The sequence below is a fragment of the Hyperoodon ampullatus genome, assembly GCF_949752795.1.
Source record: "Hyperoodon ampullatus genome assembly, chromosome: 7".
NCBI classification, from domain to species: Eukaryota; Metazoa; Chordata; class Mammalia; order Artiodactyla; family Ziphiidae; genus Hyperoodon; species Hyperoodon ampullatus.
In genome coordinates this window covers 86,547,588-86,835,945 of record NC_136920.1, presented here as the reverse complement: position 1 = coordinate 86,835,945, position 288,358 = coordinate 86,547,588, and the positions used below count along the sequence as shown (strand labels likewise).

Genomic DNA, 288,358 nt, shown 5'->3' with positions numbered 1-288,358 from the left:
CACCGCTTCCCTGGCTCCTGTCCCCAGGGGGCCGCAGGGAAGACAGGGCGCTGTCTCCAGGCTGTCTCCCTGGGCATCTCCAAGAAGAATCCCAGACCCCAGTCAGGGGCCAAGTCTTTGTCCCCTAACTCGTGTGGTCTCTGGGGTACTTTTCTTGCCGCTTTTATGCCTCAGCATGGCTTTCTCTCTCGCTGACTTGATGTTCCCAGGAAACAGGTTCCTCATCCCCCGAGTTCTCTGAGCTCCCAAGCTCCAAAGCTTGAAACCTTGTCCGAAGAATGAATGAACGACCGCAATGGAGTTCCCTCCCCTTTGCCGTGCACAGCCTGCGAACAAGGATGCCTGTTCCCCTGCAAAGCACCGCCATCCCACAAAAGACATTTACTTCTTGGAGTTCCCAGCTGGTACAGCCATCCTGTAGTTTTTCTTTGTTTGCTGCCCTGGCACCCAGTGGTGACATCATATCCACAGAGCACCCTATGCCTTCTTTCCCTCGGGGCCACTCAGACACACAGGGGTCCCTATGCTGTGCCATGCTATGGCCAAGTAAGCAGAGGAGGCAATTTTCATTTGGGGCAGGGGTGGGGACTTCGGTTTGCTGGAAAGCTACCAAGACAGCCTTGCCAGGACCCAGCCACACATCCATGGGGCCTGAGCGAAGGACAGGACTGAGAGACCCCTGCCACGCGCTGGTCATAATCATGCCTCCACTCTGAAGACCAAGGGTGGCTCCCTGGTCATGTAGTCTGGCCGATGCTTTTATCTTAGAGCTACAATCCCTGTGGCAACCAACAGATTCTCAGAGGACCACCCATAACTCCCTCAGGCATGCCTAGACGCACCGGAAGCCCACAGAGCATGCAGGTCCAGCCAGGACAGCAGATCAGAACAGGAAGGGATGGTGGATGCCTGCCTTTCATACGTGTCTGTTTGGGGAGCAGGTGTGAGGTGGGGACATGGGTGGACGTAGGACCAGGGCATCCTGCTGGGATCCTTTGGAAGGTAGAGGGAGGGTGGCAGCAACACTGGCCTGTGGTTTTGTAGAGTTTCAGTTCAGTGTCTCGGACACTTTGTTCCAGATTCTCAGCTGCTCACACGTGTCCCCATAAAATCAAAAGTCAAGACAAGTAAGTTCACACAGTCCCAGCTAGTCACCCCTCTGTTCGTTGAATGCCCCGGGAAGCAGGGAGGGCTGGGCAGGGACCAGATGCCCCTCGAGCCAGTACTTGGCAGGCACTTTGGCCCAGGCTCGCGTATTTATGGGGGTCAGCTTCTCGACTCGGGCATGCAGACCCAGGCTCTGGAAATTGCCAACTTCTACAGTGACGAAGCACAGGTGCCCTGGGCCAGTCCAGTGACCTTGAAGTTGATGCCTTTGCAGCCAGGTTAGCTGATGTGACAATCATCTCCTACCACGGTGACCAGGCCTGCACCTCGTTGCTCAAAGATCCACCCACAAGGAATGCCCTGGGACAATCGTCAGAACCCGCGGTGCCTACAGAACAAACCACGTTGCCCAGGCCCTCCCAGAATATTAAGAACTTGGATTCCAAAGAGCAGGTCTCACTGGCCTTCCAGCCTGGGTCCCTGCTGTCTCTCAGGCCCCTCAGTGACTTTGGGTGCAAGGTCATGAAGATTTCATTCAGGGGGAGGAAACATGCTTTAGAATAAGGGCCTCAAGTTCAGGGCGACAGCCTCAGGGAGCTCGAGTTAGTAGGAAAGACACTGAACTTGCAGTCAGAAAAATCTGGGTTGATGCCTGCCTTTGCCCCTTCGTGGCAGTGTCACAACGGGTTAGTTACATAACCTCTCTGAGTCTCAGCTTCCTCTTCTGAAAAAGGACAAATTACACCTGCCTTACACGGTATTGTGTGAAAGTGTCTTGTTATTGCTAAATGCTATATGAACATCACTTGCTGTTTTACCATTATGCGGAATACTAAGATCAAATAGAACCAGAGACTAGGAATCCTGGGTTTAGTTCTAAGTCCTGCACCAATGAATGCACAGCAGAGGCCATGCCATGCTCCCCAGACTGTGACGTGGGAATAGAGTCAGCTGTCTCCAGTGGCCCCAGGGGGCTGCGTGGGCTGTGGAATTGGAGGTGCTGGGTGGCTGGGACACTCTTTGGAGATCGGAGAGCACAGATAGGGCCTGACCTAGGCTTGGGGACTATGATGCAGGGCCGTTCCTACCTTCCTGTGAAAGAACCCCAAGGGTGAACTCTGCTCTTTAAAAGGGTCTCAGCACTGCCTATAAAACAACCATCACAGTAGCCTCCCTTTTTCTGTCTGGCCCTTTGCAAAGCACTTTTGTGAACATGACCTTATATGATCACTTAAACAAGGGAAAGTAGCTGCACAAGAAGGTGGGTGATGTTCCTGGCCTTGTGCCTCCGTGTCCGGTTAACAATCCTGTCCTTGTTACCCCAGGTGCCCTGGAGCAGAGGTGATATGGGCTATTCCCATCCCCACCCCCATCTGTGCAAGCCCCCTCCCGTCCTGACCTCACCCATCCTCCCTGGCTCACTAAGCAGAAGCCAGGAGCGCCCTCCCCATGTCTTCTCCAGTTGTCACCTGGAAATCCTCAGTGGAGGAGAAAGATTCCACCTGCCACTCTCACCAACAGCTTTGGGGCTTGATTCCTTCCTTTACAAAGGGACACTGGGGCGAATAACAGTCAGGTTCTCTGGAAATAAGGGGAAGTGAATTCTCTGGGAAAAATTGTCCAGTGGGTATTTTCTGATGTCACTACAAAAGGAGGCAAGGTGGCCTTTTCCTGTGACCTCTAGAGCTCAACAGCGACGTTATATGATCTTCAATCCCCCAGCAGGTGTGTCCACCATCAGACAGATTTAGAGCATCTCATTCAGAACCCGCCATTTAATAAGTAACCATGTCCCCTGACCCGATACAATCTCGTGTTACCAGAGCATCTGGGGAGGGTTTGAGCGGCTGTAGGCAGGGAGAGGGGAATACAGGGAGGAGAGGGCTTCCCTGGTGGCGCAGTGGTTGAGAGTCCGCCTGCCGATGCAGGGAACACGGGTTCGTGCCCCGGTCTGGGAAGATCCCACATGCCGCGGAGTGGCTGGGTCCGTGAGCCATGGCTGCTGAGTCTGCGCGTCCGGAGGCTGTGCTCTGCAACGGGAGAGGCCACAACAGTGAGGGCCCACGTACTGCCAAAAAAATATTAAAAAAATAAAAATAAATAAATACAGGGAGGAGAGAGTGTGAAATGCTCTAGAAAAATCCCAACCTCTTGGGATCTTCATGCAGAGCGTGAGTTAATGTATCTGAATTTAAAAACATCCCCAGGTGTGCTGTGAATCAGGCACCTTCTAGGGAAGGGCAAGCCTCATTCAACAGACTTCAACATTTCAGTCCATTGAACATGACCTGCCTTCTTGTTCAATAGCCAAGACCAATAATCACCTAGTCGATGTACAATTCATGCGCTTTGCTGGAGTCCAGGTTCACCTAGCATGTTCCAATCACGCGCTGACCTCCCCTCTGGCTCCCCCTGTAGGGGTAGATGTGTTGACCTCCTGTGGATTCTAGCTCCCATCAGAGTTAGAGTGCTCACTGCAAATTAATGAGTTAGCATTCTTGTCTAGACATTAGGAAGCTAGACCTGAACGGGTGTTGCTGGGAGATGGCTGTACTCAAAAATCAGGTGATTGAACTTGCAAGGGGGTCTTGGCAAATGCTCTAAGCGATGTCACTTTCTGGGATCTCTTGGAAGACAGCCGACTTGACCTCCATGGAGACACCCAAACATCACCGTTAGCTGTGTGCCCTTCTTATATATATACGCTTGCATAACTAGTTATTTATCTGCTGCAGCAAGGGTAGGCATCCCTGTGGGCATGGAATATGGCCTTATGCATCACTGCACATCCAGAACCTGGCACAGGGTCTGCTGCAGAGCAAGGGGTCAACCAATGTCAGTAGAACAGATGGTTCAAAATGAATGAATGACTTGAGTATAAAGAGAGTGAATTAAAGAAAGGCTTCTACTTTTGCTCTCATCTGAAATCTCAATAAAATAGCAGTTTTTAAACAGGTATTAACCCTTAAAGGTAAAAGGAACCAGACAGGAGACAATAAAAACAACATTTTTGAAAACCAGAAAACAGATACATTCTACGCTTGGACTGGAAAAAACCAGGACCAGCACAATTGACACGTCAGAATCCCCAGAGGTGTAGCAGTTCGTAGCACAGTCTGCCCCTGGAGGTGGGGGATGAAGGAAGCAGTTAGAAGGAGGAAGACTGGTTGAGTCTGTTTAGGAAGGATCCTCTCCCTGACTCAGCCCAGGCAGGAAACCTCTCCTGGCCTCCCTGGCACGAGACTGGAGGTTTATTCTCTAGGGTAAAACAAAGGGCATCTGGATGGAGGGACGCACAGCACCATTAAGGATGGACTTTCATACCCTGAGAAAAAAAAGGCTAAGTAAACATACCCATCGCAGATGTCAAGGCCCCCAGATCTCGCCCCAACTTGATTCCAGAGGCTGGCAGTCTGGACTTGACCCTCCAAGCAGGAGACTGAGAGAGTTTTTCCCGAAAAATCTGAATATCCCCAAAGGAAAAATACTATCAGGGGGGTGCCTGCAGTGAAATGGTCCAGACAGAGAATCTTCCAGAGTGCCTGACAGCTGTCAAGCCCCATCCTCAGGCCCAGAGCTTCCTCTTAGCAGGTTACCAGGTATCTGTGGAGCTAAAACAAACAGACATGAAAAATTGTCTTGGAGGAAACAGAGACTACACAGGGGGAAGAAACCTTAAATGGAAAGGATGCTACCAAAATAATGAACCTTAAGAGAATAATAAAAGGAGGTTCTTGGAAATTAAAATAGGGTAGCAAAACCAAAAATCTCAGTGGAACAGTTGAAAGTAAAAGTTGAGGAAATCTATTGGAACATAGAGCAAAACACAAAGAGATGAAATTGGGAGAAGAAGATAAGGAAATGAGTTTTCTGAGTTCCAACATCTAAGTGACAGGAATTCCAGAGTGAGAGAATGAAGAAAATAGGAAAAAGGAAACCATCAAAGAAACACGGCAAGAGAATTTCCCAGAATGGAAGGCAATGATGAAAAGAGCTGCCTAGTGCCCAGCAACAGGTATAAATAGTCCCACACCAACCAGGTCCCATCACGGTGAAATTTCAGAACACTACGGACACACAGAGGGTCTCACTTGTTTTCAGAAAGTGAAAAGAGGACACGTAAAAGGATCAGGCATGGAAATGGCTCTGGACATATCAACAACATGATGGAAAGGTGGAAGAAAATGAAGGCATCCCTTTAACATTCTGAAGGAAAATGATTTCCAATTTAGAATTCTATACCTAGCCAAGCTGTCAATCAAATAAAGTAGAGATATTTTCAGATAAGCAAAGTCTCAGAAAATTTACCTTGAATGCTCACTTTCCCACAAAACAACTATAGAATGTGTTCCTCCAAAGTGAGAGAGTGAACCAAGGAAGAAAAGTTCAGGAGACGCAGGAAACAGAGGATGTGATACAGGAGGGGGGGTGGAGGGAAAAGAGATGCCGGAGGCCAGCTGTGCATCGGCAGAGGGCAGCCTATCCAGACCAAAGGGAGTGGGTGGCTCCTGGGGAGATTTGTCTAAGAGATTAAGTAAATAGGACACATTATGTATCTGGACATCTTGAGAGGAGATTGAAACCGTAGGTGGAGAATTTTCCTTGAGACTGGCGATGAGAACAAAGAGAACCAAGAAAATTAGTGTCTCCACGGAAAACTAAAAGTTGTGCAGGAAAGAAAAAGTAGTCTGGCTTAGTGCATGGATCAGCTATGAGTAGAATTTTATAGACTTGATAACATTAAACCTGAATATTACCCAAGGAGAATGGCGATACCACTCCATTGGAAGAATGGAACATGGGAAGAGTGTGCACATGTGGTAGGGATAGGGGAGGAAAAAGCTAAGTTCCATCTTCAATGATAGCCTCTAAGAGCGAAGCATCTAAAAGTACGACTATAAACGTAGTACTTAGACACAATGGGTAAAACCAAGGGGAAAAGATAACCAAAGAGGAAAGATGGTAGCCTCTGAAGACTGAGAGAAGGAGGAGGAGGAATTCTGACTTTTTCACATCAAACTAGTTAGAACAATGTGACGCTTTGAATAAAAGCGTATGTTACTTTAATAAAACCAAAACTAAAGGTTAAGATAAATGAATGAGTCAATAAGGTGTTCTACCTACTGAGAAATCCTTTTCAGCCACTAGATGGTGCTATTGGCCACTTGTGGAAACTACCAGAGCAAGGCCAGAGCTGGCTGCTCAGTAATGCTATGGTGTTTTCCATAAAACAGAATAAAGTGAGATTTGATCGGTAAAGATAGGAAGGAAGTAAAGTTGTTTGTTTTCTTTTATCTTCAAATATTGTCCCTCTCATAGAGCAGGAAGAAAAAATTATTTGCTCCTAGTGTTGCAATAACTGAAAACTGGAATCTGGGGACAAAATCCAGAGTCCTCTGGCTGTTGGGTTTCCCCTGCCTCTAGGCGCACAGGCGGTGATTTAATAAAATCAACCGTGCAGCCGATTGTGGTAAATGTCTCCCTAGGGCACCTGGGCCCAGACTCAGAAATAAGAGGAAACTCAGGAACAGGAAGCTGCTTTTAGAAAAGCTGGAGCTACAATTGTGCTACAGCCAGAATTCCATGAAAGTCCCTGAAAGGTGATCTGGTATCTTCTCCCAGCAGGTAGATGCTTATCTACTCGGGGAAGCAGAGGCACCGGCATGGTGATCAGGCAGGAGCACGAGGCACATTTAGCATGACCTGCGAAGTTACTAGTGACATCTGGAAGGCCGGAGCAGTGGCTTTTACCCTCAGCTCTACTGTCCCTGATTTTTCTGGCTCTGCGGTCAGCAGGACCTGTGGGTACACGTTTCTTGCCGCCCTGCTGTGTTGAGCACAAGTCTTCACGAGATAAGTACCATTTAGTAAATATTTTATTAGAGATGGAATCTGGTACACCGCCCACTCTGAGGTCTTGCCACCCTCATCCTTTCAGGGTGGTGCCACCACACGGGTCATTCTGATCACAGCCCTCTGTCCCCTTCTGGACCTGCCTCCTCTTCCCTCCCCACAGGTGTGAGCATGGCCCCCAGCTCTGGCCGCTTCTCCTATCCCTCTCCGCCCTCCTCCAAATATCTAAACTGGCCTCAGAATCCCAGTCTCCTCCTCTCCGTAGATGGCATCCCAAAGTCTACACCTCTGTCCCTGATTCCCTCAACCCCAGACGCCCACGCCCTCCTCTTCTCAGACAATTCCATGTGGCGACTCGCCCAACCTTTGGCTAGCACATACTCTGTCTAAAACTACACTCTGCATCTCTGCTTTCCAAGCCCCCTTTTCCTCTTGCCTTTCGTATTCCCACCATCAGACATGCATGCATTCAGTGAGCATTTGCTGAATAAGAGAGATGGTGCCAGACTCTGTAAATTTCACAGATTTGAAAAAGCAAGGTCATCCGCCTCAAGGAACTTAGAGATTCCAGGTAGAGGAAAGAGAGAGGAAACAGACGCCCCAGCACGTGGTGATCAGAGCCGTAGTGTGGGGACTAGAAGGGGCTCTATGCGCACAGGGGGAGGCCAGCCTCAGGGTCCCTGGGGATTCTGGGAAGCTTAGCCCAGCTCAGCAACAAGCCCAGCTCTATTCCCCTTCTCCCTGTTCGCTGGGTGCTATCAGGCACTGGCGTCTGCCCAGTCTTTCTCAGCTGTGTCTTCTCTCTCTTTCTCAAACCCCAGTGTGCGTGGGAATCACTCGGGGATCTTGTTAAAATGAAGCTTCTCTTTGAGCAGGACTAGGGCGGAGCCTGAGACTCTGCATTTCTTACAAGGGCCCCGGGATGGTGCTGACGCTGCTGGGCTGTGCACCACACTGTGAGTCCTCAGGGTCTGCCGCCCCTGCCCTTGTCACCGCAGGGGAGCGCCAGTGCGTGGCCCACGAACGCGCCTCCCGCCTCTAATCCTAGACTGTGCCACGTGGTAGCCACCAGCCGTCCTGCTTATTTCAATGAAAATGGAATAAGATTTAAAATTCAGTTTGTTATCTGCAGCAGCCATATCTCAGACGTTCAAGAGCCACATGGGCCCCAGTCTACGGGACACATACCCAACGTCCCTTCATCGCCAAAGCTGTGTTGGATGGTACCGCTTCATCGCTGCCCCACCTAAACGGATTAGTGTGTGGAACTAGTTATATACTGACTGCCACCCTCAGCAGACTGGAAGCTCTTTGAAGGCAAGCTCTGTGTATGTCTTTTCTCTCTCCTCAGAATCTAACCCTTCTTTCACTTGTCAGACATTTATTTATCACCGTCTAGGTGCCAGAAGCTGTGCAAACACCAGAACCAGTGGTGCTCAGAGGTGAACCACACAAATACGGTCCCTGCGATGGTGGAGGTCACAAAATAGGTGCTCCTTAAAATGAGCAAATGAGTGGATAATATACAAACCACCTCCAGGAAAATCTTCAAAAAAGAGTTTCATAATTCTCCCCGACTCAGAAATCTTCAATAGTCATTCCCATCTGTGGAAGAAAGTCTAAATTCCACAGCTTGGGAGGTAAGGTCCTTCTGAGAAGCAGAGTTCCATCCATCATGTCAGCACGTTGGTTTGCTAGAGCCCCTCTAACAAGATGGCCCAGATCCGGGGGCTTTAACAACAGAAATTTCCCACAGTTCTGGAGGCCGGAAGTGCAAGATCAAGGTGCGTGCAGGATCAGTTTCTCCTGAGGCCTCTCTCCCTGGCTTGCAGACAGCTGTCTCCTCCCTGAGTCTTCACACGGCCTTGACCCTGCGTGTGTGTCTCCCTGCTATCTCCCTGTGTGTCAATTTCTTCTCCTTAAAAAGACCCCAACCCAGTTGGATTAGGGCCTGTTAAAACAGACCCATTTTAACTTAATCACTTCTCTAAAGGCCCTGTCTCTGAAGATAGCCACAGTCTGCAGGACTGGGCTGGGGGTTAAGGCTTCAACATCTGAATTTGGAGCAGGGACACACCATTCAGCCCCTAGCAGTGAGGAATATGGTTGTGTAATCTAACAAAATGGGTTTGGAAATTCACTATTAATAACTGTGCCAATGAGAGGATACTTGCCTGAGCCTCCATTTTTCTCTCTGAGAAAGGGTGATAACATTACCCCCCTCACGAGGCTGTTAAGGGGCTTAAAAGCATTGACTTCTGTGAAGCACCCGCTCAGCAGAGCTCAGCACATAGTAGGCACTCAGTCAATTACAGCCACTTGTCCTCACTTCTTACCCTTGACCTCCCCTTCGCCCCAGCAGCAACCCCTCCCTCACTGCGGGTCCCTGAGTGCTTGCCTCCCCAAGGCTTTTTCAAACAAGCCCACTCCTCATATTCCAGTCCTAGGCTTCCTCATGCCCCACTTCTCTCTGCAGTCAGATGTCAGCTCTTGGCTCCCTCTCTAAGCTGTGTTAGCATTATTATCAACTCTACACCACCATCCCATTAATTAGCACCTGAGAATTAAAATCCCAAGTTGTTAATTTGTCTTCTAACTTTCCTTGCACATAGGCTGACCCTCCCAATTAGACTGTTAGGCGTTTGGGATCAAAGCCCACCATTATACTTTTTAGTGCCCATCAGAGTGTCAAAAACATAGCAGACCTTAACTTATATGTGGTCAATAGTCACTATTCAATGTACACATTCTATATATACAAAATGTATATACATGTGGGGAGTGGTCTTAGCGTAAAGAAACCATGAGAAAGAGAAGTACCACTGACTGAGACACATCTGCTGTTTATAGACGAGGTGATTAACACACACAACCAATGTATAAAGAATTCTCCTGACATGAAAAAAAATACTTAAAATATTTGTCTTAGAAGAGTTTTAGTTAGGACTTCAGAGTCTAACTCAACAAACTCTTTTAATTAATATTTTATCTGGCTCATTACCAGCCTCATAAATGCAAATGGAATTTCTATAAATAGGAGAAAAAATAATTTCCTGTGTGTCATATTCTGAAGGGAAAACTTTAATTGTGCATTCATCTCTTGCCCGATGAAGGAAGGTAAGAAGCAGGGGAGGGCACACAGAGGCAGGGGTTCTGCGTGCTAATTACCAGTGACGACACACCTGAATTCTCCGTTGCTTTCGAGCCCCAGCCTCATCAATTTTCAGAAAATGAGAGATGCACTTATACCTTCCAGGCCCTCTGAGTAGTTCTTCAATTGCGTCCCCCATGCTCAAATGTCACCTGTGATCTTTGAAGGATTTGGACATGAAAAAGTCAAGGCTCACCTAAATTTGCAAAAACCAGCTAAGAATAGAATCCTATTTCTCATTTTTCAGGTCTAGGCGGAGAACTGGACCCAGGTTCTCTGCCTCGTGGTCCAAGGTCCATCGCTGTGAGAATATTTACAAAATAAAATTTTCTTACCCTACATTTTGCTTCAAAATCAGCCAGGCCCCCTCCATCAGGGCAGAAGAAATGTCATGGTCTTTACACTGAACCCAAAGGCAGCTGCCACCCCAAGACAGAGCACCTCCTGGGCTCAGTAGATGCTTACAGCCTGTGTCATGTGGCCCACAGACCTACACCACCAAGGCCTCTCTGAGAACTAGGAAATGTAGGACTTGGGAATTTTCTTCTCAGAGTGATAAACCCTAAGATCAGCCTGTGATGGATGAGCAGGAAGACAGGCTACATCCCCTAAGGGGCCCAAGAGATTTCCTGGTTAGTCAGAACCATTGCAGCCTCACTGGATAAAGACCCTCTTTAGAGAGAGGGGAGGGGCATCCAGGAGACCAACCCCGGCTACTCTGAGCTCTATCCCTGGGGGCGGTGCCTGGATGGTGGGCTGTGTACACGCTGGTCCACGGCAAGAGGAGCCCCCAGGTTGCCACCGCGAGACTAAGCTGCTCGGTGGCTGCCGCGTTTCTGTGCTTAGAGGAGAGGACAGGTTTGGTGCATCTTAGCCCCAGTGACAAGCTCTTGTCATCTCCTTGTAATTAATAAACCAGTTTTCTTGTTTTTGGCAATGTTCACTTGATAAATATTCACTGAGCACCTGTGCTAGGTGCTGAGGGCACAGCAGAGAACATGAGAGCCAGGGTCCCTGCCCTGGCGGGCACTGGTTCCACATGCCTCATCTGGTGTGCCTGCCCCTGAGGGGAGACAGGCTGGGGATTAGGGCAGGGGTGTGGATCCCCAAAGGCTGGGCAACAGGCAGAGACAGGCCAGGAAGGGCCCCCTTGATGGACCAGTACTCGGAGAGGCTTGCAGGCCCTGCCCAGACAGCAGCCCTCCCTTTGGAGGGGATGTGACGTTAGCAGCTGGCTTTCCTACAACTCACAGGAGTTACAGAATGAACGGAGGCACTCATCTTCCCCCAGGCAGGGAGGAACTCAAAAAGGGAGGGAAGGGAGGCGGCTGCTAGGCAATGCTCTGCGTCTGGATTGCTCCGGGCTTCTCCTCGGGGCAGAGAGGACACTTCCTGCTCTTCCTGCCCGGCCACAGGCCACATGCCTCCGGAGAGGACGGCCAGGGGTGAGTACAGAGCCTGGGAGCCGCAGGCCTGTTTCCTGTCTCTGGACCTGCTCCATCTCCAGCCCGTGCGTCAGGGCACCCCAGACCCTCACTCCACCCATGGGAGCAAGGTCCGTGGGGCTGGGGATGCAGCGCCAAGACTGTGGCCCCTCCAACTTCCCAAGGAAAGCCTCTCACCTGCTGGGTTCCATCTAAGAGGCGCAACTAAATTTCGCCAACCGCCCTGTCAACGCACGGCGGAGTGAATGAGCAAGGCTCTGATCCAAGATTTCTGCTCGCCTAGTTTCTTCGTTCTTTCGGTCTGCTGCACCGCACCCACTAAACACGCGTGCACACGCTCACACACACACACGTGCGCGCGCGCGCGCACGGATCTCTGTCCTTGGCACCTGCACGACCAGAAGCAGCCCCGGCACCAGCAGCAGGTGTGGCAGGGAGGTGGCTGGAACCTGGGGGAGGGACGGAGGGGGCGGGGCCCGCGCGGAAGGGAGCGCAGAGCCGCCGGCCCCCTCCCCCGGGGTGTCTCTCCGCCTTCCCCCTCGGATACATTCAGAACTGACGGCGCCCCCATCACGTCGCACTGAACCCCCGCCCGGCCCCGGGCCCCCTCCCCACCGCTTCGCCCGTGGTCCTTTACACCGGTTATTACACATTAGTACACAGAGATTCATTGTACTGGGGGCCGAAGGGGAGGAGAACCAGGGGAGAGAAGAGGGCGGAGGGGAGGTAGGGAGGAGGGGACGGACGGAGGGAGGGAGGGAGAGAGCGCGCGCCTCCTGCCACTGTCGCTGGAGAAAGGGAGTGCCTAGTGGCTGGGACTGGAGGGGCTGGCGAGGGAAGGGACAGAATGGCTTAGAAGCCTCTACCCACTGGACCCCACGCAGGGAGAGGCTCCCGGCAGAGTCCGAGGCTGCCGTGATGGCTGGGGCTGGAGTATCCCCTCCCGGGCCCTGAAAGCTCCTGCACCGCCTCGGAGGGGCACCCCAGAAGTTAGCATCAGTGTGACGTGGAAGCTCCGGTCTCAGCAAGTAAGTTGTCTTCTTTCCTCCTCCGTTTCTCCCGGCTCACCGGTTCTGGAAGGCAGGACGGGCGCTCTCAGCGTGCCCAGTGCCCGAGCAGCTGGCTTTTCCCCGGCACCTGCCAGTTTGGGAGCCCTGGGGACAGGGAAGGGCTTAGGATGGGTCCAAAGTTCAGCCAGGAAATCTGAGCTCCCCGAAGCCGGCGTGCTGCCCTGGGCTGGGAGCTTAGGCTTCAGAGGGCTGTGAATGTGGCTGTTCTGTTCTAGAGCTGGGATCCTGTGGCACCAAAACCCGCATCAGGGTGGGCGAGGCCGGGGTAGCGGGGAGGGGGAATCCTTCCCCTGGGCAGCCGCTCTGCCTTCAAGTGTGGGTATGGAGAGCCGGGGCGGGCGGCCAGCCCTTTTAGCCTTAAATCCTCAGCTTAGTCTTGCTTCCTTTTAAGTCTGGCCAAATTGGCAACATGGCCTTGCTGATTCTGCCCTCCTGCCGCCCCGGTCACCCCCTGCGTGCCTCCATATCTCTTTCTAAACATCTTTCAAACTGTTCAGAAAGGCGGGGGCGGGGGCAAAGCTCCAAGGGCAGGCTTAGGGACTAGGGAATAGCACCAGGATTCCCGTGCTCCGCAAACCCACATATCTCCCTGGAGAGCCGTGGTGCCTCCTCTCAACCAGGTCTCTCCTCCCCCCTGGACTGCGGGGCAGCCTGTGCGCTGCCGGCTCCTTGGACCAGCTCTGGCCCCGAAGCTCCAGGGTTTGTGCCAAGCTTCGGGTCGAACAAGGCCAGCCCAGCACCTGCTCTGAGAGTCCTTTCAAACACCAGCAGACCCCCAGGCACATGAGTGGTTGTTTTGGGTCAAACCATGCCCAGCACTTTGCTCTCTTCTGAGCCTTTTAATGGAGCAGATATCACCATCCTCGTTCTACAGGTGAGAAAGTGCAGCTGAGCGAGGCTACGTAACTTGCTGGAGGTCCACAGCTTTCAAGTGAGATTCTCACCTGGGCCTGACTCCAAACCGTACCTCTTTTTCATCACTAAGCTATGCATCGTAGGGCTTTCTGCTTCCCAAAGTACTTCTCCAGGTGGGAGGGAGGCAGTGAAAAGAAGCTAATATTTATGAACCAAATACTGAGCTGGACACGCTCATGTGCGGTAATCTGGACTCCAGTCCTGTGACGTGGAGCTCATCCCACCCACGTTATAGATGAGGCTGAAGCTTGGAGAGCTCTGAGCGCTAGTAAGCGGCCGTTAACTTCTAAATGCTTGTCCTCTGGCTTCAAATCCGGATTGTTTCCACTGTCAAACAGCAAGCCTGAAAGGTGTTCTGGCCTTCCCATATCTATACCTTTCCTTAAAACCCAGGTATAAATCCCATCAGCCGGCTGACAGAGGCCCTCGGGCTTCCTAAAATCTGGTGGGAGAATCAAGCAGAGCCATTGGTAGGGGCGTTAGAGAGAAGGGCCCTTGGCTGGGCTCCGACATGAGAAGCCTGGTCAGCCTGTGATTTTCAACTATTGATCCTGCCTGAGATGCCCTCACTCCAGGTAGAGGAAGGCAGGGCCCTCAGAGGAAGTGCTGGGGTGCAGGGCAGGGGCGCTTTTGGGCACTGGTATCAGGGAATCGTCACTTATGAACACTTCCTGTGTGACCTAAGGCATTTTATGTATGAGGATGAGGCTCTGTTTTTCTTTTCCCAGCCAGTGCTTTTCCCACTATTCCTCCCAGCCTCCCCTGACCTCACCTCATCCAGCCCCCCTACACCATGCTGTACCCACACAAGCTGAAACTAAGTGTCACAGAGTAGAGATTTGGAACCTAAGGCTAGAAAAAGACAAGCATTCTTTTACCTTGGAAGGAATATTTTGGGTCATTTATCAAGTGTTTACTACTTCTCAGGCTCTGTTCACTCACCACAAGATTGATAATAAATTGTTACAACAGCATCAATTATTAGAACAGCACCAGGGCCACTGCTGAAAGAGGAAACATCCCATAGAGAAAAGGTCTGTGCTTTCCACGAAAGCACGGGGCTCCCAGCTTCCCCAAACTCTCCAACAGGAAGGGCATCCCTCAGACACAGATCTCCCGCAGCCTTCCTTATTTAAGTAGCCCGCCGACAGTAAGCAGAGATGGGTGAACTCCGTGCAGCAAGCAGCGCGGCAGGAGGTAGAGGCGAGGGTGAAATGGGAGGGGAGAGAAGGGCCCGCGCTGCCCAGGGTCAGATCCCAGTGGAACTCCCCGACTTGGCTTCCCCGGAGTCTTCGGGCACATCCTGAGCCGGGCAGAGCTCTTCCCTCTATCTGTGGGTCCAGCAGAATCAGTGTGGCCCTGTCACCAGCATTCTTCCCACCCCACAGGCTGCGTAGCAAGATCCCCCTGGGGCTCTCTGCCGGCACCCTCCTGGGTTTCCCATCCAGGAGACACTAGAGGTGCCCTAGTGGCCCGTGAGGATGCTGACCATCAGCACGAGGCGACAGCAGGGGTGCCACCCTCCCTCCTGTTTGCTTCAAATATGGCCAAGCGCTTGTTGCGTCCTGTGGTCAAAGCCACCAGCAGTGTCCTGTGCATTCACGTACTTGAAAACTGCGTCTATGTCTGTTTTTTGTTTTTAAATCAATTCAGCAACCATCGATTTGATCCCCTAGCATGTGCCAGGAATAATTAATTTTTGAAAACCTTGGAACGTGATCATTCGGGCAGGGAGGGTTATGCTTTCCACTTACGAGAACGTTAGCAGAAGTTTGCATTTTCTGAGCAATCCTGGTTGAATATTTAGGCTGCAGATGGGAGGATGACGGAGAGAAGGGTGTGGCCCAGGAATCCATTAGGTGGTTGGAAGGAGCCATTTTTAGATTAAATTTCCACTGTGTCTGAGCTACAGATGGGCCATTGGGAGCTGGGGCCCATCATCAGTTGTCTGTAAGACTGTGGTCAGCCATGGAGGAATTGCTCTGTTTTTCCTAAAGACAAGATAAGGATGGGAGAGCCAACACAAAGGGCTGTAGGGAGACATTTGAAAAAACAACACCACCACCTGAATGTATTTCTCTGAGAGACCTGTGGAGTGGCTTTCTCTGGAATAATTTTAAACCAGAGGGAACAGCTTCCCCTTCCGGAGCCCTGGCTGCCGAGGGACCGAGTGGTGGCCTCTGCCAGTGCAGCCCAGCTTATCTAGCGCCTCCTACCTTGACATTCTGATAAGTGAGCTATTCTAGTCCCCAGAGCCCAGGACGGCAGCTACACTGGCCAACGGCCCTGTTGAGCTAAATGCCAGAGCCAAACCTTTAACACATGACCCTGGAGATCCTGGCTTGTGCATCCATGTTAAGTTCCATCATCATTCCAGACCAGAGCAGGCTGAGGGGCAGAGGTCAGGGATATCTGACCAGTTTGGCAGGTGGCAACAGCACTTCCTGGTCACCAAGGGTCAACCCATATGGTGGCCAGAGAAGCTGGTGGGGACACTGAAAAGAGAAGTGGAAGGGGGGTGGTCAGAGCTCAATGGTGACAAGGACAAGCTTTTAGGTTCTCACTCTCATCTCCTGAGACTTGGTTGTTGGGGGCTGTGTGTGCCACCTGCCACTATGTCCTCTCTTACGTTTCAGGCTCCCAGCGTTTAGAGTCAGGTAGGCCCTAGCGCCATCATCCTGTGTTATTTCTTGCTGCTCATAAAGGAAAAGAGGGGAAAAGGCAAGAGAGGAAACGTGTCATCCAGAGCTGAACCTGTGCCCCACGTCTTGCACTTGGAGTCTGCTTCCCACCTTCCCCAAGATTGGGCTGTTGAGCACTTGATCCCCAGAGCATGGCTGGGGGGTCACAAGAGCAGCAGAGATGAGGTGCCACCCCTGCCCCAGGAAGCTGCTGTCCAGCTGGGGTAACAGGTCCATGGGGGCCCAGGTCCAAGGCACCTCACTAGCAAGGTTATGACAGCCAGCGCTCCTGGGCTATCGCAGACGACCCCACTGGACATTAGGGAACACAGTCCCGATTCAGGTTGCCTCAGTCACTTTGGAAAGTGCCCGATTGGATGGACTTAAAAAGTCGCTCGCATATTCCTTCAAAAATGTGTATGGAGCTCCTACCACAGGCCAGACCTTGTGTAGGAACTTGTGATACAGGTTGGGTCATTTACACACCCTGTCTGTCCTGCCTGGAGCCTCTCCCAGGACTCACTGGGGGGAGGCAGCCATGCCACAGCATCAGGGGGCAGGGAGCATCGCCAGAGAGATGCAGGGGCCAAGGAGGTCCCACTGGACTGCAGAAGGCTTTCCAAGGGGCTTGAAAAACCACAAGGTCTTGATCACTGTGCCTATACAGTAAGTTGTGAAACTGAGTAAACTGGCTTCTTCCATCTTATTCTTTTGCAAAATTGTTTTCCCTATTCTAGTTCCTTTGCCTTTCCATATAAATTTCAGAATAATCTTCTCTGTATCTACAAAAAAATCTTGTGTGAGACTGATAAGAATGGCATTAAATCTATACATCAGCCTGGGGAGAGCTGACATCTTTTCTGTGTTGAGCCTTCCCATTCATGAACAGAGTATGTGTCTCCATTTTTTAGATGTTCTTTGGTTTCTTTCATTGGCATTTTGTACTTAACACGGTTCCTTTTGATCTGCCAGGAACTGTGTGACCTTGGGCGAATCACTTAGTTCCTCAGACCTTCATTTTACTTTCTGTAAAATGGGTATAATGGCATAGCAAAGGGCAAGTAAGATAGGCTTATTTCCCCTTGACTGATTCTCTTCTCTGTTCTTTCTTTTCTCCCAACTCACGTTCTGATGCCCTCACTCACTTCTCATCACTGTGTCGTTTCTCTTTATCCTGTGTTGCCTTAAGCGTCTTTCATGCTCAGCCCTTTACTCAGTTCTCTTTGCTTCCTGTTTCTTTTATTCTCACTGCTTCTCCTGGTCACTCAGTCTCCCTTTTCCTTCTTTTCCGTAGATGTAGTGTGAGACGCTAGGGCCGGTCAGCCTGCGTTCAAGTCCAGACCCACGACACTAGCTTTGGGGCAGTTTATTCACTCTCTTTCTTCACCTATAAACAGGGAAAACAGTACCTATGTCAAATCTTTTCTGAAATGATTAAAAGAGTCAAGACATATAAATCATTTAAAATACAATCTGGGGGCTTCCCTGGTGGCGCAGTGGTTAGGAGTCCGCCTGCCGATGCAGGGGACACGGGTTTGTGCCCCGGTCCAGGGGGATCCCACGTGCCGCGGAGCGGCTGGACCCGTGAGCCATGGCTGCTGAGCCTGCGCGTCTGGAGCCTGTGCTCCGCAATGGGAGAGGCCACAACAGTGAGAGGCCCGTGTACCGCAAAAAAAAAAAAAAAAAAAAAAAAAAACAATCTGGGATAATATTATTACTGTCACACCCTGAGTCTCTGGTCCTTTCCCACTGGTTCTCTTACCTTCTTGTCGCCATGCCATCTTTTCACTTGTATGTAAGTCTGTTTGTATTCACATTATCTTGCTTTCTTGCTACCATCTCTCTGCGCTACTGTATCTCATATTCTCTGATTGTCATTGATAAATTGGCACCAGCCCAGGAAATCTGTCCCTGGGGCTGTTGAGAGGAAACAAGTGGTTTTGTCATTTTGATTTAATTATTGATCTGCTTTATTATTTAATGCAGGATACATACAGTGCAGGGTTACAGCAAAGAGAATGTATTATAACGATTCTGCTCACTTTCAGGGAGCTAACCGGCTTAAAAGGGAAAACTACTGTATGGACAGACATGACTGTGGGGAAAATGTAAAATGAATTAATTTGATTTTCATGCCCTTTTATTCGTGATTTTTCATACATCTCCTGCAGGGGGCTGGGAGGGTGAATCTGGATTGTGGCCAGTAAACCATGGCTGAGTATTAAGACGAATAGATGTAAGGACCCATGAGGGCCTGCAGCAGCCTGCCAAGGAGGGCAACAAATGTTCCATCTTAAGCAAATGGGAGCCAAACGAGTTGGGAACTTCAGTCACAACTGCAGGTCCATAGATGCATTGCCCAACAATTAGGTGCTTACAAAACGTTAAATTGCTTGACAGGTACATGTGATTAAGCCTTTCAAATCCATAGTCCATACCTCAAATTAAGCCTGATTTTCGCCCTTTTAAAAAGTAGTGAATAGGGACTTCCCTGGTGGCGCAGTGGATAAGAATTCGCCTGCCGATGCAGGGGACACTGGTCTGAGCCCTGTTCCGGGAAGATCCCACATGCTGCGGAGCAACTAAGCCCATGTGCCACAACTACTGAGCCTGCGTGCCACAACTACTGAAGCCCACACACCTAGAGCCCGTGCTCCGCAACAAGAGAAGCCACCGCAATGAGAAGCCCACCCACTGCAACGAAGAGTAGTTCCTGCTCACGACAACTAGAAAAACCCTGCACGCAGCAATGAAGACCTAAAGCAGCCAAAAATAAATAAATAAATTTATTTTAAAAAAATTAGTGAATATATTTGGACTCACTCAGATATACTCAACTAGATCTTTTAAATACCATCAAAATGATCTTTTTGTCTGTGTTTCCTCCAAAGAATTGAACTCCACAAGCCAATGCCAGATCTGTCTGCTCATTTCAGACGAGAACTCTGTCTTCCTTTAAAAACCCTTCAGTGAAACACCATTTAATCCTTCTCTCTTTTCTTTGTATCTGTATCGCAAACTCCCCATGCCTTTGTGTCTTTAATGACAAAGTAAGCATAGGATTCGTCCACAGCACTTCAAATAAGGTTCATGTTCCTCTCCAGATACCAAAAAAATAACGCAGAAGCTTTTATTCCCTCCTTGGAATTGTGGTGGAGACCCGTCCGAGGATGCAGTCTGAATGGGTGGCCTGGTCTGGGCTGCCCGAGGTTCTGAGGGCCCAGGTTCATCCTTTTGGCACTGACCAGCCCCTTCTCTGTGCGGCCAGGGTTCAAGGCCACCTGCTAGACCTACTGTTATTACCCAAAACCTCATAGTCTGTGTTTCCATGTCTAGTGTCATTGTCGTGGGAGCAATTTAACCAGCATGTGTGTGTCCTTGGACAACTAGCCAACTACAGAGTGGGACTAAAATCATGGGATTCTCATGAACGAGTCCAAGAGTTATGAATGGGCCCCACGGAGATGGCAATTACCATTATTATTCCATAATAATTCCATATAGTAATAACACTGTTATTATTTCATACCTCATACCTGCCCTTATCCAGTAACAATTCGGATTAGGGGGCCGAGTGCCTTATACTGGTATTTGGTGGAGTAAAATTTTCCTGATAAAATAGCAGGTATTTCATTGACACTACGATTCCTGTAGATATATCCATTTCTTATACAGGAAAGAGACCCAGGGTAGGGATCTATGGAACGATGTGTGGTTCAGGGCAAGGTATGTGGCCAGGAGAGCTGGGATTATAATTCAGGGTCAAGATTGCGTTCTGTCTAGTGCTCCAGACTTGGATGGACGTCGAGTGGCAGAGTAGGAGAGCGTGGACCCTGTGGTCAGCCCCGTGTCAATTCAAGCGGGTCCTGTGGCTTCCCAGCCACGTGACCTTCCCGGAGTCTCAGTCTCTTTATCTGTATAATGGACGCATTGCGCTTTCTCCATAGTGTTGCGAAGATGATAAGGTGAGTGAATACACATAAGGTTAATATACATCTGGTTCAGAGGAAAAAAACCACACACACACACACACATTTCACTTCTAGGGCTATTTAAATAAAATAAGCCATCATAACCCACTGCAGGAAGTAAACTGAACACATATTTAAAAAAAAAACAAAATGAGTGCAAAGGGCATGGGGGAAGCAGCACACATGGGTTAGATGCTCCCTAAAGAGCTGGCTCTGGTCAGGGCCTGTCTGAGGCAAACCTAGGGACAGGTGACTTACCTAGGAGTGACCCCGGCCCTGCAGCCACACCCCTACCTTGACTTTGCTCAACAATCCCACCCATGCTGAGGGACCAGATTCAAGGGCTCCCCTGGGAGGGACAGAGGCAGCCCCAGGAAGGAGACCCGGGAGGCCTGAGCAGGTGGGACTGGGGAGTCTGTGACAACTCCCCAGGGAAGGTCATTCTGAGCAGTCGCAGGCAGCACAGGACGCTCATCCCCTGAGCCTCCCCCACTTTACACAGCGGCTCCCGTACAGCAGCCTCAGCAGCGCAACAGTCAAGATGGTGGCATGCAGAGACATCGCGGTGACCAAGGGTCCCGCCCGGCAAGGCCTGTTCCTCCATCCATGTGGTCCCGGCTCTGCGTTCCGCTGAAAGCCCCCCACCCTTCTCCTGGTACGTGCCCCCCTCATGCAGTCACGGGACTGTTTTATTTAATTTTTATTGGAGTATGATTGATTTACAATGTTGTGTTAGTTTTAGGTATACAGCACAGTGATTCAGTTATATGTATACATATATCCATTCTTTTTCAGATTCTTTTCCCACACAGGTTATTACAGAGTATTGAGTAGAGTTCCCTGTGCTACTACAGTAGGTCCTTACTGGTTATCTATTTTGTATATAGCATTGTGTATATGTTAATCCCAATCTCCTAATTTATCTCTCCCCACTTTTCCCCTTTAGTAACCATAAGTTTGTTTTCTACATCTGTGACTCTATTTCTGTTTTGTAAATAAGTTCATTTGTACCATTTTTTTAGATTCCACATATAAGCAATATCATATGATATCTGTTTTCCTTGTCACGGGACAGTTTTGCATCTCAGAGAGAGGTGTGCCAGCATTCAGTGTGCTGTAGCAGACCTCAGCAGAACCCTCTTTCTTGGGCATTGGTCCAGGAGCAGGGCTAAAAGGAGCACACGTGTCCTGAGCCCTTGTGAGCCTGCAACAGCAAGAAGCCTCCTGGGCACAAGCCAGCACTTGGGGTCCAGCCCACTCCTCCCGCTGAGTTCTACAGCCCTCTTGGCTCAGGATCCCCTAATGATGGATGACCAGCCTCCATTACGTCCCAGCCAGGGACAACTCCTGACCTGATCCACCTCCTGGCCTCACAGCCCACCACCCCACCCCGGAGAGGGCGCTCCCTCCACCTTCTCAAAGCATTTATAGTCAGAATCTCTTCCCACTGGGAACCACTTCTGCCATCAGTGAAGTGGAGAACGTAAAGCTTCCTGGAGACCCTGCTTCCTGCAGCATAATTGCAAGGGGTGTGATTGGGAGGAGAAGGCAGGTAGGCAGAGGATGCACGGTGAGAAGAGGGGGCCACGGCAGCCCTCTGCACGATGGAGGGGTCTGGCGAGGGGGGACAAGGCTGTGGGCGGGGGGACAGGGCTGGTTAGGACCATGGTGGGAACTAAGCAGCAGCCCATTCCCTGTCTCTTTGCTATCGTGCGAGTCCTACATCGGCCTCCTGGCTTCCTTTGTACTGAGGATTGACAGGCTGTGTAGATGGCAGACTCATTAGTGCAAACAGGAGGCTCTGAGGAGAATTTATTGGCATGACCACAACCCTTAACACCACGCTCAGCATAACTCAAAGTCCAAGCCAACATGTCCACGTGGGGAAGGAGCCTCTCTCTGCCTCGGGAGCCCAGGAGTATAAATTGGCAGCTGACAGACTGAATCTGACTCACAGATAGATTTTTTCTGGCTCGCTCAGTGTTTCAGAAATCGTTGAATTAGTTGTCAACATTGGAAAAAAGAAATTTCCTGTTTAAAAGTCTTCATTTCTAGCTTTTCTAGAAAAAGAAAGTGGAAGATGTTGCAGCACCAGCTCCACATTCTTGCATGACAGTAATTAGCTGGAGCTGGGTAACGCTGCCCCCTGTAGCACCACACGTGGTACTTTGCTCACCTCAGTCCCCACCACTCCCTATAGTGTCCCCAAGACCCAGAGCAAGTTTTTTTGTTTGTTTGTTGTTTTTTTTTTGCAGTACGCGGGCCTCTCACTGCCGTGGCCTCTCCCGTTGCAGAGCACAGGCTCCGGACGCGCAGGCTCAGCGGCCATGGCCCAGAGGCCCAGCCGCTCTGCAGCACGTGGGATCTTCCTGGACCGGGGCATGAACCCGTGTCCCCTGCATCGGCAGGCGGACTCTCAACCACTGCGCCACCAGGGAAGCCCCCCCAGAGCAAGTTTTGATTGCATTTACCATGGGTTTGTATAATTGCTTTTCCTAGAATAGGAATTATATCTTTTAAAATCTTTTTCTTTATCAAAAATGTGGAAAAGGTCTGAGAAGTCTCATATTTGAATAAAAATAAGAGAAAGCACGTTGTCTGGTCAGTACGCACATGAGGTGTGTCTGTGTTCAGAGAAGCAGCAGCTCTGTTCGCTGACCTCACTCATCTGCCTTTGGAGGCGGCAGAGCTGGGTACCAGCCTCCTGGGTTCTGGTCACTACAGCGTGCACATCCCATTCAGGAGGGACAGGTATTGGATCTACTCCTGGCAGAGGAAGACACACCTGACATGAAGGAAAGTCCAGCCAGAGTCATTCACAGTGAGATCAGTGGCCACCGGCTAGTGGTCTCCGCCCTGGGAGAGCCCAGAGCATCCACACAGAGATGCTTCTGGGAGTGAAAGGGGCACTTGGTGATTTACACCAAGACACCAGGTGTTGGCTAGGATATGTGGACACCCTGTCTCCTTGGAGCAACTGGGGACCTGTGTGAGCAAATACTGCCGTGGTGAGAAAAAGTCCAGGAGCAGATGTAAGCATGGCGAGCTTTCAGCTCAGGAGAAAAGCAGGAGGGTGGATGGAGGAGAGGGGGGATGGCCCCAGCTCTACTCTGCAGCCCAGGCAGAACGGACAGCACAGCAGTAAATCATGAATTGGTTTCCAAGCACAGATCGGAATGTGTCGTCAGCCGCCTCCTGGACCAGGTGCATTTGGAGGTTTGGAGTCAAACATGTCTAGTCCTGCCTCTTAATTACTGAGTGGGCTTAAGCAAGTTACTAAATCACTCTGTTTTTGTGATCTGTAAATGGGGCCACTAAGATGTCTGAGCACTAAATGAGACAATGCATAAAAAGCACCCAGCACAGCGGTGGCATGTAGTGGGTGTTAAGTACATGAGCTTTTATGAGGGTCCGCCCCCGGGTCTCATGTCAAGAAAGCTCACCTCGAGGGGCTTCCCTGGTGGCTCAGTGGTTGTGAGTCCGCCTGCCGATGCAGGGAACATGGGTTCGTGCCCCGGTCCGGGAAGATTCCACGTGCCGCGGAGCGGCTGGGCCCGTGAGCCATGGCCGCTGAGCCTGCGCGTCCGGAGCCTGTGCTCCGCAACGGGAGAGACCACAACAATGAGAGGCCCGTGTACCGCAAAAAAAAAAAAGAAGTAAAACCACAAAACATCCAGGAAATAGAGAATAGACTACCACCTAAGTTGATAGCTGCAAATAGCTGCAAAAGGATGAGGTTTTTAAACAAAATATCTGCTGGGTTTTTAAAGATGTATTACTTCTGACTCTCTTTGCCATTAAACCTCAGAATGCACTACAAAGAGTTCTGTTTTTGTTTTCAAGGTTAGTAATCGTGAAAGCTGGGAAGCCAGGGCTGGCCCCTGGGAGGAGCCAGCCCATCGTGCGGTTTGGGCCCAGGCTCTAGGGGCTGGAGTTGCTGGCCAATTTCTCCTGGTTGAAGAGGGGTTTGCTCCGCCATCAGTTTCCTGGCCAGTCCCACCCATTCTGGGCCAGCCCCTGGGTCTCCCATGTCCATGGGCCCTGGCTTCTCTCTCTGCTGTTTCTACACCAGGCTCCAGGTGGGCAGCCTGTGGGCTGTGGCCAGGCGCCTGCTGCTTCTTCCCAGGCCTCTGAACTGTCCGGGCACCAGAAGGCAGGAAGGAGGCTGGAGCAGCCCTTTCCAAGCCCAGTGGGGGTATCTGGCCCGAGACAGGTGGCTGGGAGAAGAGGGGTCATGGTCACGGAAAGCCAGGCTGGTGACCCCGATTCCATGCTCAGGCCACTGTGCTCAGGGGTCCCCTGTCTCCACAGCCCCCGTGCCTCCCCTCCTCCTCTTCCCACGCTCCTGTGTGGAGAAGGCAGGTCACAAGCAAGAGAAACGCCCTGATCCGAGCACCAGAACCATCTCTGCCTCGGTGTGAAAAGAACCGAAAGTGAAGGTTCTTAAAAAGTTCTTCAGGCACGGCTTCTGGGGAAAGAGAGTGAGGGGTTCCCCACCAGGACCCCACAGAGACCAGAGCCATCTAAGACCTCTTCCTCTCCAAGCCGCAAGCGCCAATCTGGTGCAGCCGCTGTGGAATCTAGACACTGCGTTGGGTCTTAGCTCCCAGCAGATGCTGTGTGACTCTGGGCGTGTTATTTAAGCTCTCTCCTAGCTCCCGCCTTTGTAAGATGAAGACGGTGCCCTCCTCGCAGGAGTGAATGAAATGAAGCCACATGGCAGCACGATGCTGGCGCGGCAGGCACAGGGCCCTGGTGGTCCTCCTTCCTCGTCCTTGATGCCTGAAGCTCTCCTGCCCCCCCAACTCCCACCCCCACCCCTAGACAGAGGATAACAGAGCTACCACTTAGGAGAGCTCCCATCAGCCACGCACTGAGCACACACCTTTCGTTTCATCGTCACAGCAACGCTCTTTGCGGCACTATTATTGTCCCCATTTTACAGATAAAGTAACTGAGGCTTACAGAGAAGTCACTTCCCCGGGAGTCCCTCAGCTCAAGGTAAAGTAGCAAGCTAGGCAAGCTGGTGACTAACTCGTCATTACCTGGTTTCCTCTTCTGTCGTGTTTTAGTTGTTTATTTCTGCCGTCACGCCTGACCACAGACGTACTGCTTTAAAGCGCCATTGGTCGGCTCCCGGTTCTGAAGGTCGGAAGTCCAGACGCTACGTGATCACGTTCTCCACTCAGAGTCTCGCGAGACCAAAACGCAAGTGTCAGCAGCTGCACGGCATCTGGCGCTCAGGCACTCCTCCGGCTCCTGTGGTAGTGGAAGAATCTTGTTCTTTGCGGCTGTAGGACTGAGGTCCTCGTTGCCCTTCTGGCTGTCAGTGAGGGGCTGCTCTCGGCTCCTGAGGGCCACCCACATTCCTCGCCACAATGCTCCTCCGTCTTGAAAGCCAGCAAAGGAAACACCTGTCTCGTCAAATTCCTCTCATGCCTCCAGTGTCCTGCTTCAGGAAAAGCCCAGTCTTTTTAAGGGCTTCTCTGACTAGGTCTGGCTCACCCCCAAACGATCTGCCTTGCTTAGAGTCAACTGGGCTAGCACAACACCCACTCACGGGAGTGAGAACCCCATCCCCACGTCCGGGGATGTACAGGGAGTGTATGGGGGCAGGAATCATGGGGGCCTCTCAGAATTCTTCCTACTCTCAGGACTTCCCTGGCGGCCCAGTGGTTAAGAATTCGCCCTCCAATGCAGGGAACACAGGTTCGATCCCTGGTCGGGGTACTGAGATCCCACTTGCCACCGGGCAACTAAGCCCACGCACTCTACAACCCACACACCGCAGCTAGAGAGAAGCCCGAGCGCCACAACGAAGAGCCTGCATGCCGTAACTAAGACCCGATGCAGCCAAATAAATGAATAAATATTTTTAAAAAAAGATGTAGGTAAGATTTAAAAAAAACAAAAGAATTCTTCCTACTCTCATGTGCCCTCTCTGTTCCAAGTACATACTCTACTGGTAAGACTTTTTATACTTCCTGCTCACCTTGAGGGTCTTTGAGGGCATTGGAGCAGCTTATTCATCAATCAGTTTGGAGTCTTTTCATATTTAACAAGCAGTACAGCCGTATAGACTCATATAGAACAGTAGACAAGTATCTCAGTCTGAGAAATGGGTATATTCCCTCCATAACTCTTCCTCCAATCTCACGCCAAATCACAAATCTCAGGAAACTCAGACTTTGATCCAGTGTATCTAAGAGAGAAAGGAGGAAATTGCTAAGGGCGCCTGCTATGCCCATTTCACAGTAGGGGAACTGAGTCTGAGACAAGACTCCCAGGCCAGTGCTGTCTTCAGGAAGCCCTGCTGGCCCCCAAGTTCAGTTTCTATCAAACTGCTACATCCATGACTTTCTAAAGCACCCCCATGACACAGCGTTTTCTTCACTGGGGACGTGAGAGGTGTTTTGGGAATTCTTAATGCAGAGGTGCATTTAAGTGGACGTCAGATTCACTAATGCATTATCTAAAATACAACTGCCTTTGATTTTGCCTCTTTTGATTCTTTCTCCACTTGTGTTTTTATATCAAAGAGATTCAACCACTTTGCTGGACTTGAAGCTCTGTCTTTCCCAAGAGCTTTCATCGTGTCTTGGCACAGCTTTCCATTCAGGGACACAGGAGAGAATGAAAGATGAAGAGCAGTGTTGGGCTTGATGTGACTGAATGGGATTTGCTCAAGTCAGGCCCTCTTCCTGGCTCTGCGGAGAGCAGTGCCCACACGCAGCTGGCCACGGCCAGGTCAACACTTTCTCCCTGCCTCTGTCTCCACAGACCCCTGGGTTCAAAGAGACAATGCTAGAATACAAACTATACAAGGCCTGGGTCTGCATTCATCTTACTGCTTTATCACCAGCTCCTAGCACACGAGTTGAACTATTAATAGTTCTTCAATTAGTGTTTGCTCAGTGGATGCATAAATTAATAGAATGGATCTTGAAAACCTGATTAAAGAATCTTCATTGTCCATGAAAACCCTTTGACTTGTTGGGCCACAGCACTGGAAACCAAGATTTCTAGGGTGGGCAATTTGCTTACTCTTAGAAGGAATCCAGGTAGACAAGGGACCCTGCCTGATACCTGCCCTGCAGATTGCACACTGGAGCTTTAAATACTTGACTTAGAAGCTCCCAGCCTCTGTCTTCTTTAAAATGGTGTTATTGGGAAATTGCATTAAATTTCCATTCAAGCAGAGTTTGTAACTATTCACATTTATACTTATACTTACGTTTATTTTCATATATTCTTTCCCTGGGTCCCCATAAGGGCCTCTGGGACTGGAGGGGTGGAGAATATTATCCAAGGTTTATAGCAGATCAGACTGAAGCAAAGAAAGTTAAGACTTTTACTTTGGATCACAGAGCAGGTGTGTTGAAAGCTGAGCTAGAATCCAGATCTCACCCTGGGTTGAACGAGTAATACCTCCTGCAGAGGATTCGAGCTCACATGGAGCACGGGGACCAATATCAAATCAGAAGCCAGCCTCTTTTCCTGTCTGCTGGACACAAAACGTTTTCAGATCTGAGCTGAGGTGTCCCAGAAAGCCGTTTTCTGTTTCCATCACAGAACAAGGCCTTCTCCTGCAAGAACGTATGAAAGCATGCTTAAAAGTAAAGAAGGGAACAGTGCAGAAAACCAGCAGAAAGCTCCTTTCCTGAAAGAGCTGCGGGCAGCTGATGTGCTTTCCAGGCGCCCTGGCCAGTGACTCATTCTTGCCGGGGCTGAGCCTGCCCTGCCCAGCGTCAGAGTCTTGAGAAGTCACGGGCAGCACTCCTCACGGCCCCCCATCTGCGTTCCAGCAGCTGGGGTCCCCAGGGGCACCCAGAGCCTCAGGATCTGCAGCCTTTCTCCCCATGTCTGGGCACTCTCTGGTCGAGTGTTCAGTGAACGGTCTCCTGGCTGAGGGGCCGAGCAAAATCGTGCTGGGGATTCTGCAAAGCAGCATCAAGCACGCCCTCCTAGCCCCAGTTATCTCTGCAACTACCACGCGAGGGAGACAAGGAGCAGGTGGCCTCTGCAGAATGGGAAATGGCCAGTGGACGTCTGAGACGAACAGCACTTCCTACGACCCTTCTATATGAGAGTTTCAAGGTTACCCTGGAATAGCTGCAGCCACTCAGGCAGCAGAGGAAAGGTCTGCCTCTCTGTGATGGGTGAGATCTTCCTCACTCAGTCCATCAGGCAGTTGGCTCGTGGTTTATAGAACATTCATCTAGGTTGTGCTATCAGGGACACAGTTTCCTGGGAAGGGACGTAACTGTGAAGTCAAGAGCTTGCTTATAAAGATGAAGAAGGGCTGAAGGATAGTATCCCCAGGATCAGAATCTCCTAGAACCTTCTGGAAGGAGCAGCTCATCAGTCTCAGTCTGCTCCTTGGAACCTCAAGGTCTGCAGGCCATTGGGTGTTGGGGGCTGTGATCCCCCTGGGCTGGAGCCAGACAGACCTAGATCCCAAACCTAAGTCAGCCACTTAGCACCTGAGCTTCATTTTCCTTGTCTGAAAATGGAGTGATGATAACCGTACTGGTGTAAGAGCTCTGTTGTGAGGCCTAAATGAGCCTATATGATATTCGTGTCTCAGCGAGGTGCCGGGCTCAGGACTGGGCAGACACTGAAGCTATTGCTGTTGCAATCTCACGATCCTGCCCAGCTTCATCAGAGTCTTGGGAGCATTTTAAATGACTGTGGGCACAATATCAGAAAAACAGTAGACTGAGTACTACAGGATTCTGGGTGTTTCTTTAAAGCACAGCATATACTCCAAAAATATTTTATAGCCCTTTTGAAAACCTTGGGCCATTAACACATCCTGCCCATCTCAATTTCTTAGAGGGCAGGGAATTACTGTATCAGAATTTTTAATGGTGGGTCTACACAGCAATTTTTCATATTCGTAAGGGTTCAAACGGCCACAGACCTTCGGCTCAGAAGGTAGGAGTGACCGCAAGGTGACTTGTGACTCAGACACATGTTGCCTTTTCCTTTCTGTCTGCTGCTAAGATCTCAGATAAAAAGAAGGAAGACAGGGAGGGATAAAGGAAACAGCATAGACTTTGGGCCTGACCAGCGAGAACCCAAATATCAGCTCTTCCACATGGATGTCACTTATCCTCTTTGGGACTCATTTCTTATTTATTCATCCATTTATTCAATAGTAATTTTTGAGTACACAGTATGTGCCAGGCTCTGCTGTGGGTACTTGGGATGTATCGGGGAACAAAACAGACCCCAAATCGAGCTGGGGGGTGGGGGGCTTACATCCTAAAGGAGGGAGAGAGACTGTTGGAAATAAGCCTGATGCCTGAGCAAACAGTGCAGTGTTTCTATAATGGAGATTACAAGCTCTCACTCCCACGGGTTGTTGTGGCAATAACAAGTGACTGTCCATGTATCAGGCATGGAATACAGTAGCCATTTAATAAAGTGTTGCAATTACTATTTTTTAAATTGCTCCCAGGTTTCTTTTTTTTTTTTTTTTTTTTTGCAGTACGCGGGCCTCTCACTGTTGTGGCCTCTCCCGTTGCGGAACACAGGCTTTGGACGCGCAGGCTCAGCAGCCATGGCTCACGGGCCCAGCCGCTCCGCGGCATGTGGGATCTTCCCAGACCGGGGCATGAACCCGTGTCCCCTGCATCGGCAGGCGGACTCTCAACCACTGCGCCCCCAGGGAAGCCCTCCCAGGTTTCTTAAACCCTTTAAACACTAAATGTGGAGTTTGCACCTGGAATGTGTTTGTTTATTCATTCAACAAGCAACTATTGAGCTTCCATTATATGCTAGAGCCTGTACTAGGCACCAGGGATATAAGTGAATAATATAAGAAAACATGGTCCCTGCCCTGAGCATCTCCCAGGCTACTGCTGGTCCATATCTGTTGGTCCATTGTACACTAGAGGAGAGGCCTTTGAGGGCACAAAGGCAGAGTGACCTTGAAGTTCATGGTTTCTGAATCAGAATGGTCCACCTCAGTGATGACGTTTTTTTTTTTATTGACATATAGTTGATTTACAGTGTTGTGTTAATTTCTTCTGTACATCAAAGTGACTCAGTTATACATATATATATATATTCTTTTTCATATTCTTTTCCATTATGGTTTATCACAGGATATTGAAGATAGTTCCCTGTGCTATACAGTATATACTATACTTGTTCTTTATCCATTCTGTATATGATAGTTTGCATCTACTCACCCCAAACTCCCATTCCTTCCCTCCCCCCCACCCCTGCTCCCCGTTGGCAACCACAAGTCTGTTCTCTATATTTTGAGTCTGTTTTTGTTTGGTAGGTATGTTCATTTGTATCGTATTTTAGATTCCACATATAAGTGATACCATATGGTATTTGTCTTTCTCTTTCTGACTTACTCCCCTTAGTATGATAATCTCTAGGTCCTACCATGTTGCTGCAAATGACATTATTTCATTCTTTTTGATGGCTGAGTAATATTCCATTGTATATATGTACCACATCTTCTTTATTCATTCATTTGTTGATGGACATTTAGGTTGCTTCCATGTCTTGGGTATTGTAAATAGGGCTGCTATGAACGTAGGGGTGCATGTATCTTTTCAAATTAGAGCTTTCTGCAGATATATGCCCAGGAGTGGGATTGCTGGATCATATATTAGCTCTATTTTTAGTTTTTTGAGGAACCTCCACACTGTTCTCCACAGTGGCTGCACCAATTTACATTCCCACCAACAGTGTAGGAGGGTTCCCTTTCCTCCACACCCTCCTCAGCATTTGTTATTCGTAGACTTTTTAGTGATGTCCATTCTGACTGCTGTGAGGTGGTACCTCATAGTTTGATTTGCATTTCTCTAATAATTAACTGATGTTGAGCATCTTTTCTTGTGCCTATTGGCCATCTGATGATGTCTTCTTTAATTCAGCATACCCCAGCTATGGCTGGCGATTCTAGGAATGCCATGAACCAGGATATGGAGATTGGGGTCACTCCCAGGGACCCTAAGAAGGTTCCCAAGCAGGCCCGCGATTATATCCCCATCGCCACCGACCGCACGCGCCTGCTGGCGGAGGGCAAGAAGCCCCGGCAGCGCTACATGGAGAAGAGTGGCAAGTGCAACGTCCACCACGGCAACGTCCAGGAGACCTACCGCTACCTGAGCGACCTCTTCACCACCCTGGTGGACCTCAAGTGGCGCTTCAACCTGCTCGTCTTCACCATGGTCTACACCGTCACCTGGCTGTTCTTTGGGTTCATCTGGTGGCTCATCGCTTACATCCGGGGTGACCTGGACCACATCGGGGACCGGGAGTGGATCCCCTGTGTCGAAAACCTCAGTGGCTTCGTGTCCGCCTTCCTGTTCTCCATCGAGACCGAGACCACCATCGGGTACGGCTTCCGGGTGATCACGGAGAAGTGTCCAGAGGGCATCATCCTCCTTCTGGTCCAGGCCATCCTCGGCTCCATCGTCAACGCCTTCATGGTGGGGTGCATGTTCGTCAAGATCAGCCAGCCCAAGAAGAGAGCCGAGACCCTCATGTTCTCCAGCAACGCCGTCATCTCCCTGCGGGACGAGAAGCTCTGCCTCATGTTCCGGGTGGGCGACCTTCGCAACTCGCACATCGTGGAGGCCTCCATCCGCGCCAAGCTCATCAAGTCCCGGCAGACCAAGGAGGGGGAGTTCATCCCGCTGAACCAGACCGACATCAACGTGGGCTTCGACACAGGCGACGACCGCCTCTTTCTGGTGTCCCCGCTCATCATCTCTCACGAGATCAACGAGAAGAGCCCTTTCTGGGAGATGTCCCGGGCCCAGCTGAATCAGGAGGAGTTTGAAATCGTGGTCATCCTGGAAGGGATGGTGGAGGCAACAGGTGAGCTGCTTTCTCTTCCTCAGCCCCTCCCCTCAGGCCACTGCCAGGACTCCAGAAGGTGGAGTCTCCAGACGGCAGCTCAACCGCCCGACCCCTGAACGGTGATCTGGGGGGTACCGTTCCTCAAGGTGGAGGGGTGAGAGCAGCTAAGGTGTACAGAGCCCACCCAACGTCTGGGCCCATTCTAGACTCTAAACTCGCAGTAGCTCAGTGAGTGACATAGTTTTCCTTCAGTTGTAGATATGGAAACAGAGACACAGGCAAATTATATGCCCAGGAGCAAGGGCTCCTAAGTCATGGAGCCAGGATGCAGGTCAAAGCCAGGTGACCCAAAGCCAGCATTGGTTTCCAACAGGCTACACATAACTGCCATCGTGGAGGAGGTGTCACCCAAAGAGACTTCTGTGAGCAAATAACTTTGGGAAACTCTGGGTTAAACAAATGTGAACCGGCTTCTTACAGTAGGACTTGGCATTGTCGTTTTACGTGTAAATCACCTCCTGAGGAGAGGACAGGATGCGGCATTTCCCAAACCCAAGGTTCCCAAAGTCACAGAATCCTCTTTTGGGAGAGACACCTATGGGCCCCTGTGGGCCCCTGTGGAGCAGGCTGCCCCTCATCTTCCCTGTGGAAAGGGCTCCATGAACACGAGGTGTGCAGAAAACAGTGCATCGCACCCACACGTGCCCGGCCAGCCCCTCCCTGCCCAGTGACTGACTCACGGGCAGCCAAGCGCTTCCCAAGGCCAAGCTTTGTGCGGGGCTCGGGGAGCCCAAGGCCTGGGGGACCCCGTGTCCCTGCTGTATTCCCTGGGCCGAGGAGCCCCCGTTAACCTTGCACCCACCCCTTCTGCTGCCCCCCTTCACTCACGAAGGAGTCTGAGCCACAGGTCTGACGCTAAGGATGACTTGCAGAAATCTCACCCAGGCTCGGAATATACATATTTTTCTAATCTGGCAACAACGCTGGAGGGCTGGCTTTAAGCTCCTGTTAAAGATGTGGTAGCAGCTTTGTGCAGACAGGAAGGGTTCATGCTCAGGTCTGTGACTACACCTTGTCTGCCACACCACACTCTCCCCCAAAACGTTGGAGGCCTGGCACAAAGGCAGCCAAACAAGGCTTCCTGGCCTCCTGAGAAGCTGGGTGCTGGGTGGGAGACTTGCACCGGGCAGCCACAGACCCTCCTGATCGGAGCCAGTGGAACCGGCTGGGGTGCGAACAAGCTCCAGAGGCCTGGACGGAGGGGGCTGCGTGGCCATCTGCTGGGGTCCAAGCCTGGCCACGCGCCATATGGTGGCAGCAGAGGGAGCCCTTGGGGCCAGGACAGCTGGGATGCAGGGAGTCTCCTCCCACAGGGCCAGGGGCTTGCGGGTCACCCTGACCTTGGTGCCGGTCTTGGATCAGAACGTGGGCTGAGATTCTGGGAAAAGAGCTCCACTTGGAGGCCACAAAGGAGGGGTCAGGTCAGAGACGCGGGGACAAACAGGAAAACGGTGCCTAAGCACGGCCCCTCACGCCCCAGCCCCGCCCTCACTGCCACCTGCTGGCCTCTCCCTCACGATGCCTCAAAGTCAGGTCCTGAGGTTGGCCTGCCCCATCTGGTTGGCCTCCTCTGCCCACATGACCTGGGTAACCCTGGGTCTGCAGGGAGACAAGAGGAGACCACCCACCCACACTGGCTCTGATCTCAGCATCTCTAAGAGCTTGGTGGCCACACGTATGGAGCCAAGTACGGGCTGTGAGTTCAGGCCGAGGTTTGACCAGCACGGCTCTGTGCAGCCTGCCTGTGTGAGTTTGGGCAGATTGCTCAACCTGTCAGCAAGGTGAGGATAATAAACTTCACAGGCTCGCTGGGGGTTAAATGATGAAATGGAGTAGCATATGTGAAGCGCAGTGCCTGCCACCCAGAGGGGTTTCTGTCCTTTCCAAGTGCATTGGAACATGGATGCCAGATACACAAGTAGGTTTCCAGCCCTGGGGCAGCCCCCTCCCAAGCGATGGGACAGGAGAAGGGCAGGAAGACCCCAAGAGGGTTGGCCCAGAGCTTCCATGGAGGTCCTGTCCTGCTGTGTTTCCTGAGGCCCCGAGCCTGCAGACACCTGGCCCGTGTCTAGGCTGGTCAGTGCCCAGCTTGGGCCTCTGCACCTCTGCTGAGCTGGGGGGCTTGTCCAAGGACCGAGGGGAGAGGCCCGGTGCAGGCAGCACCCTGAGAGCAGAGAACAGGCTGCGAGCCGCAGCATGTGGGGTACACTGGAGTTGCCCAGCACCGGAGCACCGAGTGGGGAGCAGCCTCTGCCCTGGGTCTGGTGTGTATGAGACCCCTGCCAGAGAACGTCCAAATTGGGGGGCTGGAACAGGTGTCTCCTTCAGTCCCTGAAGAACACAAGTTAGGACCTTCCTTGGCCGAAAGATTAAATATCAGAAAGCTGCTTCCCCATGACCCTGAGCTCAAAGGCGTCCTCATCCATAAACAAAGCTGTCCTCTCTGGAGAGAAAGCAGCACCTAAAAATAACACAGGCATGCCAGGGCTGAGCGGACAGGGAATGGAGACATTGGAGCATGCTCCAATCAAGGAGCCATGCTGTGAGTTTGTGTGTGTGTGTGTGTGTGTGTGTGCACATGTAGGCTTCTGCCCATGTGTATCCACCCAAAACAACCCCTGGGTGTTCTAAGTGCCTGTCAGTTTCTCTGGGTTCAGCCATGCTGAATTTATCTTTGTTCAAACCCTTTTCCTGCCTCTTTGCTTGTCTCACTCTTCTAGAACTTAATGCATTTTCAGGAACCACATCCATTTCTGAATTATCCACTCCAATCTCTAGGAACCAACTCCAAAATCTGCATTGTTAATTTCTAATTTTCTGCCTCCATCACTCCTCCAGCTCCTTCAGGGCAAGGACCGTGTCTTATTCAGCTTTCTATCTGCATCGTGCTTAGCACAAAGCAGATGTTCAACAAGTGCTTGATGAATGATTGGATGGATGGATGGATGGATGGATGGATGGATGGATGGATGGATGGAAAGATGGATGGATGGATGGATGATAGGGTGGATGGATGGATGGATGACTGATTGGTGGGTGATTGGATGGATAGGTGAATAGATGGATGGATAGATGGGTAGATGATGGATGGATACCTGTGACCACTCCTAACACATGTGCCTTCTGTTCACCCAGGCATGACTTGCCAAGCACGGAGCTCCTACATGGATACGGAGGTGCTCTGGGGCCACCGATTCACTCCAGTCCTCACCTTGGAAAAGGGCTTCTATGAGGTGGACTACAACACCTTCCATGACACCTATGAAACAAACACGCCCAGCTGCTGTGCCAAGGAGCTGGCAGAAATGAAGCGGGAAGGCCGGCTCCTGCAGTACCTCCCCAGTCCCCCACTGCCAGGAGGCTGTGCTGGAGCACAGCTAGACACAGAGGCTAAGCAGGATGGGGAGAAAGAGCCTGAGGGTCTGAGTGGGTCCCAGGAGACCAGGGGCTCGGTGTGAGGACGGTACTCTCCCCGCGACCTCCCCTCACTGGCTTCTCATGAGCACAGATAGATGCTGCAGGGCTGGGGGCAGAGGGGTGAACCAGCTGAGCGTGCTGGGGGTCAGCCAGGAGCCGTTAGGCTCTGTGGGGAAGAGCAGTAACCCAGTCCTGGCACCTCCCAGCTCTTACCTGGGCCCCTGTGGCAGTGCTGCTTCTTCTCCCCTGGCCTCTGTCACACTGGCTAAGGGCCAGGCCAGGAGGGGTTGCCCCACAATGAAACACGCAGGTGGCCTCTGTCCTCACACCCCTCTCTCTGCCAACTGGCCTGGATCACCTGTCTCTTTGGGTTTCACACACCCATGGGCAGCAGCCCTCCAGGGATGACACCCAGAGAGGGCTGTCACCCCCTTCCCCTCATTCTGATCACCCTGGGGCTTGTTGTGGATTCAGGGCGGGGAGATTCTGCCTGCCCGGAAGCTCAAACCCCCGGTCCTCAGGGGGAGCTCACAGACTTCGGGGTTAAGGTTGATCCAAGTCTTGCAGCAGGTCCTTGCAAATCTGTGACCAGTGACCACTTAGTGCGCTACAGAGTGCAAGGCCCTTGCTGGACGATCCCTGCATTACCTGTGAAGTGTGTGTTTTCCCCTGCTGTGTTCTGCGTGTCTAACGTAGCCTACAGATCACTGCTTTCCTTTGGGTGACATTTAGTCGGGGCCCTGGGCCGCAGAGCACCTCGGGCACGTGCAGTGTCAACGTTGGTCACTTCCTGGCCTTCCCAGCCACACCGTGCCTGCACCTCCCACCAAAGAGAGAACCCCAGCAGCTGGATCTTTGCTGGGACTGTTGGCCCAAGAATCTCAAAGTACTTCTGAGCTTCACTGTGGTTTAACTCACAATCTCAGAAATCCCACGGATGCTGAGGTCAGAGGACAGGATGAGCCAGTCGGTGTGAAACAGGGAGGGGGAGGGAAGAAACGCAGAGAATGGCAGGCAACTCGAATTTTAAAATCAGCAGCAGCAGCAATTGTCACTGGGATCGCTGACTTCAATCTCTGTTACCAGGTGATGTATGGACATGAAGCAACGGGAGAGGTGCCCGCAGAGACGGCGTCACCTTTGAACCCAGGCTGGCGACCCTCAGCTGGTGCCTAGGCCTGGGCCCTGGGCCTCCCTCCGGCAGGCGGGAGTCTAACACAGCAGCTAGGCCTGGAGAGCAGAGATGATGGCCAGGGGAGGGGGGTGGCGTCACCCTCACCTTGCAGACACGGAGAATCGGGGAGAGAGAGTTGAGTGGACAATGGCATGGGACTTCCCTGGTAGTCCACTGGTTAGGACTTGGCACTTTCACTGCCAAGGACCCGGGTTCAATCCCTGGTCAGGGAACTGAGATCCCACAAGCTGTGTGGCATCACCAAAAAAAACAAAACAAAACAAAACAAACCTGACAATGGCAGAGGTTTTTCCTTTCCAGACTAGAGGCTCAGGAAGAGGACGGACAGATGGTGCAGCTGTCACAGCGATGGGGCACGTCCGGCATGGGTGGAGGCCGACAGGTTTCTCATTAGCTGACCTAGACCTGGAGAGAGCTGTCAGATGTTCTGGCCACAGAACTAGGGAGGCCTCACCACCCCTGCACAGCTCTCAGCTGGCCTTTGAAAATGGAAGCATCTTCCTGCCCCAGACACGAATGGCCTTCCCTCGGAGTGAGAGCAGGAAGTTAAGGCAGAGCACAGGGGACTGGGTTTGGATCTCAGGCCCACTTCCCCTGGGGCTGGGTGGTCCAGGTCCTGGGGCTGCAGAGAAGAGAAGCAGTCATCCACACTTGGGGGGAGGGGCACCCCGGTGCTTGGGCCCCGGGGGCTGGACCTGGACAGGTGGGCGCGGGAAATCAGTGAGCAGTGGGGTCTTCCCGACAGAGGCGTGATGCTGAGCCCTGGCTCCTGGCATCCTTCTGCGGTGAAGAAGGGCTTGGAGGGAACGGGGAAGGGCTGGAATGCTGCCCTCTGGGGGAAAGGGAACAGGCAGGCTGGCGCACCCCAGTGGGGCGCTGCTCACCATCAGGAATCTGAGGCAGGGAGCCTGTTACCGAGACCGCGGATGCCTTGCGGGTGGAGGAGCTACAGCTGGAACTGTCAGACCGGAGGGCCGGTCCTCAGCTCAGGCCCGCCATATCCAAGGCTTGCACTGCAGGACTGTTTCCGCACCCCTCCCACCCCCAGCAGATCTAAATGCTGCTTTTGTCGAAACCGATCAGTGCCTGCAGGTTTAGCGCCCTCGGTGAGGCAGCTAAGCAAGGACGGGGAAACCATGGGAGAAGCTAGCCTTGCAGCTGGACTGGGTCCTGGTCCTGTTCACACCTGCCTCCTTAGCATCCCCAGGTGGCCACGTGAGCAGTAGCCTCCAGGAACCTGGGCCACATCACGTCTGTCAGCCAACTACAGACGCTGTGGAGGCCACAGAAGAGGAAGAGATGAGCACAGTCCTATTCGAAAGCCCTCTGATGGGCCAGAGCTCACTCTACTGGGATGAAGCAGGTAGTAATCCCAGAGTACACATTAGCTGCTTTGTCTCAAGAAAATTCAAATGCAAGATGACGGCCCTTTTTATCCTAAGGCAAGTCTTTCTTGAGGACCAATTGATCTAACTAAAGTTTTGAAACATTCTTCAAATCCTTTTCTGGAAGTTCTTGTATAAACATGGACTCACTCAATGTAAAGTCTGACGAAGGTCAGAACCTCAATGGAGATCACTTTAAAAACGTTGCATTTGCCCACAAGCCACCTGTGGGTCCCAGCCCTTAGCTGCACGGCTCTGAGATCACCCATTGCCTCTGATGGGCCACAGAGAGGTGAGCCAGGCTGTAAGGGGGGCTCCCCACAGGCCTCAGCATCTCCAAGATCCCAAAGAATGTCCTCATGGGTCAGACCCCGAAAGCCTTGGGAGCTACCTTCCTGCCTCAGCTTCCATGTCCTTCCTCTCTGGAGCCGTTCCCTGTAAGGGAGAAGCCCCCAGGAGCTCAGAAGAAGGTAGTCCCCCTAGGCATCCTCTCCCCATCAGTCTGACACCTGCTAGGTCTCCACAGCCTTGTCCAAAGGCCCCTGGTCCTGGGCCAGGTTGAATGGGTTTTGCCCGTGACTCTCCCCTCCAGATGCCACCGTTGCTGTGCAGTCAGCCCACTTTCTGTCATTTCCTCGTGCTGCTTGAGGCCCTGGCCGGAGCAGCTGGCCTTGACGGAGGGGAAGGAGCCCCTGTCTGTCTGGGGGAGTCCCCCTGCTCGTGATCGGTAACAGCCGGGCACCTTCTGCCACATGCTGGTCCCACGCCTGCCTTCCAGCATGCTCAGCCCTGTGTCTCCCGTGAGCTGAGAGCCACAGAAACTCGAAGTTTTTTTTTTTTTTTTTTTTTTTTTTTTTTTTTTTTTTTTTTTTGCGGTACGCGGGCCTCTCACTGTTGTGGCCTCTCCCATTGCGGAGCACAGGATTCAGACGCGCAGGCTCAGCGGCCATGGCTCACGGGCCCAGCCGCTCCGCGGCAACGTGGGATTTTCCCGGACTGGGGCACGAACTCATGTCCCCTGCATCGACAGGCGGACTCTCAACCACTGCGCCACCAGGGAAACCCGAAACTCGAAGTTTTTGTACGGAAGTTGCCAGAAACTAAAACGAACCCCCCGACCAAAAGTTGCCTGTTGGGCTTCCCTGGTGGCGCAGTGGTTGAGAGTCTGCCTGCCGATGCGGGGACACGGGTTCGTGCCCCGGTCCGGGAAGATCCCATATGCCGCGGAGTGGCTGGGCCGGTGAGTCATGGCCTGCGCGTCCGGAGCCTGTGCTCCGCAACGGGAGAGGCCACGGCAGTGAGAGGCCCGCGTACCGCAAAAAAAAAAAAAAAATAAAGCTGCCTGTTGTTGTCCAAGAATATGCCCTGAACACATCTCTGTGCAAACCATTTACTGCGCACCTACTACGTGCCCAGCGATGTGTTAGGCCCTTGCCCGGAAGATGGCACTGAATTCTCAAAACACTGCAGAGAAGCTCTTAGGAACCCCTTGCTACCAAAAAGATAACTGAGGCTCAGCAAGGTTAGTTCGTTTGCTCAAGGCCACAGGTGATCAAAGGAGGCAGGGCCTCTGGGCCCAGCAGAGTCTCCCAAACAAACACGGATGTGCCCTCATCCTATATAATGCCCGCCCCCAGGGCAGCTCCTGAGCTCGGTTGCAGAGGTAAGGCTGCCCCACCTCTTCCGGCTGCTCCTGTGCCCTGCTGTGGACTGTCAGCTTCCAGCCCCCAGCAATGTTCTCCTGTGGCAGAATAATTGGGAAACACCTCTTTTCTGATCCTGAGAGAATTAATGAGCTGTGAAAAGAGATTAGATGGGTAGTCATTGCTTTGGGGAAGAAGCCACTTATTCTGCTCAACTTGGTTTTTGCTAATGACATCCTCTTAAACTCCTGTGTCAAATCCCTTCCTCCCAGTGTAGGATTTGTCAGTCTTCTTATTAAAAAGAACACCATTACACTGCTAAAAAAAAATCATCCAATAAAGTGGATTTGATCTTAACAGAACTCTTTCTCGTTTTAAGTAGATGGCCGTTGGTTTCCCATTCCAATTCACTGCCAGTTTAAGCAAAATTGTCCTTCTTGTTTTCACCAGTCTAAAAACACAGTATCAATATCTAAACTAGAGTGGAGGTGGAGTCTGGGTGAGGAAACTGGAGGTGGAGAGCTGGACCAGGGGTCAGGGCTCAGCCTCCAGGCAAAGGGCAGGGTGAGGGCACCATCACCCAGAGGATGTGAGCGATGTGCTTCTCCTGCTCATTCATTCCCTCCCCTATATCATTCTCACACATTCTTTCATGTTAAATATTCAGAATCTGGGACTTCCTTGGTTGTCCAGTGGTTAAGACTTCACGCTTTCACTGCAGGGGGTGTAGGTTCTATCCCTGGTTGGGGAACTAAGATCCTGCATGCCATATGGACCAAAAAAAAAAAAATTAATAAATATTCAGAATCTACACTACCTAAATAATGAGTGTCTCAAAAATAAACTCAAAATGGATTAAAGACCTAAATGTAAGGCCAGACACTATAAAACTCTTAGAGGAAAACATAGGCAGAACACTCTATGACATAAATCACAGCAAGATCCTTTTTTGACCCACCTCCTAGAGAAATGGAAATAAAACCAAAAATAAACAAATGGGACCTAATGAAACTTCAAAGCTTTGGCACAGCAAAGGAAACTATAAACAAGATGAAAAGACAGCTCTCAGAATGGGAGAAAATATTTGCAAATGAAGCAAATGACAAAGGATTAATCTCCAAAATTTACAAGCAGCTCATGCAGCTCAATATCAAAAGAACAAACAATCCAAAAATGGGCAGAAGACCTAAATAGACATTTCTCCAAAGAAGATATACAGATTACCAACAAACACATGAAAGGATGCTTAACATTACTAATCATTAGAGAAAGGTAAATCAAAACTACAGTGAGGTATCGCCTCACACAGGTCAGAATGGCCATCATTAAAAAATCTAGAAACAATAAATACTGGACAGGGTGTGGAGAAAAGGGAACACTCTTGCACTGTTGGTGGGAATGTAAATTGATACAGCCACTATGGAGAACAGTATGGAGGTTCCTTAAAAAACTACAAATAGAACTACCATACGACCCAGCAATCCCACTACTGGGCATATACCCTGAGAAAACCATAATTCAAAAAGAGTCATGTACCACAATGTTCATTGCAGCTCTATTTACAATAGCCAGGACATGGAAGCAGCCTAAGTGTCCATCGACAGATGAATGGATAAAGAAGATGTGGCACATATATACAATGGAATATTACTCAGACATAAAAAGAAACGAAATTAAGCTATTTGTAATGAGGTGGATGGACCTAGAGTCTGTCATACAGAGTGAAGTAAGTCAGAAAGAGAAAAACAAATACCATATGCTAACACATATATATGGAATCTAAAAAACAAAAATGGTTCTGAAGAACCTAGGTGTAGGACAGGAATAAAGATGCAGACGTAGAGAATGGACTTGAGGAAACAGGGAGGGGGAAGGGTAAGCTGTGACAAAGTGACAGAGTGGCATGGACATATACACACTACCAAATGTAAAATAGATAGCTAGTGGGAAGCAGCCGCATACAGAGCACAGGGAGATCAGCTCGGTGCTTTGTGACCACCTAGAGGGGTGGGATAGGGAGGGTGGAGGGAGACACAAGAGGGAGGAGATATGGGGATATATGTATACATACAGCTGATTCACTTTGTTATACAGCAGAAACTAACACACCATCGTAAAGCAATTATACTCCAATAAAGATGTTAAAATAATAATAATAATAATGAGTGTCAAAAAGCACCCAGTGCAGCGAGCCCCTGCACTGGGGTCTTCATTCATCACATTAATTAGCAAAAGGATTGATTTTACTGAACAATGGGGGAGGGGCAGAGGAGGCTGGGATGTGTCACATGGGCACAGGACTTCAGGATTTTCAAGTGAAGGCCAACGGTTTCTGCCAAGATTGTCATTAGAGGCTTTACAATTGGCTTCCCTTCTGCTCCAGCCCCACCCGACGGGAATTGAACGGTTCAGATCTATGGAATAGGTTAATGAAAGGTCCATCACTTAAACCATTCTGAAAGGATAAAACAGCTCTCCAGGGCTTTGATTTAGGACGGGACGCGGTATTTTCAGTTGTGGAGGAAATGCAGCACTGATGTGTGGGAGCATCTTCCTTGTCTGGCTCTGTGGCCCACCCATGTGACCAGGCATGGCTTAGGCTGGTCCAGCTGCTATGAAAAAACTACCACAGACTGGGTGGCTTACACAACAAACATTTATTTCTCACAGTTTGGTAGGCTGGGAAGTCTAAGATCAAGGCTCCGGCAGATTTGGTGTCTGATGAGAGCCTGCTTCCTGGTTCGTAGACGGCTGTCTTCTCACTGTATCTTCTCACAGTGGAAGGGGTGAGGGAGCTCTCCAGGGTCTCTTTTACAAGGGCACAGATGCCATTTTTGAGGGCTCCACCCTCATCACCTAGTCAGCTCCAAAGACCCCGCTTCCTTGTACCATCACATTAGGGGTCAGGATTGCAACATACGGATCTGGAGGGGACACAACCATTCAGTCCATATGTAAGCACAAGCAGATCAGTGCATGTGACCAAGGCCATAGCAGGTAAATTAGCCTTGGGCAAAAGCACCTGGTAATACTGAGGGTGAGATGGCCTTCATGGTGGTGATGTGGAATACAAAACACGCATAAAGGCCAGGAAGTTCGGGGAACGGTTGGCTGTTCGCCTGCAGGGATGCCTCTTTGCTGGGGATCGTACTGCAAAGATTGTTCAGTATCAGAAGGGAAACTCCAAGTCAGGGGGCAAGAAATGCCCCCTCAATAGACACATTTGCCACTCAAGCCTGGATTACAATTCAAGGAAGGAGAACTACACACAGGTTTCTAGTAAAATGCAAAAATCTGAACATTTTCCTCAGAAAACCGACCTTGCCCAGAAGGTCCAGTCTTTGCTTGTGCCAGTCAGAGAAGCAGGGTGAGACGCATGCACTGGGCATCCCTTTGGACCCTTAGGTGCAGCTGTAAAGCGTGCTGGCTTCTATACGGCAGATAAATGTCTAGGAAGGAGTTTCAGAAACAGAAATGTTGCAGACTTTTTCTCTAAGGAACTATTTACCTTTACTCAGAAACTGCTACTAAAATAACCTCGACTCTCTTAGTGAAGGCAAACGTCCTAAATCACAGGGGAGGAATTAATGAGAATGTGGGCACATGGTACTTTGAACATCATTCTTCTATCCCGTGGCAACAGTGTAATGGAGAAATCCAAGGCTGAGGACGTGAGGCTGCTGGTAGTAAGAACGTGGTTGATAAGTACGTGCATTAAGGAGCCCTTTGTGTGCACACACCGAATGTCATGGTCACATTCCAAATTGCCTCTTAAATAACCATGCTCACGGATCATATGCTAGTTCTATATTTGGTTTTTTAAGGAACCTCCATACTGTTCTCCATAGCGGCTTTACCAAGTTACATTCCCACCAACAGTGTAGGAGGGTTCCCTTTTCTCCACACCCTCTCCAGCATTTATTGTCTTTTCACTTTTTTTTTTTTTTTTGGCCACCAAGCTGCGTGGCTTGCAGGATGTCAGTTCTCCAACCAGGGATGGAACCTGGGGCCACAGCAGTGAAAGTCTGGAATCCTAACTACTAGGCCACTTGTTGGCAGATTTTTTTTTTTTTTTTTTGACTGCGTTGGGTCTTCATTGCTGTGCAGGCTTTCTCTAGTTGTGGCGAGCGGGGGCTACTCTTCGTTGCAGTGTGCAGGCTTCTCATTGTGGTGGCTTCTCTTGTTGTGGAGCGTGGGCTTCAATAGTTGTGGCAAGTGGGCTCAGTAGTTGTGTCTCACGGGCTCTAGAGCGCAGGCTCAGTAGTTGTGGCACATGGGCTTAGTTGCTCCGTGGCATGTGGGATCTTCCTGGACCAGGAAGAAGAAGAAGATTTTGAGGGCCCCTTGCCTCCAGCACTCCACGGGATGATAACTTCAGGGAACCCTCCCACAGACACGCACAAATACTGCTTCTAGAGCCCACAGGATTCCATGGAGATGCTGAGCAAGGAACCCATGGAAGAGCCATGAGGTGAGAACACAAAAGGACCCAATATTTATCCATCCCGTAAGCAGAGCACATTCTTCAAAGTTCCCACCACAGAGACCTGCTTGTTCCCAAGCACGCCAGCTCCCGGGAAGGCCAAACAAGAGAGGACCCATCTTCAAACAAGAGGATTCCTGGGTTTCACGTGGATAACCTCTTCCCTTCCCTCTGAATCTGGCCTATTTTGCTTTCTTTCTTGCATGTTGCGTGGTCTAGATTGCTCTGAATTTCTCTCCTAATTAGTTCTTTTTTACATTGTAGCTTTGCAACTTCTTTTGATTTCCACTGCCCATTTAAATGCCTTATTTTCATTTTTGAAGCATTCTTTTAAACTCATGTCACCTCATTGGTTTTTACTGTGATGTCTGACAGGTAGCTCACTTAAAAGAGTGAAATTTCCATAGTCTCCTTACAGATTTGCATTTTCACATCAACTGGAGAACAGACTGTTGAATCCTTTGAAATAGCTGGTGGGCAGAAAGGTATACTGAATTAAACAATGGGCTTCTTTTGCAGTATGAGAATCAGGGAAGAAAACGTAAGGAATTAACCAGGGGCGAAGAACTTGATCAGTAGATAATATAAGATTTGATTCCTGCATTACTGCCTCTCACTCTACACCATCTCTCTTAATTTATATTCACTATGCCTAGAATAGCCTGTTCTGGAAGGTAATCTAGAAGCAGCCTCCGCTGCAGTTCAATGAACTGTCCCAAATAGTTCCACTTTATTCGTTTTATTCACTTAAAGACGGCCTTCGTGTGTTATGAGTCATGCCTTTCTTTTCCAGGGTGACCACCCATCACTACTCTTCATTGGCAGGAGAGTTGTGCTTCAAGTTTCTGTAGCAAAATCCTTCAGCCACGTTTTAGAAAAAGCCCAATAGATGGTGATTTTTTCATTCACCCATTTACAACACAGATACACAAGACACACACTCCTCCAAGATGCGCAGCCACCATTAATTCACGATTCTTTAGCACACTGTTTCCTTACTGACCTTTGAATTGATTATAATAACCATTGCCTTACTCACTGATTTCAGTGAGAGTTATAAATAGAAAACCATGCACAAACATTAATATCCTACGGTTGCATTAACATCTCACCATTATCTTTAAATGTCACACAGCTGAGGAGCACGAGGTGCTAATGCAGGAAGTGTCTCTGTCTGAACTTGGAATGTGCACACCATCTTGGAAAGAGAAAAACCTTTTCAGGCACATTAAACCTCCACATCTCTTTCCCTGCTGGAGAACAGTGATAACTACCTGCCCTGGTGCAGGGCAGCCAGGCATTGGCCCCTCCTGGCCAACAGGGTTCAGATCCCCTTTGCTCCTTCACACAGGGCAACGGTTCTGAGGGAGGGCTCAGCTTCCGCAGACTGGAGTCATCCAGAGGCCAGCTGTGCTCAGAGACCCACCAGGTCCCTCCAACCTCCTTGCTTGCTCAGCTGCCACCATCTGTTGACCTTGGAGGGGTGGGGGTCCCCTGTCCTGTCACTCAGGGCAGTGGCGGGCGAAGGCACAGGGGGCGGCCCTGGGGGCACGTGCTGCCTTTGGGGTGGGGCTGATTGGGACATAGTGCTCTAGGGCTGCAGCAGTGCTGGGGACCCTGCCCTTCTGAACTGTCCGTGGTCACCGATGTGAGCAGAGGACCTGGGAGATCCACCGGGGCTCCGAGGGCTCTGAAATGCCCGGATGCTGATGGCCTCGGGCTGCCCGCCGCACGTGGACTGTGGGGCTGCCACCTCCTGTGGCTCCCAATCCTGCTGTTTGCTCAGCACACTGGATGGCATGACCGCTTCTCCAAGGCCTCACAGGTTCGTGATTAAGCGTACGGACCCTGGGGGAAAGGCGGGGAAGGAAAAATTGGGAGATTGGGATTGACTTATACACACACTCCTATATATAAAATAGGTAACCAACAAGGACCTACTGTATAGTGTGGGAACTCTACCCAATACTCTGTAATGACCTATATGGGAAAAGAATCTAAAAAGGAGTGGATAAATATATATGTAATTGATTCACTTTGCTGTACACCTGAAACTAACACTACATTGTAAGTCAACTACACTCCAATAAACATTAATTAAAAAATAATGAAAGCATACGGACGCTGGAGCCAGAGAACCTGGAGTTAAGCCCTGGATCTACAGCTTGCCCATGTTCTAGAGCCAGTTACTTCATCTCCTCTGCAAAAGGACATCATCATTTCCCTTCGTGACAGACCAGATGGAGGAATGCAGTTAGTTGATAGCCTCCTGCAGCTGCAGGTGACTCCAGGCTCTGCCTCAGCTTTCAAACCCAAAACCAGGAGCGCTCCGCAGGCAGGCAATCAGTTGCTGGGTCCGTGAGGCTCCCCGGTGAGCACCACTCCCACACCCCGCTCCCCGGGGCCCCCAAGAATCTCTCCAAGCTGCACCACAGTCTGGGGGTCTTCCTGCCCCCCTCCTTCCTCTCGCCCTCCTTTCATAGACTGCAGACCCACGCAGTGACCTGGGGGCCTTCTGCCCACTTCTGCTTAGTCTCCCCTTTCTCAGGACCATCCCTCCCCACACATCTCCTGGACATTCTTCCTGGAAGATGCTACTTGCTCACGACTGGCCCACGGAGAGAAGCTGGCGAGGGGACTCACACACCGACGCTCTTCCCTCATCCATTGAGGGTGGCCCTGGGGTTTTTCAATCCCCAGACTTTCAGGGTTGGGCTGCCCTGCATACTGGCTGAGCAAGCTCTTATTGTATTGAAAAAAAAAAAAAAAAAAAAAAAACCTCTCAGGCAGAGAAGCAGAGAGAAGGAAGAACTTGTGGGCAGGAGTAGAGATTGTCCGCTGCATCTGTGGAAAACCCAGAAGCGGACCACGGGCATGGGGCTGGGCCTCAACATCATCTGTGATGAATGACATCAAAGCAGCAGTTCTCAGACTTAGGGACTCATATTTCTGGGAGTGCATGGTGGTCATGGTGGTTTGTGAAGGCCCCATGGTCAGTGCGAGGCAAGTGCGTGGAGCATTCATTTTCTTGCAGGTTTTTGTAGGGAAGCACAATTTTTTTTTTTTTCCCGCAAATGGATACTATAGATTGGAATGCAGACCTCACATGCATTTTTAAACAACAACATGAAACTTCAAGAAAACGTCATGCTTGACTCTGGCAGCCTTATGGGGCCTCCTAGTCCCCTGTCATCCAAGTAGAAAGGCTGACAAGTAGAGCTGTGGGTCATTGAAGCCACTGAAGAGTTTTAGGTGAGAAAGTGCAGTGGGCAGATCTGTGGTTTGGAGGGTGAAGCTAGCAGCAGTGAGAGGTCGGGTGCCCTAGGGGTCACGGAGGGCCTGGTGTGTGCAAGACCAACCAAACTTCTCATTCTGGGGTGAGGGGGAGATTCCAAAAAGTGATTCTACAACGAGTGTTGAATAAGCATTTTGGGGTGCGCTCTGGACCGAGGGCTGCAAGAGAACATATAGCAGGAGAATGAGGGCTGCTGGGCACAGTGGTCACTGACCAATTCCTCAAGGTCACAACACTGGACTTGCACTCCAAAGGACCAGCAGGAATGAGTTAGGTAAAGGTTTAGAAGAAAACGTCCCAGGGAATAGCTTGTGCAAAAGCCAGGAAGAGGGGGAGCCTGGGATGTTGGAGGAACGGGCAGGTGTGAGCCCCAGTGTCACGTGGGATGTGCCTGGTGAGGCTCTTGGGAGTGGCCCCGCCAGGCCTCCAGGCCACGTGCAGGGGTCTGGTCAGGAAAAAAAGAGCCTGCTGGCAGGTTTTGCACAGGGGAGCAAAAAATTATATTTGTGACTTTTAAAAGATCAGTTTGACTGCAGTGTGGAGAATGAGATGGAGGAAGGGTGGGAACAGATGTGGGGAAGTGGGTTAGGAAGAGATGTGCTTGTCCAGGAAGGAGATGCTGGTAGCTTGGACTAAGGGAGTAGAAGTAAATCAGTAGACGTGTGTATCAGTCAGGGTTCTCCAGAGAAACAGAACCCATAGGAGGTTCTGCCGTGTGTGTTGTGTGTGTGTATATATGGGGTGTTGGTTTGCAGGAAGAGAATCAGTATTGTCTTGCAAGACAGTTGCCTCAGGGGAGGCCATCACGGTTTCTCCAGGCAATGCAGGGTTAATCCTCTCAGATGGGGGTGAGGATGCCACTGCCTCTGGGGTGGCGAGTCCTCTTCCACGGGTAAAGATGACATTATCAGAATTCAGGAGATTAATGTCCCCAGCCTCATCATGATCTTCCCACAGGTCCCCATCCCAACTCAGGATCCCGTCCTTCCCCAACCAATGCCCGCACTTTTACAGCAGACACCCTAGGAGGCTGGGAGTTCAACTTCCATAGTAAGTCAGCCACTTGCATTGTAAGTCAACTTGCATCACTTTGCGTAGTAAGTCAGCAGGAAGAGATCTGCATTTGACTTTCAGCCGTCTCAGCCCTGCAGCTCCGGGAGCTGAGGGTGTCATCAGGGCACACCCTGATACTCTCAGGTCCTAGGGCACTGGAGCTGGGAATTCCAATCCCTGAGCTCATCCTTTTCTTTTGCCACTTTGTCCAGTGACATTAGGAGCAGCCACCTAGGGTTATTATATGCATTTCCAAAAATGGTTTCCAAATCTAAAGTATATACATGGTCACCCAGCATCTTGCTTCTTCCTCAGCTAGGAGTATCTTGGTCACCTTACTTCTTAATCGACTAGGAGTATCCAGTGAAGATATTTTGCACATCTCCATAAACAGTTCATGTCATGGACTATCAGTGCTCTCTTTACTACTGGAAATAGAGTGATTAGCATTTTTAAATCTAATCAAGTTAGAGAACCAATTCCAGAAACCCCACAACCAATTCAGAAAACTTATCCTTCAAATTCTGATCCTTTACAACCACTGTCAGTACCCACATCTGTATTAATCAGGGCTCTCCAGAGAAACAGAGCCAATAGGAGAGTGTGTATGTATGAATGTATGTATGTATATATGTATGTAGGTAGGTAGGTATGTATGTAGGTATGTATGATGAGGAATTGGCTCATGTGATTATGGAAGCTGAGAAGTCCCATAATCTGCCATTTGCCGGTGGTATAATTCAGTCTGAGTCCAACGTTTGGGAAACCAAGGGAGCCAGTGGTTTAGATCCCAGCCCCAGAGCAGGAGGGGATGATACAAGGTGTCCCAGCTCAGCAGTGAGGCAGGAAAAAGGGGTAAATTCCCCCCGCCTCTGCCTTTTGCTCTATTCAGGCCCGTCATGGAATGGAGGATGTCCACTCACATTGGGAAGGACAGTCTACTTTATAGAGTCCAATAATTCACATGTTAATTTCATACCTAGAAATAATGTTTAATCTAGATATTCTGTGGCCAGCCAAGTGAACGCACAAAATTAACCTTCACTATAAAAAGAAGTGGGCAGCTTCAGGTGATATTTAAGAGTTAAACTTGGCAGGACCTAGTAAGGAATGAGAGAAGTGGGCAGAGTAGAGTGAGAGGTGTAAAGACGGACTCCCTCATTCTGGGCTGGAGCCACTGGATGACCGTGATAAGTAGGGCAGTGGGCGTCTGGCGAGACATGGATTGGGGGAAGACAGTTTTAGAGTTTTGATTGTGTGCTGCTGTTTTAAGATGCTACAGACTTAGTGTATTTAAAGGCTGATGGCAAACATCAACCAAAGAGGAGAAGCAGACAACGTCCAGCAGTGAAGGGATCATCAACAGACAATCCCAGAGAAAAAGGGAGGGTGGGACGCGCAGCACAGTGGACAATCCCTCTCTGAGAGATGTTCACTCTTCCCGGGCTTTTCCCATCACCTCCTTCTCCCTTCCCTTCGCCCCTTTAAAATCCTGTTCATCCTTCATTGCCCAGAGGAAGTTAGCACCCCTTTTTCTTCTTCCCCGACCCGACCTCCATCCTCCTCATCCCACTGAATGCCCAGGGGCTTTGCGGCACGCATCACTTACACCAAATGATGACCCATGTCCTCTGGATTTGCCGAACACCTACCGGCTGGCCTGTCCATCAAGGTAGCATTTCCTCTCTTTTATTGATTCCCTCAACACCAACCTCTGACCTAACATGAAAGATAAAGGGGATTTTTACTGCCAAAATGAACCCATACAGGAGTCAAGGTAAGGAGAAAAACCTCATAGCTCCCCTATGCACATCAGGACTCTGGCCCTTAAGTGATGCTCAGAGACAGACGGATGTCCTGCTAACAAGGTCCTCATTTCTCAGGAGGATGGTAGGGCTGAGCTACTGGCAATTAAGAAGAAGTGCAAAACAAGAGAGGAGGATGGTGGACCTCGGAGAGCCTGGGGTGTTGACAGCATCCCTGGTTCCTGTCTATTTCCCCGGCCTCATCAAACGTGGCAAACTAAGATAGGAGCTAATCTCAGAAGCCATTAGAAGGTGCTAAGAATTGACGAGGTGAGAACACCATGGCGTGGGCATGTCCACCCCGCACAGGCATTAATCAGTTGCTCAGTGAAAATAGCAGGGAAGAAGCTTGGCAGGAGAGAGGCAGCAAAGAGCCCTTGCCCGTGGCCATGCCTAGGCGATGTCCACTGCAGGCATTTCTCACCTTCAGATGACTTGTTTGTCACATCCGTCTTCGGAATTCTAGGGGCAGGTTAGGAAATTGAGTTAATTAAGAAAGTGTATCTATGTAAAGTGCTTAGAATAGGGCCTGACACACAGTAAGCATCAGTGTTAAATATAATAATGAAATAGCAATAGTAAAAACTATTAGTATCCTTGACAAGCAAAAGTTCAAGTCAGAGAAACCTGGATTTGAATAAGGCATCTTCTAGTTTCCCAGAGTTATCTACTATTAATAGTAGGACATACAGACTCAGATTTTTTTGGTCTTCATTTGAACAATGAAGTTATTCCTGCCTATGGTGCAGGACTGCGGTGGGGACAACAGAAGATACTACTGTAAAGTCTAGCCGAGCCCTTCAGGATTTCCCAAGGGAGGAGGGGGTGGGATCTCCAAGGCAAAGATGGTCTTAACAAATGCACACCCTTCACACCAGGAATCTCCCCTATAAGTCACTGCAATGGTGAATTTATGCGTCAACTTAGTTGGGCCAAGGTGCCCAGATATTGGGTCAAACATTATTCTGGAGGTTTCTGTGAGTGTGTTTGTGATGAAATTAACATTTAAACCAGTGGACTTTGAGTAAAGCAGATTGCCCCTTATAATGTGAGTGGGACTTTCCAATCAGCTGAAGGCCTGAATAGAAGACTGACGACCCCCAAGCAAGAAGGAATTCTGCGGCAAACCTGAACTGGAACATCGGCTCCTTCCTGGGGCTCCGGCCTGCTAACCTACTCTGCAGATTTTGAACTTGCCAGCCACATAATCTCATGAGCCAATTCCTTAAAATAAACCTAAATACACATCATATTGATTCTGTTTCTCTAGAGAACTCTGTGTAAAACAGACATAAAACTCCCTCTGGTTGTCAGAATGATGCAGATTGAGATCCCCTACCTCCCCAACATTGCAGGACCAGCTAGAATGTCTGTCCTGACGGCTAAGGAGAAGAAAAGGAAAGGACTGCACCTCTAGTATCAGTGCTGTTTGTCTGCCTGATTCAGCTGAGCCCACACTGATGATCACAATGGCAAACCTTTCATTACTAGGACTCCAGGAAGGGAAGACCTAGAGAGAATTTATTTAGTCTTTGCAAAAGTATATGGTGCCCGTTATTGACCAGAGACTGTGCTAGAGATGGGATAATAACAACACAATAATAATGAGTTTAATTGAATCTGAAACACAATCCATTGTAAGGCACACCATATTTTATGTTCCCAGCAGACAGGAAAAAAAAAAAACCTTCAGATTTCAGAGGTGTCAAAATGGGGAAAAATACATCTCAGAATGAATAAAATAGGATAATAGTGATAATAAGATGTCTAGGACTTGCTATGCACAGGTACTGTTCTGAGCACTTTGCGTGTATTAATTCTTTTAATACAGCAAACTTATGAGATAGAATCCATTATTGTCCCATTTTATGGATGAGGACACTGAGACTCAGACAGGCTAAGTGCCCTCCCCAGGTTCACTCAGCTCCTAAGTAGCAGAGCCAGGATTTGAACCCAGGCAGACTGGCTCCAGAGTCCGTGCTCTCAACAGCTCTATAAGAAACACAGTTAGGAGACAGCTCATTCCGAATCTGTCCCATCGTCCAAGGACCTGCTGAGCGGCCCACGGCCCATTCTAGAAAGTCCAGGGGCTGTCAATCGGCTTGACTGTAAGTGACCACTCTGAAATGTACCACTAGCTTTTTTGAGAAGTTCAAATGAACTATATCTACAGCAGTTCATGACTCTGTCATGAAGTCACTTTGTCAGATGGCAGATTTGGAGCGAGGACAGACGTCAAGGAGCCACATGTGGTTTATCATCTGGATTTACCGAGAGGACATCACATTACCTCATCTTATCACGGCCCTCACCCATGAATTCACTAAGTAAGTAATTATCACACCAACCAGGTGCACGACAGCTGCTAAGGACCAAAGATCCAGATGCAATGGAAGAGAATGCCCATTCCCCGCGGCCTCCCTGAAGTTGAGGACGCAAAACGAAAGACCTAACTCAGGAGAAGACGGAAGCAGAATATAAGGAAGGGCCCTGCAGGGTAATTTCTGAGATGGTTTATTCTTCTCTGATAGTTTTCTCCTGGGTATTCATGGCATCCTGGGGGCATCTCACCTCAGCAGAGAGATGACGCTGCCACTCCGGTTCCCATGGAAACCGAACTGGGACAGAAGGAACAGAAGGCTCTTCAAGGTCATCAGAGCACGGGAGAGAGGAGACAAGGACAGCAAGGAAAGGGAGCTCTTCCTCCCACTCATCACTGAAACACGTGGCTCCATCAGCAACACGACCTTGGGGCCCCAGGCGGGGAGTTCTGGGGGAGGAGCCTGTGCGCCTCCCCCTCGTCCGCCCCCGCCCCCCGCCGGAAGTGCAGGGGCGGCCCAGGACCAGGCTGGGGGTGCGAGCTGCTCCTCTGGCCTCCAGGCCCAGCCCTGAGTCTGGTTTCCAGGAGACGTGCCCTGCAAGTTTTGGAGATGAATGACTGTCCCCATGTGCCCTCCCCTCTCCTCAGAGCCACTAGGCTTCCAGCGCCATCTTCGTTATCAGCTTCCGGAAGATGTCCTGGAGTCGAGGACTGCCTCTCTGAGGATCCTCTGATCAGAAAGCCGAGTGTGGGAGGGGCCAGCTCAGGGCCAGGGCCGGAGAGACGCTGCACCGGCTTCATCTCGCTCTCGTTCTCCTCACCGCGCTTCCCCGGTGTGTGTGTCTGTCTGCTGCAGACTCTCTCCTTTCAGCCCTTCCTTGTTTAACACCCCGGCCGTGAACTTCTCCTTCCTTCCAAAAGCCTCAAGAAAAGACCTTCCTGCCTCCCAGCTGCCCAGGCTTCAGAGCAGGGCTGGCCGTTCCCTTGGAACTGTCCGGGCCCAGAGCTGGGGGGTGGGGGGACAGGTCACCAAACCTGAGGACCCTGCCACCAAGTCACGTGAGGCTGGGAGTCCAGGTATCGGACTCAGAGACTGAACGACTTAATGGGGACAGAGTCTTCTGGCAGTGACTGGCAAAGACAAGTCCACGAGGTCACTTCTGGTTTTCATTAGGCTCCAAATTGTGCCAGGCACCTGCAGCATCACCATGGGGCTCTGGGTCTCCCAGTAGCCCAGGCCCTGGCTCCAGACCCCATTGCCTGAAGCCTGAGCATCTCTGAGCTCCCTGCGGAGACCCTGTCTGCTGAAATTGGCTTCTCCTCATTTGTCATTAGGGCCAGTACTTAAGAGGTTAAAAAAAGTGCAGGATACAAAACAGAAGCGGTGGTGGCAGCATTGGGGTAATAACGATTATTAATACTGTTAGGGTTGTTTTATTCCTTCTACAGTTTTCCTTGGATCACCAGGGGAGAGGTCTGTCCACCCAGAGTGATATTGCAGGGCTGGGCTATACTCACGCATCTAGACGATGCTTTTACAAACTCAAAAGCTTGGACTGGGTTTAGGGGAAGGGCCTGGGGTAGTGGGGCCCGCAGCACAGTCAGCTACTAGCCTACTAGCCCTGTGACTTTAGGGACGGCAACAGCCCTCTGTTTCCACAAGTGTAACATGTGGGCTATAATGATTCTCTAAGGCCGCTTCCAGCTGTAAAATCTTATGATTCTCTGGAAAGAAATTATATTAATGATTAACATTCACTTCATCAGGGCCCAGGCTTACAGCTGAAAGCTGCCTGCCCGAAGCTGAACTCCCTGCACTATCTACCTGGAGATCACGTGCCAGCTGTCCAAGTGGAGAGCTGTGGACCGAGCCTCTGGGAGCTGGGTGGGGGGGAGTTCAGGAGGAGGAGGAGGGGAAGGTGGGGAAGGAGATGAGGAAGGAGAAGGTGGGGGGGGGGGGAAGAGGAGGAGGGGGAGGAGGGGAGGGGGAAGAGGAGATGGAGGAGACGCAATGACAAGTTTTGTGCCCATTTTACAGGTGGGGAAAGTGAGGCTTAGAGAAGTGATAGGTGGGGCCCAGAGTCCCAGCTGGAAGGGTGGATTCACGATTTTGATGCCAACGGTCTGGCTTCAGAGTCCACACTAAGAGGGCCTGGCCCCGCGGAGTCCCAGCGGGAAACAGACAGCACCTTCCAACACTATGACTGAGGGATCTGAGTGACAGGGGAGCCCGGGGGACGGCGTAGTCTCTGGAGCTGGGGTCAGGGCGAGGGCAAGGTTACCTGACCCGTCAGGGCCGGAGCCCAGGCCTGTGTGCGGGACGCAGCCAGCCAACCCGAGCTCGGGGAGGACGCCCCGCTCCCGCCGCCGCGCGCCTCTCCGGGCCGGGCGGGAGCGCCCTCCGCGGGGGACCGTCCCCGGAAGCAGCCATTCTCGGGGTCGCCGCCGCGCGGGCGGGGGGAGGGGGCGGCGGCCGCACTGCTACCCCGCTGCCGGGACACGGGCCTGAGGAAAGAACTCCCGGCGAGGCCCTCGTCCCTGTCACCGCGGCTAAAACTACGCCCGAAAGCCGACGGGGCCCGGAGAGGAGCGAGGAGGCGGGCCCGGCGCGGGAGGTCGAGACACGGCCCAGCCCTCCGCCCTCCCGCCGCCCGCGCCGCCCTCTCCGCGCCTCCGGACCACGGCACCCGGGCCTGCCGCGCCCCGGCCAGTGTCCTCCCCTCGGGGCGCGCGGCCCGTCCTCCCAGGGAAGAGCCTGGTGCAGAGCCGGCGCCCGCGCGGCCCCCCGGGCGAGGCGGCTGTGCCCGCGGGCGCTGAGCAAAGAGCCAGCCGACGGCGCCGGACAGAAGCGGCGGGGGGATGCGGGCTCCGGCCGGAGGCTGAGAGCAGCGGGGTCAGACCCTGAGCTAAAGAGGACGGGCAGCGCCTCGTCCCCCCACCCACCGCCCACGGCCCCGGCCCCGGCCCCGGCCCCGGCCCCAGCCCCAGCCCCCAGCCCGAGTCGGATGAATCTGTCCTCTCAGCCAATTTGGTGAAGACCATGCTGAGTGCCTGCGTGGACCGGCTCCCAACATCCTTCCTGCGATCTGAGCAAGTTCTTTCCCAATGTGATCAAGGAACAACCAGACCCAGAGGGAGTTGCCCAGGGAGCCCAGTGAGCGCCCAGACTGGCCCACGTGATCTGAAGGACAGAAGAGCTGAGTGAGGGCCGCGCCTCCCTCCCTGCCTTCCAGCCTGTGGGAACCAGGTTCTCAGGAGTTCATGTCCATCGTCCGGCCTTCCTCCTGGCGTTTTGTCCCGCGTCAGCTGCAGGAGGACAGTGACACGCACTCCTCAGGGACCAGCTCCACCTCTAGACCCAACTTAGGGGATTTGCTTTCCTGTCCTGAACTAAGAGTTCTTTAAGAGTTCCTGCTACAACCCATCTTAATTTAGGAGGAAGGTGGGTCAGAATACCTGGGTGTCCTTTCCAGAAACGTGATGCCTCCATGCAATGAAAAGACAGCCGCTTCTTTTGAAGAACTGGGTTCTCCTAACCTCCAGCTGGCTGCATGGCTGGTGTTTCCAACTCATACGTGGCTTAAAAATCAGTTTTCATGTCAAAACAAGCTTTATTCTCTTTCCCTCTCCTGTTGGAAAAGCAAGGTAACTAAGAGCAGTAGGGGTCCCAGCTGTGCTCGTGGGGGTTCAGACGGCGCATGGCTCTGAGGCAGGGGGCTGCCCAAGTCGAGTTTCAAGGGTGAGGCTTCCATTGGTCGCTGGAATTTATCACCGCCCTCTTCCCTCCCGGTTCTGGACCTGCCTAGAGGGTCCTCAGTAAGGTGCCCTGGGCAGCTACTCTCGAACATCTGGGGGCTAAATATGAGATGAAACCCATTTGCCACCCCTGGGCTGTTGTCACAATGAACCTCAGGGGCTCCTGGATGGGAACCCACTCCTTGAAGGACTCAAGGGCTAAGTTTTGGTCAAGTCCCTGAGCTGGTGTTGGAGGAGAGAGGTGACCAGCTTCTCCTCTGTCCCCGCTCCCAGGGCAGGGAGGACAGGCCACATCAAACCCCCTTCACTGACGTGGAATTAGCACACCCGTCTCAGGCAGACGTGACCTTGGGGGCCCTGGCCCCGGGCAGCAGGCCTCCTCAGGGGCACTGGCTGTGGCGGAAGGGCCTGTGGCCTGCATGGTTGTGGCACCAGCAGCATCAGAAGGTTCACCCACCGTGAGCCAAAGCAAGAGCGGTGGGATGCGGGGGCAAAGAATCACCTCCAGTGAGGCCCCCGGATCACATCCTGGGGCCTCATAAAACTCCTGGGAGGGATGTGAAGCAACGGGGCTCGGGAGTGTAAGGGGGCAGAGCTAGGAGAGCGGAGTGGGGTGGACAGCGGGGGGATCGCCGCGGGGGAGGGCAGGGGTCGAGAGGAGTGAGGGTGACAAGAAGCAACAGCTTTCTCTCATCCACTTTGGCCCCAGGAGGTGGTGTTCTGTGCAATGGGACTTACTCTTGAGAAGATGAAACCTCAGTATCTGCAGTTCTCTCTCCTGATTGGCTTCTTAGGAAAGTCCATCATCTTCTCCGTTTTCTGTGCCTTCAGACTATGCCTTTCCTCTCCTTCCTCTGGCCAATGTCCATGGGTTTTCCAAGACAGAATAGAAAGTATTTCAAGGACGACTTTGCTAACCACTTGCCAACTGGGGTGAATGCCTCTCTCAGGGCCGCCATGCCTTCTCAATTCCAAAAGGCCATTCACATTGTAGTCTAAGTAAGTGGATCGCTGGCATGTGCAGTTATCCATTTATTGAGTCTCAGCTCCACCTGCACCCTTCACTGCCTTACTCTGTGATAACGAAACCAGGCCCTGTAAATATTTCTTCTTCGTCAGCCGGCATGATGTTAAGCTTGCACAGGGCACTGGCGGGACATCGCAGAAGGAAGGGGCCTCTCTCCCGGGTCTGTGCTTCCTTCCTGCTTACCCAGGGCTGCCAGAGGTGTGGGAGCTGAATACTCCATGGTGCTCACCTTCCAGCAAGTGTTGTTGCCAGTCCCCACCTGGGTCCCCGGCCTGCTGGCTCCCCAGGAGGGCTGGCCAGCCTTGGCCCGTGATCCCCAGCCCACCCTCCTTGGTCTCCTGCTAACCCAGTGGGGAGCCCACAGCTCGCCAGTCCCCACCTGCGTTTCCTCACCCTCCAACCACGGTCTGCCACCTGTGGACCAGCTGTGGCCCAGAGCATCCCAGTCACTTCTCACCGTCCAGCAGGCTTCAGCCTCACCCGCTCCAAAGAAAGTTGGAATTCTAGGCTCGGGGTGGCGAGGAGGCCCCCTTGCAATCATCTACCTCACTCAGCCTCAGGATGGTCTTCAGAGCTGCTTTACTCCTTCTTCATAGCTAATCTCCTGTAAAGAGTTACTCGTATTTTATATCAAACTTTCCTGTACAAATTACATGTGGGGATGGAACCCACGCTGATACACCTGGAGTAGTTTTGCTCCAAAAATAGGGATGGGAGGAGGAGGAGGTTCCATTTACCTCGACTGTCACGTGACAAGACCCGCGCCCCTGCCCAGAAGTTGTGTAAACAAGAGCCCTGCGTCTCTCCCAGGTCTTCCGAGGCCCTGCCACGGCCCCGCTGCCACGGCACTTCTCACAGATCAGGTGGTCAGCCACTGTCTGTGTCCCCACAGACTGTGGGCACCTCTGCGTCTCACCATGCGGGCCCCGGACCTGCAGCAGTACCACCTGGGAACTGGTTCAAAATGCACATTCTCGGGCCCCATTTCCGATCTGCTGAATCAGAAACTGCGTTCTGTGCTGTCACGAGCCCTTCAGGTGAATCTGATGTTAGCAAAGGTTTGAGAACCACGGGTGTGGAGGAACTTAACTTCTTAGGCCTCACCTGCAAATGGTAATGATTATATCTTCCTCACCTAATGGTTGTGAGGATTTGATAAGATGGCACGAAGTAAGAGCACAATAATGGTGACAACAGTATAGACACAGAGATAGAGATATATAGAGAAATGATGTAAGGCATCCAGCCTTCTTCACTGCCTGCTCGGCACCCCTCCCCTCCTTCCTAGAATTTGGAGGTCCTATGAAAGTGGTCTCCTGCACACTGTCCCCCAGCTGACTAGGGGTGCAGGAGTGGCCTTTCTCAACACGCCAAGGCCAGAGAGGAAGGTGACCCAGGGCTTAGCTCCCTGGAAGCGAGTCCGGAGCCTCCCTGGAGATGCCCGTGGGCCCTTGGCGGATGCGCTGAGTCCTCTCCTGTTCTTGGCACGCTGGCCTGGGGGGGTGACCCAGGCACAACACCAGCCCCCCATTTGCAACCAGTGCCAGAGGTCAAGAGGCAACGGCCGGGTGAGCAGGGACAAGGTCGCTGCCCAGCCAGGAGCTGGGAAGTCAGCCCGCGGCGGGGCCGGGTTTCCATGTGCAGATGGTTCTCCCGTGTGCCGGGGAAATCAGGGGTTTCTCCAGAAGCTGATTTTCACACTGCTCCATATGCCTCCTCCTCAGCTTACAGCAGGCCTCTCTCAAGGTCCATGAAGGCACGTGAAGACCAGGCAGGGGGTGTCCACTCAGCCTCGGGAAACTGACCGCACTGTGTTCACCCTGCCGACCGGTTCCCGCCCACGCAGGCCGTCCTCAGAAGCTGCCACCCATCCCTGGCTTCACCGTGACGTCATCTCATCCTAATTACCAGGCCCGGCCAAGAGATGCAACTTAGAGCCCAGGGAAAACGAGGGATGGATGGGAGGATAGCAGAAGCTGAAAGGGCAGCTTTCTCTGGGAACGGAGCTGGCCGTTGTGTGGATCCTAATTTTGGACCAGCTTGAATGTACTTTATAATTACCCCGTGAAATGCTGGCTCCTATCTGGAAGGGAGACACATCTGATTCTGAAGGAAGCACTACCCACTAAAGATATTATCACAGGCAGAATATTAATTTTTATCCCCCATACATGGTTCCAACCTTCAGACATACAACTCCTTTTTCTACCTCCAAGTTCTTGGAAAGATGCTTATATTTGGGAGCTCCTTATTCCCCGTCTTGAGGGGATTTCTCACTGACTGTGTTTTTATTACAGAGAAAGGAAAGCTGATGTGATGAATGCTCACTGGATAGAAATCCTGGGGTTCTTAATTAAACCGGATGAGACATCTTACCCTGAGAAACACTCTCATTTGCTTCTTAAAAATTCATTTACATTCTCTGAGAGAGGTAATTTGCATCTCCCTGAATCAAAAGTTACAACGTTGCAGCGAATGGTTTTTGCCTAAATATGTTTTCTCTCTAGTATCCTGAAGAGTCTGTGATGGCAAGGAGTGTGGGCCTCTGTCCACGAGGGGCTCTGCTTCCATCGCTTCTCCAGCAACCTGGGAGCCACAGGTGTCAGGGAGAGAACCTCTGCCCTCCCCCCAGGCTTCCCGACCTCCTCTGACACCCTTCCAAAGCAAGGCAAGAGAAGTTCTACTTAGCTACGTTTCACTAGGGAGCCGTTACTGTGGCTTAACGATTGTAGCCATGTGTGGTACATCTCTTATTAAACTTTGTGCTCCCAGGCAAGAAGCACACCTTTCTAAGGCTGTCCCCTCAGACAGACTTTGGCGACCATTCTCACTCTCAGATCGCTGCCGGACACAGGCCGGCCAAGCTCACCAGTCGGGCGTGTGAGTTGAGGGCGACCTTCTAGACTTGGACACTGTTGATGGGCGAGGCGTCTGGCTTCCTTCCCTTCATCCTCTGCTCGGGAATGTTCAGCATTTCCATTTTTATAAGAGAACCATGAATGCAAGGTATTAGCATAGTCTGAGCTATTGGTAATATGGTACTTTTCTCATTTTTGCCTATGACAGCTTGGATGTAGGGCTCCTCTTGTGAGATCTGCAAAGTGAGAATGAGTGAGCAGCAGGTCTCTAACTCAGGCCTAATGCCATCCTGGGCTTGACCTTGAATGCTGGGTTTTAGGACGTGAGTGGGAGAATAGACATGGATGAGGTTAGAGAGGTGAGTATATGCCAGAAAGTGACACACACTCGTGCCATTCTGAGGGGTTGGGACTGTCCTGCAGAGTAGTGCTTCTCAGCATGAGACCCAGAGACCACCTGTACAGAGCAGCCTGACATGTTTGCTAACAATGTTCTTCTTTTTTTTTTACATCTTTATTGGAGTATAATTGCTTTACAATGGTGTGCTAGTTTCTGCTTTATAACAAAGTGAATCAGTTATACATATACATATGTTCCCATATCTCTTCCCTCTTGCGTCTCCCTCCCACCCTCCCTATCCCACCCCTCAGGGTGGTCACAAAGCACCGAGCTGATCTCCCTGTGCCATGCGGCTGCTTCCCACTAGCTATCTATTTTACATTTGGTAGTGTATATATGTCCATGCCACTCTCTCACTTTGTCACAGCTTACCCTTCCCCCTCCCCATATCCTCAAGTCCATTCTCTAGTAGGTCTATGTCTTTATTCCTGTCTTACCCCTAGGTTCTTCATGACATTTATTTTTTTCTTAAATTCCATATATATGTGTTAGCATACGGTATTTGTTTTTCTCTTTCGGACTTACTTCACTCTGTATGACAGACTCTAGGTCCATCCACTTCATTACAAATAGCTCAATTTCGTTTCTTTTTATGGCTGAGTAATATTCCATTGTATATATGTGCTACATCTTCTTTATCCATTCATCCAATGATGGACACTTAGGTTGTTTCCATCTCCTGGCTAAACGATGTGATTCTTGAGCCCTGTTTCCAGGTCTACTGACTCTGAATCCTTGTGGTGGATCCAGGACCCCACGTAGTCACAAGATGCCTGGGTAATTCTCAAGCACACTTTACTTTGAAAACAATGGCACCATTGATCGAGAGGTTCATTCAAGAACCTAAGCCAAGGGATGACGTAATCAGAGTGATCACTTTGGTTGCACTTTGTGGGACGTATTTTAAAAACTGGAGGCCAGACAAGTGATTATCATAATACTCCAGGTGAGGAATGATGAAGGTCTGAACTGAGCACCAGCGGTGGGGCTGCAGCTACATGAGGAGGGCAGCTCTGGAGTTTCCAACTTCAGTGATTGAGTCAATAAAGGATAATTAGGGGGTTTCGAAGGAAATGTAATTTGTGGAGGAAAATTCTTAGTTGCTTTAGATATGCTGAGTGTGAGGAGCCTGGGGTTGCCCCGAGGGGAGCAGTCCAGGGGGAGGTTGGACGGAAGTTTGGGCTCAGGAGGAAATTCTGAACAGAAGATACAGAGAGATGGGGAAGGAAATCCTTGGCGCGGATGTGATTTCTCAGGAGAATGCGAGAGCAAAGAAAAAGCCTGTGGACAAAATGTTTAGGACTGGGGCTTCCCTGGTGGTCCAGTGGTAAAGAATCCGCCTTCCAATGAGAGGACACGGGTTCGATCCCTGGTTGGGGAACTAAGATCCCACATGCTTCAGGGCAACTATGCCCGTGTGCTACAACAGAAGAACCCACAACAAAGATCCGGCATGTCGCAACTAAGACCTGACACAGCGAAAAATAAATAAATAACATATAAAAATATTTTTAAAAATTAAAAAAAAAATGCTTAGGCCTGTCAACATCAAAGGGCGAGGCAGAAGAAAGTTGCCTGATGAACGGGGCTTAGAATTAGGGAAAGTAACTTTTTTAATGTCCATTTTATTATTTTTTAGTTTGAATACAAAGTGTTTTAATAAACAAGAATGTAACCACTGCTAAATTATCCATATGCTGAGTCAAGGCAAAAATGTTACCCTAATTAAAAGAACATAGACATGATAGTCCATGAAGCCAGTGGGATGAAGTTAAAAATAAGAGTTTAATGTCCATTTTAGATCAATTTAAATTTTAACAAGACGGCATGTTTGCGTAGGTACTGATTACTAAATACAATTCTATTTAAATATTTATCCCAGGCTATTTAATAAATTTAATGAGATGAATGCAAGCACCAGAGTTAAATGTTGCAGGTAGGGCAGGAGGAGAGAATTGAGTTGGGTGGGAGAACAGCCATATCACCAGTGAGAGTTCAGATGATGTGGACATAAGTGAACCCTCTTCATTAAGGCTGCACACAAAGTAAAAATGCTTTCAGTAAAATTGCCTTCAGTAAGAAATGCCACCAGCCAGTTCTTTCAGGCATGAGTGTAAGAAAAATCAAAGAGATATTTTGGAAGGACAAAGTGGAAACTGCTTTTCTACACCTCACATGTGAGTGGAGGCAGGAAGGCTATTGGTTTAAAAGTCCCTTGGCTGGAAGCAAAATGGATTTTCCCCTTTCCTTTTTTTTTTTTTTTGTGGTACACGGGCCTCTCACTGTTGTGGCCTCTCCCGTTGCAGAGCACAGGCTCCAGACACGCAAGCTCAGCGGCCATGGCTCACGGGCCCAGCCGCTCTGCGGCATGTGGGACCTTCCCGGACCGGGGCACGAACCCGTGACCCCCGCATCGGCAGGTGGACTCTTAACCACTGCACCACCAGGAAAGCCCTCCCCTTTCCTTCTTTATGTGTATGTTGTTGCTAACAATTCACAAAGTATTTTCCTATTTAAACCTCAATTCCCCCAAGTAAATGTTTAACCATGATTACACATTAAAAAAAATAAGAACTTACACTGAGAGTGTTACCATGCCCCAGAATTGGTTTTCAGTGCATTCTTGATCTCAACTCATTCATTCTGCACAAGCATGTTATAAACTAGGTACACTCATCCTTATTTTATAGAAAAGTAAGCAGAGGGCTGGGGTGACTTAACCAGGGTCGCCCAACTAAGACACCCACATAAAAATTCACACCCAGGCAGTCTATCTCCTGCGCCTGTTCCTTTGTCTATCATTTTATACCACTTTTAATTCATAGGTCCTAGTGACTATTAATAAATAGAAGCTGCTTAGATTACCCAGTTACTTTTGATTTTCTCAGAGGAAGCCCAAGGTAGTCAGTAACTAGGAACTGCCATGAGAGTTTATGATAAATAATCAGTGAGGCGGAATAACTCATAAATGTTCTCTCTCACTGTTAGGCTCTATAATATATGTACATTTCATTACATGACCCTATGCATATTTATTACTTTAGATGGTTTTCACCTCTCTGGTTTTAGCTAGATTATAAATTCTCTGAGGCAAAGTAGTACATACTCCTAATATTCAGAGCCTAGCACAGGAAAGCAGTGAAAATCCATTGATGCATCTTTAATGAACAAGTCAGGTAATGAAGGGGAGCTTGGAAGAGCTACCTTTAGTCACACAAATATTTTTCAGTTATTTTCCAAATAGCCTGAGTTGGAAAATCTAAATCTTAAATATGTTTCAGGGCTTGGTATTTATTTCTCTTTTAGAAGATATTTTAAATACATTTTTATAACTTCAAGAGAAATGTATCCATATAGACATGATTCATTTTGAAAGGACCCTATGGAATCCATGGTATTAAGAACCTTTTTTGTTTTTTTTAAAGAAAAGAACGAAATTTCTTACTTGAGCCAATCTCTGAACCAAAGGGCTGTAGCTGAAGGTTGATTGTGGTTCAGAGTTACCCCAAACTCTTGAACCACCATACTGAATGCTCCTCTCTCTTTCTTTCCACCAAGTATATTCTCAAATACAACCCCTGCCTACTGGAAATGTCTGATATGAAATGTTAAAGAATAAATGCTGGTGGCCAGAGGCCCTGTGCTGAAAGTCCCAAGAGGACTTCTGCTTTTGGTAATGGAGATTCAGTAATTTAGAACAAACCTCTGAGGACAAATATAAGAGGTAGATAAAAATCTTTTACAAACTGTTCTCAAAGGCACTGTTAGCTCTTGATAGTAAGCTAACAACATCATGATGAATTATTGGGAGAAGATCTAGGAGAGAGAGCAGAAGCCCAGAGAGGTAAGCCCAGTAGTTGGGACCACTTCCCCTTTTGGAGTATGGGTTTATTCTAGAGGAGTTGGCTGAAGGGCACATTGCATATTGCATGTGGCACATTGCAGGGCTTAATGCACCTGAGTTGGAGTGTGGAGCTCACCAACACAGGGATGAGCCAATATATAGGGGAGTGGCCTGATGAACCCAGTTCCTTTTGGGTTGGGAAAGTCTGCACCCTAGGAGCAAACTGAACAGAACCAGATTGTTCTCAAAGAGACTGCAACTCAGCTTCAAGCTCTCTCCATGTCTGGTACTGGATTAGGTAGCTCCAAGTGTTGGCATCCGTAGATGTACAGCAGAAGCAAGCATAAATCCTTTCTGGAGGAGGTGATATTATTCTAGTCCTCTAATTATTTTAGCAAACAATTTTTCGAAAAGAATGTTCAGCACACTATAAGAAATAACTAGTGCACAAGAAGAAAAGAAAACAAGCTAAGAGAAAAAATAGACATTAGAAACAGACTTACAGGGACTACAGAAATAGCACTTATCAGACATAGACTTTAAAATATCTATGCATATGTGTTCAAGATGAAAAAAGACAATATCGAGAATTTTGGCAGAGAAGTAGAACTATTAAAGGAAAAAAGGATATTCCAGAACTGAGAAATTTTTAATGTCGATTTTTAAAACTCGGTGATGTATTAAATAATAGATTACTCTGAAAAGCTAAAAATCTGAATTATGAACTGGTGAAAAGAAAATATCCAGCATAAAGCATGGAGAGACAAAACAATAGAAAACAGGGGAGTAGGAGACAGAGAAAATATAGTGAAACAGTCTTACATACACATATGTGGAATCCCAGGAGAGGACAGCGAAAACAAGGCAGAAATGATATTTAGAGATATAATGGCTGAGAACTTTGCAAAAATGCTGAAAAATATTAAGCCATAGATTTTAAAAGTTCTATACCCCTAAGCAAATTACATTAAAAAATACATTACATGTATTTGTGTAAATACACACACACACACACACACACATCATCATCATCATCTCCATATCTAAGCACACTATTGTAAAAATACTTAAAAAAAAGACAAGGAGAAGATCTTAAATGCAGACTGAGGGGTGAAAAAACAATACCTTCAAAGGAGTAACAATTAGACTTACAGCTGACTTCTTCATAAAAATAATGGAAATCAGCAGACAATGGAAAGAAAATAATAGCCAGCCTATATCCATGAAAATGTCCTTCAAGAATGAAGTTGAAATAGAAACATTTTCAAATAAACAAAAACTAAGAAGTAATTAACATCAGACCCACACTAAAGGAAATAGTAAATGTTATTCAGGCAGAAAGAAATGATCCCACATAGAAGTTCAAAGATACAGTAAGGTATGAGCAATGGAAATGATAAATATGAGTGAATCTAAATGAATATCCAAACATTTGATATATAAAAAATATGGCATTGGTGAGCTTTGGGAAAAGGAAATATTTTTCAATAATTGGTGTTAGACAATTATATCCATACAGAAAAAAAAATACTAAGCTGACCCCATCTCACATTATATGGAAAAATCAATTCTAGCTAGATTTGAGTCATAGGATAAAAGGTAAAACAATAAAATTTCTAAATTTGTGACCTCATGGTAGGGAATGACTTTTTAATAGGACATAAAAGTCACTGACCCTAAATGAAAAAATTGATATATCTGACTAGATTAAAATTAAGACTTTGTTCTTTAAAAATTAGGTGGTCAATATCAGAAGACTGGGACTTCCCTGGCAGTCCAGTGGTTAAGACTTTGAGCTTCCATTGCAGGGGGTGTGGGTTCAATCCCTGGTTGGTGAACTAAGATCCCACATACCTCGTGGTGCAGCCAAAATTTTTTTTTTAATTGAAAAAAAAATACCAGAGACACACCTACAAGAATTGAAAAAGTTTGCTCTGGGCAGTAGAAATTGGAAAGTGAGTGGGAACCGATGTTTTATTATAAGGTTTGTGATCCTGTTTGACTTTCAAAACTAATTATGTGAATGATTTTCATTACAGTAAATCCCCTACATACAAACGTTCAAATTGTGAACTTTCAAAGATGCAAACGTGCGTTCACGTGTCCAATCACTTAAGTTAGTTCAAGTATCTGGCCTACATTGTCACATGTGTGCATCATCTGAAAGTGGTTGTACTTTTGTGTACTTTACTATACAGTACTGTATAGAGTACAGTATCTTTATTTCAAGTCCAGGGTGTCCTGAAGCAAGTGTAAACAGCAGCAGTGATATAGCTGGTACTGTTAAGAAGCACCAGGAATTGGAGGCCCAGAGGAAGGACGAAGAGAGACAAGAGGAAGAAGTAACTAAAGAACCGAAGAGATTCACGATATGGGAAATGGCACGGGGGTTTTCTTTATTTGAGGAAGCACTGTTAGTTTTTGAGGCACAGGACCCGAACGGTACATGAAGGTTGCAGCAGCTGTTCAGAATGCAGTCCAGTGCTACCGTGTCAGCTATGATGAGAAAAAAGAACTACTTTTCCCCCAGACATCACTGGATCATTTTTTCAAGAGGGTAGATAGAATTGAATCCAGCAAGGAACCAGAACCTGTGCCATCACCGTCAGGCGTGAGTGACATTGCAGCTTGCCCTCCATCCCCTATTGCTGACGATCCTTCAGCTCTACCGTCTCCCACCTCCTCTCCCTCCTCCAGTCAGTAACTCTTCTTGCCTGTTCACTCGATGCCAGCCCCTGGATGCCAGCTGTTGTACTGTACTACTGTACTTTTCAAAGTACTGTACTGTAAGGTTAAAAACGTTTTCTTTATTTTTTTGTGTTTGTTTTTTATGTATTATTTGCATGAAAAGTATTATAAACCTATTACAGTATAGAACTATATAGCCTATTGTGTTAGTTGAGTACCTAGGCTAACTTTGTTGGACTTAGAACACATTGGACTTATGAACGCGCTCTCGGAATGGAACTTGTTCGTATGTAGGGGACTTACTGTGCAGAAAAGTTGTTACAGATGACAGCTATTATGATAATGGTTATAAATTTATATGCCAGCCTGAAAACATTCCACTCTTTGGAGCTATTGGACTGAGGCTCACGTTCTGCTAGACACACAACCACCTCTTACTTATTTGGTACATCACTCTCTTCAGAGCACTTTCTCAGATAATGAGGGACTTCATTTGTCCCTCACTGCTTCTGAGGTTGTCCTGACTGCGATCACTCTCCCCATTTTACAGACAAGGCAATGGCGGCTTCAAGAGATGGAGTAACTTAGCAAAGTCCCATGGCCTGTTCCCTCAAATTTGGTGTGGAATCAGGTGGGGATAAATAAGGTGGTCACATTATTATTAATAAAGCAGCTGTGGCCAAAACCAAAAATTCCTGACACCCAGTCCAGACCATATTCAACCACACACGTTTCCTAAAAAGTATTCAGAAGAAATATTCTGTGAACAAACGCTCTACAATCCAACACCAAATAATCCTTCTTAAAGGTTTTCATGTACACATGCCATGTGGATCTCCAAGAAATTCTGCAGTCAAAAAACCAAACAAACCTATTTAATCCATTATTTTCCAAACCTTGGGACCATGTGGTCTTTGTGGGCTGGGGAGACTCCCATTTACAGTGATGACCGTGAAACATAATTTGTGACACTGCGCTGGTGCCAGGTGAGCCCTGGCCAAGCAGGGGAGTGGTGGGCAGAGCCGCCTGGTTCCAGAACAGAGCCTGGGGAAGGTGACGGCTCTGCTCTGGGAACGCTGGCATCTAAATCATGGATGACACTGATTCTTCTGACGAGTTCCTGTTAAAAATACAAGTTCTGTGGATATATGTATTATATACATATAGCTGATTCACTTTGCTGTATACCTGAAACTGACACAACATTGTAAATCAACTATACTCCAATAAAAAAAATTTTTTTTAATTAATTAATTTAAAAAACAAGTTCTCTGGCCATCAAAGAGACAATTCATTTAGTGGCGCATAGAAATCTATATTCTAAAAAAGCTCTGCAAATAAATAAATAAAATAAAAAAGCTCTGCAGGGAATTCTGATGTGCATCCACATCAGAGTTTGGAAACTCTGCTGGGGCTCAGAAGCCCTGTCTGGACTTAGCATGTGAAAATGGAGAAGCTAGTCTCTAAATGTTTATGCCATTTCCTAAAAACAGCAATAAACAGTATTCGAGAATTGAAAACCATGAAATCATCCTTAGAAATCACGGAGTCTCCTAATGAAAGCAACCCCTCACTAGCGTTCTTGGGCGGATGGCGTTTTTATCCCAGTGCTGTGTGTCACAGCTCCAATCTTACCCTCCTGCTTTCAGTACTGGCTCCCTCACATCAGCTCCGAGCCTCTGCGGCCGGGTCCGTGCCCTTGAAGTGCCCGGACTTGTGGTAGTGGATGAGAAGAGAGGAGGGAGAAAGCAGCCTACGGAGCATCTGGGGGCCCCCAGCCGCCCTGGTCCACACACAGGACGCTGGCGAGGAACGAGCGTGTCACTAGCGCCATCTGGCGGCTTCTTCAAAACCCTGCTCTCCAGGCAGCAGGAAGATCAGGTTTTGGCATCTGGAGACGCCCATGGTTACAAAGGCAGCCCTTCTGCGCAGGGCTGAGCATGGGCAAAATAAGTTTCCTAAAGTTCTTCTTTCCATGACCCCTTTCTTTCTTAAAATGATTTATTTATTCATTCGTTCATTCAACAAACCTGTTTGCATATGTACCGTGTGTCCCCCGCTCATAGGGCTTACAAATGAGTTAAGAGATGCAGACAGTAGACAATAAATACAAACCATTTCTGAATAATAAGTGCTATTTAGAGAATTAAGAGGGTGAGATGATCAAGTGGCCTTGAACTGGGTCATCAAGGAAGGCTCTGTGATGGAGTGAGAATGCGGTGAAGAGAAGCGGCCTCCCGTGAGAAGGACGTGCCTGGCGGACCTGGAATGTAGGAATAAGAAAAAGGCAGCGTCTGACTGTGATGGGAAGTGGGGAGGGAGAGAGGCGTCAGGGAGCCGGATCATATCGACCAGGCTGAAGAGCTGGGATTTAACATCAAGTGCTCTTGGAGCTCTTTGGAGGGGCAGTGGCCCGCAGCGGGAGAGGGAGAAGGGTTCTCCAGGTGCAGAGAACAGGGCATCACTGGGTGGCAGAGCAGGTGGCTCCCAAAGCGCCTCCAGGTGGCATCGGCCACCAATCATCAAGATTTCAGGAACACCGCACACCCTCAGGGCTCGGAGGGTCTTCAAAGGCCTGTTCTAATTGCCCATCCAACATTCCCATCCCTCTTACAGCATCCTTGCTCATGGTTCTCATTTCTGATTGCCTCTGCCATTTAGGGCCAATCAGAACAAGCCTACATCCTTCTCTCCTGAGAGCCCTGTGTGTACGTGGGCTGTGACTCTCATGCTCACCTCCTCCCTCCCAAGCCTCCCCTCTTTCACTGGGATGTGGGTGACAGGTGAGAGGAACTCGTTGCTGAAGAACTGAGGAGAAGCCAGCGCAGATGATCAGGAACCTTTCTGGACAATAAGGAGGTCTTTGGACAAGCGTCCAATTCTCTAAGATAGGGGACAAAAGGTGCCCATCTCTGTGAGGTGTAATCACACCAGAAAACCAAGGAAATTACCTTAAAGTAGGAAAGTGATGGTATTAGTGAAACCGAGCAGGACCTGTGGGGCCTTCCCGAGCACAAAAGCCTTCCTGCGTCCCCTGTTTCTTGTTTGTAGGAAAAAGGTTTTCAGCCTCCTAGACCTTCCTTGAGTTCCAAAGGGCAGATTCAAACAGTTACTAATTAGAGGAGTGAGGGAACGCAGAAACCAAGGAAAGGCAGGGAAGAAACAGTAGTGCAGAGACGGGGCAGAGTCCTGGTTCCTCCTCAAGGGATGTACAGAACAATATATCCCAATCTCTGAGTTCTTCTACAGGAACGAAGGCCTCCACCTAGGTGGAAGGTGGTAACTTCAGGCTGAGCGGACTGGTTGCCACCAGAAGGCTGATGATTGAGATTCCTGGATCACCACCCTGTGACCTCCCCACCAACCAATCAGAGGGAGGTCATACACCCTGCAGAGCTCCCCAAAATTTTGCCCATAAAAACTCTTTCCTGAAAACCATCGGGGAGTTTGAGCTTTTTGAGCACGAGCCACCCTTTCTCCTTGCCTGGTCCTGCAAAAAACCTTTCTCTGCTCCAAACTGATGTTTCGGTTTGTTTGGCCTCACTGTGCATCAGGCACACGAATTTGGGTTTGACAACATTCACGCACTATCCTGGAATACTCATATTAGGGTAGCAAAAATGTTTTCAAGTCCAACGTTGGCTGCTTTTGACTAGAAGCTATTCCTATGTGTTCTAGGTTTATTTAAGAGTTAAGATAGCCTTTGGCACCCTAATCATCATAAACTCTGGTAGGAAGAGAACCATTTCCCCCCATTAATCAGTATAAAACACTTGCTAAGTGGCATTGAGGAGTACCAAGAAAAAGGGTAGTTCCTACATCAGGAGGGGCCAGGCAACAGTGCAATCCAGAGCCAGGGCTGCTCCCTTCAGAGAGTTCTGGGGGCCCAGCGACTTTAACCTGTAGGGTCCAGGTAACATCAGTGAGATGGTTTCCTATCCTTTCTATCCCCTTTAAGCTCCTGTAACTTAGAGAAGTGGGTCACTCAGGGACTAACCCATTTATGTTTCTGGAGGCTATCATCCCTTGGTACATAGGTTACTCTGTATGTTTGTTGAAAATGATTCAAGCCTTGATTTTTCCTTCTTTTGCAAAGTTGCCGTGGCCTTGAGGAAAAGGGTTCATTACATCTTCTCAGGCCCGCACTCTAAAATGCTTTGTAGGATGGATGTGAAAGTGGGAGGGAAGTCTTTCCTGGACACTTAGAACATCTCCATTCCTCTCTTCCAAGTAACTCCCCTCCACTACCTTGTAAGCAATGTTCAAATCTGACCTCCTTTAAAAAAGATGTTCTGACGAATTCTGGCAGCATCTAGTGACTCTGGCAGTTGAATTTGAAATAACTTAAGCTAACTTGCTTTCCTTTGGGGGCCATCAAACAACACTACTAGTCCAAATGTGCTTGTAACACACGAAAGCAAAGCAAACAAGTGAGGTTGGGTCCATTCTCGCCGCTGAGGAGAGATAACCGGTTATATTCCACTGTCCAGACTAAGGGTTCTGAGCTCACATGTTGCACTGCATTACCACGGAGGACAGGCACGCGTCGGTCACTCGTTCAATAGGCATCGAGGCACATATTCTGCTACAGCACTGTTTACGGCATGAGAATATAATAGTGAACAAAGCCCTTGTCCTCTCGGAGTGCACATTCTAGAGGCGACACGGATGTACATCTATAGCATAGGAAAGCGGAGGAAGTGGATTGAGAGCAGTAAGAGATGCTATTTGAGATGGGGGTGCTGTCAAGGGGAGTCTTTTCTAAGGTGGTGACACTTGGGCAAAGATTTAAAGTGAGGGAGCAAGACAGGTGAACGCTGGGACCTGAGCGTGCAGGGGAGGGACATGCGTGCAAAGGTGAGACCAGGGGACGCGGCGCATCTAAGGAAGAACAGGAGCTGTGTGAGGCCACCGTGATGGAGCGGGTGAGGGTGGGCAGAGGGCTGTTTGACCCTAACAGCCTTTACAGAGCACCTCCGCACGGCAAGCCTTCCTCCGTTTGTCGGGACTGAGCGAGGTACACCGGCTCCTTACCTGCAGAGGCTTTTCTCCAACCAGTGACCGGAACCTTGTGGGTGCAGCGCCAGCTTCTTGCCACCGTCGTAGGTGGGCTGAGAGCCGAGCTGTGTGCAGAGCGCCGAGCTGCCCGCTGCTCCGGGCTGGCCTCCTTCCAGGCGTGCAGCGGCCTCGTGGGGCCTGGGGGCCGGCGGGGCCTGGAGACCAGCTCTGGTCCGGCCGTGCGCGGGAGCCCCTGCCTCCCCTCGGGGCCGCCTTCCGACTCCTCGTCCAGGACCCTCCAGCCGCCACCCCAGGAACACGCATCTCAGACGAGGCGGCTCAAGGGGCGCAGCCAGCCGCCGCGTAGAAGACTGTTCCCGGGAGAGTCACCCAACCTGCAGCAGACTTGGCTTGAGCAGAAAGTGCCCCATTTTTGTGTGAAGGTACTGAGGTGTGGGTGACGTCACCACAGAATGAGCCTAGCCGAGCCCGAGGCGGGGGTGAGTTCCCTGCAAGTTCACAGCCCGGTGTCTTGGCCTGTCCAGCGTTGGGGTGTTCGTGACCTCTGAAGACCCCCTTTGGACGGGCAGCACAGAAGTGATAAAAGTGCAGCCTCCGAGTCTGAGAGCTGGGGTCTGAATCCCCCAAACCTCAGAGGAATGAGCTCGGGCACATCACTGAAACTTTCTGGGCCTCAGTCTCTGTCAAGTTGTATAAAAGTAAAAAAGCTACTTAACTGTTGGAAGGCCGAGTTAGTATGAATACATGTGAACACCGAGAAGAGCCTGGTATATGGTAATCGACCAATCAGTTGTTAGCACGATAGCTACCATCACTTCAGTCACTGCACTCTCTTCTCTGAATAAGCATTTTCCTTCCACGGATCTTGAATCAAGAAAAATGGTCGTGTGTTTAAGAATAATGGAAAGACCCTTATAACTGACCCTAAGTTTTCCTTTTCAAATATGGAGACAAAGTCATCTCTCTTTAGCCACTCTGGTGTAAAGCACGCTGTCTTCCCCTGTGATTCTTCTGCGGCAAGTCTGAGCGCGGCTCCTGTTCCCGCCACCATGTGCTTTAACCAGCCCGCGAGCCGCTGGGGCCACACAATGAAGCGAGGCCCGCTGACAGCTGCTCCGTTAGTAGAGAAGGCACCACTCCCTGGGGTCATAAGACCACTTCCCTGAGCTGCAGTTGTGAGTCAATGGAATTGGATGTAGAGAACCCTGCTCTAGCACAGGACGGACGTAGCATCATCAGTGGTCGTAACCGGGGCGATCTACGTAAAGGTGTCCGCAAAACAACTGCCAAGGATCTTCAGAAAGCAAGGGCTTTCTCCACTGCCAGTCCCACTCCAAGTCTCACTCTGAAGTTTCCTTTTAACCACTAAATTACATCTTGCATCTCTACTGGTCAAGATTCTCTTCCTGCAAGATATATGTCAACTATGTGAAACCTTCCAGTTTTTCAGAAAAGTTGACCCAACTGATTACATTCTTAATGATACAATTGTATAAGCATAACATAACTTTCCCTTAACAGCTGTGCGGTCTTGCACCATCTCACAATACAAAGCCTGGATAACTTTTACTGGGTACTTGCTCTCTTGTTAAGCCCTTTAGGAACATCTATTATCTAATTTAGTCTTCAGAGCAACCCCAAGGGGTAGGTAATATTATTATTATTCCCATTTTAGAGATGAGGAAGCCACGGCTTAGTATGAGTTTTAGAAATCGTTTTAGAAGGACTTAGTAGTTAAGGGTTTTAGAACTAGTAGCAGTTGGGATTCAATTACCCAACCCTAAAGGCTGCTTTTATTAGAGCATAAACTCGTGTCAGGAGTGCCTGGGTCTGGATCTCAGCTCCCTCACTCTTTACCAGCTGTACGACAGTGGGTGAAGAGTTGAACCTGTGTGCCTTGGCTTCATCTATAAACCGATGAAGAACAAATGAGTTAACAGATGTATAAGGCTTACAGCACTGACTAGCACTGTATATAGTAAGCATAGTGTCACCATTGCCTGTTAAAACATTTCTGTACCATTGCCCACAACTGATAAAATACATGAAACTAAGAAGTCAAATAAGCTAATTTTGTGCTGGTAGTTCTTGTAAAAGTTTTGGTGCGAAAGGAAAGCAGATCACTTGGTTCTAAGAGTTATTTGTTTCCCCTGAATACAGTATTTGAGCTGACTGTCTGAATAGCAACATGCGTGAACTACACTTCCTAACCAGCCTGAATGGCTCACACCCAAGACTTGACTATGTAAGTATATAATGGGAGTTAATGGTATGGACAGTCATGAGCATCTTACCAGTCTTAGAAATGTTAAATTGTTTTCTATATTGCTTGTCAGCCCAATTAGACCTAATTTCTGTAATTGTAGATTCCTGAGTCCAGTCCCAGGCCTACTGAATCAGACTGTCTGGCAGTTGCTCAAGGAATCTTACGTTTAACTGGCTATCCAGGTGCTTTATATGGATTCTAAAGTTTGAGAACTTCTTGCCCAGTTTAAAACATGAACTAGTGGCTGAGAAATCTCAGGGTGTTTTGCAAAATGTTTTTAGGAATTTTTTTTTTAAAAAGGGCACTAATTGACTTGATGACAGCTGAAGCTGTATGTGCCTGGCACTCCTTTCTCTTTTCCCACTGGAGTTCATGGTGGAGCTGGATGTCTTCTGTGGGCCAGCATTCCTCTATGGGGAGTTATTCACATGGAAAATGCCAGTCTGTCTAATCATGTAGCTTTCTCACAAAATGTCAAATGCAGGGAGAACTCTTAAGAGTTTTTGTTTTATTCTCCCTTCTAAGCATCTTATATAATAATTTCACCTTCTGAAACTCGGCTACCCAAGCACCTTGTTAGGAGAAAAGAATCAGAGGCTCCAAGTAATGAAAACCAGATGAAACAAAGTCCCAATCTTTTAGGGCCCCAATTCAGAATTTTTTTTGCTCACCAATTTGACAAGCTTATTTATTTTGAATGGTTATTTAGAGGAAGAGTTTTACAGGTACCACGTAGACAGCAGCGGGCAGTGACAGCAGAAAGAAAAGGAGGATATAGGAAATTAAAAAAAAAACAAAAACCGCAAGAACATAATAGGACAGTGGTGGTAGAGCATTTGGTATAGAAGCAAACACTTTTTATCTCAGTGTGTCCCAACGGTATCACTGTCTTGTGGTATAGTGATCCATAAATGTAAATGGTGAATCGTTAGGTATACTGACAGCAAAGTTTGTGGTTTGAAATATATTCTGGAAATATTTTAATTAAAATACTTAAAATAAAAATTAAACCTCACAATTTTCTTTTTAAGAGGTACACTCAATTATGTGAGAAACATAGCAACTAAAATGTCTTATTTCAGGTGGATGCAGGTGCCCAAAGTTTTAATGTAATAGGGAGTATCACTTTAAAGTGTGCCTTTTCCCACAGGACCACAAATGACTAAAATCCCAAACACCACCAATGTATTTATCACTGATTCCTCAATGACAAATAAATATACATTTTTAAGAGGTAGGTACTATATTTTCATCAGTATGAAGGAAATTTGGTAATGAAATACTTGGTATTGAGAATTTCAGAAAATTCAGTAGAAGACCCAGTGGCGATGTCATACATGTCTTTAATCCCATCTGAGCAGTTTCCGTGGGAACACATGTTCAGGCTGGGAGTGTTTATTGAAAGCAGATGTTATATCTTGCTTCCGGTCTGGAGTGTGGTACACAGATATATAAAAGATGGCCGGCACGCCAGGGTCATCTGTACTAAACAGGCAACTTCCCTTTTACTGGCAAAAAGGGACAGGCCCTAATATTTTAGGATGATGAATAATTTGTAATTTATCATTCCTAGTAGGAAAACTAGGATTCCAATAGCTTAATATTGAAGTGTTTTGTTTTTTTTTCCTTCACAAAGTCCTGGCTGATATGAAGCATTTCTTTTGAGAAGAACGTTGGCACAGGAAGGCGTCTGGACCCCCATCAGGCAGGTGGGTTACTGGCAGCGGCTGTCGCATTTGAATGCTTTATCTTTATCCACAAACCACCTGGCCACAGGTGACTGACTGTAGGAGTTGCTTCTTTTCTGGTCATTTCACTCTGCAAAGTACACAGGATGTCCAAGATGCTGGGTGGGAATCTTTAGAAATATGGTTGTTATTCAGAGCCCCCTTCTGGGGAACCCTAAGAAGCCAATTCAGCCTCCTGGAAACCGCAAGCCTGGGAGCCAGGCAGCAGCCCAGTGCACAGATGCCTGAGGGCAGCCCTACGTGCAGCAAGTCTGCCCAGACCCTCCAGTGCAGGTCAAGGTTTCTGCAGTTCTAAAGGTACTATCTGACCTGGGGAAAATTCGGCCAGGGAGCATACTGTGACAGATAAAAACAGGAGACATTAAATCCCTTCCCTCAAATAAAATAATATTCCTTTTGGTATAATAGTCTGTGTCATACAAATGCTAAACTTTTGGTCTGAATACCCCCAATTACCCCATCTATTTTGTTATAATTCATATTAGGTTAAAAAGGAAACACATACACAAGGAAGTCTGTTTTAACCTGAAATAATTTTGTTGATATCTGAATTGCTTTCAGTGGGACATTTGCTTTAAACCACAAGGTATCTCCATCTGGGTTATCAGAGTACAAAATCCCTTCTCTCCCCCCACCCCCATCCAAAACAAACAAACAAACAAACAAACAAAACCCCAAACCCACAACTCAGCTTCAAATAACTTTTGAAGAAATGAGACTCTAAATATTTACATATGGGTCAAGAAATAAATCACAAACTATTTACAAAAATACACAAGCTTATATGCATTAACAATTTACACCAGTTCACAAAAATATTAAAACATAAAAAAACACTATATAAATTAAAGTTAAGAACTCAGAAGTATGATCTAAGACTTCCTAGGATGCTTCTCTCATGCAGGTCATGGTTGAAAAATCAGATTTTGCTACCTTGGAATCTAATCTGTAAAACAACCATTTTTATTCTTTGAACACTAACAGCACTAATCGAAAAAGGAAAAAAGACCCTCTGTGCACACTGACATTAGCTTGCACACAGTTAAAATATACCATTCCTGACATTTCCGTAACACACAGTACTAAAAATCACATGCCTCTAACCATTTGGAATTAACTTTCTGACATCCTTTTGCTTTCATTAATTCTTACACACACTGCTCAGACGATACTTTGCCAACATATTGAATGGGTGACTGACAGGGCTGGGAACAGATATATGGACTTTGCAGGCTCCTTTTTTAAACTAAAGGGCAAATTTCAAATTTACCCTGTATATGTCTACTGCTGCTTCAGATGTGGTAATAACCTATTCTTCTATCCCCGCTCACTTTAATGGTCCCTCTTCTTTACAGGATTAGTCCTAGAGTATTTCAACCTGACCCTTTAAAAAAATGCTTTGCCATTATAAAAAGGTGCAGGCCCTATCCTGGGACCATCCCCAGGGACTTGCATGTTTAGAAGGAAACTGACTACAGGAAGTGATAAGGCTCAGATGAAATTTACTCAAAGAAGATGGCACCTCCGGGGCTGTTAGCAAAGTCTCTGGCCAGACATCCAGGGAATATTTATTTCAATCAAACAAAGCTGTGGTATCAGAATTTTGCCAAAAAGGATAAAATCTGGAGACATGGCTGTGAAAATACCAACAGAATTAAGTTCTGGGTTTAATGCATAAGGCAGCTCCATTTCCTCATCATAATGCTCCATGTCAAAACAGTTAATCTGTGAAGTCACACACAAGGTGAACTATGCTGAGGTAACCGGGTCACAGTGACCTGCCGTCTACCCACAATATGAGAAAGGGAAGGATACTGGCAAAGTCCTTCAAATAACTGAACCCAGAGTTAAGGCTGTACCTACACTAAGTGCAACAACTGTAGATTTTACCTAAAGTTTGTGTTTCACACTTATACCAGGAATTTGAGTCATTATTCTGTATTCAAAATATTTACCTGACATTTCTAAACCCACAGCACTTTAATAAAGTAACCACCTTCAAGAATTAACCTTAGTATTTATAAAATAGACCTTAGTCTCAGGAGTAAATACTGTGTGTGACGAATCCACAGACGTTAAAATTGGAAACCTTCAGCCACATCCTTCGAGGCTCTCAGTTCCTAAAGCTGTCTGTATCTCCGGGTCACACCAGCTCCGCTTCCTAGTCTCCCTGCTGTTGGTGAGAGCTTACAGGGCTTGTATGATCTCAAGGGGACAATGGATTGCCTACTGACAAAAAGATGGCTATGGCTGAAAAAATATTAGTGCCGCATATTCACCAAAGAGCAAATTCCTGCACAGAGCTCTTGATGTGTGTGTGCTAAATGGAAGTATCCTATCAGGTTCCCTAACATTGTGACTATATACCAGGTGGGTCTGCACTTTTCATCTAGAGGTCTGAATTTCTGCAGACCTTTTCCTAATTTTAGGATTTCTACCATGATCTTTATTGAATCTCTCTGATCAATTCTGGGGGAACAAAAGAAAACCTTACAGCGTATTTCCACATATAGGTAAGTGTGTTGCTCTTTATTTTTTTCTAAATATAAACCCTTAAAATGCAATCACATATTTTAGATTAAAAAAAAACTGGCATGAATCCTAATCTTTATACAATTTCACAGCAATAATAGCAGCATGAATTTAGCCTCTTAAAAGATTTTTCTTTGCTCTAAATAAAAGTTGATTCCAAGTTTTAAAAAGCCAGAGCAGCAACCATCCAGTAAATGGAATGAAATTCTCCTAGTATCTTCTACAAACTGAGCATTTAAAACATGTGAATGTATAAAAATCAAGTATTATAAAGAGCTATGGAATGACATGACAATCTCAACTCATTTTATAAATACAGGACTGCCTTCTAGCCTGGCATACGTGGTGAGGTGGGTTGAGAAAATGGAATGCAACTTTCAAAAGAAAGCCCTGGGTATAAACATGTTTAACATGTCTCCAGCGTTGTAAGGACTATACCTGAAATGCTGGTGTGATGGCAATTACAGTAAGACTGTGATCGCACAAGGACAGAGGGAAGAGACAGTACGTTCATTCCTCAGGGTGTAAACGGTCACTGCCCAGAATTCCAGCAGGTGAAACGGGCTGTGCTAAGTGGTTATTGCAGGAACGCTCAGTTTACTAACAGATAACCTGTAGCTACTTTAAGAATTCCCAGGACACCTGGTTTAGAAACAAATTAACATGCAAATTTGTAATCATGATAAATTATGTGTTTATCCAGTCAAACCATGCTGTTTTTTTTTTAAATGAAAAACAAAAGTTGCTTTAGGAAAACAAATGGTGTGAAATATTTCACTAGGGTCACAATTTACCAAATATTACTGAAAATAATAAAAAAAAAAAAAGAACTGAAGGCAGGCAGCAGCTTAGAACCACTGATGTCGTTTTCTGGTACTAACAAAGGTCACTGACCTCCAGCTAAGAAGGTTCTTTAATTCTAGCTTACAAATCCCTCTGCAGTGAGAGGCGTCTGCCCACTGCACTGCAAGGAGCAGCTATGGAAGGGTGTGACAAGCACGGTTCAGCCTGGATCTAAGTGGTCTGACATTCTGTGATGGTTATTAAATGCTTAAAGTCTTAATTCCTTTTTTTTGTTATAATTTTCTAAATGTCCAATAGACTTATGTGAAGGATCAAGGAGAAGTTTTTCTCCACTCTAATATAACACACAGCCCCTTCTAAGACAGGGGGAATGAAGTTAGAAAAACGGGTGTCCCTCTAGGCAAGATACGGCCACTGGGAAAGCAAGTGGGAACAGACAGGACACATACAAAGACCTTCAGGGAAGTGGGCATCAGCTGCTCTGAAGGACACAGAAAATGCTAGGAAGGACGAAGTCAAACTCAAATTCAGTAAAAGGCAGTCCTCAGGCTCTTACAAATCAGCCCTTATATATGGCAAGTATGGTCTGTAACAAATTTCTTTATGAGATTTTCAACACAGTGCTGTACAATCTTTCAGATCTTTAAATGACAAAAATGACAGTTTGTAGATGGAAGAGGTGGTGATGAAGCAGGGAAGGGGGGAAAAGATGGTGATTTATTTTTCTTCTTATTTTTTAAATGTGGTCAGGGGTTCTGTAGCTTTTTTTTTTTTTCTTTCTTTTTTTTGGTTACTGAAAAAAATAGAACAGTCCACTGTCCAGCAGAGGCTGCTTCAACTCTATTGCTCCCGGGGCTCATTCCGCATGGACCTGTGTCTCAGAATGCTGCAAGGACAGCTCTGTGGGCAGGAAGGCGCCCTGCCCCAGAGCTGTAGCGTATGTCCTGTTCTGTGGGTGGGGAAAGCTGGGGGGCACATACGTGCCCATCGCCGCTGCTCCGAAGCCTCCTCGCTGGTGCTGGGGTGGGGAGTGGTAGCCCTCCAGGTTATCGTACTGGGGCCCGACAGTCCCACTGCCCTGGCGCCTGCCGTGTGTTTGGTACTGGTATAGCACGCCGGGGTCCCTCTCCACATTCTGGGTGTGGTGGAGCTTCAGGCTGTGACTCCTCTCTGGCTTAGGGGGTGGGACTGCTGACTGCATGAGGTGTTCCCCCTCCTTGCAGCAGTCTCTGGAGTGTTTCTCTGGGGCTGCCATCTGCCGAGCCCGAGGCCTCTCCAGCTCCTTGGGGAGCCTCACCTCTTTGTGGTTCAGTCTTAGAGACTCCTGCCCTGATGGAATATATTTCCCTCCAGAGTTATGGTAGCTGACTGGCTCAGAAGCGTCCGGAATCCCTTTGGGCCCGTAATCTAACTGGCCGGCTCCCTGTGGGTAAGGTGGCCCGTTTTTTGATTCACACAGTTGCCTATGGCTTGCTTCCTGATGTGCCCTGTGCTCAGGGAGACTACAACCCATGTCATGCAGCTTCCTGTTCCTGAGGCTACTCTGCTTCTGAGGGAGGGTCGGCTTCTCTGACTGCCCACTGCCGTGTCCTCCATGGTGGTGGGCTCTGTCGAACTCTGGCTCCAGATGCTTCCTATAGAGGCGGTCATCTCCCTCGGGACTGAGGGCCTTGGCCAGGTGCCGCCCCTCCTTCCCTTCTGCCACCGAGAGAAGTCCAGTTTTCCCAGGATCTGATTTACTCCGCAGGTGGATGACATAGATCCCACCCAAGTCATCTTGCACCACGGGGGTCATGTTGTCATACTGGGACATAACAGGCCCTTTCACCTTCTGCCGCGCACGGCTCTCCCTCCGGATGGACTGCAGGCGGTATTTTTCCATGTCCTCAAAATCCCATGAGGTGTAAGTGTGCTTTACATCGGCGACTGGAGGCATGTTGACTACATTGTGGTCATTAGCAGAGAAACAGCCAGTCACATTGGCCCGGGGACGTGAAGGCAAACCAGCGTAGCTGTACACGTTCTTTCCTTGCAGCCTAGGATTGTAGAAAGCAAAATCGCGGTTGGGCAGGCGGTGAAGGGGCCTCAACTGCACTGTGCTGTAGGCATCCACGTCACACAGGGCCCCGTCAGGGCTGAAATAGGAACCAGAAGAACTGGAATAGGGGCTGTAGCGGTAGTGCACCCGGCCATTCTCAAAGTAAGGCTGGAGCTGAGTCACGTGATAATCTGAGCGGGCCTGGGAGGACTGATATGGCTTATACTGGTACAAGGGTCTTGGGCAGTAGGCTGGTTCATCATCTGGGGGCACCTCTGTCCTCGAAATGGGGACAGAGCGAATCATGGACGACGGAGGGGTGTGGAGAGACTGCACCCTGCGGATGGTGGGGTACAGGGGCATTTCTTCGGAGTAACAGCTGCCCCTAACAGAGGAGCTCAGAGAGGACACGTATTCGGCCCGGCTGCACGGCTTCGGGTGGTGTCCAGACACGTTTCTGCCCGGGGCCACGTATGTGTTGTAACGAGGACCCATGGAGGCTGGTGGCTCTGATCTGGAGCCGTACATTTGGTGCTGCTCCACTTTGCCGTGATGAGGGGGAACACTCTGGGGGCGGTACTGGCAGTTTGGAGTCAGACTGAAATGCAAACAGTTTTCTGGACCAAAGGGATCAGTGGTGACATCAGGCCTAGCAAAGGTGGAATAAGCAGTTTTCTGAGACGCATGCTTGGCTTGCGGGACAGGGACTGGTAAAGGCAAAACGTCCTCCATGGAGGCTGAGGAAGTCGTGACAAAGGGATGGTGCCCAGAGCTGCTGGACGTGTCTGCGCAGCCGGAGTGGATGGCAGCAGCGATTTTAGTCTCCATGGTCCTGGTGGGAGGCCCCGGGGTAGGGAAGCCACAGGAGGAGTGCACGGGGACGGGCTCCCCGCGCAGGTGCAGCGGGGGGGCCCTGGCACCTTCCCGCACCTTTTCAGGGAGGCTGGGCTGGGGAGCGGGCGCAGAGGTGGGACACTGCGCGGCGGCCCCGCCGTCGCCGGCCAGGACAGGCGTGGGGTCACCCAGTGCTCTGGGTTCAGGCGGCCTCTCTGGAGCCAGAACTACTCCTTGAACCTATTGAAAGATGATAACATTATGAGTTTGTTTTTTCTGCTCCCCTCTACGGAATCAAATGCTAATAAATTCACAACTCACAAGTTGAGGCCATTTGGGCAGCAGCTTGAAATTTCCCAAGCTGTGCGGATACACTGGACAGGACAGAGACCGACCTGTCCCCACTGCCACGAAAAGAAGGCCTGTGGCCATCCGGTGTGGCAGCCATCCCATCTTTGGAGAGCTGTTCTCATTTACGATAGGTTTTCAATGTGAGATGAGGTGGCCCATGACACTATCTCACTGTGCAGACCAAACAGAAGTTTAGCCAAATAACCACCAGGCTTAAAAACATACACCCTGTCTATCTGTGTAGCTCAGTCTCAACACCAAGAACATTCTGTTAAACAAGAAGCATTGATTCTATTTGGAGAGGTTTTTAAAGTGACTCACAGCTGCCCAGTGGACAGTTTTCAGCCCCCAGTCCAGGGAAGGACAGGAAGGGACTCGTCTAGGTGGCATCCAACAGTCCCTGTCTCTCCCTCCCTCCTAGTGCTCCAGCCGGTCAGTGGCAGCAGAAGCCAAACGTGGTCCTCACTGCAGGGCTGCAAACACGCTCCCCTGGAGAAGCAGCCACTAGAAGGTGCATCCCACACAGAAGACTAGATAGTGAAGTCCTTTTAGTTCAAGGTGACCACAATAACCCTTAGCACTCTGCGCATAACATTCTCTCATCAAAACAGGTGCTTAACTATAGAACAATCTGCTGGTTAATGTTGAGAAAAATAACAAAAAGTCCTAAGACACTGTCACCTCTGATAGTGCTAAAAAGTCTGTAAGGCAGAAAGTCTTTCAAATGCCCTGAGAATACAGCGCTTTGGTAGTGCAGACGTGAGTAACTGGCAGAGGTGGTTGGACGACTTGCCCAGAGCCACAATAATCAGTGATGGAGCCGGGAAAACCCTGCAACTCTAACACCCAAGGCCCAGCTTGACTCATCTGTTCACAGTCTCTTCGTATCTCTATGAAGAAACTACCTACCTGCTTAGGAACTAAAGGGAGCAGGTATGGTTAAACTAGAGCCACCGAGTAACCACTCCTTTTTCAAAGGAAAACCAGCATCACAATAAAGGCAGATCCCAACCTCAACTGGGAAATGTTTCATGGAAACCTGCCACAGGACTTAAAGGCAGATGTCAGATCTCACTCAAGGTAACAACACACCCTGCTGGAAAGTGACATACCTTCGGAAAAATACATATGTCATCTCACTGACATCCCCCCTTCTTACCTTGTGGGCGCTGTTTAATCCTATACTGGCTGCGGCTTGTACCTGCCCCAGGACTGGGAGCTGCTCTGAGGGTCTCTGGGAAGGAGGCGGAGGGAGGGGACGATTAGTTCTGTGACCGCGCTGGAGGGTGGCAGCGGTGAACCCTGCTGCGCTGGGCTGTTCGACCACATCCCAGTTGGCTTCCCTGGCGCTCAAGTCAGCTGCTGCTGGAGCAGTGGTCATGTAAGCCACGGGGGCTGTGCTGGTATTCTCTTCAGGGGACCCAGAAGGAGGGTAGATTTTGTCCCTAGGCAAATTAGAAGGTGCGGGAGCTCTGTCTGCAAGTTCTGAAGGGTGATGGGGCTTATCCACACTTGCACCAAGATAAGAAGGAGGCTGATCTCCACTGTAGAAATGAAGCTGATCCTGGTCCACAAAGGAGACAGTCGGCATACTGGTCTTCACAGACTGGTCTTCAGGGAAACTTATGTGATCATCAGACTCAGAATCTGTTAAGGGAACTGAAGTGACTCTGGCCTTTTCTGGGTCCCCAGATAAATAGATTCGAGGCGGCTGATTGCCTGGTATGTCAGCTGGGTGTCGCTGCTCCCCAGATTCAGTGGTGGTGGAATGGGTATAAACCCCAGTAGCTGCTGTATCCGGTGCTGGCTGGTCACAGTTTCCGGAGGCCTTGGTCTGGAGGTGGAACTGCTCAGCTGGCCTATCGGTTTGGAAATAGGCTTTATCTAAGGTAGCACTAGAGTAGGCAGTAGGCAGTTTCTCTTCAGTCGCAGCCACTGCTGTGTCTCCATAATGTGTACAAGCAGCCTGGGAAGCGCCCGGTCTCTTCAACGACTGGGTCGAGGCTTGCTGTGCAGACTCAGCTAAGGCCAGCGCCAAGAGGCGGGCAGCATTTTTCGGAGGCGGTGGTGGTGGGATAAGAGAGACTGAACTTACAGGAACGGAATCCTGAGGGGGGTCATGGGTATCTGCTCCTGGTGGGAAATTGGGAAAAAAAATGAAAGTGAAAAGGTAGCTTGTGTTATCCTATACGGAAAGCCAAACACACCCCATTTCATCACTAAAAAAATGGGTGCCTTCCATATTTCAAAATGGCAATCCACGATCTTCTATCCCACATGCAAATGCTGTAGAAAACACATCTGGTTCAGAAGGAAAACTAAAACAAAGAGTGTTTAAGATTGCAATCTCCTCTTGGATTGCTACAGAGATGGGGGTGAAGCAGGTCCCTCACCTGGCTCAGAAAAGATTGCTTAGAAAACAAGCTTCAAGTGCTTACAGATTGTTATTAAGAATAGTTTTTATATTTGATGGTGTAGGCTGGCTGGTTAACTTGTAAGGCTATAATTTAGGTATTTTATCAGAAGAGAAAACAGAATCAAGAGCTACGAAGTTGTGCAAAAATTATCCAGGAATTCTGACTGTCCAAGGAGATAAGGGGACTTTATGAAGGTTTGAAGCAGGACCACTGGCCCTTTGGGGGATTTTGTTTGACTGATTTTAATTTAGGGCTTTGAGCCATCAGCACCACCTAGAAAAACATTCTGTTTGATTAAAGGCTAGCTGTGGAGTAAATTTCTCTCTTAAAAGGCACAGTTGGCACACAGGATTGAAGATCCCTCTTAGCTTAAAGAAAGAATGGAGGAAAACAAATGGTACCTGTCTGAGTCTGTCCAGAAGGTACAGCCTTACTCTGACTGCTTGAGGCAGGCTCCTCCTTCCCTGGCGGGTCTGCGTCTGCAGCAGCCACCTGGTCCAGGGGCTGGACTTCAGACTCACACCCTTCCTGGGCCTCTCTCTCGTTTGTTTTTATCTTTACTACCTGGGTGGGGGATCTATTTATGACATCACTTTCTTCACCACTTTTGTTCCAAGCTGGAGAAGGTGCATTCTGAGCTGCTGTGTTTGCGACGGTACCGATGACTTCTGACACCCGAGCGGGAAGGGTCACTGAAATTGGCTCAGATATGTTCAGAGAGGGGGATTTGCTTAATTTCTGTCCAATCTTTGGAGAGAAAGCATAGACGACCTTTTCAGTGAATGAGGCTGGCTTAGATGATTTCTCTTCAGTTGGGCTCAAGTCCAGGGTAAAGAATGGACTCAGTTTCTCCTGAAGAGGAGAGACAGGTTCAGAACTTGCAGTGCTTCCTGGAGTCTGAGACTGGCTACCACCTGCTTCTGTGTCCTTTCTGTTGGTACTCTGTTTATCCTTGGAGTATCCCAGTGAGTCTAAAAAGGAAGCCCCGCTCTCCAGACATTCTGATTCGCCCTTAGGAGGACTGCACTGAAATGACATCGGATCAAAATCCAGGCTGGCTACCCCGATGTCTGGTGGGCTCAGATCAACATCCTCCGCTGAATGAGGAGACACGAGAGCCGGAATGTGCAGCAGCCCTACTTCCTCCTCACTTCCATTGTTGTGAGACAGATTATCGTAGGAATTACAGCGGTTCCCCAGCATCTCTCCATTAAAAGAGGCACTCAGGGCATCACTGCTAGATCTGGGTCTTCTGGGTCGGAACAGCTTGGAATCACCTGGTAAAAATGGATACAATATCAGAGTACAAACGTCACAGGATACATGGTGCCGTGATAAATCATCTACTCAGTACAGCAGAAACATGCCATATAGAGTAAGAAAACATAATTGTCTCTTGGGGCACACAGGTGGAACTCGCAAAGCAAATGCTAAATAACAAACACATTTGATACAATCAGAGGGAGAATGCATTTGATGGTTTCAATAGGAAAAAGGACTCAAAACTCTTAGATTCTATTACTAGTCCAACACTGACTCTTGTGACTTTGCCCAAGTTTTTCATTTCTTTTTGTCTGATTTTATCACTGACCTCACACATGATACGTGAGGTAGAAGTAACCACTTTAAATGGTTCTTTGGATATACAATAGCAAAAAGGGTTTTCTGTTTTTCTGAGGAAAAATCCTCATACCCAAATTTCTACAAAATTGAACTTCTCAAAAAAAGAAGTGTTTACATATATTTAGTAAAGGATTCCTTTCAAATACTTAAAAATAATTTTTTTTTTCTTTAACAAGAACAGGCTTTTAGTTTCTCAAGGAGAGGCCTTAAGAGTGGTAGAGTATTACCTGATTTTATGATACTGCTAAACATCCAACTGGTAAAAGAAGTCCTCTATCTCATTATTCTATTACAATGATTAGAATTGCCATAGTGAAAATGTACTATAAAAAGGCACTGTCTTAACACAAACACATCCACTAATGTGTTTACCACTTATAAAATTAATCCCTACTCAAATATTATTTGCTGCTTAATACAAGCACCTACCCAGCCCACTGCATTGTTTTTGTGAACCATTCTCTTAACTTCAGTGAAATGGAAAATCTTGGAAAACCAGTAAGATGTCAGACACCCAACTGAAGTGAAATGCGAGGATTTGTTGAATCACAAGCAGAGCCATTGGTCGATGAGGACCTGGCAGTTAGAAGTTACAAATGAGGATGAGAAAGTTGACCAGAAGGAAGATAACCCAGGAAACTTCAAAAGAGCACAATTTGAATACCAATGGATTAAGAAAAGTCCGTGGGAAATCAATGCAGCTCTTGATTATTTTTGCAACAAGGGCCATTTTTTTACCATACTGCTGCACAAGCCAAACATGACGTGGAGGATGTCCTATTTGCTAAACTACATGGTTTTGTCAAAAAAGTTCTACCTCCCTCCAAGTCAACATGGAAGTAATCTTTGTTCATTCTAAAAATTAGTACAGAGTTGCAACTATAACCCGACTTATGCTAAACGGAAGCTAAAAAGTTATTTTCAAAATTTTTTAGTTTTGTTCTTCAAGTTGCAGTCAAATCTTTTTGTACTATTTACCATAAAATTTTGGTCCCCATTTTAAGCAGATTCACTTTAAGTTGTCTTCTCCTGGTACTAATCATCCTCAGATAATGAGGGCTGCCTCTAACCAAAGTGATGTATGAGATTTAACATCAGGTTAAATTTGTAAGACAAAAGACTACTGGTCTAAACATCAAAACTGCTTAATTTTATACTTTGTAACAAACATTGTGCTCTCATTGTGAAATTTAAAGAAAGAAATACTATTAACACCATTTTCCACTGGGCATTAATAAATATAAATGGTTAACTTAAAACACTTCACCTATTTTTATGTAAATTGAATAGCAATCATGTCAAAAGTGAAGAAATTAAAGACTGGTACCATATTAAAACATCAATGGACAATGCTAAATATCAAGAGATACTAGTATTTTTAGGAAATCCTAGTCTATAGCCTATTTATTACACATGTATTTATAAAATATACTTAATTGTGTGTCCTTTTATGAAATATATTCTAGAGTAAAACAACTGATGCTTTAGTCTTACCATCGGCTGCGTGGAGAGAAGAGAGAGACTCCTCACTCTTCGCTGAGCGCAAGGTCCCTTCTGCCCTGACACCTGAAGAGTCGAAACCAAACAGTGTCAGGCTTTATTCACCGTTACATACGTACTGAAAGGGAACAGTGCTTTTCTGTGCATATATTTAACTTGCAAGAGTAATTACATTTTTGCAACCATATTCAATTTTGCATTGTATTTTATAATGTGTTGTACTGTTCTCAAGTGGTTTCCTATGTGAAAAATCTTTTCTAAAGGATTATGAACTTGAGAATAGAGATGAGTTTTTTTTTTTTTTTTTTTTTTTTTTTTTGTGGTATGCAGCCCTCTCACTGCTGTGGTCTATCCCGTTGCGGAGCACAGGCTCCGGACGCGCAGGCTCAGCGGCCATGGCCCACGGGCCCAGCCACTCCGCAGCACGTGGGATCCTCCCGGACCGGGGGCATGAACCCGTGTCCCCTGCATCAGCAGGCAGACTCTCAACCACTGCGCCACCAGGGAAGCCCTAGAGTTTTAAAACTTGCTTTTGTATTTCCTAAAGATCAGTATGTCTTGAGATGATCTCATACTGTTGCAGCGAAAATAGAAATGAGACTTTTCTGATAAACAAGAAAAATAAGCAACAATGAACTGGCTGGGGAAACAATATAAACAGCCCTGAAAGAGTTAAGCAATCCTGGTTATTCTTTAGCTGTTACTACTAACAAATACTTGTAGCTAGACATGTCTTTCACAAAGCTAATTACTCTGATTCCATATGAATTGTACCCTGCACCTGGCGTTCACTCTTGTTGCATTCTCTTGTAGCAAATCACCCCTTGTAGCTGTTCACATTTCAGAAAGAAGGCCGCAGGCTGATAACCCAGAGATGAACGGACCCAGTTAACAGGCTGCCTGATGCCAGCAGTGACTGTTTTAAAATACTGGAAGAAGAAGAAGAATGCAAGACCTTCACCACTTTGATCCTATCACTTATCCTTGGGTGTTCCACCGATAAGAACCCCTGTAATTCCCCAGGACAGGGGGGCACAGTTCTTGAGGCACTAGCCTGCTGTGTCTTCCCTTCTGCCTGGCAGAAAAATAAAGCCATCTCTCTCTTCCTCCAAAATCTCTGTCTCCATGTTTCTGTTTGGCATCGGTGCACAGGGAAGCCGATATTTCAGCAACAAAGCTGGATTTAGGGTGAGCCCTAAATCCAATGACTGGTATCCTTTTAAGAAGAAAAGATGCAGAGAGACAGAGCAAAAGCCATGTGAAGATGGAGGCAGGACTGGAGTGGGACCACTGCAAGCCAAGGAATACCAGGTGTCCCCAGAAGCTGGAAGAGGCCAGGAAGGATTCTTTGGATCCTTCAGAGGGAACATGGCCCTGCCGACACCTTGATTTCAGTTTTTAGCCTTCAGCACTGTGAGGAAACAAATTCCTGTTGTTTTTGTCCACTGAATTTGTGGCACTTTGTTATGGCAGCCCTAGGAAACTAACACAGGTTATTTAATTAATTACACATGTTGAATCTTATTTGTTAAACATCCTCATCCTCTTTCAACCTCTTGGCAGTGATCAAGGCTGCTGATACTTCCTTGTAAGCCCTTCCTCCGTGACTTCTGCTGCTGGCGCTCAGCTCTTGTTCCGCCTAGGCACCGTTTGTTCTCACTCTCCTTTCATGACAGCTCTGCCTTCTCCACCCTCTAAACACTGCTCTTCTCCAGGACTCAGGCCCCAACTCACTTCCCTCACTCAACGGGTTCTCCTTCAGCCATAGAATACATGCCTAGGGTTTTCACCCTTGGTTTGCTGATGACTTTCAAATCTGCATTTCTAGTTAGATTAAACCCCTTTATTGAATGCCAGATCCATACTATTAATCACCTCTTGGGCAGGTCCAACTCACTATGTCCAAAACTGACACATTATTTTTCTTCCCAAACCTACTGTTCCCTACAGGCATAATGGCACCACCAACTCCCTTACCATTTAATCAAAACCTGAAAATTATCTTTCTCATTTTTCACCACCATTTGGTCACCCACCCTGCAGATTCAGCTTCCTGAACACTTCTCAAATCTATTTCCCACCCCCATGGCCACTGCTTATTCCAGACACTCATCGTTTCTTGCCTGCACAATTGTAACTGTCTCCTGATTTATTGTCCAGCCTCCAGTCTTGTCCTCTTCCCATATATTCCCTCTGCTGTTGCCAAAGTCATCTTTCTTAAACCCAAACCCGATCATGTTATATATTGAAGGTGTAACAGGGAAGAGACAAACCGGGACTACACGTTGGATCTGTTTCTTTCACTTTAACCTTTGCTCTCCGCTGCTTTGGTTCACTAAAAGGGTACTGTCTGTACGTAATGGCCTGCCTCAGGGAACCCTGCTCCTCTGCCTGAAGGTTAAACCAAAGTGCCTTTGTTCAGGGAAACATCCGGACCCTGTCCACCTGGGGATGGCTGCAAGAAAGAAGAAATTAACACGTCCCCTCCCCGAGGCTGGCCATTCCAGGTGATATATGCAAAACGTATGGCCTTTTTACTTTACTTCCTCATCTCCTCCCCCTCTCTGTGCTATATATAAAAGAAGCTGGCATCCAAACCCCCGCTAAGATGGTTATTTTGAGACTTTAGACTGCCATCTTCTCGGTCTGCCGGCCGTATTCCTTGCCTCAATACCTCGTCTCTGATTTACTGGCCTGCTGTCGTGCAGCAAGCAGAGCGAGCTTGGACTCAGTAACAAAGTCATTCAATGACCCCCCCCACCCCATGGAATGCAGGACAAAACCAAAACTCCAGCAAGCTCCCTGGGCCCCTAAGAACTGGAACCTCTTTGTGTACCATCCCACCAGCCACGTTCTTCATGGTTCCCTGTTGCACACACCAGCACACACTCTGCTCCCACTTCCTGAAATACCTTTCTCAGCCCCTTGTTGACCAGGTGAATCCCTACTTATCCTTCAGAACCCAAATCAAGGTTCTCTTTCCTCTCCCCACATGAACTGACAATTCTTGCCATAAATACCTCACATAAGCCTCTATTTCAATAGCTATGATTCTGCATGAAATTTATTTTCTTACACATATGATGTCCCAAGTAAGACATGGAAGGCAGGGGTGGTGTCTTAATTTTCTTTCTATCTGCAGAAGCTGCTATCAAAATATCTAGCACATGCTTAGTACATGACTGCAAACTGAATGAATGATGAATTAAATGAACTGAATGTTGTATTTCTAACATTACCCAAGAAGTAAGCACTACTTTCCTTCCTAGATTCAGAACCTGTTAATATCAGTAGATTTAAATGATTTTTAAAAGAGCAGTACTTTCAACAACACAGTAATAGATTTATCTATCCAATAAGATACTCTCATCAAGGAATCATCTGGTAAAAAGATACCTTCTTTGGTTATAAGACTTATAAACTCTTAGAGGCATGTTGAAATATGACTTCGTCATTTTTAAAATCTATAAATATGTACACTAGTAAGTTTAAATACCACAGCGGTTATTTTTTATTACCAACAATATACAAACTACATTACAAATGTATTGTGAATTTTTAAACACATTTACACTATATATAATCTATATAGTTTCCAAAGAAATTGGGAACTTCTACACATTTATATATAATATGTATTTGGGGTTAAAGCACTGGTAAAAGAAGACAATTCACGTGCAACAACACAACTAGGACGTATCCTGTTGAAGCCTGTTATAACAATGTGGTGAGTTTGTGTCTGAGTTAGAGAAGAGCCGCATGACAGGCTGGGAAGCATGGCCCTGCAGGCAAACTGCTCCCGCAGCGCAGAGAGAAGGGAAGGTGTGATGACACACTGACCTTTCAGAGCCATGGCTTTCATCTCTGAAGGCTCACTCTCATTACGCTGCAACTTTCGTTTAGAAACAGATGATGATTTCCCCAGGTTGAAAAAGGAACGCCAGCTGCCCACAGGAGACTTTTTCATTTTATTTTGAGGCCTCCTCCTATGAGAGAAAATAATCTGTATAAAGATACCCAAGGGGCTACCTTTACGTATGGACAATGAATAAATGATGGAAAGAATCAAGCAGCCTGGAGAGGCCCAGCTGACACGGTAAACCTCCACCTTCCACAGAGCTCACTCCACTTGGTGCGGCTGAGCTGTGTGGCTAAAGCAGGAAATGAAAATTAAGTGTATGGATTTTAATAGCAGTAACTAGTTTCACAAAGATAACTTTTATACAGATTTTCATATTTGGATCTAACCTCACAATCCATGAAACAAGTGAGAATAAGACATATTTGGGAATAGAAAATATTAAAACTCCAAAAATAAAATAGAGTTGAAGAAAATGATTTTAGGTGTGAGGAAAGAGAATTAAGCCAAAAAAGAAGAAAAGTTTTAAGAAAAATAACTAACATATATTGAATGCCAGGCACTATGCTAACTGTATATGTAGTATCTCATTTAAGTTATATAAAACCATATGAGGTAGGTATTATTATTCTCATTTTACAACTGAGGAAATTATGACACTAAGAAGTTGAAGTGACTTCCTTAATGTTGTAAAACTAGTAAATAATGCAGTCAGAGTTGGAACCCAGGTCTATCTGTATCCCAACATCGACACTCTTGATTACTATTCTATAAAGAGGTTTTTGAGAAAATTATAGAGGTATCATGTAAATTCAAGAAACTGAAGATAAACTTAGAATGACAAAGATGTTCTAACTTACTATGGTCAGGACATTTTAATCAAGGGAAATGAAAGGAATTTAGAGAAGTACACTAACATGCGGAAATAAATTCTCAACTTTCATTAGTACTATCCAAATCCACGGAGTTGAAGTTCTCACATTCCTATGTAATAGCCAAAGCAGTAAACCAAGGTCAAAATTAACTCACATACATTAGTCTTCCCACAGTAACTTAGTAAAGAAGATATAAAAACCGTGTTATTATCATTTCTTTAGAGAAACAGAGAATAGGAGCTGGAAAGGACACTGAGAGAGTGAACAGCAGCGGTTCTCAAACTTTGTCACACGTCAGAACCACCTGGAAGGTCTGATAAAAGACTGACTGCGGGACCCCAGCCAAGAGTTCTGGTGCAGTGGGTCTGGGGTTGGGGCTGGCCGAGAATGATCCGCTGGTCGGGAGATGCGCTGTGAGGAGCACTGGTCTACTCTGAACTCAGTGGGAACCCATGTCACGCCATTACCCATCCACTGTTTTTTGAATAAGCTGTCGCAATGTTTATTTCTAAACAAATTTCTCAACAACATATTTCAGAGAGAAAATGACACCCTACATGGAGGAAATGTATCATTTTTCCTAACAATATTCCCTGTACAGCAGACTTTCCTCTCCTTTCCAACAATGACATGATGTTGTAATGCTTTTCGAGAATCATTCACATCAGTCCCTATGAAGTAACATCCAGAGTCTGGCACAGAATCAACATAGTAATACTAAAATGCAAAAGTAAAAGAAAATAAAATAACAAAGAGCCATGAAACGCACATTTCTGAGGAGGACTAAATGAGTTTTACCTTTCAGGTGGGAACTCAATTATGGTGTGAAATTTTCCCTGAAGTGCAGCAGGTCCTTCTCCTACTTCGATATATTTGTTTTCAGTCACAATTGGAGAATTGACCTGAGCCTGTGTTCGTGCCTGGGCCTCCTCCAGTGTCAGCAGTTTGGTGGATGGAGATGAAACCAGCAGGGACTTGGGTCTTGACAGAGAAGCTTTGGAAAGAAAAAAAAGCAATGAAGAGAGTAAAACTTCATGACACGGGGGGAAAAAATATAAATATCTGTGGGTGTATATAACAATCTGCTTATCTGTCCATCCATCTACCTCCCTTTCTGTGTTGTTTTATATTTTCTTCAGTAAGTTTTTTAAATGGTAAAAGTAACAGAGCCTTACACTAAGTGAGGAGTAGAAGATTACATACCAGGTTACTAACAGTGATAGATATAAATACAAAATGCCTTAAGTAATTTAACTATGTTCTTTTCTTAAAAGATTCTAGGCAAGGCCTAGTATCATTCATGTACTCTTAGTTTTGGAAGGAATTTTACTTCTGCTGCTCTATACTACACCTTTATATACATCAATAATAGGTGACATGATACATTTTTTATGGGCCCTGAACTTCGATCATGATAGGTCTAATACTTAGTAGTCACTAAAAACATACAAAATAACTGTTATATTGTGCATTTTGGGGAACAGATATAAATTAGCTGCTTTCTACTAAGACAGATTTACTAAACTGAGATAAGAAATGCAGTTTCCCAATCTGGGAGAGGCTTTAATACACGTTCCTGGTAGTGAACGACACCTGTTAGAGCCATACCTGCCCCTTCCTGAATGACCGCGCTGATCTTCCCACTGAAAAGGACATCAACGTGATTGAGGATGAACTCAACAACCACAGACTGAATTCTCACTTCCATGAAAGCCGCTGTCCCACTGAAGCAGGCAGATTCTATCTGCTTTGATCTGTGGGGTAAACAACATTACCATCACAGGGTCCCCAAAATAGCAGTCTTAAAGAGCATTATTTTTTGCTTTATGTGTAAATCACAGACAAACCAGAGGAAGAAAGCATACTTTTACAGTGCCTTGGCTAAACCCCGATTGCCTGTTTTAGGAAGATGCTCATAAAAACAACATATTAGTCTGACTTTTAAAAATTATCCTTGGGGGCTTCCCTGGTGGCGCAGTGGTTGAGAGTCTGCCTGCCGATGCAGGGGACACAGGTTCGTGCCCCGGTCCAGGAAGATCCCACATGCCACAGAGAGGCTGGGCCCGTGAGCCATGGCCGCTGAGCCTGCGCATCCGGAGCCTGTGCTCCGCAACGGGAGAGGTTGCCAACACTGAGAGGCCCGTGTACCACACACACACACACAAAAAATATATATATATATATATGTATGTATATATATCCCCTTGGGCTTCCTTGGTGGCGCAGTGGTTAAGAATCCGCCTGGCAATGCAGGGGACATGGGTTCAAGCCCTGGTCCAGGAAGATTCCACATGCCGCGGAGCAACAAAGCCCATGTGCCACAACTACTGAGCCTGCACTCTAGAGCCCTCAAGCCACAACTACTGAGCCCACATGCCACAACTACAGAAGCCCACACGCCTAGAGCCCGTGCTCCACAACAAGAGAAGACAGCAATGAGAAGCCTGCGCACCACAACCAAGAGTAGCCCCCCGCTGGCCACAACTAGAGAAAGCCCGTGCGCAGCAACAAAGACCCAATGCAGCCAAAAATAAATAAAATTAACTAATTAATTTTTAAAAATTATTCTAAGGAACACTGATGAATTACTTTTATTTAAAGTCACTCTGCTTCTACTTCAGGTCATAAGTCAAATGCAACTTACCTTAGCAGGTTTGGAGCCCAAACAATTGCTAGGTTTTTTGCATGCATATTTGTGATGGAACAATAGTCAGCTAGAAGAGACAAGTGTCTCATTAGGAACTCCAGCGTTCTGGAAAATGAAATACAACATATTAACAAAAAGAAACACCACGTATCAGTATAGAGCATAAAAGCTCCACTAATTAACTTGTAAGTTTTCAATGGCAAAATGGAAAAAGAAACCATACAAACCCCAGCAAATTTTTTTCCTGCCTATTAGGTTTGAATATTATTACTACTACAGAACTGTCAGAATATTATGGATTCTACATTTTATATATGATAATTACATCTACAGAATACTAAGAAAAAAAGTCTAAGGCAGATGCAGTAAGAAATGAAAGTTTCTGATAGAACTGGCTCAGAAAACGAAACAGTCTTAGTTTTAAAGAAATCTTTAGGAATATTTGCTCCTGCCTGTTAGAAATTTAGTTTCAGGGACACCAGTGAAGTGAATCCTCCACAAAATTTAGTTTCTAGACAAATACTATCAAGAAGTTATGCTATTCTACTTGCAGCAGACATGCTAACAGGAAAGAATTTAAACTTTTCTTCTGTAAAAGAAAACATTTCACAAGCCTAAAAAGAGTTAAAAGAAAAATTCCAGTAGGTACCAAGAGGGAAAATATTTGAACAATTTGAACATGCTCTTGGAATAGAAAGCCTACTTCAAATCCTAATATCCTGGTTTATCTTATACATTCTAAGTGTGATTTATTTAAATAATTTTTTATATATAGAGAGATTAAACAATAGGGCAGAGTATTTTGGGAAATAAAGCATGATCAGCTTAAATGTAAGTCAAGTCAGATAAACACAGAGGCATTACCTATCAGCTTATAAAACTATTAAATACCTGGGGAAATACCTATATATTATTAAGAAATATCTATATAATAAAGAAGAATATATACTTTGGTAGAAGAAATATAAATAATAGTAGAGTAGATAAGCATAATATAGTAAAAAAGTTATATGTATCAATATAGTAGGAAATATATATGTATGTGTGTGAGCATATTTATATATATATATATATTCACACACACATTTATGTTTCTGTGTATGTCTGTCTGTAGAGATAAAATACACAGCAAAGTAAAAACATAAAGATACACAGCAGACAATAACAATGATAATAATAATGGTTATTAACTCATATAAACAGTAATTATTTAACAGGCCTTGTTCTGAGTGTTTTCCTTTTAATATTCGTAACAATCCTATGAGAAAAGTACTATTATCTCTCTCTTACAAACAATGAAACTGAGCCCAGAGGCAAAGGAACTTGCCCAAGGTCACAAGGTCAGACAGCTAACAGGCCATTGGCTCCAGAAGCCCTACACTATAATTTCTATAATATATAGAAATTATATATAATAGGTGATATAAATGTACTACACTGCAGGGGATAAATATATAAGGAATATAAATAAAACATGGTGGGAGATAATTTGTGTAAAATATAAAATATATAGAAGACATTTGTACTTCACTATATGAGAAATATATATATATATAATATACACATGTATATATACATATGATATATACATACATACTCTTTCTCTCTATATATACACACATATATACTCTCTCTCTGTATGATATATGATAGGGTTTCTTCCTACCCTTCTTACTGATGTTCTCTTAATTCACCCACAAGATTAACCAATAACATTCTCAATTACCTCTGTAAAACGTACTGATGATTAATGTCCAAGGCACAATAAGTTTCTTTGGCTAACATACTGAATACTTCGACTAATATCATTTGAATTATAAGCTTACCTAAAGCCAATGTTAAGTATTTCTATGACTATTTATGCAAGGTTATTTTAATTCATAGTTAAGTTAAGTGCCATCAACATTTATAAAACAAAATTTTAAAAAGATTTCTATGAAACCTCAGTGGAATGCTCTGCAAAGTCTTGATAAAGATTAGCCGCCAAATGAGGAAGAAACAAGTACCGTGATGAGCGGAGAACAATTTAAAACAAAACCAAACCTGTAATTACCAATAATATTCTCACAGAGAGAAGAGATATATCCATGAAATAAGAATAGAATAGGATACTGTAAAGGAAAAACATTCAGAGAAACAAGAAAGAGAGGGAGGAAGGGAAGGCAGGCAGTTAGTTCTCAGAAGTAATTTTTGTTTTTAATCATGAGATGGACTGGAGGAAACCCGTATGTGGAAACTGACAAAGAGAAGGTGAGAAACTAAAAGAGTTATTAGTTCAAGAGTTAAAACAATTCCAGAAAGAGAATAAAGAAAAGGGATGAGGTTTACATTGCAACGAGAACCATCAAGGAAATAATACAAGAAAATTTCTCAGAAGTTTCCAAAAAAGCCCAGTGAGTGCCCAGAGCAAAGAATGAAAAAGAACCCACTCCAAGATGAGTCACTAAGGAAACAGACCACTGGCTATGTTCTAAATTTAAAAACATCCAGAAAGGGTATACACAATACAAAATAGATCATATAAAAAAGTAGCACTCTAGTATCAGACTTTGCTGCAGCATTTTTGCTTAGATGCCAATAGTGTAATACCATCAAAATTATGGGAAAATACTATTTACAGACTAAAATTCTATAGCCAACTATCAGTCAAATATTCGAGGAGAATACGAGCATTTTCATATCAAAGTCTCAAAACATTTACCTCCCATACACCTCTTCTCACAGAGCTACTGAAGATGTACACTAGGAAAGCAGGGAGTAAAACATGGAAGGTGACAGCCAGAGATCCAGAAGAGAAGGGATCTAACTCGTGAAGAAAGTGATGGAGGGAATTTCCAGGAGGAAGGTGAAGGGCTGGAGCCGCGTGGAGATCCAGAGAGCAATCAACCCAGACAGAGCAGTGGGACGGAAGGCACCAGGAGGGGTGTTTTCATGGGGAAAAACTTCTTTTAAAAGGTTGCTTGGGGCCTTCCCTGGTGGCGCAGTGGTTGAGAGTCCGCCTGCCGATGCAGGGGACATGGGTTCGTGCCCCGGTCCGGGAAGATTCCACATGCCACGGAGCAGCTAGGCCCGTGAGCCATGGCTGCTGAGCCTGCACATCCGGAGCCTGTGCTCCGCTACGGGAGAGGCCACAACAGTGAGAGGCCCGCGTACCGCAAAAAAAAAAAAAAAAAAAAAAAAAAAGGTTGCTTGATATGTTTAAATACAACTAAGAGAACATCCACAGTTCTGTGAGAGAGACAGGGGACAGACGAGCAATAAACAGATACTCAGCAAACCAAAAACAGGCCATCACTCCAAGAAAACACAGTTATCCCAAAAGGGAAATAAAATCCTAGTCTACTATTAGATGCAGCTGTGAATAACAGTTAAGTAGTTACAACGACGTAGAAAACGAACTCTGGCTGCACACCAAATGCTGATACAACCAGACTAGGAAGAGGAGTGAAGGGGCCGTGTGTCTGTGTGCTACTGGGGGAGGGGAGTTACAGCCACACCCTCATTTACCACAAAATGAAGGCAAATAATTATACCTAAAAATGAAAAATCAGGAAATAAAAACATAAGCGTGCTATGTAGAAACAGGGGAGTAAACTCTAGAAGTAAGAGTTGAGAATAATAACTTCTGGGTAAGAGAAATTAGAACAGGGAGAGGAGACTGCTGGTTTCTTTTTTTAATTTATTTATTTTATTTATTTTTGGCTGCATTATTGGGTCTTCATTGCTGTGCGTGGGCTTTCTCTAGTTGTGAGCGGGAGCTACTCTTTGTCGCAGTGAGCGGGCTCCTCATTGCAGTGGCTTCTCTTGTTGTGGAACACGGGCTCTATGTGTGCAGGCTTCAGTAGTTGTGGCGTGAGGGCTCAGTAGTTGTAGATCGCAGGCTCTAGAGTGCAGGCTCAGTAGTTGTGATGCATGGGCTTAGTTGCTCCGTGGCATGTGGGATCTTCCTGGACCAGGGCTTGAACCCGTGTCCCCTGCATTGGCAGGTGGATTCTTAACCACTGCGCCATCAGGAAAGCCCCAGGCTGGTTTTTTGCTGCCAGCTTTGCATAAGCGTTTGACTTTTTAAAACTATGTACATAAGTTATATTGACCATTTTAATTTAGAGAGAAAAGATATTCGCATAGTACCTCATGTAAAACTATAAAGAAGCCTCGGCTTAAATCTAATCATCTGTCTTGCTATGCTTTATACTAAAAAAAATATTAAAGGCCAGACTCATTCACACATTTGATCTCATTACATTAAAAGGCATCCTCTTCAGAAGGTATTGTTAGTATTGTTAGTATTTTCACATATATGGAGATTGATGTTTGGAGAGGCCACACAGCTAGTAAGTGATGAAGCTGGAAATTCAAACTTGGGTCTATCTACCAAAGCCAATATTCTCTGTATTGCACTAGGTTTCTTTTTCTGGTAAGTTAAAGAAAGTCCTAGTCCCCCTTAAAAATATTTTTTAATAACTGTGTGTTGATCAGATTTGTCTTCTCAACCTTCTTTTTCAGGGCTAAACACCTAAATTTCTTGAGCTTGCTTCACAAAAGTTCTTTTGAGGTTTTTTTTCACTCTTCCGTGGGTCCTTAAGACCCCCTCAAAGTTCTCAAATTCCTCCTAAGACAGGCCACAGTAACAGGACAAGCCAATGCTGAGTTACCTCCTGACTCGACTGCCAGGCATTTACAGCTACGGAGTTGACTAAAAAAGGTGTTGATTTTTAATGTTGATTGAAAATTTTCATGTTGATTTAGTGCCAAATTTAGTGCCAATTTTAAAAATATATATATGAACAATGTCATTTTGAAAAGATCAGCACTAAATTACTTAATCTGTGAATTTAAAAAAAATCTACTGAATTTAATTTCTTGTCAATAACTGAAATTTAAAAATTTTATCTTTTTGCTTCTTTGTACACTATAATCAATTTATGCCATTTTCTTTCTCTCACTAAATGGCAGTCATCCTCCATTTTATTCTGTCTTCTCAGACATAGCAAAAGTATTTCTGAGAGTTGAAGCTAACATACAAATTAAATTGGGTTTTAAAAAGCAGCAACAAAAGAGAGGGTTCAAAATGGTGGTGTAGGAAGATCCTGAGCTTACCTCCTCGCGCGGACACACCAAAGCTATAACTAGATACCCATAGGATGACTCTCTCCACAAAAGACCTAAAGGCTGGCAGAGCAGCTCTTCTACAGAAAGGACAAAAAAGTGGGGTGGGAAAGCCCCACTGAGATGGAGCGGAGGGGAAAGATGCAGTCGTGCCAGTTACCCCCACCCATGGCAGGTGGCCCACAAGTGGGAGGGATATGACAAACATGGAGCTCCCTCCTCCCTGAGCTCTGACCCCACCTCTGCCACATCTGGAAGGTGTGAGCAACCCCCTGAATGCCTAGTACTGGAGACTGGGGGGGCTTGCATTTCTGAGGCCCAGAGCACTGAAACAATCGGACAGACAGATGTTGTCAGGCTATCACCCCCAGGGCACTGCAGAGACAACAGACCCCCCACCCAATCTCTCAGCAGCCACTCCTTCAAAACTGGAGGAGACAGCTGTTTCAATACGGAGAAACAAACACAGAGGGTCAGGCAAAACGAAGGGAAAAAGGATTATATTCCAAATAAAAGAGTAAGACAAAACCTCAGAAAAAGATGCTAGTGAAACAGAGATAAAGAGTTCAAAGTAATGGTCATAAAGATGTTCATTAAACTTGAGAAAAGAATGGATGAACAGAGAGATCTTCAACAAAGAGGAAAATACAAGAAAGTTCCAAACAGAAGTTACAGAGCTGAAAAATAAAATAATCTAACTAAAAAATATACTAGAGGGATTCAAGAGCAGACTGGATGAAGCAGAAGGATGGATTAGCGAGCTAGAAGACAAACCAATGGAATTCACCCATACAAAACAGCAAAAAGAAAAAAGGAATTTAAAACAGTGAAGATTCCTTAAGGGTCATCTTCTGGGTAAACAAGTAAACAGGCACCCAGCACTGTGTCAATATTTTGGATTTAAGCAAAGCAATTCACTAAGTATTCACACCTGTGGTCATACACCCACTACCTTCAGCAATTTCTCGGTGTCTCAAAAAACAAACGAACAAACAGGCCCAGTCAACCATCCATTTGTTCATTCATTCATACAACATTTGTTAAGTGCCTACTGGATGCCAAGCACTGTGCCAGACCCTGAGAATACAAAGACAAATAAATACAAATTTATGGAAAAACGGAAGTTTCAATAGTTAGAACCCCAAGTAAATTTAAACAGAAACCCCAGAACCCACTTTTACACAACTGACTTCTACTTTTGGCTGGTATTTTACATGTGGTTTACCTGTAGTGTGGAGGGGGGAGCTGCTGGATGACGTCATGAATTTTCATCAGCCTTTCTTCATCTGTTGCTGCTGAAACAGCATCCTAGAACAACCATAATGCAAAATAAACTATTAGGCTTTGTTGGTAAAAATGAAAGTTCTTCACTTACAATTCAGTTTCACTTTGAGATTAATTGACTTTACTCTTTGATGCTGAACTATGAGGAAAAACAATGTAGTATTCAAGGAAGTAAACTTTGTTTCCACACTATATGGACACTGCAATCTATTAAAAGATAATATTTTTAGGGCCTCCCTGGTGGCGCAGTGGTTGAGAGTCCGCCTGCCGATGCAGGGGATACGGGTTCGTGCCCCGGTCTGGGAGGATCCCATATGCCGCGGAGCGGCTGGGCCCGTGAGCCATGGCCGCTGGGCCTGCGCGTCCGGAGCCTGTGCTCCGCAACGGGAGAGACCACAACAGTGAGAGGCCCGCGTACCGCAAAAAAAAAAAAAAAGATAATATTTTTAAAACTTTATGATAACCAGTATCGAGGGTTATAAGATTAGTGGCTCAAAGTCAGAAACCGAAAGAGTGAAAATGTGAAAACAGTGAAGACCGTGGACCAGCTAGCAGTACAAGTGTTTTTATTTTCGTTAAAGGACCCCTCTTCCTCATACAACTATCTCATATGACCAAACCAATCTTCACACGTTTTGAAACAACAAAACTTAGACAGAACTTGACCTAAAAGTGACTTGTACTCACAGAAAACTTCTCGTACAGCTGGTAGGTGAGCAAAGGGTTTGGGAGCTCTCGGAAATACAGCTTACACAGGGAGCCCACGGAATGGATGTCTTGAACATAGGGTTCTTTTGTCAGGTCGGGAACATGTTCAGAGTCAAATTCATGGCTAAAAAGATAGATGAAGAGACAACAAAATTATTTTTTTGAAAGAAAAGCAAATACGACTTTAAAACAGAAAGGAAAGGTCCAAAGTATTAACCTCTACCTCAGTGAGTTAATATTTTCTTCAAATGACTATATTTCATAGAAGTTATATTTGGACTTCAGTAGTAATCAAACGTCTGATCATGAAACAAGTGTTTTTCTAAATGGAAATTAAGGGAAAAGCTTTAATATTAAAATGGACAGAAATCTCTGAAATGTGTGTGAAAGAGCAGCTCTTACCACAGAAATCTGAAAACAGGACTTCTAATTCCTAATGGTTTAAATACCCAATGTTTTGGCAATTCTGAAAACTAGAGTTGAATGGCAGCTGGTCCATGTATGACTATGTGCAGAAATTCCTCAGGTACAAGAAATACAGTTCAGGAATGCTTTATGAAAGAGGGATAAGGAAGCCAGAACAACATAAAGCAATTCCCAGCCAACACCAAATTTTAAAAGAAAGCAAAATCTGCAGCATTAAAGTGAGTGAAATAAAAATTGTGCTCAGAACACTAAGGCAGATTAAGCACACTCTGAGGAGGTTAACTAATATTAATCTACAGACATGAGACCACTTATGAACCTAGAGGATTAATGTATGTGGACAATCTGAATATGAGATTTGCTGCGTCCGAAACTAAAGACTGAAACCTTTTTCAGTACGAGAATCAAGTCGAGGAGGCGGAGTCAAGATGGCGGTGTGGGACGACACAGAGTTAGCATCTCCCCACAACTAGGGCACCTGCCGGCTGCTGGTGGGGGGCTCTGACCCCAAGGAGACAGGAGGAACCCCCAAGTGAACGAGTAGGACCCAGGGGGACTGGGGGGGGAGTAGAAGTAGAGGCCAGACAGGATTAGCACCCCTGAGGGCGGGGAGATCAGGAGAGGCAGGCGGGAGGGAGCCTCCCAGACGGGAAGAGCAGGAGAGGAGAGGAGCGCAACTGCCTCGCCCACCAGAACCCAGGAAGCCTGCTGGACTCCCAGGTGAGGTCCCCCGCCCTCTGAGACCTTCTGTTCCTTGAGCCTAAGCCCCCTGCCCCCACAGCCCCCAGGGCCTTTTCCAGCCCTCTGGGTCCTAAACATAGGCCCACCCATTGCCCAAACCTCGCCCTTCCTTAGGCCCTGTCCTCCACAGCCAAGGCCTTTTCTCCCTTAAAAAAATTTTTTTTTCATTTTCCCTCCTCTTTTTTTATTATTGTGGTACTGAGGTATCTTCTGGATGTTGATTCATCTATATTTTTATTTTTATATCCTAACATATCTGTTAGTTTCCTAGTCTAATTTTATTTTTTACTTTGTTATTGTTCTTTTATTTTTTTTTTGCTGCCCCACGAGGCTTGTGGGATCTTGGTTCACGAGCCGGGGGTTGGGCCAAAGCTCCTGCAGAGGGAGCTCTGAGTCTGAAACACTGGACTAACACAGAACCTCAGACCGCAGGGAATATTCATCGGAGTGAGGTTTCATGGAGTTCCTCACCTCAGCACCAAGACCCAGCTCTACCCAACAGCCTACAAACTCCAGCTGTACCCAAGTAAGGCAGAAATACAATCCCACTCATAAAAAAAATTTAAAAAAAAAATGAGAAAGCAAAAAAATACATCACAGAAGGAGCAAGGTAAAAACCTACAAGACCAAATAAATGAAGAGGAAATAGGTAATCTACCTGAAAAAGAATTCAGAATAATGACAGTAAAGATGATCCAGAATTCATTCTATGAGGCCACCAAAACCCTGATACCAAAAGCAGAAAAAGATATCACAAACAAAGAAAATTATAGACCAATATCCCTGATGAACATAGATGCAAAAATCCTCAACAAAATAATAGCAAACAGAATCCAACAGCACATTAAAAGGATCATATACCATGATCAAGTGGGATTTATCCCAGGGATGCAAGGATTCTTCAATATATGCAAATCAATGTGAAACACCACATCAACAAATTAAGGAATAAAAACCATATGATCATCTCAATAGATGCAGAAAAAGCTTTTGACAAAATTCAACACACATTTATGATAAAAAGTCTCCAGAAAATGGGCATAGAGGGAACCTACCTCAACATAACAGAGGCCATATATGACAAACCCACAGTAAGCATCATACTCAATGGTGAAAAATTGAAAGCATTTCCACTAAGATCAGGAAGAAGACAAGGATGTCCACTTTCACCACTCTTATTCAACATAGTTTTGGAAGTCCTAGCCACAGCAATCAGAGAAGAAAAAGAAATAAAAGGAATACAAATTGGAAAAGAAGAAGTAAAACTGTCAGTTTGCGATGACATGATACTATACATAGAAAATCCTAAAGATGCCACCAGAAAACTACTAGAACTAATCAATGTATTTGTTAAGGTTGCAGGATACAAAATTAATGCACAGAAATCTCTGGCATTCCTATGCACCAACAACGAAAAATCAGAAAGAGAAACGAAGGAAACACTCCCATCTACCACTGCAACATAAAGAATAAAATACCTAGGAATAAACCTGCCTAAGGAGGCAAAAGACTTCTACTCAGAAAACTATAAAACAGTGATGAAAGAAATCAAAGATGACATAAACAGATGGAGAAATATACCATGTTCTTGGATTGGAAGGATCGATATTTGTGAAAATGACTATACTACCCAAAGCAATCTACAGATTCAATGCAATCCCTATCAAACTACCAATGGCATTCTTCACAGAATTAGAACAAAAAATTTTACAATTCGTATGGAAACACAAAAGACCCCGAATAGCCAAAGCAGCCCTGAGAAAGAAAAACGGAGTTGGAGGAATCAGGCTCCCTGACTTCAAACTATACCACAAAGCTACAGTAATCAAGACAGTATGGTACTGGCACAAAAACAGAAATATAGATCAATGGTACAGGATAGAAAGCCCAGAGATAAACCCATACACGTATGTTCACCTAATTTATGACAAAGGAGGCAAGGACATACAATGGAGAAAAGACAGCCTCTTCAATAAGTGGTGCTGGGAAAACTGGACAGCTACATGTAAAAGAATGAAATTAGAACACTACCTAATACCATACACAAAAATAAACTCAAAATGGATTAAACACTTAAATGTAAGACCAGACACTATAAACCTCTTAGAGGAAAACATAGGAAAAACACTCTTTGACATAAACTACAGCAAGATCTTTTTTGACCCACCTCCTAGAGTAATGGAAATAAAAACAAAAATAAACAAATGGGACCTAATGAAACTTAAAAGCTTTTGCACAGCAAAGGAAACCGTAAACAAGACAAAAAGACAACCCTCAGAATGGGAGAAAATATTTGCAAATGAAAGAACAAAGGATTAATCTCCAAAATATACAAACAGCTCATGGAGCTCAATATCAATAAAACAAACAATCCAGTTAAAAAACATGTGGAAGACCTAGGTAGACATTTCACCAAGGAGGACATATGGATGGCTGGGAGGCACATGAAAAGATGCTCAACATCACTAATTATTAGAGAAATGCATATCAAAACTACAATGAGGTATCACCTCAAACCGGTCAGAATGGCCATTATCAAAAAATCTAGAAACAATTTAATGCTGGAAAGGGTGTGGTAAAAAGGGAACCCTTCTGCACTGTTGGTGGGAATGTAAATTGATACAACCACTATGGAAAACAGTATGGAGGGTCCTTAAAAAACTAAAAATAGGACTTTCCTGGTGGCGCAGGGGTTAAGAATCCGCCTGCCAATGCAGGGGACATGGGTTCAAGCCCTGGTCCAGGAAGATCCAACATGCCATGGAGCAACTAAGCCTGTGCACCACAACTACTGAGCCTGCACTCTGGAGCCCATGAGCCAGAACGACTAAGCCTGTGTGCCACAACTACTGAAGCCTGCACGCCTACAGCCCATGCTCCGCAACAAGAGAAGCCACTGCAATGAGAAGCCCACACACCACAACAGAGCAGTCCCTGCTTGTCGCAACTAGAGAAAGCCCACATGCAGCAATGAAGCCCCAATGCAGCCATAAGTAAATAAATAAATTAATTAATTAAAAAAAAATAAACTAAAAATAGAACTACCATATGACCCAGCAATCCCACCACTGGGCACATGCCCTGAGAAAACCATAATTCAAAAAGAGACATGTACCAATGTTCACTGCAGCACTATTTACAATAGCCAGGACATGGAAACAACCTAAATGTCCAATGACAGATGAATGGATGAAGAAGATGTGGCACATATATACAATGGAATATTACTCAGCCATAAAAAGGAACAAAATTGGGTCATTTGTAGAGATGCGGATGGACCTAGAGTCTGTCATACAGAGTGAAGTAGGTCAGAAAGAGAAAAACAAATACCGTATGCTACCTCATATATATGGAATCTTAAAAAAAAAGGTACTGATGAACCTAGCTGCAGGGCAGGAATAAAGAGGTAGACATAGAGAATGGACTTGAGGGCATGGGGTGGGAGGGGGAAGCTGGGGCAAAGTGAGAGTGGCATCAACATATATACACTACCAAATGTAAAACCGCTGGCTGGTGGGAAGCAGCCACATAGCACAGGGAGATCAGCTCGGTGCTTTGTGATGACCTAGAGGGCTGGGATAGGGAGGATGGGAGGGAGGCTCAAGAGGGAGGGGATATTGGGACATGTGTATGCATAAGGCTGATTCGCTTTGTTGTGCAACAGAAACTAACATGGTATTGTGAAGCAATTATACTCCAATAAAGATCTATTAAAAAAAAAAGAAAAGAATCAATTTCAGTTATTTTCCAAACATGTATTCCTGAAAATAGACATGAACTCTGTGGTCAAATCAGAACATTAAAATGCTGTAGAATAATGGCAATTATCATGCACCACAGTGAAAAATAAAGGATAATAACATATTGAGAATAGACTAGAATCTAAGAGATTAAACAAAAATTAAAAATTATATTGCTGGTGTAAAGGATATCACTATTCTTGTCTCTGAGACTATAATGGGAGAGGATGTGCAATATGTAATACATGCACACTTGAACATACACTACAAAGCCCAGGTGAAAGGAGATTAGAAAGTTCGCTCTCATCAATTGTAATTAACTAAAGAATAATTCTATTATAATGTAAATTATCATCTCTCATGGTTATCATAGGTTCAAATTCAATTTTTAAAAACTTCAAATATTACAAAGAGAAAATACAAGTATTGAAGAGATTAGGGGACATGGTTTTCTGATACTACAAACGGAGAGATGGCATTTAGGAAAATATACACAGAGAACAATATGGATATCATTTCCTACTTTATCTAAACTATCTTACGGAAAATTACGGTTATCAATATAAGTGACTTAATTTTGAAACAGTTTCATTTTAATGAATTACAGTAGGAACGAAAAAGAAAATGCCATATGAGGTTTTACCGTAGTCTCTGGATATTGGAGGCAACGCCAGAGAGACGATATATTCCATCCACGATGCCATATCTCTCAATGAACGCTGTACAGCTTTGAAGAACCTGGGGCACTAGAGAGAATTTTTGAAGACATGGATTAACTTGGGAGTATTCAGTGGAAACAAAGTCACAAAAAATGAGAATGTCTTAGCAAAATGAAATTTGCAAATTAAAGTTTTAAGGGGTGGAGATTAATCTACTACAAAAACTGACAAGAGCATATTTACTTAATTTCACATCTACGCTAGGTAACTGGTTGCTAAATAATCAAGACTGGCTCTATCTTGTTACATTTAGGTAAGTGGAAGAGTTCATACATTATTAGGATACTTTCTCTAAGATCTTCTGCAACAGACTCATTTAGATCATGTTAAGTTAGGTGAACTGTTTAGTTCTAAAACCATTCTAGATTTTTTAAAAATACAGCTATTCAGCTGAACTTCATACACAGTAAATTAATATGCAAAGTTAAATGCTTATCCCAGCATGACAACTACCTATTCTAAGTCCTTCAGTTTTTCACTTTTAAAAGTTTCTTTTATCATTTTTATAGTTGATGCTAATTCCAATTATATCCAATAAACAAAACATCAACATAATGCAAAGGTCAAAGCAATTTCAAGTAAGTGGAATCTTTTAATTTCCTGCCTATCGTTGCATTAAAATTACTGACTTCTGACCGACAGTATCAGCTCGTCATAAACAACACTAACAAGAAGCAGGAAGAAAAGAAAGGCACTTTGGTCGCCTCTCTGAACAACGGTCTAGAACAGAACGTTTAAAGTCTATGATAAAACATTTTTCTAACCATTCAAAAATTTACAGTTACTGAAATCTGAACTTCATTTGTCTTGCAATGCAGACTGAGGAATTCACAGGCTTTAGTAGCTATGTTCATTTCATCATTTTGAGTTACAATCCATGAAAAGAATGGCTTGGAAGAACATTATTTGGTGTGCAAAAAACTATTAGGGATGAAACATGCAGAGTGGGGAATGAAACAATTAAGATATTTTAATAAGATAATTTTAGCTAATGTATTTCACTTATAGTATATTATCATTATTACTACAGAAGACTTTTCCTTGGTTTTCCTGCCTTTTGTTGTACTTCCTGCATCCTGTCTTTTAAATTCTATCAGATCCTTTAACTTACATTTAAAACTTAAGACTCCTTAGCTTTGAATAATTTTATTAAAAAGCAGGTATATTATTGAGCATGTATAAGGTGCCAGGCTAGTGCTTTACAATGGATACTCTCATTTCATTCTCACAGAAATCCTGTGGGAGAAGTTCTATCATTATCCCCAGTTTACAGAGAGGAAACTGAGTCTTAGAGAGGTGAAGACTTACCCACGGATAAGCAGTAAACAAATGGCAGAAATAAGGTGCTAACTCAAGCAGTCCAAGTACAGAGCCACATTTTAACTACGGAAATACACTGCCTGCATTTTAAGGTCCTTTGCCATTTGCACTTATTTTATTATTACCATATTTCACAACTCTAGGCCAAGTGAAGTTTCATCTTTTACCATACTAACCAGCCATTCTATAAGTCCATCAATTTCCAGGTGATGGAAAACCAATTTCCTCTGACCAATTTCCTCTGCCTGGATTCTTCCTCTACTACCATCTTCTTACAGAAAACTCTTGGCTGTTGTTCAAAACCCAACTGAACTATCATTCTTAAGCAAGCCTTCTTTGAATATCCTCCAAAGTCCCAAGTAGAGGTAGCTGCACTAGGTTCTAGGTGCCCACAGAACTATGCCATTTTTGAATTAATATTTATTTGTTTATACAGTTATTACTCCTTCTTAGTCAAACTCTTAAAAGGCAAAAAAACATGCTTTGTTCATCCTTGTGTACTCAAAATCCAGGAGTACTGTCTTGACACAATGTAGAAAATTAGCAAATGAATTAATTTACAGTACCCTGTGAGCCTGACAAAGTTATCTGACCAAGTCAGCAGAATAGGGATCTCGGTCTTCATGTAGAACTGTATTCATTTTCAGCTGTATGCTTTCTACTTCCAAAAGCATTCAAGAATTTTAGTAACAAGAAAGGAAATATGTATATGTGGAAGAGATAAAGGGCAGGCAGAATTGTTGGGTACTTTTTGTGGACTGACTTTGATAATATAAGCAATCTCTATGTCAAAATGATATGCAAAATGCAAAATATAAAGTATCTTTATGAGTTTGACTCCTATGTCTAAAATTGTTCCATCAATGATAACCTCAGTGCCTTAGGTTTCTACTCTGCAAACGAGAGGTAGAATAGTAAAATCTGGGGCTGGAAAATTTCTATCAGCTATTTCAAAGAAAATATATTTAGAGATTATTGGGGCAATTGACATAATTACTTAAACAGAGAAAGGAAAACAAAGCTGTATTTTTTTTTTAGAAGATGCTTCTCATAAAGCATGTTCCAAGTTAGCATGCTAACTTACCCAGGTACACATAAGGTTTGCCTTGGAAGAAAACTTCAGAGGACAGGGTTTTATTTCTGCATTATCAGGCTCTCCTAGCTTGTATTACAGAATTTTCATAAAAATTAGATGACATGATACTATACATAGAAAATCCTAAAGGTGCCACCAGAAAACTACTAGAACTAATCAATGAATTTGGTAAAGTAGCAGGATACAAAATTAATGCACAGAAATCTCTGGCATTCCTATACACTAACAATGGAAGATCAGAAAGAGATATTAAGGAAACAATCCCATTTACCATCACAACAAAAAGAATAAAATACCTAGGAATAAACCTACCTAAGGAGATAAAAAACTTGTACTAGGAAAACTATAAAACACTGATGAAAGAAATCAAAGATGACATAAACAGATGGAGAAATATACCATGTTCTTGAATTGGAAGAATCGATATTTGTGAAAATGACTATACTACCCAAAGCAATCTACAGATTCAATGCAATCCCTATCAAACTACCAATGGCATTCTTCACAGAATTAGAGAAAAAAATTTTACAGTTTGTATGGAAACACAAAAGACCCCGAATAGCCAAAGCAGCCCTGAGAAAGAAAAACGGAGTTGGAGGAATCAGGCTCCCCAACTTCAAACTATACTATAAAGCTACAGTAATCAAGACAGTATGGTACTGGCACAAAAACAGAAATACAGATCAATGGTACAGGATAGAAAGCCCAGGGATATACCCACACACATCACCTAATTTATGACAAAGGAGGCAAGAAAATACAATGGAGAAAAGACAGCCTCTTCAATATGTGGTGCCGGGAAAACTGGACAGCTACATGTAAAAGAATGAAATTAGAACACTACTTAACACCATACACAAAAATAAACTCAACATGGATTAAAGACCTTAATATAAGGCCAGACACTATCAAACTCTTAGAGGAAAACATAGGAAGAACACTCTATGACATAAATCACAAGATCTTTTTTGACCCACCTCCTAGAGTAATGAAAATAAAAACAAAAATAAATAAATGGGGTCCAACTAAACTTAAAAGTTTTTGCACAGCAAAGGAAACCATAAACAGGACAAAAAGACAACCCTCAGAATGGGAGAAAATATTTGCAAATCAAGCAATGGACGTTGGATTAATCTCCAAAATACACAAACAGCTCACGGAGATCAATACCAAAAAAACAAACAAACCAATTAAAAAATGGGCAGAAGACCTAAACAGACATTTCACCAAAGAAGACATACAGATGGTCAAGAGGCACATGAAAAGATGCTCAACATCACTAATTATTAGACAAATGCAAATCAAAACTACTATGAGGTATCACCTCACACCGGTCAGAATGGCCATCATCAAAATATCTACAAACAATAAATGCGGGAGAGGGTGTGGAGAAAAGGCAACCCTTTTGCACTGTTGGTGGGAATGTAAATTGATACAGCCACTAGGGAGAACAATATGGAGGTTCCTTAAAAAACTAAAAATAGAATTACCATACGACCCAGCAATCCCACTACTGGGCATATACCCTGAGAAAACCATAATTCAAAAGGACACATGTACCCCAATGTTCACTGCAGCACTATTTACAATAGCCAGGACATGGAAGCAACCTAGATGTCCAATGACAGATGAATGGATAAAGAAGATGTAGTACATGTATACAATGGAATATTACTCAGCCATAAAAAGGAACGAAATTGGGTCATTTTGTAGAGATGTCGATGGACCTAGAGTCTGTCATACAGAGTGAAGTAAGTCAGAAAGAGAAAAACAAATATCGCATATGAATGCATATATGTGGAATCTAGAAAAATGGTACAGATGAACCTATTTTCAGGGCAGGAATAGAGACGCAGATGTAGAGAATGGACATGTGGACACAGAGAGGGAAGGGGAGGGTGGGACAAATTGGGAGATTAGATTTGACATAAATACACTACTACCATGTGTAAAATAGATAGCTATTGGGAACCTGCTGTATAGCACAGGGAGCTCAGCTTGGTGCTCTGTCATGACCTAGATGGGTTGGATGGGGCGGGTGGGAAGGAGGTCCAAGAGGGAGGGGATATAGGTATACATATAGCTGATTCACTTCATTGTACAGCACAACACTGTAAAGCAATTATACTCCAAAAAAAAAAAAAAATAACGTACCATCTGTCAAAAAGTATAGATAACTTCCCTGGGATTCTTACAACCATGTGATATTATATTCATACTTGCTCATGTTCTCCCAAATAAGTAGGCAAACTTGAAAATATGGGTAATTAGAGGTCTTTCCCTGATTATACAGCTAAGCCTCTACAGACATCATACTTCATGGAAAACATCTGAACTGTTTCTTTACACTTTATGTTCCCTAAGTAAAAGGACTGAATGTCCAAAAAACAATCACATCATAGAGCTTCATAAATAAAACTATATAACTGAACATTGCTATTACTTAGGATTTTAAGAGAGACTAATGAGACATATAATTAAAATCAGTAGCAAAATGAAAGAGAAGAGCATAAACTTTCATTTTGAAAAACAGAGAGTAGAAACTGAAGAACAGTATAGGAAGATAAAAAGAGAAAAGATCTGAATTCTTTTTTTCACTAACATAAGAAAGTAATATGAGAACCCAATATATTATTAGAAGAAATCCTAGTACAAAAAGGCATTTTATTAACTACCTTTTCCCCTCAAACCATCTAACCAACCAGCCAAGTGCACATTAAATAATAACCCAGTCAAAACATAACATTAGAAACCTCCAAAATGGTTCTTCCAAAAGGTGATACAACTTTTTTTTTTTTTGCGGTACGCGGGCCTCTCACTGTTGTGGCCTCTCCCATTGCGGAGCACAGGCTCCGGACGCGCAGGCCCAGTGGCCATGGCTCACGAGCCTAGCCGCTCCGTGGCATGTGGGATCTTCCCGGACCAGGACACGAACCTGCATCCCCTGCATCGGCAGGCGGACTCTCAACCACTGCGCCACCAGGGAAGCCCAAAGGTGATATAACTTTAAGAATTATTCCCACACTCTCCAAATAATACACTTCTAAACCACTCATATAATATTTTTAGTACTTTTTTTATCATCAAATGACAATACAATAGGAAGTAAATGTTTAAATTAAACTGATGACCCTTAAGATTAGAATCATGGCTAAAAGAAGTATAAGTAAGTATGACAAAAATTGGTCCTTTATTTTTCTTGACAGTTTCAGTTTCATTTCTGTTCTTTTCTCTTCATTTATTCAGTCAGTCATTCCCTTTACACATTCAGCCATCATTCAAAGATCCCTTTTATATGCCAGGCATCATGCAAGCATTATGTAACACAGACAAAAAAGTCAAGTTCCATTCTCAAGGCAGTGGCTTCCAAGCCAGGAGTACACGGTACAGTGTTACACATTAGAATGTGCATCATGATTTTTGGTTAGAAAAATACGATTACCTAAAGGATTAATTTCAGGGGTTATTTGGGCCTTGCTTGTTTCTAGTGTGCTCTGATTATAAACTCCCCGTATATTTACAATAGTTTAAGAAAGCCTCTTGTTGAAAGGGCCAAATAACCTCAAACAGAAATACATTCGGGCAACAGAGTTTCCTCACCTTGAGTTTTAAAATATTTTTTACATTTTGTACCAAATGTAGTTTTACCTAGTTTTCCACAAAGTTCTCACTTTTTAAAAAAGCTATCTCATTTTAAGGATTTTTGGCTTCAAATATGTGCAGCAAATAAAACAAGTCCTATGAAAAAATCAATGACACCTACAAACCCTTTGTTCCATTAGAATAGATTTTATCAGTTAGGGAATATATAACCATTACAGTTATTAAACCTGTTATTTTTCATAAAGAAATTATATATTGGCATCTGTCCTCTCTACCATACTTACTAAGAATGGAAACACAACCAAAACTTCTAAGCACAACCAAAACTTGCTGAATTGATATTTGAAAGCTAATAACAAACTGGAAAACACTCTCTCATAATGATCACATCCATCCATTCATCCAAGCACTGAATTCTTGAATAAGAATTTAATTTACAGAAAAAGGAATTTAAATTTCTAGTTATAAAAGTTGGGAGGCTGGTCTTGGTAATATACAGTCTCAAAACTATGACTTTTTTTTCAAAAGAGACAAACATTTTAGAATAGACTGTGAGAAGGAAAACTGGCTGAGGAAGCTATCTGGACAGATATGAAAATAATGTAAACTAGCAGAGCTACTATACCCTGTGTGTGAATGTTTTCCTCTTCCTGAACAGATCACAAGCATCTCCGATGCCAAAGTGCATTCCTAGACCCCTCTTGATTCTCAGCTACCCCAGAACTCAGGTGAGTACCTGAGAACATTCAATACGTGCTGCTGAACTTACATGGAATAGGTACCGCTTGCCTAATCTACTTTAATTGATTACAGGTAATCAACAGGGAGAGGTCAGAAACTAAAATTATGTGTTTATAAATTTTATTTTTACCTTCAAAACCAGAATTCAGAAGGTGCTCCCCCAGGTCACAACCAAATACCCTTTCTTTCAAGATCCCACGCTGCTTCAACTTCTGTTTTGTTGGACGAGACTTCATGAATGTCCGTAAGAAAGTAATGAGCTTGCCGTGCTTTTTAGATACTAAAAAATATTAATAAAGAGAAAATACCTTAGTTGGGGTAAGAGGTCACATTTTTACTTAGTGTGAAAAGAAATACAGATCTCAACAGCTGACTACAAAATAATCTATTACAAGTATACTTTATATTCTGTAGGAAATTTTCAGCAAAAGTTGAAGAAACAGTTGCTTTATAAATAATATCAGGGTTTTGCATGTTCTTCTCACCAGCCTGTGATCTTATTTGATGGGATTGTGAGCAAACTGAAGTATTATAATTTGTGACTTTTTAAAATCAAGCGTGGTAAACCAGCCATCTTCCCAATGCTACCCAAGCGTGCTACAGGATAACTGGGACCTGAGTTTTATATTGCTTTGGAGATCTTCATGGTAAGTAAGACTTAAAATGGTGTAAATTTAGAAACTGCATTTCTAGTTAATTTCTAAAATATTTTATTTAGTGGTTAGAAATTTTCATGACATTTACAATCTGGAAAGTAAAACTGAAAAAATAAACAACCCCCCCCTTTCTCATTGCATTATGATATAGATCACACTTGTCAAACTAATGGCTATGTAAGTACAAGACACACACACACATAAAAAAGCATTAGATTTTCTATTAACATTCATCTGTAGTATACCAAATACGTCACCTTAAATCCTCTGTAGATCAAGGCAAGAGATAAGTAAATTACATATAGTAAGATATTTCCACTGACTTATATGTTAGAAAGATAACAGCGAAAGATCTGAAAGCAAACAAATCCTTAGAAAACTGACTTTTGCTGAGAAGTGCAGCCTGCAGGGAAAATTACTCTAGAAGTCAACATACAACAAATTACCATAAGATCAGAGATTAGCTTCAGGATAGAACACTAAGCCACATGGCCTCAATCCTCCTACTCGGTTTGTATATGATTATAGGAGTCTTACTGAACCCTGCTATAGTTTCTTGAGTGAACCCAAATCATAAATCCCTTGAACTGATGAATCCTCCTGTAGGAATTCTGTGTACTGAGATTAACTTGTGGCCTAAATGGACCACTAGATGGGTTACTCTGACCAGATTAAACACTCTCTTTACATTTTGGGGGAAACTCTATTTACAGACTTAAGCATCTTTTCTATGAACTGTACAAAGGTGATCAACTGTAACTGGCTGGCCCATAACTCAGAGGTTTCCTGGGACATGAGCCTTTCAGTGCTAAAACCAGGAAAGTCCTGAACAAACTGGGACAAGGTAGTCATCCTAGACTGTACACAGATTAAAGAGGAAATTTATTTTTTCTATACCAATTACTTAAAGTTTACTTAGAATCGTCAGTATAATTTTGATGCTATCTCTAACATGCTATGACACTCTGGGTAAATTACAACCTCGCTTGTATCCGAGATCCTTGCTACAAAGTTAAATGACATGGTCTCTTATCTGCTGAGACATTTATAGCACACTGGGGTAACTTCAGAAGTATGTCACACTTGTAATATTAGTATATTAAAATTTACTGAACTTGTATGAGTTTTATTCTCCCCTAGTTGCTAGCAGATTGTGTATTATGAATCTTTGTTGTTAAAGTGTGGCCATTTTTGTTCATTTTTGAACATTCTCTAACAAACTTTAAAATAATTTTGAGAAGATTAATGAATAAAAACAAATGAGTTTGCTTTATGGTAATTTAACATTATATTTGTATATTTGGAAGAATTTTAATTTCTATAATATTCAATATTTCTACCTGGAAACAGGGTGTGTCATCAGTTTTCTAAAGCTATTATATCTCGCAGTAAAGTTTTCTAATTTTCTTTATGAAAAGACACATTCCACATATTTCTTGCTAGGGATATTGCTAAGTATTTTACCTTTTTTTTTTTTTTGCTGCTTTTGTAGAATAATAGTTTTCTTCAATTACAGTCTTAACTGGTAGTTACTGGTATACTGGAAAATTATTTCTTTATGTATGGCTCAAATCTGATCATTTTCTAAACTCTCAACATTTTTAGGAGAATTTTAGTTGATCCTTTCGGATTTCATGGATATATAATTGTGTTAAAGCAAATATGGTTATTCCATCCTGTTTCTGATAAGACTAATTTCTGATTTCTCTTTCAGATTTTAATAATTGACCAGAACTTCCAAGACACATGTTAAAAAGTAGGCATTTGTACTTTGATGCTGAATTTGATGAAAATATCTGTTGGATTTGGCAACTGCATATGATGTACATGAGAAAGCATTCTTTTAGTCAGACTTCCAGGTATGTTTCAAAGGGATGGGAACTGAATTTTAACTACTATTCACTTAGCAACAAACATGTAAGTGCCTCCTGTACCTCAGGAACTGAGAGTACAGTGGGCAACAAGTGAGACAAGCTCTTGCTGTCAGAGCTTACTGAGGAGAGAAGGACAATGAACAAATAATAATACCCATATAGCCGGCATTTATTTTATGCTTAGTTACGTGCCAACACTGCATAAGTGTTTATATTTATTAACCATTCATTTCTCATAGGATCCTATAAGGAAAATACTATTATTACCCCCTTTTTAGAGGAAGAAACTCAGGCACAGAGTGCTAAGTAACACATCTAAGGTCATGGAACCAGGATTAAAAGTCAGGTGGTCTAGCTCAAAACCCAAGTTCTTAGCCACTGTATGATACAGCCTAAATTAAGACAGCAAGGTAATTTCAGATTGCTTTTAACTGCTAGTAGGAAATAAACAGAGTGCAGTAATAGTGATGAGAAAAAGAAACTATTGGGTGGGCCAAAAAGTTCCTTTGGTTTTTAAGTAAAAATAAAAGACACATTTTTCACTTTCACCAAGAACTTTGTTGAAAAACGTATTCACCGTTTTGTTCCACTACCTTCTGCCATTTTTCAGGCAACTACATAATTCCATCTTCCAAAAATCTTTTATCTTTTTGAGCAAAGAACTGTTCCAGGTAACTTGTATAGCCTTCCAGGGAATTGAAATTTTTCCCATTAAGAGAATTTTGTAAAGACCGAAATAAATGGAAATCCAAAGGAGCAATGTCTAGTGAATAGAGCAGATGAATCAGAACTTCCCAGACAAGCTGTAACAGTTTTTGCATGGTCATCAAAGAGACATGCGGTCTTGCATTACCCTGATGGAAGATTGTGCATTTTCTGTTGACTAATTCCGGACGCTCTTTGTCGAGTGCTACTTTCAGTTGGTCTAATCGGGAGCAGTACCAATTAGACCTGTTGGAATGAATAGTTTCGTTTTCTGGGAGGAGCTCATAATAGAGGACTCCCTTCCAATCTCACCATATACATAACATCACCTTCTTTGGATGAAGACTGGCCTTTGGTGTGGTTGGTGGTGGTTCATTTCACTTGCCCCACGATCTCTTCCGTTCCACATTATTGTACAGTATCCACTTTTCATGGCCCGTCACAATTTGTTTTAAAAATGGAACATTTTCATTATGTTTAAGTAGAGAATCGCATGCAGAAATACAGTCAAGGCCAGATGGCTTCACAGGCAAATTCTATCAAGCATTTAGAGAAGAGCTAACACCTATCCTTCTCAAACTCTTCCAAAATATAGCAGAGGGAGGAACACTCCCAAACTCATTCTACGAGGCCACCATCACCTTGATACCAAAACCAGACAAGGATGTCACAAAGAAAGAAAACTACAGGCCAATATCACTGATGAACATAGACACAAAAATCCTCAACAAAATACTAGCAAACAGAATCCAACAGCACATTAAAAGGATCATACACCATGATCAAGTGGGGTTTATTCCAGGAATGCAAGGATTCTTCAATATACGCAAATCAATCAACGTGATACACCATATTAACAAATTGAAGGAGAAAAACCATATGATCATCTCAATAGATGCAGAGAAAGCTTTCGACAAAATTCAACACCCATTTATGATAAAAACCCTGCAGAAAGTAGGCATAGAGGGAACTTTCCTCAACATAATAAAGGCCATATATGACAAACCCACAGCCAGCATCGTCCTCAATGGTGAAAAACTGAAACCATTTCCACTAAGATCAGGAACAAGACAAGGTTGCCCACTCTCACCACTCTTATTCAACATAGTTTTGGAAGTTTTAGCCACAGCAATCAGAGAAGAAAAGGAAATAAAAGGAATCCAAATCGGAAAAGAAGAAGTAAAGCTGTCACTGTTTGCCGATGACATGATACTATACATAGAGAATCCTAAAGATGCTACCAGAAAACTACTAGAGCTAATCAATGAATTTGGTAAAGTTGCAGGATACAAAACTAATGCACAGAAATCTCTGGCATTCCTATATACTAATGATGAAAAATCTGAAAGTGAAATCAAGGAAACACTCCCATTTACCATTGCAACAAAAAGAATAAAATATCTAGGAATAAACCTACCTAAGGAGACAAAAGACCTGTATGCAGAAAATTATAAGACACTGATGAAAGAAATTAAAGATGATACAAATAGATGGAGAGATGTACCATGTTCTTGGATTGGAAGAATCAACATTGTGAAAATGACTCTACTACCCAAAGCAATCTACAGATTCAATGCAATCCCTATCAAACTACCACTGGCATTTTTCACAGAACTAGAACAAAAAATTTCACAATTTGTATGGAAACACAAAAGACCCCGAATAGCCAAAGCAATCTTGAGAACGAAAAATGGAGCTGGAGGAATCAGGCTCCCTGACTTCAGACTATACTACAAAGCTACAGTAATCAAGACAGTATGGTACTAGCACAAAAACAGAAAGATAGATCAATGGAACAGGATAGAAAGCCCAGAGATAAACCCATGGACATATGGTCACCTTATCTTTGATAAAGGAGGCAGGAATGTACAGTGGAGAAAGGACAGCCTCTTCAATAAGTGGTGCTGGGAAAACTGGATAGGGACATGTAAAAGTATGAGATTAGATCACTCCCTAACACCATACACAAAAATAAGCTCAAAATGGATTAAAGACCTAAATGTAAGGCCGGACACTATCAAACTCTTAGAGGAAAACATAGGCAGAACACTCTATGACATGAATCACAGCAAGATCCTTTTGGACCCACCTCCTAGAGAAATGGAAATAAAGACAAAAATTAAACACATGGGACCTAATGAAACTTAAAAGCTTTTGCACAGCAAAGGAAACCATAAACAAGACCAAAAGACAACCCTCAGAATGGGAGAAAACATTTGCAAATGAAGCAACTGACAAAGGATTAATCTCCAAAATTTATAAGCAGCTCATGCAGCTCAATAACAAAAAAACAAACAACCCAATCCAAAAATGGGCAGAAGACCTAAATAGACATTTCTCCACAGAAGATATACAGACTGCCAACAAACACATGAAAGGATGCTCAACAGCTTTACTCATTAGAGAAATGCAAATCAAAACTACAATGAGATATCATCTCACACCAGTCAGAATGGCCATCATCAAAAAATCTAGAAACAATAAATGCTGGAGAGGGTGTGGAAAAAAGGGAACACTCTTGCACTGCTGGTGGGAATGTGAATTGGTACAGCCACTATGGAGAACGGTATGGAGGTTCCTTAAAAAACTACAAATAGAACTACCATATGACCCAGCAATCCCACTACTGGGCATATACCCTGAGAAAACCATAATTCAAAAAGAGACATGTACCAAAATGTTCATAGCAGCCCTATTTACAATAGCCCAGAGATGGAAACAACCTAAGTGTCCATCATCAGATGAATGGGTAAAGAAGATATGGCACATATATACAATGGAATATTACTCAGCCTTAAAAAGAAATGAAATTGAGCTATTTGTAATGAGGTGGATGGACCTAGAGTCTGTCATACAGAGTGAAGTAAGTCAGAAAGAGAAAGACAAATACTGTATGCTGACACATATATATGGAATTTAAGGGAAAAAAAAATGTCATGAAGAACATAGGGGTAAGACAGGAATAAAGACACAGACCTACTAGAAAAAAAACAAAAACAAAAACAGAATTGAAAGCCCAAGGCAAAGCAGGGATTCTAATATTTGTATAGTTAATTTGATCCACATAATCAGCCAAATTGTATTTACTTTTCTAAAAATAAAGGCAACAAATGCTGTATCCTTAAAAGAAAAAAAAAAGAAATATGGTCAAGGTTTTATTCGCTTAACTTATGTGGAACCCAAACATGAAAGCGATTAACATAACAAAGCTAATACAAATGATTTTCAGCACTTGATTTGAATATTTTGAGTATGTCAGCTACTTCCCGAGTGGTATAACATGGATTGTTCTCAATTAATGTCTCGATTTGATTTAATGTCTCGATTTGATCGATATCAACTTCAACTGGTCTACCCGACTGTGGAGCATTGTCCAAAGAGAAATCTCCAGCACAAAACTTCGCAAACCACTTTTGACACGTTTGATCAGTCACAGCACCTTCTCCATACACTGCACAAATCTTGTTTTGCTTTCAGTTGCATTTTTACCTTTCTTGAAATAATAAAGCATAATATGCCAAAAATGTCGCTTTTTTTCTTCCATCTTCAATATTAAAAGTGGCTACACAAAAATTCACCAATTTTGATAAGTTTTTTTAAAATGCACGCTGATATGACAGCTGCCACAATACAATCTAACAAAACTGTTTCGAATGAAGTTAAAGACAACTAAGCGCTACTAAAGCCATCTTATGGAAAAAACCGAACAAACCTTTTGGCCAACCCAATACCTTGATAAGGTGGTCAGGGAAGGTCTGAGGAAGTCATATATGAACTGGAAGATGCGAGTGTAGTGAACAAGGAAGACTGTATGAAATGAGGCTGAAGAGGTAGGTAAAGGCCAGCACTAGAGGCCATAATACAGAGTCTGGATTTTATGCAATGAAAACACGCTGAAGAGTTTAAACACTTTAGAAAGGTTACTTTAAAAATAACCCAGTAAGTGTATTAGAAACCTAAATGTGCATTAACAGGAAACTGACTGAATATTAATGGATACATCTGCACAGAGGACTGTTGTTTGGCTTTTTTTTTTTTTTTAAAGAGGATCTCTACCTATTGATATGAAGCAATCCCCAGAATATATTAAGTCAAAAAGGAAGGTAGAGAACAGTATATTCAGCATAAGAAAGGATATGGAATAAATACATCACACACACATAAATTCATAATACATAATAAACACATGTATGTGTGTACATAAGAGTTTATTTTTGCAAAGAGAAACACTGGAAGGATAAACCAGAAATTAATAATAATGGGTAAAAAAAATGGGTGGGGAAAGGGTAGGGATAAAAAATGAGACTGTTCTGAATATACCTTTTTATGTAGTTTGACTTCTGAATTATGTTAATGTTCTTTCTACACGTTCAAATATAAATTTAGAATGTTAAAAAAGCAAATCCTAAGATTGGAAATAACCTAAGAAATGTATCTAATAATATATCAAATTGGTAACACTGTCAACAGAGAGAAAATATCTTAAATGCCTTGTAAACAATAAACTAACTGCACATGATTACCGGGATATATTCTAGGGACAAAACAACTACAAAGTAATATTTAATTTCTTTCAACTGTGTGAGAGAAAGGAGGTACAATAATAAAATAAAGGAATTTAAGAAAAAATAACCCTAATGTTAGCTATGAGTTGGAAATGTGAACATGAACTCAAAATTAAAATACACACACATTTTCCCTAAGCTCTAGCTACTGAAAAGGCTTAGAAACAATGACATTCCAGTTGCATGAACGCCTTTGGTCTCAGATCTGGATTTCTAAATATCATTCCCTAACAAAATAAACCAGGACTCCTTGGAGAAATGCCTGTTTGCAAGTTGATAGCAAGCAAGCACAAGGTGAGACTGGGATATTTTTTTGAGACAGAAAGCAGGGGAAGCACCCACACCCATCAGGAGCCATGTCAAAAGAACTGAGTTGAATGGACTCCCACTGGCCAGCTTTGGGACGTCATAAAGATCTGAATATCATGAAGAACGACTATGACTTCTTAAAATACTCCCCAGAAGAAAGGAAGGAAGGGAGTGACGATTTTCAGCATAAATGGAGCTAGAGCATTAAAAAAAACTGCCATGATAGTTTGCCACATTGAACTGGGCTCCCTGCAAGTAGAGAGCAATAGGTTTATTTCTTTCACAACAGTTGGCAGTATCGTATCTCGAATTACTGATTGAAATTAATTATATATTAACCAGGAAATACGTTCACAATTCAGCGATACCTGTAAGGAAACAGATTTGTATTCATGTTCCTCCGACCAAACTCTCATACACAATAAAATTACATTAGTCAGAGGGCAACCTGGGTAGAACTGGACTTTCCAGGACATCTGGTAGCTTTGACTGTCTTTGGTGTCCTAAGTTTGGCTCAAGAAGAAGGAAAGTTGGCTATCTTTTCCTGTAGGGTAAAGACCATTCATATTTATTTTTCCTAAATAATGACATAAGACTCAAGTAGGAGCTTACAGTATGACACAAAATTAAGACCAGTGGAGAGTGTCATTAGCAACTCTGTGCCCCCATCTGGCGCTTGTGGGTTCTGGGAAATTGTGCTGATATGCGCGTAACCTGGCTTCTACTTGGCGTGGCCACGCTGCTTCTGTCACCTTTCCAAAAACACTACTAAATATATTGGGAACTTTAAACCTAAACTTGTAATGGGAATGAGGGGTGGGTGTGGTCTCTTCCTGCCAACCTATATCCCAATGTGAGATACCAAAATAACGAATATTCATAATGGTGACTAGACATACAATCTTAAATAATTTCTAAGTCTTCAAAGAAAGACTGAACTATGTTCTACACAGTTTTAGTGTTGCTGTTATTGTTATTACAATTGGCATTCCAATTTAGAGATAGTTACGTGAAAAACTCTGGCATCCATAATTAAATAATCAATTACCTATCAAGATAGACAAATTTCATTGCACTGGAAATTTAAACTAATAAAAATACTCAATTTAGTTACAAATTTGAAGATCTAACAACACTTCCAAATATAAATGTCTCTTCATATTAATTTTTTCTTCAATTTATATTTTCTTCCCATTTCTTAGACAATAAAATGGCTAAAAGAAGTTTCTTTTGGATACTACACTGCCCCCACCCATTTTCTTATAACAAACTAGTAAACTTCTTAGTAAAACTACCTTTCGAGGAACAGAGTACGGAATACTGTCAATGAAATCAGGAGACTTCTCCTGAGGAAGGGAGAGTGGGGGACTAGCTTTAGACAGGTAAGTGCCTATAAACCCACTTCAGCAAAGGAACCTTGGAATACAGTGGGAAGTGTGTTAGGGTTAAGGTCCACCAAATATGGTGGATCAGAGAAATGAAAATGATAACAGACATTTCCACAGATAAAAAATAAAACACAAAACAGTACTTAGACAAAAGCAAATCATACCACTGTCTATTCAAATTCCCTACTCTAGGGTTAAAATGCAACATCTGCCACAAGGCTACTTTCTTCCATATCACTTAGACAAGATTTCATGCTTGCAATCTTGTTTCTAACTTGACACAAACCCAACCAGACCAGTTCTTCTAGTAGTTAAAAGCTTTAGCAGTATGACACACAACTTAGTATCTCCAAGGTAAATCTTTATGATACCAACAGCCAGTTTATAGGGGCACAGTGAACTTTGACATGGAGAGGCAGGGCACCAGGAGTTTCTAACTACACAAGTATAGTACTTCTCCAGCAAATCCTAAGAATTCTCCTTTTCTCATAATACTTCACTTAAATCAGAGTTCTCTAAATTGGGTCTTAGAAATCTTCTAGACTGATGTGAGAGAAGTCTGGGCTTGGAGTAATTTCTCAGTAAATTAAATTAAAGGAAGATGATTTGTGTCAGATAAGGGCCTTGGCATTAGGTTTATTTGATTATATGCATCAAGTTCTAAGATCTGTAATGAATTCATATGGCCAAGCAGACAAAGTGAGAGGGTAGAGGTGGGATGCATAATACCTGAGGAGATTATCTTGGTTAACCTAAGGTATAATAAAGTATGAGTGTAAGGTTTACATGTCCAATGGATTTTCACAATTGTACACAATGTCCTGCCTTTTGCTCAAATTTTTACAAACATAGATTAGATGACCATTTGATGGAAATTTAAGAGACTGGAATAGAAATACAGGCAACTGGACTCTGGGATATTTAAGGGTCTTTATAACCTCTCAAATTCTGTCTCTGAAATATTTTATGTTAAATAAATATGAAAAGATTCAAATTTTAATACAAAATTCCATAAACTTGCTTTCATTTAACGCACAACATATATATTCATTCATACCAATAGATATGGAGAAAGGACTTTTCTCTAAGCAATGTCAAATTGATTTTTCCCTTACTTTGTTATTATATCCACAGACTAGTTTTCTAAAAAAACATTCTGCTCTTCAAGATCAGCCAAGATGGTGTAGAAAGACTCTGAGCTCGCCTCCTCTCACGGGCTCCCCAGAATTACAAATATTTGCAGAACGATCATCGATGAAAAAGACCAGAACCTACCATAAAAGATTTTCTACAACTAAAGATATAAAAAAAAGAACCACAACGAGACAGGTAGGAGGGGTGGAGTTGCAATACAGTCAAACCTTCGGGGTGGATGAACCACAAGCAGGAGACTAGTAATAACTGCGGAGCTTCTACCAAAGAAGTGAGGGGTCCAAGCCCCATGCTGGGCTCCCCAGCTCAGGAGTCCTGCACCAGGAAAACAAGCCCCCAGAGCATTTGGCTTTGAAGGTCACCAGAGCTTACTTTTGGGAGTCCCAGAGGGTTGGGGGAAATAGAGACTCCACTCTTAAAGGGCACACAGAATCTCACACGCTCCGGGGCCCAGGGCAGAAGCAGTGATTTGAAAGGAGCCTGGGTCAGACCAGCCTGCTGATCTTGGAGAGTCTCTCCGAGGCAGCGAGCAACTGCAGCTCCCCTGGGGACACAAACACAGGTGGTAGCCATTTTTGAGGAGTCCGGTCTACCATGTGGACACTGGTCCTGGCAAGCACCATTCTGGAATCCTCCCTCTAGCTTATCAGCCTCAGGACCCAGCCCAGCCTCCAACCCATCAGCCTATAGGCGCCAGTGCCAGGGCGCATCAGGCCAAGCAACTAACTGGGTGTAGAAACAGCCTCACCCACCAACAGACAGGCTGCTTAAGACTCCCAAAGCCCACAGCCGCCCCTAGACACAGCCAGGCCCACCAGAGGACCCAGGACCCTGTCTCACACAACAGTGCACAGACAATAAAACTGGGACCCCCAGGGACCTCCAGAAAGAGACCCTGGGACCCAGCTCCAACTACCAGAAGGCAGGCACCAGGCCCAGCATCCTCTGGGCCCTGGCCCCATCCTCCAGCCAGCTAACACAAGCTCTGGGACATCCCAGACTCCACAGCCAAGGGTGCCAGGAAGCAGCGCTACTCACCAGCCATCTGATACCAGCTCTAGGACCCCTGGGCTCTGCAGCCAGAACCCAGGACCCAGCCCTGCCCTACAGGAGGCCAGCACTAGTCCCAAGACCTGGCTTCACCCACCAGTGGGCAGGTAACAGCCCCGGGCTCTCCTGAACCCTGCCCCCAGTGAGCCAGCACTAGCCCCAGGCCCCCACAGGGTTCCACAGTCAGCCGCTTGTGACCCAAACCCAGCACAAGGCTCTGGTGATGAGAGGGGAGTTCGCTGCTGGGACGCCAAGGACACCTCCTACAAAAGGCCACTTCTCCAAGGCAGGGAAATGCAACCAACCTACCAGATACATATAAACAAAAACAACAAATATTTTCTCCCATTCTGTAGGTTGTCTTTTCATTTTGCTTATGGTTTCCTTTGCTGTGCAAAAGCTTTTCAGTTTAATCAGGTCCTATTTGTTTATTTTTGTTTTTATTTCCATTACTTTAGGTGATGGATCCAAAAAGATATTGCTGTGATTTATGTCATCATTTCCATGCATGTTTTTATACTTTAGCTGTACATGTATACAGCCATAAGCAATATATATTATCATTTTGCATGTTTTAAAAATTTGTAGAAATGGAATACTATACCAAACCTTCCTCAAAGTTATCTATTTTGAGAATATATAATTGTGACTCAGTATATTGATTTTAATTGCATTACAGTATTCCCCTGTAAGTATATACTACAGCTGTACTCCCATTCTGTTGACTGTCATTCAGCGAGTTTTGAAGTTTTTGTTATTACAATCAGTACTGCACTGAGCAATCTGGTGTCTCCTGGCACAGCTGAGAGAATTTCTCTGGCACTCATGCTGAAGACTAGGACAACTGGGCTGTAGAGTAGGTACTTTTCAACCATATTTCAACTCTGCTAGAATATTCTCTAAAATGATTTACCAACATAACATTCCCATAGGGTGTACTTCAGGATTCCACTCTTCATTTCTTTGTCCTGTTCAGTTCTGTCAGCCTTTTTCATTTCTATCAATCTGATCAGTATGAAATTTTATTCCACTTTAAAGTGCACTTCTGTGCTTGCTAATGAGATTAGGCATTGTTTCATGTTCACTGGTCATTCAGTCTTCCTCTTCAGTTAAATAACTGTTCACATCCTTGGCCCATTTTACTATTTGGTTGTCTTTTTCTTACTGATGGGCAAGAATTCTTGATATAATCTGGAAACAAGTCCCCTGTCAGTTACTTATGTTACAAACATGTTCTCCCAGTCTTTGGCTTATCTTGTCTAAATTTCTAATCACGTCTTTGTGTATGGTTTCCATGCTTTAAGATATCTTTCCCTACCCAAGGTCATAAACATACTGTCTTATTTCTTTTAAACCTTTTATTTCCTAAACCTTTTTCACTTTAAGGTTTTTAATTGACTTTGAACTTTTTTGTATGTTTAGGATGAGGCAGAGATATAATCACACTATTTTTTTTCTTTATGCACAACCAATTATTTCATCACCTTTTACTGGATAATTCTTTCTCCACTGATTTGTAAGGTTTAATTCTTATATGAAAAATGTGTATAGTATGTGAGGGCTCTGTTTCTGTGTTCTCTCAATCCTACTGGTCTCTCTTCATCAATTCCTCACTTTCTTAATTTCTAGCATTTTATAGGTCTTAATACCTGGAAAAATGAGTCCCTCCACTTTTTCTTATTCTTCAAAACTGCATTTACATTTTTAGCCCTTTACTCTTTCATATAAATTTTAGCATCTGCTTCTCTAATTATAGGAGGAAAAAAAGCTTTGGGGAATTCGATTGAAGCTGCATTGAATTACACATTATTTTAGAGGAAAACTGACTTCTTTTCAATATTGAGCCTTCCTGACCATGAACACATTATATCTCTCCATTTATTTAAGATTCTTTTATGTCCTTCAGTAAGTTTTTCTAATCTTTCTCCATAAAGGTATTACTTACTTTTGTTATAGCTATTCTTAGGAACTTTATGATTTTCATTGCTATTGTAAATGGTACTATTTTCTAAAGGAGAGTTTCTAATAATTTATTACTGGTATATAGAAACATAATTAGCATGGTGTGACAGACTACTGAGGTTCCAATCATGCTTCTGCGACTTCTAGCTGTATGACTGTGGACAAGGTACCTAATTCTCAGACCTCATTTTCCTCATCTATGAAAAAGTTAAAAATAGTAATTACCTAATAGGATTGTTGTGAGAATTAAATATAAAGCACTTTTTTTCTGCTGGATAGAAAGAAAAAAACCTTAATAAATATTAGGTACTCTGTTGTCACTGTATTATTTATCTTTCATTCAGCAACCTTGCTCAACTCTGTTCTTACTTCTAATAATTTGAGAGTAGATTCTTCTGGATTTGTAGACAGTCATCTACAAATAGTACATATTTATCCCTTCTATGTCTTTTTGTCTAATTTCACTGAACCTTGAATAAATGATGATCTTGTTCTTGACTTCAAATAGATTGTTTCTTATGTCTCACCATTAAGAATAAAATTTTCTTGGGTTTTTGGGTAGAAACCTTAAATAGATTTTAAAAACTCCCTATTCTTAATTGCCAAGATACATAAAATGAACAAGTATTGACCTTTATCAAATGATTTCTCTGTATCTATTAAGATAATCATTTAGTTTGTTTTGTTTAATTTTTAAGTTTTGAACATGACAAACTAGATGCACTTTTAAAGTCTTGCTTTTATACTCATGTGGTAAATCTCCTTTACTCCTACTTGCCCTGTAGCCATTGCAGGGATGTAAATGAGTACGAAAGACTGGAGAAGACAAGTGGCAACTTAAAAAACTAAAGCCTTAAAGCCAAGGCAAGAGTCCCTCTTAGAAATTGTAAAAAACACAGGGATCCTGCAAACATATAAGAAGTGCCTTTCAATAAAAGAACACAAACATAAAATTCTATAAGGTACAAGTAGAGACAAAGAATTCTAAAAACGGGAAAACTGTAATAGGTTGCTGATGCCTTAAACAGCAGCAAAGAAATATGACAAAGATTTATGTTTACATTCTTAATCAAATAGCTGAAGTGAACTGTGTTACTCAGCATTTTCAAATTTATTAAAAGGGATATTCGGAAGAGATGCCAAAATTAACTTATTTTTAGCATGTCCTGAAAGGATCTGTCAGCAACTCAGAAACACAGCTTTTGAACCAGTTTAGTCAGCACTCATGCTGGGAATAATATGATATAATATTTACTTAGTTTATAGCTTTGAGTATATCAGTTAAATTAGTTTTAAACTAAACCAACAAAGCTTTTATTTGAAAATTAACGGACTTAGAAATTAAACTGATTCACTAGAGTAGTAATTTGACAAACTTTTAAAGAAAAAGTTCTATATGAGCAAGATTATGTTACTCAAATATTAAACAAACTGAACTAAAAACACTTTTTCCAGTAACTGAAATATAGTACCTTTTGTAACTTTTCCTTTTTCATAATATAGAAGAGCTTTAACATAAATAAAGCAAAAGGATGAATAATGATGTAAAGGAAGTTCTTTAAGCCAATGACTGAAAATACACGAGTGATTCTGATGATGTGTTTTTGTTTTCTTTGTTTTTTGGGGTTTTTTTTTGCGGTATGCGGGCCTCTCACTGCTGCGGCCTCTCCCGTTGCGGAGCACAGGCTCCGGACGCGCAGGCTCAGCGGCCGTGGCTCACGGGCCCACCCGCTCCGCGGCATGTGGGATCCTCCCGGACTGGGGCACGAACCCGTGTCCCCCGCATCGACAGGCGGACTCTCAACCACTGCGCCACCAGGGAAGCCCGATGATGTGTTTTTTTAGTCTTACAAAAAACACCATCCAAATCAGAGTTAAAGAGTTTCTTGCAAACCAAACTCAGAGTAGGTTTTTATTTGATGGAATAAGGACACATCTAAGAATCTCTGTCACTGACTCTATTTTTCTCTCTGTAAATCTTCTGGTCTATCTTGCTAGATCTGCCCTCTCCCTGGCTCCACTCACTGACCTGTTCCCAGTGCTAAAAAAAGGCAAGATGAAGAAAAAGATAAACTGAATCCTAAACCAGATCTCCAATGAAAATTGAAGGAAAATACAGAAATTCCAGTAATATCATAATATATGATACACTATTGTTTCTTTGATTTATTTGCTACCAAGTCCCTGGTGAACACTACAATGGCCATTTATAATATTGCTTTTACTAGAAAGTGCCATATACTTTATAAAGATTGATTTTTAAACTACGTTTCAGGAATTCACTGTATTAAGAGAAAAAAAGGTAAATAGTATCTATATGTTCTGAATTTCTGGAAACATATCCTACCAGGTTGATACTCAAAATGCAAAATCCTCACTGTCTCTCTAGGAATTACTGAGTTTTCTTCTAATTTTTAAAGCAGGAATAAAGCAGTTTCAGCCTTGAGTTTCACTGACGCCCCCCACCCATCCCAAAGTAGATGTCAAAGAAAATATGTAGATGTCAAAGAAAATATGTAGATAAGCTTGAGTATTAAATCTTAACGTACTGTTGAAGTTATTATGGAATAAGAAAGTAGAGAATCATTTTTGATCAATATATCATAAACAATTTCAGAAGCAAGAGAAAAAGCACAGCTCTCTAACTGATGTAACAGCTGCCAGGGTAATATCTGGGGCCAGCCCAGGGATGAGGTTCTGGAATGTGGACGACTGTAACAGTTCTGATATCTGTACATTCCAACCTCAAAGGGAGGAAACCAGGTATTTGAGAAATGTCATGTACGTGCAATACTGAATTTAAAATAGCACTGACAGTAATGGCTCTTGTTTGAAAATTTGTAAAGCTACTAAGAGTTACATAAGTCAAAAAGGCTTCCATTTACTCATAAGAGAGAAGAGGAGGCATTTCAAAAGGCATTGCTGAGTGGAATGCAAATGGATGACACTAATAGATATAGAAAATAAATCTGTAGTAAATTTTAGAGAAGAGCTTTTCAGACACAGAGGAGATGCGAACAATTCATCTGGAAAAAGAGAAGCAGAAAACTGGCAACGAATTGCTTCTTCAGAATATCCAACACAACTCTTACGTGGAATAGCATGCCTGTGGTTAACTAAAATATTTGAGTATTTAAATAAAAATATGTCTCTTTTTCAGGGTTAAGAATGAAACCAAAGCAACCTCATGCTGCTGCTCTTGCTAGAGCAGGACATAAACAGTGATAAACCACAAAGGGCGTGCTATGTTAAAGCTTTAAAAATCATAGTTCCCTTGGGAAAATGGGCATCAGGTTACAATAAGACATTATTTACACGATACATTTACTGTTCTCAGAGCTACGAATTTCAGTAACGAACATAAAGGCTTTGTGACCACCTAGAGGGCTGGGATAGGGAGGGTGGGAGGGAATGGCAAGAGGGAGGAGATATGGGGATATATGTATATGTATAGCTGATTCACTTTGTTATAAAGCAGAAACTAACACACCATTGTAAAGCAATTATACTCCAATAAAGATGTTAAAAAAATAATAATAATAATAAAAAGAAGGCTCAAATTTAGCTTATGTGATTTTAGGGTAATATAAGTAAATTTTACATTTTTCCTGCTAAAACTGATATTGATTTTTTTAAAAAATAAATTTATTTATTTATTTTTGGCTGCGTTGGGTCTCTGTTGCTGCACACGGGCTTTTCTCTAGTTGCAGAGAGTGGGGGCTACTCTTCGTTGTGGTGCACGGGCTTCTCATTGTGGTGGCTTCTCTTGTGGTGGAGCACGGGCTCTAGGCGCGCAGGCTTCAGTAGTTGTGGCACGTGGGCTCAGCAGTTGTGGCTCGTGGGCTCTAGAGCGCAGGCTCGGTAGTTGTGGCGCACGGGCTTAGTTGCTCCGCGGCATGTGGAATCTTCCTGGACCAGGGCTTGAACCCGTGTCCCCTGTGTCGGCAGACGGATTCTCAACCACTACACCACCAGGGAAGCCCCTGATACTGATATTTATTTTAAAATTTTAAATTACAAATTAAAACAATAAATGTGATTGGTTTTGTTCCTCAACTCTGTACAAAAACAAAGTAAGAAATTTTTTTAACTTTACCCCTTTAGTTATATAAAAGACTCTGACTAATTTCATTTCTAAATACAGAACAGAAAGATTTGCATTTTAGCAGAGGAGAGTAGGAGGAAACAGGAGGTGGCTATAAATTCCTGACTAAAGGATTCTAATACTAGAGTGGGTTATAATAAAAAAGACTGTAGAAGCATCTCTGCTAAGAATTTTTAAATGATCTGAGCTCTTATTTTTCCAGGATGAACTAGTACTATTTGATATGAAGCTTAAAAACTAGTACTATTTTAAGAGAACACTTATTTATATATATCTCATAAAAATTAAATTATAATAACTACATATTCTTAGGAATTCAGTAACATCATAAAGTTCTAGAAGTCTGAACATGTAGAACCTTAATCTTAACAGTGTGAAAATACTTTTCTTGAAATTCTTTCTTTTTTTATTAGATTAAAATGTAATCATATTCAGTTTGATGTCAAATAACCGTCTGCAGTTTATGAAGCTATGAAGTTTGGTGTGGAACACTGATATGATCCGGGTGGGTTTTGTTTGTTTTTGTGGGTTGTTTCCCCCCACTCCCCGCCCCAACATTTTCTTTTGCAGGAGCTGGAGGGGCAAAGCTCCATATTTGAAGAAGACAGAACTAGTAATAAGAACTCTTTATTTAAAGGCAGAAGTCTTAGAAGCCTGCCCTACAAAAGACCTGACCTTTGGCATGAGAAATAAGAACATGGGCCTTGCAGTCAGACAGACCTAAGGGCTTGAATCCATTCTCTAATCACTTCCCAATTTGCAAGGTCTTGAGCAAATGACCTATTTAAGTCTCAATTCCCTCAAATACACAATGAGAATGACTATAACAATACTCTCATTCGGGGTTACTACAATGCTTACATGAAATTACATATGCCAACCACTGAACTCAGCAAGTGTCAGTAAACAGGAGTTACTTCATCACTATAATTTCTCTGAACACTTTCAGAATCTTCCACGGTACAGGGCTAATCAGACCCTGAGTCAGCTTTCCAAACCAGGTTTGATCACATCTGGTTGTACCTCCTAAATTCAGGGCTGAGATCACTAAGGAAGGCTGCACACAAACACAGGGTCACTTCCTAGTTCTTCCCCCTCTAACTGTCTTATGTGTAAACTTAACCTAAGAAACTTTAGATTTCTGCTCTCTCCTACTGAATATCATATAGTACTACATAATACGTTAAAAAAGAGAAGTTACAGTCTCAAACCATTATCATATGAGCAACTAGTGCCTCTTTAAAAGTTGACAGTGAAAAAGAGCTCTAAATTCTGAGGTTCCCCCATTTGTGGTTTTGAAAATTAAAATATCAATATTATTTAAGGAGTAGTAGAAAAGAAAAATGTTCAGCTTCTTAACAGGACTAATCTGTGATTCAGAGAAAACTGTGGTCTCCATGTTATCTTAATGAAAAGCATTTATAACCAAGATCTGAAGAAGCACCATATAAATATGGAATACTACCCTAATGGTAAGAAAATCTCTGCAAGAGGAGAAAAGAGTTAATACAAACATATCACGGATAGAGACAGTTATCCTTACTAATGCCAATGAGGGAAAAAAAGAAAAACAATACTTGAAGATAAAAGGGCAGAAGGGTTACTTCCTTGTGCTAATTTGAACAGTCTCTTTATACAGTCTACCAAATTCTTTATGGTAAAGCAGTGCTGCCTATTTTCTATTAGTCAATAATTGAGATGCTATTTACCCAGCAGGGAAAAATTTTTTAATGTGATATATACTTGTTGCTTATGAAACAAAAGTATGTTCTTTTAAACATGCAAACTTTTGTACATTAACCTGAGGTCTAGAAAGCATTAAGAAATAAGCTGATTTGAAATTTTAAAATGAGTATTTCCTAAAACTAGGAAAGTAAGAGATAATACCTACGTAGTACGATCTACTTGAAAAAATGATCATCCCTCTACAAACATGACAAACCTTAAAGCTCAATTATTCAATTTTTTTGGATAACTAAATAATTAACCACTCACCTAAAAGCAGCCACGGAAGCATGTGCCCAAATGTAATATAAAAATAGTCTCAGTGAAATATTCTGAGTATTGCTGGGGTCAAACATTTGAATAATTGATTGAGATGTCCTTACCTCTTGCTGTGGCACAAGTTTTAGGATCAATAATTAAAATTATTCCAGATGACTGCACTTAGCAGTAGATTCGACAGGATACCACGGCTCTGCATTCCATGCAAAAGTGTGCTGAACGAATCATAATCACACTGGCTCAGACCTTATCCACCACGGGATAACTCCAAGTCAAAGCTTCACGTCACTCTGAGGTTCCAGCTCTGCTTTCCGGCCCCCTTTCAGCAGTTTTCTTGGCCCTGTTTCTGGTCTTTAGTCAAGCTGAGCAGCTTGTGTGTGTGAGAGCGCTGCTTGGAGGAACTTAATCCTCTCTCTCTGCACATCCTGCTTTGCAGCGCAGGAGAACTGCCCCAGCCCAACCACACTTGCAAAACAGGCTTCACCAGTATGACTCCACCCACCAGCTTCACACAGGTGCATATTTTCTGCTCAGAATAACACCACTATGAAATTGATATTCAGTCTTTAATTTTTTAAAAAGTCACTTACTATTCAGTTGTTTATATTTGCTATCCACATGGGAGACAATGTATCCTATAAAAATGATGGTATTTACGCCCAAATAAAATAAGAAAAGTAACTGATCAAGCAGGAAGTACTGTCTGTAAAAGGCTGAGTCATTAAACTGGCAGCAACAGGCTAGGAAAACATAACTTTGAATATCTTTGCTGATAATGAGCTGTGACTGTTTCTACTTAGACTGACAAAAAAAAATTATCGATTTATACTGCCTCTGTGTGAAAAATTCTGAGATTGGAATGCACAATTTTTTAATATGCAAATAAAAAGTTTTAGAACCTGAGAAGTTTTTTTAGGATTAAAAATCCAGAATCATGCAACAGTATAAATCAACTATACTTCAATACCAAAAAAATCCAGAATTAAATTTTCCTGATTATGACCTCCTCCCTTTATACACTGCCCAAGTGTTAAAATTGTAGCTCTACTTATATAAACATTGAAAAGATTCATTATTTATACTAAATAACAGTACTGCGCTGTGTTAACCCAATTAGAATTAGTTGAAGAAATAAATGAATTGGAAGAGATTAACGTATTTTTTGTTCCAAATGACTTTTTACTAATACCAATGTAAATTCATGTTCACGTATTTGTTTTTAGTACACAAAATAATGTTACACGTGCCAGACAGATTTTAAGTACTTTACAGATAGTTTTCATTATAACCCTATGAAGTTGATTCGAATACTAATCCCATCCTAGAGATGAGGAAGCCAAGGTGTCGGAGGATTAAGCAATTGCCAAGGTCAAACAAGTAGGAATTGTTGAATTCAAGATACCCAGGGAGTATTTATCATGCACAGTGCCAAAATCTGCTACTGATCAAATGTATTCATTCCTTCCTTTCTGATCATAGTTCTGAATAAAGAAGTGTTGATAAATGGTAGGCCACAATAAGAAAAACAATGAATTGATGTGATATCACAATTTCAAAGACCACAGAGAACTCCAGTGTGTGACAGGAACAAAACATGTTAATTTTTACCAATGGAACAGCTGTGAATTTATGGATTTTGTTGAATGGGAAATGAGGCTCTTAAAGCTTATTCATGGTGGAGAAAGCAAAGCCACCCCTCCTTCCACCCCCTCCTCAGCACTGGAGACAGCAAGGGAGGGCAAGGGAAAGAGGAATGAGAGAGCGAAGGAAGGGGGAAGGGCAGGAGGAATCCATGCTGTAGAAAAGCCACTTGGGGGGATACTCGGTACAATTTAACATATGAGCACAGAGAGGAATAAATAAATTCGACGGTAGTTTGCCTGAGTGCAGGAGAGTGACAAAATGACCCTCACCTGTAACCTAAAGGCTGCACTCTGTGCCGCATAAAAACACAGGGTAAGAATGAGTGTGTGCAAACACTGGTGAAGCTGGAGTGAGGTCAGTCTAGTTCCCTGCATTGTGACAGTGTCGATTTCCTGGTTTTGATCATGTACGGTATAGTTATGTAGGGTGTTACAACTGGGAGAAGCTGGGTTTTGAGTATATGGGACCTCTCTGTACTATTTTGGTAACTTCTTCTGAGACTATAATTCTTTCAAAATAAAAAGTTAAAAAATATGGCTGACTGAAAAGCATTATGCTCTGTCTTCTAAAGACTGCTGATGGCACACGAGAGGTCACCTGTTATTTTTCTCTTGTAGGAGGTTATCCTGTGAAGGACTAAGATGTATCCATGTGAGCAGTGGGGGGCAACAAGACAACTCCCTGGAAAGGCAAAGGCTACCTGCCAATCATTCTGTCATAAAAATTACCCGAAATATTCAAACCCGTGACAGTACGTCTGTAAATTCTGCCAGTTTCATGGCCAAAAACATATCCAGAAGTAGGTCACATCTCACTCCTTCCACAGCTACCCTCCTGGTCTAAGCCACCAACACTTCTTGGTGGGCTCATCACCACAGCATACACCCATGTCATCTCCGGTCCTGAACACAGCAAGCAAGGTTATCCTTTACGTAAGGTGAGGCAGGTCAAACAGCTCTGCTCAAAACCTTCTAATGTCTTCCCATCTAATTTTAAATGAAAGCCAAAATCCACACAGTGGCACCCGAGCCCCAAGGAGAATCTGATGCCCTTTCACTCCAGACCTCATCCTACATCTTCACTCACTCACTGCTCCAGTCAAACTGGCCTTTCCACTGATCCTTTAACAAGCCCCGACATACACGCAGCTCAGTGTCCTTACACTTGCAGCTCCCTCTCTGGGAAGCTCTTCCCCCAGGTACGTGCGTATCTCTGCTCCTCATCTCCTTCACGTCTCTGCTCAAAAGCCACCTTCTAATGAGCCTGTCCCCAACCACTCTACCCTCCTCTGAAATTACAAGCCCACATGAACCACATCCAGTACTTCCTAACCCCTGTACCAACCCCCCTTCTAGGCTTCATTTTTCTCCAGAGCACTTACCTACCTTAGTATATATATAGTGTCTGTTTGCCTCTTTCTCTCCCTCTCATCCCACTTGAATACCAACAACAAAATAACAATATTTTTGTCTGTTGTGTTCACCATTTTAGCCCTAGTACTTGGTATGCACTCAATAATTGTCTGATCAGTGAATGAACAAATAGGAGAAATGATCAGAAATGGAAAAGTTGCTTTATTTATGGCAAGGATTAGATCGAGCCCACCCCTAGCACTGGCTAAAACATAAATGGGAGTTTAGGAAACATTTTTGATAATTATAGTGCACATTATTCTTGTTCATAATTATTAATCAACTGGTTTAAAACAAACACTATGTATAAAGGATACAAATTAATATAAAATAGGATATCTATCCACGAGCAAAACAATCTAGGTGAAGAAGAAAGACACGCAAAAAGTGAAGTATCAAATTCAAAATAACTCATTGCCATACACTATTTCCAAATGAGTGACACAAAGAATAGCTACCGTAGACTGAAATGTAGTCCCTCGTTATTCAAAACATAGTCTGAGGACCAGTATTATGGCATTACCTGGGAGTTTCTTAGACATACAGAATGTCAGGCCCCACCCTAACGAATGATGGTCTACAGTTTTTAACTCTCTCTCTCTCAGGCAGACTGAATGCGCGCAATCAAGTCTGTGAAGCAGCAGCTTAAGGAGGCTTCGTGAAGAACAGAGTAAGTCATCTCAGGCAGAAGAAAGATCACAGGCAGGAAAAAAGCAGACCCAAAGTGTAAATGAGTGGAGAATAAGGAAACATGTTCTGATGCTGAGCAGAGAGGAGAAAAGGAAAACAGGTTACAAAGAGAAGTGAGTTCTCAGTATTTATGGAGCATCTTAAATTCTAGGCTAAAGATTTTGTATATAATTCTGGCACAAAGGGAAATCAGTGAGGTTTTCTGAAGTCAGGGATTACAAGTTAAAAGCTGTATTCTAAAATTTTATTTTAGTAGTAAATATTAAGATAAAGTAATTCTACAGGCATTAATTGTGCATCCACTGTGCACGTATCCTGTGGGGGAGACAAGGATGAATGAGACACATTTGTCAATTGTGAGGAGACTACAATTTCGTGAGCAAGTGAAACAGCTGCTGTTAGATCTGACTTGAGGACAAACAGGACACGGGCCTAGGGAGAGACGGGCCAGGGAGAGACGGGCCAGGGAGAGACGGGCCAGGGACGGACGGGCCAGGGAGAGACGGGCCAGGGAGAGACGGGCCAGGGAGAGACGGGCCAGGGAGAGACGGGCCAGGGAGGGACGGGCCAGGGAGGGACGGGCCAGGGAGGGACGGGCCAGGGAGAGACGGGCCAGGGAGAGACGGGTCAGGGAGAGACGGACCAGGGAGAGACGGGCCAGGGAGAGACGGGCCAGGGAGAGACGGGCCAGGGAGAGACGGGTCAGGGAGAGACGAGTCAGGGAGAGATGGGCCTGGGAGAGACGGGCCTGGGAGAGACGGGTCAGGGAGAGATGGGCCAGGGAGAGATGGGCCTGGGATAGACGGGCCAGGGAGAGACGGGTCAGGGAGAGACGGACCAGGGAGAGACGGGCCAGGGAGAGACGGGCCAGGGAGAGACGAGCCAGGGAGAGACGGGCCAGGGAGAGACGGGTCAGGGAGAGACGGGTCAGGGAGAGACGAGTCAGGGAGAGATGGGCCTGGGAGAGACGGGCCTGGGAGAGACGGGTCAGGGATAGATGGGCCAGGGAGAGATGGGCCTGGGATAGACGGGCCAGGGAGAGACGGGTCAGGGAGAGACGGCCTAGGGAGAGACGGGCCAGGGAGAGATGGGCCAGGGAGGGACGGGCCAGGGAGAGACGGGCCAGGGAGAGACGGGCCAGGGAGAGATGGGCCCAGGAGAGACAGGTTGGGGAGAGACAGGCCAGGGAGAGATGGGCCTGGGAGAGACGGGCCAGGGAGAGATGGGCCCAGGAGAGACAGGTTGGGGAGAGACAGGCCAGGGAGAGATGGGCCTGGGAGAGACGGGCCAGGGAGAGATGGGCCTAGGGAGAGATGGGCCTAGATAGAGACGGGCCTAGATAGAGACAGGGCAGGGAGAGACGGGTCAGGGAGAAATGGGCCAGGGAGAGACGGGCCTGGGAGTGACGGGTCCGGGAGAGATGGGCCTAGGTAGAGATGGGCCAAGGAGAGACAGGCCCAGGAGAGATGGGCCAGGGAGAGATGGTCAGGGAAACTTTCATGGACAAGAAGATTATGGCATGAGTCTAAATACGAGGAAAATTTCAACTGGGCAAAATAGGGAGGAGGGCATTTCAGATTGTAGGAACAGTCGGTGCAGTAGGAGCAGAGGGAAAGCTATGAGACCACATGGTATGTGCTGAGGACATAGAAACAGAGCCCAGTGAACACAGGGAGAAAGGGCAGAACGGGAGAATGGAAAAGGAAGATGGCCGGAAATGACACAGTAAAGTAGTCTGGAGGTATGTTTTATATGTAATGAGGAACTATGGAAAGATGTTTTTTAATTAATTAGAGAAGCCTTAGAAAGAATGATGGCTGAAACAAAATTAGCAAATTAAGTAGGTTCCTAGAAGCACTTCTCTTCATCTTCCATTCAACACATCTTTTGCCCTAATATCTCTTCTGTTCATATATAGAAATACATTTTTATTTACTCTTGTTGTAATAAAACCAAAATATTCGTTTTTAGAGAGAAAACAATAAATTTTACCTCTATTCAATGTTCCATGGTGGGAAAATTCTGGGTTTTGAGTTAAACAATCGCAAATGAGTGTAATCCATCTGGTGCACAGCCAGGGCTACCTAGGTGTGGACAGTGGTTACTAGGAGAGGTCAGAAGACTTCTGCAAGTTCAGCTATGAAAGCTCAGGCACAGCGTGGAGTTTTCTGAGTCTCAGTTGCTCCACTAGTTAAAAAACTAATAAGAACCTGCTGTATAAAAAATAAAGAAAATTCAAAGAAAAAAAAAAGCAGTGTGTGGGGGACAGAAATACATTCCGCATCCTTGGTACACTGCAGAGCTGTATCAAGATTCAAATTCCCATTTAAATAACAAAAATACAGTATTCAAAAACTCTAAGGCAAGTACAAATATGTGATGTTATGAATTTTCTGTTTTTCCCTGATGCAGAGTGAGAAAGTATTATCTTGATGCATCCCTTACCATGTATTCGGAGAGAAAACCACCCGGGCATTCTAGCATTTTGGAATTCTTTTAAATCTTACATCAATGCCTCCTAGGGTACTGATTTTCGTATCTGATTCTTAAGGTATCTGCCTCCAGAGTAATAAAGTAATGTGTTCAATGGGAAGAATATTCAGTATAACATTCCATTTCGGTAAGTAAAAACCTGAATGTTTTTACTTGCTATAGAGTGGTCACCTCATACTAAAGTGATGTCAGGAAACATGGTTACAGAAGAGCAAAGTGCTGGACATTCAAAGAAAGAAAATGGAAATAATCCAGAAGTAAACAAATGAAAACAAAAGAAAAAAAACTGTAATTAGGCAAAACTGCAAATAAAACAACAACAACAAAACACAAGATACTAGAGGACCAGTTTCCTAAAAGGATAATACAAGGACTTTTTAATTTCAAAATTATGCCACAAATTCAGGCTGTGTTACCTTATAAACTACTTATAAGGATTTCATCAGCATTACATCTGATTACTAAGTCTTCCCCCAAAATGAAAGCCTCAGCTACTTCTATGTCTGCCAACAAAAAAATTCAGACAAAAATCTGGGATGCAAACTCTATTCAAGTGACCATCCAAAGAAGCTCCCTTCCTCACCATGGTCCCATGAAAACTACTGCAATTCATTTGTTTCAGTGGTATACTGTGAAATATTTGCATATAGATTTATACCAACAAATAATATATTAAATAAGCACCTACATAAACTAAATAGACCTAGTTTCAGACACTCCTGAATTTAAATGATATAACATAATAAATAAACATAAGTTGATAAAAAATAACAGCTGATATTTATTAAGTATCCAGGGGCTTTAAATGCCTTATCTCTAATCTTTAAAAGAATCTTGCCTCACTTCTTAGATGAGGAAATTAAAAATCAGAGAAGCCAAATGACATGCATATGGACAGTAACACATGGCACAGGGATTAAATTTAAGGCTGAGACCTGTGCTCTCACCTCTTTGAGCTGCTTTTCACATAGGTATATACATGAAATAAAACATCTGCATTAAATCTGTTATCACAAAATATCTATTTTATGGGGTGGTTGCATTAAGAAAAACCCTAAGAAATTACCTATTCGGACAGGGTGGAGTGAAGGGTAGATTATAATCTATGTAAAGTAACATATGATCATTGTAAAGGAGTTAAACAATACAGGAGCAGAGGAAAAAAATGAAATGTCTCTTGTTATAGCTACAATCTCATTCCGCTTTCCAGTTAGGTATGTATCCTTCCTGATCCTCTTCTATGAGTTTACAATGGAATTATACTGTTGCGTGATTTGCTTTTTCATTTAACAATACATCACAGAAAAAATTCCCTGGGTTAGCACATAGGCTTCTACTTCATTCCTTTTGAGGGTTGCAGAGTATTTCACGGTATGGAAGTATAAAATCTATTTTGAAAATGTAATTTCAAACATTTGTGTATTAAAGCGATATTGTAAGGAATATTTACCTGGATAGGAGGTAAAAAATGCCAAGTGACCAATTCAAAAATGACAAAGGACTTGAATAGACACTTCTCCAATAAGCACATGAAAAGATGCTCCACAGCATTACATTTCTGGATAGACACCTTCTGGATCAACAGAACATTACCAGCACTTCAGAATCCTCTCTCCTACCCATCTACTCACTCTCCTCTCCAAAAGTAACCACTGTCCAAACTTTATCACCACAGAACAGTCTTGAACGGTATGATTTTGAACTCTCTCTTTATATATATGGAATTACCCGTGTAAGTGTGTGCATAAATCCGGCTTCTCCCACTCCATATTTATTTTTGTGAGACTCACCCATGTTGCTCCACACAGACATAACTCATTTCATTTTCATTGGTGTAGAAGAATGCACTGAATGAACATGCCTTTATTTATTCATTCCACTACGAATATACCTTTGAGTTCTTCAGTTTTTTGACCATTAGGAATAAGGCTGCTATGAACATTCTATACATATACCTAAGAATGGAGCTGCGGGGTCACAAGGTATATATTTGACAAACTTAGCAGGCAGTGCCAAGCAGTGCTTGTCCTGCATTACGCTTCCCTGGCAGTGTATGAGAATTCCCACAGATTTACATCCTTGCCAACTTTTGGTATCGCTACTTCTTAAATTTTAAGCATTCTGGTGGGTGTGTTTTTGTGAGTTAATAAAGTTTTTACTTGCATTTCCCTAAAGACTAATGATGTGGAACATCCTGTCACGTGCTTATTCCACATTTTGATATTTGTTGTGAAATACCTGATCAAGTTTTCACTCAATTAAAAAAATCAGTTTATCTGTCCTTTTCTTACTGATTCTTTACATACTTTGGTTATGTGACCTTTGTCAGATATGTGTACTGCAAATATCTTTCTCACTGTGTGATTTCCCTTTTTCACTATCTTAATAGCATATTACGATGACATTCTGAACTTTAATTAAGTTTAATGATTAAGCTTCTCAGTTATTATTACTGCTTTATGTCTAACCCAAGATCATGAAAATAGGTCATGAAGATATTCTACAGTATTCTCTTCTAAGTCTTGTTGTTTTACCTTTCATATACAGATCTATAATTCTCCATGACCTAGCAACTTTTATTGAAATGGCTGTCTTTTTCACAATGCTCTGCAGTGTATGAATCAAGCATCTATATGGACACAGGTTTGTTCCTGGACTCTATTCTTTTCCACTGTTCTATCTGTCTATCCTTGCATTAATCTCAGTATCTTAATGAGTAAAGCTTTAACAGTAAGTCTTGATATCTATTATATTAATTTTCGCACTTTTTTGTTCTTCAAAACTGTCTTGTGTGTTTTGGGCTCTGCATTTCTATACAAATTTTAGGATCGATTTAGAATCAGTTGTCAATTTCGAGAAAAATCCTAACTCAAAGCTTGGGGCATTACCAGCAACTCTGCCCTGTTGGGCTCTGAACTCCATTTGTTGTTCCGTGAGTGCTGCGACATTCTCTACTCCATCAGCTTATACCCTAGGGGGCTAATGTCCCCATACACTGGGGTCACGTACCTGGATGTCCTTCTTCTGCTTAATCTTAGCTCAGTAATTGTTTACTACCTTGTTAATCCTCCAGTGCTTCAGAGAGATCTTATATTTTTACATTTCTGTCCAAATTCTCTGTTTGCAGAGGGAGGGTTTGTCTAAATTCCCTAGTCCTTCATTTTTAGAAGCTCATGCTTCAAAAGTAAGCTTTGCTTTTCTTCTCTCTTCACCCTCTCTCCACCTTCCGCCCTCTACCTCCCTCCCCCAAACCCCCTCTTTCTTTCTTTCTGGAAGAAAAGGTGGATAAGGTGGGAAGGTGGGGACTCCACCATGGAAATTATAAAAAAGACCAAATGGTGATCCTAGAAACGAAATACCTGATATGAGAACTGAAGAATTCATTAGATGGGCTTCAGAGAAGCCTGCACAGAAGGAAGAGGTCAACAGAAAGCACCCAAGCTGGAGAGAGGACCAATGAGCCAACATCAAAGACGTAACTGACATGTGCAGGAGGAGGGAGACAGAAGGGCGCAAAACAAATATCCGAGGAGATAACAGCTGAGAACACTAAAAATGTGAAGACAGACACCAGTAAATAACTGCTGGGTAAATGCTGCACAGGATAAACACACAGAAATCCTCATGTGCTTCCTTCCTCTTCCTCCCACCTCAGCCTCACCTGCCATTCAACCAGAACCTGTGGGGACTGAACGAAATGCCAGTTTCTTTGGGACAAGTGTCTACTTTTCTTCCTCTTTTCTTTCCTCTTCTTTTCTCCACCCCCTCCGCCCCACACACGTTCTTTTCCTTAAGGAACCATGGATACATGCTATCTTGGTCAGGACACAGTGACTCATTAGTTTTATTCTTACACACACAAATAATTGGACATATGGAGAGCACTAAGAAGAGTTCCAAAGGGAAAGTTTTCCCTGTTGCCCTTGTTGCGCAATAATATAGGGAGCTTTACGTTGCAGTCTCAAACTATAGCTGCACCTTTCAGATCTGGCATCTAACATGACAGATGGCAATGTTAAAAATAAATAGAACATTAAAGTTATTTGTACTGCAGGCAAAGACAGTTTTAAAGTGTGAAACAAGCCTGAGGCTGACAGAATTCACATCATCCTTTTCAAAATGTATTAAGAATGCACATTTTCCTACGCCAACCCTGCAATGCTGCTCACAAAGGATAAAATACTAGCTTTTGAAGGTGTGCTGTCATTATGTATCATTACTAATTTAGAATTAACAATGCCATACAGGTCTATTAACAGAAACCTATTTTCTAGAACTGTCAATAACTGATTAACTTTCTCAAGTTTTAAAAGTTTTGGACGTTATCACTATTAGAAAATCACTTTCATATTCAGAACATGAGAAAGTATAATATTTGATTGATACAATGTAACATCAATATTAAGCTAGTATTTAAAAACAGTATATCTCTGAGGCGAAATTATCAAAGATAAGACTTTATAATTAATAAAAGTTAAGCTTACGCAGCAGAATACGTAAAAATAATGCACAAGAAATAACAATAAATTTTTGATGTTGAATTTTAATAACTTTAAAATAGTGACCACAAAAACCCATGATCATCTCAATAGATGGATAAAAAGTATCTGACAAAATCCAACACCCTTTTGTGATAAAATCATTCAACAAACTAAGAATTGAAGGGTGCTTCGTCAACCTGATGAAGGGCATCTATGAAAACCCCACAGTTAAAAACTTACTTAACAGTGAACAACTAGATGCTTTCTCCTAAAATCAGAAGTAAGACAAGGATGCCTGTACTCAGAAATTCTATTCAACAATGTAACATATCCAGGACAATTGGGCAGGAAAAAGAAATAAAAAACATCCAAACTGGAAAGGAAGAAGTAAACATATCTCTGTTCACAGATGACATGATCTTATATTTAGCCTATCCCAAGAAAATCTACTAAAAAACCTATTAGAACTAATAAAATTTCAGCAAAGTTTCAGGATACAAGATTAATACACAAGAATTAATTGTATTTCTGTGCACTTGCAGTGAATAATAAGAAAATGAAATTAAGAAAACAATTCCATTTACAATAGCATCAGAAAGAATAAAAATAAATTTAACAACAGATATGCAAAACTTACACTCTAAAAAAAACTACAAAATATTGAATGAAATGAAAGGTCTAATAATCAAATGGAAAAATATCCCATGTTCAAGGACTGGAAGACTTAATAAATACTGGCAAGAAGGTAACACTTCCCAAATTGATAAACAGATTCAATAAATCCCTATCAGAATCCCAGCTCTCTTCTCTGTAGAAACTGACAAGATGATTCTAAAATTCATATAGAACTGCAAGGTTCCCAGAAAAACCAAATCAATCCTGAAAAAGAATAAAGTAGGAGGACCTCCCAATTGCAAAATTTACTACTAAGCAATGGTAATCAAGACAGGGTGGTACTGGCATAAGAACAGACATATAGATCAATGGAAGAGAACTGAAAATCCAGGAATAAACTCATATGTCTAAGGTCAACTGATTCTCTACAAGGGAGTCAAGTCAATTCAATGGGGAAGGAATAATCTTTTCAACAAATCGTGCTCGGACAACTGGATATCCACTGGAGTTGGACCTCACACCACACACAAAGATTAACTCGAAATGGATCACAGACTAAAATATAAGATCTAAAACTATAAACTTAGAAGAAAACATAGGAGTAAATATTGACTTTGGGTTAAGCAACACCTTCTTTGATAAGACATCAAAAGCATAAGTGGCAAAAGAAAAAAATAAATTGAACTTCATCAAAATTAAGAACATTTCCGCTTCAACAGACATCATCAAGAAAATGAAAGACAAACCAGAATGTGAGAAAATATTTGCAAATCGTATTATCTGATATAGGACTAGTATCTGGAATGTATAAAGAACACTTACAACTCAATTAGTAAAAAGACAACCCAATTAAAAAATATACAAAGGATCTGAACGTTTCTCCAAAGATATACAAATGGGTAATAAGTGCATAAAAAGATGTTCAACATTATTAGCCATCAGGGAAATGCAAATCAAAATCACAAAGATATATCACTTCATACCCACTAAGACAGCAATAACCAAAATAAAAAAATAAAAAAAGTAACAAGGATATGGAACAACTGGAATTCTCATACACTGCTGGTGGAATTGTAAAACAGTGCAGCTACTTTGTAAAAGTTTGGCAGTTCCTCAAAAGGTTGAACAGAGTTACCATATGGCCCAGCAATTCTACCCCTAGATATATACTCAAGAGACGAAACATACATCTATAAAAAAACTTGTACACTAAGTATTACATTATTCATAATAGCCAAAATGGAAAACCAAAGTGAATGGATAAAAGAAATATTGTATATCCATACAATGGACTATTATTTAGCCATAAGAAAGAATGAAGCACTGATACATGGATGAATCTTGAAAACATTATGCTCAGTGAAATAAGCCAGTCACAAAAAGACTATATATTGTATGATTCCATTTATGTGAAATGTCTAGATTAGAGAAATCTAGAGACAGAAAGTAGGTTAGTAGTTGCTTAGGGCTGGAAGGAAGGGAGAGGATGGGGCAGTGTCTGCTAATGGGCATAGGATTTTTTTTTTAAAGTTACTGATGCCATATTTAAACAAGGAAAGAAAACTACAGCCATCACAACCACTAATGAATAAGTACTCACTGAGAAAGTGTTTTTATGTTTAACAAGTTTACCCAAAGAAGGGGGATTTAACAGAGGATAAAAATGCCTTGAGGGCTTCCCTGGTGGCGCAGTGGTTGGGAGTCTGCCTGCTAATGCAGGGGACACGGGTTCGAGCCCTGGTCTGGGAGGATCCCACATGCCGCTGAGCAACTGGGCCCATGAACCACAACTACTGAGCCTATGCGTCTGGAGCCTGTGCTCCGCGACAAGAGATGCCGCGATAGTGAGAGGCCCGCGCACCACAATGAAGAGTAGCCCCCACTTGCCACAACTGGAGAAAGCCCTCGCACAGAAGCGAAGACCCAACACAGCCAAAAGTAAAATAAATAAATAAAAGAAATGCATTTCCATTAAAAAAAATAATGCCTTGAAAAGAGACTGAGAATCCCACGGTGAGGGTAGAGAAGGGCAGAGGGAATGTAATACAATCAGGAGAAATACACTTGATTACTCCCTCCTCCTTCTAAAATCTTTTAGTCTTTGTTTTTATTTTCTTTCCAAAAATTTACATTACATTAAAAAGTTCCAGATGAGGTATTCTGTAAAATTTGTCCAGATTAAATCACCCCAATAAAAACAAAAATTTCCAGTTTTAAATTTTTACCCCCTGTAACACATTGCTCTACATATCTGTAAAATACTCCAAATACTTATATAGCACTGTAAATATACTACATAAATGATAACAAACGCTGTTTAAAATAGTTTTCATGTTCACAGGCACTGATGAAATATACATTCCCTTCATTTATTAATTTTCAGCTAATCATACTATGTCCATGTCAGTTCTTTAAACCTGGTATTTTCTTTTATCATTTTATTCATTAATAAGCTACATTCCTACTATATCCATGTCAGTTCTTTAAACCTGGTATTTTCTTTTATCATTTTATTCATTAATAAGCTACATTCCTACTATATAATTGTAAAAACAAATAATGACAAAGCTTAATGGAGCAAACAGTTCTTAAAATTTTGAATGCATGTAAACCTTTGTGAAATGATCAAGAGAGAAAAAAGAATATATTAAGAATCAAAACCACATAAAATTCAGAATGCATATTATGACAATAAATGCAAAGAATAGCTAGACAAGCTATGTGCTTGACTGGAAGAGAAAATCTGAATCTTTAAGCAGTTGATAAATAATCACATTAATGAAAAAGTGTACTCACCGGGTTTTGGCACTGAGTTGGTCACTGACTGGGGAACTTTCTGATTAATTAACTCAACACAGTGTCCAGGGAAGAGTCCCACCTAAAGAAGAAAAGCAGCAAAGAGAGGATTTTAAACCAGAGAACAGACCAGTGTATGAACACTGCCAATTCAATTCCAGTCATGTGCTCCACAGCCCCTCCCAATGATTCTGTTATTCCAAGACTCTAAATCACTGATGATGTCAATTATACAAAAAATAAAACAATCTGTTGCTACGAGTATATCGAGTTAACGTGTTTTATTTGTCTAAATATCTAAGTCTGCTTTCCTAGTTTTACCTTTTAATTTCCCAAACTTCTTTTACACCAATTAAAATATTTAGTCTGATACCAAGTTATGCGTGCAAGAGGTATAATTTATACCTGTTAATAATTTACTTTGCTGAAATTTTAATCTAGTTGTGTTAACACCTCTACTGTCAACTTTCATATTTACTGATTTCTCTATATGATTTTTTAAAAAATCAACACTAAACCTCATTCAAATTTTTTTGCAAATTTTCTCTTCTTTCTCTCACAGGTTCCATGAAAAATGACAAGACTAAAATAAATTGGTGAAACAATTGCTCACTTAAAATCCTGGTATCCACTGTTGTTAAAGAGCCTAGTAGTGTGTGGATAAGTGGGAAAGCAAGAGAAGAAAACAACCAATCTCAGCAGTGGTAACAGACTCTGGCTTTAAAAAACACACCAATTTGACCTGGTAGCAGGATTGCTCATGGTGTTAGGTATATGCCCAAGGAGCTGTATTAGTAAAATACTGAGCTCCAGATCACCCAGAGATACTACACAGCCAACAGAATGGAGAAACAAACAGCCAGGAAACAAAAGTAAAAAGGGAATTTTTACCAATATTTATAGATGTTTTCTTAGATGGGAATATAATTGGGCTGCCAAGCAGCAGATGTTAAAGCTGAAACAAGAAAACTACATCACTTTGTACATCCCTCTGTTGTCAGACTCTGGGGGAGAAAGGAATGGTCTTCCAAGAGTATGATTCATCGTGAAGTTTTGAGCTATATAATTTCCATCTGTGTGGGATTATTTTCACATACTCACTTGCTGCATCCTTACTTCAATTTCTTGATTGATATTCTATGTTAGTTCTTAAAATTACGAAGATGTAACTAGTTATCATGAGCTGAAAAGGGCTTATTAACAAATTTCCAGTTTTGTTTGAAAGATCTGAAATTTTGGTCTTAGAGTTCCTATATGCATTGCCTTCCAAAATGATGCTCTAAGTATCTGCTTTTATTGGTGAAATTCTATATCATACTTTACTCAACTTCCTATTTAACTAATAACAAGTAGAAATTCTTCCAAGACTGGTTAGAACCAGACAAGAATCAACTTGAAAAATTATTCTCATTCTCTCTTATGCAAATCAGTTATAAGATAATCACTTATGGTTAAGTGTAGCCCCAGGATTAAGAGGGCCTGGGTTCTACTCCAGGTCTGCCACTTATTGGTCGGGTTTATAACTAAGCCTCTATGTTTCAGTTTCTTCCTCTAAACATAATAATATTGTACCTAATTCATAAGAGCTGTTATGAGAATTAAATGGATCAGTATAAGCAAAGTGCATATAGTAAGCACTTGAGAAATGCTGTCTATTCTTTATTATCTCAACATGCTGGCCACTGGAAGATCTAGAGGGCTCCGGTCCCTCCACTGTATGGATATGACACACAATACCTACCACCTTTTGCTTGTGTATACTTAAGTTTCCTCACTGTCAAATATCATTCTTTCCATAAAATTCTAATTCATTTCAATTTGTAAGCATTTTCTGCCAATCTACTATAGAGAAAAGGCCACCCATTTACTAGGCTCTGTGATCTGGAGCAAATTGCTTAACATCTGTCTGTTTCTTAATTTGTAAAAATGGGACAACATTAGCTACCTCAATAATGCGTGTGAAAGCACCTAGCCTAGTTTCTAAACTCAAGCATCTGTCAGCAAACAAAACTAATTTTCCATCACTTCTTCACAAAGACTGCACAAAGCTTAATGATCTTCTTTGGGGAACTGTATCATACATACTAGTTACACTTTCACCTTTTGAATGTCTCAGTGCATCAGGTCTAGGTATATGGGGGAAATGCTACTGTGTACTGTGTAGAGGCAGGTCCATGATAGGTTCATCTGATGCCTCATTCCAATCCCTGCTCACCTGTCTCCCTTTGCTATAAAGTGCAATATTACTAAATATTAGCTAAACTAAATATTCAGTTTCCCAGATTCATTGCATTCAGGTGTAGCCACGGCACCTGTAAAAAGCTTTACTGCTACTATTCTGTCTCTTCTTTATGCTGTGTATGTAGGTATTGGGATTGGATGCAGTAGCCATCATTTGACCTTAAAGAAAGGCCAAGAGAATCTTAGAGAATTCTGCCTAGCATCATGAAGCTGCTGACTCAACTGCAGCAATGCTACCTTTTCTGTTCACTTTTGTTTCTTGAAGCCAAAATCACTCTTAACTGTAACTGTTTACAGTTAGGGTAACTTTTATTTAAAGGAGTTAATTCTGTATACTTGTGAAAAGCAAATAGATTCTGTTTTCCTATTATAAAATTTCCATCATAAAAAATGGAACTGTGTTCTACTGAAAATATACACGTAATATAACTAACCCTAAAAATATAGTTAATGAACATTTATACTTTTTTGATGCATACTTAAGCTAGTATTTCACCAAATATAAATAATTCTAATAAACTCAAAATGTCCAACGTTAAAAGTGACTGGAACTCTAACAATATGATTTATGAACTACATCATCCTGTTTTATTCACATTAAATTATATTTTTATAATTATATTCATCATATTATTCTTTCTGCTGCAGTGGCATTTTCTAAAGCTCTAATGTAAATGGCTGAGAAAGGTGAGGGGAATTCAGTGTATTTTGCAGGACTCAAAATGAGTTTCTACTCTAGGAAGATGGGAGGGAAAGAAAAGACGAGCATCTAGGGCCCATGAGGGTAGAGGAGCAGGTAATAAAAATAGAGTAACAGAAGAAAAAGATAAGGCAGGAACAGTTTAGGGATGGGCTTAGAGGAGAGAAAGAGAACCTTCAATTTAGTAGTTTTTCCCCGAGTCAATTTGGCATGAGGAAGAAAGAAAAGTATATGAATGTAAGAGACACAGAGGCAGAAAACACAGGAATTATCAAGAGGATTAGATACGTGAAAAGTTAAATCAGATGCTTCTGCAGTTTTTTCCCACTTTTATTGAGGTATAACTGACAAACTGTGCATATTTAAAGTGTACATTTTGATAAGTTCTGGCACCCATAAAACTGTAACCACACTTAAATTTATGAATATATGTATCAACCCCCAAAGTTTCCGTGTATCTCTTTGTAATCTCTCCCTCTCCCTACCAGCCCCTACCCCTGCCCACCAGGCAGCCACTAACCTAGTTTCTATCACTAAACATTACTTTGCAATTCCTACAATTTTATATGAATAGAGTCATGCAGAATGTACTCTGTGTCGTCTGTTTCCTTTCATTCAGCATAATTATTTTGAGGGTCATTCATGTCGCTGTATTTATCAATAATTCTTTCCTTCTATTCCTGAGTAATATTCTACTGTATAAATACCACCATTTGTTTATGCATTAATCTCTTGTTCATGAGATACCTGGGCTGTTTCCAGCTTGAGGCCATTATATGTAAGGCTGCTATGAACAGTCATGTGTGAGTTTTTGTATGAACGTAAGCCTTCTTTTCTCTTGGATAAACATCTGGGGGTCGAATGGCTGGATCATGTCATCAGTGTATGTTTAAGAAACTGACAAACTGTTTTCCAAATTGGTTGTAGCATCTTACATTCCCCCCAACTGTGTCAGCGTTCTAATTCCTCCACATCCTCGCCATTATAATAAGTATGTAGCAAGACTTCACTGTCATTTTAATTTGCATTTCTCTAATGACTACTGGTGTTGAGCATCTAATTATGTGTTTGTTTGTCATATATCTTTTTGGTTAAGTGTCTGTTCCCACTTTTGCTACTTTTTAAATTGAGTTCTGTTTTCTTGTTGAATTTTGAGAGTTCTTTGTATGTTGTGGATACAAGTCCTTCATCAGATATAATCATCACAAATATTTTTTCCCAGTCTGTGGTGTGTCTTTTTATTGTCTTATAAGTAACGTCTTTCAAAGAGCAGAAGTGTTAAATTTTGATGAAATTCAATTTATTATTTTATGAATTGTTCTTTTGATATTACACCTAAGAAACTTTGCCTAAGCCAAAGTCACAAAAGTTTCTCCTATGCTTTCTTCTAGATGCTTTATAGTTTAAGCTTTACATTTTGGGTACGTGATCCATTTTGAGTTAATTTTTGCATATGGCGCAAGAAATAAATCAAAGGATTTCTGGAGGCATAAGGATATCCAACTGTTCCAGCATCATTTGTAAAACAGACCATGTTTTCTTCACTGAACTGACATTGAACCTCTGTCGAAAATAAGCAGTCCATGTATGTGTGGGTCTACTTCTGGTCTATTCTGTCCTGTTGACTTACTTGTCTATCTTTCCCCTAATGCCACACTCTCTTGGTACTGCAGCTTTATAGTTGAGTCTTCAAATCAATTAGTGTTAGTTCTCCAACTTTGTTCTTCTTTTTCAAATTTGTTTTGGCTGTTCTTTTCTAGGTCCTTTGCATTTCCCTATGAATTGTTTAATCTGCTTATCAATTTCTACAAAAAATCTGCTGAGATTTTGATTGGGATCAATTTGAGAAGAGATGGCATCTTAACAATATAAAGACTTCCAACCTATACACAGGGTATATATCTCTCATTTTTAAAATATTCTTTAATTTCTCTCAGAAATGCTTTGTAGCTTCCAGTACACAGATCTTTTGGATCTTTTTTCCAATATATCCCTAAGTAGTTCATAGTTTTGATGCTATTACAAATGGGTTTTATTATATTTTCTCACTGATGTTAATGCTACTGGTCTGTGGACTAGATATGAAATAACAAGACGTCCATGCAGTTGTCCCAAGTATATATATTTTAAATATACACTGTGTATTTTAAATATACAATTACTTTCCTTTTATTTCTCCTTTATATTATATGTGAAAAATTATACTGACTTTTTTGAAATTGTGTTTGTAGGTTGGTATATCATTTGTAAATTCCATTTCAGGATCATAAGGAAAGATTTTAGAAATTATTTATCATAACAAGGGGGTATAGGGTTTGATGAGGTTAAGAACTACCACTCTAAGCCATTTTGTCAATAATTTCCATGAAACTGAATGTTTAAGCATCATTTGCTAGGACATATTCTGATGTTACAAATTAACAAAAGGAGCTATCTAGAAACTAATTTCTCTCTAAACATCAGTGGCAGCTGCTAATGGCACTAATAAGAAAAATAAAAAACTGCAGTAACACAGAAAATAATTTAAGAAAATTTACATATTTTTGTGATCCAAGGCGGGGAAAATACAAAATTGGAACTCACCAAGCTTGTGTTCTGGCTATATCACTGACTTACTGTCTTTGTAAATCAGAACAATCTATCTAAATTCCTTTGTCTCAGGATTTCTATAATTTTAAAATGACAGTGTAGGACCAGATGATCCACTACCATCTTTTCTAATATAGAAATCTATGATTCACACATGCAGACAAGCAGAAGCCACTACTGGTTCATTAAATTACTACTATGATCTGTTCTTTGCCCAGAATGCCTAAATTTCTACCTAAGCTCTGACACTAAACAGCAAAATAACAATGGGCTTGTAGTTTAGTCCCCTTTTGCTTTAGTTTCCTTGTCTGTAAAAGAGAGGTAATAATAGTACCTTCTTCATAGACTGTGAGAATTAAAGGTTAATGGAAAGCACTTAGAAAGCACACGTAAGAGCACCAAGAAGTGTTACAATTCATTATATTGGAGTACCACATAGTCCTTCTTCCCTTGAAATTCTAGAACATTACAGATGAAAAATTACAGTATGTGATTTCCCATTACTTAACTGGAGAGGAAATATTTTGCTCTACTTAAAATTTGAGTAATGAAAAGGTGTAGCTTTGAATTCCATACATAAAATGATGGTCTTCATATAAATAAGTGGGTAAATTGTCTTCCTCTATTAAACTACTTACTACAAGGGACAAGGTTTCCAAATATCTTCCCTTTGGAATAAAGAATACTTTTCTGAAAATAAGCTACTTGGAACCACATTAAACTCCTGAGGTAAGGAAATGTTTACTGTCCAAGATTTGCTTCTCTGTCATTGTACACAGAAACCCTCACACAACCTTCTGGGTTAACTTTGAAAAATAAAATAGCCGATCCTTGATCATCTTGTGGAGAAGCAAGAGAACATGAGCTGTACAGAGTTCTGTCACTCTCTAAATAGTATTTTATCTCTTAGATTGACTGTATCCCAAATACGTTTTAGAAGATTTTCTGGGGGGAAAGGAGAACACTCACTAAACTGTGTTAAATTTCTTCCTTTATCTGTGCACAGGATAAACAATGGAGGCTGGGTCAGTGGTTCTCACATTTTGTGCTTATCCATCACCTAAGGAACTTGATAAAATTCAGATTCCTGTCCCCATTCCTGGAGATTCTGATTAGTATTATCTGGTTTTAACATGTTTCTTGGGTCATTCTGATGCCAGTGGCTCCCAGATAAAATTTTGCCAAACATGGCACTAACAAACAAATAATCCTCAAAGATTTTAACATTTTACATTTGTGTTATGGCTTTTACGTAAGAAAAAAAGACTTTCCAGACACCTCATCTCACATTTCCAACCGCAGTCCCCAGATAAGTACAAAAGCTGATGACATTTATTTTTAACAAGAAAGAAAAAAGCAAAGAGCTTTTTTTTTTTTTTTTTTTTGCTGAAGTACAGATTATATGATGAAACACCTCAGAAAAGAGGTAAAAGATTCAATATACTCTTTTGAAGACAAGTAAAAAACAGATTTCGGAATTTCAAATTACTATAGTTAATATAATTTCACACTTCCTACTCCCATAAGTTTAAGAAAAGAAACATAGTCACAGTATAATTTAAACACATGGATGAACTTAATCCTTCTGTTCCCACAGCAAAATTATGGTCTAGGTTAAAACAATACACAGACTGGCCGAATGCTGATCTTTATCAACCACCAGCGGATTGGCAGAGTTTACCTACAGCTCAGAGTAAGCACTGCTTCCAGAACAGTGGTCTGAGGAACACCTGGGCAGGAATCACATGGATAAAAATGCAGGCTTAGGGCTTCCCTGGTGGCGCAGTGGTTGAGAGTCCGCCTGCCGATGCAGGGGACAGGGGTTCGTGCCCCGATCCGGGAAGATCCCACATGCCGTGGAGCGGCTGGGCCCGTGAGCCATGGCTGCTGAGCCTGTGCGTCCAGAGCCTGTGCTCCGCAACGGGAGAGGCCACAACAGTGAGAGGCCCACGTACCGCAAAAAAAAAAATAAATAAAAATGCAGGCTTAATCCTATCCCACAACCAGTGAAACAGAATTTCAGGGCTTCGGTCATAGGATTTTATGTTTTAACATGTTCCTCATGTAACGTGTCATAAGCATACCAAGTAAAGTTTGAGAATCAGTGGCGAAGGGAGAGGAGAAGGAATTACTGGTAACAGAGAAATGAAGATGGCAGAACAGCGCCCTAACTGTATTGGTAAATGCTACTCCTTGGACTAATTTTATTTGCAAGTTAAGAGAACAATGCAATAAATACCATCACACACCTATCAGAATGGTTAAAACAACAACAACAACAACTGAAAACTATTGAATGCTGATGAGAATGCAGAGCAGCATCACTGCTGTTGCTGGTGGGAAGGCAAAACGGTAACAACTACTTTAAAACACAGTTTGGTAGTTTCTTACAAAGCTAAACGTGATCTTACCATACAATACAGCAAGTGCACTCCGTGGTATTTACCCAAAGGAGGTGAAAACACATCTGCACAAAAACCTACACATGGATGTTTACAGCAACATTATTCATAAATGCTCCAAACTAGAAGCAACCAAGATGCACTGTAATAAGTGAATGGAAAAATTAATTATGGCATATCCATAATAATGAATATTAGACAGTGCAAAAAAGGAACTATCAAACCATGAAAGACATGGAGGAACCTAAAATGCATATTGCTAAGTGAAAGAAGCCAGTTTGAAAAGGCTACATACCATATGATTCCAATTATACGATGTTTTGGAAAAGGCAAAACTATGGAGACAATAAACAATCAGTGCTTGTCAGAGGTTAGGAGGAGAGAAGGATGGGCAGGTGAGCACAGGAGATTTTTAGGACAGTGAAACTACTCTGTATGAAGCTGTAATGCTGGATACATGTCATTATGCATCTGTTAAAACCCACAGAACTATATACATCATAAAGAGTGAACCTTAATGAAAATATGGATTATAGTTAATAATGATGTATGAATATTGGTTCATTAAAGGTAACAAAAAGCAAACCCCAAAACTGTTTCCATAATTATGGAGGAGGATGTGATACTGACACACTGTATTCTTATCCCTGTGGTTCTGGCCCTGGTGTTCCTCAGACCACTTTTCTAGAAAGAGTGCTTACACTGTGCTGTAGGTAAACTCTGCTAATCAGCTTGTGGGTAATAAAGTTCTGCATTTTTCTAATTCTATTCAATGAAATTGTAAAGCAAGGTGTTAATAGGAGAAACTGTATACATGTGTGGGGCAGGGAGTATACGAAATTCTGTGTATTATCTGGTCAACTACTCTGTAAACTTGTACTAAATGATAAAATCTATTAATTATTTTTTAAATAATAAAAAATAAATAAAACAAAGTCACAAGCCAACAACTGCACAGCATCAGTTCACAGGGCTCTGAGGGAAAGGCTTCCACACACCACATGTACCCTGTCATGCCCCGACAGCTGGCCGGAGAAAACGACACGCGAGACTGAGAAAAAAGAAAAGGGGAGTCCACGTAACACGCTATAAACACATCAGGTTGAGCAGAGCTGCCTGCACGCCGACGCTGCATTTCCAGAGCGCGTCCCTTTAGCGGTCAGAGTGCCACAGCTCAGAGCTGGCCTCTATCCTGGGACACAACAGCCCACATCTCTGCTCCCCTTCACCCTCTCTCCCGAGAGTGGTCAGCTCTAAATGGCCTTGATTCCCGGAAGAACACTGTCCAAGCTACCCCAAGGCCAAGCCCAGCCCCTCGTCTCCTGCTACTGTATCAGGAAGACAGGTTTCCTGCCTCCGTGCTTCCTCCTTCATGGCTCACTGACAAAGCTCAGTTTACAGAGTCCATCTGTGTGACCAGGACAGGTCAAGCTGGCTAACCAGTCACATGGCTGCTTCACATCTAGCCGGTCTACTCAGGTCATCTGGACATCCTCTCCTCTGAAGACATGCATAGGACTCTGCATTTCAAAGTCACCACCTCCAGGAACCCCTCCTAGATCTCCTAGGGAGTCCTGCTGGGCTCAGAACCTCCCACTCATCTGAGAGGCCCTGAGGAGGGGACCAGTACTGCCTGTCCTCCTCGTCCTGCCTTGGGGCATGGTGTCAGTGCCCAGAGGGCCTTCTGCCATGAATGAAACGAAGGCCCTGTACCAGCCTGTGAGTACCACCGGGCCCCTTCTCAGATGCTGCCTGAGGACAGTGGGGCGGGGAGGGGCACCCATGAAGCAGTCACTCCCAGGGCTTCTTCCTCCCAAGGCCCTCAGGCTCTCTGCAGTCATGGCCAACACCCCTACACCCTGCCTGCCCTTGGCCTAAGAGCCAGTCTGGCTCAAGCAGGGCCCTACTCTTTATCACGTCTGTGAGAGAGAGTCCAGGAAAGGCCTTCAAGCCAGCCCTAACAGTGGCTCCACCCACCTAGCCATCCAGGACTGGCTAAATAATATCTCCCCAAATTCTTATGCTGAAGCCTTTAACCCCAGTATCTCAGAGCGTGACTGTACTTGCAGATGGCAGAGAGGAGGACTGAATTGTGTGGGTTCTTCCCATAAAGTATTCAGTTCCTTTTTTAAATGAAGTTTTGATAGTGACATTTAAAGACCTGCTCCTGGTTTCATGGGTGCCCCCATGCCCCCAAATCAACTCCTCTTCTCACAGCCATACTCCAACATGGTCTAAACAGACCAGCATTCCTGTATGAAAAACATTTCATTATCAATTATAAATCAGTCCTGAAAGTTTTAAAACCTGTTTTTATATTAAATAATTTGTTTGGGGAATAAACTAATTTTTAACTCTAAATAAAAGAGTTAGGAAGATAAATCTATACCTAGCACAGAGTCAATACTCAATAAATATTTGTTATATGAAAGAAGGGAAAACCTGCTCTTTTGCAATCATGGAATTAAAATGTTAACAAGGACTAACGGGATTACAGTGGAACTAAGAAGAAACCAAAGTCCAAAGAAAGCAAGTGACTTGCCTAAGATTATAAGAAAGGTAGCAATATCAAGACTAAAACGTAACTGTCATTTTAAAGCCAAATTTACTTTTTGATCATCTTTGGGGCCCTAACATTTATAGCTCATTTCCATGAACATGGAGAACTGACCTCTTAATAAGAAAAAGAGGTAACACCAGTTTTCCATTTAGTTTTATATTTAATCAGAAGCACCAATTATTCATAACAATTAAGAAATCAGAGCACAGATAAAGAAGGACTGCAAATTATACAAATAAGAAAATTTGTGGGGTAATAAACATGATTTTTTTGCTTTTAATCATCAAATTAAATTGCTATAAATGCTCTTATAACAGATAAAGAGAGAGATAAACTTAAATCTGCAAAATAAAAAACTGAATTATTTACATTTAAAAATCAACATCTATTGAGTGAAAAATATGCATCAAGTCTGCTCTAGATACTTTACATACTTTATCCTCACACATTTAATCTTTGCAATAATTTTATGAGATTAAGAATAGTCCTACAATCCCCATTTTACAATTGGGGAAACTAAAGCACAGAGAAGTAAAATAACTTGCTCAACATAACACAAGATTAAAACCCAAGCAATCTAGCACCAGAACCCATGCTCTTAACCACCACACTATCCTGTTTTAAACTGTATGATTATTTTTTGATAAAATACATTTTATAAAAACCTAATAGCTTTTATTTTATATGCACTTAAAGCTCAAGATATTTATATGATAGTTATTAATATTTCTAACTGTACAGCACGAGCATTTAATCTATGCAGCATTTTAGGAACACTTTTATAAATGAACAACAAATATATTCAGGATACAATTTTAAGGCATTTTCAGATGCTGTTCTAGTGGTAGTTTTAAAAGATAAAAGGAAACTTTTCTATCCTATGGAAATTAGTGCTAGTCAATCTAAAATATGCCTTTATCAGGTCTCAAATTACTTAGGCATATAAGGAAAAAGAAAGAGACAGCTTTAGATTCTGCTGTTATTCTGTAATTCACACATTGTTTGCATTAACAGTTACAGTGCATTAAAAAAACACTGATCAAACTGACTTAATTCTAGAGAGAAAACATATGTGATTCATGATTTTAAACCACTGTGAAAAGCAAGGCAGAGTCACAGTCCCGATAATCTAAAAGTGGTCACCAGGCATGTGATTCTGCTCACAATTTGGCGATGCCACCATACAGGAAAGAAGAAGGAGATCAAAACAACCACAATAGTAACTCAAAAAGGAAACCCAAGTCTAATATCATCTACATTTTTTTTATCACTGCAGACAAAATTTCTGATGACAAAGTCCACTGCCAGCACATATTATAAACAGAAATATTACTGAAAGAAAAAACGATCTTTGACCTTTCCACACCAAATTCTTTGTTGCCTACCTGAAATCCATGCTTGCCTCTCCACCACGTGCTTAACACTTTTGGGGGCATGTCAATAACAGAAACAATGTCTCCCACCTAGGAGAAGAATTTTAAGTGAAACGTTTTAAATCAATTTTTAAAGCAACTGTCTGTCTAGAATTTAAATCTTAACTGTAACAAAAGGGTAAAGTACTATCTTATTTTCTGGCTCATTATTTCTGGTAAAACATTAACACTTCTTTCTGTAAGGAATTTAATAATCTTAACCATTTGTTAAGGAGAGGTTTACAGAAAGTTAAGCAGCACAAAGACTGTGGTCCAACTAACAACTGTAGTTAACTTCAGAAAGCCTGACTGATAGCATAAGATGTTTGAACATTAGGCATCATACCATCATCACTTCTGTTAAAATACTCTGTTAACTGCTGTTACTAAAGGTGATCAGATTCACTTTAGTGAATCTAAAAGGCAATTTTAAATACTCATATTTAGAACAACAGCGGCTTCTATTAATACATTTAGCGAGCGCTTACCATGTGCCAGGCACTGTGCTAAACATTTGACATATCTTATTTCATCATATAGGAAAGCTCTAAGATGTCTACAATTACTGGGTTATTCTTAGCACATGTAAAACTGAATGACAACTACACTTCTTTTAATAGATGGTTCAATATAACATTCCCACTAAACAGCTGACTTTCTTCACTTTAAAAGACAAACTAATGAGTTTGTACAAACTTTTACAAAATTGTAAGTATGAAAATAGCAATAATAGTTTTTAATAATATATTTAAAGGAAGTTGTATTCTTCAATCAAAATAACTGATGATCTCTGTGATAAACCAGTTAAGCACTTCAGAGCAATGTTGCTAATGTACACAATATTGCTTTAAGAATTTTTTTTGTATATTCACAACTAATTTTTCCAGTCATGAAAGTCCTCTTCACAAAACCATACTTGCTAACAGACATGGTATCTTTCAAGACCAAGGATTCCTTTGTGTATAGAGCTAAAACTTTAGTTTGAGAACAGTTTGAATTCTATACAGTAAAAATTTACACTTTTTTTCCTCTTAAACTGAATAACTGCCAGCATTTTCTTTGGTCTCTCATCAGCCAATATTAAAAGAAGAAACTTAATTCCCCTCCTTTTGCATCTGATAGCAAGAAATGTTCATTTCACTTTTCATCTGGTCTTTACCTCAATCTATGAACAATGAGAAGAAAGTGTCACGGGGTATTGTTTTTAGGTGCTAAAAACACAAAGACAAAAGAGGATTTGGCTTTCAAGAAGCTCACAGAGACAAACAGGAGAACAATTATGACTGAATGTAGTAAGTGACATATCAGAGATAAGCCTTGAGAACAGCTCAGAATGACATTCAGTGCAGGTTCTGGGGGGTATGTATTTCCATGGAGTAGAGGGAAGGAGATCAAGGAGACTTCCTAGAAGAAATGGGAGACATTTAAGCTGAATTTTCAAGAATGAGTATAGTCATTAAAATAAAAATAGATGGCATGCCAGGCTGAAAGACAATGATGCACAGAAAAACCTGGTGCTTTTCATTAAGGAAATGATTGCAACAGTTAAAACTGAGGCTAGAAAGATAGCAGGGACTGAGCTAACACATAGCAACTTTAGTCACTTACCTCTAAGGTCAATTCATCCGGGGCCCGAGCAGTGTACCTCTTGATAACATGGGCAGCACCAACAGCAGGAGTGTTAATGGATGATTCTTCATGAACTAGAAGGTGATTTCCCTTATTATCAATCTGTAACAAAGAATATGTACCATGAGATGGTTAAAGACATGGGACTTGGAAGTTTCTTTGTGTATCTATATAATTCAACTTGACTTAGAAAAACCATAACCCAAAGAATATTAAAAAAAAACAAACCCACCACTTATCGAGTACTTACTATATGCCAGTCATTGTATTGTACATATAACATACATACTTTAATCTTCATAACTCTAAAAGATACTTATCATCATTATCAACACTTAAAGATGAAGATGCTAAAGCTAAAATAGGCTATATAAATTATGAGAGATTAAATAATTTGTCCCAGATCACACAGCCAATAATGAAGAACCAAGATCTCAGGGCAAGTTGGCCTGGCTCTAAGGTCTATATTCTTTCTACTTTCATTGCCTTCCCAATTTCCACTGAGAGGAGAGAATAATGTAACTCTACATATGCAAACTAAGGGGAAAAACCTAACCTATTGACAGGAGGATACTCTATCACTCAAGACATTCTTTTTTTTTTTTTTTTTGCGGTACGCGGGCCTCTCACTGTTGTGGCCTCTCCCGTTGCGGAGCACAGGCTCCGGACGCGCAGGCTCAGCGGCCATGGCTCACGGGCCCAGCCGCTCTGCGGCATGTGGGATCCTCCCGGACCAGGGCACGAACCCGTGTCCCCTGCATTGGCAGGCGGACTCTCAACCACTGCACCACTAGGGAAGCCCCACTCAAGACATTCTTAAATCAGACTCTTTAAAAGGTTAATTGTCTCTGGTTCATCAATGACTAAAAACTATTTTCAGTTACTAAGCCAATTAAATATATATATACATATATATACACATACACCTTGCTAAATGTATATACATTAATATATTAAATACAAAAATAACAGGTGTCATTGTGATTCATAAAATAATATTAAAATTAGCTTCCTGGATTATCAAAGAAAGATTTGAGATGAAAAATATTTAATGTATCACATATCTATCTTCCAGAAGAGGAGAATAAGCACCATTTATTCAATTCCTGAAACTCAACAGCTATGAAAATTAATATTAAATTTCTTAAGTAGATAATTTAAAAATTAACTTTAATAAAAGATGAACTGGATTAATACCTCCATCCAAGTAAGGGCAGGTCCACAATTGATCTTGTTGCCAGCAATAGCTGAAAGGCGGGACAGGTAAGCCATAAGCATCTGAGTGACTGACTAAAGAAAAAGAGAAGATTCAGTGGTAACAGAGTAAAGATACTATACTCTGTCAAAGAAACTGGTGTTAAGTTGGTTGTTTCTGGGAGAAAAAAATCTGCAGATTTTTATGCATTTTCATAGTTACGGAGATTCTTCATAGAGGCTTAACAGTTCCATGAACTGACACTACAGGCACTTACATAACTTCCTGACTGGTGCAGAACTTTCACTTTAGCCCCTCATCATCAGGGCTTATACTACTGTACAGCTTCTAATTTGGTTGTCTTCTCTTTCTATTTTTGTATTGAAAATGTAAAATGATAGCAGAGACATACTTGCTTTTCCACCCGGCTTCCCCCTGCTACTCTGAAATGCTTTCTTCAAGGCCTGCTGCAGTCTTCACACACCCAGCCATGGCAGGACAGTTCATACGTGATCCTACACCACGAGTCAACCGATGGGTCCAGGAATGGGACCCAACATTAGCTGACCTAACAGGAGTTGCTGAAGGAATTAGGAACTGTGACACAAAATTTCGGCTCAGTCTGGCTGCTGTCTTAAAAAGAAATGAGAACCTGGCCCCTGTGGGGAGTGGTCATGTTCTGAGACAGCCTGAGAAAGAAATACACAACAAACAAGGCAGACAAGGAAAAGGAGGCAGAGAGACACCCAGGCTTCTATAGTACGAAAGAATCTGCAGTTTTAGGACATTCCTGAGACCTTGTCGCGGTGTCAGTTCTTGCATGACTGAAGTCTCCACTTTGCCCTCACTACATAATCGCCTGGGAATTAACTACAGATTTGAAATGGCTTCCCTGCAGGACTTCCACTGTTTTCAAGCATCCACTGTGGCTGCCAAGGAGTCTAACGCCAATACGTTTCTTGTTCCTTTGAGAAAAACCTTGTTTTTGCTCTCCAGAAGCCTTTTGGGTTTCCACTCTCTTTTGGCATTTTGAAATTTTACCACAATGTTTCTAGATGTGTGTCTTTTCACTTATTATATTTAGCACTTAATGGGCCCATTTAATCTGAAAACAGGCCCTTTTTTAATTTAGGGGAATTTATTACATTTTTAGTTACTGCCAACCACTCTCTCCTCCTATAACTCCTATAAGAGGAACAGGGACTTGTAGGAACTTCTGGATCTATTCTCTGTGATTCCCAACAATTCTCTCACAACTTTTTGTCCCTTTTGGGGCTGTGTTCTTACAAAGCTTGCTCTTCCTGCTCACTAATTCTCTCTTCATCTATGTCCATTTTGCATGTAGTCCAGCTGTTAAGGTTTGTTATTATTAAAATTAATTTTAAAAACCACATGTTCATTTCTAAGGTCTCTGATTATTTTATTTTTTAAAACTCTGTTCTCATTCCATGAATGTGACTGCCTCACTTTCTCTCTGAGGGTGGTAATCATGCTTCTGAAAGCCCTCTGTGTGCTCTTCTGTTACTTTGTTTATTCAGTTTTAACATTGAAGATTTCTAGTTTATCTGTCCCTCTGCAGTCCTCCTGTACAAGTTTCTTATGCTGTATTTTCTTGCCCCCATAAATCTTATCCCATCTACTTTCAAAGATTCCTCACAATTTTTGATTCCCTGATGGTTCTTTTTATTTTCTGATGTTATAAAAGAATCTCTTTCCTCTTAAATTAAAAAAAAACCTCTTACATTTTTACTAGAAATTTTTGGCAGGAGTGGAAATAAGTGCATGGACACAGCCTGCCATCATAAACTAAGTAAACAGCATCATTTGAATACATATTTCTTTGATTATTAGTGAGGTCAACATTTTTCCATATTTTTGCTTCTATATTTTGCATTCTCTTTGAAAAATGATCTGCTCATATATATTGCCCATTTATATATTAAGATATGAGATTCTTCTTATAAAATTATACACTGAACCTATTTCAATTCAAAACATCCTAACAGCATTACTAATTTTTCAGTTAAGAAATAATTAAGTAATCCCACGAATCTTCCTGAGTGCTCAATATAAGCTTTTATTTAGTATACTGGCAAAAAAAATTCTGCTAATTTATAGTGATTACTTCTGCAAAGTACTGAATGCTTACCTCTAGACTGTCCTTCAGGGCATCAGAACGGGGAAGCTCTGAGAGCTGGGAGAATCGTCGGTCATAAATACACAGATGAAGATGTTTATCAAGTACCCGAAAATCTTCATAACTTCTTTTAATGATCCAACTTTTGCCCTATGAGTAAGAAAAAAGAAGACTCCTATAATTTGTCTCTATTAGGAATGGTTAGGAACCAGAATTTGTTCCATAACGATATGTTATCCATGAGATTTTATATTTACTAATTAACTTGACAATAAATAAACTTCAGAACCCTATAGTGAGTTATATTACATTAAAATGTCAATAATGGAAAATAAGCTAGAACTGTCCACTAAACCTCTTCCTACCACTGATCAAGCCCACTGGCTCTCCTTGGGAATAATAACTGGTAGATGGGAAGACAGCATGTGACTTTAAACCCACAGAAAGAAGCATACAATGATTTTGTGGGGGAGAATATTACCAGAAATTAAAGAAAAATAAAACCAGGTCACTGATCAGTTACCACGAACATTTCTGTGACTGAAACTGGAAATACACTGAAAATTAATTTTCTTAAATTTCTTAAATTTCATCTAGAAGCATTTGGTGTGCATATATTATCTAGAACCCACTATATCTCCCCACTTCTCAGTCTTTCTTCCTTTCCTTGCCTAAACCCACAAGCTCATTAGAAATGAAAATCTGCTCACAGAGCATATTTATTACACACTGTCTTCTAAGTTTCTCTTGAATCTATCACTTTGTAGCCCGGGCTTTATTAAGGACTGACATCATTTCTGACCTCCCTGCTTTTGATCTTCTCTGCCACTCCCCTCCCCCAACACAAAATACAAAGCTTGTCAGGTCACACTGACAACAAGCCTTCAAAAGCTCCTGTGGGCAGTAATGATGAGCTGGTCCCCACTACACACCATTTGGTCTGACAATTCAATCCACTTTTATATGGAGGCCTTCATCTCATAGCAATCTGGAGGGACTGGGAGACAAAGCAGCTGTCTCAGAATTGAAGAAAACATCTCTACTGTAGCTCTTTTCCATTTGCCTCCGCCAGATGGGGCAGAAGCAGAAGGTACCATTTCATGGGAGAGGTGCTGAATTCTAAACACAGGTATGTCCATAACGAACAGGATAAACTTGTCTAGTCCTACTTTGGACTACAATTCTCCATTACACAGACAGAAAGCAATACCACCTCCCTCTTTCAGAGGGCTGTTAGAATGAAATAAGAGAACAGATGTGTCAGATATTTTTAAAGAATAGTCTCCTGGTTCCTATTCTAAGAAATGCTAGTTCAATAAATCTGGAATGAGATCCAGTTAATCTGATGATCAGCCTGAGTTGGGAACCACTGATCCACAAGATTAAGTCCAAACATACTTGCACATATCAGGGCTTGCATCATCTGGGCCTCTCTAAATTTACAGTGTGATCCCACTCACTCTCCTCCATGCCGCTTCTTTTCTTCCAGTTATGCTCAATCACTTGCATTTCTTCCATGTGTGAAATGTTCCCTTTCTTGCCTACATGATTTCTAAGTGCTGTTCTTCTACTATGGAAAGTTGTTCTTTTACTCTTAGCTCAAGTAAGCTCCTTTGTTTTTTCAGTTCTACCACTGCCTTCTACCCAAAGCATTCCTGAGTGACAACAGGTGGTTAAATACTTGTTCCTTTGGTATGGCAAAAATAAAAAATAAAAATGAACAACAAAGCAGAAAAAAAGAAACACAACTTATCGCAGAGTTGCAAATATTTTTTCTTTCACACACACACATTTCAAAAATTATGCAACACTTCAAATATCAGAAAATTACTAAAATTAATTTAACATATGTATATCTCCATCGCAGAGATTAAACAGATGTCGACTTTTTATTTCAAAGCTCTGGATTTTTTAAATTGAAATATAGTTGGCTTACAGTATTATGTTAGTTTCAGGTGTACAGCAAAGTGATTCAGTTATATTATTTTTCAAATTATTTTCCATTATAGGTTATTACCAGATATTGAATATAGTCCCCTGTGCTATACAGTAAATGCTTGTTGCTTATCTATATTATGTACAGTAGTTTCTATCTGTTAATCTCATACTTCTAATTTATCCCTCTCCCCCTCCCTTTCCCCTTTGGTAACTATAAATTTGTTTTTCATGTCTGTGAGCCTGTTTCTGCTTTGTATATAAATTCATCTGTATTGTTTCTTAGATTCCACATATAAGTGATATCATACTTTCTCCATCTAACTTACTTCACCTAGTATATTCTCTAGGTCCATCCATGTTGCTGCAAATGGCTATATTTCATTATTTTTTATGGCTAAGCAATATTCCATTGTATAAATATACCACATCTTCTTTATCCATTCATCTGTTGATGGACACTTAGGTTGCTTCCATGTCTTGGCTATTGTAAATAGTGCTGCTGTGAACATTGGGGTGCATGTATCTTTTCGAATTAACGCTTTCTCCAGGTATATGCTCAGGAGTGGGATTGCTGGGTCATATGGTAGCTCTATTTTTAGTTTTTTAAGGAACCTCCATAATGTTCTCCATAGTGGCTGTATCAATTTACATTCCCACCAACAGTACAAGAGGGTTCCCTTTCTTCCACGCCCTCTCCAGCATTTGTTTGTAAATTTTCTGATGATGCCCATTCTAACTGGTGTGAGGTGATACCTGACTGTAGTTTTGATTTGCATTTCTCTAATAATTAGTGATTTTGAGCATCTTTTCATATGCCTGTTGACCACCTCTATGTCTTCTTTGGAGAAATGTCTATTTAGGTCTTCTGCCCATTTTTTGATTGGGTTGTTTGGTCTTTTTTGATATGGAGCTGTATGAGCTATTTATATATTTTGGGTATTAACCCCTTATTAGTCACATCATTTGCAACTATTTCCCCCATTCCATAGGTTGTCTTTTCATTTTGTTGATGGCTTCCTTGCTGTGCAAAAGCCTTTAAGTTTGATTAGGTCCCATTTGTTTAATTTTGTTTTTATTTCTTTTGCCTTGGGAGATGGTCCTAAGAAAATACTGTTATGATTTATGTCAGAGACTATTTTGCCTATGTTCTCTTCTAGGAGTTTCATGGTGTCATGTCTTATATTTAGGTCTTTAAACCATTTTGAGTTTATTTTTGTGTATGGTGTGAGGCAGTGTTCTAACTTCACTGATTTACACGAGGCTGTCTAGCTTTCCCAACACCACTTGCTAAAGAGACTGAAGAGACCTCTGCCCATTTTTTAATCAGAGTGTTTTCTGCTATTAAGTTGTAGGGGTTCCTTGTATATGCTGGATATTAACCCCTTATCAGATATGTGGTTTGCAAATATTTTTTCCCATTCCACAGGTCATCTTTTTACTTTCTTGATGCTTTCCTTTGCAGTTCAGACCTTTTAGTTTTTTTGTAGTTCCACTTGTTTATATTTGCTTTTGGAATCAGATTTTAAAAAATCATCACCAAGACTCATGTTAAGGGGAATACTACCCATGTTTTCTTCTAGGAGTTTTATGGCTTCAGGTCTTACATCTAAGCCTTTAAACCATTTTGAGTTAATTTTTGTGTACGGTACAAGTCTATTTTCATTCTTTTGCATGTGGTGGTCCAGTTTTCCCAGCACCATTTATTTCAAGAAACTGCGCTTTCCCCATTGTATATTCTTGGTTCCTTTGCCGTAAACTAAGTGACCATATACGTGTGGGTTTATTTCTGGGCTCTCTATTCTACTCCATTGATTATTTTTCTGTTTTTATGCCAATATCATACTGTTTTGATTACTATAACTTTGTAATATAGTTTGAAATCAGGGCACATGATACCTCCAGTTTTGTTCTTCTTTCTCAAGATTGCTTTGAATATTTGGGGTCTTTTGTGGTTCCAAACAAATTTTAGGGGTGTTTCTTCTATTTCTGTGAAAGATGCCATTGGAATGTTGGTAAGGATTGCACTGAATCTGTACATTGCTTTGGGGAGTATGCACATTTTAACAATATCAATTATTTCAATCCACGAGCAAAGAATTATCTTTCCATTTATTTGTGTCATCTTCCATTTCTTTCAGCAGTGCCTTACAGTTTTCAGTGTACAGATCTTTCACCTCCTTGGTTAAATTTATTCCCAGGTATTTTATTATTTTTGATGCAATTGTGGGGTTGTTTTCTTAATTTCTCTTTCTGATAATCTGTTATTATAGTTTATAGAAATGGAACTGACTTTTGGTAAGAAGCTTGAAGCTTTCCAACTAAGATCAGGAACAAGGCAAGGATACCTTCTCTCATCACTGATTTAAAACACTGTGCTGGAATTCCTAGCTAATGCAGTAAGACAGGAAAAGGAAATAAAAGATATATAGATTGGTAAGGAAGAAATAAAACTGCCTTTGTACACAGATGACATGATCATCTAGGTAGAAAATATAGAACAAAAAAAAAAAACCATCTAGAACCAGTAAGTGATTATAGCAAAGTAGCAGGATACAAGGTTAATATACAAAAGTCAATTGCTTTCCTATATACCAGGCAATAAATAAGTGGAGTCTGAAATTAAAAACACAATACCATTTACATTACCACCCAAAAAATGAAATACTTAGGCATAAATCTAACAAAATATGTACAAAATCTATATGAGGAAAACTATAAAACTCTGGTGAAAGAAGTCAAAGAACTAAATATGGAGAGATATACCGTGCTCATGGACAGGAAGACTCAATATTGCCAAGATGTTAATTCTTCCCAACTTGATCTACAGATTCACAATCCTTCCCCAGCCTAAACCCCAGCAAGTTGTTTTTCTGAATATTGACAAACTGATTCTAAAGTGTATATGGAGAGGCAAAGGTCCCAGAATAGATATTAAAGAAGAAGAACAAAGTTGGAGGATTGATGGTATGTAACTTCAAGACTTACCATAAAGCTACAATAATCAACACAATATGGTATTAGGAAAGAAACAGACATATACATAAATGGAACAGAATAGACAGCCCAGAAACAGACCAACCTAAACACAGTCAACTCATGTTTGACAAAAAAGCAAAGGCAATACAATGGAGAAAAGATGTTTTTTTTCAACAAATGGTGCTGGAACAACTGAACATCCACACACAAAAAAATATATCTAGACATAGACGTTACATCTTTCACAAAAACTAACTCAAAAATACCTTAGCATAAGACACAAAACAATAAAACTCTTAGAAGATAACACAGGAGAAAATATAGATGACCTTGGGTTTGGTGATTACTTTCTTTAGATACAAGAGCAAAGACACAGTCCATGAAAGAAAGAATCGATAAGCTGGACTTCACTGAAATTAAGATTTTCTGCCCTGTTGAGAGAATGAAAAGACAAGCCACAGACTTGGGAGAAAATATTGGCAAATAACATATCTACTGATAAGGGATTTTAACCAAAATATACAAAGAACCCTTAACAATCAACAATAAGAAAACAAACAACTGATTTTAAAATGGGCACCTCACCAAAAAGACATACAGATGATAAATAAGCATATGAAAGGATGCTCCACACCGTATGACATCAGGGCAAGGCAAATAAAAACAAGAAGATATCACTACACATCTATTAGAGTGGCAAAAATCCAGAACAATAATAACACCAAATACTAGTGAGGATGGGAAGCAACAGGAACTTTCCTTCCCTGCTGGTATGAATACAAAATGGTACAGCCATTTAGGTAGACTTTTCAGTTTCTTACAAAATTTATCATACTCTTAGCACAGGATCCAGCAATTGCACTCCTTGGTGTTTAGCCAAATGAGCTGAAAATTTTTGTCCACACAAAACCTACACACAAAGGTTTACAGCAGCTTTATTAAAAGCTGCCAAAGCCTGGAAGCAACCAAGATGTCCTTTAGCTGGTGAATGGATAAATGAACTGTGGTACATCCAGGCAATGGAATATGACTCAGCACTACAACAAAGTATCAAGCCATGAAAAGACATGAAACTTAAATGCATATTGCTAGGTGAAAATAGCCACCCTGAAAAGGCTACATATTATATGATTCCAACCATATGACACTGTAGAAAATACAAAAGTATGGAGAAAATTTAAGAAAAAATCAGTGGTTGCCAGGGGCTAGGGGGAAGTGAGAGATGAATAGGTGGAGCACAGGAGATTACAGGACAGTGAAACTATTCCACATACTATAATGGTGGATACACATTATAAATTTATCCAAACCCACAGAATGCACAACACCATGAATGAACCCTTAATGACAATGGTACGTCAATGTAGGCTCATCCATTGTAACAATGTACGACGTTAGCAGGGGAATGTCCATAGTGGAGGAGGATGTGCATGTGTGAGGACAAGGGATACGAGGGAACCTTGTACTTCCACTCAATTTTGCTGTAAACCTAAAATTGGTGTAAAAAAAAGTTTATTAAATTTATAAAAAGTAATCATGTTCTCTTCTCTCTATAGAGTTTTGCTAAAAGAAATATATATCAATAAGCAACCACATAAAGGAAATAACATTCAGAGCCTCAAAAGGTAAATACTGGGGACTGGATTTCAAAATTCATTTCTTCATACATCAATAAACTGATTTCTTTCAACTTTTAAAAACTGTTCTTGTGCTAGTAAAAAGTCTGCGTTTTTATACAGATTTATATGCAGGAAATTAAAACCGTAACACATAATTTGCAAATTCTCTCAAACTGTTTTAAAGTCCCTGAGTAAAATTCTAAAAATAGTAAAATACCTATCTTTTCAGTAGATGTGGAAGAAAAACTTTAAATTTCATATGTAAAAAAAACAACCTTAATCATGGAATTTCCAAATGGGCTGAATAAAGTAAATGATCAGAGTATTTTAGAAGTTCAATTATTTTATGAAGAACAGAACAAAAAATTCACTATGTACATCTGTCTAAATTTTAATTTGTGGCTAATTTATAACCTTAATAATTATTACTATCAAGTAAGTATTGCTTCTCCAAGGATAACAAAAATCAACAATTCTTAACAAAGCTCATAAAGAAGAATGAGAGAAAAAGAAAAACACCAGTGTATATAGGATCAAATTTCTAAAACAAAATTTTGTTCTTTCTTTCATTCATTCACCAGATATTTACTGAGCACCTACATAGTACCAAGCCCTGGAGTGAGCATTAGAGATACAACAGAGAAAGTACCATCAAACCTCTGACTTCTTAGAATTTATTTCTAGTGAGGAAAAAAATACTTTTTAAGTTAATACATAAATAAAATAATGATACTTTTGTGCTATAAAGAAGTGATATCGAACCTGCCTCCTGAAACTGAGCAGGCACCAGACACAGCAACTGCGTGTTTGAATGGAGTGATGAGCTGACCAAAAGGTCAATGCCTTGTTGCAGGAAAAAACTCAGGGTCTTTTAGGAACTGACTGAAAGCTAGTGAGACCAAAGTGTAGGAGTGAGAAGATTGTACCATGATGCTTAGAAAAAGTAGGCAAGGTCCAGATCCTGCACGGCCCACACAGGCCTTGGTAGCAGTTTGGGTTTAGTTTTAAATTCAGTGGAAATCTACTGAAGAGTTTTAACCATGAGAGTAACATGTTTAAATTTACATTTTACCTCATTCTGGCAGTTGAAGGGTTATAATCAAGTATAGGGTGCAAACACAGATGCTATCAACAATGGGCTAACAAGATACAGCATTTGAGATACAGCTTGGTAATAATAGAGGTGGAAAGAGTTAGACAAAATCTACACATACTTGCGGTCCTTTCTGAGAAGAACAGTCTTCACCTATGTCCTCTGAAGACTCTTTTATCATGAGAAAGTTTATCATGCAAGAGAATTAGTACTTTGAATTAACTGTATGTATCATGAAGTTCAGTGAAAAGAAAGACCTGATTTAAATCTCAGCCTGGCGTTATCCCAAATAGGGGACTTTACACAAGTTACTTAACACCAACGAATAGCAGTTTATTCTTCTACATAATGGGAATAGTAACACATGTATTTCAGAGAAAAGTTTTTAGGTTTAAATAAGAATGTTTGCGATCTGCTTATATTCAATATATTGTGTTTATACACAGATGCTCTTCAAACGTTAATAATCAACTCCACCCCCTTAGTAACAACATATTCTAAACCGACCAAGTGGAGGAGTTATTTAATACCGAGGAATGCATTTCTGATGGTGGAATTTCAAGCATCAGAGTACAAGAGATATTTTGAGACAGAAAAGCATTCCCCTAAAACCAACTGTTTACTCCATCAACGGAGACATAAAGAAGCTTTCACATGACTGTAAATATTTTTTTAACACCTTTATTGGAGTATAACTGCTTTACAATGGTGTATTAGTTTATATTGTGTGACAAAGTGAGTCAGCTATACATATACATATATCCCCATATCTCTTCCCTCTTGCGTCTCCCTACTACCTTCCCTATCCCACCCCTCTATGTGGTCACAAAGCATGTAGCTGATCTCCCTGTGCTATGCGGCTGCTTCCCACTAGCTATCTCTTTTACGTTTGGTGGTGTATATATGTCCATGCCACTCTCTCACTTCGTCATGGCTTATTCTTCCCCCTCCCTGTGTCCACAAGTCCATTCTCTACGTCTGCATCTTTATTCCTGTTCTTCCCCTAGGTTCTTCAGAACCTTTTTTTTTTTTAAGATTCCATATATATGTGTTAGCATGCAGTATTTGTTTTTCTCTTTCTGACTTACTTCACTCTGTATGACAGTCTCTATGTCCATCCACCTCACTACAAATAACTCAATTTCATTTCTTTTTATGGCTGAGCAATATTCCATTGTATATATGTGCCACATCTTCTCTATCCATTCATCTGTCGATGGACACTTAGGTTGCTTCCATGTCCTGGCTATTGTAAATATAGCTGCAATGAACATTGTGGTACATGACTCTTTTTGAATTATGGTTTTCTCAGGGTATATGCCCAGTATATCCACTGGGATTGCTGGGTCATATGGTAGTTCTATTTTTAGTTTTTAAGAAACCTCCATACTGTTCTCCCTAGTGGCTGTATCAATTTACATTCCCACCAACAGTGCAAGAGGGTTCCCTTTTCTCTACACACTCTCCAGCATTTATTGTTTGTAGATTTTTTGATGATAGCCATTCTGACTGGTGTGAGGTGATACCTCACTGTAGTTTTGATTTGCATTTCTCTAATGATTAGTGATGTTGAGCATCCTTTCATGTGTTTGTTGCTAATCTGTATATCTTCTTTAGAGAAATGTCTATTTAGGTCTCCTGCCCCTTTTTGGATTGGGTTGTTTGTTTTTTTGATATTGAGCTGCATGAGCTGCTTGTATATTTTGGAGATTAATCCTTTGTCAGTTGCTTCATTTGCAAATATTTCCTTCCAGTCTTGTTTATGGTTTCCTTTGCTATGCAAAAGCTTTTAAGTTTCATTAGGTCCCATTTGTTTATTTTTTTTATTTCCATTTATCTAGGAGGTGGGTCAAAAAGGATCTTGCTGTGATTTATGTCATATAGTGTTCTGCCTATGTTTTCCTCTAAGAATTTTATAGTGTCTGGCCTTACATCTAGGTCTGTAATCCACTTTGAGTTTATTTTGGTGTATGGTGCTAAGGAGTGCTCTAATTTCATTCTTTTACATGTAGCTGTCCACTTTTCCCAGCACCACTTACTGAAGAGGCTGTCTTTTCTCCATTGCATATTCTTGCCTCCTTTATCAAAGATAAGGTGACCATATATGCATGGGTTTACCTCTGGGTTTCTATCCTCTTCCATTGATCTATATTTCTGTTTTTGTGCCAGTACCATACTGTCTTGATTACTGTAGCTTTGTAGTATAGTCTGAAGTCAGGGAGCCTGTTTCCTCCAGCTCCATTTTGCTTTCTCAAGATTGCTTTGGCTATTCGGGGTCTTTGTGTTTCCATATAAATTGTGGAAATTTTTGTTCTAGTCCTGTGAAAAATGCCATTGGTAGCTTGACAGGAATTGCGCTGAATCTATAGATTGCTTTGGGTAGTACAGTCATTTTCACAATGTTGATTTTTCCAATCCAAGAACATGGTATACCTCTCCATCTGTTTGTAACATCTTTAATTTCTTTCATCAGTGTCTTATAGTTTTCTGCATACAAGTCTTCTATCTCCTTAGGTAGGTTTATTCCTAGGTATTTTGTTCTTTTTGTTGCAATGGTAAACAGGAGTGTTTCCTTAATTTCTCTTTCAGATTTTTCATCATTAGTGTATAGGAATGCAAGAGATTTCTGTGCATTAATTTTGTATCCTGCTACTTTACCAAATTCATTGATTAGCTCTAGTAGTGTTCTGGTAGCCTCTTTAAGATTCTCTAAGTATAGTATCATGTCATCTGCAAACCGTGACAACTTTACTTCTTTTCCTATTTGGATTCCTTTTGCTTCTTTTTATGTTCTGATTGCTGTGGTTATAACTTCTAAAACTATGTTGAATAAGAGTGGTGAGAGTGGGCAACCTTATCTTGTTCTGATAATAGTGGAAGTGGTTTCAGTTTTTCACCACTGAGAATGATGTTGGCTGTGGGTTTGTCATACATGGCCTTTATTATGTTGAGGAAAGTTCCCTCTATGCCTACTTTCTGCAGGGTTTTTATCATAACTGGGTGTCGAATTTTGTCAAATGCTTTTTCTGCATCTACTGAGAAGATCATATGGTTTTTCTCCTTCAATTTGTTAATAAGGTGCATCACACTGATTGATTTGCACATATTGAAGAATGCTTGCATTCCTGGGATAAACCCCACTTGATCATTGGGTATGATCCTTTTAATGTGCTGTTGGATTCTGTTTGCTAGTATTTTGTTGAGGATTTTTGCATCTATGTTCATCACTGATATTGGCCTGTAGTTTTCTTTTTTTGTGACATCTTTATCTGGTTTTGGTATCAGGGTGATGATGGCCTCGTAGAATGAGTTTGGGAGTGTTCCTCCCTTTGCTGTATTTTGGAAGAGTTTGAGAAGGACAGGTGTTAGCTCTTCTCTAAATGTCTGATAGAATTCGCCTGTGAAGTCATCTGGTCCTGGGCTTTTGTTTGTTGCAAGATTTTTTAATCACAGTTTCAATTTCAGTGCTTGTGATTGGTCTGTTTATGTTTTCTACTTCTTCCCGGTTCCGTCTAAGAAGGTTGTGCTTTTCTAAGAATTTGTCCATTTCTTCCAGGTTGTCCATATTATTGGCATAAGGTTGCATGTAGTAATCTCTCATGATCCTTTGTATTTCTGCAGTGTCAGTTGTTACTTCTCCTTTTTCACTCTAATTCTGTTGATTTGAGTCTTCTCCCTTTTTTTCTTGATGAGTCTGGCTAATGGTTTACCAATTTTGTTTATCTTCTCAAAGAACCAGCTTTTAGTTTTACTGATCTTTGCTACTGTATCCTTCATTTCTTTTTCATTTATTTCTGATCTGATTTTTATGATTTCTTTCCTTCTGCTAACTTTTGGTTCTTTTTGTTCTTCTTTCTCTAACTGCTTTAGGTTTAAGGTTAGGTTGTTTATTTGAGATGTTTCTTGTTGCTTAAGGTAGGATTGTATTGCTATAAACTTCCCTCTTAGAACTGCTTTTGCTGCATCCCATGTTGTGTTTTCATTGTCATTTGTTTCTAGGTATTTTTTGATTTCCTCTTTGATTTCTTCAGTGATCTCTTGGTTATTTAGTAGTGTATTCTTTAGCCTTCATGTTTCTATTTTTGCAGTTTTTTTCCTGCAATTGATATCTAGTCTCATAGCGTTGTGTCAGAAAAAAATTCAATTTCAATTTTCTTAAATATACCAAGGCTTGACTTGTGACCCAAGACATGATCTATCCTGGAGAATGTTCTATGAGCACTTGAAAAGAAAGTGTATTGTGCTGCTTTCGGATGGAATGTCCTATAAATATCAATTAAGTCCATATTGTTTAATGTGTCATTTAAAGCTTGTGTTTCCTCACTTATTTTCATTTTGGATGATCTATTGGTGAAAGTGGGGTGGTAAAGTCCCCTGCTATGATTGTGTTACTGTTGATTTCCCCTTTTATGGCTGTTAGCATTTGCCTTATACATTGAAGTCCTCCTGTGTTGGGTGCATTATTATTTACAATTGTTATATCTTCTTCTTGGATTGGTCCCTTGAGTATTATGTAGTCTCCTTCTTTGTCTCTTGTAATCGTCTTTATTTTAGAGTCTATTTTGTCTGATATGAGAATTGCTACTCCAGCTTTCTTTTGATTTCCATTTGCATGGAATATCTTTTTCCATCCCCTCACTTTCAGTCTGTATGTGTCCCTAGGTCTGAAGTGGGTCTCCTGTAGACAGCATATATACGGGTCTTGTTTTGTATCCATTCAGCCAGTCTGTGTCTTTTGGTTGGAGCATTTAAACCATTTATATTTAAGGTAATTATTGATATGTATGTTCCTATTACCATTTTCTTAATTGTTTTGGGTTTGTTATTGTAGGTCTTTTCCTTCTCTTGTGTTTCCTGCCTAGAGAAGTTCCTTTACGTAGCATTTGTTGTAAAGCTGGTTTGGTGGTGGTGAATTCTCTTAGCTTTTGCTTGTCTTTAAAGGTTTTAATTTCTCTGTTGAATCTGAATGAGATCCTTGCTGGGTAGAGTAATCTTGGTTGCAGGTTTTTCCCTTTCATCACTTTAAATATGTCCTGCCACTCCCTTCTGGCTTGCGGACTTTCTGCTGAAAGATCAGCTGTTAACCTTATGGGGATTCCCTTGTATGTTATTTGTTGTTTTTCCCTTGCTGCTTTTAATATTTTTTCTTTGTATTTAATTTTTGAGAGTTTGATTAATATATCTTGGTGTGTTTCTCCTTGGATTTATACTGTATGGGACTCTCTGTGCTTCCTGGACTTGCTTGACTATTTCTTTTCCCATACTAGGGAAGTTTTCAATTATAATCTCTTCAAATGTTTTCTCAGTTCCTTTTCTTGTCTCATCTTCTTCTGGGATACCTATATATTCAAATGTTGGTGCGTTTAATGTTTTTCCAGGTGTCTCTGAGACTGTTCTCAATTCTTTTCAGTCTTTTTTCTTTATTCTGCCCTGTGGTAGTTATTTCCACTATTTTATCTTCCAGGCCACTTATCCGTTCTTCTGCCTCAGTTATTCTGCTATTGATTTCTTCTAGAGAATTTTTAATTTCATTTATTGTGTTGTTCATCATTGTTTGTTTACTCTTTAGTTCTTCTAGGTCCTTGTTAAACATTTCTCGTATTTTCTCCATTCTATTTACAAGATTTTGGATCATCTTTACTATCATTAGTCTGAATTTTTTTTCAGGTAGAGTGCCTATTTCCTCTTCATTTGTTTGGTCTGGTGGGGTTTTGCCTTGCTCCTTCACCTGCTGTGTGTTTCTCTTCTCATTTTGCTTAACTTACTGTGTTTGGGGTCTCCTTTTCGCAGGCTGCAGGTCTGTCGTTCCCGTTGTTTTTGGTGTCTGCTCCCAGTGGGTAAGGTTGGTTCAGTGGGTTGTGTAGGCTTCCTGGTGGAGGGGACTGGTGCCTGTGTTCTGGTGGATGAGGCTGGATTTTGTCTTTCTGGTGGACAGGACCACGTCCAGTGGTGTGTTTTGGGGTGTCTGTGAACTTCTTATGATTTTAGGCTGCCTCTCTGCTAATGGGTGGGGTTGTGTTCCTGTCTTGCTAGTTGTTTGACATAGGGTGTCCAGCACTGTAGATTGCTGGTCGTTGAGTGGAGCTGGGTCTTAGCATTGAGATGGAGATCTCTGGGAGAGCTTTCGCTGTTTGATACTACATGGGGCCTGGAGGTCTCTGGTGGACCAACGTCCTGAACTTGGCTCTCCCAACTCAGAAGCTCTTAAGACCCTGTCAGCCACACAGCTGGTTGGTCACGGCACAGTTGGGACAAATTTCGGCCTCCTGACTGACAGTCCATTTCCTTCTACTATAAATATTTATGAAAAACTTGATCTTCAGAAAAAATAAGCTATTATACATTGATGAATTCCGATAAATACAAAGGTAGTTCTTACAATTCAACTTCAATAAGAACCATTCATTTCAACTTCTCTAAAGCTTACTATGGAACAATAAATTACTAACTATTTCATTAAGCAACAATTATTCTTAAACAAACAAAACTATACTCAGAGGAGGAAAGATCAGAACCAAATTTTCATTAGGGTACATGTTAAAATAAATTCTTGCAACAGCTAGGTTTAAGTTAGTCATTTTAAAATTAACACTTAAGGGCTTCCCTGGTGGCGCAGTTGTTAAGAATCTGCCTGCCAATGCAGGCGACGTGGGTTTGAGCCCTGGTCTGGGAAGATCCTACCTGCCGAGGAGCAAGTAAGCCCGTGGCCACAACTACTGAGCCTGCGCTGTAGAGCCCGTGAGCCACAACTACTGAAGCACGTGCGCCTAGAGCCTATGCTCCACAACAAGAGAAGCCACCGCAATAAGAAGCCTGCCCACCACAACAAACAGTAACCCCCGCTCGGCACAACTAGAGAAAGCCCACATGCAGCAACGAAGACCCAATGCAGCCATAAATAAAAATAAATAAATAAATAAGTAAGTAAGTAAATAAGTAAATAAATAAGTAAATAAGTAAATAAGTAAGCAAGTAAATAAGTAAATAAATAGGTAGATAAATAAATAAATAAGTAAATAAGTAAATAAATAAACAAGTAAATAAGTAAATAAATAAATAAGTAAATAAATAAATAAGTAAATAAATAAGTAAATAAATAAATGAGTAAGTAAATAAATTTATTTAAAAAAATAACACTTAAAAACTGATGTTTTTAAACCAGACTATTTGCCTCACAGAGGTTTTAAGAATTAAATGATATGCTGCATGCCGTAATACTTGTGTACTAGACATACAAGTGATCAAAAAATGCCTACTGAATTTGGATCTATGCAGTATGGAAGATATTGCTTACATTTCTGGGTTCACAATTTAAAAAGAAATTAAAACTGTAAAAGGCAGAGACAAAGACACCATTACAAGATTCAAAGGTAATACCTAAAGAAATCAGTATCACTTAACCTACAGAAAGGAAAAAGATCACAGCTGTTTAATTGGACACTTCTAAGATAAAAGAAAAAGAGAAGAAAGTGGGTTAAGATGAAGGACCAAGGGCTTCCCTGGTGGCGCAGTGGTTGAGAGTCCGCCTGCCGATGCAGGGGACACGGGTTCGTGCCCTGGTCCGGGAGGATCCTGCATGCCACCCGTGAGCCATGGCCGTTGGGCCTGCGCGTCTGGAGCCTGTGCTCCGCAATGGGAGAGGCCACAACAGTGAGAGGCCCACATACCGCAAAAAAAAAAAAAAAAAAAAGATGAAGGACCAAGAATTTTGGTTAAATAAACAAAATTTCAAGTGCACATTATTAAAAATTAGAAATTAGCAAAGATATGAAATATGAAATTAGCTTCTATAATGAATAGATTACAGGGCCTAAGGGTGATCATATCTCATCTGAAGATTAAGCAATCTCTAAAGTCTGTTGTAGATTGCAAATTCCAAGGTGATGCAAGAAAAGCTGGCAATCAGGAAACTGAAGTCCTTAGTAGCTCCTGCTAAGATTTCATATAGCTTAGGAAAGCAACTTCCATAATTTGGGCCTCAACTTTCTCATTTGCAAAATTAGAAGGTTTGATTGTGAGTCTCTCTTGGTTATAAAAAAAAAGATTCTAGTTTAATGTGGTTTATGGCTGACAAGAATACAGAAGGTAAGCCATGAGAACATATCAACGATTACTTACAGTGTGAGGCTGAGGAGAAACGTGACAGCATTATGACAATGCAGTAAATTACTAATTTCATGTAGTAAATAGTATAACAAGTAGTCTGAAATTTTTTAAGCAGCTTGACAAGATATTTACAACCAGGAAATAGCCTTAATTATCTAGGTCACTAATTCATGGAGGCATAATCAAGTAATGATTATACATTTTAATGTATGGTACCAAAATACCATGCTTACCTTTTGAAGGTCATGTTTTAAGAACAGCATAGGTATTTTTGACATTATGTTTTGCTTATGAAAATAAAAATATTTGCATTGTCAGAACAAATGTAAATCACTGGTAAGAAGAGAAGATGCTAAAAGGTGTAGGTTTTAGATGGAATAATAAGTTCATGACTCACATGCCAATCATGTACTCTAGATAAAGAAAAAATGTTTTATATTCCTGTATTAGCAATGGTTCATCATAAAAGCATTTGATATTTTCACTTAAAAGTTAATTCACCAAATAGAAGCATTTTTATGAAATATGACATGAAATAGTGATTCAGAGCTGCCGACTTCCTCAAAGGAACCAAGATGACATACAGTAAAACATGTATAAATGATATATAACTTTGAACATATATATACAAGCTAAGTTCAATTTCCAATCTCATATTCTCTCACCTACAAATAAAAGCACTTAATTATAAAAGGTTTGCCCTTAAAGTCACACCAAGACTAAGAACTTAAGTATTTCCCATATGAAATAGCCATCAGATTTTTCCAGATTATTTAATTTTTAATTTCAGGTACATGAATAATACTTTTTGGAAAAAAAACCCCATAAACTACCCTATCTTACTCTCTCAAAGAAAACTAAAAACTTTGTACATAAGAAAGCTTTCCTCAAAAACACTTGCTTTACAATGACTAGTTCAAAGATAGGCAAGAAGGCTCAATGAACAAAGAATAAATAAAGGAACTAACTGCTTACTTGATGGAGGAAATAATCAATGCTACAAATGACATATTTTAAATCTCATTAAGAGCAAGTCATGGTAATTACCCTCAAAAAAGTTCTAATACTAAGAGTTAAGAAATAGCACACTTCTGAAACATACACATATTGTTACACCACAGTGGAACTTACCATCTTGGTTAGAAAAGTTTGCATCTGATGCAGACACTACTTAGTCTGTTCTTTTATTGTAATATGTGACCAGTAGCTGACTCATTTAACCTCATCATCAATAAAAAATATATTTCCTTTACTCTTTTTTTTAAAAGGATTTTATTTATTTATTTTTAATTATTTATTTGGCCGTGTTGGGTCTTCGTTGCTGCACACAGGATTTCCCTAGTTGCGGCGAGCGAGGACTACTCTTTCATTGAGGTGTGCGTGCTTCTCATTGCAGAGCACAGGTTTTAGGTGCATGGGGTTCAGTAGCTGTGGCTCGTGGGCTCTAGAGCACAGGCTCAGTAGTTGTGGCACATGGGCTTAGTTGCTCCACGGCATGTGGGATCTTCCTGGACCAGGGCTCAAACCCGTGTCACCTGAATTAGCAGGTGGATTCTTAACCACTGTGCCACCAGGGAAGTCCCATTTCCTTTACTCTTACAGGAAGAATTTTCACTTACGTTTGTAAATTAAATATCTATTAAATTGACTCTATTAAATTGATTGTTTCAACTCTGAGTATATGCAGAAATGCCAATATGAATGGGAGAAAGAATAAAGTAAAACATTTGTGTTACCACAGTCAATGTTATGTTCATATTTATTCATTCATTTATTCAATGTTATTCATTCATATTTAATTCTCATTAAATTTTATGTGAAATGGAGAACACATCCAAAAAATTACCTGACAAGCAATGTGCACGAGGTAGACCAGCTCTTTAGATTCACAGCCATTTTTTGTTACTTCATTCTGTTCTTCTGAAAGTGAAAGCTATGTCAAAGAAGAAAGGGCAAAAGAGAGGAAGAGAAAGTCATGATTAATGAGCAAAATAAAATAAGCATTCAATAATACCTGTCCCTCCCCATCAACTTAATGTAAGATATGCCTTATAATAGAACTCTATTGCTTAAAGCAGATAAAATGAAGAATTCAGGATTTTTTAAAAATATGCTTCTACTTGAAAAAGAATAGATACATGTATATGTATAACTGAATCACTTTGCTGTACACCTGAAGCTAACACAACATTGTAATCAACTATACTCCAATATAAAATAAAAATTAAAAAAATAAATAAGAAATTAAAAATATATTTCTAAAAATTTTCTTTGTAGTTTATATCTAAACTTGCACAACGGTATAACAGCAGTAAATAAAATAGTACATTCATCCCAAAGCAGGCCTTCACGTCCCTGAGGTACAGCACAAATGTGAAAGGAAGGCATTCAGGTGGGCCCTGAGAGACAGCGTGACCGGTGGTCTAAAAGAGCTCAGGCTCTATTATGGAGACTGCACACTGGCTGCCCAGAGAACAGGTTGGGCCTGCAGACACATTTTACTTCAGACTCACCATGCAGGTCTGAACACTGGATTTTATTTTATTTTTATTTGAACCAGCAGCTAACATTTAGAAACTAAGCGGTTTCTTATGAAAAATACAGATTTCTGACTTCTATCGAAAAATCTGAAAATCTGAACTACTAGACCCATATTCTCACATGGGCAACAAGTGGCTGGAGCTAAGTGACCACCCCCCTCTGAATGAGGCAAGTATTCTCCCAGAGACTTTGTCACAGAAGTGATTACTCTTTATTTTTTAGTCAATATCTAGGTTGAATGTTAACTGTCATTCATCATGCTACTTGCTTTGTTATTTTTTTTACACCCTACTCACTTCATTCATTTATTTACATATCCTTCCCATCTAGGGATGTGAATTTGCAAACTCAGCTCCAGATACAGACAACCCTGAGTTCAAAAGTGCCACTAACTGGTTATATAATGTTGACCTACCTAATCTCTCATCTGGAAAATGGGAATGATATAATAACACCTATTCTCAAGTTCGTTAAATGAGATAATGCATTTAAAGTGTTTACCAAGGTGCCTGGCACTCAGTAAGTACTTAATAAACATTACCTATCATTATAGTTAATATTATAAGAAATATAAAGTTGATGAGAATATAGTCTCTATTTTTTGAAAGCAGTATCACTGGAAGTATTAAAAAAGAAAAAAAAAAAAAACTCCTGGTATTAGGTAGGAGAAGTTCAGAGGATAATGATCATTCTCACACTAGCCAAAAATAAGCCAGATTAACTACAAAATAAGTTTTTTAAAAAGTGAAAAGAAACCTACATGAACTAAGTTGCAAACAGGGACAAGACTTTCCTGAGACAGAAGAGATTCGTATGGATGTGCTCAGATACCTGGCAAAGACACAGGAGGATAAAGAACCTGCCTTAGACATGATAAGGAGAAACCAGCCAAACCCCAACTGACTGCATGTGGACTGGAGTGACAGATAAACTAAAATTCCAAGGAGCACCGTCAACACCTACCCAGCAACTGACTCCCACAGGTATTCACCAAGTGGACACGGTCAGTACACCAACGGCGGGGCAGGGGGAGAGAGCAGGAGAACTGAGAGATATGAACCCATGAAGTGTGTGGAGCCTCCCCAAGCACAAGGCAGCGCAGTGGAGATGGAGAGAAGGCAAGAAAGCTGGGAAAGATCCTCTGAGGCTCTCGGGGCATTTAACAACTGGTGACTGGAGGTGGCACAGAAAAGCTGAGAGAAACCCCACTGAGGCATCGCAGGTGCTATAAGAGGATAAGGCAGCTACACACTAGGATCTGGGCAAGGGTAGCCGGAAGAGAGCACTTGTTGGCACAGAAAGCTGGGGAGCAAAGAGAACTAACAACCAGGTGGGTTGCTCTCCCTCAGTTCAGAAAACTACAGGCTTAGCAGTAAAGCAGAAAAAGATCTCACCAATTTTCACTTTTCCCTGCTGAAAAAAAACAAACTTCCTGAACCTACACTCAAAATATTTAAAAGTAATGATAAACTAAAGCAAAGTTGCCAAAGGCCAGGTCTATATCAGCCATAGGTCAGCTTGACTCAGGGCCCCATCAAACATGACTATCATAATCCACCACAACAATCTAACAGAATGGAAGAAGAAGGGATAAGCCCATTCCTGAAGATAAAAATTATTGACTTTAGTCTCTACTGTCTCTTATATAACATATTCGGCATAAAAAATTACAAAACATACATGGAAGCCAGAAATTGTGATCCAAGGTCAAGAGAGGAAACAGGATAAGGGACAGACACAGAAATGGCCCAGATATTGAAATAATAAAAAGAATGTAAATTAATTATGGTAGAAATTCTAAAATTCAGTCTGAAAAGATAATATGTAAGAATATAAGAATACAGGGAATTCTAGCAGAGACTGGTCTACAAATATATTCAAAAGAAATGCTAAAAATAAAACTATGCTGTCAGATATTAACAGCAAACTGAATACAGTAAATGAAAGAATCACTGAACTTGAAAACAGGTCAACAGAAAGTATCCAAGCTGAAAAAAAAAGAGAAAATAAAGAATGACCAAAAAATAAATAAATAAATAACAGTACAGTTAAGATCTCTGAAAGAATACCAAACAGACAAGCAATATGTACAACTGGCATACCAGAAGGAAATGGGATTGGAATGGGGCAGAGAAGTATTTGCTGGGACAACAGATGAGAACTTTCTAAAACAGGTGAAAGACACCAACTAACAAATTGAAGAAAGAGTGAACCCCAAATAGGATAAATTTCAAAAATCACTACTAGGCATATCAAATTCACACTTTTGAACAACAAAATAAAGACAAGAATCTTTAAAGCAGGCAAAGAAAAAAACATATAACATTAAGGGGAAAATAGATAAGTGACAGTTAAATTCTCACCGGAAATAAGAGAGGCCAGAAGACAAAGAGAAACAGATTTAAAGTGCTGGAAGAAAAATACTGTCAATTCTATATCCCACTAAAATAAACTTCAGAAAATTAAGAAATATAAACACATTTACAAGTGACAAAAGCTGAGAGAATATGTTTCTAACAGACCAGTGCAATAATAAAAGCTAACACAACTTTCTAAGATTGAAGGGAAATAGTACTAGACAAAAACCCAGAACTTCAGGAAGGAATAAACAACATCAGAAAGGGTAAATATGAAGTAAACATAAAACACCTAAATTCTCAATAGTAATAGACAGTAGAAGTTTGAGACTATCTTTAATAGTTTTGAGAAAAGAAAAGAAATTAACCAAGGTTTTATTCATACCTAAACCTACAAGAAAAAGAGCAAAAAGAAGAAGAAAAAAAAAAGCATTTTCTGATGAATAAAAACTTAATGAGTTTGGACTTCCCTGGTGGTGCAGTGGTTAAGAATCTACCTGCCAATGCAGGGGATACGGGTTCGAGCCCTGGTCCGGGAAGATCCCACATGCCGTGGAGCAACTAAGCCCGTGCTCCACAACAAAAGAAGCCACCACAATGAGAAGCCCGCACATCACAATGAAGAGTAGCCCCCACTCACTGCAACTAGAGAAAGCCAGCACGCAGCAACGAAGACCCAATGCAGCCAAAAATAAATAAATAAGCAAATAAATAAATAAATAACATTTTTTAAAAACCCACAAAACAAAACTCATTAGTTCCCATCAACAAATCCTCACTAAAAAGACTTCCAAAATATGTACTTAAAGATGAAAAAGGATTCCAGGATAAAGAACTAAGGTATAAGGCAGAAATATTGAGCAAAGAATTCAGCAAATAAGTATTATATCTAAACAAATCTTAATGTATAACAAAAATAATGATTAATTATAAGAAATAAAGAGATGAAACTATAAATCCTGAACAACACTACCATGGAGGACAAGAAAGAGTAACCCCACTTAAAACATTCTAAGTGCTGGTATTGCTTGAGAGAAAAAGTAAAGACACTGCTAAACTTCAGACTAAAAATTAGGTATTCAAGTTAAATTTTTAATGGTAGCCACTAAAAGAACAGAAAAACCCGCTGTAACTTCCAAACAAGAGAGGGAGGTAAAATTTTTAAATGTCAATACCTGCAACAGAATTAAGAGTAGAAGAAAATCAATCTTCCTAAGTAAAACAGAAGGGGGAGGAAGGAAAGGGAGGGAAGGAGCAAATTTCCAAATTAAAGCAAGGAGATGGGGTGGGGGGAATTAAAAGCAAAACAGTATAGTCAAATGGTATCAACAAAATGGTGGAGGAGGCAGCTCCAAACTCCAGTCCGTTCACAGAAACATGAAAAAACAAGCAAAAACTCTGAGAACGAACTTTCTCACTACTCTAGAAAACAGCAGAAACCCATGAACATGTTCAGGGTGAGACACATGCACGCAAAGGACATAATAAGACCCTAAGCTTTAACCTCTAATTAAACTTTAGCTAAGACAGAGCTGTAAACAGCTTGGTTAAGTATTGAATGAGCACCCCACCACAAAGGAAATGTGCAAAGACTGGAGAAGTGGCTTTTTGTTCGTTTTATTTTTAGCTCCCGGCATTCAAGGAATTCCCTGACAAAACCCTTCTGGAACACAAGCTAAAAGAAGGAGCGTTCAGTGAGCACCTATGACAAGAAATACAGTCTTTGCAAAAACAGTCTGGAAAAGTCACAAACACAACTGCAGCCTTCACAAAAAAAGACAGCAAACCTGTATAAAGGGGTGGAATCTGATTCCCAGGGTTACACATTATAACAGTCAAATGTCCAGTATGCAACAACAAAAAATCACAAGATATGCACAAAAAAATACCCAAGAAAAAATAAATAAAACAAAAGAAAATATCCCTGAGAAGTCCGGATACAAAATCTAGTAGTTTTTGTGTGTGTGTGTGTGCAGTGCAGCTTGCAGGATCTTAGTTCCCTGACCAGGGATGGAACCCATGCCCCCTACAGTGGAAGCAAGGAGTCCTAACCACTGGACCACCAGGGAAGTTCCAGTTTAGTAGATTTTAAACAAACTACATAAAATACACTCAAAGAGCTCAAAGAAACTACACAGAACTAAAGGAAAGCAGGAAAACAATGTATGAATAAATGAGCATATCAATAAAAAGAAAGAAAGAAAAGGAGCCAAACACAGACTTGGGGGATGACAAATCACTATCTAAAATGAAAATTTCACTAGAAGAGATCAACAGCAGATTTAGGCAGGAAGAAGAATCAGTTTACTTAAAGAAAGGGTAAATAAAAGTATACAGTCCAGGGAATTCCCTGGTGGTCCAGTGGTTAGGACTCCACGCTCTCACTGCTGAGGGCCCGGGTTCAATCACTGGTCAGGGAACAAAGATCCTGCAAGCCACTCAGCACAACCAAAAAAAAAAAGAGAAAGAAAGTATACACTCCAAAGAACAGAAAGAAAAAAGAATTAAGGAAAATGAAAAGTACCTAAGAGACTGTAGGACACCATAAAGAGGACCAAAACAATATATTATGGGAATCCCAGAGGACAAAGAAAAAGACAGAGATAAAGAGATTATTTGAGGAGGGATATTAGGAAGATGCAGGAATAGGCAGGGTCCCAACTCTAGACCCCTTCACAAAAACAGGTCATAGCAACTGTCCATCAAAGTGTCTAAAGTCATCACAAAGGGCCACAATAAACCGAGTGAAAAGATGAGTCACAAATGGGGATAAAAATCTTTGTAATACACATTGACAGATTTCTTTTCTTTTTCTTTTTTTTTTTTTTTGCGGTACGCAGGCCTCTCACTGTTGTGGCCTCTCCCGTTGCGGAGCACAGGCTCCGGACGCACAGGCTCAGAAGCCATGGCTCATGGGCCCAGCCGCTCCATGGCATGTGGGATCTTCCCGGACTGGGACACGAACCCATGTCCCCTGCATCGGCAGGCGGACTCCCAACCACTGCGCCACCAGAAAGCCTTCTTAAACATAATATATAGTGAAAAAAAAATGAGATAGGTGTATACCCACCCCAACATCTTGAAAAGTATCTGGAATTTAAGTGGGGATCACTAATTATTTGATGAATGACTGAATAAGCAAACACTGTCTCACTGGAATACAGCACTCATTTTCAAAACTGAATTCATTCTCTTTCCCTGCATATTCTCTTCTACCTCTTGAATTCCCAAAGTAAATAAATATAACTATTCACCCAACTGACCAACCTAATCACCCTTGATTCCTCTACCACCCCCTCCTCTCCACACATCCTTTCTTTTCATATTCCCAGGGTTAAGATCGAACCTAGACCTTTGATTCCTTAATCTCTCCTGTCTTCCCAAAACCTGTCTCTCACACCCATTCCTTTCTTCCTGTTCTCCACTGCTACTTCCCTAGTTCTGGGCCTCGCTGCATCGGGTCTACACCAGGGGTCCCCAAGCCCCGGGCCACGGACTGGTACCAGTCTGTGGCCTATTGGGAACTGGGCTGCACAGCAGGAAGTGAGCAGCAGGTGAGCGGGTGAAGCTTCATCTGTATTTACAGCCGCTCCCCACTGCTTGCATTATTGCCTGAGCTCCACCTCTTGTCAGATCAGCAGTGGCATTAGATTCTTTTAGGAGCACGAACCCTACTGTGAACTGCGCACGTGAGGGATCTAGGTTGCATGCTCCTTATGAGAATCTAATGCCTGATGATCGGAGGTGGAGCTGAGGCAGTGATGCTAGTGCTGGGGAGCGGCTGCAAATACAGATTATCATTAGCAGAGAGGTCTGACTGCAGAGACCATAATAAATCAACTGCTTGCAGACTCATATCAGAATCCTATCAGTGGGCTTCCCTTGTGGCTCAGTGGTTAAGAATCTGCCTGCCAATGCAGGGGACACGGGTTCAAGCCCTGGTCTGGGAAGACCCCACATGCCTCGGAGCAACTAAGCTATGCGCTATAACTACTGAGTCTGTGCTCTAGAGACCGCAAGCCACAGCTACTGAAGCCCATGCACCCAGAGCCTATGCTCCACAACAAGAGAAGCCACTGCAATGAGAATACGGCGCACCACAACCAAGAGTAGCCCCCGGTCGCCACAACTAGAGAAAGTGTGCGCACAGCAACGAAGACCCAATGCAGCCATAAATAAATAAATAAATATATATATATATATATATATATATATATATATATTTTTTTTTTTTTTTTTTTTTAAACCCTATCAGTGAGTGGCAAGTGACAATTAAGCTGCATCTGGTGGCAGGCTTTACAGTGGCAAGTGAGTTGCTGTACTCCAATCGTACAGCTGCATCTGGTGGCAGGCTTTAAGTCAGAATCCGACACTTGTTTTAGTCCACCCATGGCCCGCCCATTATTTTATTCACCACTTCCGTCCGCACCTGTTTCCCGCACTGTGCACTTGTCTCAGTCATAGTTTTGGTAAGCCCACAAGCTAACCCTAGCCAAAATGAGTAAAAAATAAACATCACTGGAGAGCTTCTTTGAAAAGGGGGAAAGACCCAATGATGAGACAGCAGAAGACTCTAAGACTGCCAACAAAAAGAAAGCTGCTTTTAAAGGAAAATACCAAGAGTCCTACTTAAATTACGGGTTCATCACAACAGGTGATTCACATTCTCCAAGCCCAATTTGTATATGTGGCAACTGGCTATCCAACCAAGCCATGAAACCTTCAAAACTGCTTCACCACATGGAGACCAAGAACCCTGCATTAAAAGACAAGCCTTTGGAGTTTTTCAAAAGAAAAAAACGTGAACACAAAGAACAGAAGGAATTACTGAAGGCCACCACTTCATCAAATGTGTCTGCAATGAGAGCATCATTCTTAGTGGCTAACCGCACTGCTAAAGCTAAGAGAGGCCCTTTACTATTGGTGAAGAGTTGATCCTGCCTGCTGCTAAGGACATTTGTCGTGAATTTTTAGGAGAGGCTGCAGTTCAAAAGGTGGCACGTGTTCCTCTCTCGGCTAGCACCATAACTAGACGAATTAATGAAATAGCAGAGGATACTGAGGCACAATTGTTAGAGAGGATTAATGAGTCACCGTGGTACGCAATCCAGGTTGACGAGTCTACCGGTGTTGACAAGGCAACAATGCTTGTTTTTGCGCGATATATTTTTCAGGAGCATGTGCATGAGGATACGTTATGTGCACTTTTGTTGCCAACCAACACCACAGCTGCAGAACTATTCAAGTCTTTGAGTGATTACATATCAGGAAAACTGAACTGGTCATTTTGTGTCGGTATGTGCACGGACAGAGCGGCTGCCATGACTGGACAGCTTTCTGGTTTCCCTACTCGGGTCAAAGAGGTCGCTTCTGAGTGTGAGTCTACGCGCTGTGTCATCCATAGAGAAATGCTGGCTAGCCAAAAAATGTCACCTGAACTTAACAACGTTTTGCAGGATGTGATTAAAATTATCATCCATGTTAAAGTACACGCCCTTAACTCACGTCTGCTCACGCAGCTCTGTGAGGAGATGGACGCAGAGCACACGTCTTCTCTTATACACAGAGGTGAGATGGCTTTCTAAAGGTAGATCACTGGTCAGAGCTTTTGAGTTACGAGAGCCACTCCAGAGATTTCTTTTAGAAAAACAGTCACCACTGGCAGCACATTTCAGTGACAGAGAATGCGTCGCAAAACTTGCTTACTTGTGTGACATATTCAATCTGCTCAACAAACTCAATCTGTCACTTCAGGGGAGAATGACAACTGTGTTCAAGTCGGCAGATAACGTGGCTGCATTCAAAGCCAAACTGGAATTATGGGGGTGACAAGTGAACATTGGGATTTCTGACATCTTTCAAATATTAGAAGAGATTTTGAAAGAGACTGAGCCAGGGCCTTCTTTCTCCCAGCTGGTGCATGATCACCTATCTCAGCTTTCAAAAGAGTTTGAGCATTACTTCCCAACCGCAAAAGACCCCGGAACTGGGAAGCAATGGATCCGTGACCCATTTGTGAATAAGCCAGGTGAATCGACTTCGTCCATGCTAGAAGATGATCAACCGCTTGAGATCGCAAATGACGGTGGCCTCAAATATATGTTTGAGACAATTTCAAATCTCCATACATTCTGGATTAAAGTCAAGGCGGAATATCCTGAGATTGCCACAAAAGCACTGAAAAGCCTGCTTCCATTTCCAACATCCTATCTTTGTGAAGCAGGGTTTTCTGCAGGGATGGCAACCAAAGCAAGATTACGGAGTAGACTGGACATAAGCAACACATGTCGGGTGTCACTGTCTCCCATCACCCCCAGATGGACCATCTAGTTGCAGGAAAACAAGCTCAGGGCTCCCACAGATTCTGCATAATGGTGAGCTGCATAATTATTTCATTATATATTACAATGTAATAATAACAGAAATAAGGTGCACAATAAATGTAATGCGCTTGAATCATCCCAAAAGCACCCCCAGCCCCGCCCCGGTCCGTGGAAAAACTGTCTTCCACGAAACCCGTCCCTGGTGCCAAAAAGGTTGGGGACCCCTGGTCTAGACAACTGAAGACTAGATGATTACAGTGGTCTTCTAACTGGTCTCTTTCCACTTCCTACTACACACTGATCATGGTACTTTCTTCTCAAAATCCCTCAATACTTTGTCAGTTCCTACTAAGAAATTAATTTAAAGGCAAAGTCCAAATACCTTAGATGAGCCTTGAAGGATGTCATTTCTCCAAATTATCTTCTAAACCACTATGAAAGATTAGGCTACATTTGCCTATAGAAACTTATGACATGAACATAATAATTTATTTTTACTTCCTTCAACTTAATGACATCTCAATCCTTTGCCTATAAGAAATGGAAAACAGAATTTCCAAGTCCCATACCTCTGGATTCCTTACAAATCTATTTTTGGAGTTTTTTTTTTCCTATACTGAATTCACTTTCTATCACCATGGAAACCAATCTGAAATTAGTGTTGTTAGGATCTTTAAAAATACAACTCTATTCAGCAAGCCTTCAAATGTTCAAAAAAGTCCTTTCTCTGCATGGAGAATGGAAATCAGCGTAAAGCTGGGTAAAAATATATCACCCCACCCACATAAAAAACATTCATTAAAGCTTAATCAACAGATTGCAAACGGGGCAAAGAAAGAGTTCTCTTCTTTTTATTCACCTTTTATAATGCTGTTATGGTTTCAGTTATTATGGTTTCACTATGACATACCTATGGAGTTTGTAAACAGTTTTCTTCACCCACCATAGCTTGTAGTAGAATATGTAAACATGAAAAATAATTTCTGTTGCACAATATTATGTGGTCTGCTCATCCCAACCATCAACATCCTAAGATTCAACACTGAAAATACCACTTCAAAACACCTGAGCTGAGGATGCCAACAGGGAGAACAACTCTATATTTGAGTTACATCTTAGGTGGGTAATAAGTGAAATAAGTTCTAATTTCAGAACATAGGGTAAAAATCAATGAGTCAAAACTGCAATTCAAATTTCTTAGGAAAAAGCTAGAGACCTACATGCATCTTAATAAACATAACAGCCAGTTTTTCCTTCCAGAACCGGAATAGAGCACTATTTCCTCAGGTGAGTACCAGGTGAAGGAACTGGTTTGCTCATCCTTAAACACCAGATCTACCCTCAGCTCAACGAGAGGTCCACAGCATGAAGAATACATGGGAAATGAGATTAAATGACAGAACAGCAGAATCACATCTCCCATCTTACAGATGCTCACTCCAGAATATACACTTGTCAGGAAACAATACTTCAAGAATATTTTCACATTTCTATATGGTCAGAACTTTTTGAACAAACAGCTTTAGCAGTAGGGTTAAAGGAAGACTGAATGGGAACCCAAATAATAGAGCCCTCCAGAGAGACAGAAAGTCTTCTCTCTCCCCAGAGCCATCTGTTTGTGGAAAAAGACACCTTTCCTTCTTTTCCCCAGAGAGGACGTGTTTACATTCCAGAGCAGGGTTCCCTCCCTCCATCTCCAGAAAGGCAAATGGACAGAAGTGCCAGCTATCCTATATAAACTCCAAGTTTCATAATTTCAGGGTTTGTCTCTCGTGGCACAAAATCCCAGCGTACACACAGGGTGTATCTCGTTCTCATATCACCTCATGGAGAACTGAGGCATAAGGAACCAACACGATTTACACTATGAGTTTATAAAAGGTCTGATTTCTGATGCAGAGACTTCACATTTCTGTTAGAGAGACAGAGAGAGAGAGAGAGAGAGAGAGAGAGAGAGAGAGAGAGAAACTGTGGCGAGCTGACTTGTTAGCCTCTCAGACCCTTCTCAGTTTCAGACTCAACAATACTATTTTTATAAGTATATTCAGTCAAATTCCTGGAAGTCAACTGCATGTGTAATGTGACTCCAACATAGGATATATTTTTTCATCATTCAACCAATTTTGTAGACCTAACTCCTGGACTGGATAATCTCATATGAGATACAGTTAAAATCTAGTACCTGGATGACAGGAGCACTGATAACTCACTATGGAACTCTTCATTTTAAATCCTCCCCTCAAATGACAAAGATTTCCAGGAATAAGAGGAGGTGTTACTACAGAATATGCAGAAAAGTAGGGGTGAAATACATTTGTTTTGGTTTGAGGAAAACGTAACTTTCTGGTAGGGTTAGGAATAGTAAAATTATCACAGCTTTTGTCTCAAATGGTTACACACATAATAATATATACTTCTAAATAAGATATTTTTAACTGGAAACATCTACAAGCTAATATTGAAACTGCAAGTAGTATTAAGAAGATGGGGGAAATACCATTTCATTGATTTACTTCATTTTTATTAATGTCTTAAAGTCTCACAGATAGGTACCAAAACTTGTTGCTGATACTTATTTCTATAAACTTTAATGCCTATATTTATACGAATTCTTAACCAGGAAGAAAACTCAGGCTGTTTCCAAAAGAAACCACACTTAGTCAACCGTCCATTGAACTTGTTAATTATTATACCAGTACACTGAAATACTGAAACTGTAAATGTGGAATCCATATATATGATCTTATCAGTTAACGATTTGTTAACCAAAGATTTTCAATGTTACTATTCAATAGGGTAAAATGCAATGATGTGTTTTCTTCGGTTTCCTTTATCTTTATTTTTAAAACTGAAACCTTCTAAATACATTACAATTTGAGTATTCTAAGCTATAGGTTTAATTCTATCTGAAACTGGAGCTAAATTTTTAAATTAATTATAATTACAGAAAATGCACCTGTTATTTTAACATTCTCCATTTCACAATTTTATATAAGGCCAGTTTTTATATTAAAAGAAATACTGGGGCTTCCCTGGTGGCACAGTGGTTGGGAGTCTGCCTGCCGATGCGGGGGACACGGGTTCGTGCCCCGGTCTGGGAAGATCCCACATGCCGTGGAGCGGCTGGGCCCGTGAGCCATGGCCGCTGAGCCTGCGTGTCCGGAGCCTGTGCTCCGCAACGGGAGAGGCCACAGCAGTGAGAGGCCCGCGTACTGCAATCAATCAATCAATCAATCAATCAATAAAAGAAATATTACATCTAAATAAACTGATTACTAGATCAACAAGAATGTTATCAATACAGTCTCTCTTGTGAGGGGTAATGTGTCACAAAATTCCTTACAGTTATAAACCCTCCTATTTGGAAAGCTTTTCTTTATCCACTGCCTCAGTCCTGACACGACTACCCTCAGGTCATCAGGAAAGTATATATATATATATTTGGAATTGATATATTTATCCCTATTTTACAAACAAGGAAACAGGCCCAGAAAAGTTAGAAAATTTACTTAAGATCACACAGGTTACATTGCACTATTAATCATCATACCTTTTTACCTTCAAACACATTAAAGATGTAGGCCTTTCAAAACTGTGGTATCTTCCTGCTTAAAACAGTAGTTTTGTCAGTGTATCCTTTTCCAGTACTTTTACAAAAGAATGTGCAGAACAGCTCTAAGCCTTGATTCAAACATAGACCCCCACCACTTAGTAGCTGTGATCCTAGGTAAGTTCTCAAGCTCTTTTTGCCTCAAATTCCTCAACTGAAACTGTTATGAAGGGTCAATGAGACAACGTACAAACAGTACTTAGTATAATGTGTGGCTCACAGAAGGCATTCAATAAACACTGGCTTATAGTTCCAATTACTTCATTTGAAATGAAAATTGAGGGGGCGTTTATTTTATACTTTTACTCCTCAACATTTCAACATTTCAGATCAAACTTTACTTTTTCCACATTTCCCAGTATCAAGGCAAGACTGTGTCTGCTGATAGAAAGTGTCGACTGAAGAAAAAGCACAACCTGAAAGTTGAGCATTATGCCACAGGAGCATTTCCAAGCCCCTTGCACAGCAGCTTCAGTAGAGAACACTCAGGAAACAGGTATTACATTCATACTTTTTCTGTGCTGTACTTCGGTCAAAACCTGAGCTCTTGCATTCAGGTTAATTTAACTTAATGCTTTATATGAAATTGGATAAAAAGAAACATTAACTCACAGCTTCAGATAACGGAATGATAAAAGAAAATGTAAACCCACATAGTCACTTAGTGTTCTACACACTAGATGGCGGTATCACATAAAGCACAGCAGAAAGAGACTCACTCCCCAATAGCATCAAGCTGAATAAACTGAGTATATATCTTTACATGTGGCAAGAGATTTTTTTCCTTCTTACTGAAAAATAGTTCGTGAATGTGAATAAATGTTTGCTTTGGGACAATGGAGATGATACAAGGAGAAGTGCAATAAAGATAATAAATATACAGAATTTGAAACTACATGTGGTTTTACTTAATAAATAATAAGAAGCCCTTTCTAGCAATTGCTTATCTTTATATTTTTCTTCAGGTTTCAATTTCTGTAAATAAAATATAACACTTATACATCAAATCCTGTAGAGTCTGTTCAAAGTACTATTCAGGGAGAAAATATCCAAACTCAAATGCACTTATTAAAAAACAATGACCAAAAACAAATAAAATATCAATAGTGCCTATACAATTTTATTTATCTAAGGAAAAAAGTATGCTTAGGAATAGTTAATTAATAATAGGGAGGGAGAAATGAAAGGAGGGAGGGAGAAGACAAAGAGTCTCACGTTGATGAATAAAATCCGAAGCTTGTTTCTTGATAAGACCAAGTGTTAAGAATATCTTGTACACAACAATTTATACCCACAAATTTGAAAGCCTACACTAAACGGACAATTTTCTCAGAAAAGATAAAAACTGACCTAAGGAGACATTGACTAGACCTAAAAAGAACCTGACTAGACCAATAATCAAATTATAAGTTGAAATGGTAATTAAAGATTAAGCCCTCAAATGGGAACCAAACAGGAAAACTGTACTAAACTTTCAAAGAACAGGTAATTCCCATTTCTACAAACTATTCCAAGACATTTACTTTTTAAAGGGTATGGGGCAGTGAAGTTCCCTAACTCAGGCTAGTGGACAAGTACAATACACAGACCAACAGCATTAATGAACATAGACACAAAAATCATAAAATCCTGATAAGAGTGAAAAAGGGAATTTATTTTTTAAATATTTAGCCCAGAAGTAGAGTGTGTCCTAGGAATACAAAGATGTTTCAACAATCTATTTCTGTGACCAGAGTAATGATCTGTACTAATTTTTAAAGACAGCTTATTCATGCTCTATATAAAAGTAGACTAAGAACTAAGAACTAAGAACATGACATGGTACAGCCTCTCCTGCTGTGTCATTATATCCTTTTACCTCTTCACCTTGTCACATCCCCAGTTCATTTAAGTCAGAGCTCACAGTTCATCTTAGCTAGAAGGATCATTAGCTGTCATCTGGTTATTCTAGTGTATCCAGTATGAAGATAAGGAAAACAAGACCAAGATTAACTGACAACCTCCCTCAAGGTCAAGACTGTGTGGCACAATGAGAGAATCCTGCCAGCTGGCCACACCCATTCCACCCCACACCAGTATCCTTTCTCCTCAACAGGACGATGCCATTTTTTGTCACGTGTTACAACTGAAAATAGTGAACTGATACTTGAACAGGAAAATCAGAGATAGGCTAAGGTCTGCTAGAACTGAGCTGAAGTAGGATTTGAAAATAGCTGTGCAATCAAAAGCATATGTGTTGCCAATTCACTGGGAAAAGTATACACAGGCTTGGTAATTATTTTATCAGGCACAAATTAAATTACAAACTGGAATGTTGGAGGATGCTTAGTGTTTACAACAGCATCAAAAGGAATAAAATACTTAGGAATAAATTTAACCATAAAACTGAAACACTTGTATGCAGAAAACTACAAAATATTGTTGAAAAAAATTAAAGAATATGGGCAGACACCCCATGTTCAAGGACTGGAAGACAATATTATTAAGATGGCTATATTCTGCAAATTGAACTAAAGAATCAACATAATTCCTATAAAAATTTCAACTGCCCCTTTTTAAAAAAAAAAACAAAAATGGACAAGCTGATCCTAAAATTCACATGGAAATCCAGAGGACTTCAGAATAGACAAAACAATCTTGAAAAAGAAGAACAAAGTTGGCAGACATACACTTCTCAATTTCAAAACACATTACAAAGTTACAGTGATAATAACAGTGTGGTACTGGCATAGAATATATATAGTCGAAAGGAATAGAGGTGAGAGTACATAAATAAACTCATATATCTATCGTCAATAGATTTTCAACAGGAGTGCCAAGATCAAGGGAGAAAAACAGTCTTTCCAACAGTGGTGCTCAAAAAACTGGATATTCGCATCCAAAAGAATGAATCTGGACCCCCTACATCACACTATATACAAAAATTAACTCAAAATGGATCAAAGACATAAATGTAAGTGATAAAACCATAAAACTCTTAAAAGGAACCACAGGAATAAATCTTCATATCAATCTTCATATTGGGTTAGGCAATGATTTCTCAGATATAACAACAAAAGCATACGCAACCAAAGAAAAAAACAGATAAATCAGATTTTACCAAAATTACAAATTTCTATGCTTCAAAGGACACTATAAAGAAAGTTAAAAGACAACCCACAGGATGTGAGAAAATATTTGCAAATTATGTATCTGATAAGGGTCTAGTATTCCAAATAATATAAAGAATTCTTACAACTCAACAACAAAAAACAAATAACCCAATTAAAATATGGACTTGATAGACATTTCTTCAAAAAAGTATGTAAATGGCCAACAGCACATCTGTCTAGTCACACCCACTAGGGTGCTATATTCAACAAGACATATAAAACCAAGAGAATCAAAAACATATGTTCACACAAAAAATCATACATGATTGTTTATAGTGGCCAAAAAGCAGAAACAACTCAAATGACCACAAACTAAAGAATGGTTAACAATATGTGGTAGGTCCACACAACAGAATAACATTAAGCCATAAAAAGGAATGAAGTACTGATAAATGCCACAACATGGATGAACCTTGAAAATACTAGGCCAAGTAAAAGAAGCCAGCACAAAAGACAACATGGTGTATGATTATATTTATATGAAATGTCAAGAACAGGCAAATCTACAGAGACAGAAAGCAAATAAACTTAGCAACAACTGTCAACATTTTAAATGTACATACCCTTTGACCCAGCAAATCCTCTTACAGGATTTTATTTAATGGATTATTTCATATCAATAAAACCCAGAATATCCATCAATAGGGAACTGATTAAATAAACTATGATATAATAATAAAATGAAATATTATGTGCTGTGAAAAAGAATGAGGTGAATCCAAATTACTGAAATTAAAAAAAAATACAAAATATACTATCAAGTGAAAAAGGAATTTTCAAGACAGTATGTATAGAATTCCATCTAGCTATATTTTTTAAAGGTTATAGATAGCTAGGTAGATAGTTATAGCTATAGCTCTATCTAGAGATACTGCTATTTATTTTATAAATATATAGAAAAATTCTAGACAGACACATAATAAATAGTTAAAAAAAGAAATAGGGCATAAAGGGAATTTTAACTTGCATTTGTAGTTTTCATCATCCATTCTATTTGATGCTTTACTGTAAATAAATAAATGCACACTCATAAGGAAAATATATTCTTATCCTATTAGAGCAAATTTAAATGGTGAAAAAACTCAAAATATTAAAAAAGCATTTTTAAAGCAGATTTTATCTCTTCTTCAAATTCATTCATCCATTCATGCAACAAATATTCACTGAGTGATTTTTTATGTCAGGCACTGTTCTAGATAGATGCTGAGGTGCAAAAGAAAAGAATAAATAATAATAAAATATTCAGCATGCCAAATGGTGGTAAATGTTATGGAGAAAAATTAATTACAGAAGAGAGATGAAAACTGCTGGTGACCAGGAATCGCCATCTTATGTACAGAAAGTACACCTGCTTTGAGAAGACAACATTTGATCAAGTATTTAAAAAAGGGAAGGTAGCAATTTATGTGAATATCCAGGGAGAACTTTCCAAGTAGAGGAAACAGAGAGTCCAGTGGTCCTGAGGAGGGAGCCTGTACACCGGAGGGAGAGCAGAGGCAACTGTGGCCAGAACTCTAAGACTTAGGGGAGGAGAAGAGATGAGGTCAAAGAGGTCAGAGGTAGAGCTTGTAATCCATGCAGGGAATTTCAAAGAATTTGACTTTTACTCTGAAAAACAGGAGAAATAATTGGAGGGTTCCGAAAAAGTGACATGATCTGACTTAACATTTGAAAAGAATCATTCTTGCTGTTATGCCAACTATATAAGACTAATGAAATAATCCCCCTGAAAGGACAACAGCTAACTTAAGGTGACAGCTGAGACAGGCTGGGGTGGCCAGATCCTGGATATATTTTAAAGACAGAGCCAAGAGTTTTGCTGATGGACTGGATGTGAGGAGTAACAAAAGGAAAGAAATCCAAGATGACTCCAAGGTTTGGCTGGTCAGGAACTGGAAAGATAGAGTTGCTATTCATCACGTTGGGGAACACAGCAGGAGGAGCAGGTTTGAGAGGGGACTGTTCTAAGTATGCTAAATTTAAGAGGCTATTAGTCATCCAAGTGAAGATGCAGAGAAGTCTGCTAGAGACACAATGCCACAATTCAAAGAAGAAACCATTAAAATTTCCTTTGTATGTTATATGGTAATGACACTACTAGCCCAAATTAACCCTTACATCTAAATTATTTTATAAGCAATTGTGTCTCTCAGTCTAAATAAAATTGAGAATCAGAATTTATAACATATAGGATTAAGAATAATTATTTTCATTTTATAACTGAAAGCCTTAAAGTTAAATATAATACTGTCAGATTTTAAAAATTTAGTGGACAGTGACATTTTCTAGGATACAATGTCCTACTGAAACTATAAATTCTCAGTATCTGAGGAAGAGAAAGAGCTATAAATATGAGCACAAGAAATCCATAAGTCTAAGAGAAATTCCTCAGATCAGAGTGAAAAAAAAAAGAGAAGGTATGTAACTGCAGAATGTCCCACAACTGGGACATATTAATAGGCAAAACTGAGTCAGCCAACTGACAGTATGAATACCTATGAGGATATAACAGAGCTACTGAGCTTAAGGCTGATGACGTCTCCCAAACACATTTTACTAAGTTTTCCTACTTATTTTCTCCACAGCACATACTGTCAATCCTATATTAAAAATAAGTAAGGATTCTGAGAAGGAGGATTCTGGGAAGATGGTGGAGTAGGAAGCATCAGGAATCTCCCACCTAGACAGTAATTGCACTGGCAGAAGCTGATGCAATTATTCTGTAACTCTGGAGTCTACTGAAGGCTTGGGACTTCCAGGTGAAGGCTTGGACGATACACTGCAGAGAATTTTGGTCCATCTCAGCTCTTAGCACAGTAGCAGCTCCCCATCCCCAGCACCTCGGCACATGCCGCATACACTCAAGGAGCAGCCTGCATGCAGCTTGTGAGAGCCAGGGTGGGCAAAAAGGAGCCTGCCCCATAAATGAGAAGGACCTGGGCTCTGATGGCTGCTCCTGATAGCAGAGGTGCAAACAGGCAGACAGTCATGTTGTTACACCCTCCATATTGTTGCAAGCCCCTCCCCCATTAGCTGAAGCAACTTCCAAAGAATTTAAAGGCCCAGTGCCCTTTCCCCTCCTTAATTTTTCTTCTTCCCCTTTGGGGAGCCAGAGATTATAGACTAGGACAATCCAAATCAACTGCATACATGGGGAAGATGCCCAGGGACACGTGCAGGCTCAGGAAACACCTGAGGAGACCTTAAGTTTACACCTCAGGCTAGTCCTTGGCACAGAGTGAGGCTACAACAATTAAAAATAAAATAAAATAAACAAAAACATAAAACAGCAAACCTCAGGGAAGGGGCAAAAATCAGATTTCTGAAGTTAGTTACTACTACCACATTCAAATGTCTGAATCAATAAAAAGCCATAAGGTGCACAAAGAAATAGAAAACTATAGCCCATCCAAAGGAAAAAAATAAATCAACAGAAACAACCATTAAAAAAAAGTGATAGTAGATCTACTAGGAAAAGACTTTAAGATAACTTTTTTAAGATGCCCTCCAAAACTAAAGAACAATGTAGAAAAAGTAAATAAAATGACATATGAACAAAATGGAAATATCAACAAAAAGACAAGTTTCTAAAAAAGAAATTCTGCACCTGAAAGTACAATAACAACAATGAATATTTCACAAGAGGGACTTAAGGGCAAATATGTGTAATCAGAAGAAAGAATCAGTGAACGTGAAGATATGACAATGGAAATTACTGAGTCTGAGGAACAGGAAAAAAAAAAAGAATGAAGAAAAGTGAACAGAGCCTACAGAACCTCTGGGGCACCATCCCATACACACTGTAGGAATCTCAGAACGAAACAGAGAGACAAAGGACAGAGAGAATATTTGAAGAAATACTTCCTGAAAACTTCCAAAATTTGATTGAAGATATGAATATAAATAGCCAAGAAGCTCAACAAACTCCAAGTAAGATGAACTTCAAGAAACCCACACAAGACACATTATAATCAAACTTTCAAAATCCAAATACAATGAAAGAATCTTAAAAGTAGCAAGGGAGAAGCAACTAGTCACATACAAGGGATCTTCAATGAGATTATCAGATTTCTTATCAGAAACTTTGGAGGCCAGAAGGCAGTGGGACAACAAATTCAAACTGCTAAAAGAATAAAATTGTCAACCAAGAATACATATCCAGCAAACCACCCTTCAAAAGTGAGAGATAAAATAAGACATTCCCAAACAAACAAAAGCTGAGGAAGTTCATTAACATTAGGCTTATTTTGCATGAGATGCTCAAGGGAGTCCTCCAAGTTGAAATAAAATGATGCTTGATAATAACTAGAAAACATACGAACAAATAAAGACCTCAGTAAAGGTAAATACATGGGTAACCATAAAACCTGGGATTGCGTAACAATGCTTTGTAACCAGTTTTTGTTTTCTACATGACTTAAGAAACTAATACTTTTTTAAAATTATAAGTCTAAAAGCGAGTATTGGAAATTTAGTTTGTAACCCCACATTTTGTTTTCGACATAATTTAAGAGACTAATGTATTTAAAAGAATTACTAGTTTATGTTTTAGGGATACACAATGTAAAAAATATAATTATATGACATCAACAACTGAAAGGTATGGGGACCAAGCTGTAAAGGAGCAGAGTTTTGGTATGTCATTGAAGTTAAGCTGGTATAATTAGTGTTATAACTTAGGATGTTAAATGTAATCCCCATGGTAACCACAAAGGAATATCCATAGATACACACAAAAGGAAATGAGAAAGGAATTGAAACATTTCACTACTAAAAAATTAACTAAAAGCAAAAGAGGACTAATGCAAAAAATGAGGGACAAGAAACCTATAATACACAGAGAAAACAAATAGCAAAATGACAGAAGTAATTCTTCCTAATCAGCAATTACCCTAGATGAAATGGATTAAACTCTCCAATCAAAAGACAAAGATGGACCCAATGGATTAAAAAAAAAAGTGGTCCAACTATATGCTGTCTAAAAGAAGACTCACTTTAGATTAAAAGACACAAACAGGTTATATAAAAAGAATTCCTAAAACTCAACAACAACAAAAACTAAACAACACAATTCAAAAATGGGGAAAGGACTTTCAATAGACATTTCTCCAAAGAAGAATTACAAATGGACAATAAGTACAAGAAAAGATGCTGAACATCACTAATCATTAGGGAAATGAAAACCTTATTATACCCATTAGTTTGACAAAAATGTTCAAATGTTATATCATATATATGTTCATCCAGAACTTTGTCTCCTACAAGTGTTTGATTCCAAGCATCCAATGGCACATTACGCATATCTCTATTGCCTCATCATGCCATGGACTATCCATGCTCTCTTTACTATTGGACATAGAGTCATTAGTGTCTTTAATCAGACTGGAGAACCAGGAATCAAGGGGGTGGAAATGGGAGTGGTACCACTCAGTGTTACTCATAGTGACTCACTAGCAATATTAGTGTTTCCTGTCTCCATGACTATATGCTCTACTGGCCTAGTAGTCTTAGTTCCAAGGGGAGGAATGTTTCCACCAGAAAACACAACAATGATTCCAATGAACTAGAAGTTAAGAATGCTGTTCGGCCACTTTGAGCTCCTTATGCCTCTAGATCAACAGACAAAGAAGGGCATTATGGTACTGGCCGGTATGACTGATCCTGATCCTGACTACCAGGGGGAAACTGGACAGCTACTTCACAATGGAGGTAATGCAGAGTATGTCTGGAATAGATGGGATCCCTTAGGGTGTCCTTAGTATCACCATGCCCCATCATTAAACTCAATGGAAAATAACAAGAACCCAGTTCAGGCAGGACTATTAATGGCCAGACCCAGAATGAAGGTTTGGGTTGCCTCACCAGGTAAAGAACCACAACCAGCCGAGGTTCTTGCTGAGGGCAGAGGGAAATACAGAATGAGTAGTGGATGAAGGCAACTGCAACACCACCTACAACTATATGACTGTTTACAGAATCAAGAACTATACTTGCCATGAGTATTTCCTCCTTATTTTGTTATGAATATGTTCCTGTGTGTGTGCACACGCATGCACGTGTAACAAATATCTTTGTTTTCTTCCCTCTCTTATCACCTTATATAATGTAAGATTTATATCATGGTATTTAAGTATTTTTAACTTTACATCACAGTATAGTAGTTATGGGTTATCAAGAAGAGTAAACATTACCCAAGGACTTTGCATCCTACTCTAGGAAAAGGGTTAATGTTTTTGGTTGTATGAAAAATAGTTAATGGTGCTAGGCAGAAGTATGACTTTGTTATTGTCTTTATTTGGCAATAAGTATGGTTTAAGGGGTGCCAAGTTGAGAAGGGGCAGACTGTGATGGTTAATCTTATGTGTCAGCTTTTGGGCAAACATTATTCCAAATGGTACTCTTATTTTTTAGATGAGATTAACAATTAATTCAGTAGACCCTGAGTAAAGCAGATGACCCTCCATAATGGAGAGGGAGATGGAGAGGGAGAAAAGAAGATTACCCTCCAATCACTTGCAGGTCTTAATAGAAAAAAAGACTGACCTCCCCTGTTGAAGAGGAAACTCTAGAGCAGAGTGCCCTTGGACTCAAACTGCAACAGCAACTCTTCCCTTGGTCTTCAGCCTACTCTGGAGATTTAGGACTTACTAAAGCTCCACAACCACATGAGCCAATTCCTTAAAATCTAAATATCTATTTATCTCTCCCTCTCTCTCTCTCTACACACACACACACACACACACACACACAAATTCGTTCTGTTTCACTACAGAACTCTAACATAGCTAATCACACTTTAAAATAATAATAAAATTGGACTCCTTTTAAAAAGGACTGGTGGGTATCACAGTGTTAAAATACTGAGATGTTGTACCACCAATGATCCATGCAACTATAGGGGTAATGCTTTGCACAGGAGAAGGCCATCAGGACTCACCTCCAGTGCTATGGTTTATATCCACTCTGACTGGTTGTCACACTAGGGGTTCAAAATTTTTAACATCACTTCTTTTCACACTATACATAAATATCAATTACAAGTAACTTGAATGTTAAAGTCAAAACTATGAAACTTTTAGGAAAAAAGTAGGACAATATCTTTGTAACTTCAGAGCAGGGAAGGGCATCTTAAATATGACAGAAAAACTACAAATCAGAAGATTTGTACAAATATACAACTACATAAAATAAAGACTAAAATAGTCAATGCCTGAACACTAAAAGCAGAAAAAAGAGAGTGAAAGAAACATACCACAGGGTGAGAGAAAGTGTTTTTAGTTCACATACAAAAACAATAAAGGACTAGATGCAACATGAAAGGACTAAGATCCAAAATATGTAAAGCATTCCCATGAATGAATAAGAAAAATACAAGCAAATCTATAAAACAAAATGAGCAAAAGGCTTGATCTAGAGTTTAAAAAAATAGGAATCTCAGATGCCCAATAAACATTTGAAGAGCTGAGCAACCATATCAGAAATCAGGAGACTGCAAATCAAAATGCAGTGAGAGGGCTTCCCTGGTGGCGCAGTGGTTGACAGTCCACCTGCCGATGCAGGGGACACGGGTTCGTGCCCCGGTCCAGGAAGATCCCACATGCCGCGGAGCGGCTGTGCCCGTGAGCCATGGCCACTAAGCCTACACTTCCGGAGCCTGTGCTCCGCAACGCAAGAGACCACAACAGTGAGAGGCCCGCTTACCGCAAAAAAAAAAAGAAAAATGCAGTGAGAATTACATCCCCAACAGATTGGTAAAAATTAACAAGTAAGTATCAAACAACCAAGAGTTGGCAAGGATGTGGAACAACTACTCTCGTTTACTGCTTATGGGAGTATAAATTTGTAAACCACTTTAAAAATAGTTGGCATTTGTACATCAGGATTCACATAGAACAATGTTCACTGAGATGTTGTTTAAAACAGCCAAAAACTGACAATAACCCAAATTTCAAAAAAATAAAAGAATCAATAAATTACTCGTGACATATGCAGAATATGGATTAATACACAGCTGTGAACAAACTGAACAAACTATGAGTACATACATCTGCAAGGATAAATTTCACAATGTTAAATGAAAGAAGCAAGAAGGAATACATTCAATAATGAAGCCCAAACTGGTTTGATATTTCAACTTACCCCCAAGAACCCCTGATCCTTCTAACCCTGCTCTACTTTTTTACCATAATTCTTATCTTCTTGGCCTTCTTCTATTCTCTTTAAGAATGGGTCTTTGATTTTGGTGGTTGTTGTTCACTAATATAGCCAAAGCACCTAAAACAGTGCCTCATACATAGTACTTGCTCAGTAAGTATCTGCTGAACAAATTAGAATAATTCCAATTATGTTAAGTTCAAAAAGGTAAACCTGAATGCCATATTGATTAGGAATGCATATAGAGAGTAAAACTATTTTAAAAATGTAAGGTAACAAATATTACAAAAGTCATGGTATAAGTGACCTCTCGGGTAGGGAAGGTAAATGAAACACTAGAGGGACACAGGAAATATCTATCTCTTAACCTAGGCTTTAAAATGTACATAAATATGTATATAAAATATATTATAAATGTGTTTTATATACATGTATATACATAATATACTTTACAATAAGAAAAATATTGAAAAAAAACTCCATTAGCACTTCTCTCCCTAACCCCTACTCCACCTTCACCCCAACTCTGATTTATCCATCACCACTATGACCCAACACAACAGTCAGGTAATGACTAAAATAGTTCATGCTATCAAACAGTGGCAAACTCTGTCTAGGAATCTGATAGAAATTCTGAAATTTATACAGATTCTTTTATACTGTTTCCACTTGAAACAGGAGTCATCAGGTGTCAATTAGTCAATAGAAGAGAAAAAAGTCTTCACATCAACCAATAAGACATCAATAGAAAAAACTACTTCTAAGTGTCACCTATCAAATACACAGATAAAGATATAAATATGTCTTGATTCAGTATGCAGGAAATATCTCAAATATACCTGTATGCTGCCAAACTCAACGTTCTCATAATGGAAATGTGCACATTCAGCCATCTTCGGAAAGTGACCTTTAGTGAAGGGTAACCTGAAGTACATGAAATAAATGAGATACAAGATACTGGAACAGTCAAAATTACTAAACTTAAGGAGGAAATAAAACAGGTTGAAGAGCTCATGCAACAAGCAAAACTATTTAATAAGCACATGCACATGAGCACATATATCCACACATACCTTTTCAGAAATACACAGAATCAAATGGAAATTACATTCAGTGCACAAGTCAAAACCAAAAGAAAAAAGTAAAATAAAAAGCATCACTATAGTACTCTTCTAATCCTGACCCACATCAATGGCCCTAGAAAAACTAGGCTTTCAGTGAATGTTATGGAAACTGTCAACAGCCTGCTCTAAGCAGAAGCAGCATTCCCACCATAATATACAAAACCAGATTTTACCTGTGAATGTTGTCACAGCCCATCAGTCCTGGATTGGTGGGTCTGGATGCAGAATGAACATTTTTATCCTTGTCTTTCCTCTACTTAGAATAAAAACATAGCTATCTAACCCTTCACCAGGTGAAAAGACGGTTTTTCTGCCTAAAACTGAAACGGATACCTTCAGATATTTCACTTAATAGTCAAATACTGGCATCCATCTCAGGCTTTCTCAAAAGCATAGCTGAGAAACAGCAATTTCATAACTCAAATACCAAAAGTGATTTTTCCAAATGACTGAGAGCATGTATTAAAGGTACCAAAAAAGACATACTTGGATTGTTCCCATTGAACAAATGCAACCTAATACACAATAACATAAAAGTTGTTACAAGAACAAAATTAAAGTGTATTTTTAGATAAGTAGATAATCCTCAGACCTATTCTGCTAACAGATGAGTGATAATTAAAGGCTTAACAGTATAATTTAATGTATGGACAGTAAGAGCTCATTTAGTAAGAAATCTGGATAAAAGTTTTAACAGAACTAAAGAACTGATTTCTGTTTATAGAAATTCACTTAAAACCTGCTGTAAAATTATACTTACTTTTTCACATGTTTAACTTTCATACTGGTTGTACTGCCACATGTCTTAAGACTAAGGTCTCCAGGAATCTCTGGAATGTCTGCTCCTCTTGCCTTAAAAAAATAAAGGCAAAAGATTTATGACAATCCCTTTATTATGAATACATTTAAAAAAGCAGATTATAGCTCATTTCAATGGTTCTGCTGACTCCACACCAAAAGAAATACATACAGATTTAATAATCTCTTCTTAAAATTATAACTTACTTGACTTTTAATTGTTAAGAATAAGGAAAAATATTCACCTAAAAATATTTAACTTTACTGTAAAAGGAAAAAATTTTTGTTAAACTAAGAATTTCCATTCTCTTATAATCAAATTTTGAAATCAATTATTATATTATGTGCCTCAGCACAAACTAAAATCTCCCCCAAGAGTTGTTGGAACAAAATAACCATGGTTACAATGATTAATAAAAGTTTAAATGGTATATGTGAACATAATTAGATCACAACATAATTTCTCACACTAAAATTTGAAAGTACCATCTATGTAATACCTCCAAATTACTTCTTACACTGCCAGTTTTCATAGCAGTGATTTTTTAACTTTAGTGAAACATTCACCTGCATCATTTTAACAACAGAAACTGGAAAATGAAAAAGTTCTTCACACTCCGGAGAAAGCAAACAGCAAATCCAACTATCTATATTAAAAAAGAAATTTATGCTATACAATCTATGACTTGTAACAGAAAAAATTAGTATAGCCAGTGTCACATAATGCAATAGGGGAGAATAATGTGGGTTGAGCATTTAAACTGAGTTAAGTGGAGATCCACAAAGAAGATGCAGTAAATATATACAGTGGAATATTACTCAGCCATAAAAAAGAATGACATCTTGCCTTTTGTAACAACATGGATGGAAGTTAAGGGCGTTATGCTAAGTGAAATTAAGTCAGAAAAAAGATAAATACTGTATGATCTCACCTATACATGGAATCTAAAATCAAATCAATACGAAAAAAAAAAAACAAGCTCACAGATACAGAGAAAAGACTGGTGATTGCCAGAGGTAGGGGTGGTGGATAGGTGAAAAAGGTGAAGAGGTCAAAACATACAAACTTCCAGCAACAAGATAAAACAGTCATGGGGATTTAATGTACAGCACAATGACTATAATTAATAATACTGTATTGCACATCTGAAAATTACAAAGAGAGTAGATCTTAAAAGCACTCATCACAGGACTTCCCAGGCTATTCAGTGGTTAAGACTCCATGTTTCCAATGCAGGGGGCATGGATTTGATACCTGGTTGGGGAACTAAGATCCCACATGCCAGGTGGTGTGGCCAAAGAAAAATTTTTTTTTAATTTAAAAAACAAAGTACTCATCACAAGAAAAAAAAACACATTTTCTAACTATGTATGGTGACAGATGTTAATTAGACTTACTGTTGTGGTCATTTCACAATGTATACAAATATCAAATCATTATGTTGTGTACCAGAAACTAATACAGTATTACACATCAATATACCTCAATAAAATAAAAAAGAGAAGAAATTCACAACATCAGTTCAATTTTTTTTTTTTTTTTTTTTTTTTTTTTTTTTTTTTTTTTTTTTTTTTTTGCAGTACGCAGGCCTCTCACTGCTGTGGAATCTCTCGTTGCGGATCACAGGCTCCGGACGCACAGGCTCAGCAGCCATGGCTCACAGGCCCAGCTGCTCTGCAGCATGTGTGATCCTCCCGGACCGGGGCACGAACCCGTGGCCCCCACATCAGCAGGCAGACTCTCAACCACTGCACCACCAGGGAAGCCCCGCCAATTTTTAAAAAGGTTTTCTTATTGAAAAAAAAAAAAGAGCCAAGAAGAACCTTCAAGATGGTGGAGGAATAAGATGTGGACATCACCTTGCTCCCCACAAACACATCAAAAATACATCTAGATGCAGAACAACTCCTACAGGACCCTACTGAGTACTGGCAGAAGACCTCAGACTTCCCAAAAGGGTGTTGGTGCTCTGGCTGGGTGTCAGGCCTGAACCGCTGAGGTGGGAGAGCCAAGTTCAGGACACTGGACCACCACAGACCTCCCGGCCCCACATAATATCAATCAGTGAGAGCTCTCCCAGAGATCTCCATCTCAACTCTAAGACCCAGCTCCACTTGACGACCAGCAAGCTCCAGTGCTGGACACCCCATGCCAAACAACTAGCAAGACAGGAACACAACCCCACCCATTAGCAGAGAGGCAGCCTAAAATCATAAGGAGTTCACAGACACCCCAAAACACAACACCAGTCACGGTCCTGCCCACCAGAAAGACAAGATCCAGCCTCATCCACAGGACACAAGCAGGCACCAGTCCCCTCCACCAGGAAGTCTACACAACACACGGGATCAACCTTACCCACTGGGGGCAGACACCAAAAACAATGGGAACTATAAACCTGCAGCCTGCAAAAAGGAGACCTCAAACACAGTAAGTTAAGCAAAATGAGAAGAAAGAAAAATACGCAGCAGATGAAGGAGCAAGGTAAAAACCCACCAGACCAAAAAACTGAAGAGGAAATAGGCATTCTACCTGAAAAAGAATTCAGAGTAATGATAGTAAAGATGATCCAAAATCTTGTAAATAGATTGGAGAAAATACGAGAAACGTTTAACAAGGACCTAGAAGAACTAAGGAGCAAAGAAACAGTGACGAACAACACAATAAATGAAATTAAAAATTCTCTAGAAGGAATCAATAGCAGAATGACTGAGGCAGAAGAACAGATAAGTGACCTGGAAGATAAAATAGTGGAAATTACTACTGCAAAGCAGAATAAAGAAAAAAGAATGAAAAGAACTGAGGACAGTCATAGAGACCTCTGGGACAACATTAAACACAACAATATTCGAATTATAGGGGTCCCAGAAGAAGAAGAGAAAAAGAAAGGGACTGAGAAAATATTTGAAGAGATTATAAGAGATTATAGTTGAAAACTTCCCTAATATGGGAAAGGAAATAGTTAATCAAGTCCAGGAAGCACGAAGAGTCGCATACAGGATAAATCCAAGGAGAAACATGCCAAGACACATATTAATCAAACTATCAAAGATTACATACAAAGAAAAAATATTAAAAGCAGCAAAGGAGGGCTTCCCTGGTGGCGCAGTGGTTGGGAGTCCGCCTGCCGATGCAGGGGACGCGGGTTCGTGCCCCGGTCCGGGAAGGTCCCACATGCCGCGGAGCAGCTGGGCCCGTGAGCCATGGCCACTGAGCCTGTGCGTCCGGAGCCTGTGCTCCACAAGGGGAGAGGCCACAACAGTGAGAGGCCCGCGTAACGCAAAAAAAAAAAAAAAAAAAAAAAAAAAGCAGCAAAGGAAAAGCAACAAATAACATACAAGGGACTCCCCATAAGGTTAACAGCTGATCTTTCAGCAGAAACTCTGCAAGCCAGAAAGGACTGGCAAGACATATTTAAAGTGATGAAAGGGGAAAACCTACAACCAAGATTACTCTACCCAGCAAGGATCTCATTCAGATTCAACAGAGAAATTAAAACCTTTGAAGACAAGCAAAAGCTAAGAGAATTCAGCACCACCAAACCAGCTTTACAACAAATGCTAAAGGAACTTCTCTAGGCAGGAAACACAAGAGAAGGAAAAGACCTACAATAACAAACCCAAAACAATTAAGAAAATGGTAATAGGAACATACATATAGATAATTACCTTAAATGTAAATGGATTAAAGCTCCAATCAAAAGACACAGACTGGCTGAATGGATACAAAACAAGACCCATATATACGCTGCTACGAAAGACCCACTTCAGACCTAGGGACACATTCAGACTGAAAGTGAGGGGATGGAAAAGGATATTCCATGCAAATGGAAATTAAAAGAAAGCTGCAGGAGCAATTCTCATATCAGACAAAATAGACTTTAAAATAAAGGCTAGGGCTTCCCTGGTGGCGCAGTGATTGAGAGTCCACCTGCCGATGCAGGGAACATGGGTTCGTGCCCCGGTCCGGGAAGATCCCACATGCCGCGGAGCGGCTGGGCCCGTGAGCCATGGCCGCTGAGCCTGCGCGTCCGGAGCCTGTGCTCTGCAACGGGAGAGGCCACAACAGTGAGAGGCCCTCGTACCGCAAAAACAAATAAATAAATAAATAAAAATAAAGGCTACTACAAGAGACAAAGAAGCACACTACATAATGCTCAAGGGATCAATCCAAGAAGAAGATATAACAACTGTAAATAGTTATGCACCCAAAAGAGGAGCCCTCAATACATAAGGCAAATGTTAACAGCCATAAAAAGGGAAATCAACAGGAACATAATCATTGTAGGGGACTTTAACACCCCACTTTCACCAAAGGACAGATCAACCAAAATGAAAATAAATAAGGAAACACAAGCTTCAAATGACACATTAAACCAGATGGACTTAATTGATATTTATAAGATATTCCATCCAAAAACAACACAATACACTTTCTTCTCAAGTGCTCATGGAACATTCTCCAGGATAGATACTATCTTGGGTCACAACTCAAGCCTTGGTAAATTTAAGAAAATTGAAATCGTATCAACTATCTTTTCTGACCACAACGCTATGAGGCTAGGTATCAATTACAGGAAAAAACCTGTAAAAAATACATACACATGGAGGCTAAACAATACACTACTAAGTAACCAACAGATCACTGAAGAAATCAAACAGGAAATCAAAATATACCTAGAAACAAATGACAATGAAAACATGATGACCCAAAACCTATGGGATGCAGCAAAAGCAGTTCTAAGAGGGAAGTTTATAGCAATACAATCCTACCTCAAGAAACAAGAAACTTTTCACATAAACAACTTAACCTTACACCTAAACAATTTGACAAAGAAGAACAAAAAAACCCAAAAGTTAGCAGAAGAAAATAAATCATAAAAATCCGATCAGAAATAAATGAAAAAGAATTGAAGGATGCAATAGCAAAGATCAATAAAACTGAAAGCTGGTTATTTGAGAAGATAAACAAAATTGATAAACCATTAGCCAGACTCATCAAGAAAAAAGGGAAAAGACTCAAAACAACAGAATTAGAAATGAAAAAGGAGAAATAACAACTGACACTGCAGAAATACAAAGGATCAGGAGAGATTACTACAAGCAACTATATGCTAATAAAATGGACAACCTGGAAGAATTGGACAAATTCTTAGAAAAGCACAACCTTCTGAGACTGAACCAGGAAGAAATAGAAAATACAAACATACCAAGCACAAGCACTGAAATTGAAACTGTGATTAAAAATCTTCCAACAAACAAAAGCCCAGGACCAGATGGCTTCACAGACGAATTCTATGAAACATTTAGAGAAGAGCTAACACCCATCCTTCTCAAACTCTCCCAAAACATAGCAGTGGGAGGAACACTCCAAAACTCATTCTACAAGGCCACCATCACTCTGATACCAAAACCAGATAAAGATGTCACAAAAAAAGAAAACTACAGGCCAATATCACTGATGAACATAAATGCAAAAATCCTCAACAAAATGCTAGCAAACAGAGCCCAGCAGCACATTAAAAGGATCATACACCATGATCAAGTGGGGTTTATCCCAGGAATGCAAGGATTCATCAATATACGCAAATCAATTAATGTGATACACCATATTAACAAATTAAAGGATAAAAACCTTATGATCATCTCAACAGATGCAGAAAAAGCTTCTGACAAAATTCAATACCCATTTATGATAAAGACCCTCCAGAAAGTAGGCATAGAGGGAACTTACCTCAACATAATAAAGGCCATATATGACAAACCCATGGCCAACATCATTCTCAGTGGTGAAAAACTGAAAGCATTTCCACTAAGATCAGGAACAAGGCAAGGTTGCCCACTCTCACCACTATTATTCAACATAGCTTTGCAAGTTTTAGCCACTGCAGTCAGAGACGAAAAAGAAATAAAAGGAATCCAAACTGGAAAAGAAGTAAAACTGTCACTGTTTGCGATGACATGACACTATACATAGAGAATCCTAAAGATGCTACCAGAAAAGTACTAGAGCTAATCAATGAACTTGGTAAAGTAACAGGATACAAAATTAATGCACAGAAATCTCTTGCATTCCTATATGCTAATGATGAAATATCTGAAAGAGAAATTAAGGAAACATTCCCATTTACCATGCAACAAAAAGATAAAATACCTAAGAATAAACCTACCTTAGGAGATAAAAGACCTGTATGCAGAAAACTATCAGACACTGATGAAACAAATTAAAGATGATACAAACAGATGGAAAGATATACCATGTTCTTGGATTGGAAGAATAAACATTGTGAAGATGACTATACTACCCAAAGCAATCAACAGATTCAAGGCAATCCCTATCAAACTACCAATGGCATTTTTCACAGAACTAGAACAAAAAATTTCACAATTTGTATGGAAACACAAAAGACCCCAAATAGCCAAAGCAATCTTGAGAAAGAAAAATGGAGCTGGAGGAATCAGGATCCCTGACTTCAGATTATACTACAAAGCTACAATAATCAAGACAGTATGGTACTGGCACAAAAACAGAAATACAGATCAATGGAACAAAATAGAAAGCCCAGAGATAAACCCATGCACATATGGTCACCTTATCTTTGATAAAGGAGGCAAGAATATACAATGGAGAAAAGACAGCCTCTTCAGCAAGTGGTGCTGGGAAAACTGGACAGCTACATGTAAAAGAATGAAATTAGAACTCTCCCTAACACCATACACAAAATAAACTCAAAATGGATTAAAGACCTAAATATAAGGCCTGACACTATAAAACTCTTACAGGAAAACATAGGCAGAACACTCTATGACATAAATCACAGCAATATCCTTTTTGACCCACCTCCTAGATAAATGGAAATAAAACCAAAGATAAACAAATGGGACCTAATGAAACTTAAAAGCCTTTGCACAGCAAAGGAAACCATAAACAAGATGAAAAGACAATCCTCAGAATGGGAGAAAATATTTGCAAATGAAGCAACTGACAGAGGATTAATCTCCAAAATATACAAGCAGCTTATGCAGCTCAATATCAAAAAAACAAACAACCCAATCCAAAAATGGGCAGAAGACCTAAATAGACATTTCTCCAAAGAAGATATACAGATTGCCAACAAACACATGAAGGGTGCTCAACATCACTAATCATTAGAGAAATGCAAATCAAAACTACACTGAGGTATCACCTCACACCGGTCAGAATGCCCATCATCAAAAAATCTACAAACAATAAATGCTGGAGAGGCATTTATTGGAGAGAAGGGAACGCTCTTGCACTGTTGGTGGGAATGTAAATTGATATGGCCAGTAGGGAGAACAGTATGGAGGTTCCTTAAAAAACTAAAAGTAGAAGTACCATATGACCCAGCAATCCAACTACTGGGCATTTACCTTGAGAAAACTATAATTCAAAAAGAGTCATGTACAACAATGTTCATTGCAGCTCTATTTACAATAGCCAGGACATGGAAGCAACCTAAGTGTCCATCGACAGATGAATGGATAAAGAAGATGTGGCACATATATACAATGGAATATTACTCAGCCATAAATAGAAACGAAATTGAGTTATCTGTAGAGAGGTGGATGGACCTAGAGTCTGTCATACAGAGTGAAGTAAGTCAGAAAGAGAAAAACAAATACTGTATGCTAAGAAATATATATGGAATCTAAAAAAAAAAAATGGTTCTGAAGAACCTAGGGGCAGGACAGGAATAGAGACGCAGACGTAGAGAATGGACTTGAGGACACAGGGAGGGGCAAGGGTAAGCTGGATTGAAGTGAGAGCGTGGCATGGACATATATACACTACCAAATATAAAATAGATAGTTAGTGGGAAGCAGCCGCATAGCACAGGGAGATCAGCTACGTGCTTTGTGACCACCTAGGGGGGTGGGATAGGGAGGGTGGGCGGGACACGCAAGAGGGAGGAGATATGGGGATATATGTATAGCTGATTCATTTTTTTATACAGCAGAAACTAACACAACATTGTAAAGCAATTATACTCCAATAAAGATGTTTAAAAAAAATAGCAAAGACAGTTTAGTTAAATGTTAAAAACCATGACTTCTGGGGCTTCCCTGGTGGCGCAGTGGTTGAGAGTCCGCCTGCCGATGCAGGGGACACGGCTTCGTGCCCCGGTCCGGGAGGATCCCACATGCCGCAGAGCGGCTGGGCCCGTGAGCCACATGCGCTGGGCCTGCGCATCCGGAGCCTGTGCTCCACAACGGGAGAGGGCACAACGGTGAGAGGCTCACGTACCGCAAAAAACAAACAAACAAACAAACAAAAACAAACCATGACTTCTCAAAAATATGAGGTAACAATGTATGAACTTTCAAGAATTAACACGTGATATATATATACCATCAGGAACCACTGGACCCATTTTTTTTTAGGTTTTGGTCCTTAGCGTGGTTAAACTTGCTATAGTCAATAATAGTTAAACCTCCTTAGCTTATTTATAATGGTAGATATTTCATCATTAATTGTTCATTGAGTCTTTTCATTCTGTCCTACAGGTCTTCCAAAGAGAAAAAATTTTATTATATTCTTTTTTTTTTTTTTTTTTTTTTTTTGTGGTACGCGGGCCTCTCACTGTCGTGGCCTCTCCCGTTGCGGAGCACAGGCTCCGGACGCGCAGGCTCAGCGGCCATGGCTCACGGGCCCAGCCGCTCCGCGGCATATGGGATCCTCCCAGACCGGGGCACGAACCCGTATCCCCTGCATCGGCAGGCGGACTCTCAACCACTGCGCCACCAGGGAGGCCCTATTATATTCTTTAGTAATGAAATAGAACTCATTCTGTCTTGCAATTACATTATGGATTCACTGGACCTTTTCATAAATCTAAGACAGAGTCTCAGTATAATTTTTTCTCTGTCTTGAAACAGAGTTCTTTCAAAATTCTAGGTATTGTTTCATCAGTGTTCATCATGATTCTTAACCCTACCACACTAGAAAAGACTAAAATTTAAAATACTTCTTTTAAAAAAATAAAAATAAGGGAAACACCTAAAAAGGGCATTGGCAATCTTTTTCTTAAAGGGTCAGATGGTAAATATTTTACGTTTATAGACCACACTGTCTCCCCCACAACTCAACTCTGTTACTACACAGAAGCAGCCATGTGTAAATGACTGAATATAAATCCATGTTCAATACAACTTTATTTGCAAAAACAGGCAGCCATTAAGTTGAATTTGTCAACCACTGACCCACAATGTTGACGCAATAGTGAAATAAATCATCTAGTTTTTATGTTGTGTTGCCCAAACTGCTGCACCATCTTTAAAGAAGGTACTTTATGTTGTATACCTGAAACTTATATAATACTGTAAATCAATTATACCTAAAAAAAAAAAAAAAAAAAAGAACACACTTTAAAAGCTTGGAGACACCATCTTTGTAGTTGACATTTTGCTTTCATTGAATATATTTAAGAATTCCATATTTTTCATTTTCCATCCGTAATAGAAAAGAGAAAACTGACAACGATTTTTTACAATGATTAGACACATCAAAGGATGGGTGCAAAGAGACAGTGTGCAGCACTCTAGACTTTAATAATGCTGGTGACATTGGTCACACACATATGACATCTCAGATTGATGATTATATCAATCTGTTAAAAATTGTAAGTGAGTAATATATTTCTAAGGACAAAAAGAAAACACGGTATTTTCCTCCAGTTGGTCACTCAACTGAAAGGACTTTATCACAGAAAATTTTGCAATAACAACCTGGATCACCTGTTTTGCTAAAATAATGGGTGGCAACATTCTTTCAGCTTTTATGATGTTTGTGCACTAAAATTCACTTGACATTAAGAGGTCTGCTATGCTTAAATTCATACTAAAATTTCTAAAAAAATGGTTTTTCAATATTCTGTAAATTATTCATAAATTGTCTTAAAATTTAAATGTAAAGGAGTTGCGAAGGGTGTACTGGCCCCAGTTGGTAAATGGTGATGACTTTATTTGGCAGATTGAAAATTAAAATATTAACTGTCCTTTGCAAACAAGCTCATGCAAACAAGCTCACTGTGCTAGATAGGCCATCATCCCTAACACACACCCAAGGAGAAAATGAGGAAGCCTGCCAGGCCTATGATCCACATGGGGAGACACACTATGGACCACACACCTCTTCAACCACCATTGACTGGACTGTAGGTAGAAACATGACCCAAAGGTAAATTCACTGGCTATCCAAATGGGCCTGACCAGAAGACCTCTGCCTAAAAAGACAAAATGGTAATAATTAGGCAAATGAACCAAGCAATGGTCCAAGAAGCCTGAGAGGATTCAAGAAAATATTTCTGAACCAACAGTTCAACAATCCTGTAACCATGTATGTTTTGTCCAGCAATATTTTCCCATAGTCCAGAAAAGTCCCAAGCATAAAAAGTGGTATCATTAATTCTTTTAAGATTCAGAAAACAGAATTAAAAGGAAAATATAGTATTATTACTCCACTGTGTGGTAAACTAACATTTTTACCTACATTTTTTTTTTTTTTTTTTTTTTGCGGTACGCAGGCCTCTCATTGTTGTGGCCTCTCCCGTTGCGGAGCACAGGCTCCAGACGCGCAGGCTCAGCGGCCATGGCTCACGGGCCTAGCCGCTCCGCGGCATGTGGGATCTTCCCGGACCGGGGCATGAACCCGTGTCCCCTGCATTGGCAGGCGGACGCTCAACCACTGCGCCACCAGGGAAGCCCCTACATATTATTTTTTAATAAAATAAATTTTCTTAAATTTCTACTGAAAGCACCTAGCTTGAGCCATTTTATTCTGTTGCTCTAAATCAAAAATTAAGAAAGTTCTCTTTCAGAAAATATTAAGTAACATTCATTCTTGGAAAACACACAATTTTCCCAATTTATTCATGTTACAATCGTCACTTATTTATGCTTCCAAAATAGAGTTTGTATCACCTTCACAGAAACAGTGCCATTCATCAATAGAAAATTAAAGAGACAACAGAGGCAATGGAAAATAGCACTTAAGGAACATACCATGTTCATAAAAGCACCCACTGTTTACAATTAAATTCCCTATATACTTATCTCCAGCAATAAACTGACTTCCTAAAAGGTTGGAGAGTTTCATTCACCCTTGAATTACAGACAATAGGCACAAAAGATGTGCTCCAAGAAGATAAAGGGAATTAATAGGTTACTAACTATTTTTATCTCCTCACTCCTCCCGATGGCTCAGTTTTACACCTCTTATTTTCCCTGTGTAATGTAACTGATGCGTTCCTTACCCCACAAGATAGCCCTATCTTCAAAATGCAATTCAAGTCTACCTACCATTTAAGCCTATCCCAATAACTTAGCCAAATTCTGATATTTTCTTTTTTTAAATCATCCACAGGACTCACCCTATATACAACAAGTTGAAGCATTATATTATATTTTTATTCATATTTTACTACAAACTGCCTTGTCTCATTCTCTAATCAAAGACTTTTCCATTCATCAAGAAGATAACTTCCTTGATGCAAGAGCCAATGGAGTGATATATGTACATATTCTATTAATACCTGACATCCCCAACCCCCATTATAACACTAAAATTTAGTATCATTCAAGGAAAAGGCTCAAAGACACTTGGTACTGTACTATCCCAGGAAAGCAAATCAAGACTTTCATCTCTCACTTTTTAATTCTCCTGGCTAATAAATAATATCTATTAAAGTCTAAATTAATAAAATAAAATTACTCATTTTAACAGCTCTGTTTTTATGGTTAAAAATATTTACTCTTACTATTTTGATGTACATTGCTAAATAATCTTCCAGAAAGGAGTATGTGCCTATTTTCTCACAACCTCAATCAAGAACACTAAGTATTACCGATCTTTATCTTTACCTGATAAAATTAGTTCATCTTTTTTAACAATAAATAAAAGAGTTAAACAAAATTTCACAATGTTAGTAGACATCTGTATTTTCTGTATAATATAATTTATTCTTTATTTTTATATTTTTCAGAGTAAAGAACACTTTTTAAGTTAAAGCTAGTAATATTTGTGTGACATAATATATCAAGATACTTAATAATTTTCCATTAAAATTATAAACCTGGAAATTGTAGGCATTACACCTACTGACTTCAAGACTTACTACAAAGCAAGGGTAATTTAAGACAGTGTGGTACTGGAGTAAGAATGAACAAGTTAATGAGATACAACAGAAAGTCCAGAATTCAAAAGAACAGTACTGTCAATGAATAAGACTGATACAAGTTCCTAAAGTATGCAAAAAGGAAAAACCTTGAACCTTCTCAATGATACACAAAAAGTTATTCAAGGTGAAAATTCACTCAATGTGAAAATTAATAAAATAAAAATGAACACAGAAAAATAAATCTTAAGTAAGATACCTTAAAAAGGAAACAAAAATGTACTATGCATAAGAGAAACAATAAATTCAACGGCATCAAAATTAAAAACAAAGAAGGGCTTCCCTGGTGGCGCAGTGGTTGAGAGTCCGCCAGCAGATGCAGGGGACACGGGTTCGTGCCCCGGTCTGGGAGGATCCCACATGCTGTGGAGCAGCTGGGCCCGTGGGCCATGGCTGCTGAGCCTGCGCGTCCAGAGCCTGTGCTCCGCAACGGGAGAGGCCACAGCAGTCAGAGGCCCGCGTAACGCAAAAAAAAAAAAAAAAAAATACAACTAATATTCTGGCCACACCACACAAATCGATAAAAGTTCAACACTTAAGCCCTTTCATTTCGAAAACTATTAAAAAATTAAATAAATGGAATTGTTTTGGAAAAACATTTTATAAGGGTTTCTCTTAATAAACTTCATTCTCAACATAATATTTCACACATATTATTATTGAAAGAGAAAAAGGTCCCAAACTTTCTTAACTCTTACTTCCTCATTAAAATCAGTATAATTTTCTAGAGAAAGTGTAGTAAAACAGCAGCTCTCATCTCATTTATATCCTTTTCATCATTCACTGTACACTTTTTGCAACCTTGCAATGTACTATTTATTGAGTGTAATGATTTTTTCAAAAAATAGAATCATAGCACTTGCCTTCAAGAAGTTTACAGATAGGGCTTCCCTGGTGGCTCAGTGGCTAAGAATCTGCCTGCCAATGCAGGGGACACGTGTTCGAGCCCTGGTCTGGGAAGATCCCACATGCCGTGGAGCAACTAAGCCTGTATGCCACAACTACTGAGCCTGCACTCTAGAGCCTGTGAGCCACAACTACTGAGCCCACGTGCCACAACTACTGAAGCCCACGCGCCTACAGCCCGTGCTCTACAAAAGAAGCCACTGCAATGAGGAGCCCACGCACCACAACGAAGAGTAGCCCCCGCTCGCTGCAACTAGAGAAAAGCCTGCGTGCAGCAACAAAGACCCAACACAGCCAAATATAAAATAAATAAAATAAAATTAATTTTAAAAAGTTTACAAATAAAGAAATTAGAGTACCAATATAATAATAAAAGATGCTAAGAACATATGATACAAATGGTAATTTCCATAAACAAATCAATGTGAACTCCAGAAAACAGAATTCAGTAACTTTCTATGTTACGCATCATATGACATTTTAATAGAGTAAACAAACCACCACATAACAAATACCACCTTTCTTCCCATTGATAAATTCACTGTGACTTATTGCAGGTTATCAAAATACATGGGAAAACTGTGAAAAATTTCTAAATAAGCAAAAGAATTTACTGAATATCCTTTCAGTGGCATGCTGGCACATCCAGGGATTACTTGATTCAATAGGGGTGTGGGGCATGTTTGTCTTTGATGAGACTATTTCACATCTCCTCAGTGTAGAAATTTGCAATGTAATGTTATGCTAAAAGGAAAACATCAAGAGAAGAAACAAAATTCCATAAACATCTTCTAAGCAACGAATATGCTCAATTAGAATCATATGCTCATAAATTGATATATTTGGCAGTACCTGAGGGAAAAGGCATTTTCAAAAATGAAATATGTAAAATCTCATTACAAACCTGCATTGACAAATGAACATTTGCATTCAATTTTGATAAGAATCACTAACTTTTAACTCCAATTAAGTAAAATGTTATCCTCTGCAAAACAGATTTCATTGTTCTCATTAACAGATCTGAATTACAAAAAGTTATAAAAGTTATAATAGATTAAATGACTATCTCAAACTTATGTGGAAAAACTACACTGCATAGGATTTTCCCACCTAACTCCCAACAAACAAGAATTGCTTTCCCAGTATCTCAGTAAACATAAACTCCATTCTTCAGGCTGATCAGCCAAAGAACTTGAACTCATCCTTGACATCTCTATCTTACTCTCTCTGTCCCATTCATGAGTAAAAATGCTTGGCTTTATCTGTAAAACTACACCCAGAATCGAACCATTTTCCCCATCTACCATCCTGGTTCAAGCTACCATCACTGTCCATCTAATATAATAACCTTCTAACTGGTCTCCTAATTTCCTCTTTTTGCCTCCCTCTTTAGCCTATTCACAGCGACCAGAGACTTCCTTTAAAATTTTAAGCCAGATCATGTCACTTCTTGGCTAAAAATTCTCCAATGGTTTCCCAGCTCACTCAGCATAAAAAACCAAAGTCCTTATAATGGAGTACAACAAACCACTTCTCTGACCTCCTCTCCTCTACTTTTCCCAGCTCAGTTTCAGCCACATGTCCTACTTGTGTTTTATCCAACTTGCTTTTTATTTCTATGCTATAGCCTTTAACTTGTTCTTCCACTGCCTAAAATGATCTGTTCCCAGATAAACACACTCCCTCACATCCCTCTGGTGTCTGCTCAAATCTCAACTTCTCCCAGAGGCCATCTGTGCCCATCCTATATAACTAGCAACTATTCTTTCACACTCTCTCCTCCCACTCTGTAACCCCACCACTCTGCATTTATTTTCTACAATGGCACATACCACCACATGACATATTATATATTTAATTATTTGCTTCTCCTCCTACCTCATTAAAATATAAGCTACAAAGGCAGGAAATGTGTGTGTTTTATTCATAGCTCTGCCCAGAGAGTCTAAAACAGTGCCTTGAATAGATAATTCGCTCAACAGATACTTCCTGAACAAATGAGCAAAGCAACAAACGACAAAAAATTTTTTATGTGAGTAATGCTTCCTCAGTTCCTTTTCTTTATGTAAGTAAAATATACATACATACATATGCATAAAACTGATTTACCATTGCACTAAGTGTTTCTTCCCAATCAGGCCGCTCTCGAGGGTGAACGTTTCTGTGTAGTTCTGGAACAAAATCATCCTCTTCAGAATGTACTGAGGACTTCATCTTCCTAGAGATCAAAACATGAAAGACTGTGATAAGAGTTCCTGTTTCTAGGAAAGCTTTCCAATGACCACAATTCAAAGAACAGATAATCATACCAGATTTGAAGTTCAGTTAAAAGAGCTTTAGTGGTTAGTATTGGCTCTCCATTTCTGCTCTGCTTTCAGAGCTCTTTCCTGATGTACCAACACCTGCTTTTATTCCAGGAGATAAAACTAAGGTTTATAACTAGTTATCCTTTATTGTCTATGGTATTTATTATATAAGGACTGATTTTATCTGTTCAACACAGTTGGAACCTTGAAAAGATTTGCAACAGCCCTCAATATTTATAGAACTCTGCTAAGCATTAGTGAACATGTAAAATGAGAAAAGAGATATGGCACTTCTGGTTCCAATTTATGGAACATAGTGTATTACACTAGAATTCTCAAGAAGAACAACTATGAATGCTGAAAAAAACATATAAAACTACTTGCCTGAAGGCACAGGAAAGCAAGTTTTACAGGTAGGATTTCTGGGGCTACATCCTTGGAGAGCAGGGGAGCCCATGAAGCAAATTCCACATTTAATCATTCTTTGGTGTAAGAGATTTTCTAGACCAATGATGAGAAATAGAGCCCAAGCACACTGCTGTACCTTAACTGGGCTGAGAAGGCAGAGCCTGGAGACTGGGGTTGCCAAAGCAGAGGAGGCTCCAGAGTGAAAAATGCCCCCCAAAAGACCTATATAGAAGGAGCCTAAAAATCTACGTGAAAGTTCCCCTCAAATTGTTAACTGATTCCTAAGCTTACATAAGTATATAGGACAAGATGCCAAGAAACCTATCAAAAAATAGCTGATGGGCAACAAAAAGCCAAGCAGATATTTCAACAGCCCAGCCATGCTGAGGAGATGGAGATTGGCAGGCAAGCACTGCCAAGATAGAGGAGTACTGAAAAGAAAAGCGCTGGGCTCTCAACTGAGACTCCAGAAAAGTCATGCCTTGGGAGTAAGATCAAAATAGGAATAAACAAGCTCTAACGGAGCTTAAAATCAAGGCTTGACACGATCAGAACTGCCAGAAGAAAAATTAACTGTCCTCAGAGGAAAATAACATCCTACAGACCCTCTGCAAATTTCTCATCCACCTTGTGTGGCATCCAATAAACATGACAAGGAATGCCCCCAAAATTAATAATAATAATAATAAACAGGAACAAATGAATAAACATTGGGAATAAATTGTCAAAACAGAAAAAGACTCACATTTCATTCAGATTCTAGAGTTATCAGAAAAGGACTTTAGGGCTTCCCTGGTGGCGCAGTGGTTGAGAGTCCGCCTGCCGATGCAGGGGACGCGGGTTCGTGCCCCGGTCCGGGAGGATCCCACATGCCGCGGAGCGGCTGGGCCCGTGAGCCATGGCCGCTGGGGCTGCGCGTACGGAGCCTGTGCTCCACAACGGGAGAGGCCACAACGGTGAGAGGGCCGCGTATCACAAAAAAAAAAAAAAAAAAAAAAAAAAAAGAAAAGGACTTTAAAATTGCTATCATGGATTTCTGCCTTCTGTTTACAATGCAGAAAGCTGTAAAGAGCATCGCTCCCAGCCTAACAAGAGGAAAAAGCAGATAATCTACGAAATCATGACTTCTTTTGGATCCATCAGAAAACTGAGGTCTCCAGGCAACCAACTAGCCTATACTCTAACGTAAAACAAGAATCTCCAAGATGAGATGAATTACAAACAATTACTTGCCTAGGACAAAGCAGAGGGAGAAGAGTAATATAAAACTTGATAAGAAAAATTCAGCTACATTTTTATCAAGTTGCTAAAAACATTTATCATTAATGTTCAATAAAATGAAAGAAATAGATGAAAAGATGAAGAATTTCAACAGAAAATTGGAATCTATGAAAAACAACAAAATGTTCATCCTAAAACTGAAAAATACCATATCTGAAATTAAGAACCCACTGGATCAGTTTAATAGAACAACGAACATGACTAAAGAGAGGATTAGTGAACTGGAAGACAGTTCAGTATAAAATATCCACATGGAAGCACATTAAGAAAAAAGTAACAGAAATACATAAAATATGCAAAAAAGGCCTCAAATATGTCTAAATTCACAACTCAGAAATAAGACACATGAATTTAAAAAAGAAACAAAAGCAATGTTTTAAAAATGAAGGCTGAAAATTTTCAAAACTGATGACAGTCATCAAACTACAGATCAAATGAACCTTACAAATCTCAAGCAGGATTTAAAAAAATAAACACCTATATTACACTCAAACTGCTAAAAAAAAAAAAAAATTACTAAGAGAAATTCTTAAAAGCAGCCAGAAAATAAAAGACAAATTGACTTCAAAGGAGCAATGATAATAATGTGAGGACATTTCAATGGAAATGATAATAGGGTAAATCTTCAGCATTGTAAAAGGGAAAATATTGCCAACATAGAACCCTCTGCCTCACAAAACTATCCACTAATAAATGAGGTAAAATAACTTATTTTCAAACAAAAGCTGAAAGAATTTATTATCAGAAGACTTTCAATAAAAGAAACAGTAGAGTTCTTCCGACCAAAAGAAACTGATCCAGATCTACAGCAATGCATGATGAGCACAAAAAGTGGGGAAACATAAATAAATATTGATGTAAAAGTGGATGTTAACACAAAAATAATGTCCTACGAGGTTCATAATAGACATAAAAAAGCACAAAGGATAGGAGGGGTACATGCAGCCAAACAGTTTAGGAATCCTCTATTGGTTGGGAAGTGAAATAAATTCTATTTTAGAGAAGAATGCAACATTCCACAGATATATGTTATAATCCCTATGGTAACCACTAAAAGAACAATAAATGTACAAGTAAAAAGCTAATAGAGGAGAAAATTTTGAAAAATAAAACATACTTGTTTAATCCCAAAGAAAGCAGTAAAGGAAGAATAAAGGCACAAAGAATAAACAAGGCAAATAAATAAATATCAAGATGGTAAACTGCAGTCCAAGGATATTATTAATAATTTTTAAGACGACTGGACTAGTTAGCAAGCATGTGTAGAAACTGTAACCCTCATTCATTACTGGTAGGAATTTAAATGGTACAGTCACTACAGAAAATAGTTTGGCAGTTTCTCAAGATGTTAAACATAGAAAAACTGTCTGAGCCATCAATTCCACTCCTAGGTATTTAACCAAGAGAAATAAAAGCATATGACCACCAAGAACTTTTACATAAATATGCATACCAATAGTATTCATAATAGCCAAAAAGTAGAAACAAGCATCAACTGAAAAATGAACCAAAAAATTTACCAGATTCATACAATAAAATAATATTTGGCCATTAAAAAAAGAATGAAGTGCTAATCCATGTTACCACATGGATGAAAAGTAAAAGCATTATGCTTAATGAAAGAAGTCACACACAAAAGACCACAGATTGTATGATTCCATATATACAAAATATCCAGAATAATCAAATTCACAGAGACAGGAAGTACACTGGTGGTTACCAGGGGCTTGAGGGAGGACCAAATGGAGAGTTGCTACCAATGAATAAGAGATTTCTTTCTGAAATGTTCAAGAATTAGGTAGTGGTGGTGTTTGTGCAAGTTTGAAAATATACTAACAACCACATAATCGTATACTTTAAAAGAGTGAATTTTATGGCATGTAAATTATATCTCAATAAAAAAGTAAATGGACTAAAAATTCTAATTAAAAATAGGTAAAGGGGGACATTTCATGATGATAAAAGTGTCAAATCAACAGAGTAAAATAATAATAAAATCCATATGCAACAAACATAACTTCAAAATACATAAGGCAAAATCTGAAAGAACTAAAAGGAAAATAGCTATATCCACCTTACAGGTGTAGATTTTAACAAACGTTTCTCAGTAACTGATAGAATAAGCAAGAGAAAAGAAAAAAATGTAAGTATATAGGAGATTTGAACAACCCAATTTTCCAACCTGAACTAGAACATTAAACCCAACAACTACAGAATATACATTCTTTACAAGTGTATATAAAACATTTACAAAAAGACCATATGCTAGACCATGAAGTGGTCTCAACAAATACAAAAAATTTAAATCATGAACAAAGTGTTTTGTGACCACCAGAGCATTACACTAAAAATCAATTACTGAAAGGGACTTCCCTGGTGGCGCAGTGGTTAAGAATCCGCCTGTCAATGCAGGGGACATGGTTCGAGCCCTTGTCTGGGAAGATCCCACATGCCATGGAGCAACTAAGCCCATGCACCACAACTACTGATCCTGCCCTCTACAGCCCATAAGCCACAACTACTGAGCTTGTGTGCCACAATACTGAAGCCCGCGCGCCTAGAGCCCATGCTCCACAACAAGAGAAGTCACTATAATAAGAAGCCTCACACCACATCGAAGAGTAGCCCCTGCTCTCCGCAACTAGAGAAAGCCCGCGTGCAGCAACGAAGACCCAACGCAACCAAAAATAAATAAATAAATTTATTTTTTTTAAAAATCAGTTACTGAAAGATAACTAAAAATTCTCCCAAATGTTTGGAAATTAAGAAACAAAATTCTGAATAACTCATGAGTCAAATACACAAAATCACAAGAGAAATTAGAAAATATTTTGATCTGAAAAACAAAAATAAACACATTAAAATGTGTAGAATAAAACTGAACTGAAGCAAAATTCACACCTCTAAATGTATATTATCTGAAATAAGACAAGTTGAAAAATAAATGATTTATGCTTCCATCATAAAAATCTAGAAAAAGAACAGAAAATTAATTCAAAAAAGTAGAAAGAAAAAAAATTTAATAAAGAAATCAATGAAATAGAAAGCAGGTGTATAACAGAAGAAATCAAAGCCGAAAGGTGATTATTTGGAAGATTAATAAAATGGACAACACCTAGGAAAAAACATTGAGAAAAAAACAAGGAACACAAATATAAAGAATGAAAATGGAGATATAACCAGAAGCCTGCCGACATTAAAAAAGATTCTGAGAGGGACTTCCTTGGTAGTCCAGTGGCTAAGACACTGCACGCCCAATGCAGGGGGCCCGGGTTCAATCCCTGGTCAGGAAACTAGTTCCAACATGCCGCAAGTAAGAGTTTGCATGGGAAACTAAAGATCCCACATACTGCTAAGATGATTCTGCACGTGGTAACGAAGATCCTGCGTGCCGCAACTAAGACCCACCGCAGCCAAATAAATAAATACTTAAAAAAAAAAAGACTCTGAGGATACTACCGACAACTCTATTCCAATATATTGACAATTTAGTTTAAATGAACAAATTCCCTGAAGAACACAACTTATCAAAACTGAAACAAGAAACAAAAGATTTAAATAGTCTTATAGCTATTAAAGAAATTGAATCTGTAAGAAAACTGCAGGCCCAAATGGATTCATTGGTGAATTCTTTCAAACATTTAAGGAATAAATAATAACAACCTTACATACATTCTTCCAGAGCATAAAAGTAAAAGGAAGACCTACCAACCTGTTCCATGAGGCCAGGACAGCCTTCATAACAAGCTGATAAAGACACTACTAGAAAAAAAAATTATGGTTCAACATCATGAACATAGTTGCAGAACTCCTAAACAAAATATTAGCAAAAAGGATAGTGAACAAGTGAGTTTCAGTCCAAAATACAAATTATTTTAATATTCTAAAATCAATCCCTATAAACTGACCACATCATTAAAATAAAGGAATAAAAACATATAACTTCAATAGGTAAAATTTAATACTTATTCATGATTTTTTAAATACATGTATGTTTTGATGAGGATTATTAAAACACACACAAACACACACACCTAGCATCACACTTAATGGTAAAACTGATGCTTTCCCGCTGACAAACATGGTCAAAATGGGCATGAACAAGACAAGAATGTCTTCTATTCAACATTGTCCTTGAGATCTTAATCAATTTTTTTTTAATTTATTTATTTTTGGCTGCGTTGGGTCTTTGTTGCTGCGCGCAGGCTTTCTATAGTTGCGGAGAGCAGGGGCTATCTTTGTTGTGGTGTGCAGGCTTCTCATTGCAGCAGCTTCTCTTGTTGCAGAGCATGAGCTCTAGGCACGTGGGCTACAGTAGTTGTGACTCACGGGCTCTAGAGCGCAGGCTCAGTAGTTGTGGCGCATGGGCTTAGCTGCTCCACGAAATGTAGGATCTTCCCGGACCAGGGCTCGAACCCATGTCCCCTGCACTGGCAGGTGGATTCTTAATGACTGCGCCACCAGGGAAGTCCCTCTTAATCAGTTTTATTTAAAAAGGTAAGGAAAATAAAAAGAGGTATAAAAATTAGAACAGAAAAAATAAAATTCTCATTATTTGAAAATGATACAGTATGTAAACAATCTAACAGGCTCTAAAAACAATCCGAATAAATAAGATCATTTAGCAAGATCACAGAATATAAGGTCAAATGCAAAAATAGAATGTATTTATATATACCAGTAGCATACAATTATTTATTAAGACCAAAAAAATCCCACCAAAAATACAATAGATAAATAATTTGTACTATCTTCCATATAATACTACACAGAAGAGTAGTGTTAAGAGGCTAGGCAAAACTGATCTATTGTGACAGAAGTCAAAATGGTTACCTTTGGGAGAGGTACTGAATAGGAGGGGCAAGGGTCTTGTAGGTTGCTGAGAATAATTTATATTTGATTGTGTTGTGAGTATATGAATGTATACATTTCTATAAGTTCTTCAAGCTCCATTCTTCTGATCTGTGGACTTTATTTATACGCAAGTTATACCTTAAAAAAGTATAAAATAAAAATTTATTGGTAGGGGGCTTCCCTGGTGGCGCAGTGGTTGAGAATCTGCCTGCTAATGCAGGGGACACGGATTCGAGCCCTGGTCTGGGAGGATCCCACATGCCACGGAGCAACTAGGCCCGTGAGCCACAACTACTGAGCCTGCATGTCTGAAGCCTGTGCTCCGCAACAGGAGAGGCTGCCATAGTGAGACTCCCGCGCACCACAATGAAGAGTGGCCCCCGCTCGCCACAACTAGAGAAAGCCCTCGCACAGAAACAAAGACCCAACACAGCAAAAATAAATTAATTAATTAATAAACTCCTACCCCCAACATCTTCTTTAAAAAAAAAATTTATTGGCAAATGTTACACATTATCATAAAATGTATAAAAATTGTTTATATACATTTTGTGTCATATCACAATGAATCAACTCCACAAAAACTTAGTATCTATTTAATAGACTATTTTCTTCTATGCTTTTAAAATTATAGACAAATTTTACCCTTAAAGTGATTAATTATAGCTGCATATCTAACAGAAAGGACAAAGTGCTAAGATTACTAACCATAAAACCTAAAGAATCTAATGCTATATTTACAAGAGTTTTGTGTAAAACATCTCCAGACTTGAACCTGGATATTTTCAATCAAAAGGAAAAAGAACAGAGAACAACACTTTCTTCAAATTGTGGGAACTAGCCTTACCATCTTGCTGCTTCCCTAATTACAAAATTATTTGAATCTCTGACACACACTCACTTTATATTTTATGAGCTTCTTGTTCATAACATGAAAAATCATACTTGACGGAGTTGAAGTTCCACAGAGAAGCCCAAGTGACACATTGCCTAAGGGACTGCTTGCTCCCAGGGATATCTTCCCTTGATCCCCGGAGTGAATTCCAAGCAGCAATAGAACTTCTTTCCTTTTATCCCCCAATCTTTGTTTTTTGTTTATTTCTGGTTCTTTGCCCAGCTGGGTATGGTCCTGTGACACTGGTGGCCAGTGAGTTACTCCCCATTGGTATAGGGAATGACTGGGAAGTTTTCTTACGGTCTGACCATGTGGTGATATTTGACAAATAGAGAAAGGCGCCTGCCTATTCTCTGTCAGAGAAATGGGTTTTAGTCTATTTATGTCTGTCTGTTTGTGAACGAATATATTTAAATTCTACTGAAGAGAACATCTCATTGAGATATACCTAAACTGGTGAGTTTGGTGTTCTCTGTTTAAGTTGTAAAACTGAAGCTACAAGGTGGCTGTGTGTGTCTGTAAATGATAAGAGTTATTACCTGTCATCATAGACAGTAATATATTTTCCTACCTTCAGAGGATATTAATAAATTAGATTATAAAGCACCTTAAAATATTGGAGCTCTGTTCTGGTTCATTTATACAGATTATTAAGTGCTTACAAATGTCTAATATTCCTAGAATTCCCAGAAAATAAGGAAACTGAACTTCTAACATAGCAGGGTTAGCTATGTTGGTGGTGAAAACAGAATGGAGGTTTACTGAAGGCAGAGGAATCGAGTTCTAGTGATTTCCAACTGAAAATGCCTGATATACTATAATTCTTAGCAGGTATAACTTTATCATGCAAAAATGAAAAGAGTATCAAAATGTATATAGTGAAAAATCTTCCTCCCTTTCCTGTCTCCAGTCTGCCCAATTCCTACCCATTAAATTTCCCACTTTATATACTCTTCCAGACTTTATGAATACATATATTTACTTATGTAATTTTTGCATATATATTAAAGAATATACCCACAAAAAGCAAAGTAAAAAAGCAATGTGTAAATATGCTACTCTTTGCGTAAAAAATTAGAAGTTTTATTCCTCCATCTCCACCCCACTTTTTACATAAAAAGTATGTTTACACACTGTTGTGCAGTTCTCTAATATTTCCTGCAGAACTTTCCATATCAGTATACAAAGAGCTTCTTCACTGTTTTTACAACTGTGTAACAGTCCACTGTGTAGATATTCCATAATTTATTGAACCAATCCCCTACTAATGAATTCTTGAATTATTTCCAAACTTTTGCTATTACTAACTATGCTACAAATTTGTAAATGTCATTTTTATATATGTTCACATATACCTGAACGACAAATACAATACAGTGTAAAAAATTCTTTTTAGGGCTTCCCTGGTGGCGCAGTGGTTGGGAGTCCGCCTGCCGATGCAGGGGACACGGGTTCGTGCCCCGGTCCGGGGGGATCCCACATGCCGCGGAGCGGCTGGACCCGTGAGCCATGGCCGCTGAGCCTGCGCGTCCGGAGCCTGTGCCCCGCAACGGGAGAGGCCACGACAGTGAGAGGCCCGTGTACCGCAAAAAAAAAAAAAAATTCTTTTTAAACACTAGCCCATTTTTCTGTTGGGTTCTTGGTCTTTTTCTTTTATCTTTTTAGTTCTTTATATACTAAAGAGATTAGTCCTTCATTTGTATTATGAATTCCAAGTATTTTTTAAAGGCTGTCATTGGTCCTTGCTTATTGTTTTCTATAATGCAGATGTTTTATATTTTCTGTAGCTGAATTTCAGAACCCTTTCTTTTAGGAGTTTTGCATTTTTTTAACATCTTTATTGGAGTATAATTGCTATACACTGTTGTGTCAGTTGCTGCTGAATAACAAAGTGAATCAGTTATACATATTCATATATCCCCATATCTCCTCCCTCTTGCATCTCCCTCACACCCTCCCTATTCTACCCCTCTAGGTGGACAGAAAGCACCAAGCTGATCTCCCTGTGCTATGTGGCTGCTTCCCACGAGCTATTTTACATTTGGTAGTGTATATATGTCCATGACACTCTCTCACTTCATCCTAACTTACCCTTCCTGCTCCCCGTGTCCTCAAATCCATTCTCTACGTCTGCGTCTTTATTCCTCTCCTATCCCTAGGTTCTTCAGAACCTTTTTTTTTTTTTAGATTCCATATATATGTGTTAGCATATGGTATTTGTTTTTCTCTTTCTGACTTACTTCACTCTATATGACAGACTCAAGGTCCATACCCCTCACTACAAATAACTCAATCTCATTTCTTTTTATGGGTAATATTCCATTGTATATATGTGCCACATCTTCTTTATCCATTCATCTGTTGATGGACACTTAGATTGCTTCCATGTCCTGGCTATTGTAAATAGTGCTGCAATGAACACTGTGGTACATGACTCTTTTTGAATTATGGTTTTCTCAGGGTATATGCCCAGTAGTGGGATTGCTGGGTCGTTTGGGAGTTCTATTTTTAGTTTTTCAAGGAACCTCCATAGTGGCTATATCAATTTACATTCCCACCAACAGTGCAAGAGGGTTCTCTTTTCTCCACACCCTCTCCAGCATTTATTGCTTGTAGATTTTTTTATGATGGCCATTCTGACCAGTGTGAGGTGATACCTCAGTGTAGTTTTGATTTGCATTTCTCTAATGATTAGTGATGTTGAGCATTCTTTCATGTGTTTGTTGTCAATCTGTATAACTTCTTTGGAGAAATGTCTATTTAGGTCTTCTGCCCATTTTTGGATTGCGTTGTTTTTTTGATGTTGAGCTGCATTAGATGCTTGTATATTTTGGAGATTAACCCTTTGTCCGTTAATTCCTTTGCAAATATTTTCTCCCATTCTGAGGGTTGTCTTTTTGTCTTGTTTATGGTTTCCTTTGCTGTGCAAAAGCTTTTAAGTTCCATTAGGTCCCATTTGTTTATCTTTGTTTTTATTTCCATTTGTCTAGGAGGTGGGTCAAAAAGGATCTTGCTGTGATTTATGTCATAGAGTATTCTGCCTATGTTTTCCTCTAAGAGTTTTATAGTGTCTGGCCTAACATTTAGGTCTTTAATTCATTTTGAGTTTATTTTTATGTATGGCATTAGGAAGTGTTCTAATTTCATTCTTTCACATGTAGCTGTCCAGTTTTCCTAGCACCACTTACTAAGGAGGCTGTCTTTTCTCCACTGTATATTCTTGCCTCCTTTACCAAAGATAAGGTGACCATATGTGCATAGGTTTATCTCTGGGCTTTCTATCCTCTTCCATTGATCTATATTTCTGTTTTGGTGCCAGTACCATACTGTCTTGATTACTGTAGCTCTGTAGTATAATCTGAAGTCACGGAGCTTGATTCCTCCAGCTCCATTTTGCTTTCTCAAGATTGCTTTGGCTATTCAGGGTCTTTTATGATTCTATACTAATTGTGAAATTTTTTGTTTAATTCTGTGAAAAATGCCATTGGTAGTCTGATAGGGATTGCATTGAATCTGTAGATTGCTTTGGGTAGTATAGTCATCTTCACAGTGTTGATTCTTCTGATGCAAGAACATGATATATCTCTACATCTGTCTGTATCATTTTTAATTTCTTTCATCAGTGTCTTATAGTTTTCTGCATACAAGTCTTCTATCTCCTTAGGTAGGTTTATTCCTAGGTATTTTTTTTTCATTGCAACGGTAAATGGGAGTGTTTCCTTAATTTCTTTCAGATATTTCATCATTAGAGTATAGGAATGCAAGAGATTTCTGTGCATTAATTTTGTATCCTGCTACTTTACCAAATTCATTGATTAGCTCTAGTAGTTTTCTGGTAGCATCTTTAGGGTTTTCTATGTAGTTTTCTGGTAGCATCTTTAGGGTTCTCTATGTAGTTTTCTGGTAGCACCTTTAGGGTTCTCTATGTATAGTATCATGTCATCCACAAACAGTGACACTTTTACTTCTTATTTTCCAATTTGGATTCCTTTTATTTCTTTTTTGTCTCTGATTGCTGGGGCTAAAACTTCCAAAACTATGTTGAACAATAGCAGTGAGATGGAAAACCTTGTCTTGTTCCTGATCTTAGTGGAAATGGTTTTTCACCATTCAGAACGACACTGGCTCTGAGTTTGTCATATATGGCCTTTATTATGTTGAGGTAAGTTCCCTCTATGCCTACTTTCTGGAGGGTTTTTATCACAAATGGGTGCTGAATTTTGCGAAAGCTTTTTCTGCATCTATTGAGATTATCATATGGGTTTTTTTTTTTCTTTTTTTTTTTTTTTTTTGCGGTACGCGGGCCTCTCACTGTTGTGGTCTCTCCCGTTGCGGAGCACAGGCTCCGGACGTGCAGGCTCAGCGGCCATGGCTCACGGGCCCAGCAGCTCCGCGGCATGTGGGATCTTCCCAGACCGGGGCACGAACCCATGTCCCCTGCATCGGCAGGCGGACTCGCTACCACTGCGCCACCAGGGAAGCCCGAGATTATCATATGGTTTTTAATCCTTCAATTTGTTAATATGGTGTATCACATTGATTGATTTGCATATATTGAAGAATCCTTGCATTCCTGGGATAAACCCCACTTGACCATGGTGTGTGATCCTTTTAATGTGCTTCTGCATTCTGTTTGCTCACATTTTGTTGAGGATTTTTGAATCTATGTTCATCAGTGATATTGGCCTGGAGTTTTCTTCTTTTGTGACATCTTTGTCTGGTTTTGGTATCAGGGTGATGGTAGTCTTGTAGAATGAGTTTGGGAGTGTTACCCCCTTTGCTATATTTTGACAGAGTTTGAGAAGGATAGGGATTAGCTCTTCTCTAAGTGTTTAATAGAATTCGTCTGTGAAGCCATCTGGTCCTGGGCTTTTGTTTGTTGGAAGATTTTCAATCACAGTTTCAATTTCAGTGCTTGTGACTGTTTGTATTTTCTATTTCTTCCTGGTTCAGTCTCAGAAGGTTGTGCTTTTCTAAGAATTTGTCCAATTCTTCCAGGTTGTCCATTTTATTGGCATAGAGTTGATTGTGGTAATCTCTTATGATCCTTTGTATTTTTGCAGTGTCACTTGTTACTTCTGCTTTATCATTTCTAATTCTGTTGATTTGAATCTTCTCCCTTTTTGTCTTGATGAGTCTGGCTGCTGGTTTATCAATTTTGTTTATCTTCTCAGAGAACCAGCTTTTAGTTGTATTGATCTTTGCTGTCATTTCCTTCATTTCTTTTTCATTTATTTCTGATCTGATTTTTATGATTTCTTTCCTTCTGCTAACTTTTGGGTATTTTTGTTCTTCTTTGTGTAATTGCTTTAGGTGTAAAGTTAGGTTGTTTATTTGAGATGTTTCTTGTTTCTTGAGGTAGGTTTGTATTGCTATAGCTTCCCTCTTAGAACTGCTTTTGCTGCATCCCATAGGTTTTGGGTCATTGTGTTTTCATTGCCATTTGTTTCTAGGTATTTTTTGGTTTCCTCTTTGATTTCTTTGGTGATCTGTTGGTTACTTAGCAGTGTATTGCTTAGCCTCAATGTGTTTGTATTTTTTACAGATTTTTTTCCTGTAATTGATATCTAGTCTCATAGTGTTGTGTTAGAAAAAATACGATTTCAGTTTTCTTAAATTTACCAAGGCTGATTTGTGACCCATGATATGATCTATCCTGGAGAATGTTCCATGAGCACTTGAGAAGAAAGTGTATTGTGTTGTTTTTGGATGGAATGTCCTATAAATATCAATTAAGACCATCTTGTTTAATATGTCATTTAAAGCTTTTGTTTCCTTATTTATTTTCATTTTGGTTGATATGTCCATTGGTGAAAGTGGGGTGTTAAAGCCCCCTACTATTATTGTGTTACTGTCGATTTCCCCTTTTATGGCTGTTAGCATTTGCCTTATGTATTGAGATGCTCCTATGCTGGGTGCATAAATATTTACAATTGTTATATCTTCTTCTTGGATTGATCCCTTGAACATTATGTAGTGTCCTTCTTTGCCTCTTGCAATAGTCTTTATTTTAAAGTCTATTTTATCTGATATGAGAATTGCTAACGCAGCTTTCTTTTAATTTCCATTTGCATGGAATATCTTTTTCCATCCCCTCACTTTCAGTCTGTATGTGTCCCTAGGTTTGAAGTGGCTGTCTTGTAGACAGCATATATATGGGTCTTGTTTTGTATCCATTCAGTCAGTCTGTGTCTTTTGATTGGAGTAAATTTAATCCATTTACATTTAAGGTAATTATCGATATGTGTATTCCTATCACCATTTTCTTAATTGTTTTGGGTTTGTTATTGTAGGTCTTTTCCTTCTCTTGTGTTTGCTGCCTAGAGAAATTCCTTTACTTAGCATTTGTTGTAAAGCTGGTTTGGTGGTGCTGAATTCTCTTAGCTTTTGCTTGTCTTTTAAGGTTTTAATTTCTCTGTCTAATCTGAATGAGATCCTTGCTGGGTAGAGTAATCTTGGTTCTAGGTTTTTCCCTTTCATCACTTTAAATATGTCCTGCCACTCCCTTCTGGCTTGCAGAGTTTCTGCTGAAAGATCAGCTGTTAACCTTATGGGGATTCCCTTGTATGTTATTTGTTGCTTTTCCCTTGTTGCTTTTAATATTTTTCTTTGTATTTAATTTTTGATAGTTTGATTAATATGTGTCTTGGCGTGTTTCTCCTTGGATTTCTCCTGTATGGGACTCTCTGCACATCCTGGACTTGACTATTTCCTTTCCCATAGTAGGGATGTTTCCAAGTATAATCTCTTCAAATATTTTCTCAGTCCCTTTCTTTTCTCTTCTTCTTCTGGGACCCCTATAATTCAAATGTTGGTGCGTTTTTGCTGTCCCAGAGCTCTCTGAGACTGTCCTCAATTCTTTTCATTCTTTTTTCTTTATTCTGCTCTGTGGTAGTTATTTCCACTATTTTACCTTTCCGGTCATTTAGCCGCTCTTCTGCCTCGGTTATTCTGCTATTGATTCCTTCTAGAGAATTTTTAATTTCATTCATTGTGTTGTTCATCATTGTTTGTTTGCTCTTTAGTTCTTCTAGGTCCTTGTTAAATGTTTCTTGTATTTCTCCATTCTATTTCCAAGATTTTGGATCTTTACTATCATTACTCTGAATTCTTTTTCAGGTAGACTGCCTATTTCCTCTTCATTTGTTTGGGCTGGTGGGTTTTTACCTTGCTCCTTCATCTGCTGTGTATTTCTCTGTCTTCTCATTTTGCTTAACTTACTGTGTTTGGGGTCTCCATTCACAGGCTGCAGATTCGTAGTTCCCGCTGTTTTTGGTGTCTGCCCCCAGTGGGTAAGGTTGCTTCAGTGGGTTGTGTAGGCTTCTTGGTGGAGGGGACTGATGCCTGTGTTATGGTGGATGAGGCTCGATCTTGTCTTTCTGGTGGGCAGGACCACATCCGGTGGATTGTTTCGGAGTGTCTGTGAACTTCTTATGATTTTAGGCAGCCTCTCTGTTAATCGGTGGGGTTGTATTCCTGTCTCGCTGGTTGTTTGGCATGGGGTGTCCAGCATTGGAACTGGCTTGTCGTTGAGTGGAGCTGGGTCTTAGCGTTGAGATGGTGATCTCTGGGAGAACTCTCGTCAACTGATATTACGTGGGGCCAGGAAGTCTTTGTTGGTCCAGTGTCCTGAACTCATTTCTCCCACCTCAGAGGCTCAGGCCTGACACCCATCCACAGCATCAAGACCCTGTCAGCCACACAGATGTTCAAGGGGTGTGGTCTGGTACCAAAGGGTTGCAGAGCTCCCTGCAGTCGGCCACGTCAGACTCAGAGAAGAGCTTAGACTTCCTGACGGACCAGAAGCTGATGGAGCTCTACGGGGAGTTTTGCATTTTAAGTCAGTTCAAAATGCCTTTCCTGATTTAAAGCAATTTTTTTTAATTTCCCATGTTTTCTTTTGGATATTTCATGGTTTCCTTTAATACGTTATATCTTCAACCATTTGGAAATTATCCCTGGTATGAGGCAGATCTCCAATTTTATTTTCCACAGATGCATATGCAGTTTCCCCCAAAGTATTTTCTCAATACTTTGCTGGTGGCCCAGTGGTTAAGAATCTGCTTGCCAATGCAGGGGACACAGGTTCGAGCCCTGTTCTGGGAAGATCCCACATGCCACAGAGCAACTAAGCCCCTGAGCCGCAACTACTTAGACCACGTGACACAACTACTGAAGCCCATGCGCCTAGAGCCCATGCTTCACAACAAGAGAAGCCACTGCAACAAGCCCGCGCACCGTAACGAAGAGTAGCCCCACCTGTCGCAACCAGAGAAAGCCCACACACAGCAATGAAGACCCAATGCAGCCAAAAATAAATTAATTAAAAAAAAAAAAACCATAATGTCTCTGTTGGTTTTTGAGAAGCCATCTTTGCCATGTCTTCCTATGTATTAGGGTGTATTTCTAGGCTTTCCATTTTACTCCCTTATGTCCTCTATTCATACCGGTACCACAAGTTTTAACTATTGACACTTTATAGCAATGTCTGCTCACACTAATCCTCTATCCAACATCCTTGCTTTTTTCTTTTCCCCAAAGTTTCTTTGCTAAATTATTTAGTCAAGGTCAATTTCTTTCAAAACCAATTTACCTAGGTTTTTACAAGGATTCTTATTATCACATTAAATTTATAATAAACTGACATCTTTATGATGTTGAATATTTTGTTATGAACAAGGTATATCTTTTCATTTGTTCCAAACGTCTTTTATGTCCTTCAGTGATATTTTAAAATTTCTTCATATAGGTTTTAGAGTTCCTTATTAAGTTTATTTCTGAGTATTTTATCTTCTTTGGTGCTCTTAAAAATGGCACCTTTTCTTCCATTATATCTTCTAACTGGTTCCTGTTTGATACACTGTTATTAGCCTTATTTTGCAGACGGGAAAACTGAAATATATTAGCACATCTCAGTCACTCCAGATGAGATAGACCATTTTCTCCTAGAAGTTCCCACTTCCCAGCCTGAAGAGAACACTAAAACAAGCCATTCTCACCTCTAGAGACCCACTAGACTAGGTAACAGACACCAAGATTCTGCCTCACTGAATGCCCCCTTCAGAAGTTTCCTCTCAAAAGCCATGAAAATAACTACCAGTGGACTTCCAATTCAAGACTGCATATATGTTGAGAAACAGAGCTCTCCTTCTCCAAGTCTCTGAAAAGCCAGTAAGCCAAATAAAAGGAAATAACTCCTTAAGAGATTAATATGGGTGGGATCAGCAGGCCAGAAATCTCGATCAACTTCTGGAAGACAAAAAAGCAAATGGGATCATACTGACTGGTAAACCGGCAGAGAAAAACAGAGGTTCAAGGAGGCTACACTCCCACTTCTCTCCACAACAAAAGAGGTACTTGCTCCCAAGGAATTAGTCAAAACTGGAAAATTACTCTGTAAATAAATTTAACAATCAATTAGGAGGGCTAGGGCTCCTAATGTGGGTGTTTGCACCTAAGAGAAGGCAGAAGCTATACACATCATGGGACTGCTGGAGAAAACAGTGTAGGGGGAGGAAACAAAGAAGGGCAATATTTAGCTTAGCAGTAAAAGCTTCAATTCTGTTCAGTCAGAACAAACAGAACATGTACATTGAATGAATCAAGCTGCAAAGCTGAAGAAAGACAATAATCTAAATTTATCACTGTATAAATATTATGTCAGTGGATATGTTATATCTATACATGAAGAAGAATGCTTAGAAATTACTTCTCTACTCAAATTGAATCTGAAAGATTAAAGAAAAGGACGAAATCAGTGGTCTAAAGAGTGGTCCCCAACCTTTTTGGCACCAGGGACCAGTTTCATGGAAGACAATTTTTCCACGGATGGGGACGGGGCAGGGGGAGGGGGCGGGGGGATGGTTCAGGCCTTAATGTGAACAGTGGGGAGCGGCAGATGAAGCTTTGCTCACTCGCGCACCAGCCTGCTCACCTCCTTCGGTGCGGCCCGGTTCCTCACAAGCCACGGACCAGTACCTAATGGTACACGGCCTGGGGGTTGGGGACCCCTGGCCTAAAGAACAAGTACAAGAAATACCTCAAATCACAAAATCAAAATGTAAAGATAAATACATCATGAAAAAAAGAATAAGGAGACCAAATATGCAATAAGTAGATTCTACAAGGAGAAAATTATTACAGATAAAAGAGGTAATAATTAAATTAATAATAGATAACATTAAAAAATCTTTCCTAATATGAAGACTTGAATCTCTAGATTGAAAGTCACTGAGCTCCAAGCTGAAGACTTGATGACAAAATACACATAACTACGAATAAAAAGAAAATCCTACACGCATTCAGAAAGAATAAGTTGCCTACAAAGGAAAAGAAAAAAAACAGCATTGGGCTTCCCTGGTGGCGCAGTGGTTGAGAGTCCACCTGCCGATGCAGGGGACACGGGTTCGTGCCCCAGTCCAGGAAGATCCCACATGCTGCAGAGCGGCTGGGCCCGTGAGCCATGGCCGCTGAGCCTGCGTGTCCGGAGCCTGTGCTCTGCAACAGGAGAGGCCACAGCAGTGAGAGGCCCACGTACCGCAAAAAAAAAAAAACAAACAGCACTGAGTATATGCAAGAAATCAGAGTACATCACTCATAGAACTTATCTGAACAAAATACATAAGAAAATATCAACCAAATAACAAATGAACTAGAACAGATACATTAAGATGTAGTATGATAAAAAGGAGAGCAAACAACAATGACACATATAACTGAATCTAACTGAATGATAAAAAATAGTAAACCATTACAGCAAAACACTAGGCCTGGGGGTGAAGGGAGAATGGTGTTAAACAGAAGAGTACCAAAAGTCTCATCCAGAGAGAAGGGGACTGAAATAAGTATTCTAAAGACCTTATCTTAAAAGGGAGGGAAATACGGAACAAAAGAGAGCAAGGGAAATAGGGAACAAAAGAGAGCACCAAGAGGGGAAAAAACAGCCTACCTAAGTTAAAGAAACTGTTTGATTTGCAAATTATAATAGAGAAAATGCATATCTGCATATGAGAGCATGGAAAAGGGAAGCTAATCACTAATGGAAAGTAAAAGTATAGCAGAACTTCTAAAATTAAGTATCTAGAAAGGTTTTACTTGTTCTGATTGTAATCTTCCCAGGTTTGTCACTTTATGTATTTTTTTTAAAAAGGAAATTGACTATATTACATTTATAAACAGAGCTTTAAGTGTTTCAGGGATTTTCATTTACTAAGTTTGAACATGCAATTGAATGTTTACAAGGGTTTAATGTTAAGTTGAATCCAAAGCTTAAGGAGAAATAGAAAGTTAAAATTTTAACTTTAAATAAACAGCTTAATAACCAGGAACTTCTACATAGTTTTATACAGTTTCTGTGCTCTAAGGCCCTTCTTGTACATCATAAAACTCATACAAACATACCTTGGATTCCATCCCAAAGAGTTTAATTAGTGAAATACCAAGAAAGTCTTGTACGAGCATGCTTCATGGTTAATTACAAAGACAGCCTAATGGCTAGACTCCAATACTGAATAAAATTTTCTGAGATTAAGCAATGTTCACATCAGACTCTCCCGATTATCATTAAATTTATTATTTTTGTAACACTAATGAGAGTATATTGGGTGATAATTATATTTTATATTGAAAGAACATTTTAGGGGCTAAACTATACTCCAGATCACACATCCAAAGTTACACAGTAATAGAAATATCTTTTTTTAATGCAAAATACACATCTTTTTTGGTATTGTACATAACAGATAATTAAGGATGTGATGACTATGAAAAGTCACAGAGTATAAAATAGGCCTGGGTGTGACACTGATATATCTGTCACTGGTAAGCTGTTAATGCTACCTCTCTATCCTGGGAATCCTAAAATGAGGAATTTCTGTAGAAGACAAAATAACAGTCAGGGTATTAAAAGCAGAGAACTGTGAAATAGCTTTATGGGCTTCCAGAGGAATTTAGCCATTAAAATAGCCATCCCAGATCTGAAAGAATCGCAAGAACCTAGAAGAAATACCACATTCCAAGCCCTTGTTACCTATGTGGACTGCTGCAGTATCTTCTAACTCATGGCCTCATTTCAAATAAGGCAGAGAATGAATAAAGCAAGCAACCAACCAACCAATCAAATGCATGAGCCATTATTATTAGTTCTATGATGCTATAAACCAATAAATACATTGCAAAAAAAATTTAAATATGTACACCAAATTATCTGGTTTAAGTAAAATCAGAAGCTTCTCTTCTCACTTAAAATCAATTGTCTTATAATGGAGATACAAGTGAAGATCTGACTGAGAGATCTGGGCATCTGTAGACTCTAAATTTTAAAGGTATACAAGTTCTAGAAATGTGGTTTAATTATGCATTATCTCCATAAACATTCATTGTTTGTCATACATACTAGGCTATGAATCTGCCAACGAGATACCAGAGAACATTAAACAAGATCATATGATAAACATTTCTACTCTCAAATGCCAAAGAACTAGAACCTCTCATGATTGTGAGTTAGTAATAATTCCCAGATGTCCTCGAGGTCATATTTTTAAAAGGTCACATTACTGTATGCACTACTTCACTTTTATGTTGGCTGCATAATTTATACATCACTGGTGCTCAAAAACTCCTCAAAGAAGGAATTTCAGAACTGAGATATAAGCTGTAGCCTCTTAAAAGTTATTACTTACTAGAAAATAACATTTAGCAGCAGATATATCAAAATTTTTTATAAAACTGAAGTCTTTTACTTTTAACATCAGTTACACTGGGGTTCAAGATTTTGCTCTACCATATACTGACAACATGGTGTATGTGGTTTTCTGAGCTACAATTTCTGGATCTGGAAGATAGGAAATAATAATACCTACTTTACAGGATTAATAAACATATAACTGATACACTATATCATATTTGGCTTAGTACACTGCCTATAACTCCTAAATAAATTTTTCTCTCTTAAAAGAAAACATTTTTGTTTTTCCTTTCTGCCTTATATTCCCCTTTCATATTTACAGAAGCATTCTTCTAATGATCCCTAAGGACTATTCTACTCTAAGGACTCTGGGGATCTCGAAATATTCTAGTCTAAGAACTCTTTTATTGTAATGGTATGATACATATTAACTTTACAAAATTAGAAATCAGAAAATGAGAGATTTGTGAGTCAGTGGTAGGCAGGTTAGAACTATTGCCATGAAGGGAGACTGACCAACTTCCCACAGAGCTATAACGTAAGAAAAGATACCCCTTACTCCAACCAAGTCCAACAATAAAAGTTATTCCAAAAGCTACTGGACACAGTGCTCCTCTGTGAGTACTCCTCCTAAAGCAGAGGATGACTGGCAGCACCAGAGACCTACACTTCAGGGAGCTATGACTTCACCCTCTTAGCCATGGTGCCTCAAATGACACAGTGCTATTCTTTTAAGAATGAATTTAAAACCCAGCTCAGAAGCTATTCAGAGAAACAGAAGAGCACTCCATCTTCTGCCCTTATTGTGTGTGTGTGCATGCATGGAAAGTAATGAGTATGTAACCATAATGACAGTTTGGTTAATGTGTATTAGCACAGGTTTTAAAGAAACACATAAAACTTTTCTATATATATTTTTAACTATCAAACTGATTTTACAGAAACAACTCTCATATACAGCACTGAATCTATAATTGGTTCTCCCAAGGTTACAGCTGCAACTCCCACTACCCACCCCTCACCACCTTCGACACCCACACACATTTTTTTCTGCAAGGCGTTTCAGCTGGAACGCCACTGTGAACATTGTGCAAGCACTCTGCTGCCACATTTCCTTATGTCTGACTGCTGAAGAGGTGAGAAACACTACATGGAATGTGGCCTTACCTTGATCTCTTTGTTGCACTTATAAATAAAATAAGATCAAATCTCAAAGACATATTTGGTTTGGGAGAGTCATGGTGACATTCAGCTATGAAATAATATCGTAAACAGACAAATGCCCTAAAGTATCACAGTTTCCTAAAACAATGCATACACTAGCTCAGTTTCTCAGGATGAAAACGTGGTCACATAGTCCTAAGGAAAAGAAAAGCTCAATCTTACACAGATTTGCTTTTAAATTGAACTGTCAGAAGAAAATCCCAGACAGCCTCCTGTTGCCTCACAAGTAAATGGAGGATCACAGTACCAAATCTATCACAACAACAAAGTCCAGGTTGTTTCTTCCTTTGACAAATATGTCAAAATAAATTCCACAATTTTAACACCAGGCCAAACAGTTTTAACACAAACATAATAAATACCTCATTCCTACTAATTGTTCATGACACACTGACCATATTTAAAACTATGCAATATGTGAAGCATCAGCACACCTTGGGAGAGAAGTAGCTTACTCAAATAAGAAAGGCTAGGGACTTCCCTCGTGGTCCAGCAGTTAAGACTCCGAGCTCCCAAGGCAGAGGGCCCAGGTTCAATCCCTGGTCAGGGAACCAGATCCCGCATGCCACAACTAAGAGCCTGCATGCTGCAACTAAAAGATCCCGTGTGCCGCAATGAAGACCTGGAGCAGCCAAATAAATAAATATTAAAAAAAAAAGAAAGGCTAAAATAAAATTATGGAGAGAATGAGAAGGCTGACACAAAAAAAGAATTTCATATGCTAATAAAATAGTTCATTTTCATACTTTGAACACTGAATTATTCTTTAAAATGTAAAACATACTTCTTATTCATTTTAACCACTGATTAACAAATTTAATGTGGGTTATCAAGAGTTCCTAATATTCAATCTCTTCTGTCATTTAACCTAGACTTCAAAAATAAAATCTGTGGATAAAGAAATCCTTTAACTTGAGAAAGGAAAGACTCTTTGAACACTAAACATAAAGACAAGATCTGATGAAAATAATGATCTGTTCTCCTACCCAATTACTCATAGATAAGACTGTAAAAGACGTTTAATTGCCCATGTGGCTGACAGTGATAATATGCAGTACAAACTTCGAGTTTTTTTAATACCTCCAAAAGAATTAATTTGCTAACCCTGTCGAGAAAGAAAAGCCAGAATAAAGCCTCCTAAAATTTGTAACAGCACAACACAATTAACACACAAATGGCACTGTGTCTACAAGCTGGGTGAGACCTCTTTCTTCACCAATGAAAGGAACTTGGAAAGCTGCTTAATCAGGAGGCATTCCCAAACACTTCAATTTTGAAGTTACAGCTAGAGATCAAACCAAGAGAGATTTGCTAGGGTGGGGGGCAGGGGAGATATAAGGGGAGTGAGATATAAGGTCAGAGGCTTTGATTCATGAAACAATTAATTTGTACTTAATCAAAATGTTTCATACACATGAATAAGGCAACAAAAGCAGCCATACATACATACACACATACACACACACACACACACAGAGGAACATATTCCAAGAAAAAGAAGAAGAAAAATCTATTAGATTCAAATCCAAATCACATGTTAGGTACAAATCAGATATATGAAGGGGTAGTAGTTCAGTCTCTACCTGAAACTCCTGAAATGCTACTACAAAACCTGTCTAACGCCTTCTCTTCCTGGTGTCCTAACAAGTCATTTAAAATGCCTTCTACAAGCTCAGGACAAGCTGTGGAATGAAGAGCACTACGTACAACTAGAAACCTGTCCTCTTCAGCTCCAAGCCTTCCCCCAGAGAAAAGAAGTCTTACTGGAAAAGAGATGAAAACAAAGAGGATGGGGGGGCTGGGTAGCACAAGTGAAGGATGTGGACAGAGGGACAAAGGTGAGAGAGGGAGAACTGACAGCAAATTCCATAATTACCTGAAATGTTCTTCTCTTTCTCCCTCTTCAATGTCAGTCACCTGGGTTATAACTTCTGAATCCAACAAAAAGACACTGTCATCTCCTGAAGGGCTACTCTCACTTTCTGTCTCCATCTTGTACTTCAAAAATTTAAACCTCAAGGCATGGACTAAAGAACAGCAGCAGTGCTGAGGCTGCTCAGCTCCACTGATGTACACACAGGTGTGCAGCTGAGGCACCAGTGCTATGTGATCCTGCTGGGCCGAAGTTTATTATGTGCTAGGTTAATTGCAGGTGAGGCAAAGACAGGAAATCCCATGAAGCACCCTCACTGTGTCAGACTGCTACACCTGTGATACCGGACCCCTCCCACTGCCTTAGGCTCTGTGACCTACATAGCCAAATGCAGAACCCAAATGAAGGTGAGTTTTCACTAATTATTATTCATTTAATAACTATTTCTCTCTTCTCACACTTTCCAGCTAATACGTTAAAAAAAAAGAAGTTTTCAAGATGCAGACTTCTCTTATGTATATCCTTTTTTCTCTCAGACTTTTTTTTTTAATTGCAGTATAGTTGATTTACAATGTTGTGTTCGTTTCAGGTATACAGTACAGTGATTCAGTTATACGTGTGTGTGTGTGTGTATAGTCTTTTTCAGATTCTTTTCTCTTATAGGTTATTACAAAATTATTGAGAATAGTTCCTGGTGCTACACAGTAGGTCCTTGTTGGTTATCTATTTTATATATAATAGTGTGTATATGTTAATCCCAACCTCCTAATTTATCCCTCCCCCTGCTCTTTCCCCTTTGGTAACCATAAATTTGTTTTCTATGTCTGTGGGTCTATTTCTCTTTTGTAAATAAGTTCATTTGTATTCTTTTTTTTTTTTAGATTCCACATATAAGGGACATCATATGATATTTGTCTCTGTCTGACTTACTTCACTCAGTATGACAATCTCTAGGTCCATCCATGTTGCTGCAAATGGCATTATTTCATTCTTTTTTAATGGCTGAGTAATATTTCATTGTATATATGTACCACATCTTTATCCATTCATCTGTCGATGGATATTTAGGTTGCTTCCATGTCTTGGCTATTTTAAATAGTGCTGCTCTGAACACTGGGGTGCATGTATCTTTTCGAATTATAGTTTTCTCCAGATATATGCCCAGAAGTGGGACTACAGGATCATATGGTAACTCTGTTTTTGATTTTTTAAGGAACCTACATACTGTTCTCCACAGTGACTGTACCAATTTACATTCCCACCAACAGTGCAGGAGGGTTCCTTTTTCTCCACATCGTCTCCAGCATTTATTATTTGTAGACTTTCTGATGATGGCCATTCTGACCAGAGTGAGGTGACAACTCATTGTAGTTTTGATTTGTATTTCTCTAACAATTAGTGATGTCGAGGATTTTTTTCATTTGCCTGTTGGCCATCTGTATGTCTTCTTCAGAGAAATGTCTATTTAGGTCTTCTGCCCATTTTTTGATTGGGTTTTTTTTGTTGTTTGATATTGAGCTGTATGAGCTATTTGTATATTTTGGAAATTAATCCCTTGCCAGATGCATCATTTGCAAATATTTTCTCCTACTCTGTAGGTTGTCTTTTTGTTTTGTTTACGATTTCCTCAAAGGAGACAAGAATATACAATGGAGAAGATACAGTCTCTTCAATAAGTGGTGCTGGGAAAACTGGACAGCTACATGTAAAGAATGAAATTAGAACATTCCCTAACACCACATACAAAAATAAACTCAAAATGGATTAAAGACCTAAATGTAAGACCAGATACTATAAAACCCTTAGAGGAAAACATAGGCAGAACACCCTGGCATAAATTGCAGCAACATCTTTTTAGATCCGTCTCCTAGAGTAATCAAAATAAAAACAAAAATAAACAAATGGGACCTAATTAAACTTAAAAGCTCTATCTCAGACTTAAGAAAGGTCAACTAAAAACTAGAAAGGATAACACTGCATGAAAAGGTCTCCTGGGCCAAGCACAATGGGAGGCACAGTTATAGATCTCAGAGGTAGGGAGGATCACAATTTATAGAGAAGATAAGCATGGTCTAGGGACCTGCCCAACTTCATGCCTTCTAGTATTACATCCATCTTTCCTTCCCCACAATAATAACTGCCATATACACCTTTGCTCAAGTAACCAAAATGGGACACAGCAGCCAGGCTTGTCCATGGCTTTCTAAAGAAGAAAAAGGTAAATATCGTTAAGTTAACAGATGCTGACAATTACAGCAAATAAAAGCATGCAACATTTTTACACACAACTTAAAACTGCAGATGCCTAGAGCAGCAATAAAATGACTCGCTGGGAAATGAGTGAAAAGTACAGCATCTACAATACTGGCAACAACATAACTGTTACTTAAAAAACAGGCATGCTGGTACCAACCACTGACATGTCACCCATGCATGGGCATCTGCCCTTTACCAAGCAGCCAAACACTGCTGAGCCTGGTTTTACATTAAATCTGACAGATGAAATTTTAAAAGGCATCCACTGGGATACCCTTGAATTTTCATATTTGAAAATAAGGGAAATTAACCCTCTAGCTGACTTTGTTTATATGATACTTTTTCCTTTCTACAAAACTACAATTTACATTATGTGCTACTGTTTTAATCTTGTTGCTTCAAAAATTATACAGTTTTAATCCATGGACTGTGTGGTCATTACATATATTACTGCTAGAAACTGAAATTTGCTATCAGGTCTGGGAACAAATCTGGAAAACAAACTGTTCTTGAGAGTAGCTACACTGGAAAAACTCCTGAACAATTTATACAGAGATATCTTGCAAACTAGTCTAATGATTTTCACTCAAGACAAATCCAGAGAAATTTTGGCCTGAATAACTATAAAAAAAAATTAAAGGATTACTGAGATCTCTCTATACCATAAATCCCCTATCATTTTCCAAAGATTCCAAAGAGATGGAATTAAATTTAATCCCTTCCTCATTCCATCCACTGAAATAAATTCCCAATGGATCAAAGATTTAAATGTAAAGAGAAAACCATAAAAGAAAATCATGGGAAAGCTTTTATCACCTCACAGCGAGGAAGTCCTTTCTAAGTATAATTTTAAGAAGCCCTGAAACCACAAAAGACTGATACATTTTACTACATACAAATTTTAAAATCTTCCCTAACCAAAAAAAAAGTTTTTAATTGTGAATAAAGTAAAATGTAATTAATTAAGAAAAGACATTTGGAACATATCACAATGGGTTAATTTCCTTAATATATTTTTTAAAAGTGCCTATAACTCTTTAAAACCCAACAACCCAAAAGATAACTAGGCAAAGGGCATAAACAGAATAATAACAGAAAAATATGAAAGAATCTTAAAACATAAAAAAAGTATTTAACTTCATTCATAATAAAAATGCAAAAAAACACAATAAGATTTTTTTTATCTATCAGGCAAAGATTTTTTAAAGTTTTAACAAGCTGTTTGGAAGATGTGGGAAAATAAATATACACTGTTGGTGGAAATATACATTGGTATAACCTCTATGTAGGGCAATTTGGCAAAAAAATCCTGTGTTTTCATGAATCCTACTTACCTTTCCTTTTAATCACTTCTTTTGCTCTTTCACTCTCATGGTTGATTACCTCCCTTCCTCAAGCCCTTTCAAACATGAAAAAGTGACCTGTAAGCAGTGTTTGTACACAGCACACGATGGGCAGCCTGACTAACATCAGATCACTCAGGCAGCCTCTTCTAGTTCTGCTGCCACGACCCCTGCTGCGAGAGCCTCCTCCCCTCCCAACCTGGCTTATACACCAAGCAGACCTCCCAACACTTGTTCTCACAGTTTTGACTGTACTATTAGAAGTTTTAAAAAAATGTTTTTAACTTCAGAATCAACATGTGTTCTTTTTTCTGTTCCCTTCTTTGATAGCTTATGAAAATGTAGAAAAAACAAAAGATAATGAATAGCAGGGAGGCAGGACAGGAACCAAGCAGAGTCGGTCCCAAGGTCACCAGAAGCTGAGTGAGGGACTGGCCATTCCTGCAGACCACAGGGTGGCTTTAAACCCTTTTTCCTGATTGGCTTAAAACCTGACCAGACTCCACTTCCACAACAAGCTTCTGAGAGCACAAGTCTCTGACCTAAACTCGGGGAGTCATCATCAGTAGTTTAGAACCAGTTGATTCTTCATCTTCTACTGACCAAGAGGTAAGGAAGCTGAGGGAAAGAGAAGTTCCTAATCCCTGCTGGAAGAGGAAAAGCATTCTTAGCAACAGTTGAAGAGTCCCAAAGTAGAATGCATTTTTTTTCAAGAGAAAAACAATTTAAAGATATAAATCCACTAAAATTTAGAATGAATACATAGTGTAAGAATGGTTAATGATGGATGGCATTTGAACATTTGAGGAAAATCTTCAGTCACTGGAAATATTTTAGAAGGATTCTTTTTTTTTTTTTCTTGCGGCACACGGGCCTCTCACTGCTGTGGCCTCTCCCGCTGTGGAGCACAGGCTCCAGACACGCAGGCCCAGCAGCCATGGCTCACAGGCCCAGCCACTCCGCGGCACATGGAATCCTCCCAGACCGGGGCACGAACCCGTGCCCCCTGCACCAGCAGGCGGACTCTCAACCACTGCGCCACCAGGGAAGCCCTAGAGGATTCTTGCTTAATTTTTCTGATACAATTATTTGATACACATGTATACATTATACTCAGACACACACTATTCATGTTTAGAATACATAATTTTCTGAAGAGTCCATTTGGTATGTCTATGTGTAGAGTCATAGCTGTGAAGCATTCTGTGGACAAGCTTGGTCTACTTGGCTAGAAAATGGAACATTTGATGTTAGAGGAGATTTTGCTTCATTAGAAACTTGTATTCAAGGACAGCTCTAACTCTGAACTGTTCAAAAGAACTAAATAAAATTTCTCCAAAAAATGGCTATCTGAATGTGTCATCCCTATCACAAGAATATATTCATGAAATAAAAAGTTCCGTTTCAAAAAGCTGTTTATAAAACCTGGGGGGAAGAAACAGTTTTCAATAGCAGTGCAAGTATTTTGAAGTCAAACAGACATGGGCGCAAATCGCAACTATACTGTTTATAGATAGTATGGTTTGGGGCAAGTAACTTAAATTGCATCTCAGTTTGGTAATCTCTAAAAGAGGAATAACAACCTTGTAAGGTTAGTGTACGGATTAGAAATGATGCATGTAATTATCATATTGCACAGTATAGATGAGACCCTCCCAGAAATGACAGCCATCATCCTCATCATCATCACTGAAGCCATAAAATATTTTTGTTGTTGTGATTATATAAAAACTGAGGAATAAAATATTTTAATCTGCAAATGTCTGGCTTATCACTGTAATTTTTACCGTTATTAAGAAGAGAGTAGTAATCTAATAAATAAAAAGAAACCAATCTCAACTAAATTAAGAGGCTGTTTTCTAATTACTTGAATCCCTTTTATGAATGTGAAGGATGCAAAATCAAAAATTAGAACTAGGGCTTCCCTGGTGATGCAGTGGTTGAGAGTCCACCTGCCGATGCAGGGGACACGGGTTCGTGCCCCAGTCTGGGAGGATCCCACATGCCGCGGAGCGGCTGGGTCCGTGAGCCATGGCCGCTGAGCCTGCGTGTCCGGAGCCTGTGCTCTGCAACGGGAGAGGCCATAGCAGTGAGAGGCCCACATACCGCAAAATAAAATAAAATAAAATAAAAAACTGTGGGCAATTCTTACTTTCATCTTTAAATTTATCCACAATTTTTAATTTTTAATATAAAAATGTATTCGCTATTTCATTTTTTAGTTTTAAAGAAATTAACTTCATGAATTAAAAGATCTAATCCAGTTTCTTCCCTTGAATAGCTGAATGCTAAGTTTCCATCTCAATATACCATAGAAATCAATGATGTTAATTGAATAAATACATATGAGTGAATGACTGAAAAGCTTAGGTCCCTAGCATAGGGAATATAAAGGCAATGTGCATAAATAAGGCAGCACTGTTATACAGACCAAGGTAAATCTAAAGTGGAGAATGAAAACAAGAAAAATAGCAAAGGAGAAAAGCAAAAACAAGTATCTGGCCTAAATAACTAAGAATATTAAACAGAGATTCTTTACATATCAGGATCTGAGAATCATGAAATAAACCTGCACATCAGGAGTTAATATAAATTTAATCCCTCCTGTATAAATATATTTCCTATCCCAACCTATGAAGAACCAAAATCCATGGTACTTGCACTCCATCAAAGAAATCTAATGCCCATACTATAAGTGTAAAGACTGTATCAAATTCATAAATCACTTCGTTTCACTTCGTTTCCCTTTTCAAAAATTCACAAAATCTAACCCAGGAATACCTTGTTCCAATACTCAAGAGCTCCAGGTGCTCTTGCTCAAAGAAAAAAAAAAACCATGGTAGCAGCATTAACATATTCTAGCAAGTGAAATTAAAGTAGTCAGAGGCTGCAGAGAACTCTGCATCTACCTTGACACTGGCACACAGAACAAGCAAGCTGCACTAAACTTAAGCATTCCACTGGCTGACTCAATAAATAACAAAACACTTGCTTTATGAGACATGTTAAAAGCTAAGGATCTCAGGAAATCCTCACTGGCTAAGCAATCATCTCACTGGTCTGAGGGACTACTCATTTTTTTTTTCAATCTATAGATAAAATAAATCAAAACTGTATAATTGTTAACAATAAAGTCTGAAACAAGGTATAATTCTTCTAGCAACAAGCTAAAGGTCACTAAAATACAACAACTGCATGTAGCGGTTAAAGGAATATACAGAATCAATCATCTTTTTAAATGACCACTGGATAGTAAAACAGTATTTCCATCTGAGAAAATCTATAGGACTAAAGGAAGGAAGTGGACCACAGTTAATTCACGTAAAAGTATAGGATTAATTATGGATTAAGGATTAATTATGCCACAACTGATTTGGCAAAAAGGTCTTGTAAAGATAATGAAAGTTCTGTATTCTTTAACATATGGTGAATTAAAGGAAATATTTCTTGAGCTAGAATTTTTACTGAATATGCCATAGTCAGCGAGATACAGAACAAGAAGGCCATATCACTTTTACAAATTTAGGGCTCTAGAAAATTGTGGTCTTGGCAAAAAACAAACTGTCTGTACAATACGTCTGGTTACTGCTGAACTAGACTTCCTACTAATGTTAACAATATTGCAAAAAGAAAAATGCTACATGTACATTTAATGAATAATAATCAGGGGAGAAAGCAAATATCTCCATCTCCAAGGAAGGTCTGGGGAAGTCTAGAAGGTACTAGGATAAAATCTCTAGGAGGAAAAATTAGGGCTATACCCACCCCCCAAGAAAAGAGTTATACTAAGCCTGCATACTTGCAAAGCTCAGGGTATTGCATTAACTTATTAGAGGTTCTCCCACCAAACTACATTGAAAAAATGCCAACAAATCAAATGTCTTCAATCTACTGTTTACCTCCTGGTATTCTAACCTGAACAGATCACTCTACTATATGCTGATATGAGACAAGTAATTTTAGCAGCCTGCTACTTATCTTATTCTGCCTTCTCCAGTGCTATCACCCAGAGAGGGTGGCAAGAATAAAGGTGGGAGTCAACAATGACGAGTATTACAGAACATTTAACTGCTTATAAAATTATAAGCCTTTTGCTCAAGTCACAATCATCCTATCCTCAAGTAATAGATGTTAAACCCACATTTCTAAATATTAATCTGAGATACATTACTCTGGTTTTAAATAAATATACTTACTTTAAATCAGATATCAATAATTCTTCAACTTTATTTTCCTAGAAAGGAGAACTAAGTTCCTACCTGCTCATTTAAATTTATTTCAGGAAACAGGCATTTTTCCCATTATCCTTTGTTATAGAAATTTGTCCTGCTAAATTTTAGAAATTGCAAAAATAACAATAAAGTGAATCTCTTAAAGAGTAAAATATAATAGAAAAGCAAAATGAACTTAATATAGGTAGTTCTTTAAAAGATACAGATTTATATTTAAATTTGAATGATACATTAAGAATTGACTATTTGCCTATTTCTTCTGTTTTTGCTAGAACCAGACATTAATATTATAATCTGTGGTGCTTTTCACATGATATTTTCAAAAGATATAATGAATACAAAGTACATTTTATGATGTCTCAAGCAGTACTTGCAGAATAAAGTTTCTTTTTAATTTTTTTTTTTTTTTTTTTTTTTTGCGGTAGGCGGGCCTCTCACTGCTGCGGCCTCTCCCCTTGCGGAGCACAGGCTCCGGAGCACAGGCTCAGTGGCCATGGCTCACGGGCCCAGCCGCTCCGCGGCATGTGGGATCCTCCCAGACCGGGGCACGAACCCGTGTCCCCTGCATCGGCAGGCGGACCCTCAACCACTGCGCCACCAGGGAAGCCCTCTTTTTAATTTTTTTAATGCATGTATTTATTTATTTTTGGCTGCGCTGGGTCTTTGTTGCTGCGCGCAGGCTTTCTCTAGTTGTGGCGAGCAGGGGCCACTCTTCGTTGCGGTGCGCGGGCTTCTCATTGCGGTGGCTTCTGTTTTGCGGAGCACGGGCTCTAGGCGCGCAGGCTCAGTAGTTGTGACGCACGGGCTTAGTTGCTCCGCGGCATGTGGGATCTTCCTGGACCAGGGCTCGAACCCGTGTCCCCTGCATTGGCAGGCGGATTCTCAACCACTGCGCCACCAGGGAAGCCCAATAAAGTTGTTTTTAAGTGTCAATTCAGAATCCTCAAATTATATCACTATACCTTTGTGGTAAGATAAGTATGTTTAGAAACTCAATTAACTTGGTGCTTACTGATATACAATTCATTAAGCTACTGTTTCACTATTACAAGTAGTATTCAAGTTAAATATACAAAGCAACTGAAAACAACAGTACTACTTTTGAGTCCATGGTTTCCATTTTAGAAATAATGTTGGATTTTTTTAATTTAATGAAGCTCAGATAATTCAAATTCCTTCCATGCCACTTATTACCTATATGAACTTGGGCAATTTACTTAAGATCTCTGAAGTGCAATTTCCTCATCTGAACAAAATAAACATGCCCAATCATATTGCAATCAAAGTGATTAGATGAAACAGTATACATAAAGCACCTATGGAACACAACATTTGTAAATAAAAGATGCTAAAAAAATGGAAGGTAGACTTAAAAGAAAGATGTTTCATGAATCTAGGTTTAGGATCTACTAAAAATATGTTAAACTCCTTCAGAAGAGAAATCAAAATTCTCATAAGGGCTCCTTTATAAATTACTAAACTATCACTATCTCACCCAAAGAAATATCACAAATACCCAGTTCAGTGTACAAAGTTTTCCAATTGTTACAAACCTGTTTTTTAAATAGTTGGTTGGTGTGAATCAGAAAGCCCACACATGACATTTTAGTTAGTAAGTTTTTAGTTAATAATTTAGTTAATAATCTTGAGATTTAAGGGCTGCCTCTCCTCCTTTCTTTGTCACATATTTCCTGAAGAAATCAGGTCCTGTATAACCTCTAGCATTCCAGGCCTTGTTGATTATATCTATCCCAACAGTGTTGTTCTACCGGTTCCTCTAGCTCTCTTATTTCCTTAACAGGCATTAATTCCTAAAAGCTACGTTGAATGCTTTAGTTTCATGTTTTTTGCCTTACCTACCAGCCTTCTAAAATAAACATTAATCAAATGAACAGCAAAATGGTTAAATGATACAAAATGCAAAGACAAAAGTAACCAAAGGGCCATAGATAATATATTCTTGCATGACTTAACCAGGCATAGTGGGGTAGCTCTCCAAGGTACAGCACATTTAGAAGTTTCAAGTGTTGTTTAACTTCTAACCTAAAAGGGCTCTTGCATCCTCTACTATCATCTATGACATTTTTATGTCCTCCTACACAATCTGCTAAGGACAATGGCAATACCTGCACACACCTGAACAATCTATGACTAATACCAAGACTTTACCCAGTATGTCTGTCACTAATTAGTTTCTGTATTTTAGGACAACACAAAAGCTGTGTGGACTATGAAATATTCTTAAAGGACAGAAACATTATAATCACTCCTCTTTGAGCAGGAAAAGGAACAATTGATATACTGGAATAAACGATCAATTACATGAAAACAGGTGAAATGCAGGACTTATCCCACTCTAGTATACTAAACCTAGTTCATCAACTCAAAACATTTGATATTAAATGATTAGCAGGAATCAAGAGATCAAAGATATATCTATAACAGGCTGCATATCTGAGAAAACATGGATTCATGATATAATGTAACACAGAGGGGTAAACATTAATAAACCTTCATGAGCTTGGAAATCCAACCTGTTAGTATCAAGTAACACAGATTTGCCAAAGAGAACTAGATAAATCTCCTCCCCATTCCCTGCCCCCCAAGAAAACATTGTTAACTATTTGGCCAGTCTATCAGAATCTCCAAGTCAAAGAACTACTAAAACAGTGAAGGATTCTACAAATAGCACTATATCCACAAACTAACAAGGCATTCTTAAGTGAACAAATGGAAAAGACAATTCACCATGCACTGGTTTTTCTGCCAGTTGAACAACCAGCCAGTGAGTGTCATCACCCATTCTGTCATTTCAAATATAAAATACAAAGTAGATACCAGCAAAACAAAACTACCACCTTAGACTATTACAGCAGTTTACTGTTTTCAAAGCATTCTGACATATTTCAAAGCAAATAACAAGTGACTAAAAGGAACTAAACCAAGTGAAGGGTGGGAATTTTACATCTGAAATAACAGGTTTTAGAAAACTAGATTTATAAGAAAAAGCACTGAGAAGTGAATTCATTATAATCTTTCAATAACTGTATAGTCTAACATTAAAGAGCTTAATAATAAAAACAGGTGCAACACAGGAAATAAACAAACAGCAAAGTATGGTCACTTACAGCATTGTTTTCCAAGGAAAAAACTGAGGCTGTTTCTCCAAGTGTGGCTTTAAAACAGGATTCTCAATCCTTTTTTTCTGCCCCAAAACAGTTCAAGGATATGCACACACTCATTAGGAACAATGACTCATAAACCATTTAGAGATTTATTTTGATGAACAACCATTTGAAAAGCAAATTATCTTTGAGAGGGTCAAGCGTGTTGAGCATTCAAACCTTAAGGTGAAAATTATTTTAATAAGAACTTAATTTACTTGAAATCAGCAACACGCACAAAAATATTAGTTTTAAAGAGGGGGAGGGAGGGAGGAAGAGCTGGATGAAATGAAGTCTCTGATCAGCTAAGGCAATACGAGGGCAAAAAGGAGGAAGGCAAAAAGTAAACTCTGTCTTAATTCCTTAAAAATTAACGGATGAAAGAGATGTAAATCATTAACCAGAATATCTGGGGCTATCAGTAAGGGTATCAATACCCTTCCTCAAAACGTTCTGCAAATGACACCCAAGTGACAGAAGGCTTAACTGTATTGACACAGGTTGTGAATCAATATGCGGGTAATTCTTATGCTGTTATTGATATTTTTCTTAGGCAATCTTCTCTGAAATTAGGAACATTCGCCTGAATGAGTATCTGGTGCAAATGTCTAGTCTATGACATGATAGTAAAGAAGAATTTGGCCAGTGGCTACTTAAGGCTGAAAAGGATGAAGGGCCAGAGAAACATTTGTGTCAGAGAACACAGGGAACTGGAAACAACTATTAGAACTTAAAGAAGTTTCAGAGACTCCAGTACTTTCAAAGCTAGAAGAAATCTTGAAGACCATCTACTCTGAAGTCAGTTAGTAAACTTAACTCCAGAAATGCATGTTTCCTTTTTCTACCTTTCAACTATATGGTAAATTTTCACATAGTATCTCATATTAATTCTCTTAAGATGGTGTGATCAGAACACTGTCTCTGAATTACATATGAGGAAACTGAGGCTTGCCCAAAGTCACACAATTTATAAGTGGTATTAACCTCTTGGGTTATTTGAGAAGGAAGAGGTAAAACATCTCCTCCACCAAGAAATTTTCAAATTATTTCCCAGTCCAAAGTATTCTCCTTTCTGCTTTCCCATAACACTTTCAAAATACTTTAAAAATACAAGAGAAACAGGCATAAAGAGGTAAAGTGATTTGCCCAAGGGACACCAGGGTGGAGGGAGCCTGAGATTATGCACTTAACCACGAAGTCATGCCCCCAAAATGGTCACCAAGTATGATCTCTTCTGCTACAACACATTTCTGTAACACGAATTAGTTCATATGAGGTTGGTAAGTAGGGGAATGTGTCAACATAACTCAGATTATATGTGACAATTTTTCCCACACATTATGTTTTCAGCCAGGTACGTCCAGTTTAACACAAAGTTCTCTGCACGGGTGAATGTGGCAGCAAAATACAGGGATCAGTGGACTGCACATGATGCCCACTCATACCACTTTGTTGCTGGTTCAATTTGGTCCCATCCTATGTCTTGGGCTTTTTGCACGGTGCTTCCTCCTTTTGGTGTACTTGGCCTTTGTCTCTGTTATCAGCAGTCTCAACCCTTCATTCCACCACTTTCTATCAAGCAACCATCACCCTATTTAAAAGGTAAAATCCTAGGACTTCCCTGGTGGTCCACTGGTTAGGACTCCACGCTTCCACTGCAGAGGGCCTGGGTTGGATCCCTGGTTGGGGAACTAAGATCCCACATGCCACGTGGCACAGCTCAAAAAATTTTTTAATTAATTAATCAAAAGGTAAAATCCTAACTTAACTGTAATATTTCTTTACTTATTCAAAATTTGACATATCTTCTTAACTGTGCTATTATTAGGATCGTTATTGCTTTTATTAGTGCTCTGGATACAAAGCTGTATAGATTTTGAGTGATTTGTGCAACCGTATTTTTACACATTACTGCAAAAACACTGTATAAAAAATAATGTTTTAAAAATGGTATCAGGGCTTCCCTGGTGGCGCAGTGGTTGAGAGTCCACCTGCCGATGCAGGGGACACGGGTTCATGCCCCGGTCCAGGAGGATCCCACATGCTGCGGAGCAGCTGGGCCCGTGAGCCATGGCCGCTGAGCCTGCGCGTCCGGAGCCTGTGCTCCGCAATGGGAGAGGCCACAACAGTGAGAGGCCCGTGTACCGCAAACAAACAAACAAACAAACAAAAACGGTATCAATATTTACTATATTTACTACATACTCTGTTATGGCCCATTAGAGTTTTACTACAAAATAAAACTGCTACCATCACAACTACTGGACACCTAACACAACAGAACAGTTATTCATTCCCTACCCATCTCAGTGCCTTCCATATAAACCAAATGCAGGCGCTCCGCAGAAGGTACGTAAGAGAACTACACAAACATGTACCACTAGGCATCAGAATTGCATGAGTAGCTCAAAAAAAGACAGGTTTCCCACACACACACACAGACCTACTGTATTTCTGGAGACCAAATTCTAGAATTTGCATTTGAAGTTCTTCAGTTGATTCTATTTATCCGACAGCCCAGCTGTATAATGATCAGGTATTCACATAAGAGAGCAATAAGAACAAAAATCAAGCCCCCCAAATGATATGCTTTTACTTTCTGAAATGGTCAATAATCCAAGTGAAAGAAACAGCATTCCTAAATGAAGAGTATTAAAACTGTATGAATACCACTTTTTAATCCTGTAACTCAGAATTTATCAATTCAAATATGAAGGGCTGTTCATGAGATGTATGTGGTTACTGAGAGGCTGGAAAATGAGTGAAATAGTAACATAACTATCAACTATACCCTCTAACCAGTTGCCTGATATACAAATAAGTCCCTCACTGTGGGAAATGGAAGGAAAAACATGGTATCTGTAATATATGACAGGTAGGAAGTTGTTGTTTCTTAGCTCAGAGCTCTGACAACCTTTGGACTTTTTTATTTTGGAGTTCTATCTATTGAGGCAAATTATTCTCGTTAAGGCTAACCAATACTACTATACTAACCATTACTAACCATACTGCTTAATTTGCCTCAACATAATGTACACTAGTTCTCCATTAACATTTCTTATTTAAATGCTCGTATGAATCCACCACAGTTGGTAGAATCTTACAGCTACTACAGTACATAAGGTAGTACAACTGTAAACATTCTAGATGGCAATTAGAGCAAAGTATGCTTATATACAGTGTTCTAGGAAACTTTATAACATGTTATGTACTTAAGTAATTGTAGTTGAATATTTGTGATCCAGGATACTTACAAAAAGGCAAAAAGTTTTAGTTTGGGGGCAAAAAAATTGCTCATTTTACATATAAACGAACCTTATTTGGACCACCAAACATGACTGATTTGGATCTCAAATTGTATTTTTATCTGGCCTTTACCTAGTTGTCCCCAAAATATATATGATATCTGAATTTTATTCTCTAAACCACATCAAAGGTTTATATTTCATAACTGTACATTTCAAATAAAATATAGTATAAAGAATCAATGAGTGAGACTTCCCTGGTGGTGCAGTGGGTAAGAATCCGCCTGCCAATGCAGGGGACATGGGTTCTATCCCTGGTCCAGGAAGATCCCACATGCCACAGAGCAACTAAGCCCTTGTGCCACAACTACTGAGGCTGCACTCTAGAGCCTGCGAGCCACAATTACTGAGCCCGCGCGTCACAACTACTGAAGCCCGTACGCATAGAGCCTGTGCTCCGCAACAAGAGAAGACCCGACAAGGAGAAGCCTGTGCACCACATCAAAGACCCAACACAGCCAAAACTAAAAATTAAAAACTTTTTTATAAATTAAAATCTTTAAAAAAAAAAAAAGAATCAATGAGTTTTCATTTGTCTAAGCCTCAAATGTTCTGACTCACTTTGGAAGTGCTGCTATTTGAAATTTAAATGATGTAAATTGAGATACAGGGTAATCAAGAGATGTCTCCAAGGCAGAACCACACTGCGAAGCTCAATGAAACTCCCATTTCATTGAAAATGGACAAAATCACTGCTTCAGGTAAACCAGAAAAATACCCAAGGAGGTATTGGGTATTATTGACACAAAGGATGTGGTTCAAACCTATAGCAGCTGAATTTTAATCTTCCATTTGTCAGAACTACTTGCCAAAGGCAAATGACAGAATGTTAATAATGTACTGAAATTTCCTGCCATTGGCAGCAGGTAACGGTAATGGAGAAAAGTGACGGATGTGAGAACCTGAGACATCACCCCAGCACCCTATAACCCACATTAAGTAACGTACTGCTAGACATTCCAAAAATAGTGTGCCCTATTTCAGCTGCATTAGGTGAATTCTGCATTATGCAACTATAAATATTAAACCAAAGCTCCTAAAAATGTGACAGGTTCCCTTATCTTGAATTAAATTTTATGTTAAAGATAACATAATAGTGCAACATTTTCATAACCCTACATAAGTCATTTAAAAGCAGATTTACTTCAAATAGACACAGTGCTTTGCATAGCCAAAATGACAAATCTTACATGAAGATGCTATAGGAATGATAAATGAGGCATTAAATGAGGGCAGGAAAAGATAGGGAAGGAGACTACAAACTCTAGTTTTATAGGAGGAAGGTAGGTATGTTTTAAATATTTTTTAATAATAAAAATTTAAAAAATCTTGAAGGGAAGAACAATAACTCATATTTATCTTATCTTGTCCATGCTTGTTGCTCAAGAAGCAATTTTTAAAAGAGAACTGCAGTAGTACTCCCCCCAAAATCCCATAACCCCAGTCTAACCATGAGGAAAAATCAGACAAACTCAAAGTGAGGACAGTCTACAAAATAACCTACCAGTACTAATCAAAACTGTCACAGTCATCAAAACTGCGGAAAGTCTGAGAACTGTCAAAACCAAGAAGAGCCCAAGAAGAAATGACGACTAAAGGTATCTGGTATCCTGGAACAGAAAAAGAACATTAGGTAGAAACCAAGCTTCAAATAAAATATGAACCTTAGATAATAATTATGTGTCAATATTGGTTTGTTATATGTGACAAATGTGCTATACGAATGTAAGATATTAACAAAAGGGGAAATTGGAATGGGATAAATGGGAACTCTATACTATCTGCAACTTTTTGGTAAATCTAAAACTACTCCAAAAAAATATTTTCTAGAGAACTCTATTATAAGGGATAGAAAATGCAACTGAAACTGGATTAAACATAAAAGAAACTTGTTGGTTCATATGACTGAATATACCTAAAGGTTGCTCTCACTTTAGGTACAGAGACATTCAGAGGGTTCAAATGGCATCAGGAAGGTGTCTCTCCAGATGTTGGCTACAGTCTTAGGTTTCAGGTACAGACAGTTCTGCTACAACACTTGCTTTGAAAAGGCAAATTTGTTCCAAAGTTATTGTTATATTAGGGAACAATTTACACACAGTATGAATTTTGCATTTGCTTATACATGATTTCATCTGCCAGAAGCACTAGGTTAGGAGCCAGCAAACTTCTTCTGTAAAGGGCCAGATAATAAATATTTTAGGTTTTGTGAACCATATGGTCTCTGTCACAACTACTCAACTCCGCCTTTGTAGAAGAAAAGCAGCCGTAGACAAGAGTAAATGAATGGGCACGGATGCTTTCCAATACAATTTATTTACTGAAACAACCAGGCACTAAGCGAATGCAGAAAGCTGCACCCAGCTGAACCAAAACGCTTAGGAACACAGAGACGGCGCACAACTCCCTAGGACAAGGAGCCGCACCCAGCCACGTGTGCTGTTACCACTTCCATCTGATTTCTGACCAGCCTCCTCAGCCCTAACCACAGGGGGCCACACTCCCACACCACCTCCTCCTCCGGTAGCACCACACAGTCCATTTAATTGGGCCATCTTAAGATTTCCTACCCACTTCTGAACAGATCACTTTGTCGCAAAGAGACTGCTGACTGGCCTGGGCTTGAGTCACGGACTTTATCATTGCAACAGGAAGGTGGAGTCCAGCTTGGTCCCTAAGGAACCAAGACTGGGGCAAGAAACGACTCCCAAACCAAAATCAAGGGCTATTGCAAAAAGGGAGTGAGAAAGTCAGTGCGTGAGCAAGTGAGAGAAAGAGACAGAGAGAGAGACAGAGAGAGAGAGAGAGACAGAGAGAGGGAAGGAGGGAGGGTGGGAGGTGGGGAGGGGGGAGAGGGAGAGAGGGAGGGAGAGAGAGAGAAAAAGGGAGAGAGGGAGGGAGGGATGTTGGGGGGGAGAGAGAGATAGAGAAAGGGCGGGCGGGAGGGAGGGAGAGAGAAAAAGGGAGAGAGAGGGAGGGAGGGAGAGAGGGAGGGAGGTAGAGGGAGGAAGAAAGAGAGAGAGGGAGGGGGAGAGCGAGAGGGAGGGAGGGAGGGGGAGAAAACAAGTATCTAGTACAACCTCTATGTACAAGAGCTAGAGTGGCACAGTTTCACCTGTGATTAATTTATGCAAATTCAACAATACTATTCAGCACTGGGTTTGATTCCAAGTAATTTAAAGACATGCATTTTTAATACAACAGAGCTTCTTAAAAAATCTGACAATATATTTCACTTGGTGCTCAATTAAAAGAAAAATAGCAAACCTGTTTCATTGCTGGGAAAAAACTACAATGAATTTAGTGACGACAATATGTTTTTATTCTGTTCTTTATAGCAAATTTAAAGGGTTTTCAAGGATACTTTTAACTAGGCATTCCTGTCACCTTGCCCACTGACTTCAGAACTAACCCATGGATAAAGTGCAGCTCATGGATACTGAAGCAAGCAATCAGAGTTTCCAAAAAATATATTCTTAAAGCTTACAAGGACAATGGAAACTTGCTTAAGTCCAATTAGTTCCTCTCATCAACACTATATACTGATTTTATTTTTTTTATTTTTATTAAAGTATAGTTGATTTATAATATTGTGTTAGTTTTAGGTGTACAGCAAAGTGAATCAGTTATACATATACACACTTTTTTTTTTAGATTCTTTTCCCATATAGGCCATTACAGAGTATTGAGTAGAGTTCCCTCTGCTATACAGCAGGTTCTTATTAGTTATCTATTTTATATATAGTACTGTGTATATGTCAATCCCAATCTCCCAGTTTATCCCTCCCCCGCCATCCCTTGGTAACCATAAGTTTGTTTTCTACATCTGTGACTCTACTTCTGTTTTGTAAATAAGTTCATTTGTACCATTTTTCTTCGATTCCACATATAAGCGATATATTTGTCTTTCTGTGTCTGCCTTACTTCACTCAGTATGACAATCCCTAGGTCCATCCATGTTGCTGCAAATGGCATTATTTCATTCTATTTTATGGCTGAGTAATATTTCATTGTATATATGTACCACATCTTCCTTATCCATTCCTCTGTTGACAGACATTTAGGTGGCGTCCATGTCCTGGCTATTGTAAATAGTGCTACGATAAACACTGGGGTGCATGTATCTTTCTGAATTATGGTTTTCTCCAGGTAACACTATATACTGATTTTAAAAATCAATATGAAAGGCTTTTTAAAAATTAGTCATCCCTAGGCTTCCCTGGTGGCAAAGTGGTTAAGAATCCCCCTGCCAATGCAATGCAGGGGACACAGGTTCGAGTCCTGGTCCGGGAAGATCCCACATGCTGTGGAGAAACTAAGCCCATGAGCCACAACTACTGAGCCTGCGTGCACGCCTAGAGCCTGTGCTCCGCAACAAGAGAAGCCACCGCAATGAGGAGCCCGCGCACCACAACGAAGAGTAGCCCCGCTCGCCGCAACTAGAGAAAGCCCGCGCGCAGCAACGAAGACCCAACACAGCCAAAAATAAATAAATAAGTAAAATTAGTCATCCTTCTGTATCCTTGAGGGATCAGTTCCAGGACCTCCCAGGGATGCCAAATTCCAAGGATGCTCAAGTCCCTCATATAAAATGGAGTATTTGCATATAACATATATAACCCATTTACTTTAAATCATCTGTAGATTACTTATAATACCTAATACAAGTGCTATGTAAATAGTTGTAAATACAATGTAAATGCTATGTCAATAGTTGCAACAAATCCAAGTTTTGCTTTTTTGGAACTTTCTGTGACTTTTTTTCTTGAATATTTTTGATCTGCAGTTGGTTGAATCCACCGATCCCAAGCCCACAGATACAAAGGGATGACTACTTCCCTTTATCAACTCCACTCAAATCATATCTGAAAATTACTTCCCTGAACTCACCCATTTTTTCACACCGCCATGACTATGTTTGTACTGCTTAGACCCTTTCCTTTGAATAGGCTTTCATTCATTCACTTGGTAAACAACACTTTCCTCTTGAAGTCCTTCTTGCCACTGATTATCACTGTTTTATTCTGGTTAATGGTAACATTTCTGGTGTTGGCTCAGTAATCATGATGCTGGCTTTTGGATACAGACACATACACACACACACACACACACATACACACACACACAGAGATTTAATCATTTTGGAGCAAACAGCCATCTATTCCTTTTATCCTTTAACAAACTTTTCAAAATCTACATAAGTGATGAAATCAGACTTTTGATTTGATTTATTCATATGGTGATTTACAAAAGGAACTATCTTCGCATTCCTGGGGTTAGTAAATAATCATATCTGACCATGGTGTATTACTCCTTAATGAGCTTTGATTCTGCTAATATTTATAGGATTTTTACACTGATATTCATTTGTGAGATTGATCAAGTTTCCAATGTACAATCTTTGCCAAGTTTCGCTAGCATCTTTTAAAATTTTTGAAACTGTTCCTTCTTTTTCTTTTCTCTCCACCAGTTTAAACGGCACTGGTATTATCCAGTTCATAAAGCTATGGTAGATTCCCCTCCAGTATCACCCAAGTCTGGTAGATTAGGATGCGAAAAAGGAGGGTTTCTCTTTAACAAGTTTTTCTCTTTCTTCTACGGTAATTGCTCTGTTTCCATTTTCTCTATCTTCTAGGGTAAGCTTGGTTGTTACAACAACTTTCCTAGAAAAATCATCCAATTCATTCAGTTTCTCATATTTGTTTCATCAGAGTTGAGCAAATCCAATGATTCTTTAAATTCCTTCTGTACCTATGTTCATTTCCAAATGAAACTTAACAGATTAGTTATTTCATTGTTTTCTAAAACAAAACAGTTCTTCAATTTCTCTAAATAGATCTATCACCTTACTGAAAATGTTATGTAACTTTTCAGTGCCTCGGTTTATCAATAAAAGTTCCTGTTTCATAAGGTTATTGTGAGAACTAAATGAGCTCATATATGCAAATTGCCTAGAACACACTCTAGCACTCAATGCATTCTGTTATGTACTCATTTCTGCTTTGATCTTTGAATTCATTTTCAACTGCTGCTGGAACAAATCACCCTAAACTTAGTGGCTTAACACAACATAAATGTACTATCTTAAAGTTCAGGAGATCAGAAGTCCAAAATCAGTCTCGCTGGGCTAAAGTCCAAGTGTCAGCAGGACTGGTCCCCTGGGGAGAGAGGAGAATCTGTTCCTCGCCTTTTACAGCTTCTAGAAGCCACTTGTACTCCTTGGCTCACGGCCCCTTCCACACATCACTCCAACCTTTTGCTCCCGTCATCACCTCTGCTACTCACAATGATTCTCCTGCTTCTCACTTTTAAGGACCCCTTGGGCTACCCAGATATCCAAGATAATCTCCCCACGCAAAAGTTCTTAATTTAACCACATCTCAAAGTCCCTTTTGCCGATGTGTGGTAATCTGGTATGAGTCCCAAAGACTTGTCCATGTCCCAATGCCTAGAAAAAGGATTTGTGCAGATATGATTAAGGATCTTGAGATAATTAAATAACCCTGGATTATCTAGGTGGTCCCTAAATGCCATCACAAGTATCCTTATAAGAAAGAGGCAATGGGAGATTAGACACACAGAAGAGGGAAAAGTGATGTGAAGACAATGGCAGAGACTGGAGTGAAGCACACAAGCAGAGTAATCCTAGCAGCCACCAGAAGCAAGAAAAAGTGAGGAACCAATTCTCCCCTGTAGCCTCTGGAGTAAGCATGGCTCTGCCAACACCTTGATTTCAGCCTTCTGGCCTCCGAAACTGAGAGAACAGCTTTACATTGTTTTAGCTACCAGGTTGGTGGTAATTTGTTGGAGCAGCCATGCTAAACTAATACACCATGCAAAGCAACACATTCACAGTTCTGGGGTTTGGACAGGGACATATTTAAGAGGCCATTATTCATGCCCATGCCCACCAGTCTTTATTCATTTCTTCCTTTGCTCTCTTTGGTTTTATTTTATGATGTTTTCTCTCTCCTTGAGTTAGATGGATAATTCATTAATTCTTTCTTGCTTATTATATGCATATTTAAGACAAATAATCTTCCTACACAAGCATACCTTGGATATATTATGGGTCTGTTCCAGACCACTGCAATAAAGCAAATATCTTATTAAGTCACATGAATTTTTTGGTTTCCTGGTACATATACAAGTTATGTTTACACTACACTGCAGTCTATTAAATGTGCAATAGCATTATGTCTGAAAAAGCAATGCACATGCCTTAATTTTAAAATACCTTATTGCTAAATAATGCTAACCATCATCTGACAACACAGGGTTGCCACAAACCTTCAATTTGTAAAAATGCAGTATCTGCAAAGCACAATAAAGTGAAGTGCAATAAAATGAGAATATGGTTTTAGCTAAATTCCATAGGTTCTAATATATTCTGTCTAATATATTTTGCCATTTTCTACATTTTAAAATTTCCTCTTTGATCCAAAAATTATTTACAGAGTTTTAATTTCCAGGTGATGGGAGCACGTAGACTCTTTATTAGGAAGTACCAGAGGGATCAACATCTGTGGTGAGGAGGAGAAGCAACAACACTCAGCAAAGAGAGAAGCTGGCCTGCACTGCAGACCTAATGACAGTCAACGCCAATCCCGTTGGGAGCACTGACATGGCCCCCAAAACTGAGGAGGGGCAAGAGGGTCCTTTATATCCTATATCAACCAGTCTTTGGGCCACACTGGGAAGGGGCACTAAATTCACAAACACACACCAGCTAGGTTTCAAATTCAGATTATGCTCTTTGAGAACTTGATAGCTGAATTTTCAAAATCCTTTTCACCTTGTAGTTGGGGCATTAGTTCAAATAGAAATAGCTTTATTTTGAAAGCTGTACTTTTATCCTACCAGAAAATGCAAATTTCAGTTATGTGTACGTAAGGAATACAGATACAAAAACTGTTTTCTCGTACTTTCTCCACGATGTTTTGGTAGTTATAATTATCAAATATAAAAATGGTTAAAGATTTACAAACAAAGCCTATCTTTTCCTTCTGCTCCTATTGTTTTATTGAGTTCAGGCTGAGGAACCTTTCCTGTAACTTTTCTATTATTCCTCTCCTCCAAATGATACCCAAGAAAGCAGCTTAAACCTGTTTTTCAGCTGAATGTTTCTAAGGCCTGTTACGCAAACTATGCTTTACTTAGGAAGCACAAGAGAGCAGAGAATTACAATCTCACACAAGTTCTCAGGCAGTCTCTCAGACTAGCTGGCCAAAATCTCTATTCTTCTGGCCCAGAAATATAATTTCTCCAGTAATTTTCAAACCTTTCTAATATTTTGATAATTTCAAAAACATTAACATTATTTGTAAAGATAATTACTAAGACTTGCCTCAAACTTTCTCAGGTCAGACCACAACTTTATTTTTCTGCCATAAAATTATTAATATTCTTTCTCCCAGACTGAAAATGGAAGATAGAGACGTGCTCCTACTTGCAAATAAAAAGTATCTAAAATCCAGAGATTAGTAATATTCACATTAACTACCCATCCACACATACACAGTGCTCATTCTCAATCCCACACAATTTAGTCTGCCTCAAACAGAGGGATCCATAACCATTTTGTCATGAAAAAAACAAATCCTGGCGATCCCATTTCCAAACACATCTCTTTTTTCTAAAGCTCATAGACAAACAATGAAAAGGAATTATACTCTGGGTAAATGGGGGTTTTAATAGGACAGCACTTGCATAAATTGCTTAAGAAAGCTGGATCAGGCAGAGCAGGTCATCTAACAACGAATATGCTTTTCCTTTAACTGGAACATTCTCTAGGATGAGTTAACTTTTTTAAAACCAGAATATCATTAACTGAAATACTGTGGCTTAAGTCCCTATAATATGTTAATTCACCATTTGGAGCATCCAGGAAAGCACAGAATAGACAAAACAAGGAAAAAAGATTTTAAAACTGGAGGTGAATTTTAAGGCAAAAGAAAGGATTTGTATATGGCAAAGGACTTGGAGCTAAAAGAGACTGGGACTAACAATAAAGAATAAGTGAATGTGAATAAGTTTTGGGAGCAAGAGGGAAAGGAAAAAATTATTTTAGCCCTAGTGCAACAATACAACGGAAAGCCAAAGGTCACCTTTCACTTCTAGACAAAGTGAAAAATGCCACTTTTATCAGGGGGTTATTAACTCAAAAATGTAGACAGCTTGCTGAACTGGGAAGCCCAAATGTCACTCTTACTACTTTTTGCTTACTAGCAGAGAACATATCTTATGCCCAATAAAGGCTTTAAACTGAGTGTTACAGCAGAATGCTGGAGGGTCATTTTCAAAAGCAGGTATATGGCAAAAGCTGCAGTAAAGTTACTCTCCAGTCCAAATGAGCCTACTGCATACTGCGAATATTCGATTAAAATGAAATTGTGAATTATAGCCAAAACATAGCCCTGCCAACGTCTTTCATACACACTCCTTTTTAATGCAAACAGCACAAATGGTATCAACTTCTCCAACAGCTGCATGTTTTTTTAATAATCAATATATACAGAAATCACTACAGCAACCTAGATTAAAAAAACAAGCTGTCCCAACACAGAAAAGGTGAAAGGAGAACACACACTTAAACGTCTGCCTTGCCAGAGTCAGGTTTTCCCAACATGAAGGGACGTCAATTCCTCAGTAAACATATGTCCTCTATATGTCCTCTGATTGAGATCCAGCCTGGCTTCACTCAATGGATGGTGACCCACCTGCATCACGATCACCTGCAAGGCCATTATAAAGGCAGATTTCCAGGATCAACCCTGCAACGGTTCCGTGAGCACGACTCAGAACTCTGCATTGTTAACAACTCTAGGCAATCCCTTCACAGGTTAAAGCCTGGTCATTGTTCTGGTGCAGAATCCATAATAGTAATAATACCTTTGCTCCAACTTATATCTATTCATTTCTACAAACTATTTAACAAATAGAATTGAACCAAATGGTACAACAGTTCTCAAACCTAATGATACATTAGAATTATCTAAGGAGCTTTTTTAATACTTTCCAAAGCCTGAGACCCATCAACTAAATCAAATTCTCTAAGGATAAGGTGAGGGCATCAGTATTTATTAAAAGTCTCCTAGGTAATTCTGATGTGAGGCCATGTTTAAAAATCACTGACTCAGATGATGCTCTACATTCTGATTAGGGGAAAAAAGGTGTATAGAAATTAAAAATGAAAAAATAACTTCTAGAAACTGAGAACACTGACGTTTCAGACACATCCATTAGCAAGAGTCTAGTGCAATGGTGAGTTCCCCTATAGAAATAATGTAAGTGACATACATATTGAATTTCTTAATAGCCTAGTAATAAAACTTTTTAAAACAGGTAAAATTAATTGTCATAATATATTTTATTTACTCTAATATATCCAAGCCATTATCAGTTCAACATGTATTCAATATTTAAAAATTAATTATCTATTTTACATTCTTTCATCATACTAAGCCCTTGAAATCCCATATGAATTTTCCACTTACAGTACACATGTCAATTCAGAACAGCCATATCCCAAGAGCTCAATAACCACAAATGGCTAGTGGCTATATTTTGAACAGAACAGACCCAGTATATTATTGAATTCTGGCTACTCTGTACCTCTAGCTTGCTTAGCATGTTCGAATGCTTGAAAATTTCTCATTAGCCAACTATCGAAGTTTAGCTATTAATCTGTGGTATCAGCGGAATAGCAGATTATTTGTTTGTTTGTTTGTTTTTTACATTTTCCTTTTACCCAGGCTGCCAGACAATCCATGACTGAGTGCTAAAGCACAGGAAGGACCTAACAATTAGTCAAATACTCACACTATAGGGAAAGAAAAGGTGGAAGGCTGAGTAACACCAGGAATGCTAATAGGAAAAGCAGAATCGATGATATTTTTAAATGTAATCTTGGCATAATTCAGGAAACAAAATGAAAAAGATATCTGCTTGCTTTTATGAATTCAGACTTTTTGCTGACATTTTAAAAAATCTGAAATAAAGATTTAAATATCGAACATTCATTTCAAAAACAGTGAAAGGAGTAAAAGCAGACAAAATGAAAAGTAAATTCAACTTTCCAAAAACAAGTTTCTATATACCAGGATTCCACAAAGAACAAGAGAAAATTAAAGAACTAAGTAAACAAGGTCTACCATGCTCACCAGAACTGAAGTTTCAGGCAAAGAAAGAATCAGCTGGACACCTGCCCACACATATGCCACTTGAGCCAAATCACACTGTGGTACTGTCTTGAAGTAAGTATAAAAAGAGCCAATACCAGAAATTTCTGTGTAGAAATAAAAAGACGCCAAGTCCATTTACTGGCCTTCATTTTGAATACTGGTGATGAGCTCACAGGCTCCATGGTGATGGTGAAATAATAAAATGCCAACCAAGAAAACAGAGGAACCAACTGCACTATTATCACTCACTGAAATTTTACATCCACAAGAAAAGTGGCAAACAGATGGCGGAGCCCCCGTACTGGGGACTACAGCATCCACACCCTGCCATCACTGCAGAACTCTCAGAATTATCCTAGAAGATGTGGCAAGAGATTCAAACTTTTAGAAGGCTCTAGTCCCTGCATTCAGATTACAAAAGCTCTACAACGGAATGGTTATGTATTAAAAACTTAGTAATTCAAACCAAAGAGAGTACAAGAGAGGAACCCACATTTATTGAGGTTTAAATACCAGCCAGGAGAGTTATACCAGTGAAAATGGTGAAGAAAGAACCTCTGAAAATTCTCTCCTCAGTTTTTGTTTTTTGGGGGGTTTTTTGCGGTACGCGGGCCTCTCACTGTTGTGGCCTCTCCCGTTGTGGAGCACAGGCTCCGAACGCGCAGGCTCAGCGGCCATGGCTCACGGGCCCAGCCGCTCCGCGACATGTGGGATCTTCCCGGACCGGGGCACGAACCCGTGTCCCCTGCATCAGCAGGCAGACTCTCAACCACTGCGCCACCAGGGAAGCCCCTCTCCTCAGTTTTTTTAAAAATTCTGAAAATTAACCAAAGGCTTGCAGCAATCCAGGGAGCATTTTTTTCCCAATAAAAATGACTGAATCTCAGTAGAAACAGTGAGTTTTGTGTTGCTTTAACTTGACCTAATCCCACCCCTGCCTCGCATTTCCACGGTAGCCTTGAAAACCAACAACCTGCAACCCATGAAAACCAGCAACCTGGCAGACACCAGAGGTTTGGAGCTGCTTGAAAGCTTCGTTCCCAAGGAATTCTCAATATAGGGACCTACCTGGTACCTCCCTAGAATACCCCACTTGTACAGCTATCTTTATTTGATATGACTCAGGGACCAAGCTGAGGGTTGGAAGTCTGTAGAGGTTGCAAGGGCAACAAAAAGTAAGATATGGAGAGGCTCAGCAAGGTTTGGGGACACAGGAAAAGAATCACATAACTGAATCCCTTAAAATGAGTCAATTTTTAAAATTAAGTTACTTAAGGATTTTATTTATCACCTTAACTGGGACAAAGTCTGCATAATTTTATATATATATATATATATTACATTAACATGGCCAGATAGCAAGCAACAAAATTATGTCTAAGCTGCTAAATGAAAATACGCAGTTAGCTGCTACTGAAGAACTGGAACGTCAGGTGGCACTCTTGCAAAAGAAATAATTATGGTAACAATGGTACACAGGCTAAGAACATGAACCTCAAGTTTAACATTACACTACTTGGCCAATCCAGATTCTTTTATAAAACGTACTTCAAAAGAAACTACTTAATTTTTTTCCGAATACACAATCCATATCTTTGAGGAAATGCTTCAGATGCTACTGAAAAAAGTCATTCTTTTTGGACCCGGACAAAGGTCAAGGAGCTTTCATCTTCACTCTCCCTAATCTCTCTCATTTAAATTTACAGTGAGGATGCAAGTAAAACATATAATGAATGATGCAACTGTACTCCATAACATATTTACTAGTTTGTTCGATTTACTTTTTTTTTTAATCTGGTTACAAAACATCTTAAGGTAAAGCATTTTTGTTGGGATATGGCAGGAAAGCAAACAACTGTTTAGGTATTTTTGTCTTCTCCAGGCTAAATCTGTGACATCACGTTAAACTAGAATATGCTTTTTAAATGAAATTTCTCACAAGTAATATTTCACAACTTAAGAGAACTGACAGTAAAACTTTTTTAAAAATAAGACTGAAATAGCTTTGGACTAAATGATTTCATATCAAATCAATTCAATGATTGGCTAACATTTAAAATGTAAAAATCTAACAAATAAGAACCTCAAATTTCATATAGTATTCAATATATAAAATAACTTTTCATAGTTATATAGCACATACTTTATGGTTCTTGTACAAATATCTACTCTGTTGTGTTGATGTTGTTGTTTTATGTTAAGAAATCCTGCCCTATTTTTTTTAACATCTTTATTGTAGTATAATTGCTTTACAATGTTGTGTTAGTTTCTGCTTTATAACAAAGTGAATCAGTTATACATATACATATGTTCCCATATCTCTTCCCTCTTGCATCTCTCTCCCTCCCACCCTCCCTATTCCACCCCTCTAGGTGGTCACAAAGCACCGAGCTGATCTCCCTTTGCCGTGCGCCTGCTTCCCACTAGCTATCTATTTTACGTTTGGTAGTGTATATATGTCCATGCCACTCTCTCACTTCATCCCAGCTTACCCTTCCCCCTCCCCATATCCTCAAGTCCATTCTCTAGTAGGTCTGTTTCTTTATTCCCATCTTACCCCTAGGTTCTTCATGACCTTTTTTTTTTTTTCCTTAGATTCCATATATATGTGTTAGCATACAGTATTTATTTTTCTCTTTTTTCTCTTTCTGACTTACTTCACTCTGTATGACAGACTCTAGGTCCATCCACCTCACTACAAACAACTCAATTTCGTTTTTTATGGCTGAGTAATACTGCCCTATTTTTGACAGCTATTAAACATGTGGCAAACAATTATGTTTTCTGATTACAGATGAAAGCTCAGTAGAGTAGCATTTTCTTATTAAGTTAAATACACTAACAAGCAAGTATTTCAAACTAAATGAAAACCACCTGGAGTGTCTTCACACTGTCAAATGTAAGCATGATACACTACCAGAAAATCAAGTAACTTTCAATTTTAAAACCTAGGGAAATTTTGGTTCTGGTAATGGTATAACAGCTTATATTTTTCCACCACGTTGTCTATCTCCAACAGGTTAAGGACTATCAACTGTGAACAAAATATAAGACAAGTACTTGAAAAGACAGAAGAATATCTAATGAATGGATATAAACTCTGAAGGGCCATCCCATTTCAGAACCCCCTACAGAGTCAGCTATGGCCTTTCTAAAAATGCATCACAGCCCACCTTCTCCCTCTACCCATTTCTTCCTTCCCTTCTCTTCCCCCTTTTTCCTCAGGTTTCAATACGAATAACATACTAATAAATTTCCTTCACATCTCTCTCTGCCCCACAGAGTTTGCTTCCCAAAGGAACCCAACCTACAACAGCAACCAAACACCAGCAAAACTATCAGGGATTCAACCACTTAAACAACCACACTCATGGGTAAGGTCCACATATCTAAGCTCTTCCCGAGAGCACATCCCAGTTCCCACAGTGTGGGAGTAACCAAAATTCCAGCAGAAAGCCACAGTCAATATTTGCTGGAGGTGTCAAACGACAGTTTGGGGTCACCAAAGTGAGTGTAAATTTGAATGCAGAAATTCCAGAAAGGAGAGGGCTGCAGAGGAAACCTATACTCTAAAAATAAGCTCATTTCAAATTCGTGGCTGACCCATTAGCTCACATGTGCAAGAAAGACTCCATGGAGCCCACCAGAGAGCAACAGCTGGAAGGCTGAAAGAGGCTGAGATGGTATCTCACCTGCTGCCACCCCAGAGGAAACAGAACTTCAGCCAAGCCTAGAAACTGCTGGGTAAAAACCTCAGGCTTTACACTGAGGCTCCTTCCTGAAGAGTAAAGGCTATGCCCCAGTATTAAAGGGGTCTCTTGAACTAGGGCAAAACCAGCCCACCCTGGTACACTACAAAACTAAGGTACTAAAGGTTCAATGTGATCACCCAGTCATTTTACTGCCTACTAAAACCAAATTGATACTCAGAGAAAGAAAACAGAAAAGACAGACTCTCTACAACAATCATCCATAATGATTAGGATACAACAGAAAATTACTAGGCCGTTGTAAAGAGAAAAAGCTGTCAACAGAAACAAACCATGGAATGACTGAGATATTGGAATTAGCAGGTAGTTTAAATATAAATAGAGTAAATATTCTAATTAAAATACGGAGGTTGTCAGGCTGGATAAAAAAGCAAGGCCCAATTATATACTAGTGACAAAGCAATACACCTTAAAAATAAAGACATAATGGGAAAGAATATAAAAAATAATGTATATATGTGTATAACTGAGTCACTTTGCTATACAGAAGAAATTAACACAACACTGTAAATCAACTATTCTTCAATAAAAAATAAAGACAAAGATAGGTTGAGAATAAAAACAGAAAAAGATAAACCATCAATATAATAAGCCCAAGAAAAGCTGGCTTGACTATAATATAATCACTTTTTTAATATAATCACTTTTCAAGAAAATATGTATTAGCAGAGGTAAAATGGGACTTTTGTAAATAATATAAGAAAAGTCAACTCATCAGGAAAACTTAATCATAAATGTGTATGCTCCATATAACAAAACTTCAAAATACATGAAGTAAACAGCAATATGGGCATACCTCATTTTATTGCACTTCCCTGTATTGTGCTTTGCAGATACTGTGTTTTTAACAAATTGAAGGTTTGTGGCAACCCTGCATGGAGCAAGTCGATATATCCAAGCCATTTTTTCAACAGCATTATTTATTTATTTATTTTTGTGGTACGCGGGCCTCTCACTGTTGTGGCCTCTCCCGTTGCGGAGAACAAGCTCCGGACGCGCAGGCTCAGTGGCCATGGCTCACGGGCCCAGCTACTTCGCGGCATGTGGGATCTTCCCGGACCGGGACACGAACCCGTGTCCCCTGCATCGGCAGGCGGACTCTCAACCACTGCACCACCAGGGAAGCCCCAACAGCATTATTTTTTAATGAAGGTTTGTACATTGTTTTTTTAGACATAATGCTATTAGACACTTATAGACTACAGTTTAGTGTCAACATAAATTTTATATGCACTGGGAAACCAAAAACTTCACGTGACTCACTTTATGTAATATTCGCTTTATTATGGTGGTCTAGCGAACCCACAAAACCTGAGGTACGTCTGCAGAAATAAAGGGAAAAACAGATATCCATACCATAATTAGAAAATTTAACACCTCTCTTCCTCTCTAGAAAATCCTAGACAAAAAAATAATAAGGATATAGAAAAATTGGATAATATACTATTAAATCAACTTGCTTTAACTGACATTAATAGAACACTACACTCAAACACAGAATACACATTCTTTCAAATGCATGTGGAACATAACACTGAGATGGAGTACATGCTGTGCTATAAACCAGGGCTAAATTTCAAAAGATTTAGTTTACAGAGTAAAATTTCTGATAACATAATTAAATTAGAAATCGGTAATAAGATATCTAGAAAAGATTCAAATATTGATATTTGGAAATTAAGCAACATATACATAGCCAATGGGTCAAAGAATATATTAAAAGGAAATTTTAAATATTTCATAATTTAACAATACAGAAAATATACATCAAAACTTGTAAAATCCAGTTAAAGCAGTGGTTAGAGGGAAATTTATAGCATTAAATGCTTAAATTAGAAAAGAAGATGACTTGAAACCAATCATCTAAATTGCCACTCATAACCTAGGAAGAAATAGGTAGAAAGAAATAATGCAGATAAGCAAAAATAAATGAGATAGAAAACCGAAAATCAGTAACTTAAAAAACCAAAAGATTAATAAATGTGAAAAGCATGTTGCTGAACTCATGTTAATACTTCAATTAAAAGTTTTAAAAACAAAAAAAATTACAAACTACATAGTACTGAATAAATGACTTTTTTTTCCTAATTGACTTGCAGATGCCCAGTGAAAATGTTAAGTGTGCTGGGTCTAAAAGCGGGCTTTCCAAGGTTGTCTACCTCCATCATAGGGTCCAGAAGAGGCATTTCAAAGACAACAGGCCCTCGACAAAGAAGAGATCCAAGTGCCCAGTAAGCACATAAAAAGGTACTCAATGCTCATTAGTCATGAAAGAAATGAAAATTAAAATCACAACGAGATACAATTGTACACCCACTAGATGGTTAAAACTGAAGAACTGACAAGACAAAAAGATGTAGGGCAGCATTTCTCAACATACAGGCACCTCAGAGATATTGCGGGTTCAGTTCCAGACCACTGCAGTAAAGCAAGTCACACAAACGTTTTTTGTTTCCTGGTGCATACAAAAGTTATGTTTAGGCTAAACTGCAGTCTAGTGAGAGCACAATAGCATTATGTCTTAAAAAATGTAATTAACTAATATTTGATCAATTTAATATCAATTTTGTTGCTAAAAAATGCTAACCATCATTTGAGCCTTCAGCAAGTCATAATCTTTTTGCAACAGCAACACCAAAGATCACTGATCACAGATCACCATAACAAAAAAGTCTGAAATATTGTGAGAATTACCAAAATCTGACACAGAAGCACAAAGTGGGCAAATCCCGTTGGAAAACTGGTACCAGTAGACTTGCTTGATACAGGGTTGCCACAAACCTTCAATTTGAAAACACCCCATTATCTGTGAAGCACAATAAAGCAAAGCACCATAAAACAAGGTGTACCTGTATAGCTAAGAATCCCCAAAATCCTTTCAGGGGTCTGGCATGGTAAAACTATTTTCATAATAACTTATCACCTTGTCACTGTGTTGCGTGATGGTGTAAAAGCAGATAGATAAAAATATTGGTGTAACCATGAACAAAGGCAGTGTAATAAACTATAGCAAGTCATCGTATTTTTCACTAACATGCACTCACAATTCCAAAAAGCAAAATCTACTTTCATTTAAAATACATTTGAAGCAGCAAAAATTATTAATTGTATTCAATTGTGACCCTTGAATCGATGTATCTCTTTATTATTCTGTGTGATGACACATGGGAAGTACCCATAATGTACTTCAGGCTTCAATACACAATAGACTGAGATGTCCGAGGAAATCACTCGAGTGACTGAAATAAGGGATGAACTAGTTCCATTTTCACTGAATGACATTTTTATTTGAAAGGAGAACCAATTACGGTTACTCAAACCATATTTGTCAGGAATTTTCTCAGAAATGAAGCAAGTCTCTCACTTCAAGGAAAATAATTGTCAGTGTTTGTGGCAAATGATAAAATCTGAACTTTCAAGTAAAGTTAGATTTTTGGAAAAATTTGTATCTGACACTGTGAGCTTGATAGCTTTTCTGATGAGATCAGTGATAAGATTAATAAATGTTCGCACAAGGCCAAAATCAAGGTGTCAGCCAGGCTTGACTCTCAGCTGTCAGCTCTAGGAAGAATTTGCTCCCAAGCTCATTCAGGTTGTTGGCCAAATTCAGTTCCTTGCAGTTGCAGGACTGAAGTTCCTGCTTCCTTGCTGGCAGTCAGCCAAGGGTCACCCTCAGCTTCTAGAGGACACTCACATTCTTCCTCACCTGTGCGCCTTCTACCTCTGGGCCGGCATTGGCACACCTAATCCTTCTTGCCTTCAAATCTCTCTGACTTCCCCTCCTGTCACCAACCTGAGAAAACTCTCTTTTAAAGGGCCTATGTCATTTCCATAACTTAAAGTCAACTGACTTGGACTTTAATTACATCTGTATAAATCCCTTCACAACAGTACCTAGATCAGTGTTTGACAGAACAGCCAGGGGACAGGAATCCTGGGGGCTGTCTTTGGAATTCTGTCCACCAGTCTTCTCACGGGCTGCCCCCAGACAAGGACTGAGTGCCACAGGGATATAAAGGCAAGCCTGTCCCTGGGAACCATGTGGCTCCCCTGACAGGTAACTTTGGCTCAATGGTTCCCCACTGGCTTTGCCAAAACTCTGAAAACAATGCCACAGTCTGGGGCTTTTCCTACCCACCTTCCTTTACTTCTGTCTCCCTCACAGAGGTCAGATCTGCACAGATCTCTTCCAGCTGGAGGGATGGACTTGCTCTGGACTGGGCTATGAATTAGTCAAATATATCCATTTATCAAAACAGAGAACTGTACACCTAAGACATGCATTTTACTATATAAAAGTTATACTTCAATCTAAAAAGATATATGCTAAATAGCAATGCTACTAAAAAGAGTCCTTACCTTCTGAAGACAGGCATTGTGTATGAAAATAGTTACTGATGAAATGATACGACAGCAGAGATTTGCTTCTAAACAATCCTGGGTGGTAGGAGTGGCTTTGTGGATAAAGCAAAATTGGTCGTATATTAAAAACTGTTGGGCTTCCCTGGTGGCGCAGTGGTTGAGAGTCCGCCTGCCGATGCAGGGGACACGGGTTCGTGCCCCGGTCCGGGAGGATCCCACATGCCGCGGAGCGGCTGGGCCCGTGAGCCATGGCCGCTGAGCCTGCGCGTCCGGAGCCTGTGCTCCGCAACGGGAGAGCCACAACAGTGAGAGGCCCGCGTACCGCAAAAAAAAAAAAAAAAAAAAAAACTGTTGAAGCTAGGTGAGGGGTCTCTGGGAATTCATTATATTTACTCTCTACTTTTGTACATATTTGAAAATGTCCATAATAAAAAGATATTTGAACTAACCTATTCTTGGCAGTGAATACAAAACAACAGGAATTCTAATACATAATTGGTCTGAGTACAAATGGGTACAACTCCTTTAGAGATCAATTTGTTTAAACCTACTAAACCTAACGCTACACATGCTCTTCAACCCAGCAACTCACTTTTAGGACACCATAACAAACTCACGCACAAGTAAACGTTCAAGGCTCTTCCATGCAGTGGAGTCAGCAAAAAATTTGCAATAATCTAAATATCTCTGAGATAATGGATGAAGTAATTGTGGAATACTCACACAGTGAAAATATACACAATAGTTAAAATGAACTGTATCTTCATATAGCTGCATGACTATCAAAAAATGATGAGGGGTTTTCCCTGGTGGTGCAGTGGTTAAGAATCCGCCTGCCAGTGCAGGGGACACAGGTTCAAGCCCTGGTCTGGAAAGATCGCACATGCCACGGAGCAACTAAGCCCGGGCGCCACAACTACTGAGCCTACACTCTAGAGCCCGCGAGCCACAACTACTGAGCCCGTGTGCCTAGAGGCCGTACTCCGCAACAAGAGAAGACACCGCAGTAGAAGCCCATGCACCGCAAGGAAGAGTAGCTCCTGCTCAACGCAACTAGAGAAAGCCCGCGCACAGCAACGAAGACCCAACACAGCCAAAAATAAATAAATAAATATATTTATTTTAAAAATGAGAAAAAAGCTGCAGAGTAATAAATATGATACTTGTTGTATAGTTGTAATATGTACCAAGAAATGGTACATATTATTTATGGCTAGCTGTATGCACTTAATAGAAAGGGTATCATGAATGAGTATGATAGTGTACCAAATTCAGGTTAATGGTTAATTCTAGGTAAGAAGAAAGGAAAATAACATCAAGGGTTCAACTACATATGTAATGTTTTATTTTTATTTTTTTTAAATATCAAGCAAGTTGGTAAAATATAAGGAATTAATGAAGCTGGTATATTGGTTTATGTTTCTCTCTATTCTTTCCTGTTTGTTTGAAACATTTCAAAATTTTTGGAAAACACGAAACAAAAAACTGTAAAGCTACTGCAAGAGTTCAAGAGAGTTTACTACTTGATAACTGACAAATTACCTAACATTAAAGTTTTCAAATAATATTTTCTTTTAAGAATCAATTTAACCAATTTCAAATATTACATACTATTTCAGAACTATAAACTACCTCACTTCAAAATACCCACAGTTAAATACTGATTTAAAAGAAGTCCTGCTGGGCTTCCCTGGTGGCGCAGTGGATGAGAGTCCGCCTGCCGATGCAGGGGACGCAGGTTCGTGCCCCGGTCTGGGAAGATCCCACATGCTGCAGAGCGGCTAGGCCCGTGAGCCATGGTCGCTGAGCCTGCGCGTCCAGAGCCTGTGCTCCACAATGGGAGAGGCCACAACAGTAAGAGGCCCGCGTACCCAAAAAAAAAAAAAAGAAGTCCTGCTGACAACACTAATAACACATATTACAAAATATGAATTATGAATAACTAAACCCAAAAATGTAGTCAAAGCATTGTGCCGAAAAATTTTAAGATTATAAAATATATATGTAAGATGAATCGCGTACTATATCTACATTATTCTTCTTAAAAATATATATCCAAAGTAAATATGGCAAAATGCAAAATTTTATTAAGTTTAGATGATGGGCACATAAGTGCTGTGATTCTCTGTACTTTATGTTTTGAAACCTCTTACGAAGTGGAGAAAAATAAATATAATTGAAATATCTGCAGAAAGAATGGTAAATATATAATATGTACATACATATATATACATATACAGTATTCTAGGAAATTCTTCCCAAAGATCCCCATACTAGCTGTTCAAAAAAGAAAAATATTTATTTTTAATCTTCTACCTGAACGAATCTGGCCACTTTTATACAAACTAAACCCCCTCTCCAGAACAGAATGGGGAGACCTACTCAGCATATGAACTTTATGCTTTATGAATTTTATGCTTCTTTAAAGGGGAGGCTCTTTCAGGATAACTGTGTTCTAGGAAAAACAAACAAACAAAACCCAAAGGTAGTTGTTTCTATCTTTGATTCCCCACTTGATCATTACCTTAGTTTTCTAGGTTTAAAGTAGGACTTCACAGGTTTTGATCACTGTAGTGGGTTGAATGGTGGTCCCCAAAAAGATATGTTCATGTCCTAATATTCACATGCAGTGAATGTTGCGTCATTTAGAAAAAAGACCTTTGAAGTTAAAGATCTTGAGATGAAATCATCCTGTATTTCCAGTGGGCCCTAAATCCTGTTGTAAGTTTCCTTCTGAGACAGAAGAAGAGATTAAGACACAAAGGAGAAGACCATGTAAAGATGGAGGCAGTGACAAGAGTGATGTGGCCACAAGCCAAGGAAGCCTGGAGCTACCAAAACCTGGAAGAGCTAAAGGATCCTACAACCTGTGGAGGGAGTGTGACCCTGTTGCCACCTTGATTTCAGACTTCTGCCCTCTAGAACCGTGAAGGAATAAATTTCTACAGCTCTAAGCCACCAGGTTTGTGGTCATTTGTTACGGCAGCCACCAGACACCAATACAATCTCCCCTTCCAGACATTCTCCTACCAATTCAACTAGCTACCCAACATGGTACCTGCCATGACTTTCCTTGCTCTGTAGAATCTCAGTCCACATTTCCTGTGCCCTTCCCTGAGCTCTTGCTTGAGCCCCTACCCTTAGATGCTATATGTGTAGATATATATAACCTATTCTGAAACTTCCATCATCTGTAGCAAAAGTAGGTCTGTACCACTTTTGCTGTTATCAGCTGGAATTAAAGGACTGGTAAAGTGACAGGGCACCATGGACACAAATGCAGGTGTGTGGGTAAAAAGTACCATTGAACTTGGTCTTCAAATAAGAGAAAACCAGCCCTGCGTGGTGGTAATATAAAAAGAGAAGCAGGAATAAGTGATATTATTGGAGTACAGAGTCTCCAGTCACAAACAATTACAGAATTTCTGAGCATAAGTACAACATGATGTGATTTACAAAAACTAATCTGATTAAAATGTAAAGGCTACATTAAAAGATGTGTTTGAACCTAACATCAAATCAGCTGTATCTTATCAATTCTAATTTCACAAAAACAAAAGTAATTGGATTCTGCAGAAATTCTGACAGTTAAGACTCAACTACTTTCCTCAGTCCAAATCTCCAAGGCCTCAGGCTGTTCTGACCCAACCTACCATCCACAGTTTCAGGTTTGGATGTCATGGCCCTAATCCAAATGATGCAGCTTCTGCACATCCCTGCAAAGTAAGTATGACAGCAAGAATGCAGAAAAGGGGCTTCCCTGGTGGTGCAGTGGTTAAGAATACGCCTGCCAATGCAGGGGACATGGTTCGAGCCCTGATCTGGGAAGATCCCACATGCCGCGGAGCAACTAAGCCCGTGCGCCACAACTACTGAAGCCCGCGTGCCTAGAGCCCGTGCTCCACAACAAGAGAAGCCACCACAATGAGAAGCCCACACACCAGAACAAAGAGCAGCCCCCACTCGATGCAACTAGAGAAAGCCTGGGCACAGCAACGAAGACCCAACGCAGCCAAAAATTAAAAAAATTTTTAAAAAAAGAATGCAGAACAGAGAACAAGAAATGGCTGGTGGAACAAGGACAGATGTCCCCAGATAGAGGCCAGAAAAGGGACTGCAGTGATAGAAGTGTTCAGGAAAGGTCTGGAGCTAGACCCAGGAACCAGTTTTAACATCTGTGCAGCAAACATTTGCAACATCCCAGAAAACAGATTCAAGTGATGAGTGAAAATCAATTAACTCTACTAAAACCATTGAGTATGTCATTTAGAGCAGAGACAAAGCTTCTAAATTAATAACATACTGGTTTTAAAGACCATGTTTTAGAAATTAAAAGCTTATATCTCCCTAAAAATCCAAAACTAATTTATCAGCAAATACTGTCACTTTATCTGTAAGACATATCCTGAATCTCACTATTTCTCTCCTCTACACTGCTACCTTAGTCTAAGCCATCATCATCTTTCAACTGGACGAGCAGTTGCTTCTAATCCATCTCCCTTTTCCCATTCCTGCACATCATGATCTGGTATTCATTACCAAAATGGTAGTGAGAGTCATATTTTCAAAATATAAATAAGCGGGACTTCCCTGGTGGTCCAGTGGGTAAGACTCCACACTCCCAATGCAGGGGGTCCAGGTTCGATCCCTGGTCGGGGAACTAGATCCCGCATGCATTCCACAACTAAGAGTTCGCATGCCGCAACCAAGAAGTCTGCATGCCGCAACTAAAAGATCCAGCGTGCCACAACTAAGACCCGGAGCAGCCAAAATAAATATAAATAAATATATATTTTTTAATCTAAATAAGCTCACATCACTCATCTATTTAAATTTCTAATGGCTCTTCACCGCCCTGTCATGCTCCGGCCCTGCTGACCTCTCACTTCCCTCCTGGTCCACTGCTTTCCAACCAGAGTAGCTTTTTTGCACCTGCTACATACCCCGTTCGTCCCTTCCCCAGTGCCTCTGCGCTCTCTACTCGTGGGGTCCCTGATTTGGACCCAGCTGCCGCCTCATCCAGGTCTCACCTCAAATGACCGCCCCACCCCAGGCCTTCCGTGGCTAAAACAAACCCTGCTCATCACTTGCCACCACTCTTTGCTACTAATGATTAGAAAATGGCTCAAGGCCATCCATCACCCAGCTCCCAACACTATCTATCCTTTGCATAAGACTGAACCAATTCTGAAACTATCTTCTTGTACTTATTTAACTAGAACATAATGCCCATGAGATCAGGAACCCAATTTGTATGCACAACTCAGAAATAGGAACTTAACTGTTGCATGCAGCACAAGCACTTTGGTAAACAGTCTGGCATCACTTCCTGAAGTGGAACATTCACATATGCCTAGCAACTGATGTCCTAGGTACATACCTGAGGATTTCCTAATTTCCTAGCTATACACATACCTAGTTTCTATACCTGAGAGAAACTCTTGCACAAGCACAACAGAAAACAAGTACAAAAATATTCTTAGAAGCATGGTTCACAATAACAAAATCTGGGAAACAACTCAAATGTCCACAAACAGAAAACTGGATAAATAAATTGTAGTCATAATCATAGAATGAGATATACATACATTATAAGATGGATACATTTTAGTGACAATAATATAGATGAATTTTAGCAATGTAAATTAAGTGGAAGAAATTCTAGAGATTAGACAGAGCATCATAATCATTTTATAAAATTTAAAACTAGGTTTTTAAAAATAAAATATTCTAAGGAATATATAGAGGCAATAAAACTATATTAAAAGGAAAGCAAGAGAATGAATATAGGAACCACTGCCTAAACTGTTTACAACTAGGGGTTTATTATTATTATTATTACAAAACAATATAAAGAAAGTAAAGTAAAAAAGATACAGTCAGTTCAGAATTTCGGGCTTGCCCACAGTCCGAATTCAATGGAAATAAAAACCCAGATCTCTGGCTCTATGACACAAGGTTCTCCCAGTGGATGCCTGAATGTTGCCTGGGGCTGTTCAAGTTTTTTTTAAGCCCTTTCTGTAGAATGCTATCATTTATGTACAGACATGAATGAAAGCAGATTTTAAAAGTCCTTAAATGAACTCTTTAACAATCAAAAACTAGCTGAGGACCACCCTTCCTCACCCAGCTCCCAGTAGTCTTTATTCTTTTCATAACTCCAAAACATTTCTGCCTGAAAGTACGAAAGAAATGATTTTCAACACTAAAATATTTATGGAGTCAAGACAATAAGGCAACAATCTGAAAGTATAACAACAGGCACTAGTTAAAAAAAAATGGGATACAGCCATTCAAGAAAATACC

The 288,358-nt window shown here is 41.1% G+C and overlaps 2 protein-coding genes across 3 annotated transcripts; one reads left to right on the top strand and one right to left on the bottom strand.

The window, feature by feature from the left end:
• Positions 1-31,103: 31,103 nt before the first annotated feature.
• Positions 31,104-35,543, top strand: KCNJ5 (potassium inwardly rectifying channel subfamily J member 5; the record flags this gene model as incomplete). Its single annotated transcript, XM_079708714.1, has 2 exons — positions 31,104-32,043; positions 35,221-35,543. Exons 1-2 carry the CDS (start codon positions 31,107-31,109, stop codon positions 35,541-35,543), a joined length of 1,260 nt encoding a protein of 419 aa, XP_079564840.1. The 5' UTR covers positions 31,104-31,106.
• A 44,664-nt stretch (positions 35,544-80,207) lies between these two features.
• Positions 80,208-248,566, bottom strand: ARHGAP32 (Rho GTPase activating protein 32). Of its 2 annotated transcripts, XM_079707984.1 has the most exons (23): positions 248,441-248,566; positions 225,021-225,129; positions 209,774-209,865; positions 209,187-209,228; positions 208,729-208,813; positions 183,599-183,685; positions 166,033-166,170; positions 163,886-163,978; positions 162,668-162,790; positions 161,033-161,110; positions 149,156-149,237; positions 115,385-115,534; positions 108,419-108,521; positions 102,848-102,992; positions 102,102-102,184; positions 95,765-95,872; positions 94,729-94,874; positions 93,919-94,114; positions 92,227-92,372; positions 88,381-88,452; positions 85,665-86,540; positions 84,006-84,979; positions 80,208-82,735 (listed from the first exon to the last, which is right to left on the bottom strand). In XM_079707984.1, exons 1-23 carry the CDS (start codon positions 248,554-248,556, stop codon positions 80,480-80,482), a joined length of 6,300 nt encoding a protein of 2,099 aa, XP_079564110.1. In that variant the 5' UTR covers positions 248,557-248,566; the 3' UTR covers positions 80,208-80,479. The 2 variants fall into 2 exon arrangements, with proteins under 2 accessions (XP_079564110.1, XP_079564111.1); XM_079707985.1 differs by lacking the exon at positions 209,187-209,228.
• Positions 248,567-288,358: the final 39,792 nt, after the last annotated feature.

What these genes read in the sequence shown, in the direction of transcription:
- ARHGAP32 (XM_079707984.1), bottom strand. Translation starts at nt 248,556, where the DNA reads ATGGAGACAGAAAGTGAGAGTAGCCCTTCAGGAGATGACAGTGTCTTT. An exon ending in ATTGAGTTCCCACCTGAAAG is followed by an intron (nt 92,373 to 93,918) that starts GTAAAACTCATT and finishes TTTCTCTCATAG; the next exon opens with GAGGAGGCCTCAAAATAAAA. An exon ending in GAAAGCCATGGCTCTGAAAG is followed by an intron (nt 88,453 to 92,226) that starts GTCAGTGTGTCA and finishes TCGACTCTTCAG; the next exon opens with GTGTCAGGGCAGAAGGGACC.